This window comes from Chrysoperla carnea, chromosome 3 (assembly GCF_905475395.1).
Source record: "Chrysoperla carnea chromosome 3, inChrCarn1.1, whole genome shotgun sequence".
NCBI classification, from domain to species: Eukaryota; Metazoa; Arthropoda; class Insecta; order Neuroptera; family Chrysopidae; genus Chrysoperla; species Chrysoperla carnea.
This window is the reverse complement of record NC_058339.1, coordinates 44466088-44754445: the sequence shown is the minus strand read 5'-3', so window position 1 is coordinate 44754445 and position 288358 is coordinate 44466088. Positions and strand designations below refer to the sequence as shown.

At 28.5% G+C, this 288358-nt stretch overlaps 7 protein-coding genes and 2 non-coding genes across 11 annotated transcripts; 1 reads left to right on the top strand and 8 right to left on the bottom strand.

The window, feature by feature from the left end:
* Positions 1 to 12518: 12518 nt before the first annotated feature.
* LOC123296056 lies at positions 12519 to 14348 on the bottom strand. The gene is made up of 2 exons (XM_044877518.1): positions 14143 to 14348; positions 12519 to 14065 (listed from the first exon to the last, which is right to left on the bottom strand). Exons 1-2 carry the CDS (start codon positions 14255 to 14257, stop codon positions 12519 to 12521), a joined length of 1662 nt encoding a protein of 553 aa, XP_044733453.1. The 5' UTR covers positions 14258 to 14348.
* A 41790-nt stretch (positions 14349 to 56138) lies between these two features.
* On the bottom strand, positions 56139 to 59032 carry LOC123295762 (protein takeout-like). The gene is made up of 4 exons (XM_044877207.1): positions 58897 to 59032; positions 57970 to 58198; positions 57022 to 57155; positions 56139 to 56497 (listed from the first exon to the last, which is right to left on the bottom strand). Exons 1-4 carry the CDS (start codon positions 58964 to 58966, stop codon positions 56181 to 56183), a joined length of 750 nt encoding a protein of 249 aa, XP_044733142.1. The 5' UTR covers positions 58967 to 59032; the 3' UTR covers positions 56139 to 56180.
* Positions 59033 to 64397: 5365 nt separating this feature from the next.
* LOC123295548 (replication termination factor 2) lies at positions 64398 to 66453 on the bottom strand. The gene is made up of 3 exons (XM_044876935.1): positions 66196 to 66453; positions 65761 to 66126; positions 64398 to 64899 (listed from the first exon to the last, which is right to left on the bottom strand). The coding sequence occupies exons 1-3, from the start codon at positions 66262 to 66264 to the stop codon at positions 64420 to 64422; spliced, it is 915 nt and encodes a 304-aa protein (XP_044732870.1). The 5' UTR covers positions 66265 to 66453; the 3' UTR covers positions 64398 to 64419.
* Positions 66454 to 67816: 1363 nt separating this feature from the next.
* LOC123295647 (28S ribosomal protein S22, mitochondrial) lies at positions 67817 to 69116 on the bottom strand. Its single transcript, XM_044877065.1, has 3 exons — positions 68938 to 69116; positions 68657 to 68877; positions 67817 to 68538 (listed from the first exon to the last, which is right to left on the bottom strand). Exons 1-3 carry the CDS (start codon positions 69053 to 69055, stop codon positions 67876 to 67878), a joined length of 1002 nt encoding a protein of 333 aa, XP_044733000.1. The 5' UTR covers positions 69056 to 69116; the 3' UTR covers positions 67817 to 67875.
* A 2816-nt stretch (positions 69117 to 71932) lies between these two features.
* Positions 71933 to 178462, bottom strand: LOC123296055. Its single transcript, XM_044877517.1, has 4 exons — positions 178226 to 178462; positions 73619 to 73774; positions 72864 to 73138; positions 71933 to 72801 (listed from the first exon to the last, which is right to left on the bottom strand). Exons 1-4 carry the CDS (start codon positions 178460 to 178462, stop codon positions 71952 to 71954), a joined length of 1518 nt encoding a protein of 505 aa, XP_044733452.1. The 3' UTR covers positions 71933 to 71951.
* On the bottom strand, positions 132346 to 132440 carry Trnai-uau. The gene is made up of 2 exons: positions 132403 to 132440; positions 132346 to 132381 (listed from the first exon to the last, which is right to left on the bottom strand). It is a non-coding gene; the product is annotated as a tRNA-Ile (tRNA).
* Trnai-uau lies at positions 141861 to 141955 on the top strand. Its single transcript has 2 exons — positions 141861 to 141898; positions 141920 to 141955. It is a non-coding gene; the product is annotated as a tRNA-Ile (tRNA).
* Positions 178463 to 180537: 2075 nt separating the features above from the next.
* LOC123296054 (breast cancer type 2 susceptibility protein-like) lies at positions 180538 to 190107 on the bottom strand. The gene is made up of 11 exons (XM_044877516.1): positions 188992 to 190107; positions 186428 to 188889; positions 185400 to 185591; positions 184969 to 185338; positions 183699 to 183872; positions 183429 to 183639; positions 183142 to 183374; positions 182788 to 183074; positions 181484 to 181708; positions 181104 to 181323; positions 180538 to 180661 (listed from the first exon to the last, which is right to left on the bottom strand). The coding sequence occupies exons 1-11, from the start codon at positions 190105 to 190107 to the stop codon at positions 180590 to 180592; spliced, it is 5562 nt and encodes a 1853-aa protein (XP_044733451.1). The 3' UTR covers positions 180538 to 180589.
* A 1459-nt stretch (positions 190108 to 191566) lies between these two features.
* LOC123296687 (ankyrin repeat domain-containing protein 12) lies at positions 191567 to 221539 on the bottom strand. 3 transcript variants are annotated; one of them, XM_044878266.1, is made up of 8 exons: positions 221448 to 221539; positions 220981 to 221278; positions 219676 to 219951; positions 193741 to 194178; positions 193314 to 193681; positions 192763 to 193245; positions 192016 to 192471; positions 191567 to 191802 (listed from the first exon to the last, which is right to left on the bottom strand). In XM_044878266.1, exons 2-8 carry the CDS (start codon positions 221240 to 221242, stop codon positions 191623 to 191625), a joined length of 2463 nt encoding a protein of 820 aa, XP_044734201.1. In that variant the 5' UTR covers positions 221243 to 221278; positions 221448 to 221539; the 3' UTR covers positions 191567 to 191622. The 3 variants fall into 3 exon arrangements, with proteins under 3 accessions (XP_044734201.1, XP_044734202.1, XP_044734203.1); XM_044878267.1 differs by lacking the exon at positions 219676 to 219951 and having other exon boundaries at positions 191568 to 191802; positions 221448 to 221538; XM_044878268.1 differs by lacking the exons at positions 219676 to 219951; positions 220981 to 221278; positions 221448 to 221539 and adding an exon at positions 216157 to 216324 and having other exon boundaries at positions 191570 to 191802.
* Positions 221540 to 288358: the final 66819 nt, after the last annotated feature.

Sequence of the window (288358 nt, the reverse complement as noted above, 5' to 3'; positions counted from 1 at the left end):
AATATTGATATGTTAAAAATATCGTCCGATAAATATCGTTATCTTAAAATATCGATATTTTATGAAATATTTTAAATAATGATAAAAATGGTGAACTAGAAAAATCCCAATGTAAAAGTTATACATTGTATCCAAACAAGAAATTCCGACTTTTACGCACAACTACTGACTTATATGGTGAATTAATGATACAAATACTATATTAAAAATAAAAATATATATATATATTAAAAAAAGTTAATCAATGAAAAATATAAACTTAATAGTCATCATCAGATTCCTCGCCATTATTCTCCCATTCAGTAGAGTCTGACAACAAATAATCCTCCTCATTAAATTCTGATGATCCTGTTGATTTTGATGGTATTGAAGGTGAGAAAATTAACTTGAGAATCTCCGCTAACAAAGTAAACTTGCTCTGGGGTAACTCTCAAAGTGTATTGATTACAGAATCGGAAGTAATCAGAAGTATTCTCAAAATACGTGACCGCTTTCTTGTGTGTCTCTCACGGAATCCACGACTAACTTCAACTGTAGAATGATGAATACACTGTATGTCGTCGTTTGAATAAGAACGATGTAACTGAATCCATCCACATCATAAAAATTTAATTGTATGTATACGAATGAAATTTAAATAAATAAAGATTCAAGATATTGATGTGGGTGGCATCTGTTAGAGATCTTTTTGAGAAACGGAGATTAAGCCCCATTATTATTATTAGTCAATACCAATATTTCTTAGGCAGTATCAGTCATCAATATATCGGAACATCTAACATCGATATATCTTTGCCATCCCTTATTAAATGTACAGTACCTACCTACCTATACATAGAATATAGAAGTGCTTTTATGTTATTCTTAAGAACTTCGTATTTTGATTAGGTATAGAAGTATATGATGATGGTGATGTGAGTGTAGTTTGCTTGTGCACTTACAAACAGGTATTTGTTTTAATATTATTAAATTTTATTCAACATATCTCAAACATTTCATAAGTATTTAATGCTTTATTCCATCATTATTATCTAATACAGAGAGGAAATAGATAAGAATGGAATATGATGTATAGTAAAATTTAGCGTTGTGAAGTTTGGGCGTTATATATATATTTCTATAGAAAATCACCCACTGATCATGATATTAAGTATAAAATATTTCTTCGTAGGTGGTACTACCTTTCAAAATGCTCACTTTAACATAAATAGCTAAATATCTCAAGACGGTAGAAGCCTTATACAGGGTCAGTTAAATCACCACCCACGTCTTTAGCCACCTAAAAAGTTTGTATGCATGCATAGCTTTGAGCCGCATACCAAAGTAATGGGAATAATCCCGCGTGGTATTCATACTGACGGTCGATAAGCTTGATTCAGAATGTTCGGGTCCAAAACCTTGGATCCATCAATCCCGGGAGAGATGAAGACAGGAAAGCTGTGGACTTGCTGCGTGACGTTTGACCTCGACCTATTACCCAGAGACGTCTCAAGTGACAGGTCGTTCCCAAAACGGGCTCAGTACCCTTATTATTATTATTATTATTATTAAGTTCAACCACTATCAGATGCAAAACATACATCATCATTGCATAATTTCATTAAATAAAGAAATATCAAAAATCCAATCATCTTGAAATAAACTTTTTAAACTTTTTCGTGTGACGTTACTAGTAGCTCTTATACAAGAAACATTTGGAAAAATCACAATGAAAACAATGTTAAAAACAATGAATACAATTTGAATTTTTTATTTCATATTACTTTTTAACTTCCTTGTCAATTTAAATAAGCTAAAAACTCTTTGCTTAATATGTAAATATAGTTTGTTGCAAAATAAACAGACTGTATGTACATTACATATGGATGCTGGCTGGCCTTTATTCACAAATATCTGCCCTTTTCAAATATATTCTATATCTAACAACTTCATTCACTGTTACTACTATACTTTAGTATTAGAGATATAACGAGTGTTTCTTAAAAATTATAGAATGAATAGAAAAAGTCTAAAGAGACCGAAACTAACCATCCAAGGCTGTGTTTTTTTATATGTATATGTTCATTTAAAGTATTATCATCAAGTAGTTAAGAACGTTCATGCTTCAACGATACAAATGGAGAAATAAAATAAAATAAAATAAAATAATAGAAAAGTTTAAGTGACTTTAGTTTAAAAAGTAACGAAAACCAGGTTCTAGTTTATAGATGGGAATAAACAGACAATATAAATCGATATCTCTCATAAAAAACCTTCGATAACTATACTTGAAGTTAACAAATATTATCTTAATTTTCAGAAATTCCAAAATTTTAAATTTTCTATTCATTAAAAATTAACATACTGTTTTTCTTTACTAATATTGGTGGCACATGAACGTCCGTTTATACGGACATAAATATGTAATAAAATATATTTTACAAAAAAATTCCTAGCGCAAGAGCTGCGTTAGCAAAGCGATTTTCCTCAGCGATTGAAAAAAAAAAACATATTTTTCTTAAAATCAAATATCGCATTTTTTGTTTTCAAAGTATTTTTATTTTGAAAATCAAGCATCTAGAGAAAAAATTACAACAGTAATTGCTTAAAACTGATAAAAAAATACAAGTATATTTTTTATTTTGAAAAAATTCAAAATTTTGTACTTTGCGCATCCCCTCACCCCCTGTTTATCTGTCAATTTTTCTCACTCACAAACTTGACCTTTCATATACCAAAACTCTTCTTGATACCAAATTTGATTCAAATCGGTCTTAAATTGCGACCGCTAGAGAGTTTACAGGCACAAAAACGTACATACATATGTATATAATCAATTTTAACGATGGTCATTTTTGACATTTATTGGGTAGGATCGATGAACATTTGAAGAAATTCTTTTAAAATTCCATTATCAGTACAAAAACAATAGCTCCATTTCCTTGAGCAATTCGCTAAAAATTTAATTTACATTAGAAATTGGAGAACTTAAGGGGATACCACCTCAAGATGGTGTTATTCTTCAGTTCTGCGTGACGAGTAGTAAAAGTATGGCTAAAATAAGATAACTTTTTTATGATTAAATGAAAAATCACATTTTATTCACACTGAAAAAAATTAATTTAAAAAATATGGTGGGAGCGCAAATAAAAGCGTATTACATAGTAAGAGTTGTTATATTGCATAATTTATTGGCGATTCCACCATTTATATAAAGGTGTTCGTTTATTCAATTAGATCTTATAAAAAACATAATGTAGTTTATAATTATTCGATATTGTTTGTTCAAAAAGTATTGTTTGCTCAACATGTTCAAAAAGTTCTAGCAGTTTAAGATATATATTTTTTGAAATTTTGGAATTTAAATGTGAAAAAATGTTTCGAAAAAAACAAAAGAAATGTCTTTATCGTTAAATAACTCGAAAAATAAAAAAATGTTACAAAAAAAAAATTTTGAAGGTAAAATATTCTACGGAAAAAGGTCTAAATTTTTTCCTCCAAAACTTTTTTTATATTTTTCGAGTTATTTAACGACAAAGAAATTTTTTTTGTTTTTTTCGAAAAAATTTTTTGCATTTAAATTCCAATATTTCAAAAAATATATATCCGAAACTGCTAGAACTATTTGAGCATGTATTTTCGTTTTTTTCTAAATTTTTTTTTTTTTTGTATTTAAATTGGAATATTTTGAAAACTCTGTACCCGAAACTGTTAAAAATTTTTGAACATTTTGTCAGTACCTAAATAAAGTAAATTGGAAAGCAGCGAGCATTAATTATAGTTCCCGTGATAAATTCATCAGTTTTTGTACTGAACATTAAAAAAAGATACGAGAAACCATCTTTTCATTATAACTCCGTTAATTGTTGTTTTATTAAAATTTTTTTATGAGAAAAAATTATTTACTGGTGAAACAGAATTTCGAAACAAGTTTTTTGCTAATAAGGAGCATATTTCAGACAAACGTGACGTGCTGAAGCTATTTTGCGTTCAGGTTCATATTCAGCACGTCAAAATCGTTCAAAAAGTAATTTCATTCTTCTGGGACAAAATTTATGTTGACTAGAGGGTTACCAGAAATCAGTCAAAGATTCTATTCCATATTGAATATTTAAGAAACAGTTTGTATAAAATGAATGTATGTATTACATGTATTTATGGTGAATGTCGTTCACCATATTATATATTCTTTGTTCCTCTTCCCACTATATATCGTTTTACATTTAAATGCAATGAAAGCATAAAATATATTATAAAATCCTACAGACATGTTATATACTACATATACAGTATTTTATACTAAAACTCACTATAGTTCACAAAATCAACCAACTTGTTTTATATTCTTCTAAAAAGTGGTGTGTGTATGTCCTCTGTCAACTCAAATGAAGTGGCTTAGTAAATATATGCATACTCGACTATATAACCAATTTAATAATAAACGCTTTTATTTTCCAGTTTATATAATATTACATGCATTTAACTTGTGATTATTTCATACAGGATGTGCTTGAAGGATTATTACTAAGCGTAGATAACAAAACACTGCAATAACATATAGTTTTCACAATGTAGACGATATATTTGAAAAGACAGCTACAGATTTTTGTGAGCAACACCACTCAGGTAATTTTTTCTAAGTACGTATTTTCTAATTCCAAATTCTGTGTGCAATTAAATACGGTATAATATCCTGGAGAAACAGTAGCTTTGTGCAAAATATCTTTAAAGCATAAAAAAAATGTTTACGTATTATTTTTAATTAAGGAAAATTTGAACATTGCAAACCCGTATGCATCCAAAAAAAAATTCCAACGCTATGTGTCATTTTCGTTCTTAAAAATCCTGTTTTCGTAAAAAATATTTCCAATCTATTTCATAAAAACGAAATTTATCACAAATATAAATCTAACAATGATTATAAAATTGACTAAACAGAACATTAGTTATGGAGAGTCCCTATAACAATAGAGAATTTATATATAAATGAAAGAATATTTCATCTAAAGTATACTTATGTAGTTTCTTTAAAATTTTGTTATTAATAAAAAAAGTTGTATTTTTGAATAAAAAAACAGTAGTGACGTATTTAAATTCGTGGAGGCTGTGAGCCAATCGGAATCGCGCTAAATTTACAATTTTCATTTTTTTTTTCTATGGAAAATTACGTTTAATTAAACAAACATTCGGGATGTTACTTTATCATTTATCCGTGGTGACGTTGTTAAAACGATGTGTTGACGTCACTGGCGTTTGAATTTATAGTTTAGCAAAACCATTATCAATTGTAAAATTACACGAAGGATCAATTTTTAAAAAAAATTTATTAGTAATTTTTAGTAAACTTTCGAAAAAAAATAAAATTTACTAACATGAAACTTCTCTATTTCATTTGGATTTACAACAAAGTACCAGTTAATCTATGTAAGATGGCAAATATATATTCATTTAAAAAGAAATTGAAAGATTTATTGATTGCGAAGTGTAGCTATAACATTAGCCAATTCTTATAAGACTCCATATGACAATTATTATTCTGACTTTCGGGATGATGGTGTAAGCCTTATTTTAAGTATGCCAAATAGAATATGAAAATAATTGTAAGCTAGCTACAATGCGATAAATCACTCGTCAGTTGCTTAATTTTTGTAAAATGCTGACGTATAAAGTATTACCGTTTGAAGTCATAAATGTTTCAGGCGGACTTTAGATCTATCCAACACTTTTTTAATCTACTTTCGTTTGTAAGGTAGGAAACGAAATCCCCGTTAGAAGGTTAAGATTTAGGAAAAAAAACTATTTTTTGTTTCCCAGTGGAATATAGTAGGAAAACATTAATATATGTATGTCACTTAGCTCCTTTAAGTAATAGGTCTCCGAGGATCGTGAGTGAGTTATTAGAATGTAAGAAAAAGTATAACCCAATTAATTTACACAGAACCAATTCTCACTGAAATTGAGTTACATATTTTAAAACTTCTATCCCGTCAGGTTTTCTTGCAAAACATTTGAAAAATCGAAAATCTTAGGAACTTGGGGGGATAATAGTGTGGATGCTGACTCAAGAGGAAACCTTGAGGTTTTTGAAATTGTCAGTAAATCATATCATATCGTACGGAAAACAGAAAAAAAACCAAAAATTTGTGCGAAAAAGATTCAAGAAGAAGAAGAAATGTCAAAAATGGTACAATTCAAAATCAAATTTGGTACAATTATTTCAGAGACATAAATGGTGAACTGACAATTCAAGAATAGTATCTTTTCTAGTGTAATCAAAATCAATTTTAAAGTTTCGTATCATCTCTACTAGCTCCTTCAAATAATCAAATTTTATTTTTTAATTAAATTTTGCAAGTAAATGTAGCGTGACAGAAGAAAATGGATATTATTTTGGACATAAATTAACAAAAAATATTTCATATATTAGAAAAAAGTTTTTTTTGTAGATCTGAGTAATTAGAAATATTTATCACATGGAAACTGTGTGGAAAAAAGAAAAATTGTATTATAAATCATACTATAGTATCCATATTATAACATTCTCTGCGCTCCAGAATAATATATTATTTTCAAATACATGAAATTAATATAATTAAAATTAACTCGTTATGTAAGAATTTATGACTAGTATAATAATTAATACTTCCATTTCATTATATAAAATGTAATATGACCCTTCTATTCTACTATATTGTAGATTTAAGAAAAAAAAATTATAATTAGTTGTTTTATAATAGTACACCCGTGTTTCACAACGAGAAAGCCATCGATGTTCAAAAGTCATCAACTACAGCGAGATCTTAACTTTAATACGAATCTTAAGCATGTAAAAGCTTGATTTAAAAGTATATGAAGTAGGATTAAATCTAAATCAATTCTTAAAATTTAAGGAGGAGTTGCCCGATTATTTAAATAAATAAATGACCTCAAAAGTAGGCATATTTAACATTGGTTTTATGGTAAAACGGTGAAAAAAATAAAGAAAAACTATTTATATTAAAATTAAAACCTTAATAAATTATTGAAAACAAAACAAACTCGTTGTGTCCGACTAATTAAGGATGTAGGAGCACGATAGTGTGGACTCATAATTAAAAAATATTTATTTTCTCTTTTGATGGTGAATTATGTCATAACTTGACAGTATAAGACGAAAAGTAAGAATAAAAATGTTCGATATCTGGAGTAATTTTCGAAATGTCGCCAAATGAAAATTTTCTTTCATTATTTAGCTTTTGATATGTTAGAAACCAAAGCAGATTTCGAAAAGTTTTACTTTCATCGTCAAAGTGGAAAATAAAAGGTTAAAGAGCAATTGTACTGTTGAATAAATTCGCAAATTCAGTCATATAACAAATTAAAGCAATAAAGTCAGTGATATAACAACATGCTTCTGAAAAAAAAATACGAAACGCTGGAAGATGATCCAGTTTTGTGTTTTTACAAAAGTCTTATAATATTATATGAAATCAGTTCTCAAAATTTTCGACCAATGAAATTTGAGTAAATTTATTCAAATTTTTTATTTTTTTCAACGTTTTCCATATGGTGCCAACTTAGTTATTACTGACCCATCCTGAAAGAATAAATTATCAAAAGATAAAATGTTTTTCCATAAGACGTTTTGCTGCATCATTATTGAGTCATACAAAACATCAACAATCTCAAAGGTTGTTTTTCCTTGAAATCAATGAAAATTTTAAATAATATTTTTTATTCAGAATCATAATGATAATACTATTAAAGTTTTTATTATGCTTTAATATTTTAATATTTTATATGAATTAAAAATGCTGACTAAAAATATGGATATAACATTATTATCTTAATGTTAGTACTTGCAAGGTAAAAAGAAATTGAAAAATTTAATCCTAACAGCTTTTTGATACAAATGTAATAGAAAGTTGTCTAGATATACCTTCAATCTTGGTCATCCCAATACTGTTTTCAGGATTCCATCATCAAAGATGAAAAAATGAATCTCTTATAATTTCTTCATGTACGTGTCTATGATGGACTCTTTTCCATTTGTTGTTCAAATTTCATAAATAGTATGTATTGGGTTATTTTGAGCCTATATAAGGTCATTTTGACTCAAAAAGTACAAAAATCGGATATATTTGATGACTGGTCGAATAGTTTTTGAGATACGGACTAAAATCAATCCAAATATTGCGATATCTCAAAAACTCTGCATTGTAACTTATTATACTTCATAGGTGAAATAATTTTTAAAATCGGTTAGGTAGTTCATTCAAAACTGACGAATTTTCATATAAACAATCATCCTTTTTTCACCACTATTATTACAGAGTTTCATATAAACTTTCATCCCCAATTTGACCCTCTTAAAGAATGAATTTTTATGAAAAAAGTAAAATAAACTTTTGTCTCTAATGATGGTCTTATATATCAAATTTTACATTTCTAACTTCAAAAATGACATAGTTTCTTATAAACTTTCACCCCCTTGAAGAATGAATTTTATGAAAATAGTAATAGTAGTAATAGTAAATGCAATAAATAGATATACACACAAATCCATATCGATCTATTCCAAAAAATTAGCTACTTTGAAGCGTACTCAGCTTGTAGTAAAATACACTAGTACGTAAACTACCAGATATCTTTTAATCTAAAAAATCAGCCTTAGATTTCCATCCAGCATATCTAAATCCATCCCGATTAAATGAGTCTAAAATAAACACAGCTTTATACTGCACTTTATTCGATGCAATAAACAGATATACACACAAATCCATAAAAGATCTATTCCAAAAATAATTACTCTGGAGCGTACTAAGCCTGTAGTAAAATTCACTAGTACGGTAAGAACCCCTGTTTGTATTTCATAAAAGATACTTTCTATTTATAAAATGGTACTGACTGATTTTTGTAAAAATATACAAACATAAATTACTGAAAAAGATAATTTATTAAAAATATGCCGGAACTAAATAAAAATTGTATTTCATAATATTATCTTCTTTTATTTTTTTATTTCGATATTTTAACATTTTAGCACTTTCTAAATTTTCATTATGACAAAAGTCTAAAATTGACACATTTCCAACGCTTAAAACATTGCAAAATATTACCTCTATGTGTATATACCTTGTGATCAATATTTTATTATGTATACAGAAGTCGTTAGCATATTTCACACCATAAATTCGCGAGCACTGAAATAATTTTCTATTTTGCATAACAATAAACGATTTTATTATCAAAATTAAATTAATAATAATATTCAAATTAAATTTTGTTGTATACATCTCAATTTCATAAACAATTCAATTCTTTGAATTTCATATAATTTATAAGTTTACTTCTTTATGCATCATTCTTCTTCTCTTTCATTAAAAAACAACTATTTTTCATTAACAATATGACAAATTATACAATTTTAAAGTATATATATACCCTGCTTATTATAAGAATATATATCCTGCTTGGTATTGATTCTTTTATTTTAAAGCACATATAATCTACAATTTTCAAATTTTTGTTGTACTGAATTGATTTCCGCTTTCGTCGTTATTATGATCTTGGTATGATTCAAATTAATGATTTCACTATATGATCGTCACAAGAGACATTCGGAAGAAAAATATCCCCTTCAGTCGAGCAAAAAGGACGCAAGTAGTAAGAAACAAAGGAATTGTGATAACCTGGTGATTCTTATTTCTTATTAATCTTATATATGATCAATTAAGTACATGGTTATCATGCTGAATATACTACTTTAGTTCCGCTAACAACCAATTTACCTCAGAAAGTGGACTTTAAATCATCAATTAAGTTGTTTTCATTATTTATCAACGTATTTATCATCATATGCAGAAACAAGATCCTACAGATGCTAAGCAAAAGTACTGATCAGTAATCTATCTTCTCGCTCTTCGATAATACCGCCTACTTTTCTTTTCGTTTTTTCATTTACCCAGCAGGCAATGAAAAATTGAACTGTCCTTTATTTTTATCGCAATATTCAGCTTTGAAAAATGACAATAATTTTTGAATTTTTCTTGAATATTAATTATATTAAATATCGTTAGAGCTGTACAGTCATGCCGAATTTCGAATAGTGATCATTCAGTACAAAATCATCTAGTTCATCCAATACATCAGACAGGATAGCGATAAAAACTGAAAAAGAAATGAATCGTGCGAAAAAAAGAGACAATAGTGGGATTTTTTTGGGACTTTTGATACATTGCAGATAGTGAAATTCTACGTAGTAATCAATCAAAAAATATCATGAATTAATTTTTTATAGGTTTTGGCAATATTTTTACTATAATTCTGCATCAGATAGTATAATTATCAAAATTAAAATAACTGTCGAAAACAGAAGTGCCAAAAAATAAAATATATGTTTATTTTTATACACCGTTGTGTAATATTATAAAGAGAACAAGGAATTCACGAAAATAATATGTATGGTGTATACTTAGAGTATACTACATGTTTTAGGATAGACGATAGATCTTTATATATCTCTCTATCCCTATCACTATAAATTATAAATGTGAAAGTAAGGATGTTTGTTTGTTTGTTTGTTACGCTTTCACGCAAATATAGCTCATACATCAGAATAACACATGAGTTTTAAATTATAAATAGATGTTACTTAAAAAAAATTTAAAAAAAAATTTAATCTGACATTTACTATGATAAATTTTTACAGAAACTATGGTTCCAAATAATGATCACAGAATGATCATCATTTTGAGCCATAAATTAAAGAAACAGTAAATCTCAAACAATTCATGGCTACCTATTCTGATATAACTAATGAATAATGACTATTTTACAGTTTAAAAAATTGAGAACTGTACATACAATCCCTTCAAGTGTTATGGAAGGGGGATAAGTGAGGTCAAGAGAGGTGGAGGCTATAAAACGGTGGTTTTTTCTTTTAAGCTCAGTGAAGCTGGCGGGTATCAAGCTAGTTCTTTTACAGCCTAAATTGTTGTCCATCAGCATTACTACAACTCAAAAAGTAAGCATGCAGATGTTAGCTAAGTTACTACCCAGGAAAGCAGATATTAACTGTCAAATACTTATTCCATTATCAACACACGCCTATATTTATTCCATATACATGTCAAAATTTATTCCATTTTGGGATTGGGACATTAAATTAGTCAAAAAGAACAATTCTATTGAAACATGAAAATCGAAAATTTTTCTGCGGCTACGTAAGGCGTTTAGTAGAGGAGATGATTAGCTTAATGTCCTAGATCTAAAATTATATGTAATGAGTACACTTAGAATATTTTAACTGATGCGATTTTAATGAAATCGAGTATACCTACTAACTTTCAATAGTCACATATAAATTTGACAGATCATAAAATTAATTTCAAAATAATATAAAATGCTAAAAATATCCTGAACTATCCCACGCTATCACTTAATGATATATCAACGATTTCTATTTTAATATGTGGTAGATGTATAGACTTTTCAAATTTTATACCGCATAGACTATTTAAAGTCCTTCATACTGCTTCACAAATAATCCTTTTCGTTAGTTTTTAATCCCATTAAAGGTCTGATTTGTCCGACGAATCATTTATGGCTTACTTGTCAGCGTTTAAATCGGATAGTAAATGATAGCAACGAATAAATCTATAGTTAAGCATGAATTGTGAGTCAGTAAGGTGTCAACCACGAACCCATATAACGCCTACCCTACATAATTCAAACAAATGTGTATAATCTTATTCTGATATCTAATATCATTTATCTACGAGAACTATCAATAAACACAACATTTTAACATCATACCTACATCATTATTTACTCACCATGACGATGAACCAAAACCAACATGCAGTATTTTTGATTATAAATAGCTTTTAAAAATTTCTGCCTACCCTGTCTAAAAACACTGTAGACGCCACTGTATATGACATATTTGACAATATTTGATCTTAGTGAAATAAGCCTAGAAATATTATTATTAGGGGTAATTAAATCAATAATAAATTTAATTTATGATATTATCATGAAGCACACATATTTTCTATTAATTTATGAACATAGCACTAACATTACTAATCTTTCAAACATTTCAATTAAAGTTGGCATGAAATATATAGTTAATTACTAAAATTTATTAGCAATTAATATAATATGATTCCGTAATCTTCGTGATAAACAACTCGTCAAAAAGTTAACTAAAAGTCAGAATTTAGGAATTTAATGCTCTCTATAATATCATCGGAAAATTTTCAATATTTCAATAAATCATGTTTTAATTGCACTACATTACTCGGTTTTGTACATTGAATAATATTCCATAAAATTGACTCAGCAGAACATGAATAGAACAACCTTTCTCTATCGAAAAAGTTTATATTTTAAAGCTTTGAAGTGAAATTATTTTCTTGTAAATGTAACTACATCGCCAGCTACCTAATGCCTATTATTTAAGTGAATATAATTTAACATTTTATACAAAAACATAATGTAATTTTAAAAATTTATTATAATAAAAAATACATATATATACAATAAATTGTTTTATTTTAAAAATCAAAATAGTTGTTTGTTATTCCAGCTTCTTCCAATAAATTATAAAATGCAATCGGCCATATTTGCTTTGTGTAAGTATGACTGAAATCTGGTATTTTCCATGTATATCGTACCATTCGATTAGAGAATTCTTCGTTGTTAGGAAAAGGATCGTTATTACACGTGACAATAATTGGTGTTTTTTGAATTTGTGTTTGGTGTTGATATTTTACATTGGCTCCACACGGGTCTCCTGAGAATAATAATTTTATATCTTCCAAATATTCTCTACTGAAATTTGGTTCGTCCCAAGTTAGTATTCGTCTGTCAGTACAGTCATCCAATGGGAATGATGTATTTTTATTCATATTGTGTATTTGACCTTTTATTAATAAAAACGATGTAATGATGTGTACAAAATATGATTTCATAGCATTACTGGGACCTTTAATTAAAATTGTATTTTTTTTGCCATTTATTTTATTTAAAGTTTTATATAAATTTGTTAAAAAATCAGTATATGCGTCGTAATTATTGTCACATTGGAACAATAACAATCTTTTAAGTTTTTCGGTCGAGTCGGTTTCGTCGTAATAATACATATATTTTCTTCCGTCGTAACAATTGAAATTCGGATTGCTTGTTTTATAGAATTCATTAAACCATTCTATTGTTTTATGCTGGAACTCTCTGTTAATTCTATTACAAGCAATCTGGAAGATTTTATGTTCTCGATTAATAGTTGACCATTTCGAATCTAAATATTCCACCGTTGCACATGTATTATTTATCGGACAAGTCGCTATGCTCAGCATAAATTTTACCAGTTCTTGAATTTTCGTTGTTCGTGGTGCACTTCTGGATCCTCCGTTATCTGTTTCGTCACTGTGCTCGTTAGTTCCAGAAACTTCTGAGAAATTTCTGTTGTTCCTGTTTCGTTCACGAAAAATTTCAGCTCTTGCCTCGCATGCATCCAGTACTGCGATTTGTCGATTTTCGGATTTGTAACCACATGTAGTGGAATTGCACGCAGGTGGATAAAATAATCTGTCCCTTCTCGTTTCGGTGCCGTATACGTATCTAAATGATCGTGGTCTCTTATGCAAATACTCGTAGAGAGCATGGAGTCGTTCGTCTGTAACGTTGTAGGTTGCGATATTGGCGTTGTCGTTAGGTTTCGCAACATCGAATCCAGCGAGAATCCCGCACCTACATTGTTTTTTGTTGAAAGAGCAGTCGTGGACCGTGTGGATGTGTTCCCATCCACTTGTGTCGTGGACTGAGACCCACAAAATTTGTCCCATGTATCGGCTGACTCTTTTTTCCAACTCCTTAAGAATGTCACTAATTTCTCGTTTATTTCGGCATCGAAGTATTCTGTGCAAAATAAATGGTCTTCTAGACATTTCTTCTCTAAATTTGCCCATCCATCTACAGTTTCCTTCGCTGGTAGGTCCGTCCATAAATTGTTCACCACTTGTATTGTTTTGGCTATTATTCGTTTGACTTGAAGTTCCGGGCTCAACTTCTTTAAAGTTGTTAAGGATTTCTTCCAAAAGTTCTGGAAATCACTTGGACTATCAAATACTCTTCCAAAACATGTTGGTAAAAACCAACATAAGAATACACGAAACATACCGTCCAATTCAGGTGTATCCACACGATCAATCGTCAATTCCATTAATGATTCGCTTCGTTCACTGTTTTCTTCGTGTGTTGTTTTTTGTTTTTTAGTTGGTGGTTCATCTGCCATTTTTGCACTTTTAATTGTTACTGATTCACTGTATAGTCAACTATACTTGCTGCTGCTACTCTTTTCTATTTATATGATTTTTTCCAGCTATTTTTAATGAAAATTTTTATAATTTACCTACCTCTACCGTCACCGCCGCACCCGAGACGGGTTTGACTTGTTGTTGTGTTTTTCTTTTAACCTTGTACACATGTGTTTTTCTTTTAACCTTGAAGAAACTATGGTTCTGATCATGGCCATGGCCGCAGCCGGCCGATCAACCGGTTTCTTCAAGGTTAACTATATCTGAATAAGTTTCACTTGAATTATAAGCGTAATCATGTTCCCTTGCTACTTCGTCTATACTATTCACTGGTGTACCATTATCTAAAGAATTGCCAGGTCCCAAATAATTATAACCTGGCCAATTCATAACACACTAACAAAACAAGGCCAACCAGTGCTCTTTTATACTAAACAAATCAATAAGAAATGAAAAATGTCTTGAACAACCTAACCGGACCCGCAAAAGACACAAGAAAAAACAACTTTTTCTTTCAACCTTGAAGAAACCATGGTTGCGATCATGGCCATGGCCACAGCCGGCCGATCAACCGGTTTCTTCAAGGTTGAAAGAAAAAGTTGTTTTTTCTTGTGTCTTTTGCGGGTCCGGTTAGGTTGTTCAAGACATTTTTCATTTCTTATTGATTTGTTTAGTATAAAAGAGCACTGGTTGGCCTTGTTTTGTTAGTGTGTTATGAATTGGCCAGGTTATAATTATTTGGGACCTGGCAATTCTTTAGATAATGGTACACCAGTGAATAGTATAGACGAAGTAGCAAGGGAACATGATTACGCTTATAATTCAAGTGAAACTTATTCAGATATAGTTAATGCTGACAAATTAGCTATAGAAAAGTTTCGTATAGAATACGAAAAGACTGGGAAACTCGCTGCCAAAGTTGGTCAAGTTGGTCTCCAAGTTAAAACTACAGTCGAGAAAGGCATTGGTCGGACCTTGTATCCTTGGAATATGCCAAAGCGTGGAGCATCAGCCTCTACTAGTGCAGCACCGTATGGTCTTTCAAAAAGAGGAAGACCTTTAAACCGTGGTCAATATTTGTATAAGAAACGGGTTCAAAAGAGACCTTCTGCTTTGCCACCTTTAAATCTTAGTGAAGGTTCTGACGAAGAAGTCGTTCAACCAGAAGAAGGTGGTGTGGATACTGTTGATCAAGCAATGGATCAAATGCAAGGTGATGAACCAGTAGCTGCTACTGCAAGTTCTCATCCAGGAACAGGTAAATGTAACCAGCCCAAAAAAAGAAGATTTTTTTTTATGATTTCAAAATTATGTCCCAAAACAGTTATCTACCTATAAATCTTGTAGATAGAATGGCGTTTTTTCTAAAATATAAAATATATGAAGTACTATATAGAAGTCTATATTATAGTTCAATATGGACACATCTAAAAATGGTCAGAGTTGGACTCATTTTTAGCAAAAAAAATATAACATGCAAAAGGGAAAAACTTACCTTTGATCACCGGTCTGATTAAAAATGAAAACAATGTTTCCAACCGCGAAATAAAATATTTAAGACCTCTGACCCCATATTTACCACTATTTTATTTTATCTATGCACCATATGCTTCTCAAACTTTAGTAAATAATTTAATTTAATAACAAAAACCAGAAAATAACTAAAAATATTTCAAAGTGTAGTAAAATCAGTAAGATTTTTGGCTTGTGAATAAATCACTCTAATTTCAAAATGAATTATGTTACGCAAAGTCATTTCTCATTTTTAAATCTAAAGAATTTTTTTTAATTTGCATAGTTGTCTGACTCAATAAATTCATAAATATCATACTAATTTATGATATTTCACAAAATACAAAAATAAACAATTATATAAAGGATATTATAATTCAACTTTTTTATTCACAAAGTACCAACGTCTTTTATCCGATATTTGTATCAATGGATCTACAAAATATTATTGGGTCTGGAAATATTGATGTATCGGCTAAAAAGAATGTAGAACGATTTTTAGAATAAAGAGTCAATCACCTTATTCGGGAAATATATAACTTAAAAATAAAAAATTAAATAAAAAATGTATCTTCTAGTAGTTCTGATATAAAAAAGTAAACTCCCAGTTTTTCCCAGTAAATTCCTAATCCTGCTAAAAAAACTGATTAAGGGTACTTTTGAACATATTGCGAAAATAAAATATGTAAGATGGACGTGATCTGCCAACATTTATAGAGTAGTTGGACGTTAAAATACCTTTTACTTTTAAAGTTTTGTCAAAAACGCTATTTATGACAATTTTTTGCGGACGTATTTTTGCATTTTTAAATGTTTGCGTTTTTTTCAATTCCGTAAATCAAAAATGTTAACTGTCTAAATATCTGCCAAATATAGGTACTTTTGTATTAATGATCCAAATAAGTTTTTACCAAAAAAAGTCTTAATTTTTATGCACAGTTATGCAAATGGTAACATTTTTTTAAGAGTGCTTACTCGCTAAAAAACCAACATTTAAGTATTACGACTTCTTCATATACCACCATGTAAAAAAGGCTGTTTTTAGTAATTAATTTAGAACTTCTATGTAATTACTTCAGTTTTTTGGTAACATTTTTGTTTTGGTATCAAAACGTCTTAAGAAATTTTCGTCAAACTTTTCACCTTATTTCTTCACCTCGTTTCATCATCATAATTGGAACTATATTTTTACTTCCTATTTATTATGATCCTGTTGTAATTATAAAAAAAGTCGGGTAAAAATAGAAATGACAATTACATACATTTTAATGGAAAAAACTCTTTCACAAATTATTACCCTACTTCTTAAGGATTTACATTTAATTGAAAAAAAACTGTATCATTTTTGAAACATGTTATTATTTCAAATATGAAATAACATTCACAAAAAAAAAAGATAATACAAAATGTGTTCTTTTAAAAAAATATATTAAATTTTCTTTTTTATAAAAATATAATTTATATTTTTATTATAATAAAAAATGGTGAAATTCGTGTAGATAATCCATTTTGTCTATACCTATAATATAAAGCGCATTTTACTAGCAATAACCGAAATCGTTAAAAATTAATCACAATCTAGAGTTTCGGGAATGTTACATGTTGCTGATCAGATGATTATTATTATTGAAATTAGAAAGTCGATAAATGTTGTAACAATTCTAAATCAAAAAATACCTCGGATCAGTTTATATAAAAAATGTCTTTCGGTTAAATATCGCCCATAATTTACAAAAATATTATGCTTGTCATTCTGAACAAATATCTCAATGGACACAAGTTTCACTAACCGTTTTCGGGATATTCCATGTCAGAGTTCCTGATTTTTATTGAATTTAAAGAGGTGCTATATCAAATAGAAATTATAATCATTCTTAGAGTTTCGAAAAAATTACGATACTCTGAGAATGATGGTAATCTCATCGGTAATTTTGGTAGAAACCAATTCATTCCTTTCATCGTTTCAAGCGTAAATAATGCGATTGTATATGATGAGCGTTGAAATTCAATGAAAATCAGCATCTCTGACATGGAATATTTTGAAAACGGCACATTGGCAAGACTTGTGCCTTTCAAGAAGAATATTTTCCCAAATTCTGACGACAATTGACCGACAGCATTTTCCATACACTGTAGGCCGGAGTCCTTTCAACATTCTACTGCCTAGTAGACTTATTATGAGAGACATCGTAAATTTCTGATATAGCTATAAAACAAGGCAGTAAAAAAGAGAAGATAATAATAAGATGTTCCAAGAATTCTAAATACAATCATTCAACGAAAAATATTTTTTTAAGCTATGCGAGACTACAAAAATTGCGAACGTACGTACATACATCACGCCTAAACTGGCTAAACCGGATTCATGCATTCATGTATACTGAAATAGATTTTCTCGTAGAAAACTTCACTCCAATTCATCAAATTGTTTAGCGTAGAATACTTTTTGTAATTTGCACCATGACCATGTTATTATTATCCGGTAATTCTTCGATTTGATAAATCTTTTATAATTGGATTGGATAAACGTGTAAGTACCTATATAAATTTTTTTAAGGTTTCTCTAAGGTTAGAAAAATAGACGATGACTGATTCACCCATTAAATTTTCATCTGTGAACCAATTCTTAACTCTTCAGTTGACCTCATAACTATTTCATAAAAATCAGTTCCATGATTTTTTAGATAAGGACTAATACGTGTAACTAACTTTTTTCGGACGAAGATCTAGACAAAATAAAAAACCGAACCGCAGAATACAAAACCGAACAAAACACCCCAAAAAAATTCGTAACGCAGGAGCTGCATTAGCAAAGCAAATTCCCTCAGAGATTGAAAAATTAACACATTTTTCTTAAAATTGAATATTGTATTAATATTTTTTTAAGAATTTTTATTTCGAAAACTAAGCTAGATAGAAAATCAGAAGAGTGCTTTTTTTCTTAAAATGGTCAAAAAATACAAAATTTTTTTATTTTAAAAAAATTCAAAATTTTGTACTTGGCGCTTTATAGTTTCTTTTTTTTGAGTTAGTTGTATTTTTTGGAAAAAAATTTTATTTTAGCTTTTGGTTTATTTTTCGGACAGGGAAAGTTGCATAAGAATATTGGAGTAAACGTAAACCTAGTACGTCATTCTTCATTTTTGATGATAGTATTAATAGTTGTATTTCAGATATAAAGAACCTACCATATTTCAATGACGTCATGTTACGTTAGAGTATGTTTAATGCGATGTATTTTTCAACTTTTGAATAACATATATTTTCAAAATGAAGATTCAATTTTGAATCTCCATCCAAAACTTTCTTCATAAATATTTAAAGTATGAAAATGGTAAAAAATTCAACTCTGGGCAAATATGCTTTCTTATGAAACGTCTCTAATCCCCATGACAATATAAAAATTTGCCCAGTGAACGGAAATTAACGCTAAGACCCTTCGTCCGTACTTATTTATATTCTTATTTTTGGTAGGAAGATTAAGTTTATTGGATGAAAGCTTATGACCATAAATGAAAGATTAGAAGATTCATATCATCGTACTTACATGACTACCTTTCTTTACTTACATTTGTTTTCACTTGTTTATTTAAATTAGGTAGGCGTACTTCAGTACGCCTTGCACATAAGAGAGATTGAGTATTGCAAGATACTCGCTAGTAAAACAGTCGAATTTGTGCCTGACAAATTAAAATTACATTATTGGATTATAAAAGTTTCTAATCCAATAAAAGTTTCTATTAAAAAGTTTCTTTAACTACTAGAACAGTATCCAGCGCGAGTTGTGTACTATTTTCTTTATCTCCTAGTCCAAACTACCTACAATCTTTCCAACGCATTTAACTCCGGGAATCCACTTATGTGACGTTATCCAACTTTCTACTCGTGTGCCGAAGCAAAAAAAACTTTTCGTGGAGTTAAATGTGGTTTAGAAAACAGTACTTTTAGCTAGAGGGCCACGAAAAATGATTTTAAAATCAAGAATTTTCGCTTGTAGAGAATCTGTACGCACTAGTAAATACTACTGCTCCTAGTTCATCTCTTTAAATCAAAAAGAAAAGAAATGACTGAAGTTCAGTCGTATTCAAATCAATTTTTTCGTGACGTCGTACTCTAACTGCCAACAAAAATTTTAATCAGTCGTTCTTGTTTTCAAATTTTTCTGAGAATGCGCTTTGTTTCAACGAAGTATCATTTGAAGTAAAATTGTTTTTATAGTGTATTTGTTGTCAATAAAGAATTTATAATGATAATTAGTTATTTTAACCGCTAGTTAGATCTGTTTTAACCAGAAAGCGGAAAGTCCATTATGTAATAGTATAAGCTTAAATACATTGATTCGTAGAATAATACACATCATAATATACCTATATCGATGTATCCATTCGATCTTGACCTTTTCTAAGAGAACGAAACTTGATACATTTGATACTTAATTCTATATGTATTTATACTATTTTGTAAATGTAAAATTTATGTACCAGTTTCTAAAACTTGAAAAGTATTTTGAAAGAATTTTTAGATATCTATGCATACAAATAAATGGATAGAATCAAATTTAATTTATACTTTCAACAAAAATATTTCTTCCAAATGGATTTAGATGTTTGTGGAGCTATAGGGTGTGGTGTAAAATAGCCAATTTAGTATAACCTCATTTAATTGGTATCAAATTTCCAAATACCCTGTATATTAAATGAAGCCGTTAATTGACTATTTATTCGTTTTCTGGACAATAAATTCCTAACTTCAATACCTTAATTAAGAAAAGAAATTAATATAGAATTGTAATTATGATGATTTTTATTGATCTTAAAATTTTGAATCATATTTTTACCTAGATTTATGTGAACGTTATTTGACATACAAAAAAATGTATAACATAAAAAACGCGTACATAATAAAAAAAACCTAATATCTCGTTATTTTATTCAGAATACCAAATGAATACCATAAGAGTTTTCAGTTTTGACATTTCAATTTTCTCTACTCTTTGATATTTTAAGTCATGAATTATATAAAAAAAAAAAAAAAAAAAAAAAAATACCGAGTGTTCTAAATTATTTATTTGAAGGATTCCTATTTTTTAAATTTTTTTATTGCTGCAGTTTGAATTTAATTTTATAAAATTTATCATTGGATCATTTTTCTGCATGTCTAATTTTTTTTCGCAATAGTATTATTTTAGGGACATTACAAAGTTGACTATTTTTCTTGTAATTATAATATTTACATGGCCATTTGAGTATTCCAAATAGATTTAGGCTCGGTGTACATTTCAACGACTAATTATAAGTGAAGACCGTAAATTACAAAGGATGAGGGCTTAACAAAATAATTTTTGCAATAATTTTTGAATTTTGAATGAATCAATTGGATATAAAATATACAAATCGTGAGTATATGGTAGCTGTATTCGAGATGCCCCTATGGATTAAAAAAGGACTTAATCTTAATTGCAACTTCTTCATTAAAGATAACAGACCAATTAAATTAAAGTAAATATGAGTGGGTAATATTATTTCGTTGCACTCTGTAAGAGGAAGAAAGAAAGAATTGTTTCATAAAGGATTACGCGTCAAGTTTTTGTTTTCGTGTTAAAATTATTTGAAGATACTTCATCATGTAAGGATTTTCTCCATAAGCTATTGAATCGAAATACTTACAAAAAATAAATATATATCAAAAATAATATAAAATTCTCAGAAATACCAGGATACGTATGAATTATTATTAATATATAAATAAGCGTTGCTATAAATTTTATGTCAGAGTAAAAAACATTCAAACTACTTTTTTTATTTAATTCAAAATTATTTTTTTTTTCTAAAATTCTAATAGAAAATAGTCTAAACCATTTAAAAGCTCTTTATTTCATGCTCCTTTATTTCATGTTACAACATAAATTCAGATTTAAGTAACAACTAAAATTTACGCAATTTCAATATTTTCCTGATTCTTCACTTAGTCGAAAATAATAAAATCGACAATGAAATTTGCTCATTCGCTATATATGGAAGCAACGATACGATAGAATACAGAGGTTTCAAATTGATAACATCTCTTTTTAGTCGAAGATTAAAAATAGTTAATAAACTTCTATATTCCAAAAGTTCATAGAAAAATTCTCCGTTTATTATAAATTTTACACACAAATCAATGAAAAAGTTTGGTGATGTATTACTTAACTATTTTTCGTTTACATTAATGAATAAAAGTTTTTCTATGAATATTTCAGTGTAGAAATATTGAGATTCAATTTATACAACAAAGTTTTTGTCTTTTTTTAATTCTTTTAGACATTTTAATGTGAACATGTATTTTTACTTAAACCTTAAATTGATTTAAATTATTATTTTCGTTCTTCTTCCATTTTAACTGTCTATAATTTAATTTATAATATTCAATTGAACAAAGACATCGATATTCGTAAGACCAAAAAATATACATGGTTGCTCAATAAGATGTTACCACGAAAATGGGGAACATTTTGTTCAAAAAGGTATTAGCAGTTAAGTGGGAGAAACACATTTTCCAAAAAGATGTTACTACTAAAATGGAAAGGAGTTGCATATTATAAGAGTATATAGGGTGTCTACTTAAGTTAACATTCAGTTATTCACTTTTGGCATCGAATCTGCAAGGTGGCTACAAATTGAAATAGTTCAATAGGAATGTTAATAGTCGTTTAGAAATGTAGACCATTTTATAAGAGAAACGGTTCAAGAAATGGCTACTGAGATATGTAGGAGTATATTTAAACAATTTTGTAACATAACAATTACATGTATGGAACACGAAGGTGGATACGCATATCCTACTTATAAAACACGTTATCTGTTATCCAACTTAACCAATCATCGTACTTAAAATGTTAATTTGCTAATTTGAAACATTTATAACAAAATAACTAATACAGAACATTTATTTTTCGTACATTACGTTACAATTATTATTGTTGACGTATGTAAATACCGTTATCTTCAGTTCGTTTTGGTCCCAACGTTTCCACCTTCGCGTTCCATACATGTAATTGTCCTTTTACAAAATTCTTGAAGCACACTCCTGCATACCTCAAGAGCAATTGCTTGATCCGCTTCCCTTATTACCTATTCTAAATGGGCTACATTTCTAAACTACCTTTAACATTCCGAACTTCTTCAATGTGTGACTACTCTGCGCTTTTGATGCCAAAAATGAATAACTGAATGTAAATATTTTTGAAAGCAGAGACTTTTTTTTTGTAAACCTTATAATAAAAAAGTTTTCCAACCAACCAAGCCAACTTAATTTAGTAAAAAACACACTTAAACATTTAGTAAGTGGCCTATGTTTTACACGTCGATACACAGAAGTTGTGTATTATGTTTCAAAGATAATATTTAATTATGCATTCCCGAATTATTCCTTCAATTAAGGACGATAAATATTTAACAATTGGTTAGTGTCATTAAGAAAATACTCATAAATTTGTGGCTAAAGCAGAATACCTTTTGTAATAATTCAAGTTCTGTTACTAATTTATGAAAATTTATTTTATTCTTCTTACGTATACCTTTAATGACATTTAAAGAAAGTATTAATAGTATTTTGACAATATGTTGTATCTTTAGAAAAATTTTATAGTAGAGATCACATTTATGGAAATTTATTTATAAATTACTTTAAACACAAAACTTTTATAAAAAGACTCATATTTGACGGAAATACATTAGAGAGAGATATCAACAGGACCGAATTAACTAGTACTTTTAAGACAATTTATTGGTAGAACATATGATGTGGAAAAATAAATTTGCATTTTTAGCGGTTTCATCGACGTCCTGAGATTCTGCATTTCACGTTTCTATCAAGAGTGGTGTTTGTTTTGCGTTTGTTCTCTGCCACTCAGAACACAGCTGCTTATATATAGAGAGATTGTGCACTGCTTTATTCAGACATAGTTTGCAAATTTAATAATTTTTACCCCGGCTATACAATGGCGAAGGTTATGTGTTTGACCGGTTTGTATGTATGTTCATCTGTTCCCACCTAGCTTCTAAACTACTTATCATAATGTGACAAATAAGGTATCATTAAAAACGTCTTGATTGTCCGCTGGTTATAAACTATGTGAAGTCACATTAAATTGAATATTGCGCTCTCTAGAGGATATAAAGCTATAATCGAAAAAAAAATTTCGGTTTAATGATAGTGTGTTTGGTATTAAAATAAAGAGCGTAATTAGCTGATGAATTACCGACTGTAATAACGATTTTAATATTTTCTTGTTTTCATACTTTTAAGAGCACGATTTTGTTAGAGAGTCTGGGTTTTAGTTTGCGAACTTTATTTTATTCCAAATAATGTATAGACACTAATGCCACGAATATATAAGATATCGACTATAATAAAATAAACCACTTTATTCGACACGCAACCAAACTAATATAAAAAATTTAGTGGATAATTTTGATTTATTCGAACATTATAATACAAAAGGGAAAACTTCAACATGAAACTTAATACGGTTCTGAATACGAAATAGTAAGAAATTTCGAAGTATATCCATACAGAACTAGAATGGTTACATTAAACATCATCATATTATCAACTTTCTCACTTATTATTATACACTTACAGTCGTCTTATAAGTATAAAATATATACAAAACTTTCAATAGACTTTAAGTTCACTTAACATGTTTTGGGATTTAGATAATGACACTTTTATAAAGATAAATACGTTTCTAATCTGTTTATATTTTAACATTCATTTAACGTGACAAATTTCTTATAGTCCTGGGCCGATCAGGTATGAGCTTAAATAAAATATTCGGATAGGATTTTTTTGATACCATAGCGTTCAAACTATACCACTGCAAATGAAAAAGCATGGTGCTTTGAAAAAAAGTGATCGGGTATTTTTTAAACCATCTTTTTAAAATTTCAGGCATACAATTTTGTGTTTCCAAAAACATATTTTAATATTTTTTAGGACAAACAAAAAACAATACCTACCCTATCAAATTTTTTCTAAAGTTTTCGAGAAATTATTTTTCAAATTTTTTATACTTTGATAAAATGTTATTATGTTTCGGGCAAATATTTCTCTATTTTTAAGCTCAAGTTCTTCATTTCTAACGAAGGCTTATCGATAAAAGCGGAGAGTAGAGTTGAATGTGAAAATGCAATGTTCAATGTTTCACTAAAATTGATTTATGGTAGAAAATCTTTATATTAGGTAAATTATTCAACTTTTCCAGTTTTTGTCCTACAGAAGTTGATCTAGTCAAGTTGAGTCAATCTCGTTGATTAGCACAGAGGCTAACACGAACACCGCTAAGCCGAAAGCTCGACTACATACCCAACTGAAAGGATGTCTACCAAAAAATAAATCTTATATCTTTTACACAGCAAATTCTCTCTTACGTTTCTATCGATAGTCCTTCATTAAAAATGAACTACTTAAATTAAAAAATGGATAAATATCTCCACGGGACATTGTAATAATAATGAATAATAAATATTTGAATTTCCAGGGATGTTCTGTTTTTTTAAGAAAGAAGTTATATGTCTAGAAATATAAAAAAAATAGTTTAAAAGATATCCAACCATATTTTCACGTGGCAACACCCGCCCTTATATACAGTAGTATATTTCGAACGCGATGGTATAAATAAAAACCATTCAAATATTTTATCTAGTCTCATTACTGATCCGCCCGGGACTATTCAGGTAGACCTACATACCTCATTTTATTATTATTTGCACGTTTTATTCTTGCATCTTATACCGAACTTTTTTTTGTTGTTGTTGAATAAATATCATACAATACAAAAATGTGTGACATGGTTTTGTAAGACAAATTAAGTTTGAGTACCTACTGTCTTTTAATGTTGTTATCGATTAAGGAGTAAAATTATTTTCAACGGGCAGATTTTCTCACAAAATGTATATTTGTTTTTATTATATACAAATAAGGCATTGGGATTCTGGAAGTAGCTAAATTCGATTGAAATGCAAAGTATTAGGTCATTTCTCTTACCTTTGAAGTGAACTATCAAGTCCGTTACTAAAATATGGAGAAAATTGAGTGAATTAGATGGATGATAATATATCGATAAATTGGTTTTCCATTTACGACCCCAGGCTCGAAAGTTGGGTTTCCTAGCGTGTGTTAAAATAGGATTCTCCTCTACAGGACCTACCAATGTTGATATATAAATCTATAATGTATAAATCAAGCATTGGTTTGCTAAACCATGCTTATGAACCAATTTTGTTCTAGTACAGGGTTACTCAATCAAATGTTACTCCGTAAATAACCCTTTAGGAGAATGTGCCTGTCCCATTTAGCTGGTAACATCTTATAAACAATCCTGTTTGACATATAAACAATATTACATTTTCAGGTTTCTTGATCACAAATGCTTATCCATGCTTATAGTTTAAATACACAAACATGATTGTTTGGAACGTTGTAATGTCATTCAAGTCGCCATGAGACTCTACTCTGTTTTTGAAGTAAGGAATTGGTTTTCGAAAATGCAAAATACGTAATGAAAATAGTGTTTTTTTATACCATGTATACATTAAATATATCAAAGTATACTAGTAAGTATACATTAAATATATCAAAGTGGAGTCCCAAGTTTGAAATGCTTAAAAATATTTATGCTACGAACCAAATTTTGGCGCAGGTGTTCATATAATCATCTAAAGGGTCCATTTTTGGTTGTCCTTCTGTCAATTAATCCATCTGCCGATAACTCAAAATCGAAAAGAGATATCAAGTTGAAATTTTATAGCGTGCTTAGGACGTAAAAAGAGGTCGAGTTCGTAAATTATCAACATAAGCCAATTAGGTTTTCTCTTGCAAACCGTTAGAGACAGAACAAAAGTTTAAATGTAAAAATTATTGCTTCTAAAAAAATAAATAACTTTTTATCGAAACATTTTTTCGTAAACATAGCTATTTACCCGCGAGGGCGCAAATTTGGTGCAAATTTTAGAATATGTATTATATGGTAATATCAGTTATGTGTGTGTGTGGCTATCCAAGAGTGAATATCTTTCTTTATTTACGAGACGTAAAAAACAAACGATTGCGTCATCAACACTATCTATACATGGTATTTCAACAAATAACTCGGTCAATTGTTTGGTTTCACTATTTTTTTTTAAATACTTTTTTGGTGTATGAATTACTAGTGTACCTAACGTATAAACCAATTTTTCAAGTTTATAACAAAAGCCTATTCTTTCATGCATATATTTCAACTCTCACTGCTTCTTCTTAGTCGTAGCGGTAGCAAAACAATATTATGAAAACCTCATAAATTCTACCCAATATTATTCAAACTTAATATCTAATAAATCTCATCTATTTACGCATTGATTCGAAGAAAAGGAAATAATTTACCTTGTGTTGTCAACGACTACACAGGATTATTTTATTTTCCAAACAGTACAACATTAACTTGAATTTATTGTTCTTATATTACCCATGTTCATTCTGGTAAATAGTTTCAAAAATTGTATTATAAAAATCCTTATACAACGACACCTCTATGTGTTTATATTAAATTTATTTAATAAAAGATGAAATAATGTACATACGTATCAAAAAGTGGTGTGAGATTTACATATATACTTGTAATATGATGCCAGGTGCCTTCATACAATGAAATTTATCTTTTAAACAACGACTATAAATCGTATGTTAGTCATATAATGACACAGAGTTCTGATTATGATATTAGGTGAATTTCCTTCGTTAACTTTCCTAAACTTTGGAGGTTGAAACGCATCCTTAAAAATAGTTGTACCTATGATACTCAGAAAACATTTATGTCGTCTTCAAACAACTGACTTGTCTACTTGCTACAATCCCTCAGCCAAATCATGGAAATTTTTTAAGCCGGTTGTACTCGAATAAAATTTTAGATCAAAAGATTCATATTTCGCCAGCTCATTCACTCATGTGTGGGTGGGCTGAAAGTCTTAGATTGAGACATCAGTTGGTTGTCAAACTATTTATCGTCGTTTCCCACACGTTAGGTAGAGGAGTTGGTCAACGAAATGTAAACTTGTTTGACAAGGGAGCAGAAGAGGTCAAAAGCTCTGTGACGTCACATGCAAAAATGTAACATATTGAAACACGAAATTTATATGTTCTTTACCACTTAATACGTTTCATACAATTTTATGTTAATTTTATTAAAGATTATTTTGAATGGAAATAAAAAAATATTTGAAACTGCTGTTTTTTAGTTTAATTATTTCTAAATATAAAATTAAGAAATATTTGACTTTACATCAGGGTGGGCGGAGTCGAAATTTAACCACATGTCATATGTATTACTAAACCGATAAAATCATATCAGAGGGGCTTGAATGTGAATTGTCAAAAAGAAATTTTTATTTAAATTCACACGAAAAATCAATTGGTATATCTGTCTTAAATATTTTTATTAAACTGAACTTTTAATTTAAAAAATTAAATTGACAAATATGACTTTATTCTTAAAAACTAATTATTATACGAGGTATACTACTAAGTTTAGTCTCAAGTTTGCAACGCTTCAAATTATTGATGCTACGCACAAAATTTTGGTATAGGTGTTCATAAAATCACCTATTTAGTCCATTTCCTGTTGTCCGTCCGTCCGTCTGTGGACACGATAACTCAAAAACGAAAAAATATGTCAAGCTGAAATTTTTACAGCGTACTCAGGACGTAAAAAGTGAGGTCGAGTTCGTAAATGAGCAACATAGGTCAATTGGGTATTGGGTCCGTAGGACCCATCTTGTAAACCGTCAGAGATAAAACAAATGTTTAAATGTAAAAAATTTCTTTATAAAAAATAAACAACTTTTGTTTGAAACATCTTTTCGTAAACATCACTGGTTACCCGTGAGGGCGCAAATTAGGCGTAAATTGTATAGTATGTATTATATAGGAATATGAGTTATGTATGTGTGACATGTATGTATGTGTAAGGTGATAGAGTAATCAACACTCTCTATACATGGTATTTCAACAATTAACTCAGTCAAGTGTTTGTTTTCACTTATTTAGTCAATAAGATTTGATTGAAAAAGTCTTTTTAGAAACCTTATTTCAGAAATGTAAATCGAACTGGGATTCTAGAATATTATAGAATTTATAACACTATGTATTTAGCTTAGATATACCTAAGCTTTCTATTAATCAGTCATTCTAAGAATTGACGGATTTTCTCCTTGTCCTTAAAACTGGCATAGTATAGAACGAACTAATGTTTACAAGAAATACATTAATATTAAAGCAATATAATAAGAAGAATGTTGTAATATATAAAAGGTAGGATAATAACAAAAGGTATTATAACCTACATGTGTTTTTATATGTCTTTAAAAAATTTATAACTGAAGAGAAATTTGTTATTTTTTTTCATTTTTTTAATACTATTTACTTTTTTTTAATACATTTGGTTTATTATTATTTGTTATATTTCAAACAAAAAAAAAAGATTAGAAAAAACATTTTTAATAATGATAATAATAATAAAGAATTAAAGGGCGGATTTTAAGCACTAAAACATAGAATATCTGAATGTATAAAAAACCCGTATCGCAATAGGATACTATCGTTAGTCAAAAATAAATCATGAAATTTGAAAAAAGTTAAAATTTATGTAAAAATATACTTAAATATTCTGATTTCGAGTCATAAAAGCACATTTTTCTTTTAAAATATTAAAATTAAAAATCGTAATTTTTAAACTGTATATCACGTGAACTAAAAGACGGGTAAGCCCTGCTGTGATATCTTAGCGGTATGAGTCATAGACCATCAGTTAGTTCAATATAGACAGCTGGGTATAATATATACATAGATAATAAGTATTTATATTTATTATAATCAGATATCTATGAATATATCTGTCAAACTTATTTGTGTTATTTCGTATAGTGATACCCATATTACGTCATAAAATTGGATGCCCGCGTTTTTGACAGTTTAAAAAAGGTTTAAAATTTAATTGAAGTTTTTAGCGTGTGTATTTTCCCGAAATAAATTTTTGGTGGCTTTTTATTGGCAAAATCAACATTTTGAAGTACTTTTTCAAAAATTTTGTGTTTGGAACAAAATTGATCATTTCATATCATTTTGAGGTTAGGAAAAATAACAAATTGAACTTTAACCTTTCAACTGAAATAATTTATGATTAAAACAACGAGAAAAATAAACAAAAAACGTTAATAATACAACATAGAATTTCATAAATCCAAAATACACATAAAAACTGTTTTATTTACTTTAAAAGGTTCGTCTACAACCGTTTATTTAAATAAAAAAAAAACCTGACGTGACTGCAGCCACAAAACTTCTGTAAACAAGTTAAAAATAAATAAATTAAATAAAAACTGATGTCCGACCGAAGGTTCGGTTTCGGTTTCGGCTAGTTTCGTCCAAAATATCTAGAAAATCTGCCGAACTTTCGTCCACACCGAAACTCTGCATTCGTGAATTATCATTTTCACAAATGATTTTCACAAAAGAATGAGTGTCCATCTAGTCGCCGAGGCGATCTTTTCATATTAATTTGTTTCTCCCCAAACTGTTATTACAGCCTTACACCTATTCTAATGTTTTGAATATTCTCAAATTCTCTCAAAGTCCCTCAAAACATTTTGTATACGGAAGTATACAAGGAAAACCTTTATAAAATGTGATTTTGTGTAAAATTCAATTTGATTGTGGATTTATTTCTTTTTTTTAATAAATTTTTCTTTTTGCTGTAAGTAAGAAGAGGCATCAGACGAAAGAGACATTTTAAATTCTTTTAATTATTTTATGTGTGATACTTTTTCGTATTCTCACAAAATAAATTACACTTTACAAAAGCAGCCTTGAACCAACAACAAGAAAAATCCACCAATCTGATTTTTACATTCTGATACATATTTTACAACGTTATTTATTTATTGAAATTTGGGAATAAAATGGAAATGCACTTTCTCTTCCCAATTAAAACATTGTATAAAAATTCTGTAGAAGTATTAGAAAATGATTTTCTTAGTTTCTTTTAGCATATAATAATAGCATTGATTACTGCACCTCAAACAATTCGTTTGTGGCGTGACTCTGCTTATGTAACAAAATAATTCAATTTTTAATGCTTAATACCAAACATTTTCTTTTTTACTTGGAAGGTTTTGCAAAGTTTGGAAATTATTGATTGCATTTGTGATCTAATATTACTACAAAAACATTTTTAACAGGGTAACGAACAATATGCAGATATGTTGTTTATAGCTCACATCAAATTTCATTTAATTAAACGTTGAACAAATAATTTATTCTCTTTTTTCTCTTTTTTGAGAAGATCTAGACAACTAATTGTTTGTTTTAATTTACATTTTTTTCTGACGACAGCTTAAAGTATTTACAAGTTTCATTGTCAAGGAATACATAATAATATTTCTCTTTTTCCCTCGTATACATAATATACAAGTTTAGGGACAGTAATTATAATTTTACATCATCTGAAATAGATATACTTTTAAAAAATACTTGTGAACAGCATAGCACCAGTACGAAGGTCATGTTTCCTTCTCATTTTTTAAAGTTGAAATAGTCCAGCAAGGCGAGCGGGTCACTTTTAGAAGGCACTCTCTTTACATTAATTGAAGTTTAGATAAATTTTCAAGTCTCTAGATCATCTTGGGAGAGCATTGTAGATGTAAAAAGCCCTCAAGAGTGCAAATTCATGATTTTTCAACAACAAAATCGGAAGAAGGGGATTAAGAAGTTTCAATCCCAAAGTACACTTTATTATCACAAATTTAGCTCAAATACCGATTTTCAATTCTCTAGATCAATTTAGAGAGACTGTAAAGATGAGCAAAAAACTACGAAAGAAACTACGCAGAAACAATTTTTTACCCTTTCTCCTGGCAATATGCATAACATTGGTTCTGCCAAGTATATAGATTAAAAATAGCTTTATAAGATTTACACATATAGGGTATAAAAATACAATTAAGAACTTTGAACATAATTAATTTACTAGCATACTTGTATTACAATTAAAATAATGACTATTAAATTTAGACCATAAGCCCATAGTGAAGTTAAGTTTCTATCATTCTTTTTGTCAGCCTATTAAAGGATTCTGAAAGATAAGTTTGGTAATAAAGAAGAATGAAGTTTTAATCGTAGTGTAGGGGAGTCGGAAAGGTAGTTTTTCTATTTTAGTACTAAGACGGCATTTTCTTGCTGATCTTTTATATCAAAAGAAAATCATTGACAGCATAATAAGTGGAAAGAAAAGAAGAATTTTTGTACCTGTTGAAGAGATTGAAAAATAAAATGATATTTTTAGATGAATTTCTTTAAATAGAAATTTCAGTTAAATAAACATCGTCAAAATGCTAAATTCAAAAATCTCGATTTCCATAACTTCAACACGCTAGTCACTGTTAAAATTTCGTTTATCTTTGTTATCAAACTTCCTTAACTTATAAATCCGCGTGCCTTTTGGTAGACAAAAGGTTAGAGTAGCTGTCCTGCGGGGTGATCCACACTTAGACCATGGGGTCCGTTGTAATAGCTGCAACAACTTTGCGAACAGAGGCCCTTGGAAGTGATATAAGATCTTTGGAACGCCTGCGATTGTACTCAGACCATATCTGTCTTGTAGTACCACAAGTACGTTCCTCCCCCCATCCAAGATTGACCTTTTTTAAGATATCCTCTTTGAGGAGCAACTTGCAGTTTGTAAATGGAACTCCCGGATATTTATTGATGCTTGTGTCCGGCAGCATTGTGCCATTTATGTATTTATATCAAGCTCGTCGGCTTCGCAATTTCCTGGAATGTCCCTGTGTCCCGGTACCCATACCAGGTTTACATTCAATTGTTCCGCCAGCTCATTTAAGGACGTACGGCAGTCCTACCTGTGACGTTAGATAGACTGAGCAGAACGATTTAATTCCTGCACCTAAGGGTGTTCAGTCTTATACATTCACATACCTCATGAATAGCCAGCACTTCTGCTTGATACACGCTACAGTGATCCTGTAGCCGAAATGATTGGTAGATAAAATAATCATAAAAACTTTGTTTCATGATAGGCTTATGGTCTAATTCTGAACATAAATATTTATATTTCAAATTAATAGTATATAATTATTTATTCACACACATTTTCGGTTTTTTTTACTTTTAAAATTATAAGCGTCAGATAGCTTATAAATGTAATATGATATGCAAGGCAGAATACAGTAACTAATAAAGAATATTTTGGACATATTATTTTTAATAAGCGAAGGATTATAAAATTTATGAAATAAAAAACAATTCTTTTTTAGCTGTTGTATCACTATAAAAACGATATTAAGTGAAAAATAAAACCATAGCAAAAGCAACAAACTAATATGCGTGTAGCAAGCAATTTTCTTAGAATAAGTTTTAATGAAATAACTTTTTTAATTGCCTCTTTGACTGAATAAATAATAGTTGATAATTAATTGAAGATGCTTTGAATGTAATACAATATTCTTACTACACTGTTACAAATATGAATAATCTTTGTAATATACAGGAACATTCAAAACATCCGTACCACATTCGTTCGTTTTATACCTCTTACTTTGATGCATTGTTTAACGCATATATTCTGTCATACTCGTGATATTTATATGCCTAGATGTAAATCGAACATTCTGTATAGATTATTTTGCACAGTGTACGGTATGTGTATGAACATATATGACTAAGTTGGTGTAACTAATACCTATGATTTACAAATAATAGTAACGTTCAACTTAGAATCTAGATATATAAATTCTTATTATATTCTAAATAAGTTCTCGTATCGTAACCAAATAAACAGATTAAACGCTCTACTCCCTTAGTTTTCGTTCGGAAGTTTGAAAAATTGGAGATATTTTTTTTACATTTTTTTGTAACTCCTTTAAATAAGAAACAAATTTTTTTCGAATTGCTTTATGATTTTCAAAAATTATGACAATATGTTAAAATTAAATTTTGAAAAAAGCTGTTCAAACTTTTTTCCATTCACACTTAGGCAAACCTTTTCCTGAGCTCCCACGCTTGATTAGTAGTGAGAAAGAAATTAACACCTTGGTCTCCGAAATTCACTCCAATGGACATTAATGCATCAATCAAGGGCCTGACCAAGGGGAAGGTCAGGTAGGGGCAGCTTTCCATCTAGTGATGAGCCTCCTCCCAAAAGGTAGTGGAACGTTAACACGGGTCACCCTGTGTATGGCACATACAACAATTTAGCACGATAAAATGTCAGTTAGAAAGGAAGGATATACACATATCTGTGAATATATGTAGATATATTTATTGTTCTATTTCTAAATAGAAATTTCACTTGAAATTTAATTTCCATTTTCACAAATAAATTCAAATTCTTGAATAAATCAATTATATTTTCGATGGAACTGGAATTGAAATTAAATACTCATTACAAAATAATAAATTTCAATAAATTAATAAATTAATTCAACGTAATAAAAGTTAAGGTGGGTGCTACACCATATTGAAGAAAAGTCTAGCTAGATTATTAATTAAAAAAATTTTTTTTACTTCAAATCACTCATCTATTTGGCAAAAAACTTTACGACCCATTTTATAAATTAGGACTCGCCGCTTAATGAAATGTAAGTATAATACGCTTAATGAAATATAAGTATAATAAACAAGTGCAGAGTTTATTTTTTCGTTCTGACAGCAATAAGTAGGACTAAGAAAAAAGATATTTGTTATTCATTTTATCACATTGGTTATAAATCATTTAGTACGAAACAAATGTGAATCGTGATTTTAAAATGAAAAGCCCTATTTACGAGCCTTGTATCAAACAAATGTAAAATAATGGTGAAAGCGCAAATAAATACATGGTATAAGTATAGTGAGTACATTCAAGCACTGATTTGTCACTGAACTAATCTCTGTTTTAACTGATCAAATTTGTTTTTACTACTTTTATATTCTAAACTTAACAATTGAAAACAAACAATTGACTGAGTTAATTGTTTAATACCATGTATAGACAGTGTTGATTACTCTATCACATTACACATATACCTACACATGTCACACATACATAACTTATATTCCTATATGATACATACTATACAATTTTCTCTTAATTTGCGTCCTCACGGATAATTCGTGGTGTTTATGAAAAAATGTTTCAAACAAAAGTTGTTTATTATTCGAGCAAGTTGTTTATTTTTTCGAGGAATTTGTTCGAAAGTTGTTTATTTTAGGGAACATTTTTTATATTTAAACTTTTGTTCTATCTCTAACGGTTTAAAAGATGGGTCCTACGGACAAAAGACCCAATTGACCTATGTTGCTCATTTACGAACTCGACCTCACTTTTTACGTCCTGAGTACGCTGTAAAAATTTTAGCTCAATATCTTTTTTCGTTTTTGGGTTATCCTGTTGACAGGCGGGCGGACGGACGGACTAACGGACAACCGAAAATGGACTCATTATTTTTAAGCGTTACAAACTTGGTACTAAACTTAATATACTATGCATATTTCATATATACATGGAATAATAAAGAAAATGCATATTGGAGATAAACATTCTTCGCATTTGCAGTACAAAATACAACATTCGTCTCATCACTAATACAAACCCAATGAAATGTGTTTAGCTTTAAGGCCCTCTATGTAAGTTATATATTCATAAAAAAAAAAATTTTACAATAAAAAAAACTTCTTACTCTATTGATTAGTCATCGTTCTACAGATGGCGCGCTTTATTATTATTGTCTGCTGTATACATGAATAACATATTGCCACCTATGAATGAAAATGTTAATCATACAATTTTCCATTAAATCATTTTCTTCTTGAGTATAATATATAGATTACAATTATTTCAAAGAGTGTGCGGGAATATCGTTCATGCGTAAGGTTATATGATCAACAATGGCTCACTATTTTTCGGAGGGCTATTACCCAGCTCTCCAAAACGAGGTATAATGTTTTTATTTGCGATGTAGAGAGTGTTATTAATATACTTTCATGGAGAATTAAAAGTATAGCTAAAACCAGCAAAAAATTAAACTATGAAATGTTATTAATGATTTAGACAATTTCTGAATGAGTATATCAAAATATTTACCAAGAAAAAATATCCTCGTTAGTCACGCAAACAGGACGTAGATTGCACAAAGATCATCTGTAAAGCACTTTTAAATATAGCTCGTGTTTTTATGGGTGTATGTGCTAATTCATAAAACTTTATGATTGATATTCACCCAGAATTTCATACTCTACAGAATATCCTACGCATAAGTTCCCACGAAATCTCGCTATTGATCCTTTTATTTTCGAACTATTTTATGTATTTTAATGTCATGCTTCAATATAAAATTATCGATTTGAACTATTATATTGATAACCCGATCGTCTTAGCCACAAATAAGTGGTAAACCTCGGAATCTAATGGAATAAGTTGAATTTTTGTACAAATCTAGTAGTACATAATTTTTCATTTTGCATCTCAACGTAACTTTAAACACTGATGCGCAAAATATCTGTTTCTCTTAGGTTCAAAATCTTTCGAATGAGCAATCCAAAAAACATAAAGATTTAAACCTATCCAGCACGTCTTAAACCATGTACCCTACCGTCACATGCTCCTGCAGTGTTGGTGAAAGTACCGATAATATCGTGTCGGATACTTCAACTAATAAATGTTATAAAATCAAGAATGAACAAACACACATAAATTAATACAATAGCTATTAATAGATATTATAAAATCCATAAGTACTCATTCATCCAGCAATAATTCTTTTTTTCCACTTTTATCCTCGTGTGGTGAATTAAACCCCTTACATGTAATTCGATTACGCATGGTAACAAAATATTGTGTTAACTTATACTTTATCTATGCCGTAGAAAGTGATCTATACTCATGTAATTTTGTTTGATTGTTTCTTTAGGGCTCCATCAGAGCTTATTTTGAAGATAAAGAAGAACTTGAATATGCACCCCCCCCCCAGTAAGCTCTTGAATCCGAAGTGATGTCATAATAATCGAAACTTATAGTAATATAATTTCTGGTTTGGGTGAGAAATTTTTGTTTTATTGAAACCTTCTTTATCAGAAATTGGCAATTTTGTATTAATTAATGAGTGCTTAATAACATTTAAAAAAATTTTTGTCTTAATGTAACGTGAATATAACGCCATTTTAATGAAAATGGTTATACTCTTTAAAAACTATTTTCCGCCTGCCATTTGATATGATTTTTACCGTGCAATTTTTCATATTTTCCGTCCAATTTTTTATAGTAAACATATTAATGTTTTGCAAGCGATTAAGTGATTAATTATCTAATAAAATGTAAAAAAGAAAATAAAAAAAGGTTGGAAAATTGATTTGAAGAACTGAAAATTATTTACAAAAATGGTACTAGGATATACTGGCTATCCACGAAGGACACACTCATTCTAAAGAGCCCATTGTGATACAATGTTTATGTTTTACCTTTTTTTCCACTGATAATTTCATTTATCAGCTCCCCAATTATTTTTGGAGACTGAGTGCACCTCCTACATTCTTCACAACTATTAATTAAATTAATTTTTATTGTGACAGCGGAAATCCAATCCGCTACCCTAAGCATTCCGTGAACGGAATTGGTTACGCTTTAACCCACTGAGGTACTAGAGTTGACTTATCACTAGGACTAGGATTGGAAATATTTTCGTATCTCAAGAAAGACAAAAAAGCATTAAAGTGACTAACATAAACATTGAATTACACATTTCCTTGACCACACTTCCGATCCTAGAGTATACCATCGTCAAGTTCATTTCTTTACCTTTAAAATTAGTCGTTAAGAACAAAGACCAACTGAGTTTCGTTTTTTTATGGAGTATATTTTGTTAATATACATACAAGAATAAGAGTTAATAGTAATCATGAAAACTTATAGTATAATAATATAATTTCTGGTTTATGTGAGAAATTTTTGTTTTATTGAAACTTTTATCAGAAATTGGCAATTTTGTATTAATTAACGAGTGCTTAATAAGTCTTCTTCTGTTAATATTTCAAGTCGATTCTTTATACGGTTTACAATAAATTATTAATAACAAGTGAAAACAAACAATTAACTGAGTTAATTGTTGAAATACCATGTATAGACAGTTTTGATGACTGTGTCACATTACACATTCATACATGTCACACATATATAACTGCGCTCTCACGAGTAAACAGTGATGTTTACGAAAAAATGTTTCAAACAAAAGTTGTTTATTTTTTTAAAAAGAATATTTTTTATATTTAAATTTTTGTTCATAAATCATAAATCTCTAATGGTTTACAAGATGGATCCTACGGAGCCAAGACTCAATTGACCTATGTTGCTCATTTACGAGTTCGATCTCACTTTTTACGGCCGAAGCATGCTACAAATTTCGGCTTGATATCTCTTTTCGTTTTTGAGTAATCGTGATGACTTTCGGACAGACGACAGACAAACGACAGACAGACGACAGACAGACGACAGGCAGGCGACAGACATACGACAGACAGGCGACAAACAGACGACACACAGACAACCGGAAATGGACTAATTAGGTGATTTTATGAACACCTATACCAAAATTTTATTCATAGTATCAATATTTTTAAGCGTTACAAACTTGGGACCAAACTTGTAACCAAAGTAGTAGTTGGTATATTTCATATACATGGTATAAAAATTAACGTCTACATTACTGCGTAAATAGAAAAAAAAACACACAATACTATCCAATCAAACAGATCGAGCAGTAATAATTTCATAACAATTCATAAATTGTGTGTTGTTAGGTTAGCGTGAGTGTTTTATGAAAACGTGTGACAACTTTGGCATGTTGTTTCATCTTTCATTATATTATTTATTAAGTCAATAAAATCGTGTTAATTTATTTCCAGTTTTCGATATTTCTTCATGTTTATTTTATACGTCAGTAAGTCAAACTATACATTTTAACACGTGTACAAAACCTTTCTCCTTTCTTAACTAACAGATTATTCAATATTTTATAACGTGATATTTTATTAAATCACGTGGAACATCAATAAAAGTATCAATATCAAAATTAATTGAATCTTAATTAAGTTGGCAAAAAAACTTTAATTAATTTATCTTATATGACGAGTCTAATAAAATAATGTAATATAACGCTTGTAACGATACAAGCCACAATTTGTACTAGAGACAACACTTTAACAAAAACAGAACAATAGGGCATCGAACTAATTTTTTTTATCGCTTATCAGATGAAGAATTTTTTTTCACGAATAAAAAAGTGAAGTAGGTTTTTAGAAATCTTTACTAGTATGAATATATGAACGCTTAAAATTCCCAATTAAACAAAGAGAAAGATACCCATTAGCTTCATACATCGCCATAGAGATTGCATATTTGACCGATATGTGTGTGTGTCTGTCTGTCTGTGACATCGTAGCGCCAAAACGGATGAACCGATTTGATTTTTTTGGTTTTTTTTGAGGGGTAACTTAATGAAGAGTGTTCTTAGCTATGTTTCAAGTGCGAATTTAGGGTTACGTACCCGAAAAAGAGGCAAAATTATGATGCAGGTAAATATATCTCAAACTTACGATATAAATGGAAAGAAGATATAAAAAAGGTTGACTATTTGAAGGTTCATAGATTGTCAATCTCAGATAGATCTTCATGCAAACTCTGGACAAACTATCTACTTCTTAGTATCGAGAAATTTACAAATATTTAAGGGAATCAAAATTCGTTTTTGCTTTGATGATTAAATAAAAATACATATATTTTGATAGGGTGAGTGAAAGATATAAGAATAGTAAGTAAATATTATTTCCATGACCTCAATTTAAAATAATTTTTTACTATCAAATAATATTGTAAAGTTCCATAAAAGCTATGTATGTATAACAATGTCATGTCATGCAATTTACAATCACACAGGTAATATTTTGATTATTCAGAATATATCTTACATAAAATTATAAAGTAGAGGAGTTAATTGTATTAATCCTTCTCGAGCAGCGAAAAAGCTCAATTTTTTATTTTATAAATAGATGTGCACTATTTAAATAGGAGCATGGCTTTATACAACTTAGAAACTATTGGCATAAACATTTTTAAACATAAGTTGGCCGACCGTCCTTAAATAGGCTCGCTAAACGACTGGGCTTACCGGTGTATTACGGTTATTGCAAGAGCTATCATAGTACTGAGAAGGAGTAAACAATTTCTCATTTTCTCTGTCACTATCCAGCTCTTGCTATGAGTAGATTAACTACTTTTACTAAGCCTGTCTTTGATGATCTTCCCGATCTGTTGACATTAATGCACTCCTGCTGAAAACAGCTACAAATATTTCATTGAATTGTGGCCGGAGATGGGTCAAGCATCTTTACAGTATCACAACGAATCCTATGGTCTAAGTATGTCCCACCTAAGGAGAACGATTCTAACCTAACCTGGCCTAACCACACTGGTGCAGCTGTTCAGAAACAGGAAATATGGCTTACATTTTTGAATTTGATCAGAAATATTCTATTAAACAAAATAAATTACTTTTCTTTTGCGAACAAGAACACCTTGTGTATACTGCACATATAATTATTTATATGTGTATATTATTAGAAAGGTTAAATAAAGCTTTTTAAAAAAAAAAGAACTGACCTCAATAATTTTCGTAACCTAAATTTTCGAATACCTATTACATTTAATTACAAAACAAGTGAAAATAAACAATTGACTGACTTAATTGTTGAAATATACCCTGTATAGACAAAGTTGAATATCAGTACTTACATTAATAAATTTAAATTTAAATTTGTACTAGTTTTGAAAATTACGAACATTTTTCGCAGAATTTTTTGGAACATTTTATTAGAACCTTCATTTTTATTAGGTGATTTTATGAACACTTATACCAAATTTTTGTTTGTATTATCAATTTTTCGAAGCGTTACAAACTTGGGACTAAATTAGTATACCTTGATATATATTTCTTGAATAACAGCGTATAAAAATAATGAAAACAATTTTATGAATTATTTAACATAAATTAAATTCTTAATAGGTATTCTTAAAAAATATGGTATGAGCGATACACAAACTCTATGTATTTTCTTAAGGCGTTTCGATGCCAAAACGAAAGTTTTACCAAAAAACTGAATTTTTGTGTGCCAATTAATGAGTATTTAAAATATTTTAAAAACAGCCTTTTTAACATGTTGGTATATGAAGAAGTCGTAATAAATGTTGATTTTTTAGTCAGTAAGTGCTTTCAAAATTACTATTTACATAAAAAACTTTTATCAATAATATTTCTCAAGTTTTAAGCTTTACAATCATGCCAACAGTAAGAACTGTGCATATAAATGAAAAACTTTTCTGGGTAAAAACACTGACTTTGATAATTAATTTACCGTGCTGAGAATCGATTTGAATTTTTCACAAAACACGTATGAAAGGATGACTAATTGATATATAAAATTTTAAATTTTTTGAATCATTTCATTTTTACGGTATCGAAATATCTTAAAGAGTTAGATTGAAAATGACAACAAAAATTTTAAATTTCAAATATACAATCACCCTTGTATAGATAGGTCTTTTGTGAAAAATTCATATCGATTCTCTGTACGGTCTATAAGAAATGTGCCTTTTTTTTGGTATTAACACTGACTTTGATAGTTAATTTTTCATAAACCGTTCAGAGAATCGAATTTTTTACAGAAGACCTATGAAAGGATTATTAATTGATAAATAAAATTTTAAACTATTGATATGATTTTCATTCTTACAGTATCGAAATACCTTAAAGTTAGGGTTTGTATATATGAATATTTAGGGTATTGAAAAGACGAATCCAAGAATCAAAAAAAAATTCAAGTATCAAGAATTTCTATTACAACTCATTGGGTTTCTCTTTTTTAACACTGAGATACTTATATCGAAAAATAAGATACTTTTAGTTGTTTTTTGATTGACGGAGCTAAACTATTAAAATTTGAATGATCTAGCTAAGGGTAGGCTAGCCAATAAAGTAGACCTAATCAAAACATTGAATTTTAACATGGAATTCAGTTTCCTCTCACCAACATCTGAATGTACTGAAATTTCATAGATGTACTATGTAAACTGTTGGGCTTGTTTCTTTCTTTTCAGATTTTATTTAACTAAGTCGGTTTTTTGATTTTTTTTAATAAACTATTTTATTTTAGAGATTTTATATTTTAATATATAATTTATATTTATTTTTGTAATTCCCTTTTAATATACTTTATTCTGATAACCTTCTCAATAAGTTTGGTTAATTTTTTTTTTTTTTAACGTATTACTATTTTGCGGTAAAATTCGCTATTTTGTTTTTTTTTTCAAATACCTTTCTAAAGACTCTTGGGTTTCGATAGCGAATATAACAATATTTTGACTGTCGAAATCCATCGAGTCATTTGGGAGATACGAGGTAATAAAGAAATATTAAAACAAATATACATACATACAAGATACGCGAGAAAAGCATAACAACTCCTTGACAGTCGGGTAATAAAAAGACATAAAATAATCTTTCACATACGAAGTGGAATTTATAGATGAATTTTTCTTTGAGCAGAATATTGAACGTAGCTATGTTACAACGCTATGTATGTTGATATTAGAAATAAATTATAGTTTAAAAAAACTAAAATTCACAACTTGGGATTTCTATATTTTAAAGGAAATAATTTTATATAAATTGTCCGCACCAACTGGCAAAATTGTGTGTAGCTACATTTGTTACTCAGATTTTGAAATAAGTTGCATAGTTAATACTCAAACTTAATAGTCACTATGAGCTAATTTTATTACCCAAAGATTATTATTCAAGAAAACTAGGAAACATTTTAGCCGTGTTTCACGGGTTAAAAGCAATCGAATTTTTTTTATAGCTTTTTATTCGATGAAACCTTCGTTTTGATATACATAAATACATATGAGTGTCATACGGAGAGCTTATTATATGTTATAAATATAAAGGTTATATGTGGCGTTTGTACTAGATTTATTTTTAATGCTTACATAAATAAAATAGCATGCTAAATACGAAAGGATGATGTAGGTCTTGAGTTAAACCTTAATTTATGGTTTACATATTTGATAGCCATTAGTGCAGTGAGATTTTGCAGAGCTGCTTGTAATGTTGGTTGCTTTTGTAATTCATATAATAAATTATTATTGCATTTGTGAGTAAATGCTTGTTGTTCAGCTTAGCTACTAGCTAGAAGCCTTTTATCGGCATAGCTCCGGATTGGTACCACTTGCTGGGCTCAAACTTTCAGGATGGCTGTTCAGAATTACATCTAATGAACTTTGTGACAGTTTTCATAACAAACCTTACCACCACTACCCCCCCCCGGAAGAATATTCCACGTAGAAATTCGCAGACCCTTACAGAGCGGCTGGGGGAATTACCCACTGTCATATTTAAGGCTCAACAGACTATAACCATGACCATCAAACCATCAGTAAATCACACAGTATGCTCTTTAACTAAACTGTATAATTTCCAATCTAATTTTATTTTCCGAGAGCATCTTCTGGGTCTAACAGGGGACAGCTTCAATTAAATAAAACTACATAATTTTTGTAGCCATTTTTAGTTGTTCATTGGAAAAACAACTTTCTGAAAGAAATTAGCAACTTTTATAATAACGTTTTGAATAGAGAGATAAAACAACATGTCCCGTTTTTTGCCGCCACTATAACGCTCAAAACGACACGCTCAAAAATTAAAATTTCGCAACAAGTATTACAAAAAATTACATTTACAATAAATTTTTATTGTCTATAATAAACATGATCGATGTTTCCCGCTCTAAAATAACACGATAAGACAATGTCAGAAAAAATCAACAAATAATATCTGTAAATCATCCAAAAAACGACTTAAAATTCAAATATATGTAAAAGAAAATAAACAAATACATAATACAGTAAAACCTCGTTTATTCAGGTTTCGGTCAAGTGTTGTTTGAAGCAATGGACAGAGGCAATGGCCGAGCCCTCCTCATAAATTAAGGTGTATGCTTAGATAATACGGAAAACTTGTATAAAACTAATGAAGTCGCTATTCCTATGGTGCACGCGCGTAGTATTTTGCGATTAAATTTCATTCTATTATTTCAAGTAGGCAAATATAATTAAAATTTTTTAATTTTTTTTTCTTCCGTATTATCTTAGAATTCGCTTATCCAAAAACAACTGCTCCCCATATTACCTCGGATAAACGAGATTTTACTGTACATGTTATTCAAAATACTTGTAGATTTTGTTTACCTGTTGCAAAGATGCTTGGAAATATTGAATTGAACAACTTCCTTGTACAGCAATCCAATGATTATTATTAGTATTTGATTTTAAAACCATACATGTTGCGAATGGAATCATTTAGATAATTGTTCAAAAATAAATATTAAATATCCACGAACAATCCGATTATACAAACAACAATATCATAAGTAAACAAAAAATATTAACGTTTGTCACAACAATAAATAAACAATAACAATAACAATTACACACACTAAAATTTTATGATTATTGCAATATTAAAAATTTAATATTTTATTTTTAATTTTAATTTTATTATTCATTTAAATGTTTTTAATATTTTAGGTTCACTCACAATAAAAGCATGGCTTTTCAGTTACATAAATAATATATTAACCTACTAACATACATTTCAAATTGTATGGTATGTATACATCGCATCATACCAAAATATAACCAATCCGGTTTTAGAAAACCGGTGCTTTTTAAATTTTGTACTATCAATAATATTATTTTATTGGTAATGAATTTTTAAAAGCACAACAATTATAATATTAATTTTGTTTAATTGTTCCGTAATATTTATATTATGTTAGAATATTGATATGTTTTCTTTTTTCGAATTATAAACAAATGAAAGTTGAGAAATTGAGTGAGAAGATAAAATGTTTTGTTATCACGTTGTGTTCGATGAGAGTAGAATATTATAACCCGCGCGTCACCACTTTCCCCTGCCGCATGGCATAACGGAGAGAAACATCAAGTGTAATAGAGTTATACTATATTTTATAGAATGATATTGTTATTAAAAAGCGTTTAACTTCACTTGTATGCCCAGGAATTTTGAAATCAAAATTTAGCCCACATTTTCGATTGAGCTGAAATTTTACATGCACATGTAAATGAGATGGCGATGCATATTTATGGTAGGTTAGGTTAGGTTAGAGTGGCTGTCCTGGGATGGGACACACTTGGACCATAGGGTCCGTTGTGATACCGAAAAAGGGTTGGCTCATCCCCTACCACTACTCCTCCCGTCCTCCAGTACGTTCCTCCCTCCATCTATTGGCCTTTTTTAAGATATCCTCTTTGAGGAGCAACTTTCAGTTCGCAAATGGAACTCCCGGATATTTATCGATGCTTGTGTCCGGCCGCATTGTGACATTTCGGGCAAGCTCATCGGCTTCACAATTTCCTGGAATGTCCCTGTGTCCCGGTACCCACACCAGGTTTACGTTCATATTTATGTTAAGCATAACCTAATTTTAATGTTGCTTCTACCGCTTTTCATATACATACGTTTTTTGTTTTAAATTAAAAATTTAAATCAAAAATACTTTTAAGGAATAAGCTTTTAAAGCTAAGAAATAAAAAGTTATTTTTCCTGTGGGTCACTTATACTTCTAGACTATTTGTACGTTGTCTTCACGCTCTCCGAATCCTCCTTGATATTATAAATTGAGTTACTTAGTAAACCTGTAAGTTTCTCCCATTTTGTACAACACTGAAGTACTTTACTTTTAGTCTTCCTAGAGGAAAAAATAAAAAAATGATCGAGAGTGTTCTAAGTTTATAGTTCGAGTTTATGGTTCTGTATCCGATAATAACTAGGAAACAGGTGATTATCTTCAAACGCCTATGCAGATTTTTTAAACATAGCTAAGATAAATCTTGACAAATTTTCAATCAATCAAACTAAAAATCAAAATTTGTTTATTCGTTTAGCAGCTACGAATACATAAGATCATAAACAAATAGAACAGACCTAATTTTATGTCGGAGGTTTCTTTAAATTTTTTTAAGTAATATTATCTTAGAATTTATTATTATTTTTTTACATTTGCTTTTCTTTGAATTTATCTGAAAATGGATATGATTTGAATAATTAACAAATGAAGAAATAAAAATTCAAATTCAGGTGTTAAAAAAGGCCTATGGTAGACATTTGAACGTACAAAATAAACAAAATAAAACATAGTTTAGTTTAACGTTGATGATGATCATTGTTATTCAAAGACCCTATACTATTTAAGTAGCGCTTAAATAGTATTAAATTGCATAATCAATATTATTTCAACTATAAATGCTATCAATAACTCATTATCATCATTGTTCTGATAAATATTTTTATAATTGGAAAATTTTATAATGAGTTTTCATAACTTATTGTAAACATACGCATGTTTAATTATTTTGCATAGTGATTTTCAATCAGTGTTTTCCAACTTAATCAGAAAATTTCCCATTGTAGTGTCATATTTTTTCCATTGTATTGTCATATTTTTAAGTTTTAATTATGTTGGCTTTACTGTGAAATTTTATCGAAATAGTATACTTTTGTTCAACATGGAAAATCGTTTATGGATATACCTTGATTTTATGTTTTGCTGGTACCTTTTAAAATAATTAATAATAGGCGGCATCTTTCTTGGTGAAAATTTAGGATTCAAAAAATTTCTTCATGGAAGAATACCGTAAGTATACTTAATAGAAAGAAAATGCTACCAATTCAATACCTAGGGGGCGTCCATTAAATACGTGAGGCATTTTTAAGATTTTTTTTTCTTTTCACCGAAACTACCTGGTCTTCACTCGGCAATTAATGTGTAAATAAATTCGAATAAAATTCTTTTTCATTCGAGTAAAAATAGAACTCGACTCGCATAAGTAGTATGCGAAAAATAATAGTTACGAAAATGTTCATTACTGCTGATTTTATCCATAATATAATCAAAGCAAAATGAATTTCCGAAAATAATTTATTTTAAGTACTACTGATAATTTTTTATTTTTCAATATTATGGGTACTTATATTTCATTTTTTTATAGTTTTTATCATATAATCTTCTAAAATATATTGCGCTGCATAAACTAATAATTTTTAAGAAATTATCCAGTTATAGCCTTGATGATGAACTGAAGATAAAGGGAAAATTTTCGAAAACTTTTAGAAATAGGGGAAACATTTTTTTGGAAGCCCAACAAGGTATCTCCGAAGGCAGCTGTTTTAAGACCCATGTTTACATGAACTTTTGGTAATGTTTTGGTATCAAAAATAAACACCTGCAGTGAAGGGCACTTACCTATTTTAAATCAGTCTGTATAATTACAATATTAATAAGAATAAAATCATTCCAAAAAACCATACAAAAGGTCTGCCACTGATGTCTATGCACTTCTATCTAGTCAAAATAAAAAATACAAATTTCCTGATTTTTATCAGGAAATATATAACTTATCTATTTATAATAAGAACTAACATATCATATATTTCATAAAATACTATCCATTAATATAAATTTTATCCATTTATTTATACTGCAGGCAACATAAGTAAACAAATTCTTGCTTTTGAATTAAGTGAGCATTAGTTTACTTGGTGAATTGAAACTAGAAGGCACCATAAGACATCACAATCGTCTTGCCAAGTGCAATATTTCTAAGCGTTACAAACTTGGGACTAAAATTAGTATACGTTGATAAATGTTTCGTATGATACAAACAAAATTTTGCTATAGGTGTTCATAAAATTACCTAATTAGTTTATTTCCACCCGTCTACTTGTCAGCACGATAACAAAGAAATGTAAAAAATTTTATAGCTCCTTTTTATAGCATGCTCTAGGAGAGATCAAGTTGGTTTTTAAACCGTAAGAGATAGAAAAAAAATTTTGGTAGCCTATTTCTCCAAAACTATAAAAGACCAAAAGTTGAAAATTTGTGGGTGGCTTTAACTAGTAAGTCTTGTAAAATACTTTGGAAAAATAAAAATAAAAAATTTGGAATACTATAACAAATGGCAGCCAGAAACCTGCCATTAAGGGTTGGTTTTTAACTTTTCTAATTTATTAAAAATAATGCAATGAACTCAGTCAATTGTTAATTTTCACTTGTTTCATCAAATTAAATTATTAACAAATCATTGATAAATTAATCATTTTTGCATTCCATATTAAATAATCGTTTTGAAGTACCTAATAACAAAAATTCTATTACAAAAATTAAAAGTAGAACCTATGATACTGGAAGAAAATCGATAACCTAGTCACATCTACTATCCTATGGTAGTATTAAAGTATATGTATGTAATATATAATATACTTACTATTACAATACCTACATATACTATAAACTGGTACTACATACAACCAATCCCCTTATACATCTGTAGCAAAAAGGTGCTATACACTTGGCACCTCATTCGGAACGTAATTTTTTTACCTCTGTACACACAGCTATACGGGTTGATTTTATTTTCAAAGTTTACCCCCAATCCCCTCGAATGTCGAAAACGGTTTGAAAAAAAGAATCCCATTTAAAATAAACAAAGTCGATTCCTGTAAAAAAAGAAAACCGGCCAAAAAGTGGGCCGGTTTTCGAAATGAAAATCATATTGTATAGAGATAGCGTTTTCCATTCAAAAAATCGATGAAGAATTTTCATCAAACTATTTAAAAATATCTTTTTAACTCAGTCATTGACCTTTATGGAATTATGATCGATGTGTGAGCGTTTCTAGATTTCTCTCAAGAGGCCAACTAGACAAATTTAATTTAATACAGAAGATTAACATAATAATGGCTGAGAGGCAAGCATGCACAGTGCTTTGGTCTAACAAAGTATCACAAGTATTCCAAGCGTTGCCTCAAGAAGAAAACAAGTATAAACTTTTTCTGCCATCGCTGTGAGTCATTCTTTCGATCTACTGAAATCGGTCGACGTAAAAATTATTCTGCTAATTAATTTTTGATACCTACATTTTCATTTACTTCTCATCTCAGAAAAACCTCCTAAAAGTTACGAAAATTTAATGAAAGCTAGATGACTCTATAGGCGAATAAGTGGTACAAGCGACCTCGTAGAGTTTATGGCCGTACTCGGGCGCACGTACACCAAATTATTTGTTAGTCTTGTCCAAGCCGCAATGGATAGCTCCCTACAGCCCTACCAATATTTTCATGCGCACTTGTTGGTTAATCTCATCAATTCACTTACACACGTTAAGCCTTTACCTACCTACCTTTACAGTTCGATCGGAACGTCATGTCATTAGTAATAAAATAAAATTTATGAATATCCGTTATTTTGTTAAATGGCGACACTCACTACTAAAATAACCTTAATCTTTTGTCTATGGTCGCGACTACAAGTTCAAGAACTATGATACTATGGACAAGGAAAATTATCGAAAATGACTACTTAAACGAGTACATTTTTTTATCTGCTCCTTTTAATTTTATTGTTTTGAATCTGGCCTGTAAATGTGGAGCTTTATGAATGGACTTCGCACAAGCATGCGAGAAAAAACTTCATTGGTACATCTCCATTTATACACACGCGTTTCATTTACAATATATACTAGCTCAGTTCTGTATAACAATGTGAATAAACAAGTAAATCAAAAAGTCCGCATAAGTAACAACAACGATATATATTACAATTTCCTACAAAGAATTTATTTTATACAAAATAAGTGAAAACAAACAATTGATTGAGTTGGTTGTTGAAATACCATGTATAGACTGTGTTGATTACACTGTCACATTACACATACATACATGTCACACATATACATAACTGATATTCCCACATAATACATACCTTATAAATTGCGCCTAATATGCGCTCTCACGGGTAAACAGTGATGTTTACGGAAAAATGGTTCAAACTAAACTTCTGTTCTATCTCCAAGGGTTTACAAGACCCAGTTGAACTACGTTGCCCATTTATGAACTCGACCTCACTTTTAATGTCCTGAGCATGCTTTCAAATTTCAGCTTGATATCATTTTCCGTTTTTGAGTTATCGTGTTGACAGATAGACGGACAGATGGGCAGACAACCGAAAATGGACTAATAAGGTGATTTTTTTAAACACCTATACCAAACCTTTGTTCGTAGCATCAATATTTTTAAGCGTTAAAAACTTGGGACTAAACTTAATATACTATGATATATTTCATAAACATGGTATAAAAAGAGCTTTGGTGCTTAGTTAGTTACACTTTACCTAAGATAATTGAAACATTTAGAAATTGTTCTACGGAAAAACTAATACACCTTCTATACGCGTGGTACAAGAGAAAGTCGGTATCCACAACTATCGGTTTGTTTATACGCTAAGTCTTGCTAAACCACGAATTGATTTTTGAAACTGTTTTCACCAGCATATAGACCAGACGCGGATTCAAAGGGGGGGGGGGGGGGGTCACAGGGGTCATGAGATTAATTTCACTGAAACTACAAATATGCAAAAACATTGAGGAACATGTGTTCAGAAAATTTGGTCAATTTTTTCATCATTCTTTTTTTTGAATAATATGGTATTAATCGACCAAGAGTAAAATTGATAAAAGCATATTGATCTATTAAAAAATTAACATTGCGTCGAATATACAATTAGTTGTGTGATGTGGGTAGAGTCGATTACTTCGTTCTTATTCAAGCGACGACAGTATCATCTGCCTGGATTCGAAACCGCAACCTCCCATCCAATAGTCAATGCAAGTAAGGACGCCTTATCTCACTCGGTGCCCCCCTAGACAATTGCCTCGCGTGCCTAAGCCTAAATCCAGCACTGCATGTAGATAATTGTTCTCCGATAGATTTTATGTATAGTGAGTACATGCTAATGAAAATTTTGTAAATTGTATAAATGTGTAAATTGTATAAATATGTACAAATGTATACATAATAAATTCTAAAATTCTATACATTCTAAAATTCTATACATACATACGGGTAAACCGAGTGCATACTTTGCAGTTCCTGCTCGGTGGTGCCGAACCAGGTCGCTCTTTTTAAATACAGAGTCATCTTCATAATGTGAAATTGGATAGTCCATTTTTTGAATTATTTACAAGCAATTAAATGTTTATTAGCGGTCAAAAGTAAGACTGACAACATTGAACAGATGTGTTGCAGAAAAAGTTGCGAGCTGACTAAATTTTACAAGCAAAAAATCAATTTTGAGAATTTTTTTTTAAAGTGAACCCTTTTTTTGATAGATTATGCAAAAAAAAGTGTTTCATTTCCCTAAAAAGTGATTAATTAAAATGTGACAATTTCCAAACCGGCAACATGGACTTTTCGATTCCTGGTGGTCTCAGGTATACAAATCGGGCAACAAATCTCGTTTTTGAGTATGTCTTTCACACTCAATATCCCTCAGAATTTATTTTATCAGTATAATTTGAAAATTATGTTTAAATAGCAAATTTGGTTCATCGATGAGGTTTTGCCGACGCGACGGCTGGGCTATAATATAGGACATTTGACTTTAATATATTATATATATACAGTGTGTCTCAATTTCAGTGTAACCGTCCTCGTAGTTTGGAACATACATATTTTCTCTGTGTTTCAAATTACCTGGAAAAAATTCAAAAAAGATCGAGCCACTGTTTTATTTCAAAAACAAATAGCATAAGCTGTATACATATATCTTAAATACTCAAATATGCAAATATGCAAAAATAATGTTTGATTCCAATCATACAATTTTCATACTATCACAGGGTTTGTATTCTTAAACATTTTTCAGGTAATATATAAATTTACAGAGAATTTTCAAAATATAATTACCTTTCTTGGTTATCCTACACATTACTAATTAAATGTTTTCCTTTGTTTAAGACTCAAATAATTAAAAACTTTAGGAAACACCGGGTACGTAACTTTTTATTCTACCAGCTTTCGAAATAATACCTAATATACCTTAGTAATTTTAGCTAATGCATTTTGAATCACAAGAAGTCGAGAAATAATTACTCTAAATCGTCTCAGAGACCATCTTCTTATACCTACATCTCCTCGAGTAGGGTATATACTGTGACAAACAAATATTTAAATTATTCTCTATATTTCAAAATTCGACTATGGTTACATTTAAAGCGAAACACACTGTATATTATTTTGTGTTATACTCGACTAAGTTTAGATAAAAAAAAAATTTTGTTGTATATTGAATGGTTTGTTATTTATTAACAAAGACTTGCTCGAAGCTTAATTTATATTATGTAATTTTTATACCCTAATAAAAAGGGTATCTTGGTATCAATATATGCTTTTATTCAGTTATCGTATTTACTTTACAAAACCTGTACCTTATTTAATAATCCTATCGCGCAGATAGAAGTTTACCATATTCGACTACCCTACAGTGACTCCAACTATTATCAACTATTCTATCGGAGGTAGAATCAAAAGACAAAATTTAAAGCAATGCACAATGGGCGAGAAATAAGCATCGATAAATCAAAACAAATAATTTTGGGCCTTGTAATTTAAGCTTTGTTACAGGCTACAACCTGATCGACTCGTGGGCGGTTTGTCGTACCGGTCAGGCTTGCGTATCGTAATGACTTTAGGGGCTAGGCCAGCGGTAGATAGTATAACACTATTTACTATAAAGAGAAAAGATTTTCTTTTATTTTGTAATAGATAAACTCAAAAACTACTGGACCGATTAATAAAATTCTTTCATTTTTAGAAAGCTGCAATATCAACGAGTAACATAGACCACATTTTATTTTCAAAATTAGGATTCCGCAGGAAAAAATAAAACCCTTAAAGTTGTGTACAAAAATAGGAATAAATGTGAGCAAGAGAAGTGAATTCTATAACGCGGTAGTCTTTTCTGAGCAAGTGGGAAATTGCGAGTATTACTATTATGATTTTTACTATAATATTCTGGTAAATAATATGTGTAAGTTTGTCAAATTCTTAACAGGATTTAAAAATTCTTGACTTAAATCATTGAATTTTGATCAGAGAGAGTGAAGTTTGAATTGAATTATATAAAAATAAATACTGAATCGATTTGAATCTCTTTCCTTCGGCTTTACAATTTAAATTTAAACCCATGAATAGCCTTATGCAAATTTCAAAACGATTATTAGGAGATGATTTCCTTCCATAAATACAATTTTGCAAGTAATGTTTAATTGATTTAATTCTTATATTATAATTAAGATTTCAACATTCCTATTATATAGTCTAATGGATATACAATAGGAAATTGTATATCCATTAGACTATACTGTATATTCTAATGGATATACAATAATATGGATAGAATTCATGTCTAATGTCATCAATTCCCATCTTTGCTTATTTTCTCTACTTCCATTATAATTTCTTCATATTTATTACTCTCTTTTTTTCACATCCAGGTATAGTGTTCATTGTTCACATCCAGGTATAGTGGAATACGAAAAAGTACCTAAGTATGAACAATGCCAACCAGGGCAGATAGAATATGAGTACCTGTAACATATCCGAATTTCAAATCGATAGAGTCAGGGGTATAATCGCAGTGCTTGAAATTCAATTGTAACTTTAACCTTTCTTATCTGGAAAACCGCTTTTCTTTATAAACATTTTTTTCCACCAACGAATGTTTAAGAGGAGTCTAAAAAAATTATAAAATTTCACGCCAATCAAATAATGATTTCTCGCCGTTGAAAAATGTGTATAGAACCCTCTTAAAGTACTTATATTTGAGAGTTACATGTCGCTGAGTATCTTTCAGAAATGGTTTTAATGGTAATATCATACATAGATATTTCTAATGTAAACTTAAAGTCATAGGAAATAAAATTTCATCTGTTACTAAATATAATTTCCCTAAATATTCAGATTATATATCTTCTTTTTTTGCAATATTAATTCATTTTCAGAAATAACAGAAGAGTTGACGAATAACAAACATATAGTAATAAATTTACTTTCCTCCATATCAATTAACTTTAATGGAAATTGTTTATTCTGAATTTATAATTATTATATATGAGTTAAAAGCAACCGAAATACACCAGATAGAGTAAGATGGCCTAAATTAATCTCGAAAAAACATCTAAAATAATAGTCGTATGTACAACTAGTGTAGAAAATAAGGTTTTTCTAATAAGATATGAAATATTTGATCCGACGCTTTTACTTCGTTAAAATAAGTGCAGGTGTAAAGATATCCTATAGTGATTTTCAAGAACACACTGTTATTATTCTATTTCGTAGCCCGTTGGGTCACTTCTATACTATTTAGGCAATCATTCTTTTTTTAATAAAAATTGTCAAAATTTCATTTTAAGAAAAGCAAAATAGCAACTGCCAATACTTTTGTAATTAAAACTATTGTTACATAATCTCACTGGTATAAAAACTAGAAGAAATTAATTAATATGGGAGAATATAGTCAGAGTGACGAGCCTGATTTTCGTAAGTCTCATAAAAACTTTATGAAGGGGCTGAAATATTGTAGTATAACTGCTCCGAAGAGCCTGGTAGATTGAGTCATGGTCTACAAATATTGGTATTAGAAGAGTACTTTATTTTACAATCTTGCAAAATTTATGAGGACTAGTCCTTGCGAAAACTTGAACCACCAAGATACACCGCCTAAAATTTTAGAGCCATTAGAGATCATATTTGAAAATTATTGTCCAAAATGTGTTATTGAATAGTGTTCGAAACGTTTTTTTCCTTCTTTGGGTATAAAAAACACCCACATAATTTCCCCTTGTTAAAAAATTTTTTTATTTGGATTGTCAAACGGTTCATAATTTATTTTTATTTATTTTTTTTTTTTTGTGCATTAAAATTTTGTTTAATTTGCAAAAGTATTATCTTTCCCAAATACACAATCGTTTTGCATAACATATCCCCAACCAGACGAAATCAACAAATTATCGAAATAACCTAACGCTTGTTAAGAATTTAAAGCCCATATACCAAGACTACAGGAGCACTTTTGAGGGAATGGAGGTACAATAGATAAAACTGGCCGCAATACAAAAGCTATTTTAATCCAAATTTAATTTAATTTAAACTATATTTCGTTTCACAACATTCAGTGTTCCGTTTATTGAAGAGCATTTTGTATTCTGAAAAAATTGTACAGGCATAAATGTAATTACAAGCAAGATGCGGTTATGTAATCTGTAATATTCTGCAGAACAATTTATAAAACTTTACCCTATATTATGTACTTGACTAAAAATGATTTTCACATCCTAGGTTGAATAAACAATATTCCACACCCAAAAGCATAATTTTCAATTAACAAAATATAAATATTAAAATTAATATTAATTTTTTAAATCATTATCTTCCAAACCGTGTAAATTTATTTCCAGAGATTTTTAAATTTATTTCCAGAAGTAAAAAGCAAATTTTTGAATGTGTTACAGTTTCGAGGGTAGTTATAGACGAATCATTTTCCCTAGAAATTTTGGCCATTGCTATGGACCAAATAAACCAATTATTAGAATCCATTTCTGAGGTGAATAAATAGAGCCAGAAATATTCAACAAAATGAGCCAGAATACTTTTTTGATACATTTTATTTTTGGTACAGTGGAGGGCGAATTACCCCAGGAACCGTGGAGTATATTCACATTCTAACTTTGGAATGAATCGTGATCACAGACCCCACAAACCCTTGAGTATACGTTTCTGGCCCATTTTGTTAAATATTTTCAAAGTTTTTAAATTTTCAAAAAAAAACTTCAAAAATGGATTTTAATAGTTAGCCTATTTGGCCAACAGTAATGGCCAAAATTTCTAGCGGCACGAAGTTAGATGTAGATTTTGATGTATGGGCCTTCCTGAAAAATTTTCTCTTTTCACAAAAAAATTCTCTTAGAGATGCTAAAATGACACGACTATTAAGACCAAAGTAGAGTAATAGAGTAAAGTTTATGGAAGTATATTAATTTCAGCGCTGTCGATGGAGGATGCAAATTATGTGCAAGGATAAATTAAATTGGCTAAAATTTTGAAGCAAAGAAGCAGACTTTGTTACTAACAAAGAACGAAGATCATTGCTGCGGATTTTACCAAAACGTGGTGTGTGCAGAATCACGAATAACGGAGTAAATGAAGAAAAAATTATAATCACAATTAAATTAATTAATAATCTTACTTTTTTTTATATATATAATAAAAATTATAACTTTAAATTATTATTTAATAATTTTTTTTTATATAAAAATTTTAACTTAAAATTAGCTTATAAATTAAATACTAAATTAAAACATCAATTGGATGGAACCGCACCACCCCAAATTTCTGCATACGGAATTTTATCAACAATACCATTAACAACTTGAATAACAATTAATGCAACCGCATCTTTAATAGCTGGCGTTAAATCCTTTATAACTTGTTTCCATTCTTTGTTTAACACTCCATTTATATCATCAGAAATTTGTTTACTACTGTTTAATAAATTGGCAAAATAAACGCTTGCACCTTTGATGTCTAATTCTACATCAACTTTTTCCAATTTTGAAAATACAACACCACCTTGATCGTATAATGAGTATAAAATGTCGATATCGTAATCACCATTCACTAATAAAATTATTTAAAAAGAATTAATTTTTAATTTCTTCTTGGTCTAGAAACTAATTGTAAAATTATTAAAACACCAAACAACAATGGAAATACACAAGAATCAAGTGGGTATATAGCATCGCTAATGCATGAGTTCTAATCACTTTTGAGGTAATATGTTGTTTGGTAATTGACCATTTTAGTTGTTATACAGTATTCGCCTTCGTGTCTGGCCGTAGCTTTAGAACACATAAGGGTAGTTAATAGTTATAGATCCCTAACGGGAAAACAATGATATTTACGAAAAACTCATTCAAACAAAAGTTAATAATTGACCTATATTGCTAATATACGAACTCAATGTCACTTTTTATGTCTCGAGTACGCTATACAAACTGCTCGGTATCTATTTTCGTTTTTTAGACATCGTATAGAAAGACGAACGGACAAACAGAAATGGACTAACTATGTGAATATGTACACCTATTACACAATTTCGTTTGCATCATCAATATTCTAAGTACAAATAACTTAATTCTTACCAACTGTAATATTACATGGCCCTTTGCCTTTTAATGGTAAAACAAGTAATTGTCCAGACATCTCATATTCACCTTGAATATTTAAATTTGGGATAGTTACTCTTAATTTTACATGATGTGTTTTTAGATCAATGCTGAAAATAATAATTGATTATAATTTTGAGACACTTTACATATGCAAATTTAAATGTTCGCGCCATGAATTTTTAACGATATTTTGGATACGCATTTCAACGAGCAGTACAGGATTAATTGATCATTTTTCATAAAAATGGAAATTCCAAAACAAAATTCAAATTTTTCAGCTACGACTCTAAATTGCACCTTTTTAATAGAAAGTTATAGTTTCAATTTGATGTTAGGGGTTTAAGAAGAATCTAATCCATTGATTACTGCATTAATAGCCAAATTAGAGCTTAGCAAGTAAAATTTTGAGAGAAAGTTTATTAATACCAACTATATTAATATGATGTTCATTGGCTTTTATCATCAGTTTGAGTTGACCTTTCATTTGGTAAGAAATATTAAGTCAACTTTCTCAGTAATTAATAAAAAACCACACGAACGTCGTCGAAATGTTTAATCGAGTGCCATCTATACAGGTGAATTATCAAAAATTTGTTTTTTTCGTTAGAGAAGCTACGGGTTATATTTGATTGGTCGCGTATATTTTAAAAATTTCCATGAAATACTCTTTCAAATAAATAAATAATTTCAAATAAATAAATAAATATATTATACCTAATATTGTTTAATTTAAGTTTAAAATGATATCCCCCTTGTAGGGAAACCTTTTGTTTTTGATTCCCATCATTAAAAAAAGTATCAAAATAGGAGTAGGTAGTATCCAAGTATTTGTAAATTACATCAATTTTTTTATGCTCAATGACTACATTATTTTTGGTTAGGTACCAGGTCAACATTTCAATAAAATAAAACTGTACTTACTTAAAATTTGAAGCTTTAGTTTCGTCTAGCCCACGAACAACTGCATCATCAATTACAATATTGAACCCGCCATTTGAAACTTTAATTTGCTGAATTTGTAACGGTGATAAAACAGGAATATTTAGCGCAGGATAGCCTTTAAGTAAATCCGGTATAGCTTTGTTAGCCTCTTTGTAGGCACATTCATTCAAATTCGGATCGGTTCCTTTGCATGGTGTAATAAATTCAGCTAAAAATAAGAATATTCCTAAATAACAACAATCAACTAAAAATAAGACAAATAAGAATGCACGAGTATGGCCTTGCATCTAAAATAGTCACTTTAATTTTTCAAAAAATGCTAGAACTGAACACGATCTATTCACAAAAACAAAGGACCGTTCAAAAACTAAAGTTAAAGGAGCAATCCAATAGGCCCCAAGTCAATCACTGAAACCCAGCGTTCAATATTTTTTGGAAAAGTGAAAACTTCTTTAGGAACGTTGTACGTTTTGGGTGAAAAAAAATTTTGCAACTGGCATGCTCCATACATACCACATTGAAAACAACGATTCTCATTCGATCACTGGAGTTCAGTGACATTGAGGACACTTAATTCTAAGATGAGTAACCACTAGAAAACACCGTGTCTTGATGTTTTTTTTAATTATTTATTATAGTTTTTTATACGCACGTTAATAGTTTCAATTTACAAATTATTAAATTTTAATTATTGAAACTAGGTATAATTAATTATAAAATTTTTTTTAAAACACAGTTATTCCAAAGTTTTTACTTCCGTCGACAGTCCCCATGACTGACTATCTTTTTTAATAGTTGCTCTTTAAATAAATAACAAAATGAATTCAATAATCGTTTTCAAATAATTTATACAATACTAGGCCAGAATTTTCATGGAAATATAAACAACAAAATTATCCCACTTACGTAATGAAGCCGCTTGATTCAAGCTGGTATAACATGATACAATTAATAAAACTATTTGAATTAGATTCATTGTTGCTTAATTTTCTTTATTACTACTATTCAAGTCGAAATTGTTTCTGATATGTCGGTATAAGATTCCATGGCATTTATATACAAAATAAGTTTTAATTTGGTTTTGAATTTAAAAGAGAAGAATAATTTGCAAAAAAAGTAATAATCTTTTTTTATATGTAATTTTATAAATTGTAGTGTATAAATTGTATGAATTATTTATATTTATTTACTTACTAATTACTTACTAATTTAATTACTTAATTAATAATTATATACCCTGTATATAGAGTGTCCCTTAATAACCAAATTTGGATACCACAAAGATGTTTTGAGATTAATATGTACCTAAGTGACATTTTACATTCTTTTTATTTATTAGCAGTATTATTACAGATGTGATATACAAATTACATTATGAACAAAATTTATATCTTAACATTTTTTTTTCTAGCCTATTTTTTCCTAAGTGGTACATTCATAGACCGTGAGTCTATTTTTCGTAATTAGCAAACACAATAGACTTAAAAATGAGGAGTAAATCATGGAAATAACGTATAAGATTATGTGAATTGTATGTTCCAGAAGTCCTTAGCCATACTTTAATAAGGAATATCCTCCAGGTTAAGTTAAATAAGAAAAAAGGTTGAAAACAAAAGTTGTTGAACTCAAAAAGAAAATTTTTAAAAAGGCTTTGAAATTGACTTTGGCATTCAAAATCATCTGAAAGTCAAGCCTAGTTCGTATATGGTAATAGGTAGAAAGTCATTTTAAATTATAAAATTGTTTGTGACCAACTATTCATTAGAAACATTTATAATTAATTGTAAGGTGGCAGAATTTTGAGTTCAAATTCTGTCAAATCTAGACATATTACGGAAAAATATTTCAACCAAAAAATGTAAATTATTTTCTAAGGAATAACTTAGAAAGAATTTAAAGTGATCTCTTATCAGTTTCGAACTCGGCGCGTTAGTGGAAAAATCACACAATGTGCAGTGTCTGGAGGCCTTAAGTTGTTTTTAAGATATCACTCTTAAAAATTACTTATTTGTAACATTTTTCGTTATCCAATGAGAGGCTTAGTTTTTGTTTAGACGTTATTTAGTGCTTGTTCAGGCGGACATCATCATAAAAATAGGGAAAAATGTAGAAAATATTTTCTAATTAATGATATAATTTATTAAAAACTAATCGACTAAACAAAAGGTCCAGGGTGCAATGTTTTTTTGAGTAATATCTCAAAAATTCCTCTTCCCATTCTCTTTTAGTCTAATTTTAGAAGTGAAACCTAAGTATCTCAAAATCGAACTCTATTGACAAAGACAAAAATCCTACCGTAGCTGTAGGGTACGTAATGGATAGTTTTTTTATAAAGCTGTAATGCAGCTTTACTGCCAACACCTTTTTCTGAGTTAGCTTCCGCTTGAAAATAGATACTGTAAATAATTGTTACCTATATGAAATATGGTAATCATTTTGTTTATTTCCAATGAAAAATCGCGTAAACCTTGTAGTTTTTATATAATAATTAAACACAAAAAAATAGTACATATGCCTAGCACAAGAGTTTATTATAATATTCAGCTTTTTACAATCTGATGCATTATTCACAATCTGATGCATTATTTTTTCTTTATTACGCCGATATTTTTAGTAATTTTACTGTATGAAATATGTATTTGTAAGATTGATAATTTTTACAATTTATACAAACGCTATGCTATTTCATAAGATTAAATATTTATCGAAAATGGGAAATAAATTAATAAAAATATAACTACATATTACCTTCAATAATTGCCTCTGAAATGGGCACTTTTTATATCCTAAGCTAGGACATTTCATTAGCATTGACTTCAAAAAATAATTGCTCTTTTTGAGTTGGGCAAATTAATTGAAAGTAAAAATAACTATAACAGTGTTTTTCATCGAGAAATAATTAGTGTTTAAAATTTTCGAAAGGTGTTAGAATTTTTTATTAGTTTCGATTATAATACTTTACTATACATATTGTTTTTCTTATATGGTAATAATGAATGTATAATATATCTACTTAATAATTAAAATTAGCTAAAAACGCAATGATATTAACTTATAGGGGAAAGTGGTATATAATGATCTCTCAGGGTAAAATGATCCCTCGTCGTTTTAAGTGAACCATTAAAGCTATCTTATCTAGTATATTTATCGATAAATTGCTTCCGCGTAGTCAAATTAATCGTTCAACAAAGATTTATGGTGATGTATAAGCTAATTTGTGTTTTATAGCAAAAATATTAATTTTACTGCTTATGATCTATGGTAGGGCAAATTTCAACGTAAAATTTCTTTTTTTGTGTTAGCATTTTCCAGTTGGTTGTTTTACTGTTGGCTTCTATTGACTTTTAACACATTTTGATGAACGTATAAATAATTATAAGGTCAGTTTTTATGACGATATTCAATTATGTCGCTACGGGTAAAATGATCCCCTTTTTTAAATTATAATAGATAAAATGATCCCCCATTATGTGGCGGGTTTTGAATGTGATAATTTAGATGATTTTATCAGTGATTATTTTTTCATACCTACTTATCGTTAATATAATGTAAGAGAACAGGTAATATGTTATGTGGACTATTTGGTAAAAAATGCAATGGGATCATTTTTGAATTTATTCTTACAAGGTCGGTCAAAACGATCTCTTTTGGGAAATATTGTATATTTCTAAAAATTCGAATAAAGAAAAAAAATATTTCGACGTTGTACATATATGCCGAATAGTTTAGCTATATATTTCTTTTTTACTTAGGAAAATCATGATAAGCCACCTTCCCCTATTGTTTCATTAAATCAAGTATTAAACATAAATTGTATTGAAAAAATGATTGAAAAAGATAAGTAGCGTGTTTTTAACAACAACAGCTTGAACAGGGGATACAAAAATTATAACCTCCCGTTTATTTAAATTATTATGTAGCTGGTAATAATTTAATTATCTTATATTCATTAACATTCATATTTACCACAAGGTTAAATCCTGGTTCAGAGAAGTTTATTAACTTTCTGACAGAAAGTTAATGTTTTCGTCATGAAAATTGAAAAAAAAATTTTGTGCATAGATATATAAATTTTCAGAATGAAAAAGTCGAATCGATTCCATGAGATTTCATTTGTATTTATCTTATATATTTAAACGAGCAATTCTTGTATATATATATATATATATATGCAAGATTCCTATATCAACGATCTTGGAAATGGCTCCAACGATTTTCATGAAAATGAGTATGTAGGGGTTTTTTGGGGCGATAAGTCGATCTAACAAGGTTTCATTTTAAAAAAACGTCGTTTTATCCGTCTTTTCATGAAAAACTGAAACCGGCAACGCAAATTATAACTCTTCCTGACATCTATTGGTGTATATCGTAGTTAATGAAATACAATGCAAATTATAACTCTTCCTGACATCTATTGGTGTATATCGTAGTTAATGAAATGAAATACATTACCGGGACATTCAAATTGGTATTTGTGTGGAGACATTTAAAACGGTCTTCTATTAGTGATAAAATTTGTGTCTTTTTAAGAATACCGAGCAAAGCTCGGTCATCCAGATATTTTTATTTTATTTGTAGTTTTAAATGAAATGTGAACCTATTGATAAAGATTTTCAGTCAAAGTTCACTTTTATTTTACAAAAGTAATATTAATTAAATTTTAGTGATTTAAATTAATTTTTCTGAAATTTTGATATGTTACACCTACCAAACAAAAGATGGAGACCTTTCATCTCTATCGGTATAAAGGCCTATAGATAATATTTTTCAAGTTGCGTAGGCCTTAAGTTTAAAATTCTGAGAATTATATACCCACTTTTTTTATATTTAATATTATTAACGTAATGTTTCTGCAAAAAAAAAAACTAAATTGTATCTTTTGAGTAGCTACACACCACAATTGTATGTAATAGCTGCAATTTTTAATAGCAACATCTACATTACAAACTCACAACAAATTTCAAAAAAAATTGTTTAAAAAAGAAAATTCCACTTTAAACAATACGGATATCTTAACAATAAACCAAACACAGAAGCTTTAGAAAGAATTAATTTTAAGCTGACCTCATTGTTTTGTGTGAAACATGATATACAAACGTAAAGCTTTTATAACTTTTTCATATGCGTATTGAACAGTATATAACAACATATCAAACGAGGGAAATTTAACTTGAGTCGGTACGTCGCTACTGTGAACGTATAAGTGAACGTATAACAATAATATGTAAGTGGCAAAATCAGGCCACTGGGTTATTGTACTTTAGTGAACTTTCACGAAATTTAGTATATGTACTGAAGATGATGCTAGCCGAAATCTTATTAGAAATTAAAACTAGAAGTATACAATACATGTTAAATTCATCTGTTCTACATGAGAAATTCTGTCGCTCAAATGTATGTAGAATGCATTTACTCTAGCCAAGATGTCGCGGCTAATTAAATCGTGTAAAGCTGGAAATAGTTTTACTCTTCATTTGCATGTAAAAAAAATTGTTTACAATTTGAACCACTTTTCAACTTGTGGTATACGAAGAGTGTCCAAAAAAACCTTAAAAGATCCCTTGAGAGATTGGAAAAATAACACATTTTTCTTGAAATCGAATATTGCCTTTTTAGTTTTCCAAGAATTTTTATTTCGAAAACTAAACGGCCAGAGAAAAAATCACAAATACTTATTTGCTTCAAATTGATCAAAAAATACAAAAATATTTTTTATTTTGAATAAATTCAAAATTTTGTACAAAATTACTTCATCAATATAAAAACAATAGCTCCATTACCTTCGGCAATTCGTTAATTAAGTTACATAATTACTTAGCGATGTATAAAAAACTATGAACTATCGCAAAAGAATAATAAACAATGATTAAAGGCTGCGCTAAAATGAGTACATTGAATGAATTTTATTGATTGAAAGAGGGCTGAATGATATGAATGAAAAATGTGTGATAAAATATCAACCAAACCAGTGACTAAGTAGATTTCTGGAAGTCCGAAGGACATTAGAATAAAAGAAAGTCTGTACATTTTCACGATGCTTTATCACTACGTTCAAAGTACTAGATATTCAAGTGACAGGTAAAAGGTATGTGATTGCAATTTTCCAAATGTATGGTTTCAGGTGGAATAGTATGAGAGTAGGTAGTGTGAGAGTGTGTGTCATATGTGATGTAGTGGATAGCGTGTGGCATCTAATAGAACACTGTCCAAGAGTTGAAGAAAAACAAAAGCAAGAGATGCATAAAATTCGGTTGGTCAGTGCAATAGATATTTTAAATGTATCTGACCCTCAAATCATAAACACTGTAGTTAAATATATTCAGTTTGTCCTACAAAGAAGAGAACACACAATAAAAAATTAATTAATTTACTAAAATTATTTGTTTATTTTGAATTGTGTATAAATAAATACAAATTAATTTTCACATTTTAGTTATAAAATGGATTATAAGTGATCCAATGAGCTCTATCTTGTTTCTTCTCTGTTTGATGAGATGTAAATAGCGATTTAAATACTTCTGTAGCATTAGGATCCTTAGATACACTGTATTCTCCTTTCGCTTTTTTAAACAGTGGATCGTGAATTGGCTTTAAATCTGCACCTCTTTTAACCGGTTTCACCACCGTATGACTACTATTAGAAGTGGTAGGTTCTACTTTAATTGTAGATGTACTTGCAGAACTTTTGTCACTGGTGATTGTACACATATTTGTAGACTTATTTCCATCAGTGGCAGTTGTTTCTGTATTGCTTACAGATGTACTTGAGGCAATTTTCTTTTCCTTTTTATCTTTTTTCATCTCTTTTAGTTTGTTTTTACGTTCTGCCATTCTTGTCGACATTAATATCAAATCCTCTTCATTTCCATTTAAAACGACGACATTATTGTCTTCAAATGGTTGTTGGCACTGAAAAAAATGAAATTTTTTTAGTAATTTCATAAAGCACTTGATAAAGTAATTACCGGTTTTTTAAATCAAATTTTTCGGTAAGTATATACGGACACTATCGTATGTTTAGAGAGAGTCTCACGTTAAAATAATTTAGAGTAGATAATTAACGGGTACAGAATATTATCTAAGTTTTTTCAGTGAAAAATGGATATTTTTTCCTATGATTGCGTTCATTCACTGATATACAGGTTGGCCATACCTTTAATAGTATCGAGTTAGCACAAGTCTGTGGGTTTTTTGGCTTTTCGGTTAACCCTGTGATTACGTTCATTCAATTTTTAGAACTATTAATAAAGCAATACCTAGTTAAAATATTCGATACCTATAACAGTTAACAACCTCTATTTACGAGTACTTTTACATAGCGTGAGCAGCCATATTTCATCATGTAGAAAAAAAAGCTTTAATTTAAATATCCCCGGACACAGTGTAGTTAAAATAAACCAGTTTAAAATTGATATTTCCTGATAATAATGTTATGTTAATTGAGGTGCTTATGTTCAGCAGTTCTTTTGGTACCCATTTAATATTTTCGATTAAAAAAATTATGAAATAATTAACATAATATTTACAATTTACTTAATCTAAATTTCAATTACAATCTCACTCTCTAACTACACCAACGAATTAGTATGTCCTAATTTTGATATAAATTTTTTGTCGGATAACAGTATTTATATTTTGAAGTGTATTGTACAATGTAAGGAACACATTGTATAAAAAAATGGATTTTTTATAAACATCTACTTAACACAAAAATAAATATTTCGTTTTAAATATTCAAATTCAATAATAATTGTAAAATTATTTAATTACCATAACACACTGCTTCGTTTTTATTTCTTTGAACGCTCGTTCTGAGAAAACACATCCGCAGCTCCATAAACAAACAAAACGAAATCTTCCTGTCATTTCTAGTCCAATAATAGGGCAAATATAAGGTGAACTTTTGTCTGTTTCAGATTTGTATGCAGGATTTGGTGATAATTTAATATCTTTAACATCTTTTAAGTTTCGAATATGTGATGCTGATTCTGGAAGTGATTTTGAAAGTAAGGATTCAATAACAGCTTGTTTATTGTATAATTTTCCTAATCCACATGCTACAATAGGTTGAACTAATTTCTCCTGAGTTAGAGCACAATGTCTCCATTTATACGCTAATTCTGAATCTTTATCTTTCTAAAATGAAAAAAAATTGTATGAGTAAATATGATAATACATAATAACATTGAGAACATATAAACTTACTTGTTCGGGCTTTTTCTTCAATTTAACTAATTCATCTCTTCTAGGAATAGTTCCACCATCACAACCCATTTTGAAATTAATAAATCAAAAATTTTTTAACTGATTTCAAAAAAGAATATTAGAATGTTTATATTTTACAGCTTAACTTGAACTGTCAATTGATAACACAATAATAATGTGACAATATGATGAAATATTTTTTTCGTTTCTGTTAATGTCAGTGTGCTGCCCAATATGATGACATTCATCATTGGCAATGTTAATTGCATACTAATGAAAAGTCAATACGTGCTGTACAGCATCCTGGCATTAATAAAGACACGATGAGTGCGTTCATGTGAATTTGGTAAGTATGTACGAGGATTAGAGTACGCAGCTCAATTTGCATTACGCGGTAATTATAAATATTTTATCAAATATACTTAATTTTACTTTCAAAATGTTTATAAAGTTAGTGAAACAATTCAGAAATGCTATATTTGATATTTTTTTATGTTATAATATGTATTAAATATTAATTGATTGAAATTTGTTGTATAATCGTTTCAACTTAATATTCTAATCTTTGTACGAGGTTAGAGATTTCTCACTTCTCACTACCACGTTGTACAAGTAGCAGCACTATTGGGAGCTCCCATGACACACAAACTAACAAATAACAAGTGAAAACAAACAATTGACTGAGTTAATTGTTGAAATACCACGCATAAACAGTGTTGATTACTCTATCACATTTCACATAAATATATGTCACACATACATAACTAAAATAACTGATATTTCCATAGAATACATACTACGCAATTTACGCCTAATTTGCGCCCTCACGGGTAAACAATGATGTTTCCGAAAAAATGTTTCAAACAAAAGTTGTTTATTTTTTTATAAGGAACATTTTTTACAAGATGGGTCCCACGGAACCAAGGCCCAATTGACCTATGTTGCTCATTTACGAACTCGACCTCACTTTTAACGTCCTGAGTACGCTGTAAAAAGTTCATCTTGATATCTCTCTTCGTTTTTGAGCTATCGTGTTGGCAGACAGACGGACAGACAGACAGACAACCGGAAATGGACTAATTAGGTGATTCTATGAACACCTATACCAAAATTTTTTTCCTAGCATCAATATTTTTAAGCGTTACAAACTTGGGACTAAACTTATTATACCTTGCATATTATATATATGCATGGTATAATAAATGTAGGGCATTATAAGTAAGTCTACAGGCCTCCGCCTAAAAAAGTTAATGATTCCATCACCGTTGAGATGTCATTTGCTCTTTCTAATATCTTACATTAAAAAATGATCTTGGCTCCACATCAAACTAATAGATTTTTTTTATTTTAAAAGGGAGGTAATCGAATCATAAATGGAAAAATTATTTTATCTGCCATTGAATAAAATAGGTTTTTTTGGAAAATTTTTAACGTTGCCATGTTCCTTTGAAAAGGACACAAAATAAATTAGTTCCAAATTTGAAGCAAAAGAATTACGAAAAATAAGTTATGTTCATTTGAACTTATAATCTATATTATTCCTATCTTTTTAAATCGTGTTTTTAATTTTGTAGGAAACTAGGACATAAAAAAAAAGAATTTTAGAAATTGACATAGAAAATATCATCATAAAATATTTATTGTTAATGACTAATAAATGTATAATGTACAACATATTTCTTAAGATAACGCTTGTGTAGACTTAAGATTTTCATTAGCTTGTAAAGCCAACTCTAAAACTGCGCGATTCGATGCTGTTGATTCTAAAATGTATTTTTTTAATAAATCATCTGATGATAAATTGTTTACATCAATTTTATGTACGGTATAAAATAAACTTATTAAAGCAGATGCTTCCTCAATATACTTAGTTTCTAATAAATCTAATAATAAATTATCAATATTTTTATTCCAAACTAAATAAAAGACCAACGGACCAAAATGTCTGGTTGATCGTAATTTTTCAAAATCTCTTTCGTTGCTAATAGTTTGATAACAAATACTTGTAACTTTTTGATATTCTTCATCATCAGGTTCAAATTGAACACATGCTGAATCCAAAATAAATTCATATTCTTTACGTTCTAATAAATCGTTTAAAAATTGTTCTTCAAACATGCGTGGTTTTGCTAAACTACGTCCAGTCCTTGGGAAATATAATTGATTCATACGGTGTCGTGTGTTCCAATCTGATTTTTGTAAAGTACCATCTGGTTCTCGTGTTAAAATTATACGTTCACGGTCATCAATACCATAAGTGATATCGGTGAAAACAAATTTGGCTGTATCGTAACCTGTTAAAGCTGAATCTGTACTTAGTATATCATTAATTGGTTTTCGAACCTGAAAAATACAAGCAATACGTTAAGAGATAGTTTTTCAATGCTTTCTGCACTGCGAGTAAAATCACTTAAGAATAACGGTTAGTTTAGCCAATGATAGAATAGATTATACTATGTACTTGTACAACTGGTGGCATTTGTAGTTTTTCTTCAGCTTTTAAACGCATATCATTCATTAACTTTTCAACTTGTTCTGTTGTCATAAATTTGTACTGTGGAGTATGTAAGTATTTATCTTCCATTTTTCGTTTACGATATACTTTCTTTATGTTAATTCTGGTTAACAATTTTAAATGATTTTGAACTTTATCATTGATGAATGTTGGTCCGGGATCTTTATCTATAAAATAATTAAAAAAATGTAAAATGTAGAAATTTGTTTCATTTAATGAGACCATACCATAGAATGAAGGGATTAAATTTGTATGAATAGAAGAACTCAATATTTTATTTTCTTTATAAAAGAAAACATTTAAAATAAATTTCGTTTTGTTTAGATTTTTTATTAACGATGTCATATTTATAAGGGTCCTTTATTAATTTTTAAAAGTTATTCATATAAATAATATTTTTATAACCATACACTTTTAACCTCACTTTAGTTAGAACACTAAAGTAAAAGTAATAAATGATCAATCTGTTACCTCCATCTACTATCTATTTTTTTAAACTTTATTTGGTTGCTATCTTCACTAAAAATATTAGTAATTTTCTTATTGTTATATCCTTTTTCTTCTTTTTACACTTAGAAAATGAAAAAGAAGATTTGGTTCGTTTAGTCTTTCACAATTTGAAAATATAATTTCATATACGCAACTACTCACACCTACCTACTAAGAAAATTTTCTAGGATATGGCACGTACAAAAATCCATGAAACCTAACTTTCTGCCTAATGGTAAATAGTGGTAAATTTTCCACGGTAAGTTTTTTCAAAAAAAATGTTTTTACTTAGACGGTACTTTCTCCTTAATTTATATATTAATAAGTATCGTATGATATCAACCTAATAATAAAAAATCCAATTTATTTCTTCAATTGAATGAAAAAATTATCTGTATTTTCTGACGATTTCCTATTCATTCTGATAAAAGCTAAAAAAGTTTGTATCGGGAAAAAACTTCCTTTTTTTTGCCTATTTTGATTCAAACCAATTTATTATCTTTCATTAAGACTGAAAATTTTGAAACGATCCAAATAAAGTTTTCGTTACAATATCAAATTTATAAAAATTTGCTACCTGCAGATATTTGGGTGGTATTTTTCAGTTTAATTTGTTGAAATTACGTATCACTGGTAATAGTTTGAGAAGTAGAATATTTTCCCATTTTTATAGCTCTTAAAAATCCGATGCCTTCTTTGTATCATTTCCCATTTTTGTATCATTGTAATTTTTATAAATTTTTAGAATCCAGCATAAATTAAGGAAATTTTAGAATACCAACTAAAAGTTCTATCATTAAGGAAACAAGGATTGTAAAATACAAATATAAAACAGTTACACATTTCAATTTTTCATTATATTTTTTATTTATATAAAACATAAAATTTCTAATCTCTAATTTAAGTTATACATTTTAATTGCTAAATGATATAGCTATACATATTTGGCAAAAACTGTAACATACAAAAAAAATTATGCCGAAACAATTTTTCGTACTTAAATAAAACTGTACCATAAATATAATTTAATATCATTAACAACGAAAATATCAGTAAAATTATAATCATTAATGAAATTATATGAAACATTTGAAATTTTTATCATGAAAATGAAATTTCGAGATTAAGTATGAAAAGCTTTTACAGCCTTGGCAATAATTGAATATTTACAAAAAATAAAAATAAATAAATAAAGTTTTTAAAGTTCCTCGACGGCTATTCTACAATGAAGCGCTGCTACTCCAAAGCACCCTTCAAATTACGTTTCCATCATATTTATCGAATTTTCATTAAAAAAAGATGATACAAATAATAAATTGAATAGCAAAGGGTAAAATATTTTTCAGTTTTCTTGTTTTATAGACTTCGTGCTAGTAATTAGAGCTAAACCAATATTGACAACCGAAGATCGCAATGGTGTCAAAAATTTCCGAAACTGTTATACAAATATTGTAATAGGTTCCATTGATAATGTACTCCTTAATTTTGTTTATGATTACTGATTAGTATTTTTTTTTACGAATGATTAAAAACGTAGGCATACAGTGTGCCTGCCGATCGAGTAACCAAGAGGGAAACGACAATTTTTTAATGTTTACGACAAAACAGGAAATTTTTTATGAAAAATGAATTTTTTTTCTGTCCAAATTTAAAAAATTACTCTTTTATCCTTTTGGTAATTCCATCAGTGTAAATTGATTTCAAATATTGGCAATGAATTTAAAGATTCAGATTTTTTTTCCTTAACTATGATTCAAATTTATGTTTAATTTTTAACGACTTGGAATTTATGCTTACACACTTTTAGTTGCAGCTATTAATACTTATGATTTTTGTACTTATTTCTTCATAATTATAAATAAATATCCGTAGCTGCTATTAAAATGAATGCCATAATGTTACAACAATTTTGTTTCAAACTTCAAAAAAGTCTTTTTATGTAGCGAACGACTTTGCGTGTTCAATCGCTGATAACCTTAAAGTGAATCAGTATTTTACTACGTGTTACAAGAGTGATAATTGTTAGAAAGAAACTCATTGTTTTTCTCGATATTCGGGATTCGGTCATAAATTAATCAGGTGTTAATAGAGAATTCTGTTTGGCTGTATTAAAGCATCTGAAAATCCGTTAAAACGGTCAGAATTGTGAAACAATAATTCGAGAATTTTCTACAACCCCAATGCACCTTCGAGTAGAGTAGCAATTTGATTGACCAATCATCGTCTCACTTTTGTTTGTTTCCTCACTTTTACTTGGTTTCCGAAATTGAAATTACTATTTCGATGTATCCGAATGGCAAAATCTTTTAGAACTTTTGGTCATGCTGACATTGATATGTCGGATAATGCCTATAAAAAGTGTAGTAAAACCTTGTTTAACCAAAATTGTAAGTGTTATTTAATAATTCTGGATACTTTTTTGTGATGCAAAACAATAAAATTTCGATTTACTCTGGTGATGACGCTACTTGTAATGCACTAAGTTTATAAAATTTTAATATCTTTCACAGAATTAGCTGTCACTTTTATAATAAACATGTGCAAACAAACGAAATGTTACAGTTTCATAAAATTTGAAGTTCTTAAGTGTTCTCAGTCTCAGATTAAAATGCAACAAATTCAATTGACAATGCCAATTTCAATTTAACATAAATAATCGATTTTTTAAAATTTAAATTTTGCTGAATATTTTTTAATGAAAACAATAAATAAAAAAATTTTTTGAATGCATTTTTTAATAAATAACATATTTTTAAACCCACAATACTCTTAAAGGATCTCGTTTAGCTGATTCTACAGGATTCGAACTCCATCGTCTATGTATTGGATGAGTGGGTGTAGCTTTAGAGTCATGCGATGGTAATCCTATATCTTGATTTAGCCAACAAAGTTTTTCTTTAATTTTATCCGATGTAAAACTATTATTTCTAACAATAGGCGAATCATTCCCTTTTTCTAATGTTTCGATAATTGTTGAATTCACAACTGGTAATCCGATTTCTTGAAATGAACTCATAGATGAAAACCCACTTTCATCTTCTGCTGAACTGACACTGCCCATGGGCGGTGAACGCGATTTTTCTTTAACATTATCAAATGAGTAATTCATATCAGACTGTCGATTTAGTGTAGAATTTGGCGAACTTGTTGGCAAAGATTGATTTGAAGATACACTATGTCTCTTTTGTTTACCAGAGAATGATGTTTCATATTCAGCAGTAGATGGCAATACGGGAAAATCTGTTTCGATGAGACTGTTCCGTTTTGAAGAATTCGAGGATGTTCTTTGTAAAGATAATTTTCTGTTAAAAGCTGTAGAAATTTGTGGTGCATTTGAATTGGCAAGTTTTAGTGAATTTTGTGGTGGAAATTCTCGTGATAATTGTGTAAGAAATTCTTGATCAGCTTGCTCTATATCTGTTTTATCTTCTTTTGATATTTCATTAGTATTCGGTGAAAATGATGAATTACAATGATTTACCAGGTCTGGTTCTCGTGTGTTCAGTAACGACTGAGCTGTGCGCAGTAGTCTGAACGCTTCTTGGGATAAAGTTTCTGGTGAAATTTCTTCTGGTGTTGGTTCTTGTAATTTTTGTTTGCGCCTATAATAAATTAAAAAGATTTTTTAAATGCTGCTTCGACAATGACACTTTTAAAATCTTACCATGTATAATCTTTAAAGCCATTAAAGTTCGAAAAATCAGTCGTATCTTGTTGAATTTGTGCTGTACTATGTGCTCGAAGAACTGGTGGGGGCGGTGTCGACACTTGATGAACACTGCGAGATCTTGGAACACATGACTGTCGGCGTAATGTTGACGTTGAGCTATTTGGACTTTGAAGGCGTTCTTGTAATAAATCTAAACTTCTATGAGCTCTTTCAAGAAAGCACACCATCTGTTCCATAACTTCACGATACATTAAACGACTGGATTCAGTCTGTAAAATATTAGAAAAAAATAAAATTATTTACGTACTAAGGTTATACGACTACTCCCGTTATATTTTCATTAATTACCTACGTATGTATAAATTAAAAAGTTACATTCTTGTTCATAAAGAGTAGTCAAAAGAAATAATTTTTATTTTTTTTATTTGAACGATGTCTTTATAGAAAAGGAGCAAAAAACTTATTGGAACGGAACCTGAACTCTTGAAATCGAAATAACCTTAGTAAAAAAGTTTTCCATTATCTTGAAGCGGAAATTCATTTCGAATCGATAAACGGGCTTGGATTTATTCAGAATGAATAGGAAATTTAAAAAACAATTTTAGACTGTAGGCTTTTTATTTCGCAAATAAAATCTGAGACTTAAGATTTTAGAATACACTATAGGTACCTACTAAAGAGATCAGACCCATATCAAATTTATTTTAAACTGAAAGGCCATGTTATATTAATTTGTCAATTATATTTACCTGTTTCAATTGCCATTGTAAAGTATTGACTTGAGACTGCAACACAAAACTCTCAACGGGGAGATCATCAGTGTTTCCAATACCATTACAGGACCGATTGTTAGTTCCAAGACCATTATTTAAACGACGATTTTCTTCTACAAGATTTTGGCATTCCTGTAAATTCAAATAAAAAACATTATTTACTCAATTCATAATTTTTTATGATGGAGAACTAAGTAAAAAGCGCGTTCTTTGGGAAGGTAGATGCATTTTTTGTTATCAGTGCCTACAATTGGAGGCCTGAGGAAAGGATGACTGCATCTTCTTTGTGGATATACCATGCACTACATCAGTTCTTCACAACAATTTAGAGTTCTTTGGGAAAAAAATTCGAAAATTTTGACCTTAATTTAAAACGAAAGGAAAGTCTTTTCTTTCTTTTTTTTCAAATTTTACAATGAAATAGTTACGAATTTGCAATTTTAACTTATGTATGAACTCCTTAGTTTCGTTGTTACTATTGTGACCGTTGTGACGGTCAAATTTAGCAACCATGCAATATCTTAAACTGATAAAATCGTGTGTGATTAAAAGAATTTGCTTTCTTAATTCTGTGCAAGAAATTGCATATTCAGGATGTATGAGCATGGTAGTGGGGGCACAAATTTAAAAATAGATATTTTCAATTTTGATGATAAATTTATATTATTACTTGACGATATAAGACGAAAAGTAAGAATAAAATTTTTCGATATCTGGCTTAATTTTCAAAATATCGAAAATTGAAAATTTTGTTTAATTATTTAGCTTTCGATATTTCGAAAACCAAGACACATATCGAAAAATTTTATTCTTATTTTTCGTCTACATTCATGAAGTTATAACAAAATTCATCATCAAAGTTGAAAATAAGATAAAAATAATTTCAACCCTTAATCTACCCTGCTCTTACATCCCTTATATGGACGGTGACACTTAGTTTTTTTCTTTTCTAATTCATTGCTAATATGTTTACTTTCTATTAAAAAGTTTTTTTTTTTAATTTGTTTTCATTCATTCCAAATGAAAATTATCAAAAACTCCAAAATATGTCGTTTTTTGAGATTCCTCCATAATAGCCAATGTATTTTATATCGATTTTTAATGACTTCTTTATTAAAAATTTGCACGGATACCTAAGCTGAAATTTTAACCACATATTCTTTGAGTAAAAGACTACCTACAAACAAATTTTGAGCCTTTAAATCAAACATTGTTGTCATGCTCATACATCCTTAAATTTTTTGTACAATCCTAATGATACACTCTGTACATGTAAAGGTAAAAAAAGCACCATTGTAATCTATGTTATAATAAAAATAATAGTAAAATATTTTAAATATTTGTATATAATTATCATACAATGCTCTTTCAAACACCCAACATCATCTATCTGGAGATTATCAAATACAAAAGGAATTGCTTATTAATTCTCATACATAATGCACTCACATCATAAATTCAGAACAATGATCTTTGTTTTAGCTACATAGCAACTTTGTAATGTAGAATCTAGGTAGGAAGTATCGGCTGAATGTTTTCTCAGTACTTTATTATTAGTATAGTTAGATAGTTCTATTTGAAAACTATGCATTTTCTGGTGAATGCTATTCATAATTAGCAGAAATTTTTTTGTCTAAAAAGAGACAATCAGGAATTTTTAGTTTAAAAATAAAACAATATTTTCGCATGAATAAATACTTATCCAGCTAATAATGACCGATCCAGGTCCAAGGTGCAGTAGCTGAAACAACCCTCTCCCTCGGTATCCCCATGCTAAGTAATCAGTATGAAGTACCAAAAATGGCGGCACTAGATAGTACAAACGTGATATTTTTGATATGCACATTGTACCATTTTCTGTACTTTTATGTAAACGCGAATCGAATGGATATATATTTTAAGATTGATTTAGATTTTAAAAAAAGTCTAAAAAAGTGTAAAAACATTGGAAAAACGCAAAGCATTCGTACAATTAAAAGTAAGACTTTAGTTCAACAAAATAATTATCCTGGTTCTTAGAATACAAAATGATTTAAAACAAGAATTGTGTATTTTGAAGAAAATATTTTTCTTGATTCAAGTAATTTTTTTTTTTTATATTTGTGTAATTATTTAAACAAAAAATTATTATTGAAGTGTAAAAATAATTTTTATTTTAATTATATTTTATATGATAATAAAGAATTTAAAATTACATTCACAAATATAGAAACTGAAACAACTTATATTAATCAAATCAATTAAAGTAATATAAATAATCAATATTGTCGTATTGAATAGCTATCAAATTGGCCACCATCTTAAATGTGCAAAGACTGGCCACCATGTAAAATGTGTAAAATTTAAAAACCCCTAGAATACCTAAATACTTCTGTGTTGGTGATGGAATCCAAATCTATTGAATGTGCAATTTGTCTGAAGGAAATTTCCATCAAACATACCTAAGAACCATTCTGATTGAGTTTATCGTGACCAATTAAGTTTTGAACTCAACGCCAATGAATCGTTATCTTAATATCGAAGGATACAGAAGGCGTCGATTTCTACACGTAATTACTCTTTAAGAAATGATCTTTAAAAAATTTCTATGCCATAAAAGTGCTTCAATTTTAATTGCAACCACCCTCGAAATAAAAAATATTAAAATCGGTTCATAATCGAAGCTATCACGCAACCAAGCTATACAAGGTGTCCCAGGAATAACGGACGCCCTTGTTGCATCAGGTAGAAAATTCTAAGTCGAAAACCCCCCTTCCATTTGTCAAACACTTGTACACGGATGCTTACGAACATGCCAGCGTAACATTGTAACACTCGCTTCTCACCCTCGCTGTTTCCTACTATCCCCCCCCCCACTGCCTTACCACAGTAGTGCACTTCTGGTTGTTTGTCTATTTCAATTAATAGGTAATTATTCGTACATCGGATCAAAAAAAGAAAGAGGGCTTTTTTCTACCCTATGTATATAAAACCTGCATAGAAAAAAATAAACTAACTACAGCTTAATTGTAAACCAAATTTTTAAGTTTTTCGTCGGCTGAAAATGTTTTGTTTGGGAGTTTTATTTTCTGTGTCTGTCAGTGTATCAATTACCGTTATTTATGTTTAATCAACCAAAATCATTTAATAAAGAATATAAAATAAATAAACAAATAATCTTAAAATTATGTTTCCAAAATAGTAAACAGTTACACAAATAAATACAAAAATATCTTGATCTAATTTATTTTCTGTCGGATAATGACCGTGTCATATTTTTGATTTTTTTTTTATATTTTATACAAACAATTTTCAAATGTTTTAAGTCATCATGTCGTTTATAAAAATAATTAAATTAGTTCCTAATGGTAAATTATCTATATGCTGTAACATCACTGCACCTAATAATTACTAAATTCTATTTTTTTCACATGAATCGTTGTCCATCTAACCTAAATCATTAATTTCAAATAAGTTTGTTCATTAATTGGTATATAATTTATAACTGTCAAGCATTTTTTCCTACATATTAGACCAAAAGTTGATAATTTTAAGATAATTATGATTCTAAATTGAGAAGATATTTGATATATTAATATAAATAAATGTAGGTATGTTTGTCTTCTATGCGTTCTTAAACCATTCATCAGATTATGATAAAACTTTGCTAAGATCTTCTGAGAAGACGTTTTCTGACCCAAAAAATCTACAAAAATAAAAAACCGTCTAATTAAAGTAAGCACCCCCAGATGCAAATTTTCATAAAATTTAGATGCCATTCGTTTGAAAATTTTGGGTGGACAATGGACAAATAATAGACAAACGAATCCAATCATTATTTTATGAAAATTCGCATTTGGGAGTGCTATTTTCACGGGGCTAGGATATGGCTATCATAAACGTGTTTGCATGTACCTACGTGTCGATTTTTCTACACAAATTATATTACCGTGACTCGCGATTTTTATTTTCTTTAGACCAGTAAAACAGTGAGCGTGGATTTCCAAAATTCTTTAAAATTATGGTCTCAATCAAAAATATGTACAATCTTAACTACCTTCCCATAAAACTTAAATAAATAAATTGAAAATGAAACAATTAAAATAATGGAATGTTTTATATTTTTATTTGAAAAACTATTTCTTAAATTTACTTTTTAAACGTGCACATAAATTTTTTGTTCATAAATTCTCAGAAAACCACATATTTTTAAATTATTATTTTAGTCAACGGAAGAATATCTTTTTATACAGAATGGGTCCATTAAACTAACTATTTTTAATGCAGAGAAACGCATTTCTTCTTCTCTAATAAACATTTCTACAAATTTTTAAGAGGCAAAATGCCTCCTCCACTCTTTTGCCGAGTAGGAAGAAGTTGGACAAGGAACGAAAATGTGGAGGTGATACTTGTAGTGTCCCGTCTATCTTCTCCTCGCATTGTTCGATTTCGCTAAAAAAGCGGTCTTTTGTACCCCAGCCAATGCACTAAACTAGAGTTAAACATTCACGCAAGTAATACAAGCGCGTATTATCTCCACATTCTCGTGATTTTTTTGTGTAGTTCAGTAACTATTGTAACTTGTATACGACATTTTCGTACAAAAGTTTTCTTATAGTGCACAGAGAGCTACCGCAGCAGATGTTGCCAATTCGATGTCATCCATAGAAATGAGAATATGATGGTCAAGGTCGATCCTAGTGGTTCAGTTGGCTAAAGGATAACCAATTCTGTTAGCAGTATTGTCCAGTTTTCTTGGAAAATTCATTGCTCTAGTTTTCAATGCAATATCAGTATGGCAATGCTGCTGACAAAATTATATCTGTTTTAATGCCCTTCGGATCAGATGTCCTCTGTAATTGATCTATTTACTCTGGGCGTCTAGGTCTGCTAGTTTCAATATCATCTTTCGTAGACCCTCTGTATACATGCATCTTGGTTGTGCCTCAGTTCTATGTATAGAAATAATATTACTCTTGTGTTTAGAGATCTTTAATTATATTTTTAGAGTGGTGTAAGTAATCTTTAATAATAATTATTTTATCATTATTAATGTATTATAGCTTTGTTAGATTTTTTTAATTTTAAAAATCTTTATTTAGACTCTTCAAATCAAACTATTCTAAATGAATTGAATATTTGATAGTTCACTGACATTCAACTGTATTTAAAAAATACAGTTCTTATACAGTGCAATTTTTATTTTTATGGTAAAATAAAATTTGATTAACACCAAAATATTTAACACTGTTCTTTTTGTTTTAGTTGCGGCTAATGAACACTGCAAACAACTTAACGTTTTGAAATTTAAAATATTACAATTATGAAGATAAAATAAAATATGATGGTGAATAACATAAATTCGTTAATGCGGTAGGTAAGATACAAAAACTTGAAATTTGGTGAATGTGAGAAAATGGCGTTTGGTAAGTGGAAGCGCCGATAAATCATTTTAATATTTTATTTATGAATTGATTGAATTATTTGAAAATAAATAGAGACTAAACTAACATAACCATTTTATTCTTAAAAGGTTTCTTCACTGATTAAGCAAAAAGAGGACATTTTCCTTACGTTTAAATTCTAACACTTTCGAATTTTTGATAAGTTTTTCTTTAATAAATTTAAATCAAATACATAAGTTGACCAATTTAAGTAAAATTAGTAATTTTATAACATAAACGCAATCAATTTGTGACAAAAAATTAAAATTAATAAATTTTCTATTTTAATAATACAGATAAAATGGTAGTCATGTTGAGGTTGCTATTTCCTCTTGAAAATTTATTTCGAACTATTCGCAACGTGCGTGAGTTTTATTGGAGGTATATAATTGTGTGGATTGCATTTATGACTTACATTGAAAATATAATATTATTGTCTCACAAATTTAAATAAATAATTATGATAATTTACATTTGACAAATAATAATTGTGAAATTTGATTTCTTTTTTTCACAATTTTTAATGAATTAAGTTTAATTAATTAGTGTTTTTCAATAATTTTAATATAACATTTTCTATAATATTAACATGTAAAGAATTGCAAATTAGTCATAACAGCCTCCTTTAACGCCAAAATTTTTCACTGGAAGCGCTGGCATCGATTTTATTGTCCCTACCATGACTACGCACACAACGAATAGGTCAAACACTTGTTTTAGTGTCAGTCAAATTTTCAGCTTAGAATAGATTACAAAGAATGACTTTTTTGGAAGAATTACATAACAGTATTCAATGTCAGAATCATAACCGTATTTGTAAAATACGGTTTTTTTTGTGTGTCTATGTCGTGAGTTCGTGAACATTTAAACAAATAATAATCTGCATAACATTCTTTGAGATTTGAATAAGATATAAAGATCCAATAGTAAGATCCACGCAATAATATCTAAATCTAAATAAAACAATAAAAATTAATTCAATATAAAATGATAACGGTATTAGAATAAATTCTATGGAAATTTAAATTTTAGTATATAAAAAATATAAGTACTCTCATATAATAGCCCAAGAGTCAGATTAAGTTTTGATCGTACGGTGGACTTTTTGCATTATATTCTAGAGACCATTGCCCAAAAAATTTATTGATTACGACCAATATGGAGACTTTGTAAACATCCTCTTCTTATAATCTTCTGCTAGGCATCTTGCTTAAAAAAATTCGCGGTAGCGGTGCTTTCTTTTCCACCTCAATGAAACAGGGTGTCGTTAAATGACACCTTAAAAACACTCTGTTATATTGAAGATCGAACAAATTGATTTTTCATTTTTTATTCGTTAAAATAACAAAAAATCTTTTTCAATTTGATGCTTGAGGGTCAATTAAATCTTTTTCGAGGTCCGAATTGCTGTTCGGAGTTCGAATGATGACCATAAGGATACAAAGATCACTTTCACAATATCTCCAAGTTTTTTGGTCGTGGGCTAGCGAACGAGAAGTTGCCCTCTAAGCCCTCCAAATTATACACAAAAAGTCTTTATTTATGAATTTTGGGCCTTTTCCCTTAAATCCGCCACTGGGTATCCTGCTTGTTGTTTTGAATAACGAACGACATGATGAGTGATATTTTGCAGAGACAAGGAGTTATTCATTAAGCCACCCTCTGCCTGTAATTCCGCGAGGGATGAATATACGACCACCTTGTCTAAGAGTACCAATGCAAAAATTCAAGTGTAATTTCAAAAGCTAGTAAAAAAAGTCTTGCTTTTTGTATATAAGAAGATTAAATCATTATATAATTTCATAGAATCTTACCAGTAATACAAATGATCGCAACATCATTATTCAATGAAAAAATCACTTGTTACTTTTATTACACAACAATTTAAGAAATAACGTTATTTTATTTGTTTAATAAAATTAAAACCAATAAAACATTGTTTTGTGTTTCATTGTTTCAGAACTTTGAACTATTTTTAGTATTTGATATGTTTAAAAGTAACTTTTTTTTTTCTAGCTTTTATATATTATTATTTTTATTTAAAGGGCATTAAGAAAATATAGTGCGCAACTGTACGAACGTGTGTTGACGATTACGCTTGAAAAATGACCGATTTACAATGAACAAACACAATTATCAATGGTTACTTTTATTTTTCGAAAATCCTGTTAATTTTCCCAATTTTCATTGTTCACACCTAGATATAGTGGAACACGAAAAAGTATCTAAGTGTGAACAATGAAAATTGTGAAAATTAAGAGGATTTTCAAAAAAGTAACCTGGGCAGATAGAATATGAGTACCTATAACCTATCCGAATTTCAAATCGATAGAGTAAAGGGTATAATCGTAGTGCTTGAAATTCAATTGCACCTTTAACCATTCTTATCTGGAAAACCGCTTTTCTTTATAAACATTTTTTCCACTAACGAATGTTTAAGAGAAGTCCTAAAAAATTATAAAGTTTCACGCTATTGAAAAATGTGTATAGATATCGAACCGTCTTAAATTGTTCAATTTAAAATTGTGTAGTATACAAGTGTAAGTCGGGCTTTACTTGAAACGCAACAGTGAACAACAGACAACAACAATTCGTCGGTGTAGGGGTTTTATATTATGGGTACCTAGGTATATTAAATAAATACAGCTTAATCATTGTTTCATTTCAACCTATTACAGTTTTCCGGTCTTATCGTTAAAAATGAAATATTTTATTGTATAATGATTATCATTGTGAACATGACTGGGGGACGATATCTGTCTGTAAAAATGTCCAAGCATTTGAAACTTTAATGAACTAATAATTAACTTATATTTAATTGTGTTGTGTGTTATTCGATAAGGTTGAGAAGGCATCCAACACGACAATTTTTAATTTTTTTAAAAGGGAATTGACCGATAAGAAAATTTTGAATTATTGAGAAAGACGGATTTCAATGAAAATGCGTTTGTAGTGATTATTAATATGTTCGCTGTTCATTATAAAGTATCAAAAAGTACCATATTGGCAATTTTGATCAACGAAGTATGTAATCCTACTAAAATTGGGTCATATTTTTCAAATTCGTGATCAAAATTAACCTAGCTCTAATAGGTTTCAAGAATGTGGAGTTCTGGTCCCGCAATTAAACAGATAAGTAATAGTTAGGGAAAAACTGACATAACAGCTGAAAAGAATAGCCCTAAATTAGTGGGTTACAAAAAAAATTCCAATCAATTCGGATCAAGTTTGCTTGTGTTACCAAAAAAATCGAATTTTTCAACTTTATGACGTCATCAGAATCCAAAAAATTTAATTTTGCTCTATCACATTCAAATTTTATACAATTTTGATAAACCAAGTATGTAATCCTACTAAAATGGGGTCATACTGTAAATTTGTGATCATAGTTAACCTACCTCTAATAAATTTCAAGAATGTGGGGTTTTGATCCCGGAATTAAGCATATTTGTGATAGCTAGCGAAAAAATGACATAACATCTGAAAAGAATGACCCAAAATTAGAGGGATTCAAAAAAAATTCCCATCAAAGCGGATCAAATTTGCTTATGTTATCAAAAAAAAAATTGTGTTTAAACTTTATGACATCATCAGAATCCAAATCGTGCTGCTATAATTTAGACCATCCTGTATATGGAAAAGAAAAAATATAATTCTCACCAAAAAAGTAAACATTCAAGTGACATAAAATATTTGAGTAACAGGTGTCATATGAACATCATTACACTTCATTTATAAATTAAATTCTAGGTAATGTATAAGAAAAAATATGTTTAATTCACCGAAACAATGGTGTCATCTTTAATAAATCTACCTTACTGGAACCATCGCATCATCCATAATAACATATAATAATAATTAAACTATATATAATTAATAATGACACTAATTCAGTTCGGCTAGTACCTACACCATACTTTATTTTTTTAAAAGAGTTTTTTTAAAGGTATAAAAATTGATTTTGAATTCTAAATTGAATTACAAAACCCTTATTAATCTCTGGTTTACGAAACTTTAAACAAATTTGACAACAATTTGTTTCTTGTCTTACATTCAAAATTTCTGGTGGATTTTTTCGACACAAGTTTGTTTCGTTTTTGTTTGTCCGTTTAGTCGAAAACCGGTATTAACAACCCTTTGATTTTTAAGCCGGAATCTTTACAGTTCTATAAACAAAATTAAATAAACAAAGTAAGTACCTAGCACTCAGTGAAGTTAACCCGTATACAGACAGCTACCTACACATTTAGCTATTTCATCAAATTTTTGTTTGTTTTGCTGGAAAACCGCTTTTTTATAATATTACCATTTTCGATTGATTATTCGAAAAAAATAAGAGATACTTGAAATTAGAAAAATTATTATATGACAATGATTTTTAGTCGAGCTTTCCTTCATAGACAAAAATATTCTTTTTTTAGTCATATTTTGAGGTTGTTATAATAAAAAATGGTAAATTATTATTTATCTTCTACAACTAAGAACAGATCGAAAGAAATTATATATTGGTTACAAACGGTCATAATATGGTGTTAACTTCGCACCGTCAAAAAAATAAAATAATTCCTTTTTTTAGAAAGCAAAAAATTATAATTGTTAAAAAAATTAATTGAAAATTGTAATCAACACTTAATTTATTTATATTTCAATTAAATTATTAAATATTTTTGTAAATAAATCCATTTATTTATCTATATTTATTATTACGCATCTCACTTATAAATTCGTCATAGTTGTATTCTTTAAAGTTCCGGGAAGAATGAAAATAATTATATATTTCACTATTTTAGGTATTACATTATCAAGTTTGCGCGCTATTTGTTTTTATTTACAGGCTATAAATATTTCTAAATTTTTATTTGTCTGTGTTTATTCTAGTAAGCAAGGGAAGAAAATTGCGAAAGACGAGGCATTCAGTAAAATAAATTCTTAAAAAAAAACTTAAATTATTATACAAAGTTTTGTGGAATCATTTACAATATTTATACTATATTATATTTTTTGGATAAAATAAGTTCAATCTTAAAATTATTTACGTCTAATTATACATTATCACGACTGAATTGAATAAAATTTTTGGAAACTATTATACTTTTTAAATTATCAATGGTCTTCAATAATTTGTAATTCTGTCAACAAATTGAAAAAAAAAATTTTCAATGCCAAATGCTATCTGAATTAAATATTAAGTATGTTGAATTAAATATTAAAAGCATATTAAATATTAATATGCTTTTGATTTATGAAAAAATTTCTTAAAAATTATAGCACTATATTTATACGTACATTATTAAAATTTAAACAAATTTATCCGGTTAAGGATTTTTAACATTAAAAATCTAAATCAATCTAAAACCTAAAACCTAAGAAATTTAGCGAATCAGAGTCAAATATGCTCGATTCAATTGGCTCTTACGTTCAACCTTTTCTATTTGTGATGGCCACAAAAATATAATAATACCCGATGGAGGGCCGTTGACTTCTACTCAAAGTATCCGCAACTAATGCGACTTCTTTTAGCCGCCTTCAAACTAGCTCCTCTCATTTATATTGCACTATCAATTCCGACTAAAGCTTTTGCGAAACAATCAAGCAGAACGTTGATATAAAAATTCTTTTATCTAAAGACCAGGATCTCAACTAAAGATAAATGCATTAACCAACAATATTGCCAACTTTATATGTGCATATGTAATATTGTACAAATAGCATTAAATTAGTTTAATTTGATGAAATAAGCCTTTTTAGATGGTCTGGTGAATATCCTTGATTAGATTATCATTTTTGTTATACGATATGGTTTTGTGAATAAAGTATAAGGTGTAAAATGATTCTTTGCGAATAAGATGATAATGCAAAATATTATTTTACTATCCAATTAGTAACTACTTAAAAATTAAGTGTATAATTTCCTCGTTAACGTGAGAAATCTATACAGAGTAACCTGTTCAAGTAACTTTTATTAATAATTTGTACTTATATATCTTTTCACCACAACTTAGGCATAGGCGTCATCAGAAAAAAATTATTGAGGGGTTATTGAAGCAGGCATTAATTAGTTGGGGAGGGGGCATGACATTATTAGAGTGGGGATTTACATTATCTTTGAGTGTGAAAACTACTATTCTTTTAGAAATTGGCGGATTATAATTACTATCTAAATGTTTGTGAATATAAAGTTTGTGAATATAAATAACAGCCCCGGAATTAAAAGAGTTGCTTTAATAGATACCCAAATTTTCTTGGAATTTTCAAGAAAAATAAAATTTTCATTGATTAAATTAAGATGATTTCGTAAATGAACAAAAATGGTAACAATTGAATAGGCAATTTTTATTTAAAATTTTTCAGAAATTGATTGTTAAATTTTTATGATGTGTAGCACGTTTGAAAGAAGAATCATTAATGAATTCTAAGCATTTTTCTGAATCCAAATGGATAAAGTATTTTTGGAAAAGACATCTGACATTAATTAATTAGTTGATATTAGGACCCAGTAACTTTATATATATGGAGAATAACGTATGGTTTTTTGTATACTTAGTTATTGTATACAATGGCCAACACGTTTAGTCAATCAATGCGTTTTAAGTTTTTCCATAATTAAATATTTAAATAAATATTCTTAAAGTAATTAAAATATAAATATTTTTTAATTAATTCGGAATAATTTATGTTGATATTCGGAAGTCTCCCGATCAAATTTGGAGAGTTCGCAACCCTAACCTTGGCTGAAACGTGCTTGTAAGCTAAAAACAACTTGTATATTTTCAAATTGTTTTTCTATGTTGCGTATTTTTAACAACTCACACCGGATATAAAATAAAACAACGAACAGTATTAACAATAAAAACTAGTAAAGGATGTGCAATATTTTATTTATTGGGTGAAAAAGTAATGACTAACAGGTGTGTATTTATGTAAATTTTATAGTTCAGTAAACATTGTTTTCTTGTTTCACATACAGAGAGTATTACCAAACATTAAATCTATATTTCTAGAAAATCTACACGTACGTTAGAAGATTACTATCTCTTTTCTAGTTGTTATTGGGTACGGAACCCTAAATTCGCACTTGAAACATTTAACTATGTTTTAAGGGTGAATTTATGGTTCTTAGCTAAATACTCTCGATAAAATTATACTTTTCAAAAAAAAAAAATCAAAATCGGTTCAACTGCTTGGGAGCTACGTACCAAAGGAGAGAAAGCTGGGAATTAAAATACGATATAGAGGATTAAACCTGTGCCATTTTGTCCAAAACTATGTTAATTTAAATGAGGAGATACATTGTCCAAAAAGATGTTATCCCTTAAATGGGGAGACGTCAGAACATAATACACAAAATTTTACCAATATTTCAAACAGTGGTATCTCAGCGAAAAATTATCGAATCTACTAGGTACTCAAAAATTGTAATCACTCCTTGCCACTTTCACGGTTTTAAAGCGTATCAAAATTTTGAAAATTGTTATACAACAAATTTGTGAAACCACTCAACAGCTACTGTATTTTTCTTGAAAATATTTTTGTGTTCACTCTCCTCTCTCTTTTGTAGTATTTGCGGCAAAATTGCGTTAAATTGCTGAAAAAGCCACCCTGTACTTGCCTATAATAAATATCCCTTATCATATATTACACTAGTAGTAATAAAACATTAAAATATATTTACTCATATTGTTCATAAATTTGTGATGATATTATCGTGTGTGTGTACAAGTCCATGAAACGACCAGGTGTGCTTGGTTAAAATTACGTTACACATATGCCTTTTAAAACTAATTGAGGTAAAAGTTTATTAAGTCGAACCATACTACACAACAATGACCTCCGTTTTGTTTACTTGTGTGGTTCATTTTTGTGTTTATGTAAATATGTTACAGGAAAAGTTGATTCTCCAGTAAGAGTTGACTCTTCCTAGGATAAGCTGACTGTTACTGATCTTTTCAGTAAAAGTTGATAAAACCGAAAAGTGTTGAAATCAACTCTTACTAGTCAGAGTTAACTATTAGACCGTGGGACAGAAAGAGTGCTTTGTAAAATGATTATTATAAACTTGAAATCGCTTCCTTTTGCGAGTCTATAACCAAACTTCTCTCTACGACTGCTTTCGAATACGCTGCATTCTCAGATGAGCACGATGACGTCATATTTAAAATATCGGTCTGAAAAAAAGCAGCAGAGAATTTGTTCCTAGGACAAGTGTGTTTAATCATTTTCAATCAACTGCACTTTGTCTACGATGAGTTAACTCTTCCTTAAAATCGACTTTTCTTATAACACAAATCTATTAAATGAGGAAGTATTATTCTTAATCTCATAAAGATGTGATCGGTTAAATAGAAAAAAAATTTATTGTCGAATTTATCTATTGTCGAAAAGAACATCGAGAATGTAATCTCATTTGATCACGTAATTTTCGTCGCGAACAACAGTAAAAAATAGAGCTTTAATAATTTTGACATTAGATTTCTACAAAATTACTGAGAGAGCTGGTATCGTCAAAACTATTGAGAAAATCAATATTTAACTATAAGGGTTGATGTATTGGCTCTTGGAAATACATCAACAGCCCAATATAACCTGACATTTCGTTTATTTTCCGCGTGTATAAAACTGCATTAATTATTATGGAAAATCCTTAATGAAAAAGTGTTCACTTTTGTTCAAAACTTTTACTATGGTATTCAAAGAAATGAAATTTTTTGTACTTCATGCATAGGTAGTAATTTTTTACTGGTTCAAAATATAGTTTTTCAATTAATACTTAATTAATAAGATCATGACACTACAATTTAAATGATTTAAATTGCAAAATAGAACCCATACCATACCTGCAACAAAAGAATAATTAATGAATTAACAATGTGACATAAATTAAATATTTGAAAATAAATATAAAAAAGAAAATTTCAAATTTTATTAAGTCTCATGCGTAAAAAACCTTAGAAAAATAAAATTAATACGTATGGAACAGTAGCAATGGACTTTTTCAGTATAAATAGGCGGTCTATAGCGCGTTCAACAATAATTCTGTCAATCACAAAGCAAAAGAGCGGCAGATTTTTCATGCGGTTGCATAAAAGTGATCGCGTTGTCAACCGTAGATTTCTTCCGAACAAAGTCAAAATATTAAATCTTCAACTCTGCCAATGTGTCCATTTTTTTGGCAGCTTGCTACACAACTAAGAAAGCAGGTGATAATCTTCAAAAAGCTAAGTCAACCTTGAGATAAAATTCATTTGTATGATAATTAAATCATCTAAAGTTATCAGAGCATTTAATTTGATCATGTATTCTTTTTTTCCCACGGAAGTAAAGACAGAAATCAAAATAAATACACTTTAATATTAAGGTACTCTTGATTATTGTTATGTTTGAAGTAAACTTCGTGTAATCGTATTCTGTAATACATAGTAAAAATATGACTACATTATTACTATTACTAAAGTATGATTACTATAAGGAAGTTGAACAGAAATAATAGGCCAATAGAATAACGGAAAAATTTCTTGGTATTAGATTTGTGTTAAACTCATAATATATTTATTATAAGCTTTTAAAGTGCATTGATGAAGATGTTGTGGATTAATTTCCTATCGATATCATGTATTTTGGGTCTATACAAATTGGTAAAATCAATTTATAATTGATTTTCATTGGATAGACATTATTTAAAAATGATTATAATATAATAATTATAGTGAATTTTCATGTTATGTTATTTAAATTTTTATCATAAAATATTTAAATTAAAATTTTTATCCAACGACAAGGTTGCATGAATTCATGATGATTCATATTTTAAATACTATACACAGTATTGTTTTGTTATAACAAGTGGTATAATATCAATTTTTATAGTGCATATAGTGTAACAGGGTGGACTACCAATGCCGATCCGATCAGTATAGAAATTTAATTTCATTTAAACAAATCTATGCAATTTTTTCTATGCAAATTTCTATTAGCTTTAGGGACACATTTTTACAACTTATTTTAATAAGAACAGAAAATTGAAAGGCTGTTCTCAAGTTGTACCTAACAACTTTTCCCTCCATGGGAGGAGAATTGAAGTTTTTTAAGGAGGTCTTGATAGTTTTTAATTACGCTACAAAATTAAAATTAGTTTATATGCCTTGAGGTAGCTAGTCAAAATGAAAATAATTACAAATACAAAAATTATTATTTCCAATACTAAAAAGAGCGGAACATCCGTTGTCTGACATCGTAAAAATTTTCGGAATGTCGAATGTCCCAAATTATCTGGAAATCCTGCTTTTTTGCTGCAGTGCCCGGCAATTGATATAATTTATGATGATTTTTGCATTTTTCAATGTCTTATTTGAATATCGTCCACAAAATATATTCATTCATATTCATAATTTGTGAAATAAAAAAATTTCCGGATTTTCTAAAAGTCGCTGGCAATGAAAATTTTGTAAAGGAAAAACTTGTTAAGCGGGATTTTGACAACACAGGCTCAAAATACTTCAAAATTTACTTGGTTTTGTGTTACCTATTTATATGTTTGTTAACATTTTCACCGTTTAAAGTTGTAATATTTAAATATTACAATTCATTGTTTTTTCGTTAATTATTTATAAATAATATTAAATATTTAAAAAATCAAAATTTCAAAAGTAACGTGATCATAAACGTTTGCTTGTGTAGTAGAAATTTTGAAATAAATTTGACATTCATTTTGAACATAAGTAGGTACTTATTACGACCGTAAATACGTCCCGATTTATACCATAAGCGCTGGAATGTTTGAAATAAAGATTTATAACATTTAGTTGTTTGTATAATTCAGGTTTTTTCTTGCCTTGTATATGTGTTACAATTTCAGAAATATAGAAATATTCGACTTATAGATGAATATATTTGAAGTATTCAACGAAAAGTAGAAACAAAATTGTATAAGTAAAACATAATTTTGTGTTTTGCCGAATCAGAAATGTAAAAATTATATCATATTGAAGTCTTCACAGAAAGTTTTCTAACGTGGGTTCGCAGAAGAAGCGATAGTAATTCATATTGAATTCGAACTGGAATTAAAACCAATAGAATACTAATATGTTAGTAAAATTGCAGTCCTAGGCAATTAAGAACCAATCATTTTCAAAAACTGAACTTTTCAACAACATGGTTTTTATTGGAAGATAATTTATTTTTTCCAAATATAGTTATCTAACTGGAACTATTTAAATGTTATTTATTCACCACGGTAATTCTTCCCAATTTTTAAGTAACACTCTGTATACTTTGCATTTAATTAAATTCAGTATATGTTATTGACTCATCAAAACTAATTTACAGAAAAAAGGAAAAATATCAAAATATATAATCTACTAAATAAAATGTGAATAACCTTATAACTAAACAAAGATAAAAGTGTTTTATTTTAAAAACATAAGTTATTACTTAAATTACCTTCCATAACCTTGTATATTTGTTTTTATTGTTTTCAAGAAAAGTTTTGTTTTGTGATAATATCTTACTTGAAAATCAAACAATTTACAAAATAAATTGGATATAGGTACCTAAACGTACCACCATTTTTTTTCGGTGGAAACGAGGCTAAGTCTCGAGATCCAGAATATGGGAAAATTCAATATGGTAAACTAATTTAAAACAGTTTTATTTCATACTTAAGTTGTAAAGAGTTTTATTGCTATTCAATCACGTGAAAATTCTTCATAGGTTTTTAATTCTTTTAGGAACCGGCTAGTTAAAGAGCTAGTAAAGACACCATCATCTTTACCTGTTCAACTACTTCGACATAGGTTGCGGGCTTGAATCCAGGCAGCAGCAGTCTGGACAATTATAATGATAGGGGCGGTACCGTTGTAACAACTGAACTATCGACGGAAAAATGATCAATAAGTTTATTTCAAACTCTATGTAAATTAGTAATAATTATCTTTATGTAGTTGACACAACTGCACATTGCCTAGACATGACAGGTATGTGTTCGTAGTAACCAAATCCTATATTTAAAGCAAACGCAAATAAATTTTCTTTTAATTCGTCTTTTCGCTTTATTTACACGATTATTTATTCCAACTAAGTACAATTTTATCTTCCTTCAATAAAATGCATGACTTTAACTAAACCCAAACCTCTTTCATAGAAGTAACGATTTTCTTAATTTAACTTCAGTGATTTTGTAGCAATGAATTCATATTTTAAATTCAATCCCATTCTATTGTAAATACAAATATTAAGCTGTACTTGTTCTAATCATTAGGAAATTGTTTGAAAGTATTTTTACTTTATTTCAATATGAAACTGTCGGGATGAGGTTGTCATTTTTTTTTCAGTGTATGCTTTTTTCAATTTATTATTTACTTTTTAGCTACTTTAAACATTCTATGTGAACTTTGCATAAATGTGAAATTATGTATACAATAAACAGATATGCAAATTCTATCAATTTTATACAATAAACATTCATGCAAATTTAGAATATTTTTTTACAAACATAAACATTCATAGGCGTTGTCAAATAATGAAAGGAAATGAATATCGTTGTCATGAATAAAATAATAGTATGAATTATTATAATTAAATTTATAAAAAAAAATAAGGGTCAAGTGTGCGTGGAGCTTGAAATTACTTTTTAGAAACTGATAATACTTTTAGAGTAACTATAAAAGATAATTAGAATATATCACGAATAAGTACAAAATTTATACGATATAATTGATAAAGTCCAGTCAAAAGATTCTGTATTTTTTTTGGATCTTTGAATAAACCTTGACATGTTATCATTTAACTATTCGAACATTGATTATACAGTTAGATTGGACATTTAAGGTTTCGTACACTTCTTTTATAGTAAATCAATCTTATATTTGAAATGAAATATTTCAGTTCTGATCCAGATTTGTGTTATATGTTTAATAAGGGTACGCCCTGGAATAGTGAAAAACATGCAATACGATATTTGAATTCTACACAAAAAATTGAATCTGAAAGTACAGCAATCTAGCGAAGGAATGAGAGTCCATCGAGGTTTCAAAGATTTAATAATATATGTGACAAACTTGTCTACAAATAAGTTTATTAGACTTATTTTACCACGAAAATACAATTTTGGAGTATTTTCAAGAAGCGTAAAGATAACAAAGTTTTAAACTTTTGTTGCTGATTTTCTTTAATCCTCCCGTCTGTTGATATTCAAACTCATTTTATATATTTTAATCATCTTTCTTTCGTTAGATAATGGTTCTTTCATGTTCAGAACAAAATTTTTTGCTCAAATCTCAATTGTGACATTCTCTTACGATATATCGTCTTGTTTTTTTTTTAAGTCCCATAGAGCACTTTGCGACTGGCTGGCATAAATGTACCTTTTTCTTTCTGGTTCTTGGTGTAATATAGTTGAATTCAAATAAACCTGTATTTTTCTTTTATGTTGCCCATCTGGATCTTAACAAGTATAACATTTCGACAAAGTATTATTTATTTCAGCGGCAGTTGATAAACGTAACAATTCTTAACATGTGTTATTACTTAAAAAAATTTACACACGAAAGAATAATTAAACAAACTTACATCTTTTTAACATAAAAGTATCCATTACATCATTATTTAATTTATATACGAAGTTCTTAAAAACTTGTAATAATAAATATTATGATTAAATTATCTGTAATAGAATCAATCGTCAAGGGTTCTGTAAAAAATATTTTGACAAATCAATCCCTCTTTACTCTCCCGTTACCAGGAGCGATTACCAGCTTTGTAATTTTCGAAGAACCTTCAGAACTTCCAGATCAGACTCCCTGTAAATTTTTCAAGCTATGAACAGAATTGTTGCATATAAAAGATATATATATATATATAGATATATATATATATAGATATATATATATATATATATATATATATAGATAGATATATATATAAATATATATATATATATATATATATATATATATATATATATATATATTTTATATTTCTGTTCATAGCTTGAAAAATGTACAGGGAGTCTGATCTGGACGACGGTCACATCAATTGATTTAACGGTTGTGTTATTGTTGCTATGCAAATTGTATCTTAACGTTTCATCGATATAAGCAGCAAAACTGATAAATGGTGTCAGGATTTTTACCTGTTTTAGGGCTATTAAGCAAAAAGCATTGTAGGTAGGTATATCAAATTCTCGGCACCTTTTCAAATCGTTTTTAAATATAACTTAAATAACTAAACCATATGCGATTTAAGGTAGTACCAGCATGAAATCACTTTTCGAAAGATTTGGCCGAATTTTTTTTCTCGGGTTTATAATAGCTTTATTTATGAATTCCTAAAATTTCATAATTTTTGACCGTTTAGATCGCGAGATATTTAAAGACAAAGTTCGCGATTTTGAGGGTCATGTCCCATTTAAAGCATGTAAAATGTCCGGTCTCTCCAACTATTTTTTATGATATTATTATATATTGAAGAAAAAGTAGAAAAAAATGTTTATACAATAAAATTCTAAAAAAAAAATTTAGAAATTAATTTTCACTTTCGAGATATTAATTTTGACGTAAATTGATCGAAATTGGGACGTTGGCATAATTATTTCCCATTTTAAACGGTCAAAATTTCTGAAACTTTGGGAATTAATAGTAAGCATTATTAAATTCTTAAATTTAATTTTTCGTTAAATTCTGTCGAAAAAAAAATTGTACCATTGCTTTAACATAGAAACTGCAAATACCATGCTGGAACATCCTTAATAAACATTTTCAATTTTGTAGATAGGTACATAAGTGGTGCTGAGATTACAGAAAAATTTTATAAAACGTTATATTTCTAAACGAATGAAAATTATCGGAGTAGAATAGAAACTTTTTTTGATTGGATTTCACACAACTCATTTTTCGAGCTAGGAACTTGTCTATTAATTTTAAACTCAAAATTCCTTAGCTCAAAATTAAACGGCATCCTATAAAATGTCCATTTAAATGTTTTAAGTACAAATTATTACACATTCTTCATTAAAAGCGGAAATTAATAAATGGCTTTCTTTAAGTGGTGTAAAATGTTATTAGTAAGGTGGATTGGATTTGCTGAGAGTGAATACTTTGTTGTAGTTTATAAAATACCATTTTATAAAATTTAAACTACATAATTAGTTTGTTGATTAATGCGTGTTTTGTGACGTCACCGGTGTTACACATCATCGCTCATGCGTTCATTTATTTATTTTTTTTTCCAAATACAAATTTTACCCCTTCCTCCTCCTTGTATGCACTGATATCATGTACGAACTGTATGTAGTCTGAATACATATTCATGTTGTCCACTTGAGAAGGTTTCAATTTACATTTGTATATAATGTTAATCTTTGGTTTTAAGAAAATAATATCCAATATTGCATTAGTTAAGCGAAAGTGTAAAATTATTGCATAATCTATTTAAGTTGATATCCATTTCTAACACTGATTCTTTTGTTTGGTAAATTTTTTGCTGCCAAATATAACAAATTATATTTGCTGTACACCTGCGGCTTTTAGTTTTGGATGTTCACAAGCTTCTAACGGCTATATGACCATATTTTATTTAATAATTAATTTTAAAGAATAAGTGGATCGAGCAAAATAAGCACTAAAACTATCAAATCTTACTATTTACGAGGACTAATAAAGAAAGAGAACGAAAAGAAAAGTGGGAGAAAAAAGTGACTCTCTCAGTCGGTGGCCCAAGGTATATTTACGAAGAATTAAAAAAGAGAAAAAATTAATCAGACATCCAACATCACACGGTATTTCATCAAAATTATTCTATACTTCCAGCCTTATTCTGCAGTTATTTGAATAAAATTGTATTCCGTTCCTAATAGGAAGGTTTAATCTTAGAAATTAAGTACTAATTATTGGGAAATACTTTATTTGCATTTAAGGTATTTCGATAACAAAACGAAAGTGTTACCAAAAAATGAAATTTTGTGTGTCAATTAATGAATATATTTATTTAATACGCCTTCTGTCTAAATTTCAAGTCGATTTTCTGTACAATTGTACAATTTTCTGTACAACGAGAAATTTACCCCTTTTTCCAGGGTGGTAAATGAAGAAGTCGTAATAAATGTTGGTTTTTTAGTAAATAAGTACTTTTAAAAATGTTACCATTTGCATAAAAAACTTATCAATAATATTCCTGAATTTTTAAGCTTTAAAATCATACCAAAATTAACAACTGTGCATAAAACAAAAAATGTTTTTTTTTTGTTAAACCACTGACATTGCTAGTTAGTTTCTCCTCAATCGCACGGAGAAACGATAGGTATGCATTTTTCACAAAATTTTATATCTTTAGTATCATTTTCAATTTACGGTATCGAAATACTTTAAAGAGTTGAAATGAATATGATAATAAAAATTTAAAATTTAACTTATCAATAAATCACTCTTGTATAGGCCTTTTTTGTTAAAAACATTAACTTTGATAGTTAATTTCTCTAAAACCGTCCAGAGAGTCAATATGCATTTTTTTACAAAAGACGTTAAAAAGATGATTAATTGATAAATAAAATTTCAAATTTTTTGAATCATTTCCATGTTTTCGGTATCAAAATACGTTAATACACATTTTAAAAACAAATCCGAAAAGATGTCTCATCCTATAGTATCGGAAAAGTTTCCTGATGACGGCTAAATTAAGGACACAATTGTGTAAGGGAACATGGCAATTTTCGGTTTTTAAAAATTTCTGCCCATCATGTATAAAGAAGTGTACTGTGGTAGAAGAACTATTGGCAGAGAATCTTTAGTTACGGAAATTTTTCGTTATTTTAGTAATATTTTTCAGCTTTCTCCGAAGCAGAAGCGAAAAAAGAGGCACCCCTGATCTTTCATTCGGTCTGAATGAGATGATATCTATAAAATGTCTTTGACCGGAACATTAAACAAAACTTGAACGTGATATAATCTGAATTCAAAAATTAAAAATGAAATTTAACAAAATTCAACAAAATTCATCAAAAATTATGTGATTATAATTGATACTGACTACCGGAAAAATTAAGATATTTTATTTAAATAAATAAATATTTTTTCAAATTTTATATATATAACTGTCAGTCAAAAAAACCATTTGATGTATACCGGCATAACTATTTAAAACAATTTAACACTGACGCGTTTTTTTATAATTATTTTTAACACCTAAAGTCATTAACTTTTCTTTAATGAGTAAAAAAAATTCTTAATATTTTTGTTATTATAATTTTTTTTGTTTACATTTTTCTTTTTTTGATAGTCACAAACAAATAAAAGTAGGTAACACAAAATTAATTGCTTAACTAAATAGTAAATAATTAATTCTTCTTCTCTGGTAATCATTATTAGTTAAATTAGTTAAGATTAAAAAAATCATTATTAAAAATGAATACAAAAAAAAAAAAAGGATTCAAATAATATTTGCAGGTTTCTGTTCCAATACTTAGACGTGTTAGTGATTTACTTAAGGACCCAAGTTGAAATTAGAAAATCAAGTCTTGGTGTTTCAAACCATGTTCACGTCTCACCCAAATTTGATAAATCAAGTCTATAAGTTTGCTAATTTTTGCCCAAGCCTAACGAATCGAAATCTTAGCCTGCCATTCTTTCACAAGTTTCAGCTAATCTAATGAAATCAAACCTAGGTTCGCCAATGATTGCACAAACTTCTCCAGCCAAGTCCAATGCACCAAGTTTTTTGTTAATTCTTATTTATATTTTTTACTGTTATAATAGTAGACAGGAAAACCGAGAATGTAATGGCATATAGCAAGTGTAAATATCGTCGGAATATAATCTGGGGGGTGTATTATATTCGTCATAGTAAATACCTAGTTTAAAGGTCTAATAATAAGTGTACTCAAAATCAGATTATCAAAAGAGCTGAATCAAGTTTTGATGTACTGAAGTGCTTTAAAGTGCTATCGAATTGATAACTTGTATCCGAACTAAAAGGTTGTCAGTCTAAAAAACTGATAGCGCCGAGTGATTCCACGGAGTGCTAATTTTTTTCTTTTGGTTTGAAAAATCTTATTAAAATTAGCATGCTTAGCAAGTTAGCTGTCAAAAAGTTTTTTCTTTAAAATATGCTATTTTGGCTGCTTTAATCCTTGTTGGATGAATCAGATTTACAATGAGGTATCTTTTTAGTAAGCTTTTATTAGCTTGGTTTGTATCTGTGTATCTAAGTAATGGAATTTATGAACGTAATTTTCACCCACTTCAAATCGTCGGATTGAATTCTTCACACTTCATGACATTTATCAAGAAGCAATGGCAAAACAATTATTTAATAAAAGTTTGTCCGATTATACTGACCAGAATCTTCAGAATAAACGATTAACTAAATAATCTTTGATGGTGGAAGCGCAGATAACATTTCATGATATTATATAATAATAGCTTAAAAAATTAAAAAACCCGCTTTTCTAGCTATCTGAACTAAAAAATACGCTTTAGGTACAATTTATAATTCGTACCAATAATTGTTAAAAATTGGTTATAGACGAACTATTAGCTGCGAAAATAATAGAAAAATCAATACAATACAATGATTTGATTTGTTTTTTGTTTTTTTTTTTTTTTTTTTTTTAAATTTTAAGATTGGTGCACATACTCTCCCTTAATTAAATTGATTTGTGCTCTATAAAAATCGAATCAAATAGATCTTATACACGCAACAAAATGCTTCATATAAAACAAATTATTTTTTATACTTTTATATTGACTTTAATTATGTTTATTATTAAATAATAATACCTATCATATGAATAATAAAGTGATAATTATTAAACAGCAATCTAAGCATGATTATTGTAGTATAGGAGCTAGCAACGTTTTCGAGAGAGAATTTATTGTGGCTGATTTTATGATGTTGTTCTTTTTGCTTTTTCAGTTAGAGCTTGGGCCATCTGGCTGGCCGTAGTGATTGCGTTTAGTTTTGCGCAGCCTAAATGTACAGGTAATAATCCTAAATTTTAAAAGTATTTTAGTATGTCTGTAATTTTAATATCATGTTATTTAAGTATATAAAACCCTAAAAATAATTTGCCAGACGTTAATTTGGTTGCTAAGCCTTGAATAAAAGCGAAAAAGTTATGAAAAATATTGCAATGCAAATGACATTATTCTTATATACAGAATGTTCGATTTATATCTGGGCATATAAATATCAAGAGTGTGACAGAATACATGTGTTAAGCACAGCTCGCAAGTGAGAGGTATTATATACATGTGTTGAAGCTTCGATATGCGTTGTGATAGTTGTAAGACGCTTGGAGATTGGGAGTTTCTTAGTTGAATAGATGAACTACAACAGATAAGCCACGATACAAGTCATTTTTGCAATTTCATATGACACCTATAATACCTCTTATTTAAATGCATTGTTTAACGCATGTAATCTGTTATACTTGTGATATTTATATGGCTAGATGTAAATCGAACATTCTGTATATCTTATGTTATGATTTTTTTCACGTGTGTTAGATGGCTGCGGTTGTTAATGCGCCAGTATTTTTTTAATTATTTTAATGATTATTAGAGTTCGAATCCAGCAGCAGTAACCATTTTTTTTTATTATCTTCTATGTAATTCTATTAAATTTTGTTAAAATTTATTTAATTTTTGTCATATTAAACGTTTCTTATTTTATTTTTCATAACTCTCTACGGTTTTAATTACGAGTTAAATTTAGGATTATTACCTGTATATTTAGGCTGTGCAGTACTAAACGCGACCACTGAAGCCAAGCAGATGGCCCAAGCTCTAACTGAAAGAGCCAGAAGAACAACATATCATAAAATTAACAATACCAAAATTATTGTTTTAGCCGACGTTGCGCGCTCCTGTACCATTCTTAGGTACTGGTTGCATTATAAAGAATATAGCGCGTATCTGGCCTGGTATGATATGATAATAATATAAATTATTTTATAATACGTATGTATAATAATATATAATGGGTAATCTTTATTTAATATGCTCTATTTATCTTAAAATTACTTTAACCACAAGCAAACACACTGATTTAAGATATAGAGAGATATTTTATAAGTAGTGTAATATTTGAATAAATTATTACATTTTGTAATTCGTATTTTTTAATCATATTATTATAGCGAATATTATTATTACACATATCAAATAATTGGTAAAATAATATAATCAGTAATTCGATTGATTGTTTAACAGAATGTAACAGAAATATTGTCAAAATTTATATATCGTAAAGAATAGCAAAAAAATTAAATAAAATACTGCAAAGATTGCTCTATATTATAACGTTTTCGGAGTAAAACGTACGCACTTGCTTCTAATCCTCGACCAAAAAGAATCTTTCAAATTCCCTGTTTGATCGAATTTCTGGTAATTTGAAGTTTTATTTTAAGATATTTTTCTATATTTGATAAAAAAACGTTTAAAGATGTTATATTTATTTTATAAACTTCCTTGAGTAAAGCGCTTCCAATATTTTAAAAACTTTCCACCAGTGAAATAGACCAGGAAGATAGAAATTTGTTTGACTTTTAAAACAAATATTTTTTGCAGAAAAAGCTAAGAAATAATCAATACAGGAGTCATATAAAAATAAACACTTATATCTTTTCTACCGCCACCTTTTTCACCATCTTTAATGCACAGTTAAGAAAAATATAATCCATCTTTAATGCAAAGTTAAGCAAAATACACACGATCGTTAAACGGCTTTGCATTAAATTGAAGAACACGTTTTTGTAACAAGCTTAACTAAAAAGTATAAAATAATTAAAAATTGAGTGAATAAGAAAATAATCATTTTATCGTAAAAACAATGGTGCTACACTTTAATTATTGTAAATATTTTTTTGACAGACATTGGTAAAAGTGGTATTTTATCGTAAAAACAATGGTGCTACACTTTAATTATTGTAAATATTTTATTGACAGATATTGGTAAAAGTAAAGTCATTATGAAATATTAAAAAAATCACCCCATGCTTTTATACAATGAAATGATTTTTTTCTTAAATCTATTTTTTTGGAACTTATCGAAATTATTTTCAACTTTTTAGTTCAGTTAGGTACAAAAGTGTGTTTTTTTAGTTTTTCGAAACTACTATTTATTTTCTAGTATTAAGTTCAGCTATTTAGAAAAGTGAGTTTTTTAATTTTTTAAACTAGTATTAATTAATATTATGGAATGTTATCTGCGCTTCCACCATCCTATATTTTACCTGTTGAAAACAATCCTTACCATTATGTCGAGTGTAATAGAAAAGGGATAATCGGGAGCAATCTTTATCAATGTTTACTTTTAAACCCACCGAAGCGATTGGGTATCACTCTAGTACATAATAAAAGCGTGTTAAAAAGATGCCTCACTGATATGTCTCCTTTTTTCGTGAGAGATTTTTACAGATAGTATTACATTAATTTATAGTAAATCCGAATCGTCCAACAAAAATTGCTTTTATTTTACATTCTGTATAAAATATAAATAAAATATGTAATATCTAATTTGTAAAATTATTTGATTATCAATAGTTATAAATATGATTGAAAATAATAAACAAATTTCATAAATTATTTATCGACAGAAATATATTTGTAATAATAATTGTATGTTTGCATTTTTATTTTATATATGAAAAAAAAAATTATGAAACAACGGCCTTGATATTATAAAAGAAATATTTTTGAAAATTGTTTCATGTATTGATAAAGGTATGATTATTGATTGATTATCATTTATAATTTGATACGGTATTTCATGATTAAAAAATAAATTTTGTGGTATGATTATAACTTGAAAAAATGTTTATAAAATTAATTATTATTAATAACATAATTATATTTAGTTAGGACTCTTTAATAATTTACAATTTAATAGATATTTTAGCCTATTTTTTGCTAAACTTTACTTTAAAATTTGATGAACTTAAAACTTAGCGTTAATCTAGGTGTATTTAATTTGTCAATAAAAAATCAATCGATTCTGAAGCGAGATATTTGTAATTCAAGTGCAACAGTCGATAAAATATAAAAATATTTTGTTCAGCGCTCAACAAAAACTCGTTAATTAGTTTTCGGAAAATTACAATTTTTGATTGAGTGTTGAGCAAAGTTATTTTTGCGTTTGTTTTTAATGTACCTTCTCGTCAGAATAATATAATAAGGAAATTTTTCGTTTAAGGCAACGCAGTTCAAAATTTTCTATGCACTTAAAAAGAATAGTTTGCACTTAATTAAAAAGAATACTTTCCGATTAAAATATATTTTAAGTTAACATGCAATTTAACTATTATAGCCTGCCTGGTATCAGGATATAAATTTTCACATTGCAGTAAGTTCATTTAAATAATTTAGGAAGTAATTTAAGTATTTAATTGTTTTCTAATTGTAAAGCATATTAATTTTCTGCTACATTTTATTAGTAAAAACTGTGTTTATCAAATGACTAATTTAATTATTACATGCAACAAATATATTTCAGATACATATACAGGGTGTTCTGTCATGGAAAGCAGAAAATTATACCAGTAAATTAAAACTCTTTATCAAATTTCGATCTGAGGTCTGAATTTACTGGTATAATTTTCTGCTATCAATAACGGTAGTTACAGACTGGAGTATAAGTAGATGTTAGTTGATTCGTAATGCTTCTTGATTGAATATGAAAGGTACTAGAGAAGAACATTCACGGAAATTGTGTTTTTTTTAACTTGAAATTTCATTTTATAGTATAGAAAAAATAAAATGCTACGGTCAAATATTTATTGAACAAACAAGGGCAGTCATGGAGAAATTGACCTTTAAAATTTCCATGCAATGTCCAAGTCAGTGTTAAGTCTTAAGAATAAAATAATCTGCAGTTACTGTTCAAGATTTTGTTAGCGCATGTTCAAAGATTAATAACAAATTTGAAAGTGAAAAATTTCATTTTTAGTTTGTTACGAAAAAATATCAAGTTAGAAGGCAACTGGCGTTTTTTGCGTAAAATAATCCCAAAATCCTAAAAATTTATGTTCCCTACTTTATTTTTTACCAGCAGTTTGTGAACATTTTATGATTAAAAGAATATTTTTAGGAGATTAAAAGCCTTAAATCACAGATATCGGAGTCTGTATGAAATATCATATTCTTTTCCTGTCTTTTTCATATTATAAACCAGCGTATTAAGAAAATTTTAAGAAATGAATCATGAAACCATTTGTAACGGGCAATATTTCTACGATATTTTATAACATTGGTTTACAATATTGAATCAAATGACATATAACAATTTTATATCCATTCATGCCCCACTCATATATAATATGCATTTATAATTATTAATATCTGGATGACCGAGCTTTGCTCGGTTATTCGCCAATAGATGTCAACAAGAGTCATATTTTTCACTTTAGACTACTCAAACGCCTCCTTTTTGTTATGTTATAATTTGCATTGTATTTCATTAACTACGTTATACACCAATAGATGTCTGATGAATTTTTCATGAAAAGACGGATAAAACGACATTTCTGATAAATGAAACCTAGATAGATCGACTTATCGCCCTAAAAAACCCCTACATACTCATTTTCATGAAAATCGTTGGAGCCATTTCCAAGATCGTTGATATATATATATATATATATATATATATATATTTATATATATACAAGAATTGCTCGTTTAAATATATAAGATTGATATTAAAACTTTTATTGACAATATTAGTGGGTACTACTAGTCTCCGATTAAGTTCTGTAAAATATATTGCAACGACTAGTTGAGGACACCGTCCTGTAACATGCAGTGCCCAGTCACATGTGCAGTTTCGATGTTTCATAATATACGTTTCATTTTAAATATTATTGTAATATTAGGTTCAGAAATACAAATACTTAAACGAACGACGGATTATAGGATTGAATTTCAAATAAGTTGGCTACCTTGAACAATTGCAAAATTAGAAGCATTGGAACATTAAAATAGAAAATACCATTCTGGAAACATCCACAAACTCTTCAGTTGTGTTATTTTTTGTCGCTTTTAAAATAACCGCCTATAACCTTCTCCAACAAATAACTACTATTATCGATCCTTCGTGGCGGATATTATAAAATTCAGTCGTATAAAAATTATGAAAAAAAACACATATGAAAAATGAATGATGTCCTCTTTAGTAGCATCGTCCCCTTTTTTTATTGTTTCCTTTTGTATGATGAATCACAGTAATAATTCAAAGTAATAATAATCGTTAGTACTTAAATTATATATCTGCTTAAAAAAACACAGTTAAAGAAATCACCATAAAAATCGTGTCTAGAATTACTTACAGCATCCGTTCTCTTATAAATCTCTACGTATTGCTTAAAATTAACGATAATTGATTGCTTATTTTATTTATTTTAAAAGGAAATGATTAATGTATTGACATGATATTTATAAGAGTATTACGCGCAAATTTTTTGTCAATTAACGTTCCATTTTATACACACTTAGATATAAATATAATAATAATAAAAAACAGTTAAAATGATTATTATTTATGGTAATATTAATAATAAGCTAACATTTACAAATCCGTCAACACTCAAATTCGTTATAGTAAAAATGTTAGTCGTTATAGCCCATATAAGTGACAGCTATTCTAGAAGTATTATCGCAGGTGTTGACAGTAATGACTGTCTTATAATAATATGATTTATAAAAATTAATTTGATTAAATTGAGGAAATACACTTGGTAACAATGAATCGTAAAACTCTCTCGAATGGAATATAGGTAATAGATATTTAAAAGCATATGAGATATTTATTTAAAACGATTTATGGGGTTTACTTCTCCAAGACAATAAATGCTATTTTTTTGTGATAAACATTTTTTTTCATGTAATTTTACAATTGAAAATGCTTTTTCTGACCTATAAATTCAAACGAAAGTGACGTCAACACATCGGCTTTAACAACCGCATGGAGAAATGATAAAATAACCTGCAGGATGATAAATGGTTTGTTTCTTAACATGCTTTCAGCACATTAAAACATAATTTTCCATAGAAACAAGTTGAAAAATAAACTGCCACAACGGGTGTAAATACGTCACTATCGCTTTTTTTTTTATTCAAAAATATATCTTTTTTTTAATTAATAAAAAATGAAATTATTAACTTTAAAAAAAGTTACTCAAATACACTTAAAAATGAATTATTCATTCATTTGTATGAATTTGTGAAAAACAAAAATTAATTCAAGTTCTCTATTAATACATAAAATTTTTTCAGCTAACGGGAAATGAATGACAAAGACTTGTAAATATAAACTTCTATAATTGAAGTAATTCAAATAAATACTCACATTAATTTGTATTTAATGGCAATTATTATATAATATTTATATTCGTGTTGTGTTAATTATTTAGACAATTCCCACACGGTTAAATCTAATTGCAAACAAATATACAAATTCATTAACACATACCTTTACAAAAAAAGTAAATACACAAAGTTATGTATACAAAGTTATGTATACATTAACTTTTTTAACTGTTTATTTGGTTATTATAAGTATTTTGTTGTTCGTTTAAGTGATGAAATGAATTCATTAAAGATGGTTTATAAGAACACCAAAATTTACGAAGCGTGTTAATATGTTATTAGCTAAATAAGTTGTTGATTTGCGTTAAATTCAACAATTTTAGAATCATTTAAATCTAATATGCAATGGTATGTAATCATTGACGCAAATATTGTCGATTTAGATACAGAGAAAAGTAGGCTCTTTTCTCTATTCTATTGGATACCCCCCACCCTCTTATCAATTTTACAGAATATTATTTTGCGCTGAAACCTATGTATTCATATAATGCATATTATTCCGATTTTTGTACATTTAAAAGGGGCTATGGATTAGTGATTACTTGAAATTCTTCATATTAGCAAATGCCTACATTGATAAGATTGGAAACGTCTTAAATTGGAAACCTCTGTTTCCAACTTAAGGAGGTCCTTTCGCTTTTAATGTTAATTAAAAATTATTAGATTAGAAGGAAAAAGAATTTTTTTTGATAATGGTTTATTTATTTATCTATCGTATAGTGATATCCTATATCGTAACCAATTCCGTCCGCGGTATGCTTAGGGTAGCGGGTTCCATTCCCGCCGTCGCAACAAAATTAACTTAAATAATAGTTGTGATGGGCTGGTGTAGTGCATGGTATGTGCATGAAGGAGGTAGCCTCAGCCTCTGAAAATAATTGAGGAGCTGATAAATGAAATTATCAGCGGGAAGGTGGTAAAACACATATATGGTATCACAATAGGCTCTGTAACGAAGTGTGTTCTTCATGGACAGCCAATGTAACCTAACCTAACCTAACCATAGTGAAATTTGCATTATACTTTATTTACCGCGTAAATTTATGTGAAAATTTTTTTCAAAAATATTAACATTTGTTGATGGTCTTACGAGAAAGTAAGACCCTACAAACTTTTATGGAATTATATTATAACCAGTAATCGATTAGATGTAGTTAAAAATAAACTGAAAATTAGTTTTTCGAAATATTCAGGTTTCTGTTTTTGCACTAAAATTTATAATTTACCGTGAAATTTATTGAGAAATAAATAATAAACTGACAAAAAAGAACTGACCGGAAAATTTGTTCTCAAGACAGCAAGTAAATACATACATTGAATAAGGATAATATTTTATAGCTATACTTCAATTTTTAATAAGTCAAATACTTATTTTATTGAATTAAGGAGCAATTTTATTCAATTTACTTCCAGCCAGTGAAAGGGCTACCTTACTTGGACACACTGTAGAGTAGACATCAAGAAGAAAATAACGAAAAATTTATTTAAAATAATATGTAAATTTATGAATCGTCAGTATATCAGAAAATGCAATAAAAATATGAAAGTACCATCAATCATATACAGTTTTCTTTTACAGATCATGTGGATGATATTAATTTTTCCATAATTAAATTAAAAAAATGTTTTAATTTTCTATTGTCTTTATTATTATCTCCTATACATATATTTAAGTAAACAAAACACTTAAAAAAAAGACTAATTAAGTGTATAAAACGAACAATCGCATTGCTTTTTGTATATGTTTTTTAAAGCAATAAACTTAATTATAAACTATGTATTGTCTTTTAATTGGAAATGATCAACTTTAGAGATAATAATTATTTAAAGATAATTGATTAATTAATTATATTTTATAATATTTTTGCATGTATTGATTATATTTTATAATATTAAAATTAAAAATGTATGTCAGATTACATCCGATTAAAATGTTTCTATCAAAAAATTTTGTTTATGAAAAGCCATGGATGAATTCTAAACTTTTCACTTGCGAATTTTCGTTCAGGATATTTCGAAACGTTAGTAAAACGACTATTCTAAAAACAATCCGAATGTAAAATATAGTTAATGCATCCGGCACAAGGCGATGGTTGCAGTAACTTTGCCACATAACACACAAAATCTTCTCTATGAAAAACAGTTTGATCACGATATATAAGTGGTTATTACAGCAATAAACCATCAATTTTTATCGAAACTGTGCGTCGAATTCTAGGACATTAACGAAATTTCGAATATTTTGGCGCTTATCGCGTTTTCAATTCAGAAATCGCTCCTTTTTAACAAAATTTTTTATGTTATTATTTTTTACCTGTGCCATACAAATTTATCTAAGAAAAATAATTTACTTTTTGTAAACATTTATTACCCAAGTACCTCCCAATGTACCATTTACTTGTTAACATTTAAATGAAACATTTTTATCACGAATGAAGATTATTCAATAAAAGTGAATACAGTGCGCTACGATAATAAATTAAATAGTAAGTGAATGTTCGTTTTATTTTTGCAATTTTAATTTATTGAAGCGAATGAACGACCTTTTTATAAACAAACCATAAAAATATACAAAATAATCATTGGCGTGATGCATGATATTTCAGAATTTATTTATTAGGTACTAACTAAAGGAAGTATATTTTCTTCTCAGCATGATGTACGTACACTGTGGATTTTCAAAACTTATTGAAATCGTTGATGTAATGTAATTTATTATGTAAATGGTTAAACGTTTAACTTAGAGTTAGCTCTAAGCGATCAAAGGAATTATCTTTATGTTTTCGCCGTTGATGAGCTTTAACTTTAAAAATTGATTTTTCAACGCTTTGTTTGAGTCTAAAACATTTTCAAAAATGGAGAAAATGTAATTTTTTCATTATTAAGTGCAATTTTATTACCATTCTTTACCATTTAACCAGTCGGTTAAAAAATTAAAATCAGATCGTTCGTTATTATTTCGGTGTAAAACCCTTTATTAAAGACTTCACTGGGATCATGTATATAGAGGTAAAACAATTTATGTAAATGAATTTTAAAGTCAACACCGGAATTTATGTACTTGGTATTTATTTTAATAGATACTTATTAAAATATCAATTAATAATATCGTTAATAAAAAAATATTTGCAAATATTTATATTTATATATTTTGTAATATAATATAAAATTAATATTTAAAGAGAAAGTAATAATCATGATATCATGGATTTAATAAATTGTAATTGTTATTTGTTTGTTATTATTGTTAAATATTATTACTTATTATTGTTGTTATTTTATTCATAGATGAATTGTTTGATTTGAGTGCACAATTATTATATTGTCGTCAACAATAATTTATTTATGAATAAATTAAATGATATAATATAAATGCCAATAAAAATTCTATAATCTTACTAAATCACACCCTTGTATTCTTTGATTTCCTGTAAATAATTAAGAATATAAGTGAAATTTACAAAATTAAAAAAATCCCCGACAAATGCGATTTATTCCTTTTAAACCGATTTTTTAAAACCGAAACTTTACTATAAAATGTTCTCAATCAAGTCGGTTCGACCGTTTAGGAGCTACGATTCCACTGTGAAACACACAGACGTACAGACAAACACTTATAACACTTCTTCTTAAATCAATATCAAAGTGATGGTCAAGGACATCAGATGAGATAAAAAGGATACTTAGAGAGCTATCATTTATTAAAAATAAAAGATTTTTTTAAGGTTAAAAGCGAAGAAAAATGGATAAAAAAAAAAAATAATTTACATGAAAAGTTCTCTTATTCTGCCATTTTCCTTATTCCTTTCAGAAAGTAATGTTTTATTTTCATTGCCTTATAAGGCCAACTCTGGCGAAAAATTTAATTGATTACCGATTTTTTTTACCAGTTGTCGGCTCTATTATAGATATTAAAAATAATGTGTTTATGTATAAACTGTACCTATTACATGATAGAAGTTCTTACAATAAAATCTAGTGATTTGTGATAACTGTTTCATTTTAATTACTGACGTTGACAGTTTTATATGCAAATGTAAGTGAATAAATGTATATATTTATTTCAATTATTATTTCAACTTGCACTTTCCATATTACATAAAAAATTGTTAGTATTGTTAATACAAGATGTACTGGGGCTTGACTTAAAATAATTGTATACAAAAGGGCAAGTTGTCACTTAATGTATGTGGTATCTTTGTGTCTTGTTTAGGGCTGCCAGAACTAAAAAAAAAAACTAAAATTATCTACACCTCAACTTTTATTTAAGCCTGCAAATGTTTTTGAAAAAAAGTATCAATTAAGAAAATAATTTGCTTCATGTACCGTTTTTTGACCAAATTTACGGTCTTTTTAAGGTGCTATTTACAGTTTTTTTGTGAAGCAACGCTGTATGTTTAATCTACCAAAACATTTGTTCACTTAATCAAATTACAGAAATTGAAACGTTCACAGTGTAGCCAAATAAGCCGCTAAAATTTGAAAAATTAAGTAATACAAAAAAAAATCGAAAGTTTTTCGATTTTTAACTATTGTTACGATTTAGGAAGTTCTTTGCTTATATTATGAAACCAAATTTTAACACCTTATACCACTTAACATATAAGGATGAGACTGTACACTTCAATGGATTATCCACAATACGTATTTGAAAAATGGAAAGAAACGAAAAAATTACACAGATTCCGAGTTATTCGCACCGTGCTGTTTGAAAACTTGAAGTTGCATTTTGAGTTATTCGCACCGTGCGTGAGTTTTATTGGAGGCGTTTCCATGGTAACGATAAACTAATTTAATTATAGAATTGTATGGACGCATATATAATTGTATAGATTGCATTTATGACTTACATTGATAATTTAATATTATTGTCTCACAAGTTTAAATAAATAATTATGATAATTTACATTTGAAAAATAATATTTGTGCAATTTGATTTCTTATTTTCACAATTATTAATGCATTAAGCTTAATTAATTAGTGTTTTTCAATAATTTTAATTTGACATTTTCTATAACATTAACATGTAAAGAATTGCAAATTAGTCATAACAGCCTCCTTTATCGCCGCCAAAATTTTTCACTGGAAGCGCTGGCATCGATTTTATTGTCCCTACCATGGCTACGCACACAACGAATATCAACAGTCAAAATCTTATGGGTAAATAGGCAAACAAGTTTTGTTTTTCTTAATAAATATTTTTGTTACAAATTAATTAACTGTCCAATACATCAGATTATTATTGAAAGAAATTATAACGACAATAACACATCAAATTCGTTATGATAAATGAATATCATATTTTTAAATAAACTCAACGTGGACAGTTTTGTTGATGAACGAACAAACTTAAATTAGTTTCTAGTCGTCAAAAATATTTTTCATCTGTAAATGCAACAAGATATTTATTTATATCAATGAAATATTTTGTTGGTAGAAGAATCAGTAAGTATATGCGTTGAATGGATATGCAGACGATTCTAGAAGTTTTTACTATTACAGTCTAATTATGAGATTTTATTTTTTATTTATGACAATGGCGTTTGCGTTTATACCAGGCATGGGCGAATTATTTTAAGTCGAAGTCACCATTGTTTCTGTAAGAGTTGCAAACTGTTCTGTCAGAGTTGTTTCCTTGACTAACACCGACTCCAAAAATAACAATAATTTTAACTGCATTATATTATCGTTATTTTTTTACTTTTTAGTGCAAATTAATTTGGTTTGGAATAGTTTTTCTTCTGAAGTCGGTTTTCTTTTTGTTATTAAAAGTTTTTTTGATCACATTTTACTTCACACATTAAAAGTTGTATCAGTGAGAAAAACTGGAGAAAGGAATTTTCAGACATTATTATTGTTGGTTTAAAATGAATAAAGTTATTTGTCCTCTAAAAGTTGCATTCTGTTATATAAATAAAAAAAACAATTTTTTTTCTCCATTTTTAATAACAATTTTTTTATTATAATAAAAATGAAATAAATTGTTACAAAGAATGTGTTAATGTTTTCTTTCTCTTAAATGCAGTAGGAATGAATGTTTTCTTGATATTTATTTGGAATGCAAAATAAACATTCTATTTTAAAAAGTTCAACTGAATAAAACCCACACATTTGAAATGCATTGAAAATATAAATCTCACACAATACTAAGAAAATTGATATGAATGTTTCAAAATAGATGAATCGTTGTTGAGTGTGCAAAAACTGATGAGTTAAGTAAAACCATTAAACAGTTTATAGCAGGCATGGGGGAGTTATTTTAAATCGAAGTCACCATTGTTATAATTTTATTGTGTGCCATACACTTTATTGCGTGTCTCTTTATCCAATTCTGCATTGCTCATAGAGGAGGAAGCGAGACGGCTATACGACTCTTCTACCTATGTCAGTTTCTCTAATAGTAATGAGATAAGTAGAAAAAAATGTTATTTCTCTAGTTTACTCGTATTTTTGGTTAGGTAATTACTGTATTACTCGTATGTTAGTTACAGAAGCCTGAGAGAGTTAGTTACAGAAGTCTGGATAGTCGTAAAGTTTCACGTTAATCGTTAATATAAAAAAAGTTATAGTTGAGCAAATATATTAAAAATAGGGAATCACAAGGATGTAATCGGTTCGTGAATCAGGTTTAGATCATTGCCTTCACTTTTCACCATATTACCTGGTTACCCTAATGCTACTGTCGTAGCAGCCTTTACGTTTTTCTAAATGGTAAGTTAGCAGGTGGTCTAAATTAGTACTACTGAAAAAGCGGTCCACTTCGTGTTTATTGGTACAAATTTTTATCGTCAGTTTGCGGGATTTATCTGATTCGAATTTGAATATTTTTATTGGACTTAAAAAATGGCAGGTACATGTATTTTCATCTGGTCGAAATTGTAACTACTGAATTCGGGTCTTCTTCTGATTTTAATTAGTATGAATTATTATCGTCAGTTGGCAAGTTGGAACTCCCAGTTATCAATATTATGGGAATAAGTCAATTTGTACTTATTTGCGCTTCCATCTAAATATGGTCCACCTAAATCAAATTGTTTGCTAAAAAATAATATATGAGGAAAGGAATATTCATCTCGTTTCTGCTTCTCTGGTTAACTCCAAATTTATGAAACCAAACCAACACATTCGATTGTAATTAAATTTTGTAAATTGTCCATAATTTCTTTTTCAAAAGCGATAGAAATTATAAAATTTACCAAGATTTATTTTGAGAACCTTCTGTAAAGAGTAAGAAATTTTTGTGTGGATATTACTCTTTCAGTAGCACTGTGAACGCTATGCCTTATACTTCAATGAGGTAATAGTAATACTAGCAATAGTTATGGCGGACGAGTCAATGCAGTATGGGTGTCAGGCCGACAATACTTCTGGTGGATAGCCCTATTCAACAGGGTAATATTACTTTTACTAACATACATACTATATGTATCTGTCTCTATACCATATTTTTCCATTATTTCTTACCGTGAATCTTTTGAAATAGAGAGTTTTCATATATTTCATTCTAAAACTAGCTACTAAGAAAAATTAATGAATTTTTCATACTCATATTCGACTAGACCATCGCCTAAGTAGCAGGATGTTGTCATTATAATTACAATAAAAATTTATTTACCTCATATATTAAAAGCCTATATTAAACACATTTACTTCAAATGTTATGTGAATTGATGCCAAAAAATTTTAAGAAAACATTATTTATTAGGAAAAGTAGTGTATTTTAACACAATATTATTGTCTTGATAAAGTATCTACTATTTTAAACAAAGGATCAGAAATCCGTCCACCTAAACTTCGATTGTCTTCAAAATTTTCTAGATATATCTGATATCTCTGTGTTTATTTTGTTAGGAAGTATTGGCTCTTATTCACCTTCTGTCAAAAAAGCTGCTTGTTAGCAAAATACTTAACCGAAATCTGAACTTTAAACTCAGCCTACTACAAATTGGCAAATACGGCCCATTCTTAAAATTTTGTCTAGCGTCAGAGATGGTTAGAGATATGTGACCCATCACCCTGATTGTCAAATTGATATTCCTATAAATAACGAAAATATGAGAGTGTCTTCATCTTAAATGCGACAAACTGTATATAATAATCTTAATATATATATTTCTTGTGTGTGTGTGTATGTGACTGAACTCCTCCTAGACGGCTGGACCGATTTCGATGAAATTTTTTGTGTGAGTTCAAGGGGATTGGAGAATGGTTTAGATTTACCATTCGGTCCACTACAACTGCTTTTGAGGGCTCCGTACCAAAAAAATGAAATTTCATTAAATGGTGGGAGCGCATATAAATCATATCACATTATGTATACTATGTGTACTATGTATTTTTAATAGTATTCAGGTATTGTCAATAGGCATTTATTAGAGCCATATGCGAGCGCAGCGAGCTCTACTATCAAAGGTCAGACCAAAGGTCGAAGGTCAGGCCACTCCAATAAATAGGAGTTAAATTGGGGTTTAGCGGGATGGGTTTAGCGGACAGGCTAAACGTAGTATAGGTATTCATGAATTGGAGTTACGTTTTTACGGGACAACGTCCGTCGGGGCCGCTAGTTTACATATAAAAATAGACCCCACAAAAATTGCATTGCCTTCAGTACATTAGCTTCTTTTACATTCGAAGGATATTAGAAATTTTGAGAAAGTTGCAGCGTAGAAATATTTATTGAAATGTTATTTTATTAGTAAAGTTTTTAAAGCCCTAATTTTGTTAAAATTATTCTGTATTTGTAACAGCTAGATGATTGTCTTTATCTTAAAAAAATACGGTAGATTTTGTAAATAAGGAGTTTATGAAGAGATGAGTTTTATTATTAATAGCTTATATTTACTATCATAAATGGCTTAACATGATTTCTGCATTGAACAATTATGCTTACAATAATTATTATACAATTTTATTAACCAATGGTTGTTGTACTAAGCCTATAAGTATTCCATTTTCATCTTACATCAAAAAAATAATTTTTTTATTTATTTAAATTTACTAATTAGTGAAAAAAGTACGCCTACGTATAATAGTATTATATTTATAACTACTAATTAAAAATTAGTATGTTATGTACGTATTATACACTAATTAAATTATAGTGCATATCACATAACATACATTTCGTAAATAATTATTCTGCAAATATAATATAAACCATAATTCTCTTCTCATGATGAATGTTCCTCATTACACGCCCTCCCCCTCCCTTTTCGCTAAGATTATAAATAAAATCAAAGAACTCATGGTTGAAACGACCTTCAAAAATCGGATCAATAACTTTCTTTTTAATATAATTATTTAATCAACTGCTAAATAAACCAAATGGCGAACTGCTATGGCGAACCAAAATAAAATTTATATTTGGGGAAAAATGTGGAAAAAAATGATTAAAATAACATTTATTTTTGATTTTCTTATGAGAAGATGATTATAAATCATCAATTGAAAAGAAAATTTGTCCGATATTTAAAAGACAGAATGTTGGGGAGCTGCCCTCTCATAAATTGCAATTTTTTGTGTTTGTCTATTAGAGTGAATTTTGGAAAATGTTGAGCCACTTCACTTTTCGTTTTGTTATTTAAAAACATTTTTGTTGAACTACGAAAAAAGTCACTCATTTAAAAGTACCTACATTAAATTCGACAATACTGCTAAATTTTCAAAATAAAACTTAATTTTCTTCTTTCTCCAACTGTATTTATGATCAATAGTTCCATTTTACTATAATCAAAAAGATTTCGATGTTTCTATAAGTTCCCGGTTTCCCGTAGAACCTTTCCTTTAATCGCGGTTAACTACGAAATTTCATTTGCCAAAATTTCAAATTAACAGCCATTAAACATACTAGAATAGGGTACTTTCTGTAGTGTAAAAAAAATTATGAAATTTGAAAAAAGTTAAATATATGTAAAAGTATACTTAAATATTCTGATTTCGAGTCATAAAAGCACATTTTTCTTTTATAATATTAAAATTAAAAATCGTAATTTTTAAACTGTATATCATGTGACCTAAAACGCGGGCAAGCCCTGATGTGATGCCATATCGGAAAGAACCACAGACCATCAGTTAGTTCAGTTGAGACAGCTGTGTATAATATACTCATAGATAATAAATATTTATATTTATTATAATTAGTTGTCTATGAATATATCTGTCAAACTTATCTGTGTTATTTCGTATAATGATACCGATATTACGTCACCAAATTGGATTCCCGCGTTTTTGACAGTTTAAAAAAAGTTTAAAATTTAATTTAAGTTTTTGGCAAGAAAGCGTGTGTATTTTTCCGAAATAAATTTTTGGTGGCTTTTTATTAGGAAAATCAACATTTTGAAGTACTTTTTCAAATATAGTAGAATACCCTATTATTACACGACAAAATTTGAAAAAATAGCCATAAATACACACAGACACATAATTTTTTTAACAGTACAATTTAATCTCAAAATGAAAAAAATATCATAAGATTGTTTTATTTAAAATTTAGTAGAGAAAACAGCAGCTTTCTTTCGAAGAGTTTATATATATTTCGTTATATTTTCAAAAAAAAGTATTAATTAATAATATATTAACAAAAATAACAGTAGAAGATCAAAGATCATCTATTGTTTTATTTAATTAATAACTAATTAACATTCTTCAATTATTTATGGTAATTTGTTTACTTGTTTTTAGTATGAGAAGGTTTCATATATAGAAATAATTCGATGATGTATGAGGCCATCTAATACATTCACATCAAGATTTATAATAAAACTATTTATTATTATATTAATTATAAGTCTTTAGTGTTAATGTAATCTAATTCAATTAATAAATATTAATTATGTGAAATATTATTGAGTTTAAAAACGATCTTGCAACAAAGAAATATTTTTGTAAAATATTTATGTTTCAAAAAATAGAATAATCGTACATCCTTAATCGTACACTATATCTATGCTAGATGCCTTGGTCTTGGTCTTGGTTCATTTAAGCCTCTGCTCAACAATATTTGTCAATCTCATTCTTTGAAAAAATTGTTAATATTTTCGGAATTTTAGATAAGGAAATTATTAAAAATTTATTATGAATATTTTAAATAGTAAGTTCACGTTCCTAAAAGTAAAAGGTCTATGAATTCTTTACGTATGACTGTTTGTAATAAAAAATCACAACCGATAAATAACTTCTAAATAAAAATTAATTACAATTAATAAATTTAATAACTGTTGTAAGTGTTTAATTATTGCAAAAAAATAAAAGAGAATTACATTAAGACAACTGCATAAATATTAAAGTTAATGAGTTAAATAATTTTATTTCTCTCAAGAACTCAATAAAATAAATCTTCCAAAAAAAATACACCTAATTGTTTCATAACGGGTTGAGTAGTGAATGTTTTTCAATAGATTATTGTGTACATATTCGTATATACCGTAAATATACAATTATGTAATTAAAAGAATATTAAAAATCTGTACAAATATTAATGATCTTATACAAAAGTCATGTAATTTACGTTTAATAATTACTTAAAAAAATAATTCTACTTTTTATAACTGTGTAGTAATATTCATAAAATATTTCAATAACCATTATTTTAATCAATAAGTAATTTTGTCAGTTTTAATTTGCACATTAATGTATACTATTTAAACTCCGGGGTTTTTTTCTATTGAGTGTATTATAGGTCACCAAGGAAAGTTTGTATGATATTTTTCGGAAAGGAATTTTTTCCATCAAGTCCAACTAAAACAAATTAGAAAATTAATCTGTTTTTCAACTGTTCCACCATTACTCTACTCATTTTAGGCTTCACACACATTGATGAACCAAAGCAATTCTATACAAAATATACATTTTATATATACTTATCATGCAAAAATATCGTCATACAAGACGCTTTTACTTATACAAAACGACAGCAGAAACTGAATATTTTCATTTAGGTTACCTAGGAAACTAAAACTTTTTCAATCAATTCAGCTGCCCTGAATTTTGAGAAAATGCAAAATTATTATTATAATTGTCAAATTTGTATTTTTCGTGAAAATTTTATGTTTTTTCATTTAATAAAATTGAGTTGTGAGAGTTATCAGAAGTTAAAGATAACAGAGAGATAATAAAGTAAAAACAATAAAATTTTTATGGTATGTCATAATAAATATCCTGATCAAACCAATCGTAACGCACGCACATATTGGGTTGACTACTAAATCAAAAGTGTGTCTTTTTTAAACTAATATTACAGTTAATTCATACAGTAAAAACTAAAAGTAGCTATAAAATTAAATTTTTTAAAGAATCAAACAAGTATTTGACTTGTAAAAGAAATACCTTAAATTTTCAGAAAAATATCTTGTAAATAAAAAAGTAAGTGCTCCACTTATAATGTACCAAGATACGAAATCGACGAGTGTCTCACGATACCTCCTGTCTTTTGGTCTCTCGTTATTTGACGCGGATATTATTCGCAATACCAACTTCGTTTTTAATTGTATATTGTTATTAAATGTAGCTTAAAATGAGAACTGAATTGTTATAAAGAAATTTAAAAAGTGATATCTTAATATCTTTAGTATACGAACTGATGGGGTTGATTTACGTGATTTATAATTTGTCAAATTTTTTTTTTTAAAGTGTTCTAGTTCGCTACGACAACCTATGCGATTTACAATTTTGGGTAGGGATCCTATATACAGGTTCAACTGTTAAAAAAATAGTTGGCTATATATCTTGTTCTGTAGGTACTAACAACAGAAAACAATGCTCAAGCGGCAGCTTCAAGTACCAAAAATTTGTAAGTGACTCTCCCCTATAATAAAAGAAGATTTTACTTTAATTTTAATTAGAGATGAATAAATAATTAATTAATTTATCTAAACATTAGACAAAAAAATTAACCATATACAGAATTAATTAAATATAAACTAGGGCATAATTTTCACATAAAAATTTACGCATTGTTCAAACATTTTCTTCATTCTTTCACTATAATATTTATAATAAGTCTGTGAAAATTATTTAAAAAAATAAATATTTGAATAAAAAATACATTTAAACTGTATGTGTACACAACACATAGGTATATATACCTGTAACAACTATTTCATTGTAATTTCAGGTTAATTGGAGAAATGAATCATATATTATAAATATATCTACTAAGTCTGAATAACTGAATATAATGGAGAAATTAGTTTATAATTTGTTTTATTTTTTTTAAAACATAGTTATAACTATAAGATAATATAATAAATTTTTTAATTGAATTATTATTATTTTTTCATTATTAGTAAGTAGCAAAAGGTTATATGAAAATTTATATAATTATATTATTTGAATATATGTAGGTAATTTTTATTCATTATGCATATATGTACACTTATTTTTCTAATTATACCGGGTGAGTCTTCAAAAATGTTAAAAAAGTATTCCGTTGTGTCGTACTATATAGCGGCTAGAAATTCCTCCAAATAACCGCCTATGTTGCGTTTATGTGTACGCCTAACACTTGTCCAATACTTATAATGATTTTTCAAATTATTTTAGATTAAATTATGTTTTTAATCTTTTTTAGTAATAGAAGATTACTATAACCCGCTGCCGGTTGCCGAGTGGCAATATACTATTTTGTGTACAAAAAAACTTTAAACATGCCTAAAATTTCAAAAAGATGTAGTTTTTATATTAAGTAGTCTGGTGTCGGTGGCTGTGAAGGTCGTTTTCCTAGAAAAATCAATGTAATTAAGTCTGGCTGAGGTAGCTGTGCGAATAACAAAAGTAAAACATGGTTTACATGGAAACAACATATATGAATGTGTATTTATGGTTGCTGTGGAAATAACAGCCGCAAATGATGTGGATGGTTGTTAAAACAGTTTTTTCATGAAAAACTGAAACATACATCGCAAAATATGACTCTTCCTGACATCTTTTGGTGTATATCGTAGTTAATGAAATAAACGACATTACCGGGATATTCAAAATGGTATTTGTGTGGAGACATTTTAAACGGTCTTATACAATATAATTAAATCTTTATGGATCTTATATTAGTGATAAAATTTGTGTCTTTTTAACTCAAAAAATATCGAGCAAAGCTCAATCATCCAGATATTTATTATATTAATTGTAAATATATTTGAAATCAAGATTGTAAATTGATTTTCTGTGGAATAATTAATATATCTTCAAAATAAATATTAAAGTATATCAAAGTTTTCAAATAATTCACGTAGTAGATCGTATGAAATGTATTTGCCAAAACAACAATTCGGTGGCTTTTATGGGACCTGGTTGATTTAAGTTTCGGAGACAACAACCGTATCATAAGAGTACAGATTCTTGTGATTCGGTCTTTACCGTGGCTGTTATTTCCACAGCAACCATAACTATTTGACTCATGGCGAATATTGTATTACAACAACTATCTTTCGAAAACAACTATAATTTCTACATAGAAAATGACGGATATTCATACAAACTTTCATTTGTCTTTTTCACCACTTTAGGAGTTAAGTTCACAAAAATCCTTTCTTAGTGCTCACTTCGGTATCAAAAAAAACCCACATGCTTTCATAGTCTACGCCCTAGGAATTTTGGCTGTGTGTTGGTATGTTAGTCTGCAGTAAGAAGTCAGTTATTATTTTATAATATACTAGCTGGGAACTACCCGCTTTGCTGGGCAACATCCCCACTTGCACCCCTCCCTCCACATTTCCTTGCGTTGGATAACAGTTTTGTAATGTACACGTCATGCTCTTTTATTTGATACCCCACTTAGGTATATTTGTAAATATTCGATATTTCCTTCCCACTTTCTCGCTACACCTTTCTACCCTCCGAAGGTTAAAAAAATTTCTAAATGTAATTTAAAACATTCTGACCAAGTTTTGAACTATTAAAAGCCATAATTGAAAAATATGAATTTTTTATTCATGAACACCCCCGCAACCCCCCTTGTGGGTGGAATTTCGTAAAATCCGTTCTTAGCTGACCTCTACTTGGCAAAAGGAATTTTCCTGCCAATTTTCAAGTCTCTAGGTCTTATAGTTCCAGAGATATCGTGATGAGTGACTATCTATATCTATAGAAAGTCTCCTATATATTTATAGAGATAGATATGCAGAAAGATAGATGTGTAACATTTTACGATATTCACTCGGTAGTTTAAACGTTGTTTGAATTAATATTTTAGAGAAAATATAATTAAATTAATTGAAAATATAGAGGGTTATATGTCATTATGAATTTTGTTGCGTGAAATGCGTAAATCTAAAATTTTAACATGTAATTATCCTAGTTTGCAAATAATACATTTTGTTAACAATTTTACGAAAAAATGTTGTTAACAAAATCGATGAAGAAAGTTTCTTAACACATTTGTTCCATTATAATATTTTTGGTAATTGTATTTATTATTTTAACAGATGAGAAAAATAAGTAGCTAATTCAAAAAGAAAATATACTATGAAGGGATCTGTAAATACTTTAAGAAGATTGTGATGGTATATAAGAGACTTAGATAATAACCAAATACTGCCCGCATCATGCAAAATAGTGTCACTTCAGTTAACGATTTATAAATAACACATTAATTCATTAAAGTATATCGTGCAGTAAAAGTTCAACAAAAATTTTTTTTTTAATATGACTTTATGGCGTCACAATATTAAAAATTCCTGCTATTCTCATGTCACATGTTGCCACAAATGACAAATCTCAAAATACCACGCTCCCTTAATGTGTCACGTAAATTATGGATATTGCCTACTTTTATTACAGGTTTATTACCTACTTTCTAAGCTATTGATTCTATATCGAATATATAATTAATTGGGAACCTTAAATCTGTGTTAGTGTAAAGTTTAACGGCTTCTAGATTTTGGATATTTCTTTCCTTATCAGAATAAGTTAGGGATGGAGTGCGTCTGAACTCAGTGAAACTTGATCAGCGTTAAATAAAGTTTGAAAAGAAAGAAACAACCCTAACTGTTGAACTAATCCTTTTGTAAACTACGGGGCTTGTTTCTTTCTTTTCAAATTTCTTTAAATTATTTATTTTAATTACAGAAAACAATCATCGAAAAACACGAAAATCAAAAAAAATTTTATTTTTATGATTTCGATACTCAAGTCACAGTTCAAATTTTCTTTATCGATCCTCAAAATACAGGCAGAAAAAAAATTTAAGAAATTTCAGTTTCTTCTAGGCTTACGATAATTGTTTAAATTTTAAAATTACATTACAGTACCATTGTAATATTTTATGCTCGATAAAATCTCAAAAAAAAAAAAATAAAAGTTTTTATAGCTGCAAATTATGAAAAATACGTTTGATGACAAATAAAAATGAAAAGTTTTTATGACATTAAACATGATATTGCTGATTAATATTATAACTTCATGTGCAAGCATAAGTCATGAAGTTCGAATGAATTAATGTCTGGAATGTAAATTAAAATCTTGTAGGTACACAAATAACAAAAATATTTGCATACATACATGTCTATTTATTATTTGATGGTTATTTTTATATTTTGAATGTCAACTAATGTCAAAAATTATTATTACGATGTGCTCAAGTCACAAGACATCGCAAAATATTTTAATGAAAAACGAAAAACTATCTAACACACGCACACTTTAATTGTTTTTAATCGTCTCTACTTTTTAATCAAGCCTGCCTGCAAAGTTTCAGCACGATTGGATCACGGCAAAAGGGTTTAAAAATCGATCCAAAGTTTTTTCGGCGGCAAAGCAGACACTACGAGTAAAAAGAAAGGGCATATTAATGATTGTGGCGCATTTATATGTTGAAATTAAATAATCACACTTTTTCAAAGAAAATTTTTATAAAAAGCAGGTTGTGGCTAGATTTCAGGGATCGTTTAAAGGAATCATCCAATTCTAAGAAAGTTTATACGAGTACTTGATTCACTCTACCCCCAATAAAAAGTACCAACTGGGGGTAGCTTAACCACTTTCGAATATGGTAGTTTTAATTTTCTTATACCTGGATAATTTTTCTAAATGACCCTAACGAGAATTTTCGTTCATTAAATTTGAAAACTCAAATCCAATCAGCAGCTGCTTAATAAATTTGTGCTTTATGAGAAAGGGATAGGATAGAAAAATCGATTTTCGATTATAAGCTGTTTCTGTTTGGTAATTATTTTATGCTCGCATACCAAATTGTGGTTAATCACGTACAAACAGGTTTATGAACATTACATTAATTATGAATTCTTTAATTAGCTGCTTTTATTATTGAGTATTAGAAGCATTTCATTTAATTCACGTGAAACAATCTTCTCGACATAATTTGTTTTATGCTAGCTTGTGAGTTAGTTCGGTGTTATTAAACTAATATGAATAAACAATAAATTCACGTTTTGCTAACATTTTTTTGTTACAATAAAAAAAAAACTTTAGTTTATTTCTTTATTTTATGATGAACAAGGGATGACAATTTTGTCTTGTAAAATTAAGTATAATTTTTGACTATGGCAGACAATTAGTATGAATTTTAGGTAGGCATGGATTCTATTATGTTAAAATATTTGTTTTATTACTCATATTGTTTTTATCCGTTGGACAACATAAATTAATATATAGCACACAATAGAAAAAGTCAAGGATATTTAATAATTCTGCGAATTTTAACATATCAATATTTGACAGCCCCGCGACGCAAAATTGCAAAAGATCTCATACATGTATATTATTACTCTAGCAAGTTTCTTTCTGCCCTAAACTTATCTTCCTTATTTCTTTATCAAATTCCAAAGCTGGTAATTGTTAAACTGCTGATTAGTTTATCTTTAAATATAGTTAAGCATATCGGTCAAGTCCAAAAAACTGTATTTGTATTGTAAATAGCCAATTTGTTTGGTTTTTAGTAATTTAAGGTGCCTCAGAGATGCCCCATACTTGAAATATAGCTAAGAACACTTTCCATTAAATTTCCTTTCAAACGAACTCAAAATTGGTTCATTCGTTTGGCAGCTACGATGTCATAGGCAGACAGACAGGCACACATAGCGGTTAAACTTATAACACTCTACTTTTTGGTTTGAGGGTTAAAAATACATTTTTAACCCTCAAAAAATATTTTTTCTCAATAGGACACCAAAAGCTATCTAACCTGTACCACGTCATGCTGTCATGGTCACAAACGTTCACTCGAATACACATTCTTTTTTGAGACTAAACTATTAGTTACATTTCAAAGAATTTGTACCGCCTTTTGCCTTTTTCGTTCTTTCAGGCCTTTAAATGTTGGTGGTCGGTTATCCTGATCTCAACCTTTCTTCTCCTTTTTTCAGTTAAACTCATAAGAAAAAGTAATTCGATCGGAGTAATTTATAACGTATGTGTGCCTGTCTGTCTGTTTGTGTGTCTGTCTGTGGCATCGTAGTGCCTAAACGAATGAACCGATTAGGATTTTTTTTGTTTCGTTTGAAGGGAAATTTAATGGGGAGTGTCAGCTATGTTTCAAGTTTCGAGTTTAAGGGTTCCGTACCCCGAACAACTAAAAATAGGCGATGATCCTAAATCAGTTCAGTTTGGAGAAGGCTCTAAGGAAAAATGTTAATGGAGAGTGTTCTTAAATACGTTTCAAGTGCAAGGTTAGGGTTTCATACACGAAAAATTTATCGGCATTTGTTTATATTTTGTAAATTTCACTTGTTTTATAGTTCAAGGAGGTAAAAATAATTTGAAAAAATTGATGCGTTTTTGTTTGACAACGTTTCAAAAATCCTACACTTTTCTGACCTAGTCATATTTTGATCGCTAGCAAGTAGATATATTTTAAATTGAAGACTTTATACAAAATACTTAAAAATTGTCAAAAAGTTATTTCAATATTAAAAAATTGATTTTTACAAACAATTCTTCATAGACTTCCTCATGTTGTGAAATTAACAAAATGGTTTTTTTTGTCGTTAAATAACAGTTCTTTCTATATTATTTATATTACACCACACATGAGTACAACAAATAAAAATATTTTTTAAAATTATTGTTATATTACCCAAGTATTTAGTCAAATTACAGATAATTTATAGTTGACTCGTGGGAAATATTTGTATCTTACACAAAATTTACTGAATAAAATAATAAATATAATCATTGTTTAATTTGTATAAACATCGCATATCTGATTCTACGTGATAGCATTTCAAATTCGTTACGTATGTGTGATTTTGATTTTACACGTATGTAAGGTATAGAAGGTGTAAATATCGATAAATTAATAATTGTTGTAGTTTGATATCACATTAGAAAATCGTTACATACATTAAATTATCAACACTATGTATTGAATTTTAATCGAATAATTTATTGAAAATATAATCGATAGTATCAAAATCTGTATCAAAGTCCAATTAAAACCTCTATAAACTGAGAATGATAGATTCCATTCGACTATTTTCCCGTTTATGTATCAATGAATGCTGAATGATATGTAAAAACTGTATTTATTCTTGTCGGAAAATTTGTGCAACCACCATGAGATCATCATGTCGAAAATTTCTACACAATATATAAAATATTTTATCGGTGCTGCCTCTTGTATTAATTCAACCTTTGTATATAAACACAAGCAATAGAAATTGAGGAGCATACGAGTTAATAGTAAAATCTTGAAAAATACAAAACTTTTTCATTTTTAACCCCCGAACCAAAAGGTTTGCTATAAGTTTGACCGCTATATGTGTATGTGTGTGTGTATCTGTCTGTCTGTCTGTGGCATCATAGCGCCTAAACAGATGAACAGATTTGATTTTTTGTTGTTTTGTTTGTAGATAATTTAATGTAGAGTATTCTTAGATAATTTTAAATTTCAACTATTTGATCATTATTGTAGGGCGCCCATAAATATCAAGTAGTTCTGAGTGATGTTTCGATATTCTGAGAGAGTGTGTAGTCCAAATAATATTGAAATGAATCGTGAATTTGCACAAAGACTTTCCGATTGATGTAAATTCCATATCCGCAAAAGCATTTTTAACTTTCAAAATGGCAAAAATTTTCATAAAAAATAGGAGGTGCCTTTGAACTTCTACTCCTATAGGATCCAAAAAATTTAGTTCCCCCCTGCCAGTAGATGTAAAAAATAACTAATGACAGAGCTTCTCAGAAAAAGTTTTAAAAAAGATAAACCCAATATTTAAAAATGATCAATAAACGTATTATTTTAGCTACATAATATAAAAATACACGGTCTATAATGAATCGTTGATACATTATATAATATATTTGTATTAATTTATTTAAAATTAATTAACGAATTTAATGATATGAAAAATTAGTACAATAACAAAAATGTTTGCGTGAATTCACTTGTTTTTAAATTAACATAATTATAATAATTCACAATTTTAATACATCAATGATTACTTTTGATTGTATATTATTAATTAATTATATCATATTATCTACACGATTTCTTCAATTTCAATGGAGTCAATTATTGAAACTGTAATATATTTATTTAAAACTGTTAATAAAATAACCTACAAAATATTTCTATGATTCTTTTTTTCTGTGATTTGATAAAAGTTATTTAGGTAATAAAAAGAAATGATTTTCTTTTACAGAAAAAATTTTTCTTTTTCAGAATTAAGATGTGTTTTAATTCGGTCCTATGGATGTTCATGATCGAACTCAAAGATCAGTATTTATAAACTGATGTTGGTCTCTGGTCTATGAATTTAATCTGATTGGTCTATGAATTTTCTCTGATTGGTCGATTGGTCCTCGCTGCGCCAACACCAAAAATACCCATTACATTTTTCCTGCAACTCCACAAGAGAATTGTTTATAGTATGAGTTTTATTTATTTATCATTATGAAAATAGGTTTCTAATAACTTATACAAATTCGCACCGTACGTGCGTGAGTTTTATTGGAGGCGTTTCATCGTAACGATACAGTACTTTAATTATAGAATTGTATGGATGCATATATAATTGTATGGATTGCATTTATGACTTACATTGAAAATTTTATATTTTTGCCTCACAAATTTAAATAAATAATTATGATAATTTACATTTGAAAAATAATATTTGTGCAATTTGATTTCTTATTTTCACAATTTTCAATGCATTAAGTTTAATTAATTAGTGTTTTTCAATAAATTTAATTTAATTTTTATAAGATTAACTTGTAAAGAATTGCAAATTAGTCATATAACAGCCTCCTTTAACGCCAAAATTTTTCACTGGAAGCGCTGCCATCGATTTTACTGTCCCTACCATGAGTACGCACACAACGAATGTAGTTAGTTTATACAATACAAAAATAATTTTGACTAATTAAAAAGTATTTTTCGGTTAAATTCACATAAACTAGAACATAATTTACGATATTGATGTTTCTGGTTATGTAACTAGATATTATGAGATTAATGATGAAAAAATCTTTTTTTTTTTAAATTAATTGCAGTGTATCTAGCTATAATGTTTCCTGTTCCGTATATTTTTGTTTTGTTGACATTATTAAATAATAATGATTTTGATCGTGTTTCATTACAAAATGTTGCGGATTTTGATTATTATAAAATGAAAGGTCACTAATTACTAAATACATGTACTATAATTTTGCATCATCATTTATGATTGGCATCAATAAATATAAAATGTAGTACATTTCATCAATAATTCAATAATAAAATAGTTTACAAAAAAACAAAATTTCCAAGTCAAACTAATCATACAGTATGTTTTTATAAGTTTACATAGGCTCGAAACTCGTTATGAGCTTTCAAGTTCAATGAAAAGCTCAATCATGTAACAAATTAATAATTTAAAGTATTCTTCTTATTTTTACCAGCTTTGAATCAGAGTGAGATTTTAATTCAACCTTAAAGATTAGATCGAATACAATGCATAATATGACCGACCACCTTTGATCCGAACATATTTTGTTTGAGAAGAATTTTCCTTTTTTAATTTATTTCTTCATTACGTTAGTACATTCACTAGACTTGTTAACAGACAAATAAAAAACGAAGATGAAATAAAAGTTTAGATGATTTTGAATGATTTAAGAAAAATAAAGGTACTGATATCGGATTCATTTCGTTGTATTTTAAGTTTAAAAAGTGACAAAAAGCAAGGTTTAATATGAGACTTAATGGAAAAAATATAAATTGATTTTTCTTTTTTTCTTTTCAATTAATGCCTAGGCTGCATACGCAGTAGCCCATTCTTACAATCCATTTATCCGTAATTTTTTAACGGTTTGAGCCCGTTTTTCACTTAGTTAATTTAATTGCGCCTTTTAAAGTTTTAATTGTCTGCGGGTTAGTATAAAATTTGATCTAGCCGATTAATAGCCCAACGGAAAATGTACGTTTTCAATATGACATTTAATACTTTTAATAACAGGTTTTCAATATTTCCCAACATTAATTGATCGTATATCGACTCATTTCACTCAACGTTCGATATAATACTGAATTCCTGTCACTTCCTGACAGACGATCTTAGAGCTTCAAGTAGCAAAATTCAATCGAGCTGAAAGTTTGCTGGCAGACTCGTGGTGACGATAAAAATGATCGAACAAATTTTAAAAAATTTTTTAAAATGTATAGTACGGGAAAATTTAGAAAGGGAGTATAATACAAATTTGGTTTTTATGGTTTATGGTTTATTTTTTTTTTTTTCATTTATAACGAGGGTTTTTCTAATGTCTTCTAGTGATTTATTTTTAACATTGTTTTATTACATTTTGCAAATCTTACAAATATTTTTTTCTTTTAATGGTGATTCAGAGAAAAATTCTTAATACATAATAAAATTATTATTTATCGGATTTATCTGACTTAAGATTTCTAAGAAAACATTGGAGTAATTGGAGTAATTAATAACATTTTTTTTTTTTTGTCTCCTGTCTGATTCCCGGAAATCGAAACGAGCTGGCACGCAGCCTATAAAATTGTCGTTTTTATATACCATAGAAAATTATAAATTAATGTTTTTCTTTAGCAATGAGACGATGATTCTTATTGTTATTACAGAGTACATTTAATAAATAATATACGGTCACGTGAAAAACAAAAACTATAATAATCATATTTATTTATTTATTTATATTTATTATTTATGATTAAATAAAATACGAACAATCATGTACAAATTAAAAAAATATTTATTTATATACTTTCTTTCCGGCATTTTTATATTTATTTATAACATTATATTAAAATTAAAGAGATTTATTGTATTATACCCGGTATATTTTTATTTTATAATTCAAGATCTAATTCTGTACGCAAAATGTATATCCGTTGAATTTAAAATGAGTACATAACAGGCCTGTACGCAAGGGAAGGGTTTTGGGGTCAAAACCCCTCCCAATGAGAATCTGACCACATAAATTTTGAACTAACAATATAGTCTTGTAAATGCACCATTTTATGAGACGCATTTCCACTGACGTATCAGAAATCCATGCATAATTTGATTTCAGTACATTCTTTGCTCCGTCTCTGAGTCGAGTACTTCAAACAGAAAACCTGAATCTTGGCGAGGCTATCGAACTGTCTGATGCTGCAAAATATATTTTGAAAGAAGAGGAAACGCAATTCAGGAAAATTTTCAAAACCATGGGCGGTTTGTAATTAGGTTGTAAGATTGTATCAAGTAGCTAAAATTTGAGTACAAGTGTAAGAAATATAATCATAAGCGACTATAAACTAGCAGACCGGCTTCTAAATCTGAAGATTCCTGGGAGTATTTTATCATCAAGGTAATGGCTTATAAGGTTTTAACGGTATTATTAGGCTAAGGATATTGTATGTTATACATGGATGAAGCGGGCTGAGGACGAAATTAGTTTTTGAATATCAATAACTGGTACCCTATCTCATCGGATATAGAAAAACAGTTCCTCTTTAAACATGTTGAATATATATACTATATACATTGGGTATACAAGAAATTAATTAGTTTCACTTATTTCTTTAATATTTTTATTAATTATTTTAATAATAAATTATATTAATAATAAAAAATAAAAGTGGACATAAACTAAATATTACTTTTATTTATTTATATAAATCATAAACATTTTATACAATTATGAAGGTGATAGCATGTGTTAAAATCACCTACACAAAAAATTATATACCGGGTACAATGAGAAATTTTTATAAAGGCGACTTCACACGCACAATATTCAATTGTCCATTCCAACAAATGCTGCTCTATGATCACGATAAGTCATTAAAAATAGACTTTTATCTGTGTGTGTGTGTGCGTGCGTACATGTGTTCGCGCGTGCGTGTGTATCAGTGCGTACGTTTACATTTTATGCTGCAAAATATTGCGTAAATTAAAAAATCGTGCATGTGGGATTAGTGCCGAATGTTAAGAGCTATTAATGAAACAAATGAGACGAACAGGGGGAAAGAAGAGGTATTTCTTACCGTGATGAAATATGAAATAGGAAAGGGTAGCTTCATGAAAACGCAACGTATGCAGTTTGTTGTCAATTTAATTTTAAATTTTGTCTAACCCTTTTTGTTAATTGATTATTGTAAATGTTTAACTATTATTCAGGGACAAGGTCTAGAAATTGTGTAGAAGTTTTTTTTTCAGGGAATTTAAACAAATGTGACACGACGCTACAACGGGATAGGACGGGGCTTAAAATGAATAAATTTGACTAAATATATTTTTTGGATATCCTAAAAATTTGACAAAATTGCTGAACATAAGGGCAAAAAAAAAGAAAATGGCTGTTTGTAGGGGAGGGAAACCATAAAATTTGAAATAAGTTACAATGAGATTGAGTCACAATGCATTAGTGAATTTTGCGGGTGTAGCATTTTATAGGATCCTTAAATTAGTTACTTTGGCATAAGCAGCATTTGAAACGAAAACTTACGTCAATTTCACTTCCCTTTGGCCAGTTTGACAAACTTCTGATACCGAAAAGAACCACTTCAAGGAGGGAGTCGATAAATAAGGACGTAAAGTCTTTTTGTAAGTCAGTGTAGAACTAACCAAGTGAAACATACTTTATTATTAATTATGCCAATAGTACCCATTAAGAATTAATTAAAATGAATATAATTCTCATACTTTGACATGTATTTTAATAAATCATACAGAAATAAATAATGACTTATTGAATTTTATGAAAATTTTATCTGCTATTAATATATTAATTATTATTAATTTTTATTGTACATATTATTAAATTAAATGCTAGTGTTCCGTATTTTTTCATTGTAAGAAAGAAAATTACTTCGACGGGTGCGGAATTCCGCAATGTGGTACCCGTTGCTAAAAAAAAGGCTAGAGATATAATATATAAATGATTATTTTTATTTAGAGGCAATTGCATTACAGATACGATATACAAATTACATAATAAACAAAATTTAATCTTTATATTTTATTATTTCTCTAACCTGTTGTGCCTAAGAAGTTCATTAGACCGTGAGTTTTTATTCGTCATTAGCCAACACGATAAGTTTTGAAATATGGTATAAATCATGGTATTTGATAAAGGAATAAGAAAGATATCACGTACCGAGTAAAAAACAGGTTAGGGAAATATTTAAGATAAAATTGATTAATCTTCCAAGTATTATTTTCATATTTTAAATCGACATAATTATTTTGTTTAAATCCTGATAGGTAATTATCTGAATCTACCAATGTTACAAAGAATTAATAAACTTTTTTTTAAATATCTCAAGTAGTTTGGTCCTTATATCTTATGGTTTTCGACTCAGATTCTAGAATAAGAGAGTCTTCAAAATTTAGCTATTTGGGAACCAAAAGAAGGGACAAGTAAATGAGGTACCTTGACCTGTCATCATTTTACGCTGGCAAAGACGTTTAAAAAGAGAAAACAGCACCTTTTGCAAAGTAGTTTTATTCTCACTTAAATAAAATCAGATTTCAACGAATTCAATTTTATAGAAAGTACTTTTATTAAAAAATTTCCAAAGCACTCAAGTACCTTGTCATTTTACTTGACCTTGTGTTCACGCAATACGATATGTTATCATCATGGCAAATAATCGTAAATAGATAAAGATGACAATACCAGATATTTTTTTTCTATGAATCATTATTTGAAATAAACAGTATGCTCCGTTAGTGTTGTAGGTTTGGTAAAAAATAAAATAAACCTGTTATATAACAGAAACATAGCACACGAAATGCATCATCTAAGCATGAGATATATAGTCTCCGCTTTATAAACAAAGTGTTTCAAAAAGAGCATATAATTTGAAAGAGTTGAAAATAATATATAGATCAAAAGTTCTTCTTTTACCGTACATCTTTAGCTGAAATGTCCAGCCTTAACCTGAAAATGTATGTCTTAATTGGTACATTTCGCTTGATAGCTAGTGGGTTTTAAATGAAGAAACAGTTCATCACTCCAAAATATTTGGAAACATTTTTGAGGCTTCTTAAAAGAAATCTATAAAAACAGAGATAGGTTAAACATAAAGCCCAAAAATACTGCTTCAAAACTCCCATAGCATTTTATTATCAATCGGAGATCAAGAGTTATCTCTAATAACCGCGCGTTGTAGCGCATTGATATTTCTTAAAAAGTCAAAAACTTTTCCATTCAGGAGGAAACCTTTTTGTGATTTCAAAAAGATCACTTTTTATATTTACTATCTCTAAATAATGCAGTAAACTATATCTAAATATTAAAAATTCCAATCGATCAAGTAATTATTATCGTTTTATATTAAGAATTTATCAACTTAAGTATCCATATAAAACGTTATAAACATTTTTAATAAGAATTATTTCTTGCAAAAATTTAAAAAAAATTACAACTCTTGACAATATAATAAATTCCATTCAAAACAAAATAATAATTTTTTTTTTTTTAATAAAAATAATTTTACCTTAGATTATTTTTTTAGATAATACATAAAAATAATAACGATTAGATACGGTTTATGTAATAAAAATTTGTACCCCTGCAAGGCATATAAATTTTACTGAAAGACAAACATTATTATTAATATGTGTGAGGGGCTGGTGGGAGGTAACAGTGGATAGACGGCTACCACCAAGATCATAAGATATTGATTGATCATTCAAACAAAAACTTAATAATAGTAATACATGCTTATTTGTTTACAAGATCAGGAGTATCATATTTCTTTCATGGGATTTAATTACTAATATTAATTATATTTACACAATACCAACATATTTATTGGTTTTACTTATTTTTTTCAAAAAATATATTTTTAGAAAGTATTTTTTAATAATGATTAATAATTTTTTATAATACAAAAATCCTTTATGGCGATATTGCTTTATTAAGATTTATTTTATTTTTTATTTCCAAGATTTTATAAACAATTTTAAAATCTTGGAAAAGTCAAAAAATCGATAAAATCATTCGATAACCATTTCTACTAATAATTTATCAATACTTAAATACAATATATTTATATTTAACTACAAAGCTTTTAAAAGATACTACCGGAAATCATCATGAATTGCAGCTGACACTTTAATGAAAAGATAAAGAATCATAAATCCACAAAATATAATTTTAAGAAAAAAAAAAAAACCTGGTTTATTATCAAACGTAGGCTATAAATATTATTTAAAATTCAGACTCTTGTTCTAATTTGTCATGGGCTTTTGAGTTTTTGCATCCACGTGCAACAATTATCTTCTTGTCAAGAATTTGGGAATCAGATAATAAATGAATGAATACCATTTTATAAGTACAATGTTATGGATACTATATTTAGGGATACTTAGATTTTTCCATCCAGAAATCATTATTGTCCAAAATAGTCGCGGTGGTAGAGCGCACTATTTGAAAAATTATAATAACAAAACCCATTCCATACCTAAAACAAAAAAAAATTTAATCAATATAAATTAAGAAATATATTTCATTAGAAGAGACAAAAATTAAATATTGCTCCAGGTGAGGCTCGAACTCACAACCCCGGCATTTCTCACATCGATTACTGTCTTATAAGTACCGTGCGCTAACCAATTGCGCCACTGGAGCTGTTGTATGAACTTTAAGGATTAAATCAGAATTCGTATAAGTTATTAAATTTTATTTTAATTATGTTTACATTATAATAAATACTATAGTTCAGTCGTTGTGTCAAGGTATTATGTTTTAAAAACATATCTCAAATTGGGTTTAAAAACAAACTCAACTGAATATAATTGAGACGTTTCAAATTTTTACGATTCTGTTACAACTTGGGGAATATTAGATGATAATTAAGAGTTAAAATACTTCGATAAACCATAGTTTTTGAAATAGTTGTGCCTACAGATTTAGAGAAAATCACTTATAGAAGAAATAACACACAAATACAATTCATTCCATCACTTTAAATATATTTTATGGAAAAACGAGTGTCACTTGTTATAATTTTCTTTATACGAAATTTTTTTCATGCTTTTAACTAATGAATATAAGTTTTCCAAATTAATCTTAAGAAATTTAGCCTTGCTATGTAATAAAGCATGCCTTTAAAAACACTTCTAATGTTTAACAACTCAAATCTATAAATTTAACACTGTATTAAAAAAATTTATGCACTTATAAAAGGCATTCATGAGAATGAATATTCACGATAGAACGATTTAAAGATGATCCGAAGAAAACGTGCTTGATTTTTTCTCATATTCAAATAAGTAGATGACTTTTTTTTGATAAACCTTGATATTTTTCGCACCCCACGATGGAACTAACATTAATCGTATTAAAAACTTTCAATTAAATTAGAATTTTTTACGAACATACCAATAAAATCCATCCACGTATTATCAGATAAAAATACTCAAATTTCCGAATCAATAAGTAAATTGATACACCTAGTTTTAATATTTGATATATATCAGTAAATAAAATTTGTTATTTGAACTTGTTTTTAACATTTTTATGGATTCAAAACTTATTTCTCTTTATATCATTTCAATTTTAATATTTTAATATGTATTGTAGAAGAAAAATATTTTCAGTTTATCTATGAAATTGCTCACAAAGAATTATTAATTGGAGTTGGTACTTTTTTGTGAATTTTTAGATCGGTTCTATTTTTTGTAAAAAAAAAAATTGTATAATAAATCTTTATTATACCTGTTGTTTACATAATTAAAGCGATTATTTAACAATTTGGGATACAATTGAATTAAAACAGTAAGAAGGGGTCATAAAATCCATAGACAGTGGCTTGTATTTATAATAAAACAAGTGAAAACAAACAATTAACTGAGTTAATTGTTGAAATACCATGCATAGTCAGTGTTGATTTCTTCATCACATTACACATACAAACATGTGACACATACATAACTGATGAATCAAGTATACTTAGTACATATTATAAAATTTCCGCCTAATTGGCGCCCTCACGGGTAAACAGTGATGTTTCCGAAAAAATGTTTCAAACAAAAGTTGTTTAATTTTTAATTAGGAACATTTTTTACATTTAAACTTTTGTTCTATCTCTAACGGTTTACAAGATGGGTCCTACGGACCCAAGACTCAATTGACCTATGATGCTCATTTACGAACTTGACCTCATTTTTTACGTTCTGAGTACGCTGTAAAATTCAGCTCGATATCTTTTTTCGTTTTTGAGTTATCGTGTCCACAGACGGACGGACGGACAACCGGAAATGGACTAATTAGGTGATTTTATGATGAACACCTATGACAAAATTTTTTCCTAGCATCATTATTTTTAAGCGTTACAAACTTGGGACTAAACTTAATATACTATGTATATTTCATTTATACATGGTATAATAATTTATCTCGCATTAAAAAATTTTTTGTAGAATTTTTTTTCTACACAAAACATAAAATATGTATTTAACCTAATTTCATAATGTATGTAAGTTATAAAATTTTATATAATTTTGTATTAAACGTTCATAAATAACATAATTTGTCATCTGATGTTTGGTGACATGCTATTGCAGTTTTTAATACCTATTAATTATTTGCAAATAGAAAATTTATGATGAAATTAATGATATATGTATAAAAAATCATAATTCATGCAAATAACGTCTAAATATACATCGGAAAACTTAAACAATTGAAAAAACAACTCGAAATGAATCGATAATTTGCCAACGTGAAGATATTTTGCCGTTATATTTGTAATAGAGTCTATTTTGTCCAAATTCGAAATATAAATTAGGCTCAAAAAGCTGGTAAAGAAAGTTGGAATCTTGAACAAGTTACAGTCGAAGTTAAAATTTAATCCTAATTTGTATAATAATTTGAAGGAGATGTAAGGAGAGGTATCTGTGAATAAGTTCTGCATCCCTACCTGAAAATTTATATGGATTACGAGAAAGAATGTAAAAATAATCCTGTGCAATTTGAGTTGCAAGTATTCTGTTAACAGGTTTTCGTGTTATAATCCAGATTTTCAAATTTTCGGATATATTTTATAAACTTTCTAACACTTAAGAAAAATTGTTCGAAAGATTATTCCTTAAAATTTACGAAAAAAGATTCGAACAAATTACGTTAACTTTATGGACTAATATCTCGAACAAAAGTTAATAGTTATTTTATAAAAAATAAAACGTTTTTATCAAAATTTGCCTCAATTTCTTGTCAAAAACATTCAGCTTATTTTTTAGATCTCTGCGTTATGTAACACCTATAACTGCATAAAATTTTGTATTCCACATTAAGGGCGTTCCCATAAATGAGTGTATGCAAATACTTGATACTCACGTCTCAAATTTTGAGAGTGGATTATGTTAGAACTTGAGAAAATTAGACAAAATAAATTAAGAACAAAATTGTTCGATATATACCATATAGTTTTCAAAATATTGATGCCTAAAGATTTAGAGAAAATCACTTATGAAATACTTATTTTCTTAACACAAATGCCATTCATTAACCACTTTAAATTTATTTTATGGAAAAACGAGTGCCGCTTGTTATAATTTTCTTTATAGGAAAAATATTTGTCATGCTTTTAACTAATAAATGTTAGTTTTCCAAATTAATTTTAGGAAAATTACTTTTGTTACATAATAAAGCATATCTCTTAAAAGACTTCAATATAGGATATGTTAAAAACCCAAACATTAACATCTCAAATCTATAAGTTAACAACGTAAGGGATATTAAAAACTTTACGTGTCTATAAAGTTCATTAAGTACTATTTTTATTAATATTGAGATGCTTTTTTTACCAACAAATACAGAACAATAACAAAATAACGAAGTTGAACATTAGAAGACATTGATTAAATCAGGTGCAAAAGTTCATTAGAGCGCATCAATCACATCAGTAATAAATAATATTAAAAAATAATATATGTTATGTTTATTGAAATTTCAATCTGACACAATCATCTCCGTGTGAATATAGTTTTATGAAGAACTGGTGTAATGAAAAAAATAATAGTTTTATGTTGCCATTGAAAAAAAAATCACTTTTAAATAGTACTAGAATATTTATGAGATATAGATATAACTAAGTACAATCAAGTGCAGCATGTTACTTATCCGTACACATCTTGGTGATTACTTCTATTGTTTGATTATTCAGAAATTTCGTGACCTAAAGTTAATAATAAACAATTTTCTATCTAGTATTTTTTTTCCACCATTTAACTTTTTTAAATATTCATGTATTATTGTTTATATGTAGTACCTGGAGCTCACGAACATCGTACAGAGGGATGATCAAGGTGATCTCAAATAATTATAATGTAAGTGTTGATAAAACCGAATTTTTTTTAAATTGCTTCCCAGTTGGTTAAAACGTAATCAATTCCGTCCGCGGTATGCTTAGAGTAGCGGGTTCTTATCTCACCGTCGCAAAAAATTAATTTAATTAATAGTTGTGATTGGCTGGTGTAGTGCATGGTATATGCATGAAGGAGGCGCACTCAGCCTCTGAAATTGAGGAGCTCATAAAAGAAATTGTCAGCGGAAAGGTGGTAAAACACATATATGGTATCACAATGGGCTCTATAGCCTCAGTGTGTCCTTCGTGGACAGCAAATATAACCTAACCTAACCTAACCTAACCTAACCTAATCTAATCTAACGTGTAACAGAAAACAAGAGACGAAAAAAGTTAATATAAAAGATGATCAAATTGGGTCTATACATTTTTAATTTGAAATAAATCAAAACGGTATGAGATATCAATATGATTTCTTTTTATACCATGTATATATGAAATATATTAAGGTATACTAGGTTTAGTCCCAAATTTGTAACGCTTAAAAAAATCAGCTAAATTTTCGAACTAAAAAATTTCGAACTAAATTTTGATATAGGTGTTTATAAAATTTCCCATAAATTGCATTTTCGATTGGCCGTTTGTCTGGCTGCTGTCCATAAACACGATAACTCAAAAACGAAAAAAAATATCAATCTGAAATTCTTATAGCGTGCTCAGGATGTGAAAAGTAAAGTTGTGTTCGTAAATGAGCTACATAGGTCAATTGGGCCTTTAGTCCGAAGAACCCATTTTGTAAACCGTTAGAGATAGAACAAAAGTTTAAATGTAAAAAATGTTCCGTGCGTTCATTTGCATGAAATCAGTTTTTGGTAAAATGCAAATTGATGCAATGTATCATCCATAAAAGTAAATAATTTCTGAACATCCAAGATGTTGACTAGACGAGAAGCAATTAAGAAATTATGTAAGAAATTAAAAAAACATGATAAAAATTTTAAATTATTGTTTATTTATTTTTATTAATAAATTGTCTTATTAATATTGTTTTATATTTTACTTTCTTTTAGTAAAAATATTGTTGTTTATACAAAACAATTTACATAAATTCTTTTGCAAAAATAAAGTATTTAACAAATTTTTGATTCTATATTCCTCCATTCATTAATATTAAATTAAGTGAAAATTTATAGAAATCATATTAAATATTGTTGGAATATTAATATAAAAAAAAGTCACGTATATCTTAGCTTTGATACATTGACCTTACGGAAGTGAAGGTTTTTTACTCCAATCTCAAGAGCGTGATTTCCTAGGTTTTGTATCAAACTTCACTCTAGAACCACCATGAAATGGTCTACCATATTGGTATCCGATAAAGAAAACTTAAGTGAATAGAGATGGTAACTTAATTTATTCATCACTTATGGTAGAAGGATTTTTCTTCTCGTACAGGATAGTGAATTTGATTTTAAAATATATTTAAATACTGATACTGAAGTTGACATCAATCAAATGGAAAAGCTATAGACTTCATATTATAACGAAATTAAATTAGAATTGACAAAAACAGAAGAAGTTGTAAACTTTCAAAGGCTGTTGTCCGTTTCTCTCTTGTAAAACGGAGTTTTACACAAAGGGTCTATGGCGATTTTATATAGTGGCTTCATTTTCTGCTAGAATAATGGCGATATTAGAATAAATCGCCATAGAAACTTTGTGTAAAACTCTTTGAAAGCTTATAACTTCTTCAGTTTTTTATAATAATATTAAGTCTAGTTTTACCGTTTTGATGAGTATTGTGGTGGCTATTCCAGCATCAGACATTACCCGTTCGTTGATTCCTTAGCTACCATTAAAAATTTTCAATGCAATCACCTAAAACTTAATAATTTCCATTCAATTGTCATATATATATTTCACGTGTATTATTTAAATAAATTAGCATGACGTAATATATTTTATTTATGGTTTTTAAAAATTATTTAGCTGTTAGATGATTGTTAGACGAACCATAATAATTTTATTACAAAATAAAAAATTACTAGACACAGAATTATACTCACAGTTGGTATAGAAATACTTACTGTTGGCAAGCATGCAGCAACGTAGAATTTATTTATTTAAACAATAATTTATTAGTTATTAAAGGTATTATTTATTAACCGATATCAAAAAAGAATTATAGTTTTTAAGAACCGAAAAAAACTAGGCTTTGTTAGCATGTAAACTAAAAAGTACAAAAGTATTTTAGCCATAATGTTAAATTGCATATTGAAAAGCGTGTGTGCTTTGCTCTCTACATGCATCTTTACACTTAGTAGCAAGAGCCTCGCCAACCGATGGTAAAAAGTTGCTTTATGGAGAATTGGAAAAGTATGAGGTTTAGATACATTCAACTAAAAATATAGGAGACAAAACGCGAAAATTTATTTTTATTTTAAAATTAGACCTATTTTATCATTAATTTTCCTGTAGACAGGCGTGGATCTAGAGTTAAATTTGAGGGATCACAGACGTGTTTTCATGGTGTGCCTTTCTACTATTCTTTTTTTATCGTATCGGCTCCTTTTCCTAAAACTTTGTTGTTAAAAATGATTTTACTTAGTTTTTATACCCTGTATATGAAATATATCAAAGTATATATTAATTTAATCTCAAGTTTCTAACGCTTAGAAACATTGATGCTACAAACAGAAATTTGACATAGGTATTTATAAAATGAACCTAATTTGCCCATTTCCGTTTGTCTGTCCGTGAAACGATAACTCAAAAACGAAAAGAGATAACAATATGAAATTTTGAAATATTAAGAAAAGGGATATCAAGATTCTAATATTACATCCAATATTTTGAAAGCTATGCATTAAATCGTCAAATGAATATATAAAAATTTTATTTTTGTGAAATTAGAGTTTCAAAATGGCTGGTTACCTTCTTTTTTTAAAGTTAATACAATTTTTTTCTCTCAATTATTAGTTAAGAGATTATTTGAACGTGTATTTTCTTAATAAAATGATTTATTAAACCATGAACAAGTCATAGTGAATGAATTCTACAAAAATAATTTTCTAAATCACAAACTGATATTTTTTCTCCATTCGATTTGATATGCATAACAAATTATACTTAACTGAGTATAACACCAACAGTTACAAACTTAACTTACTAAATCCAAGTAAATATGAGGGAATGCATTTAAATCAAATAAACAGAAATTATTATTTTTATTTAAATATAGTTTATCTGATGTAAAATAATAGTTCGCATGACCCATATCATAGACTGCCGGGAAAATTTAGAAAATGGAAATATAACATCGAACAAGTGAAATTTACCAAATTAAAAAATCCCTCGACAAATTCTTTGGGTATGGAACCCTAAACTCGCACTAGAAATATATTTAAGAACACTCTCCATTAAATTACCATTTTCCTTAGAGCCTTCTCCAAACTGAACCGATTTTGAGTTTAAACTAAACTCCCTAAACTCGCAAATTTAACATATCGTAGAACATTTTTCATTAAATTACATTTCACACGAAACAAAAAAATCCGTTATCTCGGTACATCCGTTTGAGCGCCACCATGCCACAGGCAGGCCCACAGACAGACTCGCATGGCGGTCAAACTTATTACACCCCCTTTATTAGTTCGGGGTTTAACAATTAATTTTCCCCAAATAAATCAAATATTATGCTTTAACTGAGAAAAACTTTTACTTGTTAGAATTAAAATTGACTGAATATGAAAATTGACCAAAAATCTAACATCAGTACAAAAGCAATAGCTTCATTTCCTTCGGCAATTCGCTAAAAATTAAAATTGATCAATGATTATTTTCAAAATAAATAGAACCTTCTTATTAATATTAGAAACAATTCATTCCGAATTCTTCCAAAAATAAAACTAAGTAAAGTATTTAAAATCTCTGCAAAAGTTTTAAGAAATAAAAAAGAATTTATATCGGAAATATTAAAATTCCAATGGTAATTAAAAAAGGATGTGTAAATGATAATTAAAACATGATAAAGTGATTGTCATAGTATTTAATTATTGTAAACTGATATTGTTTGTTTATAATAATAATGTATTTACCTGCTAGGCTACTTGTGTTAATAATTAAGTCATAATGTAATTGTTTAAACGCTTTAAGATAGGTAATCATTTAAATATTATACATCTAATATATGTTATTAATTTATAAGTACCTACGTATTTATTTAAGTCATTTATTATTTAAAAAAAAAATTTAATTCAAGTCAATCATGCAATGCGTTTAGTTAAAAACAAGGAACTTTTAAGTTCTCATTAACAATCACCTACAGGTATTAATAAAATATCGCTCAAAAATGAAAAAATATAAATTATTACTAACAGTCAGAAACTAAACTTTCAAATAGGAGTTTGTATATTTAGTAGGAAAATCAATTCATTCCCGGACGACTATAAAATTTGCTGGCCGGGGTTTTTTTTTTTTTAATTTAAGTACCTGACAAACATGCTTTCTGGCGCCAAAACGCTACTTAAAAGTATCTATTATTTAACAATTTCAGAAAAAATATTTTATTAAATTCATTGCACTATTGTACGTCAGTCACCTGCATTGAAAAATTTACCATCTTGATTTTATTATACCGCTTTGTTAAACAGATGCAAGGGAGGAACATAAACAATATTTCTCATAGAAATTATGGTCGTTTCTTTGGAATTTCCCCGTAAATAGAGTTTGACATATTGTTAAACATGGGTACTGTGACTAAAAATTAAAAAAAAAAATAAGTTAATTTAACCAAGAATCAATTTTGGGTCTCGTGACGATCAAGGTTTAAATTCCTTAAAGAAATTAACCTGAAGATTATATTATATTATACAATTAAACCAAATCGTTAGCCATTTATATTATATGAAGTAAGAAGAGTTCTTATGTATAAAACAAAGAGGGATTGTATGATTGTATATGTGTATACATGAAACCAGCCAGTCAGTGTCTTCACTTAAAGTAGTACACATGCAATACCAATCACACACATTAACACATAACCATAACACACCATAACACACAGTGCACATTTCCTCTTTGTTTTATACATAAGAACATCCATAAAAACTCTTCTTACTTCATATATTTTATATGGCTAACGAGATATTATATGGCTAACGAGCTTACAATCGGTATGAAAATACACATCCCAAAGACAAAAAAGTTGTCTTTTTTTTTTAAAACAAGTCAGTAGTTTTAACATAGGCAATGTAGGCTTTGTTGCCATTTTAAGTCAAAAGTTCAAAAAGTTCATATTGATTTTTTTAGTTATCGTCTTATTAAAAAAGAAAAACGATTCCTTAAAAATTTTTCCATGATGACGATCCGCACTCTGTAGATTCCCGACTCTACACACGCGAAATTTATATGCGTAGCTAGACATTCGTTCTTTAATAAAAATCAATTCGGTTAATTGAAGTTTTTCATGAAATACTCGTTTAATTTTGTATTGAATTTTTGAAAAACGTAAACATTTAAATTTCCTATCAAAGATTTTGCGTTTTGCTTTAACACTGTGTTGTCTTTAAACAATTTTTTTATCCTCTTATTTATTTTCAAATAAAAATATAACTATTTCTTAAAAACTTTTTTAAGAATTCACAGTTGAGTAAATATTTACTATTAGAATTTATGAAAAATTATATAAGTGTTAATAGACAATCCGTATTAATGCTTATATTTTGGCTGGAAGTTACATCGCTCCAGTGGCGCAATTGGTTAGCGCACGGTACTTATAAGACAGTAATCGTTGTGAGATATGCCGGGGTTGTGAGTTCGAGCCTCACCTGGAGCATTTCTTTTTTTTTAAATTTTTATTGTTCTGTCAATTATTACTTCCTATGTATACAACGCATTATTCAAATATTTTATACCTCCATGCACAGACAACAAGATTTGTTTGTGAAAAAGAAATCTACAGAATTTCGTTATTTTTTTCAACCATAGCCTTTTTCCACTTTCAGATAAGTGGATGCCAAAATTATACGTGTTTGACATTTTACGCCATTATTGTGTGCATGAAAATCTGAAGAGTGCAAACAATTATATACCTTAAAAAACGAAGATTATGTCGCTCGCATAAGTTTTCAATGTGTTAAACCTCAAAAAAAAGGAGAATAATGTTTCGGGCCTATTGTTGACTTATGTAAACTTGAAATTCGAATTTTCCGGCGATATCTATATAATTTTTTATTATTTCCATATGTATTATAAATGTGAAAGTAAGGTTGTCTGTTTATTTATGAAGCTTTCACGATAAAACTACTGAATGAATCAGACTAACACATGATCTATAATATAAAGATATATATATTTTTAAAATAAATAAATTAGTTAAATTATGTCTGATATTTTACTGCGCCATTTATGAGCATCATTTTTAACCGTAAATTAAAGATTTTTGTAATACTGGTAAACGTAAAAATACAATCCATGGCCATCTGTTCGGATATACTCAATGAATTATGACTATTTTACATTTAATACAAAAAATTAAATCTTTAAATATATTTTACCTGTATAAACAATGCCTATCCCTATTTCGAATGTTATGGAAGGGGAATAAGTGAAAGCAAGGTAGTTGAAGGCTGTCACACGGCGGTCTTTATCAGTCATCAGTTTAGAGATAGCCAGATTTAGAGCAATATTTGATATCCAAACTTAAGACGATGTTATTATTCGATGCTAATTCAATTTGTTTCCAAGCTAGGCTCAATGCTCAAAAGTTTCTTCCAGACTACTAAGACATATGGAGGTTTTGCGTACTGTTCACAGCAGATTTATTTATTTACAAAAGTTAATTAGCCTTGAAAATTAATAATACATATTTTTATTGTTTAGTTTTAATATACAAATCCAAATTTAGAATTTAATTTGAGGTGTGATTTATTTTGAATTAATTTTGATATTTATTTTTACAAAACTGATGAAGGTCAAATGTACTGATTATAATTAATTTTTTTTTCTTTTTTGTTAAAACATCCGTAATTAAATGTTATTCAGCGATATTATTTAATACTCATACAGAAACGAATTTACATAAGATAACGTGAAGAACTACTCAGCGTGGCAAATTTTTTACATTTCTGTACTATCTCGTGTTTCGAAAATCAGGAATATAGAAATTCGTCAAAAATTATTATTGTGAACATTACTCACATTTTAGTTAATTATACAGTTTTATGTATATGAAATTAGGATAATTTTCTTCAGAAAAAATATTTAGAAATAAAAAAAAAATTTCTCACCAATTTTATTGCTGTCATAATATACTCCTCGAAATGATAAGTATGTAAATATTTCTATCGGAAAATGATATCATATCCTAAAAATAGACAAATTTTAAAAGTTGGATTTGATCCTTGAATTAGCTACTTCTCAGTGACGTCATAAGATGTAAATCCGGTAATATTTTCAGGCCGCAAAAAAAAAAATAAATTTATGTCGTAATCCTAACCGTCATTCAAATAGGATTGTCATAGCTTTGATTGATATACTTCCCAAAGGGTTCATAAAAAGTAAATCCGGTCCTGAATTGTGAATTTTTATACGGATATTAGAAAAATAATATAATATCTGTTTATATGGTTTAATTATATCATATACACACATACAGCTGTATTTCCACAATTGGAAAATAAAAGTATTAATTATTGTAATTAATTTATGAATTAAATTTCCTCAATTTCTTTATTTAGTGTTTTTATTTGAATAATAAATTCTTATGATATCTTACAGAGCATTTTTTAAGAATAATAATTAACCGTGTATCCGACTTTATGACGCAAAATATTTTTCAATTAAAATTGAGAAACTAATATTTTCTCATTGGAAAAACTAAAACGTTGAAAACCTATAGGACGTTTTAAAAATGGTCTTAAATAATAGTGTTGAACATTTTTTAACCGGCTTCAAACAGAAAAGAGGAGGTTATCAATTCGACTGTATTTTTCTTTTATGTGTGTGTCACCTCAGAAATTTCGACTGGGTAAACCGATTTTGATGGTTTTTGATGGTCTTTATCTATTTAAAAGCTGGTGATTTCCATGTGGTCCCATTTCATTTTGGTCCAGTTCTGAGAACGGTATCCATGCGAAAACCATAAAAGTCTTAAAGTTCCATTAAGTATGCACGACAAGAGGACGAATAACTCAATATCACGCCAACCGAATTCGGTGATTCTTTTTATATGACAAATTGGTTAGTGTACTTCAGATTCACTAAAAATCACAAAATAAAAAAACTTTTTATAAAATGAAAACCGACTTCAAAAGAAAAACTTTTGCTAAACAAATTAATATGCACTAAAAAGTAAAAAATAACGATAAATATAATGTAGTTAAAATTATTGTTATTTTTGGGATCGGTGTCAGCCAAGCTAATGTAGCAAACTGTTCTGTCAGAGTTGTTTCCTTGGCTGACACCGACTCCAAAAATTACACTAATTTTAACTACATTATATTATCGTCATTTTTTTTACTTTTTAGTGCATATTAATTTGTTTTGGACAAGTTTTACTTTTGAAGTCGGTTTTCTTTTTGTTAAAATTTTTTTTATTATATCTTGTTGTTAATAACTCATCATAAATTGTTTTATCCCTCGGTTACTACAACACATAAGTTATTTATTGAAAAAGGGGATTTTACAACTTTTAATAGAGGTTAATTAGAATTAGAGAGGTTTGTTTAAAAAGAAGGGTTTCGAAGTCATGTACATGTTGTCTTTCAATAAGATTTAAGCTACGAAGAACGTGATGTAAAGGTACTCCTATCCTATTGAGTGATGCTTTCAAATTTGTAAAGCGACCTTAAAGATAAAGAATTCTAGAGTCAAAGCGCTGGTCTCCTGGGCATAATCGAAAAGTCATTAAAAGGACTTTATCTCTGGTGTTATTTTAATTAGAGCATATTAATTTTTTTTATAACTATTTTCTTTTTGCCATTCGCGAAATCACCCCCTATACATTTACGATAATTTTAAATATAGATACTATAGCGCCTCCAATAACCGTCTTTAGGGCGGTATGATGGCAAAAAAATTGTGTTTGACTTGTTAGTTTGTGAAACAATCTCTGGCTAATATAAGTAATATGCAACTATTATAAAATATTCGAATTTAAATTTCGTTTTAAGGATGTTCCAGCATGGTATTTGCAGTTTCTATGTTAAAGCAATGGTACAATTTTTTTTTCGACAGAATTTAACGAAAAATTAAATTTAAGAATTTAATAATGCTTACTATTAATTCCCAAAGTTTCAGAAATTTTGACCGTTTAAAATGGGAAATAATTGTGCCAACGTCCAAATTTCGATCAATTTACGTCAAAATTAATATCTCGAAAGTGAAAATTAATTTCTAAATTTTTTTTTAGAATTTTATTGTATAAACATTTTTTTCTACTTTTTCTTCAATATATAATAATATCATAAAAAATAGTTGGAGAGACCGGACATTTTACATGCTTTAAATGGGACATGACCCTCAAAATCGCGAACTTTGTCTTTAAATATCTCGCGATCTAAACGGTCAAAAATTATGAAATTTTAGGAATTCATAAATAAAGCTATTATAAACCCGAGAAAAAAAATTCGGCCAAATCTGTCGAAAAGTGATTTCATGCTGGTACTACCTTAAGTATTATTTTTATCATTTCATTGACATTAAAATTGTTTTTATAGCATGCACGGAGCATGTGCACGTAATAATAATTAAAACAAACATTAATAATTACAAAAATAACCGTTCATTATTTTCATTATTTTTATTATTCAAGTACAAAATCAATTCATAAAGTTTTATAACGTAAAAATTATAAAAATCATCTGATAACAACACCACATAACTTCCATATACTGATTCACACCACACCGGATAACTTCCATATACGCTTTTTTTTTAAATTATCCCAAGTACATCTAAAGAAAAATGAACGATTTGATTAGGTTAAGTTTATTCAGAGGTAAATGGTGTGCATAAAGTTCCTCCGATTTCATAAGATTAAGAGATCGCCATCATCTTGAATTTTTGGGATGAAGTGTGAATAAATCTTAAATACATTGTGAAGGGAGAATTGAGCCTTATTTAGCCTTTGAATTGAATCTTTAAGAGTGAGGTGTAAGTCCGCTGTCTCACCCTGGATAGAGGTGATTTTTTCCAAAGTCGTACCATAAATGGGTACTAGAAAAAATGTACAAATTTTAAAAAAAAAATTGGCAGTACATAGTCGGTGTGGTACTGAAGTCGTGTGAGTACGACCCCTGTAGTCTACACGACTAACTTCCCAGAGGGGGAAATGTCATTAAAAAAAAGTTCTTGTTAGCCTTCATAGATTATTCTTCGAACTGCAGCTTATGCTGGAACGATCATTATCTCCATATATATATAATATGTTTCATCCACTTTTCAGATTCTGTTTATTCAGTTTTTTCCAGTTTTTTTATTAACATTAAAAAACGGCTCAACTAATTTTGCAGACAACTCTTTCAGTTTTTAAATAAGCAATTATGCATCGAATTAGCCCAGCCACGTGTTAATGTCATAACTGATTCGCGAGATAATCGAGGCGAAAGAATCTGAACGAACATACGCTCATACGCACATACATACACACACACAGACATCACATTGAAAAGGTTTGATTCGGATATTGCAGCCTTGAAACCACGGAAATATATACCCTGGAGATTTTCAATATCGACCCCATTACATTTACTTCCTCTGGGAAATTAAAAACTATAACATACATATGTTTGAGGAGCAAACAATCTCTCTTTTGCAATAAATTCATTTCCTACGCTACATTATGTTGTCTGTATATAGAAGTAGTTGGGATTATTCTCAATAACAATAACAATAAATAATAAAATATAATGATATTATGATTGTAATATAAGAAACATACATATCGTAAAGTAAGTTATTTCTTATATTATTAGAGCTATAATATAAGTAAATGTTTTTAATAAAGTTAATAAGATAACAGTATTATCATGTTAACAACATTTTTATTTATTTTAGATGTTACTTTTCAATTTGTATGACGATCTATAACAAAATAAAAAAATACAAACAAATAAATGTTAGAAATACCAAATGTATATAATAACTAGCTGAATTAAATGTATAAATACCCGACAAGAAAAGAATTACTATTTTACCATGAATATCAAATATACCAAGGTATACTAAGTTTAGTCCCAAGTTTGTAACGCTTAAAAATATTGATACTATGAACAAAATTTTGGTATAGGTGTTCATAAAATCACCAAATTAGTCCATTTCTACCACCAATTAGTCATTTCGGGTTGTCTGTCTGTCGTCTGCCCGTCTGTTTATTTATTGAAGAATTTTCTTAGATACTGCGAGTTTAGGGTTCCGTTCCCGAAGATTTTGTCGGGGGTTTTTTTATTTTTTTGTAAATTTCACTTGTATATTTATCAAATGAATATTAATTTGTTTAATTTGCCCAATTTCATGAACATCATTAGTGTTATTATTAGCTCATTTGATTGTCTTTGAAAATTGTGTGTTGTGCTTAAAATTATTCTTTATTGTCAACTACGTATTCTCAATGTTTAAAAAACAAACAAACACACGAACAGATGAATAAAATATTAATTAAAAAACAAATATACAACTTTTGTTTATAATTACTGATTGTCTTTAGTGTATTTATAAATAAAATACATATATTCATTCATTCAATTGTTATTTTTTCAATCAATAACTTTTTACAACTACTGAAAGTAAACATGAGTGGAAGCAATAATGATCATGAAATATTAATAGATATTTTAATATTCAATTCACGTTGGTCTTGTTCATTACATTAAAATATATTGTTTTTATTAATAACTTATTATGAATACTAAAAATAATACTTAAACTTAAATACAATATGTCATTTTAACTATTAAATACCAAGGTGTTTGAATTAGTTGCTTGTTATATAACCAAATTCATTTGTACTTTAGAAAGAAATATCATAATTTTATCGAAAAGATATTATGGAACGAAGAATACACGAAAAAAGTCTAGGCAAGATGACTACGTGAAGAGTTAATAACAGATTAAGGTACATCAGATGGGATATATAAGGCTTCAAAATTGAAATATTTCGGAGGAAAATTTTTCGACATGGCTAAATTAGGAAACATGGACACGCAGGCTGTGATAGATCAATCTACCACTTTGCACCAAATTTCATCCTCCATATTACATAGAGGAAATATACGCCCCTAAAGTTTTTCCAAAAATCATTACTTTTATGAAGATAGGTGAACGAAATTTGGTGAAAAGTACCTATCTATATATTCATACTTCGTGACGGAGGCATGTCGAAAAAGAAACATGCATACATAAGAAACCTTCAAAGGGGATCTAATATATCTTAGCTCCTCCACAGGCGTAATTTGGTAAAGCATACGTTAATAACAATTTTTTTTAAATAACTATTAAGTTTGGTTTCCTTGACACAAAGCTTTGTCGATTTTCTGAAGTATTTTACACAAAAAAGAGTTTCTTGTCATGCTCTTATGAAACCGTTTTCGAATTATACCTACAGATTTTAATTTTCATATATCCTATCAAAGTTAATTAATTTATAAATCAAAGAAAAAAAAATTAATCAAGAAACATAAAAGTTATTCTAATATCCAAAAAATAAATCATATTCAACTGATAAAATGTCAAGTGGTTCTACCTAAATTGAAAATTTCATTTTAAAATATTCAAGTTAAATATAATTTACGTTATTTTACAAAATGTACTTAGTATATTATATAATATTCAAGAATTCATAATAACCTGGTATCTCTACTATCCATGAATATTTTTACTATAAACAAAACTACAATAATATTATTTTAATAATATTTTCATTTTGGAAATAAATGCTCTGAATTAACATATTTTTATTATTTATTTTTATAAATTAATGATATATTTCGACTTCCAAATAAAAATCATTGATTTTGAAATTTGATAAAAAAAAACAGCCTTTCTAAGCTTCCAGAGGAATACCTAGTAAAAAATTCAATATATCTTCGAATTTGTCATTATTATAAGTTATATGATTATTTTTAAATATTTGCATTCAAATAAATCCCCTCACAATTTGCAATTAAAATGAAGTATAGTAAGTATATTTACAACATCCTTTTGAAATTTGATATTTAAAAATTTTTACCATTTCGTTCAATTGTATTATGAGAATAAAATTTTGAGCCCCTAACTTATTTTTTTACATAAAAATATTTTAATCGGTTTGAACGTCCATGTACAGTTTTGAAACAGCTTTGGAATAAAGTAGCCATATATATGCCAATTATATTCTGCAAACTATTCAAGTTATAGGTGGTTCAAACCAAAGTGGCAAAAATCAACACTCACGGTGCCACTTTGGTTTGAACTATCTCCGCAAACCCTAGCACGATTTCTTTAATGAATAAATTACTTTGTATAAATTATTATTTTCTTTAGAAAATTCGATGAGAGCAGATCGGCCTGGATAAGTTGGGCAGAAGCGCCCAATTTATCAGCGAAATCTTTTTTAATAAGAAAAAAATGACAGTATCACACAGCATTTTATACAAGGACTAAAAATGCATATTATATAGACGTTATGTGGAAAGTTTCACACCAATTTTTCTTCTCAAAATCATAAAAATTCAGAAAAAAAAAATCCATCATACTCGTATAAAGTCAGTCAGGTAGATTCCATATATATAAATTCTTTTATGTTAAGAAAAAGAAGATTACTTTGTTCAACAACTGGTCACAAAAATGCCATTCATGTAAAATAATTCTTTATTTTACAAAGAGTAAATATCATCTCTATAGTTAAAAGAGTACATTTACCCGACAAAAATATGCTGTGTTATAAGAATTTTGTGTTGAAAAAAATGTAATAATATTACCGTAACTAAATTTTACAAATTATAATTTACATTGTATTATTTAAATAAAAAAATATTTGGTCTGTATATGGTTGCTACAAAAACCCAACACAAACGATTTAATTTTGGTTATGGATCATGTTTTTTAACTTTTTGATAAAAATTTCTTGTTTTTAGCACAAAAATCGAAATTAAAAATTAAATATACTTGAATCAATTTCCAAAATTCGCGAATTCCATAATTCGCCATCAAAATTGACAATAAATATTTTTTAAATTAGTGTCCCCACTACCGTGATCATACATACATTCCTAATTAGTCGGGCACAACGGGTTTTTATTTGTTTTTAATAATTTATTAATGTTTTAACTTTAATTTAAATAATTTTTTTTAATTTCCACCGACTAGTTTTGGAGAAATTTATGAAAACATATCATTCATCTACAGTTTTCTTATAAGACCAATGTTAAATATGCCTACTTTTGAAGTCAATTTTTTATTAAAATCATCAGGCAATCAACTCCCCCGCGCTAAAATTTTCAGAATTGATTTAGACTTAGTCTATCTAACTTCATAAAAAAAGGCCTTTTATCCAAAATTGCTCAGGCGCTCATACAACCTTAATGAATTTTATCATTAAAAAATTACTAGAAAAATATTTGGACAAAAATTGAGTCTAAATATTTTAAATTGAAATACTGGAGAGATATGAAATTTTATTAAATTTTACTGGCTTTAAAAAACGACTTTCACATTTTCGAAGTTATTTTTAAATAACTAGGACAATATAAAAATATCCTCAATATACCACCACGTGTAAAATACAAAAAAAAAAAAAAAAAAAACGAAATTTAATATTAAAAAAATTAATATATATTAAACAGAAAGTAATATAGTGCATCTGTTAACTACTGGCTGCTGTAGAATTTAGGTTGCACAAACAAAAAATTATTATTATACATTGTGTATCTTGTTTGATGATACAAAAACAATAATTAAATATTTAGTTAAAAAATTAGTTAAGCACGAGTTAATCCAAGTAACTCCAGAGATACTTGATAAATATTCGCGTAGTGCATAATAAAACGTTACCCTATTCGCTCCGTGCGTGAGTTTCGTTTCCATGGTAACGATACACTACTTTAATTATAGAATTGTATGGATGCATATATAATTGTATGGATTGCATTTAAGACTTACATTGAAAATTTAATATTATTGTCTCACAAACATTTGAAAAATAATATTTGTGCAATTTGATTTCTTATTTTCACAATTTTTAATGCATTAAGTTTAATTAATTCGTGTTTTTCAATCATTTTAATTTGACATTTCTATAACATTAACATGTAAGGAACTGCAAATTAGTAATAACAGCCTCCTTTAACGCCAAAATTTTTCACTGGAAGCGCTGGCATCGATTTTATTGTCCCTACCATGACTACGCACACAACGAATACAGAAATTATTACAACTTCACAGTATAATCAATTACGTATAATATAAAACAATATCCTTTTATGTTATCTTTTATAATTAACTACTAGATTATTATTTAAATAGAGTCTGTTCGAATTTTGTCCAGTGTTCCATTTAATCATTAAGACTGACAAAATCTATTAAAAATTAAAAAAAATATTCTAAATATTATGAACTTCTACATAACAGTTGTTTTATAACGCATTCGCTCTTATCATTAACCAAATATATGTATTTAGGGCGGAAAAAAATTTTTGAAGGGAGCCTTTTAACGTTTGATGAAAATTTGATCAATTACATGAATATCAAGAGCTCTTTTCCTATTTTTATAGTAAAATGTGAAAGCGCTGATAAATTGAAAAGATAATAAAACCTAAAAATTATTATTTTTCTATGCTCTCACAATAATATAACATTTTTTAATATACGAAGCTCAAAAAATTGTTGTAAAATTAGCCACTTCTGAACATAGAATAGGTTTTTTAACCAGCTTATTTTCGAAAGACCAATATGATCAGTAGACTTAAAAATTAGGTCCTCGTTTTTTATCTACAATTCTTAAAAAGTAATTCGATTGTATCATTTCAAAAGTTAAAACAAAGAGATTTTTAATTATAAAAATTAACAACATATGTGATTTATAAAAATGATTGACATTTACAATGCTGTTCAAAATTAAATTCAAAATTAATAATGATGTCAATGAATATAGAAAATCTCTATCACTCAAGAACAACAAATTAGATTTTCATTATTTTGTTTTTGTAATATATTATTGGAAACCAGCGGCCTGTATACAATTATGCGAAACAAAAACAAAAATTGAATGTGCAATGGCAATTATGGCGTGACGCTGCAATATATTTTATCCGAAAAAAACCAGTGGAACTTTTCTGCAGAGAACGGTCGGTAAGGATGAAAATGATATCGATACGTATATGAGAAATATGCTATATGTTTATCCACGCATGTAATACATCATGTACCTCAAGTAAACAATCCAAATTTTTAGTTTTTAAGGGAATGCCACAGCCAAGAAAAGAATAAAAACTAAGAAAAACAAGTGAAAACAAACAATTGACTGAGTTAATTGTTGAAATACCATGCATAAATAGTGTTTTATACACACATCACATTGCACATACATATACAATTTATATAATAGATACTATACAATTTACACCTAATTTGCGCCCTCATGGGTAAACAGTGATGTTTACGAAAAAATATTTCAAACAAAAGTTGTTTATTTTTTGATAAGAAACATTTTTTACATTTAAACTTTTGTTCTATCTCTAACGGTTTACAAGATATGTCCTACGGGCCCATAGGTCAAGACCCAATTGACCAATGTTGCTCATTTACGAACTTGACCTCACTTTTTACGTCCTGAGTACGCTGTAAAAGTTTCAGCTTGATATCTTTTTTTGTTTTTGTCCACAGACGGACGGACGGACGGTAGGACATCCGGAAATGGACTAATTAGATGATTCTATGAACACCTATTTCCTATTCAAAATTTTTTTGGTAGTATCAATATTTTCAAGCGTTACAAACTTGGGACTAAACTTAATATACTGTATATTTCATATATACATGGTATAAAAATGAAGAATAAAAATTTTTATTAAATTTTTTTTATTTTTGTTTTTAATTTTTTCCAAATTTCTTTTTCAACTTTTGTGCAAATGGTAGAGAATTTTTCTTTTTGGCGATCTACATTCAGCTGCCTACTCTACCTATACATAAGTTTGGCACTGATAACATTATACACATTCAAATGAAATAAATTATTGTAAAAGTTAAATATTAATTTTTAATTAAATAAAATAATTATTCCATTTCAAAGTTTTGATATGAATTAAAAACAATTATATCTACAATATACTCAAGGTACATACAATTTAATTGATTTACATATAAGTAGAATAATAGTTTACATCTAGAATACCCGTCTATATGACCTAGAATTATAAACTTTATTCAATCTAATATCCATCTAAGATTCTAAACGATCATAACATAATAATAAGTTTATTAAATATGGATATGCATATTATTGTGTAACTGTAAATATGAGTACAAGATGTAACAGTTTAATTTCATTACAGAAAAATCTACTTTACTAGCTAACCAGCTATAAGTTTTTTCTCCGTTGAAATGAGATCGCAATTTTTAAAATTTTTTTATCCATCTATACCCTTAGAATCTACCTTGTTGTATTTCCGATTGAAATAAAACTGAAATCAATCCAAATTAATCGAAAACGGAATGAATGATAAAAAATCGGAAAAAATAACTTTGATTTCAATTTTTTTGATTTCCAAATCATTCCGTTACAAAAGTTAAAAAAATTCGTATCGCAGGAGCTGCGTTAGCTAAGGGAATTCCCTCATAGATTGAAGGAAAAAAAACACATTTTTCTTAAATTCGAATATTGCATTTTTAATGTTTCAAGAATTTTTATTTCGCAAAATTAAGCGTTATAAAAAAAATCACAAGAGTACTTTTTTGCTTAAAACTGTGTGTAATTGGACTATCAAATAGTATATAAATTGTAACGATGGTCATTTTTGACATCTATCTCCATTTCCTTCGGCAATTCGCTAAAAACTATTTGTTTACCGAAATTTTAAGGTTTTTTTTTATAAAACTCATATGCGAAGTGCCTTATTGTTTTCATAGATTATAATTATTTTAATTATTCAAAACTAATTTTGACTCAAATCGAATTTATTTGAACGTATTGCTCTGTCTACTTTAAGAAAACTTGAAATGAATTTAAACGGTTGTTACCGAAAAGTATAGCCACTTTCAACAATTGCTTTTTCATTTCATCCTGTAGTTACTTTCAAGCATTGGTCCCGAACGTCCTAGGTATACGATTCTGTTGACTGAGGCAGGATTATGTTTAAATAAATCCGATTTCGTAATTTTTGTGTCAAAATCACTTTTAAATAATTACAGTAATTTTCATTCATGAAAACAAAAAAACACTTTTCATATGAGTTAAATCTTATTGTACGCTTTTCCAATAATGATAGATAGAAATGAATGAAAAATGAGTAAATTACAAAGGAAACATACAAATTATTGGGTCAGAAGGTATTTAAGAAAACGTAAGGACTTCTTGTATGACTACGGAGCCCTAAACAACGCTTCATCGATTTCAAAAAATATATAATATTTTGCTCATAAGATATTTGAATGATAATTACAAAATTATACTTCATATACATTTCAATAATGACTTTAATTTTAATTGTAATACCATTTAAAATTAAAATTAAAAAAATTAAATCATATTTCACTAGTTCAGAAAACCATTTAATCACTAAAAAAAGCGATACGGCCTTGAATTTTTACAATTTATATCAAGTATTGATTAATTTTAAAATCATTCAGTGGTGGATTTACACTAGGGGCAATCGGGGCTAGTGCCCAGGGCGGCAAATTTTCTAGGGCGGCAAAATTTGGAAAGTGAGAAAACATTTTCTATACAATATATAATCAACTAATTCTTTTAAATAAACATTTTATCTTTCAAGAAATATAATTTATGCATTATGTATCAAATTAAAATTTTGTATATTATAATATAAGAAATTTAAGTGAAAGCTATTAAAATAGTTTAATTAATTTATTTCTAATAAGATATCAAAACTATTAAAATAAAATTTCAGTCAGAGGGCGGCATTTTCTTCAGTGCCCCAGGGCGGCAGAATTTTAAATCCGGCCCTGAAATCATTGATTATTGTGCAATATAGTTTTTTCTTAAATGTCTGAATTTTGAAAATATGTGTCATTACCCATGACAGATTCATATTAAACCATAAATGCTTGACTGAAAGTAAGCAATCAATTGAAAATATGTTTCTGCCTTTTTGAAAGATGTTTTATTAGTAGGTCGAGTATCGAATTCATGAAAGTTCTGTTTTCCGGAGACTTTTTTGTCTGACATGGTGAAGGAAAGTTACTGACAACAAGAATGTGAAAAATGTGCAGGCAGTTCAAGAAACAAAACACTTTTTAAACACATTTGACATTTTTTTTTCCTAAACACGTGCTGTCAATAAATTTCTTTCAAGACATACGGTAGACAAAAGAAGCTGTTGATAAAAAGGGAAATCGAAAAACTCGATTTGAATTAATTCGAATCACTGTTAAAACTTCAAATTTCCTTATTACCAAGTTTGCCTTTTTGAATCCTCAAAAAGGCAGTAAAAGATTCATGGAAATTTCGCTTCATTATGAACTCACAATCTAATATTTTATTAAATCAAAACCAATAAGACGAATATAAAACTAATCTTTCATCTTAAATTTATTTTTAGTACAAGAAACAGTTATATAATAATCATAATACCAACACGATTCAATTCTTTTTTTAAACTTTTTAATAGAAAGTTTCTGTTTTGATCCCGCAAATCGAAATGAAATAATTTAAGATATATATCTATTATAGATACATGTTTTGAGTTGTTAAAATCTTCTCTTCTTTAAAAACGTGCTTTTTCTTTAAAAATGTACGAAACTTCGATTCACAATCAAATTGGAAAGAGAAAACGAAAAATTGAAAAATTTTTTTTAAATAATCTTAACAAAAGTGATATTCAATAAAAAGTTGAAAAAATATTTTTGAAAATTTAAAAGAAAATATTTATTATGAACAAAGTTGAAGAAAGTAACTTTTATTAATTTGGTATACAATAATTTATTTTAACAGAAAATTATTGATCTCTAAAAGTCAAGTCCACCATAGCTTGTTATTTTTTTGAAAGTATTGCAAACATATAACAAATATCGAACATTCATCAGCACATCGAACATTAAACAATAAAAATACATTCAGTTATATAAAAAGAATATTTTAAATTCACTTCTTCTTAAGATGTAATAATAATACACTTGACCCAGTTAAATGTGATCAAATTACATCATATCTATGCATTAACCTGCTATAGTAACAGCAACATTGTGATGGTTAAAAGCTGCATAGCCTATGGCTAATGACTTTCAGACCTCTTTTATAAACAATATAAAGAGTACCAAAAATATTGAAGGTTAAAATACTTCCAATGCTAAGGATGTATAGTTTGTTAAAGCTTACCAAATTATTTATCAGCATTATGTCCTTATACGAAATTAAACGCAGGGATTGTAAATTTAAAAAAACATTTTAATTTTCGTGAAAATATTGATGGCAGCCCTCTACACCAATAGGAAAACAACTATTTTCCAACAGCTTAATAAATTTCCATTAAATATAGCTAAGATATCGCAGAACAAACAAATGAAATAATAATATAGATCTTGCATTAATTTTTTTTATTAATTTTTTTTGTCACAAATTCACATATAAATAAAAAAATAATTCAACTGAAGTATATTTAAGTAACTGTATTAAAAAATTAAAAATTAATAATTCCATTTTTTATTAATTATAAATAAAAATAGTTATATTTTTGAATAATAAAACGGCAGTGACGAATTTACAACAGTTGAGGCAGTGAGCTAATTGGAATCACGCTAAATTCACATTTTTCAGCTTGTTTCAATGGAAAATTACGTATAATATATTGAAGGTAAGTTTAGAAACAAACCATTTATCATTCTGCATGTTATTTTATCATTTCTCCGTGCAATGGCGTTGCTTAAAACAATTTAAAGTAACATGAAAAAAAATACATGAAAAAATAATTTAAGTCATCTCGAAAAAGAATTCGACCCCTAAAAAGATGACGTGACGATTATAAAATATGCAGGTGCACATTGGTCTTCAAAAGCTAAAAGCAGAAACTCTAGCAAGTGGACCAGATAAGTGCTATATTATTATTATTATTATAAATTAATGAACTTATCTTTCAGGAAGTTGCTAATCATAAAATGATTGAATAAATTTTCATCAAAATAATGCAATCGAACAACTTAAGAAAATTGAAATTGGTCCACCTGTATGGGATTAAGACCACAAACACATACACACATAGACAACGACATCATTCACGGGTGAATGACTCTTTAAAACGACCCAAATAAAAATCTACTTTCGATATCGTACATTACCTGCTCTGTTAAAGAACTCTCATAAAATTTTAATAACCATATCATACCTGTAACCAACAAAATAAAAATTAATCAACATGTTTTAATAAAAATTTTAAAGTTTTAAACTTTGGTATTGAACTTTTTTAAGGGTTTATAAATTGTAGCTATAATTTACATCACAACATGAAATTCAGTTAAAATTTTTCAATCAAATCAGTTTCTATTATTTTATTAATTCTATAATAACTTTCATTACCTTTTGGCTTTTAACTTCTCAAAAAAAAAACTGCCGGAACATAAAAATCGGATTCCAAATAATGCTTCAAACAAAAAATGTCTATTTCAAAGGCACATATCTTATACTGGTATTGAATTCAATCTAAGTTTTCTGGTTCATTTAAATCCTCACTCTAATTTATAACTGGCAAACATTAGACAGGCACTTTAAATTAGAAAGTTGTTCTTTATAAATAAAGAACTACAAATCATAGTTTTTTTGCGCGTTTCTTCATTCAATTTGAACAAAAATGGTCTTTATAGAAAAACAAACCACCTTTATTGGAATTTTCTTTTTGAAGATTGCTTAGATTCCGCAGAAGTCATACGAAAAAACTGTGCCTCTGCGGGTCGGGTCGCTATTATATTGGCTGAATTCTCTCCTGAACAACTCTAATATTTAACAATTTGTATTCATTTGTGTTCCTTTTAAGCCAATGATATTCGCAAAACCATTGGCTTAAAAGGATCACGAGATCGACGCTCATTGTTCAAACCCTAATCACCTGGTCTAAGCTGACCGGCTGGCGTCACAATTTATCAGATACTTGGAAAGTAAATATAGGATACACACAAAATACCAGTGAACTAAATTAGCAACGAGTAATATACGCTATTAAAAGAGTAATTACGATTAAATAATTCATACTGATGATGACTACTTGGTAGTTGAAAATTGGGGCAAAAATGAAATATATTTTTCATACCATGAAATAGCCTATTGTGTCTGCCTTTCATGACTGATTGCATTATCAATATTTTAAAGCTCTCTGTATTCAACTAAAGATTCATTGATTATATAAAAATATTTATTTTAATTATTTATTATTGAGAGTCTTTAACTGAATCAATACAATCAGTTTTTTGGTGGTACTTTTTTATGTAACATACATAACTCAAGTAACTTGTTTTTGTAACGATGTAGGTTAAACAAGTTTTTTTTTATCAATTCCGTATTATAGTTATAGGTATAGTACACTTAAGTGTCTGTGTAACAGATTATTTAATGACCTTCTAGGTATACCGTACGTACACACCTGGAAGACTGTGTGTATTCTTCTATAGTAAGTACCTGTAGTAAGCGAAATACCGTTTTGAAAAAAAAAAACAAATTGAACAAATAAAAGATGGATGGCATGGTAACATAGATCGTTAGTTTGTTTTGATAGTAAATAAAATGGGGAATAAGATCAGTTTTTGAAACTGAAGGGGTCCATAATAAATGTGTTGTCTGACTTGTTTCTCACTTGCTAAATTTTTCTCAAGAAATATTAAAATCTTTAACGTTTGTATTTAATATATCAATTGCAAGAAGAACATATCGATAAAGCAGGCGAACTTACTGTACAGGAAATTGTGGCTCTAGGAATTTCACTTTCGTTTAGATAAGATATTTGATTCACAAGATATTTGATTATTTCAAACATTTTTATGTTATTACTTTTTGTTTTTGTTTACTTTTAATCATGTATACGATATTTATTTACATCTTGGTCTCTCGATTATAATTGACGATTTTTAATATGATACATACAGCGTAAACTAAATATTGACAAATATCTTGTCTAGTAATATTAATTAAAGAGAATTTGTCTTATCGTTCGTACTACCTTAATATGCCTAAATTATGTGAAATATGGGAATAAGCATTAGACTTCTAATCCTGATAATTAAAAGTAGTAAAATTGAAATTATAGAGCGTTTTCTGAAATGATATCGATTCGGCTCTGTTGAATAATTAAATCAAATAAGGAATTCAAGTAATCTAGTCTACAGGTTGGTTGGTATGATTATATTAAAACAATGAGATTAAACTGTATAGGTAATAAATAATATTAATTACAAATAATTGTTCATATGCATATTTTATTCAAGGTAATCGACTTACTATAAATATCTCCCACGATATTGTCTTTATAATTTTCATTAAACTTTTAAACTAAATTGTATTATTCATGAAAGTTTTAAATTAATATTGATATTTTTTGAATTATTTAAAATTTATTCTTTCATTTAAACTTTTACTTCATCTCTAACAGTTTACAAGATGAGTTCTACAGACCCAAGACCCACTTGACCTATGTTGCTCATTTACGAACTCGTGTTGACAGACAGGCGGGCAGACGGACAGACAACCGATAATGGACCAATTAGGTGATTTTATAAACACCTATACCAGTATATTGTTCATAGCATCAATATTTTTAAGCTTTACAAACCTGGGGACTAAATTTAGATACCTTGATATATATTACATATATGCATGGTGTAAAAATCCATTCGCCAGTATCAATCTTAACTTCTTTATCGTTGGAACCAGACTCAATTTATGAATCCAAATTTAGAGAATTAGGGATTTGCACAAGCACTTGACAAGAATATTGATTATTTCTTATGGCAAACATAGTATATGACGTCAAATACTATCTCTCTGTCTAATATCTGTCTAATTAGTAGTTTAAAATACTTATATTAATATTATTTTCACTTTTTTTCATCTTTTTTTACGGTGTTTACTTTTTTTGTTAAAAAAATCATCGATATTCCCTACTCCAATAATTCAATAGCCAATCTTAAAAGAAACAGCATGTGAATTCAATATTTTTATACGTATAATATTGATAAGAATATTTTTCTGCGTAAATACAATGAGTTTCTTTTTTTCCGCAACGTTTATGTTCATTGTACTGTTACATGACAATTAAAAATCATCTAACTAGAATTATAAGATTTCATTTTTGTTTAATTTTCACTAAAAGTGAAAATTTATGCCACAAACTTATCAAAACAATCTATAAACAATCAAAAAAAAAAAAGTTTATCACTTTTTTATATCAGAGTTTTTGTATTAATTGGTAAAATAAAATTATAAATAAATTTTAAAATATGATAAACTTGTAAAATAATGTCAAATATGCGTAAATTAATTAAGATTTCATTTCTTTCAATGTAAATTATAATGAACATGAATCTTTATACTGAAAATGAAAGGTGGCCAATTTCAAAAACATGAGGTAATACAAATTGCTTTCTTCGAACAATTACCATATTAAATCAATGACAATCGTGACATCTTTTTATTAAAAATCATTAAAAACAATTCCTCGTTAATGAGCACAGTTTTTTGGGTTCTCACAGCCCATATGCCCTTACTTTACACTATATTTAGAAGCATTGGGAGAAACAATGGAAAGTAGTATGTTACACATCCATTGTGACAAACATAAGATCTGAGTCATTTTTAACTTACTCCCATGGTGTGTATTCTATTTTTCTGCTTGACGGAGGCGGAAGAGAGAAAAATAACTAAAAGAGAAATAGGTATTCCCATTTTTTTGCTTTCAATTTGTAGGGAATCTTCGAATACGATAATATTCGGTTTTAATATAGATAGAATTTACATTGAATTTCTACCCAATCTATTTGACTTACGAAAAATGGCTTTCAACAAAAATATTAGCTTTTTTTACTTTTTACTCAACAACTTAATATCTTAAGGATGTATAAGCATGGTAGTGGGGGAACAAATTTTAAAAATATATATTTTCAATTTTGATGATCAATTATTGTTTAACTTGACGATATAAAACGAAAATTAAGAAGACAGTTTCTCGATATCTGGCGTAATTTGTCAAAATATCGAAAATTAAAAATTTTGTTTAATAATTCAGCTTTCGATATTTCGAAAACCAAGGCATATATCGAAAAATTTTATTATTATTTTTCATCTACATTCATGAAGTTATATCCAAATTCATCATCAAAGTTGAAAATAAGATAAAAATAATTTCAACTCTAAATCTACCCTGCTTTTACATCCCTTATATGGACGGAAACGCTTGGTTTTTTTTTTCCATGCCATTGCTTATATATTTACTTTCTGTTAAAAACTTTCAAAATATGTTATCTTTCGAGATTCCTCCATAAGAGCCAATGTAATACTCCCCCCCCCCCAAATTTTCAAAATTGATTTAGACTTAGTCCAACTTTCTATAAAAAATATCAAGCTTTTTATTTAAAATTATCTTGGTGCTCGTACATCCTTAATGTGAATAATTATAGTGAAAGCGCCAGGTACATTCTATAGATATGCCCTTCTCTGCACTTCATCTTGAAGATCTCTTTCGTAATCTAGAACGGCTCTATTAAAAAAAATTTTGAATTACTGGTCAAAGTTTTTGGGAAGCTGTTAAATAAATTTCTGTTTAACTAAGAACCTTTTCATTTTTAACTCGATTAAAAAAAGAAATCAGAAGCTACTACAATCATACTCGCTTACACTATCATAAATAACAAATTAAGACAATCATCTTATATAGATGTTAAATCAAACAAAAATATTATTTAAAGGAAATAATATGCTCATTATGTCGTTGTGAATGTTAATGAGGCGCCACATGAATAATTTACCATAACCTGTTCGCGTATTTTTTATTTTTAATACAATATTTTACAATCAATAATATAAAAATGAATATTTAAATGAAAACATTTCTTTGTATGCAAACTATTTTTATTATTGAAAGTGTTTATTGAATTTTAAGAATTTTATTCCAAAAAATCTGGAAAGTTTCACAATTATGGTTTTCAAATGTTTTCGAAGAAAGGCAAATTTTGATATATATTAATTATTTTCACGAATTCATCCAATAGATAATTATTCCAAAATAAGTTTTTCGAGTGCATGACAAAATTTTATTGCAATAGTTTTTGGTGTAGGTTAGAGTGGCTGTCCTGGAGTGGGACACACTTAGACCATAGGGTCCGTTGTGATACCGAACAAGGGTTGGCCATCCCCGGCCACTACTTCATGAACCATTTGGAGCTGTTTAAGAACAGCAGGAGGGTCGTCAAAGAGAGGCTGGCTGGCTCAAGTAAGTCCATTTCCTCATGACAAGAGCTGAGCAGTGACAGAGAAGATGAGATATTGTCTCCTCCTTCTCACCAAGGTGACAGCCCTGCAGTAGTCGTGATACACTGCCAGGTCCAGTCGTTCAGGATTCCTGCCGCCCAGCCAGTGTCCTGTAATAGCCGCAACAACTTTGCTAAAAGAGGCCCTTGGAAGTGATATAAGATCTTCGGAACGCCTACAATTGTACTCAGACCTAAAGTTTTTGGTATACCTTATAATAATATTGTACCTTAAATTTGTAGGGACTCCCTCCGCTATTAAAAATTCGACCACAAAAGCCCCCATATATTACAAATTGTAGCCCCAGTAAACACGAATACTTAACTATTATTCAAGTACCAGTCATCGCCCTCATTTGTTCACTTAACTGGAAAATTCATCATGGAGATACTGCTTTCATCTTGTTAATCTACAGGTACGATCATTAAAATATAAAGCCTAGTATTTTCGCAATCTTAACATCTCAGGTTAATTATAGCTACAAACAAAAATCACAGGTTTATGAAAAACACTCACACGACTTCCACATATAAGGCATACTATTTTTTTTTTATTAAATTAGGTTTAAGAGCTTGCAATGCTGACCCTCACTCGGAGATATATTATCAAGTTTATTCGTTTCTTGATGCCATTTTTGCCACCTCTTCCAAATTGCTTAGAAAAGTTTCAACAAGTTTAATTAATTGTTATTTTTCAATCATTTTAATTTTGTGTTTACAAATTTTTTAAGATAACAGAGCTGTGGTCGATTTAGCTGCCCCATCCATCAACTATGCTCCCTGTAGCTCTGAACATACGATTTCAATTTAATGTTCGTGTCTATCTCAAGTTTATTTATGTTACACCTGTTAAAGAACAAAACGAACTTCGTTAGATGGAAAACAAACAAATACGACTACACGGCAGCAAAGTGCAAGATAAAACTTAACTGAGCATAGAGGTAAAAACTAATTGATTAAATCTAAAAAGTAAAACGAATTATAATGCAAACAAAAAGAATAAAGATGATTTAATACATGACTTTTATTTTTCTAAGTTTTCGATATTAATAATTTTTACAAAACATTACAAAAATATATATATATATTTACTAGATGGCGTGACGACTGATGAATTGTATACAGAAAATATAATTGTTTGTTTCGTCCATAATATATTATACATCGTTGAGATTTTATGGTACCTGGTGGTGCTTGACGAGCCGTGTTTCCGTTCCTTCCATATATACATACATACATACATACATAGATACATACATTCATGTTAATAATATGTGTACATAATCATATTTTATTTGTGGAGAAGATGAGAGTTCACTTGTCTCTGTAGTATACTGTGCATTTACTTATACAGATTGTTCGATTTACATCTAGGCATATAAATATCACGAGTATGACAGATTACATGCGTTAAGTAGTGTATCTAAGAAAGAGGTATTATAGGTGTTATATGAAATTGCAAAAGTTACTTGTATCGTGGTTTATCTGTTGTAGTTCGTCTATTCAACTAAGAAACTCTCACTCTCCAGGCGTCTTACAACTAGCTCAACGCATATCGAGGTTCAACACATGTATATAATATCTCTCGCTTAGATGCATTGCTTAACGCATGTATTCTGTCATATTCGTGATATTTATATGCCTAGATGTAAATAGAACATTCTATATGTTTTACCGACATGATAAGTTTATTAAGAAAAACAAATCAGCTTTCTGGCTGTTTAAACATATCGCCATTTAGTTTTTGAATTTCATGTACTATTTCTCAACGTTTCCAATATTTACATAATATGCTACAAAAGTCAAGTATTTGTGCGAAACTAACGATGGTGGGAGTGATGGGAAGTTTCAACTTTGAATTTTTGAGCGACTTAATGAATAAAAAAAAATAATACTTAAAAGTCTTAAGTGATAATAAATTTAAATAATTTACAAAAATATGAAAGTTCTAGAATGAAACTCAACTAGATTTTGGGTTGAGTTAGCACGGCTTGACCTTTTTGATAAATCACATAAAAATATGACACACATTTATAATTCTATTTATATTATATAAAACAACGTCTGTTGATCGGTCTTGTAATATGAATTTATCTTGACCAGTGGATGTGTGCTTAGTACAACTTTTCGATCTATTTTGTTGTTTACAAATTCAATATTTTGATAGATTTCAATGTACATTTGATTACTATGGGTTAGCTTTGGACATTGGAAGTAACCATTTTAGTTCGAAGGGGCGTTTTTTAATTTCATTTAAATAATTTTATCTAGATTATATTTCCTTCCTGCCTGAGAGAGAAAAAGCCAGTTAAAGGGATGGTCAACGATATTGTACGGTGTTATTTGTTTATAAACTTGTAATTCTTCAACGAAGCGGACAAACAATTAGCTATAATGTCATATTGATATAACTCGACTTTAGGCTTCAAATCAAACTTATTGGGACAACATCTACCGAAACGGCAGATAATAACCAACGTAGTCGTACAATACTAATTCAATTCAAGTTGTGTCAAAACTTATGAAATAAATAAACAAAAGAATGTAATGACCAAATTGCCGAGATGTGCAAAACTAAATGGATTCAAGTTTTCAACATTCGTCAGTTTTCTTTTGTTTTGAAATGCATTCACGCAGATAAATAATTTCTTTCAGAGGCTCATTATGGTAGAGTATGGTTAAAGAATAGTGGTTTTGTTTTTAAAAAAAATTTAGGTTTTTGTAATTATGTGTAATTAAAATGAGTTAAATAAACATTCATCATTATTACTCCGTCCGTCTATTATGATAAAAAAAATAAATATTCTTGTGTGATTCGCATAAAAATGGAAATTATTAAAATCAAGGTTCATACAAACAAAACAACGGTTGATGATGGTGTATTTTAATTCTGAGAAGAACCACAGTTTTTAATGTGCAGTATTGAATTTTTGTTTTAAACAAAAACAATCAAATTATCATATTTTCTAAATTATACAATAATATAATCAGTTGTAAATTATATTATTACGGTGTTTTTTTTTTTCAACTGTTTGCTAGAGTTGTCAAATAGTTTCAATAGACCGTAGTTCCAAGCTGGGTCTAACACGAGTACGGGGCCATGACTGTGATCGTGAATATATTGACGGTCAATTTAAATAATTACAAAATAGGGTATTTGACTGGGTTTTGGAAACCATATCAGATTATTAGACCCATAAAACGTGATTAATTTTAATTATTTTATTATTTCAAAAAATAACACGGTATTTGTAATATAGGTGTTATAACGCATTAAAATTTGCGATGCCATAAACAAAACATATTACATTTATTAGAAAATATGAACTTAAAGTAAAATTCTAAGGAATTAAATTTAACAAGTGAAAACAATCAATTGACTGAGTCATTTGTTGAAATACCATGTATAGACAGTGTTGATTACTCTGTCACATTACACATACATACATGTCACAGACATATAACTGATATACCCATATAATATTACAATTTGCGCATAATATGCGCTCTCACGGGTAAACAGTGATGTTTACGAAAAATGGTTCAAACAAAAGTTGTTTATTTTTGTATAAGAAACATTTTTTACATTTAAACTTTTGTTCTATCTCTAACGGTTTACAAGATGGGCCCACGGACCCAAAACTTGACCTCACTTTTTACGTCCTCAGTACGCTATAAAAGTTTCAGCTTGATATCTCTTTTCGTTTTTGAGTAATTTTGATGACAGGCGGACAGATAGACGACAGACGACAGACAAGCAGACAACCGGAAATGGACTAATTAGGTGATTTAATAAACACCTATACCAAAATTTTTTTCATAGCATCAATATTTTTAAGCGTTACAAACTTGGGACTAAACTTAGTATACCTTGGTATATTTGAGATACATGGTATAATAAATCTGATTTGCTTATCAATTTGGCGTTGGCCTGTATTAATCGAGAAATCGAGAAAAATTACGAAGTAGTATCTCGTTATCTTAACTGATAAATGAGATTCAAAAACAACAATATAACTTCTACTTTCATTGATATAATCGGCTTTTATATCCTTTACAAAGTTAGACTACCTATTGATGAACCCACACAAAAATTATACAACAGACATTTATTTCAAAACAACATAAAACGACAGTCCAATTTTATTCATAGATCTATTCAATAAACAATACATTCGATGATACATGTACAATAGTAGGATTTCATCTCAATAAAAATAGTCTTACATAATCCATTAACAAACAATTCCTGAACACATATGATGAATATTAATTTGATACATTTCAATAAAATAATATTATGCAATATACCACCCATAACGTGTTGATGAAAATATGTACACAGCACAAAAAACCATCTCTAATACCAATTCTATTGTTGTAAAGTTAAAAGTTAAAACAAAACAAAAACTTAAGATTCATCAACTTTTTTGTAGTTGTTTTTTATTCGTCTTCTTCCAAGCTGTGAATGCCCTTTTACTAATGTGTAAGTTGATTGGTCTCTGTAGAGAAGGAGATGACTGTTAACATTTCCGGCGGAACTCAAGTATATAACAATATATTTACATATTTATGTTTACTACTACTACTGCTACTCTGTTCATTATAATTAAAGTTTGTTCTTTTAGTGTCTTTTAAAACCATTTAGTACTTTGATTAATTAAAAATCAAACAGTGATTGAACTTTGTATGTGACAAATTTTGTGGGAATTTATTTCAATTGCTAATTGTAAGGCTGGGAAAGATATATAAAAACTTATAAATACCTTTTTTAAAAACCATCTCCGGTGTTCAATAAGTTTTGTAGTCTAACCTCTAGTCTAAATTATATTAAGGTGTTTCTTTCGACACACTACAGTGTAGATAGAGGCTCCACTATTCAGAGGCCTTTGACTACACAGCTAATCACACACCGAAGTCGGTTTTTTTAAACGATATTTAAAAATTTTTATAATCGGAGTTATAATTGGGCACATATATACAGTGTGTCCAATTAAGTCGAAACCATTTGGGAAACTTTTTTCATAAAACAGATAAAAGTTTTTCACCCATATTGTGTCGATTTAATGCCATGCTTTATTATTTTGCACAACTCTGAATACCTAAGTTTTTCAAAAATTACGAGAACATTTTTTTTGATTAACCAATAATTAGCGTTAACTAATGCAAGGAATAAGCGGGAGGAGATGAAGTACGAGTCTCTTTTCTATAGGTAGATTTTTTTAAATATTAGATACGTATTTTTTTATTTCCCGAGATCTTTGGCTGATAGGATCAATCCAAAAAGTAACCCCTTTGACCCCATTAATATTACCAGATGCATTTGCGGATTTAAGGAAAAAGGACCATCCGACAAAATCTGATTAGCCTCCCATGGAATTTTGTGCTCTGCTTTCTAGTTTTTATTGAAAGTCATAGGTGATTATAACTACTAATACTAATTTATTGAGTACTGACCGTACACTTTTATACCAAGCACCCTCTCTTTCTTTTTCTTTTAATCGTCGGGGGGGGGGGGGAGTTTAAAAATTCTCCATTGTGCACCTGTGAATCCACCACTGATCAGATGCGTTTAATATGTATGCTCACTATTATATATGCTCACTATTTGAAGAAACCTAAAAATTTTTCACTCTAAACTTTTCATTTTTGTAGTTTTTGAGAAAATAGAAACTTAAATTTTGCCCTAATTGGAACCCTCGCAAAAAAAAAACAATATATTTACGAAAGAAAGTTTCAAACGGGACGACTAATAAAACTTTATTTTATTAAGCAGCAACTCAGACGTACTCTGAACAGAACATACTTGACAACATTTAATTCACTTTTATACATCGATTTATGTGTGTGTGTGCAATGTATTTATAGCGAAGCTTTTCTTTTAAAAAATAAGAATTCACCTTCTTTATACATTTTAAATGAAATGGGTAATAACACTTAGTTTATTGTTTCTTCAACGTTATATTCGACCTAACATAAAGACATTTAAATGACCTTTTTCGTCTTCATATTATAATCTCAAATCTGATAGCTAACTAACAACACTTGGATACTGTATGCTACATTATTTGTTTTGATGATACATATCTTTATAATAATAATTATTATTATTACATAAATAATTGTATTTTATTGTATGTATATAATACACACAATACTGGAAAATATTGTGTAATAATTTAATTTATTCTTAACAAAAAAATATAAAACATATATGATACAAAAAAAACCACAATATGTTCTTCTTTTTATATATTTTAAATTATTTTAATGATTTGATTTGAAAACCTCACACTCATCCTCTATTTACAACGTGTTCTTTTATTGACTGCAGAAACCTATCTTCCGAAAATAATCTCTTCAAGAGCAACAAGAAACTCTTTTCCAAATTTGGATCTGAGGCCTAATTTGGGAGATACGGGTATAACAAAAATTGATACATTTGTTCATTCACTGACTATCATTCGATAACCAATAGCCAATTATAATCAGTGGATATTCTGCAGTCAATAACAAAACACGCTGTATATAGACAGAAAGATCAAGTCATGGCGCCACGGGAAAGAGTATGCAATAATTTCAAAGTTAGCAATAATTTCAAAAAATTCCCCATATTTTAAGACAGCAACAAATTTGTGGGCAAAATTACGTAGTGAATTCCATGATAGAATCTATTCGGCTATTCCGAAAATTTGTGACCACTCGAGAGTCACAGAGAGTTTTCACAGAAGGGTCCGATTTCGATCATTCTTTTAATTGGGTAGGTTTTTTATTCTATGCATCGAAGTTATTCATCCACTTAATTTTCATCTATGCATCGAATCTCATGTACCTACACTCCTCTGTGTCACAAAAATTACTAATTAATATGTTTTTCCATTCTTACTGTCATAACTTTAACATTATATATGAATCACATGTAATGTTATAGAATTAACACTTAGAATGGTATAAGTTTTGCGTTTATTTTGGCTTAATGTGTATGTTCACCAATATATCTGGCCATTGTGAACCGATTTTGAAAAATTTGTTTCTTTGTTAATAATGCTCTCCAGGGGGTCCTATAATTGCTTCATCAAAATCAGCTTGGTTACGGATTGGAATCGGTGTACTTCAAAATTATTTATTTTATATTTATATTTTAGAGATCAGTGTCTTCATGCTATTTTTAATTGTACGCACTCGGCTTTGTCTACTAAATTATGAATAAAGCATCGCTATTTCTCTGTCCAGACACATAAATATACATTTATTACAACTATTCTACAAATTACATGATTAATATTATGTCTAATAAGCAAAGATTTTAGTGTATACAAACATTTTAATTTTATTTGCATATTTTAAGCATGTTTCATTCAAACTTACATTCATACAACCGCATTTGCATTCTAAAATTTTTTAAAGATTTTATTAAAATGTTTGAAATATTTTATAGTCTAAAAGTTTTTATACTATGTATATATGAAATACATCATAGTATATTAAGTTTAGTCCCAAGTTTTTAACGCTTAAAAATATTGATGCTACGAACGAACTTTTGATATAGGTGTTTATAAAGTCACCTAATTATTCCATTTTCGGTTGTCTGTGCGTCTGTCTGCCAACACGATAACTCTAAAAAAGAATATCAAGCTGAAATTACAGCGTGCTCAGGACATAAAAAGGGAGGTCTAGTTAGTAAATGGGCAACATAGGTCCATTAGGGTCTTGTTAACCGTTAGAGATAGAACAAAAGTTTAAATGTAAAGCTATTCCTTTTAAATAAAAAAATATATAACTTTTGTTTGAAACATTCTTTTGTAAACATCATTGTTCAATCATCAATTAACTCAGTCAATTGTTTGTTTTCACTTGTTTATGTTAGGCTTTATATATTCTCACTAGCTATGCTCGCAGCTTTTGAAATAGGGTTGTTCAATAAGATGTGATCACGTGATTGGGAGACATACTGTCCAAAAAAATGTTACCACTTAAGTAAGTGAGAGAGACACATTGTCCAAAAAGTTGTTAAGATAATACATAATGTAAGAGTAATAATTAATTTCGATCACATCATTTAATTGCGATAATATGCTTTTGAGCAAAATGTATTCCATTTTCTTGCTAACTTCTTATTAAACAACAGAGTAAACATTTCATGATATGTTCTTGAAGAATAAAAAAAACTTTATCAAACTTTTAATTCTTTAACGAAAGACAAATCAATTTTTTCACTTTCCAAGTGTCGTTTAATTTATGAAACAATTCGAAATGAATTAAGTTATGTTTTACAAACTAAATCAAATTGAGGACATAGAAATAATAAATTTATATTACAATGTAATTCAATTAATTTAGCCGATGGCTATGGAAGTTAACAAATCAATGCCAGGAAATCAACCTGTTGTTAGTAATGATAGTAAAAAAATTTTTATAACTATAATAATTTTCACAAAGCTATGTTAAGTATTTATATTAAATTACTTCTAGTTGACACATTCTGCTTGTGCTAATTATAATTATAATGCATAAAATAAAATTAATGAATGTAAAGCAAACTAAAGAAATGATTTCGGTTTATTAAGGCGGTTGGTGAACTAATACACAAGTAAAGTATTATTGGCGGATGACTTTTGCGCAATCTTATGTTTTATTTTTTGTAAACAGTGGTTTAACAGAAATAGTAGTAGAGATGGACATTTTTGGATAGGTGTTTGAGACATTCTGAAAATTCGTCAAATATCTCTCCCATAATAGTCTAATACTAAAATGAAGACCTGACTGAAGCGTAGCGGCATCTTATAAACTCATATTTTATAAAACATATAAAATTTTTTGTTGCCAAAATATCCTTGAGGCAACAGTAATTTTGTAAAGTAAACTTTAATATTGGAAAATGAAGAAAATAAACAAACCAGGCCATTTGCAAGGGATTTTCACCCTGCAAATTGCTTGCAAAAGTACTTTGTAAATAAATACAAAAAATATGTGTGAGGCAAGTTGAAATTTTTATAGGTGTTATTTAGTATTACAAACAAATATTCTAAAAAAGTCAGGTCGTTTTGATGCAATGTTTTACCTGCCAGGTGATCAAGAAAAGTAGTTTTGCAAGCATGTTGCAGGGTTAAAATTTCTTGCAATTGGCCTCGCTTGTTAATTTTCTTCACTTTTCAATATTTAAGGTCAGGCTGTGTAAGTTCGATATAGTTTTATACTTCCATAGATACCAAACCTATCTGGCTGAAAATATATAAATACATGTTTGGCAAAAAGCAATTTTGGGGTGGAAATTACCTCTAACTATTTGATGGCAATAACTAACGACTGCAGCGGTATAGGTAATAAAATCAAAATAGCAGGGCACTCCTAACAAAACTCAGTACAATACTCTCCTTAAGACCACCGTATACTTTAGTCAGTTTTACATAATTCTAAAATCTAAATCATAAAATACAAATAACACAATTGTAATAACTTTATTATAGTTTTACATTTCACTTGAACCTTTTCTACTTATTAAAAAAAAAACAAATAAGCATGGAGAAAGTAAGTTTATTGTGTTTTGTATCTTTAAAAAAAAAAATTTGTTCGAAGTTTATAAACAATTTTATTTATAATATATATCAACATTAAAAATAAGAAACGCATATTTTTACCATGATACATTTTACGAAATTTTAATAAATAAATATTCTCAAATTTAGTAAAATTATCTTGTAATTATTTTAATATTAGGACGATCCAACATAGAAAAAAAATGTTAAAGAAATGTTTAAAAAAATTTTCTTGCCACAAGTAAATTTCTTTTCGCTAGTACAGGGTGGCGCCAAAAGATCTATACAACGCTCTATCACATATAGCTTACATCAAAATAAGTAGATTTAGCTAAACATGCTTATAGTAAATATTGCTCCGTATTGGCGCTGTACACTCTTGGAATAGCAATTTTGAAATCGTTTTTCTTCCATAACTTTAAAACGGATAGCGCAATTTTGATAAAATTTGGTGTGGTTACACTGTTTTTCATATAAAATAAATCATGTCAACCTTATAATTAATATCAATTTACGGACGTAAAATGTGGGGTTTTTGGTAGCTAAAACCCCCCAAATTTTTACGGTTTACGCCCATAAAGGTAAGGAGTTTTAAGTATGGAATTAAGATGAAGTTAACTGTTTACAACAAAAAAAGGTGCTTAGGTTATGGAAGAAAAACGCTTTCAAAATTGCAACTTCAAGCGTATAGCGCCAAAGCATAGCAAACTTTTACTGGGGCATGTTTAGCTAAATCTACTTTTTTTTTGAGCTAAGCTACATGTGGCAGAGCATTGTAAAGTCCTTATAGAGACACCCTGTAGAATATTTTTGTCGTTCTTTTAAATTCTTGGTAAAGAAAAAATAAAGAAATAAATAGGTACCCTAGGATTTTTAAGTGAAATATAAATAAAATCTTAACGCATTAATTGCATCATGCTCATTAATTGGATCACGCTTTATAAGAAATGATCCTCAAAACTGGAACAACCATGTAGCTTGACTTCATTTTTCCCCTCTCCTCACGAAGCTCAGCGTAGTTATTGAACTAATTTTCCTCCTCTTTAAAGGGTCACGTGGTTTATGGGTGCTCCCTTAAGATGGATAACTCATTATTAGTCCAGATCAACTTCATATTGCTGTCTTAGTACAACATTTTTTGCTCTAAAGTTTTTGTTTAGAACCTTTTTTCGGGCTACGGCACAGTTTCAAGCATGAAGGTTATAAAGAAGGAGAACGATCGCTACGTGTTAAAGCATTAGCGCGTCTGTCCCTGAAAATTTGTAGAATTTATAGTTCATTTTTCAGCCACCAGCCGCGCTGTCATCATTAAGTAGTATCTGCGAAGTTAGCTGTTTATGAGTACAAGTAGATGAAGTTAGTTGCATAATGTACAAATTGATATATCATTTCAAATTAGCGCACAACAGCCCGCTTTTATTGATACAACTTAGCGATCGCAGCGCCTCACTTATTTTATCCATATTTCGGGGACAATATTTTCTATAGCGATCGTTCTCCTTCTTTATAACTTTCATGGTTTCAAGTTTAATAGACATCTTGTATATTTAGAATATCTACTCGTATATGAAGAAGAATAAAACTAAAATTTTTAATATTTTTAATTAAAGGTTATTCCTTCCTAACAGTAAAACAAATGCCAAGATATACATAGTAAGTAAATCATTGACTGACTGACTTAACTTACAAAATTTTAAATTAGATAAAATGTTTTTATGTAAAGTAATTTGTAAGTCAATGATTTTATATATTAATTAATTAAAAATTATACGTCTTGTAATTACTAAAGTCAATATTTAAAATAAACAATTATATTCTCATATTGTATGTAAATATATAATTATCCTGATTAATACCTGAATACAACCATTAAATAGATACCTAATAATTAAATATTACAATGTCGGCATCGCATATATGCATGATTAACTTTAACTTAAACTCTGAAGAAATAACAGTTGTTCATAACTCCGAGACTAAAAATATATATTCCTATATGGACAGAATAGCTACAATTAAGAATTACCGATATAATTAAATAACTTACCATAGAAGAATCAATAACTATAGAAGTGGAATTCCATAACTCTATAACGACTTCTTTCATTATGATTAATCTTAACTAATGGCATTAAGCTTGATTTTGACCGAAGTGTTTACTGTGATAATTGAAAGCAGTATCAACGTGAACACGGATTGATTACAAAAAATTTTCTCTAAGAATTTTTGTTTAGTGGATTGTTATTCTCAGGGTATTTTTTAGTTCAGGATACTATTTCTAGAAATCTAAATTCACGGCATCTTAAATATAAAGGTTTGAAGGATCACAGCCACTTACACCCGAAGTATTAACGAACAACTTTAAATACTACTCAAAAATTGTACTGCACTTTTTAAAAAAGTAACTTTTAAAGACTTAAACAGTGAATTTTGAAATTTAAGTTCAATGTTATTGGAGGGGAGGGACAACTTTAAGCTAAATCACCTACAACTCTCCTTCCCAAAGCATAATCATTGAAATTTAAAATATATTAAAATTTGAATCGCAAAATGGCTTGACATAGAAATTAGTTTATTTACCCATAGTTTGTTTTGGTCATATTATATTCACAGATATTCGCAAACACATAGCTTAAAATGTTTTTTTTATTATTAAGATCCATATTTTTAGTGGAAGACGTTTATCTTTAGATTTTTTTCACTGCGCTTCCACCATTTTTTTGTTTTGTACCGTGTATTGTTGAATACCATCATGCATAATTTTAGCATGACTGATCCGAAAATGTCCAATCGATTGCCAAATAATAACTCAGAAACAAACTTGATTGTGGTTACAGTGCGAAAGTATGGTAAATGTGCGGTACTCTGGCTTCATAGGCCAATAAATATCCGTAAAAATAAAAAATTATCGGGGTAATTTTGAAATATAAAATTTATTTTGTACGAAAGGTAGAAAAAGATCAAAAGTTAAGCCTTTCATCTTTAAAATTGACATCTCACGCCGGGGCACGTGCCAAAATTTATATATCGTAAATTATCGAAGAGAGAAGCCTTACAATTTATTATTTTACAGAAAATTTGTACAAAATTGAAAATAAACCCTGGTTATAAATTTTCAAAACGACATTCTGAATTATAGAGGGTCTAAGTCTTGTACAGATTTTTATACCATGTATATATGAAATATATCAAGGTATATTAGTTAGAAGGTAAATATTAAAAAAATTTTCATACTCTATGAGTCTATGGTAACAGATTAAATACCAATGTTAGCAGACCTTGTTAATAGACTTAATACCTTGTGAGATTAAAATTAAAATGATAGATTATAATAATAATATCATAAAATTTCTTATTTATAAAAATTTTAACGGACCCTTTATGGTTGTAATAAATTTTTACAGTTTTTTATAACATGCAGTTTATTAGCTTTTTTTTACAAAAATACAGAATATTCCAGCAGTAACTAATAAGTGCTATTCAATTCTACCATTCATGGTTTATAACTAAAAAGGTTTTAAAATCTTAAGAATCAATAAATGTGAATTTTGCATTCAGGTAAGTATTTTCATAAAAAATTGTATAATACACCAGTACATATTCAACAGAATATATTCTCAATAAGAATGAAAGTATCACCAACCTTATTGTATGAAAGTATCACCAACCTTATTGTATAACGTAAAGTGAAAATCGCTGATCTTTTATATCGATATTGCTAGAGCTTAAAGCTGTCTAACAAATATTCATAGGTTGTATGACAAATCATCATATAGGTTCCGTGACAAATCCCCTCTTAAGGCGGTAAACCGCCACACTCAAGTTCAATTTTTATTATTTTTAATGGTTTTTAATATGTTAAGAGACATATTTAGAGGGCTCTGCACTTTTTTATTGCCCATATTGAGAATTCCTAAACACACCCATTGGGGGTGTGAAGTGTCAGCGTGAACTCGACTAATACCAAAGGGTATAATAATCTGAATGCAACTCATATGGCCGCTGCAAGTCTAAAAAATAATATGTTATATTTTATCCATAGTAAAAATAAACAATGAAATTTGATTTGGTATAGATATTTATGAATTGTTTCACTTCCGAATTTTAAAATAGTTTTTCGAGATAAAAATGACCAAGATCTCCAAAGATTTCTGTTTCAAATACCAAATGGCTTCCTAGGTCCATTTTGAAGTAAAAGGAATAATTCTAGCTACGACACTGATTTACAACAATTAAAATTTATTGAAGTATGATTATATTTATTTTTCTATTGATATATCATCCAAAATAAATTTTATTAAAGAAAAAAAAAAAAACAAAAAAAAAACGTTAAATATTTTCAAATAATTAAATTTAATTACTTGAATTGTTCAGATATAGAAAACATAATATTAAATTTAATTTGTTTATTATCAAATCAAATTCAATTCAATAATAAAGTGCATACCGGCTGTTATCATCAAGAGTAGTCATTCATTTCTACGATTGTGATGTTATATTCACAGTCTTCAGTTATATATGTAAAACCATAAATAAGTTGTATAAAAATTTGTATTTCTTTGTAAAAAGGATAAAATATAAACAAGACACAATTTTTTAGATAAGATAAAATAAAATTTTATTGCACTAAAATATTGCATAAAACATAAGTAATATTCTAAAACATTTTTGGGTAGAAGATTACAAATCTAGGATGATTCATTTAATTGAATTATTTATCATACACATAGGATTAAATTATTAGACTGTTTGCATAGCCTAGAGTAAATATTAGTTTCGACCAAAAAAATCTGATTTCGGCATCAGTTTCGGTTTCGGCACACCGAAACTCTTCGTTCGTGAATTATCGCGCGTCGTTCGGCTAACTTTGGATGAGTACGTGTCAGCTGATTTTTCCGGCCAGTCCGGTGCAATTTTGTTGTGACTTTATGTGTTGTGTATGCGCTCTTAGATTTGGTTTTATTAATTTTAACCACCCAAAGTTTGGGTCCCAAACATTGAAACAACTGCCTGCTATCGCTATGATTTAATTGTGTGTGATATTGTTGTTGTAAAACAGTTACAGTTTCGGTTTCGGTCGAAACTGAGACAGATACCGAAGTTTTGGTTCGGTTTCGGTAGAAATTCCAGTTTCGGTCGGACACTAGTAAATATAAGCCCGCCATATGTCACTACACAAAGTCAATAAAGATTGGCAATCATCTGAATGACAGTCTGATTTATTGAATTTTGAATTTTTTCAATTAATTAATTATTTTCATAATAATACTCTTCAATCATAGATATATATACATTAGACCCGTTCCTAAACACAAGCCGCCATGCTGCCCATCACGGTTTTGTCATTTTCATAATTTTCATATATTTAAGGACAAAGAAAAAACCGTGATAGTATAATGGGATGTATTAAGGTACAAACGCATAGATCTCATTATCATATCACCATAATAAATCATTTAAATCAATCTTTCTCAAAGTGGGCGATAACGCTGGCGATTTGGACAGTTAAACTACTACTCACAACATCGATCATATAGAAAAAAAATCAACTAGTTTTTTACTCTCACGTTTACGACGTACTTTTGATTTAATGATCCGATTTAAATTTTTTTTAATTGTTTGTAACACGTTAATCAAAAATACTCGAAAAACACGTTTTCTTTTTTAAATTTTATACTAAACAGTAGTTTTTGAAGCCGCGTAAGATTAATAAATCGATTGGAAGAGATTTAACAATTTTCAGTTAGAAATAAAAATAAAAATTTTTTTAAATTGGTATCGTTAAAGTAAATGACCATAAACAGCGTTTAAAAAATAATCCTAGACATACAATTACAAATCATATATATAATTAAAATGATATTAAAACTACATATAATAAATAAAATAATTTCAAGCAAAAAAAAAATTTTTCTTACCTTTCTCAGTCTAATTACTTCAACTTCATTTGCCAATGTACTATTTGTTGATTCTTCTGGCACAGATAATATTGTATTATTCGAACGAATTACTGATTGAATACTATCATCGAAATGTTTTCGTTTTGAATTGATTGCAACCGATCGTGCAAAAGCACTTTTATAATTTTCAATATCAGTTACTTTTATTGTATCTAAATTATTATCACTACCATTCATTATTGTTGAATCACCCATAATTTTATAAATTTAAATATTCAATCAATTCGTCAATCAAAATATTTATATTACATATTACACAGCACACAAAATATCATTCACAATAAAATTTTATAAAAATTCACCAAAATTATTTTAAAGAGCACATTACATAAACGAAATCACAAAAAAAAAATTAACGAAACACAGTTTAATTAATTTTCATGGTGCGCGCAAATAAAATTCTTTTAAATTTTCATTGTTGATAATATCGTATGTGGTATTTCGATTTCGGTTTGATTTTTTTTTATTTTTTAAATCGATAAAATTTTTGAATTCACTGTTCGTTTGATTGTATTTAAAAAAAATAAAGTTTTGTACAAAGTATGTTATATTATTTGTAATATAGTACTGAAAAGAGAATAAAAGATTTGTTTTGGATGTTGCACGCTTGAGCGGCAAAGCAGCAATATTGCAGAACGCATGCGTTCTTCACAGGTATATGTATATCGGTATTGCATTCATAACTCTACAATTAATTTTAAAACTTATTTAAATTACATTGCCTGTCTACATAAAGGTTTTATTTTTTTTCTGGTCACAAATATCCAATTTATTTTTTATTCATATTCTGTATTCTTGTATTGGATTGCAGAAAACATATTTTGAAGAAATAATTTGTATTATTTTTTTAAACATTTAAAAATATTGCGATACGAAAATTACATTCAACCAACGCCATCTAATATCGAATGTATTAAACTCCCTGTAATCTGAATTTTTAAATGGACTTTTAAAACAATAATATGGTTCGACTCTTTGGGGGTTATAATGAATCAAGGACGATTTAGAGCAAGGACTCGATAGCCTTTTTCCATTTTCATAATCGCTATCGTTTGGTCATGATTGGTCACTATTTTCTATCGTTTGTCTCATTAATAGTTTTTAGTTTTTTGCTATTTTCCATCAATTTTTAGCTAACCCTTCTTTTTTTGGATTTTTGTAATTATCTTTATCAGAATGGATTGGGTATCGGTTCGTCACTATTGGTCACTAAATTTCATCGTTTGTACATTTTCCGTTTTCCTATTTTTTCACAATTTTCTTTAAGTAGTTCAGCTTCTCATTCATAGATAAGAGCACAGTATTCGCGATATAAAATAGCTTTTTTTTAAAACTGTATTTGTTCAAACTTTTTTTTTTTAAACTGTAACTGTAAATGATCTCCAAAGGGATAACATATAAAACTCTTGTTTTCCAACAAAGAGACAGGCAACAATCTTTGAATGGTTATAACTTCTTCGCTTTTTAATCAATTTTAATTTAACTTTCAAATTTTGTTATGGTATCGAGTCTACTTTAATATTGTGATGGGTAATGTGACAAATTCGGTCACAGTAAGGGAAAATTTACTTACCTGTACTGTTATTTGTTTCATTGCCGGTAACTACTTTAAATGCTAGGCAGATTTTCTGGCGTTGCCATATTAAATTAAGTAAAGCATACAAATTCAGTATATGAATTTATTTAATAAAATCATTTATATAGTTAAAATCCGCTTTATAGCTGGGTCCATTTTTAGTTTCTCAGATTTGTTGATACTTATTTTATTTTTCTGGTTGCCAGAAGAAATCATATTCTATAACAATTGCCAACTTTTATCCACTCAAGTCAATCAAATTATATTTATAATTCTGCCTATCCTCCGTAGTTTTCTCATCTTATAATTTATGAGTAACGAATAAGCTATAGTGAGTAACGAATAAGCTATTGTAATATAGCTCTCAAATTTATTACGCTTTAAAAAAAAATTTTAATAAACAAAACACACAAAAAAAAAGTAAAAATAAATTTATTTCTCTTTTACAAAAATAAAATATTAATAAAGAATTAACAAATTAGAATTGAACAAAACGGTAAAACATGTGATGTAAGGACAATATCAACATTCTTCCTCTATCAAAGACAATTAAAATTTTTAGATAAATTTCTTGGATATAATTACATTAAATAAATTTTTGTTTTCAAAATACTTTTTTCTTAGTACAAAATATTTTCGGGATTCTTATGAAAAATGTTTAATAAATCATTTACTCGAATAAAATGAATAACCGATGCATAAAATTATATTCTTTTTTAAATTTAATGTTGCATAAATTTTATTTTTCACCTTAAACTCATCTCGCTATTCCATTGCGCAATTTTATCATCACAATCACAAATAAAATCATTAAAACTCTGGAAAATAAATAATTAAAAATATTAGTGAATATATACAACCATATAATTCTGAAGCGTTCATAAAATCGAACTTCACGGATCTCAACAAGTACATTTTTACAGAAAATTTTAATTTTAAATTTGTTAACTTTTTGTTTAAAGAGACAGATTAGTAGCGAAATATTAGGTCATAAATGGCGTTTTAAAAACTGAAATAAAAACAAGATGTTTATTTATATCTCTCGAAAAAATTGAATCATGCGATATCAAGCATGCATTTTGAGCAGAACAAAATTACGAGGTATAATAGTTAAGAAATGTTTCTTACTCAACTTCATAATATATATTATTCGATGTCATCTACCCAAAAACTTGTTTATCATGCGACTAACATTTTCTCGAATCTCTTCAGAGCCAAAAACAAAGAAGTTAACTACAAATAAATGAAAAATATACATACCGAAGGTAACTCGTTATGTAAATATTCAATAGCTGCGGTCATATCTGGTGACTTAGACGGAGTTTTTGTAACATACGTTACATAATCAATTAATGCTTGAGCTTGACCTAGTAGACTTTTTGACAATTTCAAATTAAACACAGCAACAATATCACCCACATTAAATCCTTCAAATGCCAAACAATTGTTTGAATCCATCTTATAGACTACTCGTAAGAGTCTACAAAAAAGAAAGTTTATTTATTTGTTAATAGTTAAATTCCTCTGATATTTCCAAGAGATAATTCTCGGTTAAAACATAACCCCTGATAATTCTAGGCTTTACAAGTTTCACAGTTCCACTCAAGTTATATTTTAAATTAAAACTGATGGCGACATACCTAAAATGTGCATCTGCTAACCATACATATCTAATTAAATTATCTTCAGAACAAATTTTAACAATAACACCGACAGTATCACAATATCTAATTGGTGGATTATACTCAACGAGCTGCATTTGCCTGATTGGTGTATAATATCGCAAGCAAACACGATTCATATTGGTTTGTTGATTAATTCTTAAATAACGTGTTTGCTTTGTAGCTTTTAATGAATTATCACTTCTAAAAAATAAAAACAATATTGATAGTTTTTTTAGTACTGCAACAAACCCGAATAAAGGTGACTATTCTATATACTTATGTAGGTGTTTAAAAAGTCAGAAACTCATTTTAAAATGGAATAACTATCTACAACGATTCAACAAATTGAATTTTACTATTTTGTGTTCAGATTCTTAAACTCTAAGTATTCTAGGGCCTAGTGATTATTTTATGTTTATTAGGTTCAATTTGTTTTTTTCGGCCACGAAGAAAAAGTTTTGCTTTCTCGTAAATATGTGATATTTATTATCACCACGCAAAAATACCAAACAGCTCAATAGATTTTAGTTATTGAGCTTTTCGCAGATTTGTTACATTCGAAAGTCCTATCAAGACAATTCTGAACATTCCTCAATAAATAAAATCCATTCAGCAGCTAAAAACAACTCTAAAATATAAACGAGAAAAAACTCTTTAATTTTAGTGTACAAGAAGAAAACAAACCCATTAATTAACAAAAGCATAAAATTGATAAAATTGCAAAAAACAAGAAAGTAAAAACAACTTTCATATAAATTATGTCGTAACCATATTGTCATCTGGCTATCAAAGATCACCCGTAAATTTCAATTGTTTTAATTTTCTCAGAGTCAGCACTAGTTGGGTTGGTTTAGAGGCCATTTCTGAAAGAGAAATTATTTTGTCGATTTTAATTTCTCTCATTCTCTCTTAGAGTCGATTTTTATTTTAAAATCATTCTTAACAAAATTCATGCTTGACGAAAAAATAAATCGTAGTAGTTTTTTTTGAGATCTACAACTTTTTCATTTAATTTTTGGCATTGGATGTCAACTTTTTTTTTATCGTAAGAAAACCGATTTTTTTTACTTTTGCGAATTTTTTATGTTAACTTAGCCATTGATTAGCCTTAACCATAAAACGCTATGTTTCATAGCTTGTTTTCTATAACAACGTATTTTTTGTTTTCTGATAGCAATTTTGTACAATTTAACATTGGACCTCCGTAGATTAATTGGATTATATGTTGCTTATTTTAGTTTTGTGGGGATTTTTTAATATTTATAATTTAATAGTATTACCGAGCATTTGATGACATTAAATTCAAAAAGTCAACCGTTGCATATTCTGTTAAATTATCTATAATATAATTATCTGGATTCCATATTTCTACCATAAAATGATTCTTTAAATTAGGTTTATGTGCATCAACAATAATTATCTGAAGAACTGACGAAACTGTTCGTTTCGCAAATCCACGTTTATTTAAAATGTTTTGTACTTTTGACGAAATATCTGCTTGACGTTGACTGTTTAATTTTGAACGATAATCGGTAACAATTTGGAGTTGTGATTTCGACAATAATTCCTAAAATTCGGATTCAAAAATCTACAATATGCTTTTACAAATGGGTATATAAAAAATAATTACTTACACTAATACTACTGGGATCAGTACTAAATTCGAGCAGGGCTAATAATTTTTTGGGACATGTTAATTTTTGTATATCACTAGAATTTTTATTCTCTTTAATAATCGAAATAGACTCTTCATGCCATTGATTTTGTAATGTTTCGTATGCTTCTTGTTGAGCTTTTTCTATAATTTTTTCTTGTTCTGTTTGGAATGTTCTATCTCGCCGTGCCTCAGCTCGTTTGCATCTACAAACTATAAAATTCAAAATACATGTCATAATTTTCATATTTATCAAAAAATAAATACCCCATTGTTCATTGCTCATTTTTTCTATATATTTTAAGGGGAAAGATCGTGCAATAAAACCAAGAACACGACCAACGTAGCCACCGCTAGGTAGAATACTATGCACTGAAGTCCGAAAAGGTCCAGTTATTTTTTGGAAACCTAATTTTGTATCCCATTTAACACGCCGAGTAGAATTTCCATGGATTTTTAAACGTGCGTCCGATTGAACCTATAAAATAAAGATTTTATACAATTTACGAACAATTTTTAGTGAAATTCATTTTGTACCTGTAATGGATGGCATGGATGAGATACATTTATTAATTCAGCCCCATATGTCATTAGTTTAGTACCGACTTGTATTTTTTTTCTTCGGACAAAATTCAATAAACACAAATCAATATTTGCCTTCATACTGTACCAGCCGTCACATAGTTCTATTTCATAGTTATTTCCTGAACTCTGAAATTTTATTCAAAAACATTAAACAGTGAATGAAATTTTATTATTTTTTAAATTTTAATAATTAAATTACAGATTTGTAATAATTTGGTCGGAAATGTTTAAACAAATGGGCGTAAAAGGGAACTTTAAAAAAAATATAAGTCTCGTAGCCAACATTTGAATGAAATAATTAAAAAAAAATAAATAAATGGTATCAATCTAAGCTGGTGATCCTATTAGTCTTAATCAGCAAGGGCGTCATCAGCCACTTGACCAACAGGGAGCAGGGACAAATAAAAGTTATATTTGTAAAATGTAGAATAAAAAAAAAATTTTAAATATAAAAATCAAATTCAAGGGAACTTCTGGGGGAAGTTCGTCTATTCGATGTTTAAGCTAATATTATTTTAGATTTGTATGGTGGGGGGGATGGCTCAGGTGTTCGGGCCATCCAATACCTTTGTGCTTGGTCACGGGGGCTGATCATGGTACTGCCTCTGTCTGGTTAGGTGTTCGATGTAGATGTCGCGCGACCAGCGGATCGTGTCCGACACCATCAACCGAGCCATGGTCTGCGTATATTTGGGTGCTATTCCCAAAGACTTCGCAATCCTATAGTTATTAGCTAGCCAGGTCCCGAGCGAACCAACGACAAATGCGTCCAATGAGACCCTGTAGCCTTTCGTGGTTAACTCAGCAGCAAGTTGGTTATATTTTTCGAGCTTTTGCTGCCGAGCAACCTCTAGAGCATCCGGAGCACCCTCAAATGGAATGCAAATGTCGATGATCTTTACTTCCTTGCTAGATTCATCCAAGACCACCAGATCAGGACGAAGAGTACTCTGTACACCGGGTACTTGTCTATTGATAAATAATTAAAAAAAAATAAATAAATGGTATCAATCTAAGCTGGTGATCCTATTAGTCTTAATCAGCAAGGGCGTCATCAGCCACTTGACCAACAGGGAGCAGGGACAAATAAAAGTTATATTTGTAAAATGTAGAATAAAAAAAAAATTTTAAATATAAAAATCAAATTCAAGGGAACTTCTGGGGGAAGGTCGTCTATTCGATGTTTAAGCTAATATTATTTTAAAGTATAAGCTATTTTTACCTCAACAATTTTGCTGACATATAAAACCATTCTGCGTGATGGCACATCATCTCTTTCAACAATTTTTCTGATCGCCGAACGTTCATTCCCATATACATCTCGATCATAACGATATTTTAATTGTTGCATTATATTATCCGGTGTAAGAAAATAACCATCAAATTGATTCGGAAATTGTCGGTCCATACTAGCTAACTTCCAAACTATCCATCGAAAATGATTTTCAAACCAACCAACGATAACTTTTTGTTTGTCAACACCTGGCATTGTTTCAAATGCAATTTTAAATTCAGCTAAACCAGCCAAGTTTAAACTGGATGGCATTAATTTTGCATCGTCAGTCAAGGTAATAATAAATGAACTTGGTGGACTACAAAAAATTCCAAAATTTATTTTGATATAGCAAATAAATAAAATTATGTTGAAATAACCTCGGCAAATAAAAATGAAGATCACAAGCGTTTTCAGGTGTTATATCCCATAAATTTATTGAAAAACGTCGCACTGTTGAGCTAGGTAAATCATTCATACAACATGGGAGATGATTATTGACAGCAGCTTTCAACGGAATTCTGCGATCTCTATTTTTTTGTTTTTCCTTATACAATTTACCCGGAGTAAAACTAAAAAAAAATATAAAATAATATAATTCAACAGGGGAAACTTTCCTTCATTTTTCATAACAAAATAAGAAGCCAATTCTCGATGTGAAAGGAGCAAGAAAGGCGATCATAGACTCGTTCATGCAAATTTTTATTAACATGTAATAGGGAATATTCATGTATTTTTTTTATATTTTTAATTCATTGTTTACACCGATATAACAAAGTAAAAAATATAAATACTGCTTAACATACATTATAATTTTGAGATATTTAAACGCAGCTTTTTGGCACTCTCTGTTAGTACGTGATCTGTCAATTTTTGACAGTTCAATGTATAATTTACACTTTAAAAAAATGAATTTACAACACAGAATTTACACTCGTTATTATTAATAAGTTTTCTAATATAAAACCGTAGAATAGTATAATTTAATGAAATACCATATAAAATGTAAATAATTAATATCATACAGTATGTCAACAAATTTGACAAGCCCGTACTTTGATGTCACGTCCGTATAAAAATTTGAATTTCCGTTTTAGAAATTTTTAAATGCCCTCACTGAATTTGTACTTTCATTAATTAATTTTAAGTAATTAAAAAGATATTAATTACTAAAATAATGGTTTAGTTGAAATATCCAGTCATTAAAGTTACGGAAGAAAAATATTTGAACCAAATTTAAATTTCATGAATATTCCCTGTTGTCAATGCTGGAATTTATAAAATATTTATTTTACAAAAACTAACTGTCGCTTCAAATTAACTCATGCAGGACCCTAATTAATTATAAAAAAAGTTGATATTTGATAAAGTCAAACTGAATTAGTAAGTTGAACAAACGATCGTTTACCTGACTGACTGATTTTTCGAATCACAATTCATCAAATTTTCGATATGAGTTTTCTTTTTTTCTAATAATGACATTAACATATTCAAATCTGTGATTTGTCTTTTTACTTCTGTGTCCAATTGTTTCAGATCGCTAGAATTAGGTTGACGTAAAGAAATGCATGGTTCATTTAAATAATTTTGTTTTGATAATATTGCACCCAAACCAGGTTTTATTTCGCCCATATTAAAATCAAATTGTTTTGAATTAATTATATCTTTCCATAAAACGACGTTATCTAAATCTGATTTACTTCCAACACTCCCTGCGTCCGTAAAATCATCCGTATCTTCAATTAATGTTTCATCGAGATCACTGTACTCTGATTTTTTATCTTCTGTTGAAAATTTTGAAGACATATTATCCATTTCTTCCGTTTGATTTTCATTCATATCAAGGAATTGTTCGTTATCGTTTTCTAATAATTGTTCCATCTCTTTGTTTTCTAATTGTGGATTTAATTTTTCAATTTCATGAGATGCAGGTATTTTAAAAGTTTCATCCATATTTTCAAAACACATTACTGCATTTTCCAATTCGTCATAAATTTCTTTGTTTTCTTTATAATTCGTACCATAGTTTATATTTTGCTTCACGTTTTTATCATTAGCCGACGGTTTACCTAAGTTTGTTAAGTTTGTATTTAACTCGAATTCATTCTTATCACTAGCTATATCAGAAAATTCTTCGAAGATATCCTTAAACAGATTACAAGCTTTACTCATTGAATCAGTCTTAATATTCCCGGAAATCGATGGTAATTTTGGTTGTTTTTCCAAATTACCCATAGAACCTTCGCGTGAATTTATATTTTCATCAATATCTTTAAAAAGATTTTCTGCTTTTTCTAAAGCATTTTCTTTTAAAATTTCTAGTGTTTTATTTGATGCAGTAGCAAATCCAAAATTATTACAAGATGGTTTTTTAAAAAGATTGGAGTTTTCTTTATCAGATGCACTTATGGAAATTTTTTTTGAAGTAATATTTGTCGTACCATCATTTTCGATATCTTTAAACAAATTTTTAGCTATTTCTAAGGACTTCTCATCTGTCTTTATTATGTTACAAGATGTTATTTGTTTTGCCGAATTACGTTTAGGACCCTCATATGCATTTATATCAGCATCGAGGTCTTTAAAAAGATTTTCTGCTTTTTCTAATGCTTTTTCATTTTTAGCTTCCAGTTTTTTATTTGATGCTGTAGAAAATCCAAAATTACTACAAGCCTCAGATTTTTTAATAATATCATTTTCACGGGAATCATTGGATACTGCTATCGTATCATTGCTCTCGAGATCTTTAAACAACATTTGAGCTGTTTTTAATGATTTGTCATTGGTTTTTATTGCTTTATGAGACGCTGTTTGAAAACCAAAATTTTGATTTTTTACTTGAAGGATGTGAGAATTTTCAAATGTATTATCTTTATCGGGAAGAAATGTAGACAAAGATTTATTAGATTTTACAGTTCTTTTTTCAAAATTTAAAGAATTATTTGAGGAAGTACCTATTTTTGAAGATGTATGCGTAGTTTTAGAGCTACTATTTGGTTCAGTATTATCAGTTGAAAATTCATTTATATCCTTAAATAAAATATCAACATTACGCAATACATCTTCATTAATTTTACATTTTTTATTGGAAGCTGTTCGAAAGCAAATCTCCTCGTTTACGTCACTCTCTGATAGTAGTTTCTTTTTTGAAGAACTTTCTGAATCTGAGTTGCTTTCATCGACATCCTTACATAAAATTTGTACTTTACGCAACGAATTATTATCATTAAAGTTAACTTGTTTATTAAATGCTGCCTGAAAACCTAAATTATTCGCCTTCATTGAAAATATCTTTGATTCTTCATCAAGAGATTCATACAAAGCGTCGCCCTTATTTTTACCGGAAGTATTAAATGATTCGTGTAACTCGAAAAAGGCTTTTGAGGTATCGGTTTTTTTATTTTTATAATTTGAATCAGCATTAAATGCAAATACATTTTCAGCTGCCTTAAATGATTTTTCCATTTCAGTGAGATTCTGTAATGTTAACTCATGTTTTTCCATTCTACTTAATTTTGATTTAATTTTTTGTTTAGAAAATTCCGATGGTGAAGTACAAAATGATGGTTCACTAATTTTAGGATTTTTTAAAACTTCCTCAAATTTCCTGCCAATGTTAGAGTCACTTTTTAAAGGAATTTTAGATGCTTTTTTACTCAGTTTAGTATCATCACTTAATAATATTCTGTAATCGTCTAAATCGTCAAATATTTTAACTTTCGATAAATCCGTATTTTTTATTTCAATTGGCTTATTCGAAGCTGAATGAAATTCTAAATCGAATACATTCTTATCTTTTGAAGTTGAAGTATCGTTACATGAATCGTACCGATACTTTTTTATAAATTTATCCGAAATAAGTTCATCTTGCTGAAATCGTTTTAATTTATTACTTTGAATTTTAGGAAAAGTATTTTTAAGCCTTTCAATTTCTAAATTTAATTTATCTAAAATTTTATGACAATTATCCACTTTATGAAATCCTTTAAAATCTAATTTTGAGTTTTCAGACAAATCTAAAAATTCTCTCCTCCATTGATGTAAATGACTATCCCAATTTTCTTTAGCTTCTTGACTATTGTTTATAGAATTACTTTCAAATCCATTGAAACAATCTTCTACAATTTTTTTAGTTTTAGGTACCACAATTACTTCATCAACAATTTGGTTCATTTGGGTATCCGTAATATCTGAATGAAAACTAAAATTTTCATCCATTTCCGATTTCGTAAAGTTTAATGATTTTTTATTGACATTTTTTCTAAATTCAGCTTTTGAAGTTTCAATAATGGGTGATTCGAACATATCTTCAAACAATTTTGAAGCTGATTTTAAACAATCTTCTGAAATATTTATACTTTTAGGTCTGTATGACGTATTTAATTTTGGACTTGATTTTTTTTGGAATTTTTCTTGAACCGGTGTACTACTGTAAACTTTTGTTCCCGATATTATAGTATTTACTAAATTCGAAATTCGACTATCATTTCCGTCGTCTAACAGATCTTGATCCGATGTGCAATCATCTATAAGCATATCATTCTCCACACAAATAGAATTTTTTGTTGACAATAAATTTTGATTTTCTATTATCGAATTTGAATATTGAGTTACCTCCGTGGAAACATTCGTGCAAGCGTTTTGTTCTTCTTTAGATGTTGAAGCAACGTTACGAACATTAAAAGAATTGGTTTTCTTGCTTCTCTCTTCTTTGTGTGATTTCGAAGGTTGCACGTAGTTTAAAACATTATTTTGTTCCGCAAGAGAAATGTCTAATATGTCATTTTCCCTTTCAATTACATTCTGAATTTCATGTAAAGTGTTTATACGATTATCTAAATTATTATTTAAAATTTCTGCATCGCTTATTGTAAATTGTGACTCAGTTGATTTGACAAGTTGTAAACAATTTTCAATTTCTTTTACAGTGTTTGTAATAATGTCATTATTGTCCTCAATTTTTTCTATTACATTGTCTAAATGATTACTGCTTTTGTTTTTAACAACATGCGACTTCTGTTTTCTTTTTCGGGCTTGTAGAGATCGTGATAGTTTTGACACTAATACTGGAGACGGTGGTTGATCCATTTTTGTTTGTTTGTTCAAAATTCATATCACTTTAATATATTTCGATCCATCGATTTAAAATAACATTTAAACTACGATAAAGTGACACCATTGACATTTTAAATTTGAAATATGACATAAACACTAAAACGTGCGCTAAAGCACTGTTACCAACTGTGGAAACCATCAAAACAAAAAAACACAAAAAAATTAAAATAATTCGATAAAATAGATTTAAAAGTGACTTTTGGATCAATAAAACATTTTAAATATCGACTTTTATTTAATATTTAAGCTTCCTAAACTAAAAATAGGTTTTCGAGGTAATTCTGATTGAAAAATACTGTGGATTGAAGTCGCCATTTTGTATATTGAATTTAACCACCATTTTGTTTCGAAAAGGAAATCATTCCGGAGCCAGTTTTTAACAGAAGTCAAATCTAGACCCAAAAACTAATGAGTTTCACTAAACATTTCATTAAAATGTAATATAAATTGGGTTGGCATAAAAAATGATAAATTTTTACTTGATGGCGTTAAAGAGAAAAATTAATTTCCAATCTTATAACATAATTTTTTTTTTCCAATTTTGCAGAGATACCATACTAAAAGCCATTTGGATTTTCTTGGGATTACCATTCGGATTTTTAATACTGCGATATTTGCTCCAGAGAGTTCAGATGAACCATGGACAAAGGTTGTAATTTTCGATAAGCGATAGTCCATTTTCGTTTATCCGTCCGTCTGATAGCACAACTCATAAATGAAAAAAGATATTTAGCAAAAATTTTTATAGCGTGCTTAGGACATAAAAAGTAAGTTTCAGCAGGGCCGTAACGAAGGTACAGCCACCAGTATTTAGATTGCGACTTAAAATATATACCTAGAAACGTTTTTTTAGTCTTCGTTAATGAACTTGGTGCTCCCCGTGTAGTGTCCTTTCGTAAAATTTTGCGCCTCAATTTCTGTTGCCTGTATTGCCACGTTTTAGTCCATAAATGAGTAACATAGGCAAATTGGGCCTTCACTTTGTAAACCGTAAGAAAAATAACCAAATTTTAAATGTGAGTAGGTAGCTTCTAATATTTAGTCTATTGATTCTAATTTCATACCAAACCTGACGGATAATATGAAGGGAAGCAAATAGAAAACTTTCGAAATTTCGAAAGGGCGGCCAGAAAGTCACCAATTTTTTAACTTACCTTCTAATTTATAAAACAATCCAAGGTCTGATATTCAACACTATCTATACCGGGTATTTCAACAATTAACTCAGCCCAATCATTATTTACGATTTTATTCATAATTATAATATTGTTATATGTACATTTGTCGTTTACAACTTATCGTTTTTTTTTTTTTTTTAATTAAAAAAAATATATTTTATACAAATTGAATATTTTGTTACACAGTGTTATTAAAATTATATAAAATTAAAAGTTTAAACAAAAAATAAAACATATTTACGATAAAATTAATATATCGTTTTCTTAAAATTTTTCAAGAAATTTAAGCATGTCTTTACACAGACATTTTTTAAGCAGGTAACAGATCAAAATCATCACTAACGTGAACCATTGGTACATGAAGCTCATCGATCTGTGGAGTTGCATTGTACTCACAAAGTGACAATTCTTTTAATTTCCATTCCCAATCCATTCGTTGTACAGCATGTAAGGATTCTGCTTCGTTATGATGCCGTAACAGCATTGCTTCCTGAAACAATGATCGACATTATAAGAACGGAGATTAAATTAAAAGACGAAATTCTTATGTACGGGACAATTTTGTGGGTAACATAAAAGATATAATTTAAAAAAATTTTAAATTTGACCAAACTTTGATATTTATAAAACTGAATAATTTTGTTTTATTTTTTAAAAGAAGACAAGGAAAATGTTTATGAGACCATGTATATTTTATTTTTACCTTAATTTTTTCCCATTTATCATCAACATCTTGCAACCAGCTCAAGAATAAACGTCCGTTATACCTGGAACGTGCGTTACGATCTTTTTCTTCTTGTTCAGGTGTTATAACATTATACACTTCTTCATCACGTAGAACAGTACAAACGGAAAATGGTAAAGTTTGATTTGCCAATGTTCTGGCAGCTAAACCATGTACTCGTAAAATTTCTTGCTCAACAGATAAAACCAATTTCTCCTTTTCAATAACATGTTGCATTCGAAGTTTATATCTTTCTTTTTCTTGCTCAACATATATATCACGCATTGCTCCTGGTACTGTTGCCGGAGGTACAACAGTTGGTTGCGGAGGTGCGTTTCTTGCTAATACATATGAACATCGATTCATCAAATAATCTTTGAAACCTTGTGGAGGCTTTGGCTGAACGGGAAATAAATTTTTACGGCGTCGTTCAATCTGGAAAATAATATAAAATATTAAATCAATTAAAATTTATTCATAAATTAAGAAATGTTTGTCGAAGTTACAGTGCAAGATTAAGAAGTAGTACATAAGTTTTAAACACCAAATTCTTTTGTAGGTAATCCAAATAACTTTTTGAAGAAAAAAGCTAGAGCTATAAAAAATTAAGACCAATGGATCGGGCATGTCAAATAAAAAATTTAATTTTTTTAACGGGAAAGTGTTTTGATGCCCACCTTTGTAACAATTTATGAATAATTACACAATACATTCAATTTTACTAACCTGTTTTCGGATATTTAAGAACAGTTGATAACAATTTGTAATAGGTTGCTCATGTGGATGGACTGAAGTATTTGTTGACGAAGTTGAGTTATCTTGAGATGGAGTTGTAGAAGTTTGCTCTTTATTAGGCCGTAACTTTCTTTTACGTGGATGTAATTCCACGGGAGCAGATGGAGGAGGTGGTGGGGCTGGTGTGGGATTTGACACTGGATTATCATGTTCTGTATTTGCTACGGCTTGTGCATCAGATGTAGTTGATTTTGATGTGCTACTTGTTTGAGAAGTTGACGTTTGTGGTTCAGATACTTGTGTGGTCGTTGATGAAGATGGAGTAGCTGGAGATGCTGATGGAGATGGTGAATGAGATCTTTGTAATTGAGGTGAAGAATTGTTACTAGCTCGATCACTAGCAGTATTTCCGCCACTACCACTGGATCGATGCGAACTGCGTAGCACTCGTTGATGATGACCTGATCCAGATTTCTAAAAAATTACAAACATAATTTATTATTGTTTCAAATTTCGAAGAATTTTTTTTATTATAAATTTACCTGATCTTCACTTAAATTTCCTGAAAATGATTCCTTTTTTTCATCAGATGCTTTTCCTGATGTGCTATCTGTGGGACTAGTTGTTCCAGAAACTTGCCCGTCTTTATCGGTTGAATCACTACTATTATTTGAGCTCGCTACAACGTATGGTAAAGCTTGATGGGATCTTTGTGAACTGCTTTTCCCATTTCGGGAGCTACCAGATTCTTGTTCAGTAGTAGTACTTTGAGGTATCACTATCTTTAAGGGGGGTACTTTTAAGTCGACTTTCCCATCTTCAACTTCCACATCACTACTATTTGTGGGTTTCGGACTAGGACAAGGGCTTTTCGATGCCGCTGATAATGATTTGTTTGAATTTGATGAGCCTATATAACAATTTTCATTAGTATTTCTATATAAAATATACTTTATCTTAATTAAATACCTGGTTTTCCTGTAGAAGTTTTCGTCGGTCCAGTACTGCTTCTGCTAGTCTGTGACAAGGGCTTTGATGAACTGTCTTTACCTGCATCAGAATCTTTACGCTTTTTTCTTTTAGTTTCCTCATCGCCAATGTCCTCAAGTGGATCAGATAATTCAGCAAAAGGTCGTTTTGAAACAGCTGGTTCTTCTAATTGATTCTGTGATGCTGGTATACTTAATGGATCAACCGCATCACTTGGTATTTCTAAAGGATCCGTAGCTTTGGGGTCTGGTGAATTACTTGTTTCCTTCACTGATTTAAATTCATAAATATCTTCAGGCGTGGATGTATTTTTACTAGGTGTGTCCATAGTTTCAGACGGGGAAAGGCACTTTTTTGATTCTGATAATTTTTTTTCATCCCTTACACGACCCTGCTGTCTTTGGCTCGCTCCAGATTCTATTTTAAAAAGAAATTATATATTTAATTATGTTTTAAAAAAAGGATAAATTACACCAACCATATTAAGAAAATATAATCTGGACTTTGAAAGCGAAACATCTATTTGCGGAAAGTATATAGAAAAAGAAATACGTACAACGATAATAAGTAGAAACGAAATAAATATATAAAAATTAAAATTAGATTTCTTGTTTTATGAGTAAAAAAAAAAATTATGTTTAATTTTTCTAATAATGTAAATTTGAAAACTTTAAAAGTACAAATATAGATCAATATTCTAGAAGAAAACTAACAAGGTACGTATTATAAACTCTAACTAGATTTAAAGGTTATTACACGCTATCTTTTAAGCTAGAATTATTAAAGCTTGTTAGTAATTCTTGCTTAAGAAATATCGCGAAATTAAGCCTTTGAATCTAGCAACTGTAGCTCTTGTATATGTGCGTCTTTTAGAATTATATCGTATAAATATTATCTCTAGGAACCAAGCTTCTTTTCGTAATCGATGGATGTTCATGGTTGCACCAAAGATTTTTCTTGTGTATTTTTTTGTACTGGGGAAGTTCTCGAAGATGATTATTCACTATAATCGTGTCAATAATTGTTATAAAAATTTTAAGAAGCAAATAGAACAATTAAATTTTAATACAAGAAAGGTTCAATGTTTCGAAAAATGTGAAAATAGCAGTTTTCAAGAATAAAAATTGCAAAAAAAAAAAAATTGAATTTTTTGATTTTGCCGAAATTTGTAAATAATCTATGAACATTCTTTCACAAAATCCTAAAAAAACTATTTATTTCTTTATTTTTATTCATATTATCATAGTTGAGATAAAAATAATAACATATCTTTTCAACGCTTCTATTTATTTGCAAAATTATTTATAAAAATAAAATTTTTTAATAAATTACTCTTCAGAATTTTGAATATTTTTACGGATTATTTACAAATTTTGGCAAAATTTAATAGTATATTCTTTAAAGATATTATTCCCATACTCGAAAACGACTACTTTTGCGTTTATCCAAATATTAAACTGTGTATATAAACAATCAATTTTTAGGAAACAATTATTGAACGATTGAAATGGAATGCAATTTTTTTAAATACTATGAGCCAAATCTATAAGAAAATAGTTCGAAAAGTAGCTTGACATATAGATTATTATGCATTTTTATAAAAATTTTTAACACGTAGTTACTTATTCCATTTACAAATTGTAACCGGCTGAAGTTATGAAAGTAAAAAAACATGTTCGTATATTTTCTACAATCCTTTTAATTTTTTTATTATTGCGCATGCTTACATAATAATATTCTGGACAACTTATTACCCTATGTAAATGGAATCAAGTTATTTATATTCGTGTATTATATTATGTAGAATCACGTTCATAAAAAAGTCGTTATTTATGTATTTTAATAACATTATATATTTTTATCATCCATAATTTGTTGTTATTTTTTTCTGTTTTTAAATATTCCTTTTTTTTTCCTTTTATATATACGTCAATAAAATATGTACTGCTTTTTGAACGCATGCATTCAATTTTGTATGCACTGTTTGTTTTGATATATTTATGTGATTCGTTTAACAGGATGACAATCGATAAAATGTTATGAAATCCCTCAAATTTATTCGTTAATATATTTCAGGTATAGAAAATATTTTTGAAGTCCGGGGTTGAGGGTGACAAACAAGATTGCCTCATTTTCTCGCTTTTGCCCAGGAAGATCTTACAAAGAATTTCCCACTGAAGTCACATACAACTAGAAAGAGGATCCCATGTATTGGAATTCATACAATTTTTAATTATAACCTAGCGCCTTCAAATGAATGGATTTCATTACCACTGCACATCCGTATATTGGTTTCATTTTGTTCCCAGCCACTCATTCACTCAAAATATTACGCCATATAGATTCTTTATACAGTTATATAGAGATCAGTGGAATTTCCATATTGAATAGATTATATTAGTCAGATATAGCAGAGAAAGAGGAAGGTTTAACTTTTCGAATGAACCGCGTGGATATTAAAACGAAAATATCATTTCCAATATTTGGAAGTCGCTAAGATTTTGGTGACTCTGCAAACCAACAACGAAATGCATTATTTGAAGAATGAATGAATTGAAAACCGATTCGCATAAGCGATTCAAGGAAGGTGCGACCGTAAGGAAGTGATTATGTAAAAATCTCTGTCAATTGAAACTATGAAAGTAGATTTGGTGAGGCCCACAAAAATATCGACATGACGGCGAAAAAAGATCCAAACCTTGGAATTTTTACCCATTTACCCATTTTTATCTCAATTTAGTCAATACCGAAATAATTTTCAGTAAAATTTTGAACAAGTACTTATGGTACTTACATTTGCAGAATATCTACAGTTCTAAAAAATACATGCTGTATACAATTGTAACTTGTTTTTATTGATTGTAATTTGTTGTTTTGACTACTTCAATATGCTGTTTATAAAGATTTATGTATTATGCTACGGACAGACTTTTTTATGCTACTCATAAACTACAGGTACCCCGTATGTACTGCAAAAGTCTTCTAAACTGTTTGCACGAATCCAATCAAACAATCTGCGCAACAATTGTGTTTAAGCAATCATTTGGGTTTGTGGAAACTGTTCAAAAAATTCAAGTATGCAAAAAATAGTTTCTTCAAACTTTAGGGTGTAGAAAATAAAAATAGTTCAATTATATACAGGGATGGTCCAAGCCATAAACGCAACTGTCAACATTTGCCACGCTGACAACAAAAATTTGAATGCTATTTTGCTGATATTCAGTGTTGGGGAAGGTTTAAATTATAAATTCAAAGCTTCATTTAATTTTTTCTCACATCCTACTCGACACGTTTAGATGGACATCGATCCCGGCCACCGAAGTAATTAATAATTTATGTAAATATATATTTACAGCGTTAGTAGCCTTTGTTGTTCAAAATTTTATTTCTAAAATATTAATATTTAAAGACTTACTACTCATTTCGTATATATTTGGTGTCGTTTTTATCATGGGTTTTAAATTACAATTTCTTATAAATTTTAGTTATTTTATGAAATATGTCGCCAATTTAATAGACAATTGTTTATTAAAAGAAAAATTGAATATGTAATTAACCAATCAAAAAATAACTTAAACAAAAGTTTCAGAGCTTGATGGGGGACATCATGTTCTGACATCAGATTGAACTTAGTTCTTCGGGTTTCTTTAATAGCTAATTTGAATCCTAAACGGTAAGAGATAGAATAACACTATAAACTAGAAAGTTGATCCTCATAAAAAAACTTACAATTTTTGTTTAAAACTTTTTTTTTAAAAGTTAGCTTTCGAAAAAAAATGCTACTTAAAAATATGTAATTACTGCATTTAATCGAAAATTGTAGAGCAGTCATGGGTTTATTTGAAAACTAGTCGATTATTTTTTAAGATAGTGCTCGAAATTCTGTATGAAGAAAATCCTTAAAAACGATAGAATGGTTGGGTGAATAAAAAAAAGCATGAAACTTGCCTCTAAAACATGAGATGTGGCAATCCTGGTTAGAATATTACATTAATTTAGATTTTGCAATATTCAATCTGTTTGTCTGATTCGAATGATATTAACAAAGCAAACGATTTCATACACATATTAATTGTAAGCTTCATTGAAACAAATGAGCATTCCATTAATTAAACTCAATACGAGTCATTTCATTGAATGGAATGCAATGAAAAATATTTTATATTATAAATCACCTCACACCATCCATGCTTAAGGTTATTCGATTACCAACGCAAAATAGAGATTTTAAAATATGAGCAAATATTGATTCAAATAAAAACTCAAAATACTTTGTGAGTTTGGTGTGTAGAGAGCGCCATACAATTAATTTACTGTAAGAAACATTTGACGAACGATTAATTTGATACCATTAGAATAATTTCTCCGGGGATATGTAAAGTCGCTTTTCAATGCCGATAACACAGAATATATTGAGCGCTTGGATGACAACATTGGGGCGGAGGAAATATCAAGCGCAAGTTTTGAAACATACCCAACAGATTATGTCACATTTTGTTTAAAAAATCACTCTCTGTGATATAGTTTTTAGTGGTGTGCATAGAGAAGTTTCACTTCAAAAACTCTCTACTTTTCATGCTCTCCAAGGCAGGAGCGAGAAAATGAGACACTCAAATGTGTCACCATCTTACGGCGTATATTGGTCTAGGTTTATAATTTTAATTAATTGAAAGATTTTCATTTTATCACAATCGAATAACCTTAATAAAAATCAAGGTGATGCCCTATTTTAAATAAGATTGTACTATTATTGATGAACAGTCCTCTCCTTCCAATCAAAATAGCCAAATAATTATATTAATGATGTAAAAAAATGTATTAATAATTATAATAACGAATTTCAGATATATTGATAAAAAACCTATATTAGTTATCTTCGCAATGGCTACTGTCATTCTCTAGTCTATTGATCTCTTATTGCATTCAATGATGCAATCAATAGTGGATCAATTAACATGAGAAAATATCATAAAAGTATTATGAGAAAGAAATTATAGCTTCCTTTTAAATATTTACTTGATTTTAAGAATACTTTTATCGGGTAACTAAATAACTATTTTTTTAAGCATTCTACAAACATCCATTGGCTATAAAATTTATGAAGTTAAAATTAAATAATCTTAATCTTTATTTTCAAAAAAATTAACGTTCGCTTGGTTTCCGAGATTTAGCATTTTTTATATTTACAAGATTAGTATTTGATCATCGAGTAAAAAAAACTATAAACAAATTCAAATTTAGAGAAATTTAACAAGCGTAAATAAGATGATATTAAAACTTTTTATCAGCAGCTTCTAAACATAAAATTAAGATGATTTTACATATTAAATTTAAAAATCATTATTTCACGGTTAATGAAGCGAAAAATATTAATTATTAAAAAAATTAAAACAATTTTCAGTCTGGTTGAGGAAATAATAACTATTTATAATAAAATATACATAGATATTTAAATTCAATTAAAAAACTGTTATATTGTTAAAGTTAAAAGTACTATCGACCATTGGCCTATAATGAACAGAAATTAATATGACTCCTTTGTCCGCCATTTCCAGCTTTGATTGTAGCAATTTTGATAAAGAAAAATAATTTTCAATTGCTGTTCGTCTTGAATTCGTGGAAGTTGAGTTTTCCAGAATATTATTTAAATAAATAAAATTGAAATGTGCTTATCTGTCTTATTTCAATATCTATTTTTATACCATGTATATGAAATATATACAAGGTATGTTAAATTTAGTTCCAAGTTTGTATGAAACATTTTTTTGTAAACATCATTGTTTACCCGCGACGGCGCAAATTTTTTAGCATGTATTATATGGGAATATCAGTTACACATGTGTGGCTATAACGATTGGGCCATCAACACTATCTATACATTGTATTTCAACAACTAACTCAGTCAATTGTTTGTTTTCACTTGTTTATTATTATTATTATTGAGTTATAAATATTTCTAGAAAATGGCGCTATTTTGGTTCTGCAAGGTATTTAAGAAAAACTAAATTAAAAAAACTTTAAATATTGTTAAAGTATTATTTGAAATAATAGAAAGTGTATGCCACAAATATTTCATACTGATAAACTTTTGTGATAAGAATAACATTAATATTATTATAACAACTTGAAAAAAAAATTGTAAATTTTTATACTATATAATTTTTTTAATATCAACAATTTGTACAAATTATATTTATATTTAAACAGTATATCAACCTTACCTTGTTATAAAATATGTAAATATTTTTACGTGAAAAGAATATAATTTAACAAGAACTTTGTATAAGTGTATTAATAAGAATAAGAATCAATACGCCTATTCATACAAAGGTATATTCATACAGAATTGTTCGAATGGATGTTCCACTGTTTCTCATTCATGGGTACGTTGTTTTGTTTGTATTAAAAAACGAATTTACTAAAATAACCAAAATTTGAATATAAGCTTTAACTCTTTAAAAATCGAGATTAGAGATTTTGTACCTATATAGAAACAAGTGAAAACAAACAATTGATTGAGTTAGTTGATAAAATACCATTTATAGACAGTGTTGATTACCCTGTCTCATTACACATACATACATGTCACACATATATAACTGATATTCCCATATAATACATACTATACAATTTTCGCTCTCATGGGTATACAGTGATGTTTACGAAAAAATGTTTTAATCAAAAGTTGTTTATTATTTAATAAGTAACATTTTTTACATTTAAACTTTTGTTCTATCTTTAACGGTTTAAAGATGGGTCCAATAGACCCAAGACCCAATTGACCTATGTTACTCATTTACGAACTCGACCTCACTTTTTACGTCATAAGCACACTATAAAAAGTTCAGCTTGATATTTCTTTTCGTTTTTGAGTAATCGTGGTGACAGACGGGCAGACAGACGACAGACAGACAGACAACCTTAAATGGACAAAATTTTGTTCATAGTTATCAACATTTTGAAGCGTTACAAACTTGGGATTAAACTTAATAGTTTTGTAGGGCAGTGTCGGATTATCGAATTTGTCGGATTATAGAGTACTGCCCAAGACCCCTATAGTCCGGAATTTTTTACAAGAGTACCTTGTAATCCGATAAATCACAAATCCAATGATAAGATTCTATACGTTATATTCAATAATATGTAATAATGTTATATTCAATAATATGTAATAATTTTTTACCAACTATTAATAAAAAAAAATTGTTCGGATTACATGCGGCGCCGGATTAGCTAAGGGTCGACTGTAATAGAAAATACAACTTGCGAACTATACAAAAAAATACAGTTAAATGTAAATTTTTCTATAATTATGCAATATTTTTGCACGGTTTGTCGTAAATTCCTATTATTCGCGGAGTCGATTCTCTTCTAAAAAGTCCATTTATCATATGATCCATTATTTGAATCCATTTTGTATCGGTAAATATTGACTTGTATTTGAAGTAATCATTAGCACTTTTCTTAGGTACTAAATATGTATTATTTATATAAAGTTTTCTGTATAACATGACTGCATGCGTTTGTTGTTATATCAAGAGTATTAAATTATATTATTATTGAACACTTAAGTATAATTTTTTTATTTAAAATAATATTAAACTAGATGATGTGGATGCTGACATTACGGTGGAATTTCTTTGCTGTAATTCTTTTAGAAGATGTATGAAAATCCAAATTGCAAAATGCTAACTTGGGTGTTGTTTTAAAAAAGTAATTAAGTTAGTCAAAATGAATTAAAGTTTTGTAAATATGGAAAAAATTTCTATTGAAATCTGAAAATCGAAAATAATTTAAATCGCTACGTACAAGGAATTACAAGAAAGAAAACTGCACAACTAGATGTTACAAAATTTCCACATTCTACGGCTAATGTTAATTTTGAGTTATGCAAGATAACAACGAATTTTTTCGAGATTACAATACTTTTCAGATTATTAATAGTAATATAAACCTAATATTTCTACTTGCATATTTGAGAAAAGCTTTGAGTTCAACTGGAATTGAGAAGTAATCTGTACAATTCTTCAGTTTTTTTAAATTTTCTTCAAAATTGCGTCTTGCAATTTATTTAATTTCGCTTATCCGATTCATCAGTTTGAAACTCACATTTACAACTGCAATTGGGTTTTTAGGTGATTTTTATGAACACGTATACCAAAATTTTGTTTGTAGCACTAATATTTTAAGGGGTTACAAACTTGGGACTAAACTTAGTATGCCTTGATATACGTAAATAGTGAGGCTAAGTATATACAGGTATAAAAACACTGGAGAATAGGCTATCCAAAAAAGGTGTTTCTTGATTTTCATTCCAATCAAGCGGTTTTCCTGACGATTGGTATATATCGCAATATCGAGTTTCAAACTGAACGACGATATCAATCTGTAATTTTTTTAGCGTGCTCAGGACGTAAATAGTGAGGCTAAGTTTGTAAATGAGGAACATAGATCAATTGGGTCTTGGATCCGAAGGACTCATCTTGTAAACCATTAGAGATAGAACAAAAGTTTAAATATAAAAAATATTCCATATAAAAAAATAAACAACTTTTGTTTGAAACATTTTTTCGTAAACATCACTGTTTACGTGCGAGAGCGCAAATTTTATAGCATGTGTGACATGTTTTCTGTTTCTCAATCAATTGTTTATTTTCACTTGTTAATATATAGGGATTAACTTTCCAGAATCCATAGCACCCAATCTAAACATGGTGTGTACAGTCTGTAAGAGTCCGTTTACACCACATTATAAATACTTAATGCACCATTAAATAAAATCATTAATTTGCATTAAACTTCACTTAAAACACAAGAGTAGTTAGTTGTTACTGTTTGTAATGTAAAAAATAACCTTGATTAGTATAGATAGGTATAATAATAATATTAATTCAAAAAATATTATTGCATGGAAATAATATTATTGAGTCCGTGATTATTATGATGTTGTGATAACAGTGAAAATTAGTTGTGAATTTTACTGAAAAAATTCATAAACGTCTATGTTTTGGAAAAATAAAAGTATTCGAGTCCCAATATATCTTCAAAGTTAAAAACGAGACCCAAAGTTTTAAATTTTATTTATAAATTAATCAGACTCAAAATCTTTTATGAAAAATTATAACGATTTTCTATATGGCTTATGATAAATTAACTATCATAGTTAGTTATTAAGAAAAACTCTTATAAAAATGTTTAAAAAAGTGATTGATTAACCAGTAAAATTTAAAATTTTTGGTGTCGTTTTCAATTTTAATCGAATCGAAATACTTTAAGTAGAGAAAAACGTAATTTTAAAGATCAATATTTGTATGTGTCTTTTCTTAAATACGTTTAAAAAATCTTAACAATGGAAATACAATTTTCTTTTTAGCACTATTATCCATACACTCTATATATTTTTTGGAGAATTTAAATTTGAAAGTACTATTCACAAAAACTTGTGATTCACGGTACAACATGTCCTAGTCATTGTACAAGAGCATAATGCATCATTGATCACATCATGTACCTTAGATCAACTGCACCGATTCGCTAATCAAAGCATATTGTTATTATTTGTTAAGGTAATACGCTTGTACGCAATTTATCGAAACAAATAAAAAAAATTTTGGTGATTTAAAAAACTATAAAGTTAAAAATAATGATAAATAAAGTTAAAAATAAATAAGTTTTTGAATCATAACACTAACACTCCTAGGAAGAAAAAAATTACGTACAAATAGGGGAGGGATGCTGATAGGTTAATATTTTACTACGATTTGTTATATAAGGGGCAGGGGTTGAAAAGTCGTTCTAAATGCGTTACGTAATTTAAGTACAGACTCATATACTAATGCAAGAATCCAGGCTCTTGGAATATTGGTATTTTACAGATTCAGACTTTTTAGTCCAAATTGATTTATCAGATTGAAAGATTTTTATTACAGCGTTATAAATATTATTCGTTGACACTACGAATACGTTTTACATCTTCCAGCACCGGTCATGTAGACATTTCCAATACTTCTTATCTAATTAAAAATATTTTTATTTAGTTTAAAGAAAACAATAAAATTTCTACAATCAATAATGAAATATAAACTTCATTTTATGGCGAATATATATTCACTGAATAAAAATTTATTATTAATAAGAGTGAGAAACGTGAATTTTTTCTGCATTAAAATATATCATTTGTCTTTATTCTATAAAATTCAATAAAAAAAAACATTTTTTTTAATTAGATATTTTCAAGGTGGTAATAAATAGTAGGTATAATAATAATTTTTAATTATTTATTAAGATATTAAAATTTTTTTAAATGAACAAAAATAATAAATTTTTTTTAAAGCGAATTCTAAAAAATGAAGAATATTTTCTATTGAATACACGTGCTACTGGGTGAATTTTTTTGAAATGTAGTATCAAGATTGAACACACACTCTCATTACTATCTTCATGAACAGCTAAGCAGCGAAAAAATACTTCAGTACGGTCTACTTAAATAAGCTAACTTACGGGTACCGGAACACAAAGACATTTCAGGGAATTGTGAAGCAGACTAGAAATGGCACAAGGCAAGACAGCCGGACACAAGCATCAATAGACATCCGGGAGTTCCGTTTGCGAACTGTAAGCTGATCCTGAATAAGGATTTAATAAAAAGGTCAATCTAAGATAGAGGGGGGAACGCACTTGTGGTACTACAAGACAGATATGGTCTGATTACAATTTTAGACGTTCCGAAGAACTTGTATCGCTTTAAAAGGCCTCTATAAGGGCACTGGCTAGGTGGCAGTCACGCTGAACGTCTGGACTTGACAATGTCTCACGGATATTACAGGGGGCTGGGGAGGAGAAAATAACGACGTCTGACCTTTTCTGTCACTTTTCAGCTATTGCCAAGAGGAGATGGATTCTCTTGAACTAGCATTTCTTTAACGATCTGTCCGACCTTAAGTCCATTGATGGCAAGGCAAGTCTGCATTTGAACAGCTTCAAATGGTTCGTGGAGTAGTGGCTGGGAGTGGGCCAACTATTTTTCGATATCACAACGGACCCTTTGGTCTTAGTGTGTTCCATCTCAGGAGAGCCACTGTAAACTAACTTACCCATGGGTTATATAAAACATTTTTGCGATATTGATAACAGTTAATTTCTTAAAGACACACAGTTACAGTTAATTTTAAATTAATGTTGCTGTTAATTTTATGAAATAAATTACATTTATGGTAATGAACGTGAAAGTAATTATATTAGCAATCAGATGTCAGCATAGTAATGAGACTTTTGCGAAATAAAATGAGAGTGTGAGTAGTGAGTGCAGAGCTTCATTTCGGCAAATATATATGGCAATAATGTGGATAACGAATTCGATATTAGTTTAACAAAGAAACAATTAGTAGTCAGTTTTATTATTAATCAAAAGAATTACTGTTTTATTTCAGAATCATAACAATCATTTCTAATCAGTAAATGAAAAATGACTGAGCAGTGTACTAATTTTTTAACAAATGATATACTTATTTAGCATACAATAATAAAAACTTATTCAATAATTTGCTAAAAAAATGATAAAGATATATATTTTCATATGAAAACTCACACAACCTTCATGTACTGAATGAATATTTTCAAGGTAATTTTACAGAAATTATAAATTTTAATTAATAATAAAGAGTTAAAATGTTTGGAAGAGAGAATAAATTAATTTCGATGTACTGAAATTTCGTATTTTCGTATCTCACTTACCACCTACAAAAAATTATTTAATATTAAATATACCTTAATTTTGAATTGTCACTTCAAAAACTAGTCAGAAGTTTTTAAACAAAGCTATTTTTATCGTAAACTTTAGATTACTTACTCTAACACAGAGGATTTGAAGTTTTCTTCAAAATCGATCAGAATAAAAAAAACCCGATCAAATAAAAGTCAAACTAGTCGAGATGATTCAGTAAGAAAGTTAATCAATTGGAACTTATCAGTTAATTAATCACTGTTAAATTTAAGCAACACATTTCATCCGCCTTTTCTAATTACGAATATTTTTATTTTTTCATGGGAATTTAAAGACGTTTTAGTTTAAGTTTTCCTAAAACTATTCTTGCTCAAAAAGGAGATCCTTTCTCGACATTTAAGCTTTCTTGGAGTTACTATGGTTTTACGACAGATCTCGAAACCTTCTGAATAATTGTAGCGCAGACTTGGAGTAGGACCACCAACTCTAATCAACTTCCCGTTGGGGCGGTAAATATCCCTTTGTCTCCTGGTGAAAGTAAGGGAGTTTGGTTGCGGTAGGTGGTTGTGGGTGGCAAAAATGTGAAAAAATATAAATCTGTCCTTTTCTTACTCATATGAACTTTCGCAAATTTTCAGAACAAATGTCTAGAATGATCTAGAAAGTTCCAAAATGTGTGTAACGGTCAAAATCGATTCGAAATTTTCTAGAAAATTCTAGAAATGATCTAGAAAGTTTATTTAAACCGACAACTATAATCATGATCAACTTTAAACTGACCGCCGAGAGCTGTTAGCGCCATCTCTCGACAACCGATAGAACTATCAAGCCAGAACTGGACTCGAATTTTCTGTTTTCTGGAATTTCTTCCGAAATTTAAATCTTTCAATTTCAACCAAGATAGAAATCTATAATGTTTACGTTAAAAAATGGATCCTTAAATAGTATTTATATCATTAAACATGCGATGTATTTAAACCCGAGCAACGCCGGTTTAGGCTGCTAGTTTTTCTATAAAAATCAAAAGAAATAAATAAAATAAATATTTATATGTCGATAAAAAAAACTAATTAACATTGATATAATAATTAAGAGAAACTATATACAGTACTCACACAAATAATAATAATAAAAGCATCACCGGATGGATGGATGAATACACCGATAAATTTCACAAAACGTACACAATTATTTTTAAATGTGGAACGAACAATAAACTATTGATCAATAGTAGTTATAGTCGTAGTCGGGCAATATTATTAAAACAAAACATTATAATAAAATGTGATGTATGTACTTGTTACTCATAGTGTAGTCAGCTTAAGTTTTTAAGCCAATCAGTCACTCGCTCACACAGTTTATTTTATTTCATTAGAACAATGATTTTTGAACATGTTCTTGAATCAAGTGATTAACGCACAACAATTATTTATATTTTTCCTTCTTATATTTTAATAATCATAATTGTGTTTATACATTCAATTTTGTTATTATAATAACTGGAAGTTAATATACCTTTAACTCATAACTGAGTAACATAATACAAATGTTTATGTTTCTGTTTTTAGAACATGGTTTAGTGGCGTATCTTTACAAATTTCTTTGAATTCCATTCATATGAAAAATACAGTATGTCTGCCGATAAAGGTTCCAAGAAGTGATTCAAAAAATGATTTTTAAGTTGTACGACAAAAGTCAATTTTTTTAAAAATTTGTGCTTGTTGGTAAAGTAAGGTTTCCACATCAATTTACCGAACCATTAACTTTTTGTTCACACTGCCGATGCCTGGATTCGAACCCGCAATCTCCTTGCCAGTAGTCAAAGCAAGTTAAGATACCTTAGTTCTCTCGGCTACTGGCCGGTTTCGATGGTTAGTAATTAAGGTAGTTGGGTCACACAAGCGAAATCATAATTGTGATTTTATGAACACCTGTACCAAAATTTTGTTGGTAGCATCAATATTTTCAAGCGTTACAAATTTACAAAGAACTAAACTTAATATACCTTGATATATTCCATATACATGGTATAATGAAAGTTTATCACGCTAATGGTGACTTTGCTACTTAATATTTTATTCTTTATACGACTGTTTTTAATAATTTCGGCTTGCCCATGAAGTTTACTTGCCATATGCCAAAATTTGAGAATGAGCATGTCAGAGTCCAGTCACTGGTCAAATGTTTAAAAGATTTATTGATTTTTTAATTAAAAATATTTCAGAAAGTACGTATCAGATTTAAATTTGGCAAAGAGCTTTATCTCGTAGTATAGTTTTCAAGAATCAATTAAAGACACACAATATTTAATCAAAAATGTACGTTTTACACACTCTGATGATTTAAGTTCTAGGTTCTAAAGAAATAAAGTTTGAAAAATAGTTTCTAAATCTACAAAGTATGAAAAAATGTTTCTTGAAATGTTGCGTCAGTATATTCTATACTACTATATGCTTATCAGCAAAAAAACTGGTAACTACAATTGGTATTTTTGCAATTAGTATTCCGTACCGTTAATTGTTAGTTTTTTCCCGGAAAACGATCCAAATACCGTCAACATAAATTCGATTTCCATTTTTTGCTGATAATTAGAAAAATATACTCTCATGTGTTAACTGGCGATAATAGGATTGGATATGTTTATTGCAATATAAACAATTTGGGAAATTTAGTCACTTTGCAGAGTATCATACCATAGAATAAATATTTCACTATAAACCTTATTATAAAGACATCGCTGTTTAATACTGCTACGGTAACCTAAAGCCAGGTATAAGCAGGTAAGTAAAACTGGAAGTTACCGTAGTAGTAATAAATAGCGCTCCTGTTATATAATAAAAATTATAGTGTAACATCTATGGCAGACATGGGCAAACGTGACTTAAAGAAGTCCCTCGGACTCGTAACTTAACATACGAGTAAGACAGGGATACATTTTTTTGTGCAAATCTCATTACTATTAGAGAAACTGAGATAGGTAAAAGAGTCGTATACACCTCTCGCTTCTCCTCCTCTATGAGCAATGCGGACTTGGATAAAGAGACCCACAATAAAGTTCAAGCAATGGTGAGTTCGACTTAAAATAAGTCGCCCATGCCTGATCTATGGTATACTACTTGTGAAATTCTATTAACATGCAAAATGATTGATTATTAATTAATTAATATTAACAGCAGTAGGGATATCCTGGCAGAGATTGCGTTTCTAAATTGTTTATTTTACAATAAACCTATTCAATGATTTTCATCAATTAACAGATGGGGGTATATTTTTTTTAATACCGGATTTCGAATCAGTAAAGGTATATTGTGTGTTTATAAGATTTGTGCGGGATCCTTTATAAAATTTGATTAAGTAAAGAATTCTGTTTTTATAGTTTATTAGTCTAGAACTAAAATTAGAATATTATTTATCAGACCACTTGGTTAGGTTATATTGGCTGTCCACAAAGGACACACTTAGGCTATAGAGACCATTGTGATACCATATATGTGTTTTAACCACCTTTTCCGCTGATTAATTCATTTATCAGCACCTCTTTCATACATATACCATGCACTACACCAGTCCATCACAACCATTAATTTAATTAATTTTTGTTGTGACGGCGGGAATCGAACCCGCTACCCTCGGCATACCGCGAACGGAATTGATTTTAACGAAACGTATTAACCAACTGAGCTACTACGGCGACTATATGACCACTAAAGACCAAATAAATACACCATTTCAAAATTTTCGAAAACTTCAAAGTTTCTTCAATTAGGGAGGAGATATAAACCACCAAAATTGAAATAATTTCAGGGAGGTTTTTTTCGACATCTCGAAAAATTAACAGACAAGAAGCAATGGATCAATCAGTAAGTGTGCTTTAAATTTCATCAACCTACCTTCAAACAAAAAAGAAAAATACGCCCCCAAAGCTTTTCCCAAAACCACAAACCAAGGTAGAATGGTCAAAAATTTGTTGCAAAGTGACATGTAGGTCTATCGCTCCCTATCTGTTCATGATTCGCGATGCATGGATGCCGAAAAAGCCTCTTTGGAATTATTTTAACTTTGAGGGTTTTATGTAAATCTGTTTTCACTACCCCTTAATTGAAGTTTGATTCAAAACAGGAAATAGGACGAATTTTTTGACTGGTATTTAAAATCTCGAAGTAAAATTCTCACAAGGATTTTTCCCATATACAGCTCCTGAATCTTTCAGATTATTATCCAAGAAAGTTTGCATAAATGAAAATATTACAAGATATTTTATCTAATTTGTGTTTTAATTAGAATTGCAGAGATAAAGATATTAAATGAATCATAAAATTGAGATGCATTTATTCGTCATATTTCCGCTAAACATTAAAATTAATATAATTATTATGCTTGTTTAATTTCCAGTTATCAATAAAATATAATTATTAGAATTAATTTTAATAAAACGTGATTATATTAAACGTATTGATACAAAATTTAATCGCTAAATCAAATTCCATTAAATAAATATATGTATACTTATTTGTCAAGTAAACTGGTTTAATTTATATAAAATATCAATTAGTAATAATTATTATTTGTTCTGGGTAGTATTTAAGTCAAAGCCGTAATACATAAGGAGTAACAAATAAAAGCCTAGATATATCTTTAATAACGCCGAAAAAAAAAGTTTATTTTCGTAAACGGATTAATAGCACACCTATCACTGTTGTACTTCGATACAAAGCGTGGTGTGTATTTTCTGGGAAAATATGATCAAAATAACTGAGTAAGGTATTCCCAACTTGGGAATTAACAAATTTTTTGTAATAAAAATAAAAATTTTATTGTCATTAATTAAAGACTACTGCAAAATTAAAAGTCAGAATTTTGAGAAAATTGGAATTTACAAAGAATATCAATAAACAAGTGAAAAAAAAAACAATTGACTGAATTAATTGTTGAAATATCATGTATAGACAGTGTTGATTACTCAGCTGATATCTCATTTCGTTTTTTAGTTTAGTGTGGTCGGACGGACTGACAACCGGAAATTGACTAATTAGATGATTTTATGAACACCTATACAAACATTTTGTTCGTAGCATCGATATTTTCAAGTGTTACGAACTTGGGACTAATTTTAGTATACTTGATATACTTCATATATACATGGTATAAAAGTTTGGAAATCCTTATCACTACAACACGTATTTTAAAAATTACAACAAAAAACTTGTCATTTTTCAAAAGTCAATAAGTAAGTATGTTTTTTTAAATACAGGGTTGTTAAAAAAGATGTTACCATACATTTGAGAGACATTTTTCCTGATTTTAATACTTAAATGGGAGAGATGCATTGTTCAAAAATACGTTGCCACTTAAATGATCTGAGACATGTATTTTAAGAACAAAATTTAAGGCTATTATATTATTTAAACTAACTTATTATAAATAGTGTGCCAATTAAGTCGGCATCGTATGGAAAACTTTTTTAAACCCCAACTCAAAAATAGGGGTGTTATAAGTTTGACCGCTATGTGTTTCTGTCTGTTGCATGGTAGCTCCTAAACGGGTGAACCAACTTTAATTTTTTTGTACTGTTTGAAAGGTAATTTAATCGAAAGTGGAGCAGTTTGGAGAAAGTTGCAAGGAAAAAACCAAATTTGTCGGGGGGTTTCTAAATTTTGTTTATTATTTGTTTTATGAAAAAAGTTGCCCATGACAAAAAGGCCTGCATGACCTAGAAAGCAGTATGAAATAATCATAAATCAATTTTTGACATGCGTGTACGAAGTTTGTCGAAAAATAAAAATTTGGCCCATATTGCGCTTTAAAAACTTTTTTACAAAAAACATATAATAAAAAAAAGTTCTATATGGTGCCGATTTAATTAGACACACTGTATTATAAAATATTACTCTTATATTATGTTAAAAAAAACTTCTAACTTTTTTAAGTGGTAATTTTTTTTAGACAATGTGCCTCTATCATTTAAGTGGTAACATCTTTTTGGACAATTATCTCTCACCAAAGTGGTAACAACTTATGGAACAACTCTGTAAATAAAAATCAAATATCTGAATTAAGTAAATAAATTATACGGTGAACGAACTGAACAAAAACAAGATAATTAATTCTGAATTTATTTAAATAGTTTCATTATTTTGAACAATTATGTAAAACTATAGGAAAAAACAGCCAAATTTTATCCAGGCTAACACTTCTGTTGTTTCAACAAAAAGAAATATTATGTGTGAAATACTCACGCGACATCTATACGTACACAGTTAAAATAGTACCGTTTTTGAGAGACGTATATAATTGTTAGACCTCGGCACTAAATGGAGTATTGCAAAATACGAGGAACGAAATCTGTTGACTGACTTTTACACCAGAGAATCTCTTAAACTGGAACACGAACGTAACCAGGCTCAAAATTACGTCATTTATTTTCACGACACTTTTTAGAGGGTAAATGCTACGAAAAAAATTTTGGTATAAGTGTTCATAAAATCATCTAATTAGTCCATTTCCGGTTGTCTGTTTGTCTGTCTGTCTGTCCGCCAGTCATCACGATTACTCAAAAACGAAAAGAGATATCAAGCTGAAATTTTTATTGCGTCCTGGCGACGTAAAAAGTGATGTCAAGTTCGTAAATGAGCAAATAGGTCAATTGGGTCTTGGGTCCGTAGGATCCTTGGATCCTTGGGTCCATCTTGTAAATCGTTAGAAATAGAACAAAAGTTTAAATGTAAAAAATGTTCCTTAGAAAAAAAACTTTTGTTTGAAACATTTTTCGTAAACATCACTGCTTACCCGTGAGGGCGCAAATTATGCGCAAATTGTATAGTAATCAACATTGTCTATACATGGTATTAACTCGGTCAATTGTTTGTTTTCACTTGTTAGAAAATAATTTTACTATAATTAGGTAGGTATTTAGTCACGTGACAGCAAATAAAGATCAGAAAGTATTGGAAAACCACACCATAACAAACGCAATATAAACAACATAACATTTTAAAAGAACGAAGCAGGTTAGTTGATACAAATGCTGAAACTTGCATACACATTTTTTTTTTATTCCCAAGATCTCATTCTTCATATTTTCTATTCGGAATCCTTCTAGAATTTTTCTTTAAGTGGCCATACTGACATTATCACATTAAATTACAGTCCAAAAATCAGATTCAGGTACAACTTTAAAATTATTACACACACTAGAGAAATCGAGTTATTATCTATGAGTTTTTTCTATAGAGTGGTGCATTTTATTTGAGAGTGAGGAGTTTACATCATAAAAATTGTGATAGGTAGGGAATCCAAAGTTCATTTGTCATTATTAAGTCAATGATTTGATGAAATTTGTGCAGTAGTAAAACATTGAAACTTAAAATAACTAATTAATTAGTTTTTTATGAAATATTCCAAAACTTTTCATGATTAAGTTAGATACATTAGTTACGTTAGAATAGATTATAAGTAGAATTGTCAATATTCATGTTAACATATCTGAATAGACAATCAAATAATCATGATATTTGAATAATTCATTATTAAAAGCAGAGGCGGCTCTAATTTATATGACATTTTAATGCACAATGCTTATAGTCGAGTCGATATAACAATAAAAACGCTTTGAGATTGATTTTTTCGGACAAGACAGATCGAGATGCGATTTTTTGCATTCGATTCAAGAAGTTAATTATAAAATTCGTGACTTATTTTGATTAAATCCATGAAAATATATTTGTCATCGCTAGGATGCATTTTTATAAGTACAAATATTTATTATTTAGTAAAGAATTAACGAATTCGGTCCAATTTTGTAACAGGACGGTTTTTCGGGTCGCTGATCACGAATATGATGTTTAAAAGTTTTCTCGATGTACCTGGTGATCAGAACGACCTGGTTGTACCACCAGGAGTATCTCTAAATTGTTATAAAATGCATCCAAAATAATTACTCGGGGGTTTTCAAGATCGCGGAACACGAATTTGATGTCTAAAATTCTCTAAGGCGTACCTGAAGACCAGGGCATTCTGTTTGCAGAGCTCGTCTAAAGATTTTTCACGGTTCGCTCCATATTTGTTACACCTTTTTCACTCCAAGCGCTTTTTAGTATTTTGACACACTGATTCCGAATTTGGAATGCTGAACTTTCAAAAGTCGCAGCATCAATTATTAACAACAATTATTTAAACAGTTTTGTTGGAAAAATTTTGAGTTTAAATATTGAGAAATATATGAATACGAACCGAATTATCGATATAACTGCCAATTTTTACGCCAAGCGGACGGACATTGAAGTGAGTACTTAACTATTTTTTACTTAATTAAAATCAAAAATTTGAAAAGCATAAGAGTGCGCTTAGCAACTTTTTCCCCAACGAAAATTCTTATATCTAGGGATTTCTCTTTCAGTGCATTATTCCATTTATGATTTTAAAACTTTTCCCAGAAAAAGTTATCGGCATTACCTTAAAAAATCTTTTAAATTTTGGTATTTAATAAGTTCCAAAATGTACTTTTTTTAAAGCCTCCAAATTATCACCTTGCTAACATATTGACGTTTCATTTTTTAATTAATTAAAGCTATCGATAGTGAAATACTTTACTTATCTACTGCTCAATGTAAAGCCGCCTCTGTACAAAATCTAATCTCTCTGAATAATTAAATTTATAAACATTGAACAATTTTGATTATATAGAAATGAAATTCATTTATTTATAACATGCAATTAACTTTATTATAAACAAATTGAATTGCTTAACTATGAAAATTGTTCAATAATTTTTGAATAAAAATATACGGCTCTATTTTAGATAAGAGAAACTTTAATTTTTAATTCTTTCACTTAACTAATTCGACTTTATGACTTTTAACACATTTTACGACCATTAAAACTGAAATTGTTAAAATTTTATTAACGATTCTTTAATTGTATAAAAACAGAAAATGATTGTTTAAAATAAGAAATAATAAATATCGTTGCCAAAGAATTTTATTAACCGTAATTTTTAGTATTTTATTTGATGCTCTCTCGATGCCGAATAAATCTAGGAAGAAATTAATTACAGTGGAACCTCGATACCTCTTCCGCAGAGCCTTTAATTACGCGTTTCTCGAATTATTTAAAGTTTTTAACTCGAACAAAATGTTATTTCCCTCCCAGGTATTGACAGTACATATTTATACTCTGTAACTCGAATTATGTACTTGAAAATTGCGCCTTTCTTAGTAAAAATTTTAGCAATTATATCCTCTATTTATCGAACTACTTGTTAAGTCAAAAAATAATTAACTTAAAATTTTTGCATTTCCCTGGACGCTTGAGTTATCCGAGATTCCACTGTATAATATATAATACTCCTTTTACGAGATCGATAGAAAGTAACCTCGTAGCTTTGTTCGTTAACTAGAGAGCTGCCGATTAGGAATAAAGCCCAAAAGATTAAAAAGACTTGAGTAAGTATGCAAAACAAAATGCGAAGCATGAAATATGTTGACCAGTCTGTATAACTGAGATCCTCTCAGGAATCGAAAAACCCAGATTTTCATATTGAATCCCCCAAATATTTTTCGCCAAAATTGACTAATTTTGAAAAATCGCATTTCGAAGTTTGAAAAAACTATTTTACTTTCTTATTCTAAGCAGTATAGCGGATCAATCTGCTAAACTTAGGTAACAAAACAAAGTTCACCAACGAAATTTTCGAATATTACTTGTTGAACTATCGAATTACTCATTAGCTCAAGAACAATAACAATCCTCCAAAATTTGTACTGGTTAAAATTAGCAGCAATTTTCAATCTGGTAATACGAAATTTTCTGTTTTTGAGGGTCTAATCAGATAATAGTTTTCATTCCTCATATTTTGCATAGCCAAATTCCTTCAGAACCCGATCTATTAGTGCATTGAACTTAAGTTTTTATAGCTCTTAAATTAAAAATAATTTCTGATAAAATATAAAATTTGTTCTAAAATAATAAGTACAATTTGATAAAAACAATAAATATAAATTTACCTGTGATTGGTCTCATGAGTAAAAACTATTTAATTATCATTTAAAGTTTCGTAAGAAAATCATTTTTGTTTATAAAATATCAAATAATGTTTTTGTAAAAAATAGATAAGAAACATATTTTTGCTTTAAATAATTAAATACATAAACACACATAAATTTTAAAAAATAAAAACAAACACAACCATTCACAACTTTAAATTAGTAGAACATAACAGAAAATAATATCAAATAAATTTTAAAGAACATTCTTTGAATAGTTCAAAAACATCAAATTAAAACATTTAACGACATATAACACAATTTTTTAAATTAAACATTTCTAAAATAGAATTTCTTTATTATCGATAAGTCATCATCATCATCAGAGATTACCCGATACTTTTTTTTAATACTGATTTTCAAGTGTAATTAAAATTTTTCATTTTTCTTAAGCACTCACACAACTTTGTGAATAATTAGCTGGGAAAAATCACTGCTTTAACAGTAAAACAAAAATAACCTGAAACTAACCAACATAAAAATTGTACACAACAAGATGGTGTTGACATAAGTCAGAGGTCAATTTAGAAAGAAAAAAAGTTAATTATATTTTAGAAATGTTTATTAATGGACGCCGATTCTCTTCTGTCACTCATATGACGGAAATAAAGTGACATTATTTTTATTAGTTACCTTTGTTGATTTGTGAGGCTCTACGCATCTCAAAAGAGAGCCTAGCGGTGCACAGGAGACGAGACAAGCCGGGTCCACACAGCCTATGCCCCGCACACAACACAAATCAGATTTTTAATTCTTGAACAAACAACCGGCCACGGCCTACAAGTTTGACGCTATCTAACCCCTGCTACATCTATTATACATTCACCATTCAAACAAACCCGACACGTTTCATCTTTCTTTATAGTTTATACATTTTGAAATGGATATTTTAGCGGAATAAATAAACAGTTTAACTAGATGGAAACTACTCCGATTTAAATTATTTTTTTAAATGATGTTATCTTAAGATTTCGAGCCATATCATAGAAAATACATAATTAATTTTTTTTGTTTATAAAGACTATTTACCAAGTTTTACCAAATTCTGATACAAAAAGCAGTTTGTGATTTCTTCGACTTTTTTTATATCTCATAGGAAACTCAAAAATTTTTATTCCCGATTTCAATAAAACTGTATATCCATGCGGTAATTTTAAGCAAACAACTGGATTATTTAAAAATTGAAAGAGATATGGCTTGAAATATTGGAATTTTAAGCGATATCTCGGAAACCATACGTTCAATCGTAAAATGCACCCGATTCTTTTTATTATTGGTCTAATTAACCTTATGAAATGAGATTTAACAAATAATTTTATGATTTTTTCAAATATGCCTTCCAAAAAACGAAAAATATCGAGTTAATTACATCCGTGTAAAAACTTTTTCTCCTAAGAAAATTGTTGAAAGCAGGCAAGTTTAAAATTTGCAAGTATCAGTATTTTTTAGCACTTTTTGGGATGCTGCGTTTAAATTTTCACTTAATTTAACTGATCACAGAATTTTTCTTTTTAACAGTGGATAGAACTAAATGGTAAAATATCAGCTCTATGAAAATCATTAAGCCGTTAATTGTAAATTTAGATAATTAATAACAATGTCCCTCAAGTTCTTTCTTTAAATATTATTTCGAGAACAGTAAGAGATTCAGATAAGCAATATTTAAGAAAAGTAATTCTCAAAATCGGAGTAATTTCCACGTAGTTAGAAACAATAAAATGTTATTCACACAAATTTGTGAACAAATTAATATTTTAAAAATATATACTAAATGCTTCCCACCAATATTTTCATGCTTACCACCTAATCAAAAATATTGGTTACTTAAATACACACAAATTATTTTAAATATGAATTCAAATAATTATTTAATAGCTTTAAATAGAAATTAAAAAAAAAAATTAACGAAACAAAAATGACTCGTAATTCCTATACTAAAACTGTATTATGATATTTTGTCCAATTCTAAAATATAATACTGTATAAATGGTTGGTGTTTTTGAAGACAAGATGTCGTTAATAATCAAAGATTCAATACACGCGGTTGTTTTAAATACATGCTAGAAGCTAAAATATAATAATATTATTAAAACAACTTTATTTTAAGATTTTGTTATTTTTTCTAGTAAGAATGATAAAAATATTTTATTATAAATTTTTTTTATCGTTTTATATAATAACCGATTAAATTAAAATTATATTTAGTTATGAGCAAAAATATAATATAGCAAATATTTATTTTTTATTGTACAGTGGGTACAAATAGGGTACAGATTTTAAACCAAAAAAACCTTAATAAAACTTTCATTCAAATTGTTTGAAAATATTTTTCTGATTGTAGCATATAAAATTCTTTTCAATGTATTGTTGTGCTAAAAACCGACGGTTAATTAAGCCGTTAGAGTAACAAAATTACCCTAGATTGAGGACAGACAAACATTCATTTTATTTTGCCTGTTTCTTTGCGAAAATATTAAATTCATATTTTTTGAAATTTTTTTTCTACCTAAATTTAATAGATATTTTAACAATTACAAAATTTTCAGAAGTATATTGCTTCAAATTTTGTTATTAACGAGTTTGTTAGCATTTTTTTTAGAAATCTCAGACGTCAATGCATGTTATATTTTTTGTAATTAAAAGTAAACGGGGAAAATTATTAAAAATTACGATAAATGGATATGAAAATCGAAAACATAAATAAATTAGGATAGTCAAATTTTAATTAATTAATTTCTAAAATATGAATTGGATTTAAAGATTTTTTTGAATTAAAAATGGCTTAAATAACCTAGAACGAAAGATCGATATTTTAAAAATAATCTCGCATGTTAGAAAAAACTAAACATAGTTTTTTTTAACATTAAAAAAACTCCATACAATACTCTATACACAGAACTTTTGACCATCTAGAGAAAATAAATGTAATGCCAAAAATGACTGATCTAAAGATCTAATCTAAACTTTCTTCGAATATAATTTAGTTTTTATAGTGATTAATAATTGCTCAACGAAATGATTAATTGACAATTTGCAGAGGTATAAATTGAGTTCAATAATTAATCCAAAATTACTTTTTAGCAAGTTTTTAAAAACAAACATACTTTGTTAATTTTGTGTTACCATTTCAGTTGTTAGATATTCAATTATATGGTTATCATAGAGATATTTCTTATAGCATCTATGATGATTTTTCTGTATTTTACTATAGACTTTTATTGAAATAGACCGTATTCCTGATCCAACTAAATTAAACGTGGATTAGACAACTTTAATTCATTAAATTGAATTTATACCAGCTCTACGATTTATATTCAGGTTTTTTAACCATTAAAATGCTTTTAGGCATAATTTTTGTAATGAACTCTATCAGATTGTGATACATTAGAGGCTCTCAAATGTTTTTACCCTGTAGTCTACCCTTCGAATTTTCTTTTGATTGATATCATCGTAATGTTGGCTTTGATTGATTAAAAGGTACAAATTTAAACTGATCCGTAGAAAATAATCATGATGAATTCAATTAATAAAACAACGTTGTCTAGCCCAAGTTGGTAGGAACTTCAATCTAAAATAATTATTGTAATACATGGAAATTTTAAATTAATTGGTGCAAAAATGAATACCTAATAAACTGAAAAATTATTAGATATAAAGCTGCATACATTTTTTAAATTATTTGCAACAAATCATAAATTGATGTTGTCATAGTTCTTAGGTAGTCCAATAACAGTACCATTGAACCAATTAAATAAGTGCGCTATTGAGGAAGTTGCGCTTCTAAAGAACGATAAACTTTTTAATTCATCACGAGCTTAAAATTAATGAATGTTCCGTTTTTTCTTGAAGATTATTGAATAACAAATGCAAAAATTTATTGCCCTAAACCAAGAAAATTACAATTTGTGGGGTATCAAACGTTTTTCTGCAGGCCGGGTAAAAATTTTTACATTTATTATAATTCTTCTTATAAGAATCACATAAAAATTTGACGAGCTCTATACTCATTAAACCCACGGACTACCGTCAACACAAATTGCAAGTAATTTTAAAAAATGTACGCTGGCTTTAAACCTGTACTGATAATTTCGCTAATAAGCATCAGTAATGTGGATATATTATTGCCTAACATAAAATACGAAAAGAACATACCTCGAGCAGAATTAATTTGACTATTGCCATATAGAATAGAAAGAACACGAGGTGCAGCAACATCAACAGGTGATTTTCCTTTTTTATTTTTAGCGTGAATATCAGCGCCATTTTCAACCAATAATTTAACAAGTTTTTGGTGACCACCACTGGCTGCATCATGTAATGGAGTGTCGTCATCTAAACCTCTGGCATTTACCGATGCTCCAGCTTGTACTAAACGATTAGCAACTTCAAACCATCCATGATTACAAGCTTCGTGTAAAGGGGTCCATCCTACGATAATAAATTTTATGGGTACACAACAATTTTGTTTCCTGATTCAACAACAGGATCAAATTTTAAACAGCTTTAGAAAGTGCAGTATTCAGTAACAAGTCAATTATTTAAAAAAAGTATTTTTTATGCTAAATTTATAAAATTAATGAAGTAAGTTTCATGGATTGTAAAGGTAGATTTTTTAAATCGAATGACAAAGAAAGAAAAAATAATAACGAATCACCTCGTAAAACAAAACGATATGTAATAAACTGATGTGAACTTGGATGCTTTAGAATCATTTTAGAATTAATAGAACACGTTAATATTGATTTAGAACCCAGCATCCCAGAACTCAGTATAGATTCTAGTAGTCCTTGATGCCTAGATCAAATGTCTCATTGTGTGGGGTATCATTGGATACGTGGATACGTGTTTAAGCATATATTAGTGCCTATATTTAAATTTGGTTCCTTTTTATTTCAATAAACCCGATTTTTTTAAGACTTTATGAATTTGGAAACTTTTGGTCCATTCAACAAAGATTCTTTAATTTCAAAAAGTTTGATCGAAGGCAATTTTCAATAAGAGTCAACGATGTCCTTCATTATTTTAGTTATTGCCACAATTTTTTTTGTGGCAAGTATTATTCATCATAACATAGAATATATATTATTGTTTTTTCTGGAAAATGTGCCAATAATTCCCTATAATATCCCTTATATAGAAAGAATTTTACATCAGAGCTTTTAAAGGAAATATTTTCTAAAAACTAATTATTAAAATCACCAGTTACGAGCTTAAATTCGAATTACCGTAGTTTTAAACATTTCAAAGTCAAGACATGACCTTTTGTTAGCGTCTTCTGATATCATTTTCATGTGCAGAAATTGTCTCATCCGTAAAATGTGTAATTTTTAATAAAACTTAATTGTTTTCGTAAATATACGTTGGAATTTATCATTATAACAAAAATATATTCATATTCAGTCATGAATAAAACGCTGAAAACATAAAAAAACTCAAATATAACTATTAAGTAGTTACCAGCAAAGTCCGTAGCATTTGGATCAGCTTTATGAGATAATAGTTTGCTAACTTGATCAACATCTCCTTTTATTGCTGCCAAATGTAATGGTGTTTCACCTCTTTCATTTCTATCTCGAGTTCGTGATGTGGATCCACTTGGACTTCGACCACCCGCAGATGGATTTGCTGGGTTTGTCATCTGCATTAACAAAGCCATTTGTTGCCTTTCAGACATGGGCGTAACGGGAGGCGCTCTGCCTCCAGAACCTCTAGGTCTCATTTACGGTGATATTTATTAATGACATAAAATTTCCCGCTAGAAATGTCAAATCAAAAAGAAAATATGTCACATAACCTCAAATAAAATGATTACTGATAATAAAATAAATTCTTTATATAGGGTTATAAATACGTAAAAAATTAATATACTCAACAAATATTGAATTACTATTATTAAATTAATGGTAAGAAATAATGCATCATACCAGATAAAATAACTTTGTTTGTTTTAACGTGTTAATTTTTATTTGAAAAACTATTTCATTCCTATCGATAATCTCTACATTACCGACATGAAGTATCAGGTGTTATTTGCGCGCCAAATTCATATACATTGTTGATAACATTGTTGTAAATGCGCTTAATATGAATTTCATAAATATTTTATACAATATTTTTCATGATATAAGATATACATCTAAAATATTTTTTCAATTTATAGTCAAAATAATTTAATTATTTTTTGGTCAGATAAGTCCATTTTCTATTTTTACGATAAAATTAATAAGTAAAAATAATAACTAATTATGCTATAGAAAACCAATTATTAGTTATGTCTATTATTTTTTTAAATAGTTAGATCTATTATTTGTATTCTTATTCTAAGTATTCAAAACATATAATTAATTAAACCAATTATAAAATAGTTGAATACACAATATTAGAAGAATGAATAATTCAAAGTAAAATAAAAACCAGTTGAAAATATGAATGGAATTTGCCTAAAATGTCCTATGTAAAAGTCTAGACTACAGCGCCAATCAACCATATACATGAACCTTGGACTTTGACATTAACTAGTTAAAAATTGAAACGTAAGGTAGCAGTCACATCGCTGTGTACAATTTTAGATTGATTCGGACGAAGCATCGTACCTCGTGTTAAAGAACACAATTTTCTGTGTTGTACAGTGTGATATTTATATTATTGCCTCTGAGCCCGTTTGCGGCCGTAATAATAAATTATAGTGATAAAATAAGGTGCTATTCTAGTGCTATTATATTTATATTTTTTAGTGTTATTTATCAATTTAGCCATTTAATTTAGTGTTTGTAAGTGTTTGTTGCTCTGTGATATTGTAATAGGACTTTATATTATTGATACAAGTGAAAATAATGAATGACAGAGATAGAATATCACCAATTATATTTGAAAGTGGGCTCAAAACATTATTGGGTCAGGCTGGTAATAATTATCCTTTAATTAACGGTATGTTGTCAATTTTTTATATTTAAACATATAAATTGATTTTTTCATTTAAATTTATTTAGTATCATAGTTTATGTATATAAATATTTTAATAGATATCTATGTTTCTTGCTCCTATGCCAATATCGACTGCCGAAATATCTTTACTTACAATAGTTTTAGTCACATGTTTTCCTATAATGCTTATTCACTCACTCCTGCATAATAAATGTATATGACTATACTATGTGCATATTTTCTGATTCAACAATACTCCTAACTACTAGATATTATTATTAACTTATATTATACACTCAAAATTTTTAATTTATCATTGAGATTTGTAATTGGAGACATACTTTTATTGCGTTATCAAGTGTATAATATTTGATGCCTTGCCTAAAATAAAAAAATATATAATATGTGATAATATTTTACTAAGTAAGATAAAAAAGTAGTTTTATAGTATAATCAAAAAAGTCTTATAAATAAACAACTTTATTTTATTTACAAAATGATTAGTTTAAAATGTATTACTTATTACATTAAATATTTATCGTAATTTCATTATTTTATCATTAATAATTCTTCCTGTTTTTAAAATTATTGAAATTATTTTCATTCATATTTTTTTTATTTGATTTACTTTTATTAATTTTTCTTAAATTTAAGATTTTTAAATACTTGTTGTTTTTTATTCTGGTATACACATAAGGCATATCGGTATTAATAGGGAGTGATAAATATCACTTCTTTTGAGAAAATCTTTTCATTAAGCTTGAAAACCTAAATTTTATTGTTTAATGTCTGCATAATATTATCACTCGATGATTAGAAAAGCGTTTTAATTACCGAATACATTTTAATTACCAAGTATTTTATAAATAACTGAAAATAAAATATTAATAAACAAATGAAAACAAACAATTGACTGAGTTAATTGTTATATTCCCACATAATACATACCATACGATTTGCGCATAATTTGCGCTTTCACGGGTAAATAGTGATGTTTATTTTTAAACTTTTGTTCTATCTCTAACGGTTTACAAGACCTAATTGACCAATGTTGCTCATTTACGATCTTTATCTCACTTTTTACGTCCTATACACGCTATAAAAATTTCAGCTTGATATCTCTTTTTGTTTTTGAGTAATCGTGATGACAGACGGACAGACGACAGACAGACAGACAACCGGAAATGGATTAATTAGGTGATTCTACGAACACCTATACCAAAATTTTGATCATAGCATCAATATTTTTAAGCGTTACAAACTTGGGACTAAACTTAGTATACCTTGGTATATTTCATATACATGGTATAAAAATGGTGGAAGTGCAGGTAAATTTGCAAATCATATCAATAATTTATATGAAGTATCGTTTGGTTGAACATCCACCATTTGTAATGTATTTAAAACATATTCAGATGTTCTAGCAACAAACAAAAAAACGAAATGAACCGAGAAATATACATACATTTGATTTTTAATTGATTGATTGATCGGGAAATATTACGGAAAGCGGGAAAATCTAAATATTAAATAGGTCTCTAAAAAGTTGCATATCAAGACTGCATTTTAGATATTTTTTTTATTAATTAATAAATTACGTAGAAATGAAGTACATTTCTTCCCAAAAGAAACTGCGAAAATTTGCTGATTTTTAAAACGTAGGACGTAAAAAGTGAGTAAGTCGAGTTCGTAAATGAGCAACATAGGTCAATTGGTCTTGGGTCCGTAGGACCCATCTTGTAAACCGTTAGAGATAGAATAAAAGTTTAAATGTAAAAAATATTCCTTATAAAGAAATAACCAACTTTTGTTTGAAACATTTTTTCGTAAACATCACTGTTTACCCGTGAGGGCGCAAATTAGACGTAAATTTCATAGTATGTTTTATATGGGAATATCAGTTATGTATGTGTGACATGTATATATGTGTAATGTGATAGAGTAATCAACACTGTCTATGCGAGGTATTTCAACAATTAACTCAGTCAATTGTTTGTTTTCACTTGTTTTAAATAAACTTGGCATTTGTATAAAAACTTGTAAGTGTGAATGTTTAAAGTTTCAAATGTGAGAATTAATAGTTTTCGGAAATACTGAAAATACATTTGTAATTGTTATTTCACACATTGAATAAAACAAGAAACAAACTGATTCATTGTGAAAGTATGAAATAATTAATGATTATAGAGTATTTGTCATATTTTTGAGCCATTTGTTTTTTGAGATTTTGTATATGAATGAGTCTAATTTTTTTGTAAGAGACAACCGAAACTTTTACCTGAAATGAAAGGCGATTTTATTTCATTTATGTTTCGAAAATAATACCGTTTAGATGTCAACCATTAAAGTCTCTTTTAGAGGCCTGTCGAAGGTCTTATGTATATAAATTCTATAGCCTGAATTTCAAGTTAGATTTCTTTTTATTAACAAATACCTTGGCACTTAAACAGGCACAAACCAATGAGTGAAATGTTTTAGGCAATACTCCAACCCCGCATTAAATTTCCTTAGTCTTCTACTTAGTACAAGCTCACTATTTTACCGACGATATTACTGTATTATTAGCGTATTTGGTTTGTTAATGTGTGTACATAGAGGTAAAATTAAAAATTTATGGTTTTGATCTCTACATTTATCTTTAGAATACGTAATATAATTCAGTATGCGTAACTAATGCATCTAACGTGCTTAATGCTACTATACCGACCACGTTCGCACGTTCGACTTGAAAGATAAATAATTTGAATAATATTTTTAATGTATTCAAAATAATTTATTAAACTTATAATAAATTATAGTTTAAAATAAGAATAATTACGATTAGCTAATTCATACTGATGATGACTACTTGGTAGTCGAAATATTTTTATATATAATACAAAAAAATTGAGCTAAGAAATTGGGGCAAAAATCGAAATTTATTTCATATAAGCGTGTAAAAAGTTAATTTTTTATATGGCTTAAAAAGATACCTATTTTCATAGATTTTTTAATTTTTTATAAATTCTTATATCAATAATTGTTAAAAAATGAAATTTTTTTAAGGAAAACAATGATTAATAAAAGTGGGAATTATAATTGTGGTTAAAAATTTTCGATGTAGTAAGAATGTAAAAATAAGTTTTATAACTATTCTTGGTAATTTAGAGCCTATAAATTTTATATTCGGTTTTTTTTTTTGTAATATAATGTTTTAAAAAACAATGAAATCATTATTTATTTTAAAAATTACCATAGTTGTGTTTTTTAAAAATAATTAATCTGCCGTCTGAAAATAATGTCAATAAAGTCTGTAAAGTTTTAATTTTAAATAAATAAAACAGTTATACCTATCGATTACAATCGAGACTATTTAATTTGATTTTGGTAGTAATAGCAGTGGCATTTCTGGAATGTAGTAATAGCAGGCATTTCTTGAATCATTTGATAATATCTTCGGTGAACTCATAATTAAATTAAAATTTTTTTTTACATCATCGACAACCTTATATTTTTATGGTATTATTATAAACTACAAGATTGCCAAAATATTTTAGATAGTTTTTTATCACACTCTCTATGAGTCTATCTCACAGACAGACAGGCAGACACACACACATAGCGATCAAACTTATAACACCCCTTTTTTAGTTCAGAGGTTAAAAATGAACGAAAACTGATGAAGTATATACATCAAAAACTCCTTACAACTTAAGAACATTGCAACTTATATTACTTGAGTAACAGAATTAGAAAAAAAAGAATAACTCTTTCATTATCTGCTCATCAGTTTTCTGTCATAAATAAAGTAGAAATAAAACGATTAAAATAAAATCATGCTATCAATAAATTAAATGATGCGTGCGTATAAATAGCTCTTCTGATGAATGGGATATGGTATTATAATAAAACCATAATGATATCCTTGTACAGTTACTAGAAGTAATATTTATAATTTACGTTCATGATTTTACGATGATTTTTATAATAGAATGACTATAGACTTATAAAACTTTTCTGATTAAAATAGTACCATTTGTATCAACAATACATACAAGAAATACCATCTATACCAGGCGAGTTATTTTCAGTCGAAGTCACCATTGTTATAACTTTATTGGGTGCCATAAACTTTATTGTGTGTCTCTCTATCCAAGTCCGCATTGCTCATAGAGAAGGAAGCGAGGCGGATATATGACTCTTCTACCTACCAGTTTCTCTTATAGTAATGAGATAGGTAGAAAAAAAATGTTGTATGTCTTACTCTTATTTTTGGCTGTCACTGGTTAGGTTGTCACTGTCTTACTCGTATTTAAAATGCGATACTTTGTGTATATCAAATATATAAGGTGGTTGAAAAATACGTATTTAATGCCACCGAATATATCCGATATACAGCTTTGGCGCAATTTTATTGTCCGCAAGTATAGGGAATCTATTTTTGCCCAGTGTTAAAAAATAACACTAGGTAACATAAATTTTGCCCCATAAGCATGTGTTAACTGCTTAAATTTTCAACGTGCTGAATACGAACCTGAGCGCAAAATTTCTTCATCAGTGAATAATTTTTTCCCACAAAAAATTTCCGCCATCAGCAAATACTAATACCATTCATTCATTCCCTTTCAATAGCCATTTCCCAGGAAAAAGAAAAAATGTATAACTGTAGTTTTATATTTTCTCTAAAACAATGTTTACGATTACATTATCAGATTTTTGATAGTTTTAACAAATTTTTTGCCAATTATGTAATAAACAATATCCATGCTTTGATTGAAAATATATGCTAAATTTAAAATTACCATAAAATATTATTTTATCAAACAAGTAACTAAATTTGCCTCAAATAATTCCGTTTAAATTTGCATAAAATATCCATATAAAATAAATATTTGCACATATTTTCAGGATAAAAACCCCATGTCTAATATCTCTATGAATAAGAAATCGATTTATCTATTTATATTTTCATTTATTAGTTTTTCATAAATATAGATTGACATAATTTATTATTAAAAAATTGTATCGTAGATTTTTTCTACGTACTGCTTTTGTTTTTTATAAAAAAATTTTGAGTAGTTCCACTTTAACCCAACAACTGCGTTAAAAAATTCGGCAAACGATAGCCCTATACCTTCATAAGAATTTTATGCTCTTGTATACAAGACAAAGCCGAAACAAACTATCCTAAATGAGAGAGTCTAAATAAATAAAATTCAATGAGAGCCGTTTAATAAACAAATACTTAAATAATTCAAATTTTAATAGCCTTAATAGTAGAGGAGACGGTATAAGGTCGACCTTCACGCATCTGATAGCCAGATGAGACATATTTTTTATGAAATTTTATTGATTGATTATCACGCCTATGATAGCTTGTATATCAAAAGTGTTCATGGCTATTTATAATTGAATTCATTTTAATCAATTTTTAATCATAACGGTTTTTTGCAGGCCATCCTATAATATTGTTTTCGTTATTAAATTATCTTTTTTCTGATACCAATGCCAATTGATGTAGAGCTCGGTGTAGATTAGTTCATACGGCATGAATAGGTAAGTCAATGTATGTAACTATACACCGAACTGTTCACCAATCGAAATTGGTATTGGTTAGATTAGGTTACGTTATATTGGCTGTCCACGAAGGACACACTTAGGCTATAGAACCCATTGTGATACCATATATGTGTTTTACCACCTTTCCGCTGATAATTTCATTTATTAGCTCCTCAATTTCAGAAGCTGAGTTATAACTTTAAAATATCTTTTGTAAAAATTGAACCAACACTTAAATAATTCACAAAAATTATGTTAAAGTACTGATTTCAATTAATAATTTCCTTACGAGCCATTACGCTTTGAAATCGATTTTTAGCTAAGGATATGGTTAGCGTCGACTTCAAAGCGCAATTTTTCGCAAAAAGTTTTTATTTTATCCTTTTAAGCTAGTTTACGTTTAACTTCGTATGTAATAAACAAAGTCATTTGTTTATATCTTAAAAACTACTGAATGAATTTTGATGAAACAAATATGGACTACCTGTATATTTTCCATTCAAATAAAAAAATTTGTATAATCGATCGAACATACATTAAAAAACAAAATACACCCAAACATAAAAATTCCTCCTCTTTTTGAAATCGTTTAAAAATGAAAATAACCTTACAAATACAATACTTATTTCGGTAAAAGATTCTCTTGGGATTGACTCAACACTTTCGTAGATGAATATAAAAAATTTAGAAGAATAGATGTAAAAGCACAGAGAAGACAAAATGATTCGAACGTATTCTTCGATTTCCGTAATAAATTAAACAAGGAAATACTATATTTTGTGATTTAACCTAGTTTTTCTTTAATATGTGATTTCATGGACATTATTATACTTATCAAACCGATTAAATATTAAAACTATACCCACAAAATACTTATACATGTTAAATTTATGAAAAAAATATTATTTTATTTATAAATTTTTGGGTTATCAATTATTTTGAAAGTGTCATTTGAATAAGTTTGATAAAGTGAAGTTCATAAGTGTCTCCTCATGTATTTTATAGATAGATATATAATTATTAGAGTATCGACAATATTTGAAACCGATAAGAAATTAAAAATTATTTGAATACTTATTTGCTATAAGAATTTGTTTGTATAGAAAGATAAAGAAGGCTACTTGTGACGCACTGACGCAATAAACTAGAGCTGAGTTAACAAATATTTAAAAAATATATTTTTAGGGACGAGCCTTTGTTGTACTAAAATGTAAGAAATAATTATTTCTATGAACCACTCATACATGACTATTTGTAAGAGCTGGAGGTGCTCAATTGAAAATATCAAGGATGATTCGGAGCAATTTAAGCTTTTGCAAATTCTCTCGAATTTCTTGAAAATTTCAGAATATTCAAAAAGTTTCAGATTAGTAGCCGACGTGGGCTTATAACGATAACCAAATAACGCTCTAATTCTTAACCGATTGCATTTTTATACCATGTATATATGAAATATATCAAGGTATACTTAGTTTAGCCCCAAGTTTGTAACGCTTAAAAATATTGATGCTATGAACAAAATTTTGACATAGGTGTTTGACAAAATCACCTAATTAGTCTATTTCCAGTTGTCTGTCCGTACGGCAACGCAATACTTCAAAAACAAAAGAGATACCAAGCTTTTATAGCGTGCTCAGGTGAGGTTGTCAACTGTGTTGCCAACCAAATTGAATGTGTGTGAGGCATTTTAGAGAATATGTGTGTGGATAAAGTGATATAAAATAAAGTGAATTACCTGTGTAAAAATATTATATTTTTAATTAACTGGGTAATAGATAATTTTTATCAGGTTTTATGATTCATCATTTAAAACAACTCTATATTAAAAATACCTAATAATTAAAATATTTCAACAAATTCATTCCACAATGTCAGATTACGTATAATATGATGAAATAATTTTAAAAAGAAAGTTAAAATTGTTATTTCTAAACTATGCGTACGTACGTACCTATGTTAGTTATTAACTTACACACTAAAATTGTACGGTATGTCCATTTAAGTCAGCAGCATATGGAAAACATTTGTATGTATTATGCGTTTCATGAAAAAAGTTTTTATTGATAAAAAATTTTGCATGGCCTAGAATGCAATATGAATTAATTTTTGGTATTTGTTAAAAAATGTAAAGCCCAATAAGGGATAATCCTGATATTACCCACATTACCCATAAAAATGTTAAGTTAGACTTGATACCAGGACAAAATTTGAAAGTGTAATTAAAGTTGATTAAAAAACGAAGAAGTTAAAAGTTATTCAAAGATTGGATTTTATAGCGATACCCACGTATGACGTTACTAGAAGGCATCTTCCTATTTGTTTAATTAGGAATTTTAAACGTTTATATCTTGCATATTAGTAAATATTTTTAAAAATTAACTTTATTCTTTTGTTTGTGAAGTGAGAATTCTTCATCTGAAGTGTGAAAAAAATTTAGTCCGATAATAGTAGAAGAAGCCTAAGTGGCCGAGCGGTTTAAGGCGCTAATCTTGACCGTTTGCCTATTTAGACTTAGGTTGCGGGTTCGAATCCAGGCAGCGGCAGTGTGAACAATTTATAATTAGTGGGAGTGCAGAATTGATCACAATGTCGTCGCTTGGATAAGAACGAAGTAACCGATTCCACCCACATCAAAAATGTAATTGTAAATATGTTTGTAATTAAATAAATAAAGATTAACAAATAGTGATGTGGGTGGCCTCTGTTATAAGCGTATATGTCAAAGAAACAGAGGTTAAACCCTATTATTATTATTATTATTATTATTAGAAGATTTAGTAAAAAGAAACAAAATTTATTTTTTCATGATATATGGATAATATAAGATATCTGACCGAAGTTTTCAATTTTAATCAACCCTTTTTCAATAAATATTGTCGATAGTGTAAAAAATAAAGTTACTCCACTCTTGGTCAAAAATTGGCCAACAAATCGAATACGAATGCAAAAAATTAATATCTGATTATTTCATTTTGTGTTCTAGGCCATGAAAAACTTTTATCATAAAAAAATTGTAAAAAAAGTTTTGCATATGTTGTCGATTTAATTGGACATGCTGTATACAGTTTATATTTAGTTTAAACAGTATAACCGCGTATGTCTTCTTCGCCCGTCAAATTTATTATGCCATGTATATATGAAATATATGTGTAGTATATTAAGTTTAGTCCCAAGTTTGTAACGCTTAAAAATATTGATGCTACGATACAAATTTTGGTATAGGTGTTCATAGAATCATCTAATTAGTCAATTTTCGGTTGTCCGTCCGTCTTACAGCGCACTCAGGACGTAAAAAGTGAAGTCGAATTCGTAAATGAGCAACATAGGTCAATTGGGTCTTTGGTCCGTAGAACCCATCTTGTTATCCGTTAAAGATATAACAAAAGTTGAAATGTTCCTTATCAAAAAATAAACAACTTTTGTTTGAAACATTTTTTTGTAAACATCACTGTTTACTCACGAGGGCACTCATTAGATGCAAATTTTATAGTATGTATTATCAGTTATGTATGTGTGACATGTATTTATGTATAATGTGATAGTAATCAACACTACATGGTATTTCAACAATTAACTCAGTCTATTGTTTGTTTTCGCTTGTTTTTTGTGTAATATTTTCAATTTCCGTTATGAAAACTTTTATTACTTTAGTATAAATATAAGAATTAAAACATACATGTATGAATGATCAGCGTAAGTATATTTTTTGAAAAAGATCTTATATTTTGTGTTAAATTTTTTTTCCTTTATTTTATGAAATGTATCTCTTTAATGGGTAACCTAAAACTTACATTTTGTTTGACTGTTTTCCAGCGGATAACATCATTATTTTTAATATGTCTATTTCAAAATATAATTTACAAACAAGGTCAAAAATAATTTAATGATAGCTAAACGAATTTTTTAGTGAGAGTACACGCACATACAGTGTTATTCAAAGGAATTGAGCCTAATGAAATGCATTTTGATTGTGTGTACATCAACATTTTATGTAAATGCATTTTGATTATGTGTACGAAAGTAAGCATGTTTGTTTGTTTGTTTGTTTGTTTGCTACGCTTTTACGCTACAACTAGCGAATTTTTTTAATGAAACTGTACAGAAATATAGCTCATACTTCAGAATAACACATGAGATATAATTTATAAAAAAAAAAATTAAAAATTAGTTTAATTTGACATTACCATAAATTACAGATTTCTGTAAAAGTAGTCATTTGACATTACCATAAATTACAGACTTCTGTAAAAATAGTCAATATAAAATATTTCACGGCCATCTTTTCTGATATAGTCAATGAATAATTACGATAATTATACATTTAACAAATATAGAAAACCATATATATTTTACCTGTGTAAAACAATCCATTATTTCGAGTGTTATAGAAAGGGAATAAGCGAGAACAATCTTGATCAATCTTTACTTTTAAACTCAGCGAAGCGGGTGGGTATCACTCCAGTCTATCTATATTTTATGTAAATTCCTACCACACGCACAAAACCTCAGATTTACTTTTGTGTGTTTTTAAATTGAAAATATTGAAACTGTTCTTTGTCTTATACAAACGCTTGGAACTTTATAGACGAGGAAGTTTAACATTTTACAGCGAAACTTTTTAAAGTAAGATGGATCGTGATGCAGTTTTTGCACTAGGTTCTAGAAGGTATTTATAAACTTTGTGGTCATTGCAAATTATGAGGAGATAATTTTCCTTGTTTGTGCATTAAAAATGCGTTTTGTATGTATATCGATCCATTTTACTTTAGAAATTTTCGCGGTTTTGACGTTTTTTGTGTTAAATTTTCTCGTCGATTAGTTAAAATTTCTTACAGGGCAGTAAAATTTATACTTTTAAGGAATAAAGATTAGTCCCTCTCTCGAAAATAGGTTGGAACTTGGGTCTGAACGCCACTCACACCAATTGTTAGAATCCCTCAAAAAAAAGTTTGCCTACAATTTGACCTCTATTTGTTATTCTTCTTTCAAACAAAATAATGGAAAATAGGAAAATATATCTTCTATGATTGATTGGCTTCGATTTTTCTGTTTTGCATTTAGTTTAACATAAATTTAAAATTTAAAAATTTATTTAAAATGTTATAAATTTTTTTTTCGATCGGAAGTTAAGCACATATTTAACCTTGGTTAACATTGAAATAAATAATAAGTTTTTTTTTGAATGATCTCTGAGTCTTATCTATGTTATTTAATCAATCAATGTTATTCATGTATTTATTTAAATTTATACAGAGTATTGTGTGTTAATCTGCACTCAAATATTCTTTTACCAATAACTCTCATTCTATGCGTGTGTAGTAGTATAATTTTATGAACAGTAGCGTTTAAAATGGACAAATTCGTAAATTTTTAACCCCCGAACTAAAAAAAGGGGTGTTATAAGTTTGACCGCTATGTGTGTTGGCTGTGTGTTTGTCTGCCTGTAGCATCGTAGTGCCTAAACGGATGAACTGATTTTAATTTTTTTGGTTTCATTTGAAAGGTAATTTAACGGAGAGTGTTCTTAGCTATGTTTCATGTGCGATCGATTCAGTTTGGAAAAGGCATGGTATATAATTTTAACATATAAATAATTACAATGAAAATGAATGGTCAAATAAACCTGGCTCAATTCATTTCGAAAAGTAAAATGGTAAAATAATTACGTAATTCAAAAGAACAAAGGCAACTCAAATATTTCAATTTCAATTGATATTTGTCCAGAAATTTGTCCCAGAAAATGATAACTCTCTAAATATCCTTTTCATCTCATCTGATGTTCTTGACCATCACTTTGATATTGATTAAAGAAGGAGTGTTATAAGTTTAAAGTCTTTATCTGTGCGTCAGAAGAAAAAAATGAAAGTCGGCGTACGTTGTGTGGTTTCGTTGATTAGGTTTTTGAAAATCCTAATTAAAATGAAAAATAATTTAGAAAAAAAAAATCGACTGCGAAAAATATAACTTGAAATGAAAAAAGTCCAGCAGTTTACATAGCGACCTTAACAATAGGGATCCATTATAATCTACACCGTCTGAAATCTTCCCAATAATGGGTTCTGACTGTTAATTGATAAACTTGTTTTTTTCTTTTCAGTCAATGTCTTAGTATTGTACACTGTTTTCACAAATAGTGAACGAATATAGCAGCATTTTATATTTCATAAAAATTTTAATCCCTCTGTTTTAACATTTAATGACTGTTATATTTAGTACATGCTACGGAATCCTAAATTATACGGAACCTTATGTGAACCCAACACGCAGTTGTACAGTTTATTTTCATTTTGTACTTTATCTGAAAAGGAGTGTGATTTTAGAAATAATATTTAATTAATTTAGTAATTTAAATTCAACAGTTTTCAATAAGAAATAAATGTATATATTCAGATTGAAAACATTTATATATTGTACGGTGCATTTGTATACATTGATATACCAGCATAGTATGATATTCATTACATATATTGATTAGAATGAACTTTTGCCCTTTAACTATGAACCCACTAAGTATACATAACTTATATAAAATTATAATAATTTTGAAACATATAATTTCTTTCTAATGTTTAATGTTAGTTTATTTTATTTATAAACAATAGAGCTTGCAACCAGTGATAGTGCCGACATCATAAAAAGGATTATTCACACTACACGTTAAGGCTTCAGTCACACGAGCGTTTTAAAATAACAGATGACTGTTTTCAGTATAATTATGTGTTATGGCTGTTGTTTCGTTGTGGACATAGTGACAGAAAATTGTCTCTCTGCCACTATGTCTCGCTATGGACTTAGTGACAGAATTTGATGAAACTCGATGGATGGGGTAATTTTGATCAAAAAAAGTATAAAAATCAGGTGAATTTAATAATTGGATGCAGAGTTTCGAAAATATCGCAATATTTGGATATATTTTTGTCCATATCTCAAAAACTATTCGACCAGTCGTCAAATGCACCCGATTTTTGTAATTTTTGGGTCAAAATTACCTTATAAACTGAGTTTTATCAAAATTGGAGATACAAAAAACTTCTGGATTTTTTGCAATTTTTTTAAGGGGTACCCCTTTGAAAAAATCGAAAAAATCAGAAAAAGAATTTTGTTTTGTAATTTGGTGAAACTCGGTGGATGGGGTAATTTTGATCCAAAAAGTATAAAAATCAGGTTAATTTAATGATTGGATGCAGAGCTTCTGAGATATTGCAATATTTGGACCGGTTTTAGCTCGTATCTCAAAAACTATTTGACCAGTCGTCAAATGCACCTGATTTTTGTAATTTTTGGGTCAAAATTACCTTATAAACTGAATTTTATCGAAATTGGAGATACAAAAAACTTCTGGTTTTTTTGCAATTTTTTAAGGGGTACCCCTTTGAAAAAATCGAGAAAATCAGAAAAAGAATTTTGTTTTGGAATTTGATGAAACTCGGTGGATGGGGTAATTTTGATCTAAAAAGTATAAAAATCAGGTTAATTTAATGATTGGATGCAGAATTTCTGAGATATCGCAATATTTGGACCGATTTTAGTTCGTATCTCAAAAACTATTCGACCAGTTGTCAAATGCACCCGATTTTTGTACTTTTTGGGTCAAAATTACCTTATAAACTGAGTTTTATCAAAATTGGAGATACAAAAAATTTCTGGCTTTTTTGCAATTTTTTAAGGGGTACCCCTTTGAAAAAATCGAGAAAATCAGAAAAAGAATTTTGTTTTGGAATTTGATGAAACTCGGTGGATGGGGTAATTTTGATCAAATTTAGTTCGTATCTTAAAAACTGTTCGACCAGTTGTCAAATGCACCCGATTTTTGTACTTTTTGGGTCAAAATTACCTTATAAACTGACTTTAATCGAAATTGGAGATAAACAAAATTTCTGGATTTTTTAAGGGTTTTGATCAAATCGAAAAAATCGCAAAAAAATAATATTCATTTTTTGTTGGAATCAGAGGGATTTGATCTTGAACATATGTTGTCATCATTTTTAATTCTTTTGAAAGATTTAAACTTAAAAATGTGTCTATATACATGGAGGTTGGTTGTGTTCAATCACACGAAATTTATTTTGTATATAAAGAAGCCAACTAAAAATCACAAATTATTATATTATTTTACATAAAAAAGTTTATTTATAAAGGAAGTTTTATTTTTATTTGTTGTATTTTTAGTCATAATTTTCTCCTAAAATATAAACTGATGCACTCAACGGGGAATAGTGTGGCAGTGGTTTAAATTCGTATTGTAGCCTCTAGAACTTATGGCTTAGGAAATGTTTAATGTCCTCACCTTCATTACAAATGCAAAAGTAACTTTGTCTGCCTGTTACGTTTTCATGCCTAAACCGTAGAATCAGTTTTGATGAATTTTGGTAAAGAGATAGGTGAGATTTTAGAAAAGGACATACGCGCATTTTTGTCGCTAAGAAACACCCCTTTAATGTTGGAATTTTTTCCATTCAATGTAAAGGCAAACTTACAGAATATTTCGAAATATTTTGAGATCTATGTTACAACCCCCGAAAATGGAACAAACACGCTCAAAACTACCTTTTTCATTCTATGCATATTATAAACCTGGGGTTTTTGGCATTCAATGTGAAATTCAACGCAATCCGGTGATGCGGGGCCAAAGTCGCCGTCAGCCACACTGTTAATCAAAAGGATGAATCCTCCTTGCGAGAGTTCCGTGAAAGCGGTTGAAAGTGGGTTGTACGAAATAAAGTGTTGTATTTGTTTTTAAAGTTGGTTTTGCCTATAATGGAGTCGTATATAGAGGGCATAAGTGAGTACAAGGTACGTTCTCCAACTGAATCAATGATTCTTTAACTGAATAAATAATTCAATAAATGAATCATTTAGTGAATTCATTGAAATATAATAATTGAGCTAAAAGTTGCAGTTATACCAAATATATTTTTTCTGTCACTATGGTTAAAGTTTAATTTATATAGTCATTTCGAATAGGGTATTCCACTATTTTTGAAAAAGTACTTCAAAATATTGATTTTGCTAATAAAAAGCCACCAAAAATTTATTTCGGAAAAATACACACGCTTTCTTGCCAAAAACTTCAATTAAATTTTAAACCCTTTTTAAACTGTCAAAAACGCGGGCATCCAATTTGATGACGTAATATAGGTATCACTATACGAAATAACACAAATAAATTTGACAGATATATTCATAAACAACTAATTATAAGAAATATAAACATTTATTATATATATTATAATATCTATTTATATAATATACCCGGCTGTCTACTAATTGATGGTCTTGACTCATACCGCTATGACATCACAGCAGGGCTTACCCGCGTTTTAGGTTACGTGATATACAGTTTAAAAATTACGATTTTTAATTTTAATATTTTAAAAGAAAAATGTGCTTTTATGACTCGAAATCAGAATATTTAAGTATATTTTTACATAAGTTTTAACTTTTTAAAATTTCATGATTTATTTTTAACGAACGATAATACCCTATTGTGTTATGATATTAAGAAAGTGCCTCTTGTATCATAGTTCTAAATATATAAGTAAATTGGGTGAAAGGTGAGTACGTTAATAAGATATGTTAACATCGCTAGTTCGAATCGAAGCTCTAATTTTCTTAAATAAGTTCCCCGAAATAGAATATATGTTATATTTGGTTACAAATCTTTATATGTTAAAACGTCAATTATTTATATTAATATTTAGAACAAACGAATAAATCATAAAAACTATGTTGTTTGTATTTTTCTACATAAATATGAAAAAAAAAAAAAATTGAATGCTAAAAGAAGTAATTAGAATTTATAATAAAACATTATAAATGCAAACTAGAACTCAGTATTAATATATGTAACATCTAGAAAATACTACAAATACTCCAGATGTATTTAATAAAAAAAATATGAATAACTCTTTGTTGCCAATCTTTTAGTTTAGTCAAATTAACAACATCCAGTATTCTCGATAATCGGAACACTTTTCACTCAAAAATGATATTGTTTGTTTGTATATACATCTTATATCTTATTTCTGTAGTTTGGTTTTTCCTGTCCTAGAGATCTTCCTTATTTGATTATCAAATTTCGTGAATTACCCCTCAATTTCGAGCATATCCTGGGCTAGGCTAGAGAAATAATATTTAGTTTATTTTTGGTAATTCTGTAATTTATGTATCATATCTGTAATAAAATTGCCTATACATAAAAAAAAATTAGTAAATTACTGTTAATGTTTATCACTATATTTTTTTGAGCTGGTTATTAATTACTATGATTTTAAAAACACAATAGCATCACAATAACACATCTTTAATGCTGTGTGTACACTGTACAGTCTTAAATACATACCTTTCGATTTAATTATAAAATTGAAAACGGTACAATGATTTTAAAATTTTATTTATCAATTAATCACCCGTTTATTTTGCGAAATTTTGATATCGATTATCTTTGTACAGTTAATGAAAAATTAACTATCAAAGTCAGCGTTTTTTGGTACAAGAGCCCTTTTTGGCAAAAATGTTGACAATGGTGTCAAAATAGCTTAAGACATTGTGATGGTTCAAATTTGAAATTCATATAGCCCAGGAAAACGTTTGATAGTTTATCTTAATAATCATGTACATTTAGTAATTTTTACTACAATTTTATTTTGTAATTATTATTAACATAAGAATAATAATAATTAACATATCTATTTTATTATAACTAACTAATGAACTATTTAATTTTTATACGTATACTTCAAGGTGAACATATTCTTCAGAAAATATTATTTAGATCATACAACATGTAACTCATAAAGTAAATTGTCTATCTGTCTCTACCTGTAAATAACAATTCACATAGGAGTTATTACTCCGTTCGAAATATGTAGGTGTAAATTATAGAAGATAAAAAAAAGCAGAAAAACAGTTTTTTATGCGCAGGAAAAAATTTGAGTATGACAATTTTCTCAAAAGCTTCTTCATCCCTGAATTGCAGACAGCGAAATTCTCGTATGGATCTGCATATTATGGTTTTCGATTTTTTCGGAAAAATGTAAATTCCTTGGTAGAAATGATTTGGGGCACCTGATAGGGTTTCGTTGAATTTGCCCGGTTTGATATTAGGGCCTGACTAACCAAGCTTGGTAAAGTCTTTTGGCTGGTAGTCTTGTCAACATGTCTTGTGTACTTCTATTATGTATTAAAGAGAATGGATATTTGATGATCAAGCGATTGTATAATAAACTAGCTTGATACCCGCCCGCTTCACTAGGCTTGAAAGTAAAATCCACCGCTTTATAGTCTCCAGATATATATATATATATATATATTTTTTTTTTTTTTCAAAATAAAAAATGCTTTTATATTTATTTTTATTTAATGATCATTTCCTAATCTATGAGGGAATTCGCTTAGCAAACGCAACTCCTGCTCTATGAATTTTTTTTATATAGATATATATTTTTCTTTATATTTACTTTGCCTTCATATCTATTTAAAAATTTTGTATTAAATCACGGATTATAATTTATTATTATTACTATTAATAAAAGTTATTTAAATAATTATTTTTATTTGTTTCAGGTAAGCTTAGCAACTTTTTTATCCCTTGAGATCAGGTAAAAGAAAATTCGAATATGAGATTCTTCACGAAAAATTCACTTCCAAGCTTTCCTGGAAAATCATGAACATAATAGGAATTCGAATACTGAAATTGTATATCGATTAAAAATGTTTGGTTTTTAAACACACTCTTAAGTATAAGGGCTTCTTGCATTGCATGCACATAACTGTTTTTTTAATCGAATCAGATCTAAAAGAAGTCATTGACCTCCATCAGTTTGCTATTGGACCATTGAGATAATACTCGTTATATTGTAGTAACATCGTTTACTTCTTTTTATTTCTGTTTATAATAAAATTCGACTAATGATTAGGTTTTAAATACTAGTAGACAACAAACCCATGCAAAAAATTTTCGGACCCACCAGAAATCATGCCCAAAATTTTCTCTTTATAATGTAAAAGTGAGTTTAAGCACCATGGCGTCAGTTTTGCGCGGTACAGGCGCATACAGGTGAAAATATGAATGTCAAACCCCTTGATGTCTCACTTTTGCAGCAGGAAGTATGTACCGCGTTGCTGGATACTAATTCTGCGTAAGTATTCGAAGCGAATTGCATAAATACCGTACAGAAATAAATCGAAAAGAAGTTACCGGATTTATTTCTGTATGGAATTCGTGTAATTCGTTTCGAATACTTATGCATAGCTAGTATTCAGTAACGCTGTACATATTTGCTAGTGCAGGGGCGAGACACCACGGGATGTGACATTTAATTTTCACCTGTACTCACCTGTTCTGCGAAAACCTGATACCTTGTTGCTAAAATTTACTTTTACTTTTTAGGAGTTTTTTCAGGATTTCTGGTGGGTCATTTCACCCCAAAAACTTTAGCATGGGCTTGTAGTCAATAGATAGAAATTTGGGAAAACAACTGTAAAAATATAGAAATTTTGACTTATCAGAAAACTAAATTTATAAAGATTTCAAAAAATACAAAATATTTTTTAAATGTTAATGTGAAATTTCATGTACTTCTACTTACATTCTCATAATAAAGTCTACCTGCACCAACAATTATTCTAACATAAATCAAACAAGCAACAATATTAAATTATTGTTTTAAAGTTTTTTAACTCTAAGGCTACTTGATTTTGCACCAAATCTAAGTTTAGTGAAATAAATCTTTTAATTGAATTTATATTAGGTTTTTGGTAGTACATACTATATTATAATAAATAATTAAAATAATAAAAAATAATTTTATTCTTAGTGTATGATTACAAGTTTTTTTATTCGATCTCAAAATTTTTCGAACTTGCGTTAATTTTAAACAGATTCTTTTTTTAAATCTTTTAATCTCCTGTATCTCGCTAATATTATTTTCTTTTGCTTATTTTGAGCTAAAGAACACACACATAAAATAGTGCAACGCAATTTTGAACACTTTGTATACAATAATTTTAAAATTGATTAAGACGTAATAAAACTCGTCGATACATACGTTTTATATACATAAATTATGTACATAAAATATATATAATGAATTCAATAATCAATTTATTAGACAATCTGATTGAAGTTATAAACCATATTTTATTAATATTACAAAAAATAATATTACTATCGAATGGATTTGAATGAAACTGTACAACAATATAGCACATACATCAAAATAGCACATCATTAGCTATAAATTATAAAAATATATTTAAAAATAAAAATAATTAAAAAAATTAAATTTATTCTGGCATTTTACTGCTCTATCTATGATCACCATTTTAAACCTAATATTAAAGATTTCTGTAACAACTTATAATAGTAAATGTCAAATAATTCATGGACTTCTTTTCTGATATACTCAATGAATTATGATTATTTTACACTTACAAAAATTGAAAATTGTGTGCAAATATTTTGGCTGTGTGAAACAACTGCTTCGAGTGTTATGGAAGGGGAATTGTTTTCATATTTACTATTTTAAATTTCTACAGATATCTGTAATTTATGGTTCAAAATGATGATCACAGGTGGAGCAGTAAAATGTCACATTAAATTAAATTTTTGTGTGTGTTATGTATGAGCTATATTTTTGTTTCATTAAAATCCATTCGGTAGTTTTTGGATGAAAGCGTAACAAACAAACAAACAAACAAGTAAACAAACATTCTTACTTTCATATTTATAATATGTACGGATAATATTCATTATCTGTAAAATTGATGATGTTGACCATAAGAGTCATATTCACTTGAACAGCTTGCTATGAATTTTTATCATTTGCAATTAGGTAATATTATTTGTAATAGATAAATTTATATATATTAATGATACAATTAAAAAAAATACTTCAGTAAGTAGGTGTGTTGTTTAACATAATGATTAATTATTTTAAATCATGCAATCAATAAAATTACTCATTTATATTTATAGTCATTAATATCTGGATGATATGTATCCTGATAAATATACTTTCCGGATAATGATAAATCTGTATTTATATATGAATGTTAAAAATATTGTAAAAGAATTTAGTGACCAGATGAAATAGTTTTGGTATAAACTTTCATAGGAAGTAATTTAAAATCGGAAATTTAAGTATTAAATGGAAATTTAAATAGAAAAAACGTTGGAATATACCATTTTTTTTTTTTTTTAAATGGACTAAGTTGCAAAAAGACCTTTTCATCGATTTGCTTTTGTTTTGGACAGTTGTTAAAAAACTATTCAACCTAAGAAAGTTAAATATATTTTATCTTTTTCAAGCAGCGCTTTTTGACAAGGATAGAAGATATAAGATGTGTCTTTACTTGATTGAAAACAGTCCGAAACAAAAAAGAATCATTTTGTAAATGAAAAGCCCTATTATTAAATAACTGGAATATAAAACTGGTAAAAAGTATGAAGTGCTCTTTGTGCATTTTTATAATCGATCTTCTTAACACTTACACTGAAAAAAAATTCTTAATATCAACCGATATGAGATTGTCTCAACCTCACCGCGAGATCAAATATGGTGAATGGGGCAACGAATATGATACGACTACCGTACGGGTTTGGGTGGTGAAGTTGATACAAACGCATGAGTTGTTTGTATGAAAGTAATATACTGTCTTACAAATTTCAAATATTGTTGTTTTGAAATGCAACATAGTTTTAAACAATCTTTTTTTGATTGATCTACCACTAATAAATTATTAAAACAAAATAGTGATGTGAATGTCTCAACCACATGAGCAGCTATATTAGGTTTATTTAAATCGATCGACATATGGATTGTTATTGATTTTAGTGTCTTAAGTTCACTCATATACCGATGATTATATATATTGACTGCGCTACTGATGGTTATATATATTTATACAAATATACTATATATTATAAAAATGATCAATAAGTTTAGTCCGGAACAACAAAAAAAAAGGCGATGATTTTCAAAATCGGATCAGTTTGGAGAAGGCTCTAAGGAAAAAGGAAATTTAATGATGAGTGTTTCTAAGATATGTCTCAATAGCGAATCTGATCGGTGCATATTTTAATTTTTTTTTAAACAAAGCCTGAATTATAAAAATAAAAACATTATTTTATTAACAATGTCCTGTAAAATAAAATTTTCTTTTTGATTTTTTATTTTTTATACGTCTACTCATTTGCATCAGAACTTTTTTAACTAACCACAAATTGTATTTATTTGTATAAATACTGTTAAACGAACGCACGTATTATTTGCGTTTACATTCATTCTCATTACGTCCAACATCTTATCTTCCGCACATCCCACTCATTAATAATAATCATAATAATCATAGTATTATTCACTCCTTCGCTACTTGCTTACTAACCGTATATTAAAACTCACATGATATAAATTATTTTTTGGCGTGTATTATGTGTAAAATATTATGTTAAATAAACATAATAAACATTTTGAGTGTACAATAGTTAAGAATTTCAATAAATTTTGAAGACCAAAAATATTTTTATTGACGTATTTGTAGTATATACAATTTTAGTTTTATCTAATATTATGAATGTTCAATTGCCAGATTATTGCACTGTGTGTCAGGGGAAAGTGATAGCTATTTATAAAATACCCATGTGAATGAAGAAGATCGTGTCTTATTTAATGTGCTCAAGCTTGGGTAAAAAAAAATTCGTAGCGCAGGAGCTGCGTTAGCCAAGCGAATTCCCTCAGCGATTGAACAATTAACACATTTTTCTTAAAACCGAATATTGCATTTTTTATTTTTTAGAATTTTTATTTCGAACTCACAATCTAGAGAAAAAATCACAAGAATACTTTTTTGCTTAGAACTGATTAAAAAATACAACAATATTTTTCATTTTGAAAAAATTCAAAATTTTATACTTTGCAGAAATTTTTGGAGAAATCTATATAAAACATATCGTCCATTTACCGTTTTTCCGTAAGAAAAATGTTAAATATGCCTAAATTTGAAATCATTTATTTATTTAAATAATCAGGCAACTCATCTCCTCTAAAAATTTCAAAATTGATTTACACTTAGTCCAAATTCATATAAAAAAAAATCAAGCGTTTTATCCAAAATTGTCCTTGCGTTCGTACATCCATTTTACAAATTTGGTGTAAATTCAGCATCATTTATGATAAAAAATATTTGGAAAATGTGAAACAATAAAATTTTGGATTGTAGAATAGTATTAATTGGCGAATTTAAATTATATTACTTGTTTGTTCATCTATATAATTATCTAAATAATGTCTATTTATCTCAGCAGTTATTATAGATTGACACATCATTTTGACGTTAATTATGTACAGGGTTGTTCAATAAGATGTTACCAAGTATATGGTTCAGATTTTGACAAAAAAAATGTTACATCTTAAATGGTAGAGAAACATTGCAAAAAAATTTTACATTTTTAAATAGGTGAGACGTATACTTTCAGAACATTTTAAAAGTAATATTTAATTAAAAAAAAACTTTTCTCCTATATTATGTTCTTAAAATACACATCTCATCCATTTAAGTGGTAACATCTTTTTGGACAAAATGTCTTCCACCTACGTGTTCTTGAACATCTTATTATAATATTGTATAATTGAATGTCAAACATATATTTTTAGAAAAACAATAAAATTTTGTAATATACAACATTTTTTATTAATGCATTTAAAATATATGATTTTATATCGATCTGTATGCCAAAAGAAAGTATTTATAGTATTTGGAAACTCCAAAACGTGAAAATAAATTCTATTTTCTAATAAACAAATCAATAAAACTATATTTTATTGATTTGTTTAATAGAAATTAAAGTCCATAGCCTGGAACAATTAGAATATTTAGCGATGAACCATGTTAAAAAATCTATAATTACACTAAATTAAAACTTCTGGTTTTATTTAAACATACTTTTGAAAAGTATGATGTTTCTAGAGTTAATTTCTCCGTTAGAGTCCCAAAAAGAGCTACGAACATTGCTGATTTTTAAATCATTTAAAGATAATGGTTTTAAAATCATCACCGTATCAACTCTAGTAGCTCAGTTGGTTAAAGCGTAACCATACGTGATATATCTAGGGTATCAAGTTCGATTCCCGCCGTCACAACAAAAAATTAATTTAATGAATGGTTGTGATATGCTGGTGTATTGCATGGCTAATAATAATTGAGAAGCTAACAAATGAAATTATTAACGAAAAAGGTGGTAAAACTTATATTTGGTATCACAATGGGACCTATGGCCTAAGTGTGTATCTCATGGACAGCCAATATAACCTAACCTAACCTAACCTAACCTAACCTAACCAAACCTAACACCGCACCGATATTATTGAAATTATTTATAGAAAAACTTTTAAAAATCATTTTCGTGTGGCTGTAATTTAATATGAATTAGTTTTATAATTAAATGCTAACTTGTCAGACAGAAATTTGGTTGCTTTACTAGTGCAACAGTTAGTAAAGTACTAATGCTTATTTTCTCAGCTTTTCCTAATGAACTTAGGTAGCCAAAGGATGAAGAATCTCTCGTACCCGAGAGTGGTTGCATTAACTGCTTGACACATTAACATTACTTTTTTTTGACAGAATGTGTATAACTTTTGCCACTGTAACAACAACTAATAAAAATTGCAAATTTCAAAATAAACGCCATGAAACTTTAAAAAAAAATTGAATCATTATATATTATAACTAGCGGCCCCGACGGACGTTGTCCCGTAAAAACGTAACTCCAATTCATGAATACCTATACTACGTTTAGCCTGTCCGCTAAACCCATCCCGCTAAACCCCAATTTAACTCCTATTTATTGGAGTGGCCTGACCTTCGACCTTTGGCCTGACCTTTGATAGTAGATCTCGCTGCGCTCGCATATGGCTCTAATAAATGCCTATTGACAATACCTGAATACTATTAAAAATACATAGTACACATAGTATACATAATGTGATATGATTTATATGCGCTCCCACCATTTAATGAAATTTCATTTTGTTGGTACGGAGCCCTCAAAAACAGTTGTAGTGGACCGAATGGTAAATCTAAACCATTCTCCAATCCCCTTGAACTCACACAAAAAATTTCATCGAAATCGGTCCAGCCGTCTAGGAGGAGTTCAGTCACATACACATGCACACAAGAAATATATATATTAAGATAATTTTATATGGTAGCTTACTTATAATTGTTTATAAGTACTTGTAGTGTGTGTTGCATAAGTAAACATATATATTATATTAGATTAAAAGTTAGATTAAAAAATACATAGAACTTGTTCTCCGTACCATCCTACAAGATGGTGCGGAACCCTTTGTGTGCTAGTCCGCCTCGCACTTGAGCAGTGTTTTTAGCAATAACATAACATACAGAATGTTCGATTTACATCTAGGCATATAAATCTCACGAGTATGACAGAATACATGCGTTAAGCAATGCATCTCAGTGAGAGGTATTATATACATGTTTGAAGCTTCGATAAACGTTGAGATAGTTGTAAGACGCTTGGAGAGTGGGAGTTTCTTAGTTGAATAGATTAACTACAACAGATAAACCACGATACAAGGTACTTTTGCAATTTCATATAACACCTATAATACCTCTTACTTAGATGCATTGCTTAACGCACGTACTCTGATATTTATATGCCTAGATGTAAATCGAACATTCTGTATATGTTAAAACCAAATATAATTCGTATACATTGTAACTAATTTTAAATTGCATTAATAATAAATAAACAATTTATAATTAAAAGTAAATTTTTGATTTTAATGAATTTTTATAAAGTGCATAGTTTTATATATAAATATTATGAATATAAACAACACTTGTGACTTAGATACAAGCTGATTTCGAAATTATGTTTTGTTATTAATATTCTATCAAAGGTAGAACAAAATTAGAGATAGATGTATATACAGACAAACAATATGATTTTTGAGTGATTGGTATATAGCGGTGTGGAAAATACAGGCGAAAGAAAAGTGTTCTGGTTACTAGACGTTTCCGGTTATAGGGTGTTTCGATTATCGAGACTCTACTGTAGTTTTACTATAACCTTTTTATAATCGCATTTTTTTTTGCTGATTCACACCCAGACCTACGTTGGCTCGTTTAATTTCTGATGAACAAGCCCATTATAGGTGCATTTCTTGATTTAAAATCCTGTATCTTCTGAAATAATCATCGCACTGAAATTTGAATCACATCGTACCAAAGCTTGAACTGCCTTTTTTTAAGCCCTTTCATATACTTTTAAAAATCATACTCATAAGAAAAGTCGTTCTTCCAGATTTTGAATCTATCACTCAAAAGTTTTCATCACCCATTGCCCTTTTTGTACCTGAGATACTGTTGTTTGAGTAAAACTTTGTATAAAAATTTTGTTTCTTTAATAATTTGATTGTGCATATTTAGATTTTTACGCTTTGGTATAAAATTAGAAACAACATTTTCGACGTGAGAGTAGTTTCCCTATTTTTACGAAAAATTTGTCACCATCTCCCAGTTTAGCATCAGCTCATAATTTTTCAACGGGTAACTGAAAAACGAGTCACGAGATCCTAAACACATTAGTGTATACATTCTTTTATATGATTGTGTGCAGACGAATGAGTGGCATATGAGTGGTATTCATTTTAGAATAGATATTATAAAATTTTATAAATAGATTAAAACATAACAAGACGGGCGTCTAATGTTATATTCTTGTCACCACTAGCATTTCAGTACCAGCACGTCATACAAATAATGCAAATCCTTTTGGTAGATTGCCAACATTTGATAATCAATAAGAATTACAAATATGTTTTTTTTTTATTATTTTGTTTTTACTATTGCTCTTTTTTTTCTACCGCAACGATTTATGTTTATTGCATTTTATTGGAGGTGAGTTTTTGTTGCAATGTATGCTGTTTTGTTGGGTCAATCATAAATTTAGTTAACATATTATTAATAAATTGTTTAAAGCTAATTAAACAAAACAATTGTTGTGTGTGTGACTGATGTGATTAGTCGCAGAAACGATGCCATGAAGTTCGAAAAATTTGAACAGTAAGTCGGATTTGAATGTGGTTTCCGGCATTTGATTCGTAAGAGCGTCAAGAAATTTTGTGACGTAAAGTGATTTATAAGAAATTAAAAATATACAATTTGCATAAATAATATGGATTTTATAATTACATTTTAAATTAACCGTAAATATACTAAATTCACAATTCGGTTAATAGTGATGAAAATGATTCCAAACTTGTCACTCGAAGGTTTTTGAGTTCCCTGAACACGAATATCGCGATAGAATGATCTACGAGGTACTTCAGAAACCAGGTACCCCGGAGGGCAATTTTCGCGATATTTGTATTATATCAAGCTGAAATTTTTACAGCGTGCTAAGGACGTAAAAAGTGAGGCCGTAAATGAGCAATATAGGTCAACATCTTGTAGATCGTTAGAGATAGAACAAAAGTTTAAATGTAAAAAATGTTCCTTATAAAAAAGTAACTTTTGTTTGAAACATTTTTTCGTAAACATCACTGTTTACCCGCGAAAGCGTAAATTATGCGCAAATTTTATAGTATGTATTAATATGGGATTATCAGTTATGTATGTGTGGCATGTAATCAACACTGTCTATACATGGTATTTCAACAATTAACTCAGTCAATTGTTTGTTTTCACTTGTTTTCCAATAATACCTGACTGTGGTATAAACACAGTTAAACACAACAATATATAATGGATGCACCTTTTATTTGTTCAAAATATTCTTATTGATATGTTAATTATTATCATTAAAGTATGAGAGAACAAAATAACATGAATTAAATATAAATTCGAGTATATTTCAAATGCATGTTCTATTAATACAATAAATATCGATGTTATAATTGTTAAAGTGTAAAATCGAGGTCGAATTCTTACAAATATACACATTTATATTATATTATAATGGAGTTTAAAACACGGCACTTGTGATAGCTGTTTGTTATGTGTTATGTTATAACATGAAAATTACCCAACATGTTGTTTAGTTTGTGTGTTGGTTGTGTTCATCTTTGTAAATAAATATATTATTTAACATTGCAATTAAATAATAGTAAAAGTATATAAATAATATATTTAAATGCATTTTCATTTAAATTTTATTTTTAATAAAATTTATCTAAAAATTTTTTGAAAAATCAAAAAAAATAAAGTTTTTATTTTTATGTTGGAAATAAAATATTCATAAGTTGTTTATATTGTAAACTTCCATCGATATGATTTTAAATTTAATCCGTTTTCTCTTTTCTCTTTTCTGTTTTTACATTTTATATTTTGCGGTTTTTTAACGAATGGATATAGTTTCTTTTTCAATGTTACGGACAAAGCGGACTAATTTTAATTCAGCACATTTTCTCTCAATCAAGTGAAGATGTTATTTAATGCAGTTGGTTGTTTAAATATCCTGCGTATGCTATCGACAAGTTTTAACTATTTATGATTATTATGATTTAAAAACCCCCGACGTTTTTCGTGTACGCAACCCTAAACTCGCACTTAAAACACACCTAAAAACACTCTCCTTTAAATTAAAGGAGCGCTTGACATGAATCCAAGAAGTCCGGGTTCGAGTGTATTTTTTTCAATTCTCTTTAAGTGAGAGTGTTTAATTTAAAGTTTACTTTCTTTTAAAAGAAAGAAAAGCCTTTTCCGAATTGAACCGATTTTTTGATGATCATCGCTTATTTTTTAGTTGTTTTTTTTTTTTTTTTTTTTTTTTTTCATTAAATTAACTTTCAAACGAATAAAAAAAAAACAAAATTGGTTCATCCGTTAAGGCGCTACGATGCCACAGACAGACAGACAGTCAGACACGCACACAGAGCGGTCAAACTTGTAATACCTTTTTTTTTATTTCGTTGGTTCATAAATAGATGCACAGATGGACACGAAGGAAATGGAAAAATCCTATGAACATTTGATTTAAATTTCATTTCTATCATCCGCACTTTTAAATAAGCTTTAGACTAAATTTATGAATGTATAAATTGAAATAGAGAGCTCAAGAGCCACATAAAATCAGGATGGACACGTCTTGATTTCTCCCTTCTCTTGCAGTCTTTTAGGGAACTAAGCCCAAGTATATAGATATCCTATATATCCTACTTGCCTGATACCCGCCCACTACACTGGACTGAAAAGTAACAACCACCGCTTTATAGCCTCCAGCTCTCTTGATTTCACTTATACTCCCTCCATAACACTCGAAGGGATTGTTTTACACAGCTAAAATATACGCACAGTTTCAATTTTTTTAAGTGTAAAATAGTCATAATTCACTGAGTATATCAGAAAAGATGGTCATGAATTTATTTGAATTCATTTATTATTTTTAATTTTTAGAGAAACATAACATATCACATAGTAATATCACTTAGAATGGTAAAACTCGTGTACATTTTGTGACGCAGACTATTTATCACTCAATTGTGCTTATTTCTCTCAATTTCTATGTCAGAAATCTGAAAATTTATAGTGAGAGATTAATTACTCTAGTAAAACTAGTAAATTTGACGACGGTTTTGATTTCGTATAATAATATTGCAACTATATACAGCAGACTAAGTGAAGATAAAACGTACCTAATTAAAAATCAATTGAAATAGTTTAATTTGATTTATGCGTTAAAAATGAAGTCAAGGTAGTTCATTAGAATTATGAAAGAAATAATTTAAAGATTTGGCATATTGATAATTGAAATTTCTGGTATATAGTCATAATATGTACTAACTAACAAGTACCATAGTTATAGTCAGATATTTATAATAACACCAATTTATTTAGAATGTTAAAACTTACATTTACTAGTTTTATATTATTACTAGAGTGATACCCACCCGCTTCGCTGGGTTTAAAAGTAAAAAAATAAAAATTGCTCTCGCTGATTCCCTTTCTATAACCCTCGAAAAAATGGTAAGGATTGTTTTACACAGGTAAAATATATGTATGGTTTTTTATTTTTTTAAATGTATAGTCGTAATTATTCATTGAGTATATCAGAAAAGATGGCCGTGAAATATTTTATATTGACTATTTTTACAGAAATCTGTAATATATGGTGTTGTCAAATGACTACTTTTACAGAAATCTGTAATTTATGGTAATGTCAAATTAAATTAATTTTTTTTAAAACATATCTTTATAAATTATATCTCATGTGTTATTCTGAAGTATGATCTATAATGGTGTACAATTTAATTAAAAACCATTCGCTAGTTTTAGCGTGAAAGCGTAACAAACAAACAAACCTGCTTACTTTCACATCTATAATATATAGAGATTTGATTTTTACAAGAACATGTAAACATCTAAACTCTATCTAATAATATTATAATTGAATTCAATTATTATATTCTAGTTATTTATAGATACAATGTATAATTGCACCAATTTATATTTGTCATATATTTTAAGTAATTCAGGGCATTGTCAAAAAATCTAAACGTAAACATTTCGGCTTGTTCCCAAAGAATACCTTGTTTTCTTTATTGCAATTCAGCTCAACTTTATGGTGCGATGAATTTCTTGCATTAGTAAATATGGTGATATACAGGGTATCTATTTAAGTTGGCTACATATGGAAAACTTTTATTATAAGGTTTACGAAAAAAGTTTTTTATTCTTTCTCTGCTTTCAAAAATATTAACATTCAGCTGTTCACTTTTGACATCGGATATGCAAGGTGTCCTCAAGTTGAAAAAGGTTAAGAATGTTAATGGTCGTTTAGAAATGTAGACCATTTTGAACAGATAATTAGGGAAACGGTTCAAGAAGTCATTCCCAAGATATGTAGGAGTGTATTTAAATAATTTTGTAAAAGAACAATTACATGTATGGAACACGAAGGTGGATACATAACTCTTTTATATCCTTTCTGAAACTTTTTTGAAGCTTTTTGAATATCGTCCTTTTTTTATAAAAAAAAAATTACATACGTACATACCAGGATTTGACTTCGGGTCTCTTGTGTATTTTATTCAATTTCCTTAATTTCCTAATTAGTTTATTAATATTTATCAATATATATTTATTACTGGGTATATACTATTATTATATTCGATGTTTCAGGTAAGCTTCCAAATTTTGCAATCATCGAGATAACTGGAAAGGCAAGTTTAAATATTTAATATATTGTGTACTTTGGTGCCAAATATTTAAATATATTATGGTATTTGGTGCCATCTTCGACTATGCTTATTTTGAGTTCATTTATTTGAACTGCGTGATATTTTGAAATTGTTTCTTATCGCTCGGGCAAAATATTGCGAAGAATTTTTTTTTTTTGGAAAATGAGAAACAATAAAATTAGGAAAAGTTGTCTAAAACATAGCAAAATGTACTATTGTAGTCTAATAGCCTGTTTTACGATTTACATTTAAAAAGTAAATGCCTTTTATATAACATATACATTTAAAAAAATTTAAAGAAATCCCCGACACAAAATTAGGTATAATCAATTTGTTTGTGGAATTGTAGCTCCTATACCGATGAACCTATTTCGATTTTCTTTGTTTATTTGAAAATTACTTTGATCGAGAGTGTCCTTAGCTACTATGTTTCAAGAAAATTTGCTCAGACATTTAAAGATTATCATCTCTTTTCTAGTTGTTATCGAACTCCGCCCAGTAACAAGACTTTCGATTAAAAAAAAAATTCAAAATTAGTACATCCATTTAGTAGCTATAATGAGTCACACAGACAAACAGATACATAGATACACCGGCGCGTTTAACTTTGAACACCCCTCTTTGTTACTCGGGGATTATAAAAATACACGCTACTATCAAAATCAAAATTATATCGATTTCTACAAATACGCCATTAGACAAAAATTGTTTATTCTTTATGCTTCTCTGAAATCGATACTTTGTATTTCTTTAAAAAAATACATTAATAAATTAACCTATGTATAACATGCTTATAGAACTATTTGGTCATGCTTTTGGTATTTTCAAAACTAGTTTTAGAGAATGAATGAAATATAAAATTTATATAACATCAATCAACAGTGCAAAGTCCAAAAAAAACGTGAAATTAAATATCTTGAGGATATATAATTAGGATTTGTTTTAATATTAGTTTAATTAATTTCTTGAATTATTTTTTTCAATTTGAGTTTCAAAAACGTCTAATTTATGAAGTTAATTAATCAGGTGATAATTAGAATATAATTTGAATGATATTATGTTTTTTCTGTCACATAAAATCATACGTATGGCTTTTAAGTTTATGGAATACAAACTCTTTGATTTAGTACCTACCTGTAAGAAGGCATTTCTAAAAAGATTGTAGATGGCTGGGTAGATCGATTTTTGTACCACTCAAGGTTCGTTTTGTTAACAAGAAAATTGTACGACCACTAATTTTATCAGAAAAAATAAACATTCAAAAATTTGTGTGGGTTTTTAATTTGTAGAAATATTTGTAAAAAAAACAATTTTAAAACTAGATACGTTCCTAGTCAGGGCCGTAATTAGAAAACAGAATGTGGTCGATTGACATCTCTTCAAGATATGATTGAATTATTAAAATTGTAAAAAAAATTTGCGAATTTGCAAAATTTCGGGGGAGAGATATAACCGAATTTTTGGGCTCCTATTGACTGGATGCCGCTTTGATCCTGGCTCGCTTGCAGAATAGCATATTTTACAAGATTGTAGTCTAATTTTCGCCAAATTAATAATTATCTGTTAATGTTGATTTATAATTAGTAATCAATCGGAAAATATGAGTAAAATATTTGTTAGTTGAATATTTCTCTTTAGAATTATCATTTATGGTAATCCTTTCCAAAATATAATGGAACTTGACCAGAAAATATAGCTATGAAGAACTTAATAAAGAATAGTATAAATCCGATAACTTATTTTTGAGCTATAATTATTCGAAAAAAAGATCAATTTTTAATAATAAAAATTGTTTTATAATTTTTATTTATTTACATTAACATTCTACGATAAACAATTACTAGAGTCTAATCTAATTAGCTAATAAAAAGAAGTATTGCTGCTTTTTTTAATAGTTGAAAATTATCAAAATTTTGGTCTTGGAAAGACAATTTCAAGAAAAACAAAAATTGCAGTCTTGTTCACAAATAATGGTATCAAACTAACCAGAAAAACTGATGCACAAAATGAAAATTCATTATTTTTCGATTTTTAGAGGTAAATAATAAATAAACGGGACATTCTCACTTCTTCGCGTGTACCCTTCATGCAACATAGTTTATAAAAAATTCAATAAATGCAGACATTAATTATTTATTAATTATGCATAGATTTAATAGATAAAAATATAACAAGGTACATTTTCTACTTGACAAATAAACTTACATCTGATAAATACCTATCAAAATTTGTGTATACAGATTAGTAAGCAACTGCATACTTAAACACTTTCATAATAGAAAACTTGTTTACATTGAAAAACGAGATAAAATCAATTTTAAAAATATTATTAAAATACATCTAATTTCCATTTTATATATTATTTAGTCTAGAAATGTCTTAATGTCCCACGTTTCACCGCTAACAAATTATTCATTTGAAACATAATTGTTCATTTCCGACCATATCCTGTAAATCGTCAAAGATATTAAGCATGATTTTCTTTTTTTCTTGTTTGAACAAGTTTTTATTATATTTCACCTGTCTCATGTTTGTGATCAAATCTTGCAACTTAAATTTAACTCAGTTCCCGATTTCCGATTGAAAGAGCTGAAATTTTTATGGTATGAACTGATTTTCCCATCGCCTCCACCATATTTGACATACATACGTTTCTTAGGTTTTAAATTAAAATGTTAGATAAAATATACTATCTTAGAAACAGGTTTTTATTGTTCTAAACATTAGAAAATAATTTTTCTTATCACTCATAAATGAATATTTGTAAAAGCTTGAAGCTTTTACAAATATTCCAGCTCATCAATATTTTATAGTTGATTTTATAAAATTGGCGAATTAAGTTTGTTGTTGAGATCAGACTTTTTTTAAGACAGTTTTAAACAAATTGTGCAATTTTAATATTTCCGCTCTGTGCAGTTCTAAATAACTTCTAGTATCTTCCTTAAAATCCCTTTAAAAAATTTAAAAGACTGTAACTGCAAAAGCGTGTAGCGCTTGTTGTTACATTGTTTTTCAGTATATAATAAGTACTTATTAATAAAAAAAGATATTCTTATAACACTGTAATTGAATTTTCTAGTTTTAAACTTCTGAAAACTAGAAAATGTACTGGAAATTTTTGAAAACCCCCGAACCAAAAAAGGGGTGTTAAAGTTTGACCGCTATATGTGTCTGTCTGTCTATCTGTGGCATCGTAACGCCTAAACGGATGAACCGATTTTAAAGTTTTTCTTTTCGTTTGAAAAGTAATTTAATGGCGAATGTTCCTTTTTGTTGGGAGTTTTTTAAATTTTATGAATTTCAATTGTTATTAATGACAATTTTATCTCAATTCTAAATATGTCTGTTAAACATTTATTTTAAATACTTATTTATGCCAAATCTAGTATTTCAACTTTTGAGGTATAACTAATTTTTCGAATTAATTAAAATTCTTCATGCCCATATTTAATGTATAATAAAGTAATAAATTAAAAATATTAATTTTTAAAATTACTATCAAAATTAACTTACCAAACTACTCTTTGTATGAAAAAACATTCCTCCAAAATATACAAATTTTATTCAAAGATTAGATTTAGGTCCATTAAGCTACCAATGTCTGCCTGCCTGCAATAAACCTTATCAGGACTTTATCAAGTAAAATTTACAAAATTTTAAAAACCCCCGACAAATTTTTCGGGTACGAAACTCTAAACTCGAACTTGAAAAATAGCTAAGAACACTCTCCGTTAAATTACCTTTCAAAAGAAACCCAAAAAATTTAAATCGTTTCATCCGTTTGGGCGCTACGATGCCACAGACAGACACAAACACACACAGACGACTTTTTTTTAGTTCAGTGGTTAAAAATACATAGACTTAATAAGTTTTATGGTGGAAACGCTGTGAAGAATATATTTAACACTAGAATCGTTACTTTACAACGAACTAAAAAGTAGGAAATAACAATACTTCAAGCAGTTTAGTATGTTTCAACTAAATATGTTAACTCAATCAATCTGTCCCAAAGATGATTTTATTTTCTACTTTATAGTTTGTACTTAATTTTTTAGTTTGTTTTCAAAGAGTATTTTTACTTTTTGCAGTAAGAAGACTTATATTATAATTTTTTTACTATAACTTATATATAACTTATCTCTGCTAACTTTAGACATCTAAATACTCGATATATTTATCATAAAATTGTCTTAAGGTAGTACCTACACGAAAGTGATATTCCAAGAATTTCTCAAAACTCAGAATATTAAATATTTAATTCATAATACACTTGCTGTTAAAATTAGAAGATGATTTACCATGCCATACATGAGATATTAGCAATTAAAAGTGACGCAATTTGTACGTGTACATGGGAGAAGTGTATAAAAATACACAAATTTACAAATATTATATTTATTTACCAATGAATGACGTCCACCATCTCTATGAAAAACTAATATAATGTAGAATACTATATTTAGAAAATATATAAATAAAAATAAAAATTATTTACCATATAGTTTCGATAAAAAACTTAAATAAATAACTCGTTTTAGCGATATTTTTTTATGGAGAGGATATAATAACTAATGGTAAAGTTATATATCATAGTATGTGTGTGTATACGTATAGAAGATTTGTTAGTGAGGAACTACAGTCTTGTGAAAATAATATATGGTATATGTATAATAGTCATAGCACAGTTAATGCACTGAATGATAGTATTAGTCCAAAACTTTTTGACTGGACGGTCGCGGAGGAACTACCTTAATTAGAAATGATGTATTAGAATATTTGTTTTAAATACAGGAAATTTGTGAATTTTCAAACAAAATTTGAAAGCAGGTAATATTAAAATCAAGTAATAATTTGTAATATACCTTGTTATAAAATTTATTTAAATATTAATAAGGAAATATTCTTAAAAAATAGATGAGGTGGATGTTTAATGTTTATATGATTATGTATACTTTGTAAGTACGGCTGATATTATTGCATCTTCAAGATTTTCAAGGTCAAATATGGAATTATTTCTAATCTCGTATAATAAATAAATTTGCAGTAATTTTAATTAAAACACATATTATTATCATGATTCACATCGGGAATTAAATATGTTGAAAATAAAAAGGAAGGAAAAATAATTTTTTGGTTGATTAATTAACTCCAAATTCTTGGAATTATAGAAAATTAACAATATAATTATTTGAATTGCTTTGCACGAAAATTTTCGAATAAAATACAAATTTAGGATAGTAAAATAGTCGAATGGTAAAATATGTTTGACAAACATTATTTCAATTTTGCTTCTTCAATTTTACTAATAGCAATCGAAAAATTCAAGACGATAGCAAGTCATCTATTTTAGTTAGTAAATTGTCTCTTAAAATTCTGCTATCTACGTATTCTATTATATTTCACTTTTGACCCTTTAGAATGAAATAGAATGGATTTCTGTATATTCATTTTGAATGAAGTATTGTTACTCGCAAGAGTAGGTAATACCTAATTATTATTGATTCTATTATTCTATGCCCAAAAAATAAGGTGACATTGTATTTATTTTGAAAATTCTTTATTTATTCTTCCAAATTAATTTCATTCCCTTTAAAGTAATCCCCTCCCGATGCAATGCACTCATGCCAACGGATTTCCCAATCTTCGAAACACTGGTTGTAGTCACTTTCCAGGGTTGCTTTCATTTCCGTCTTCGCTGCAGCTTGAATCTCCTCTATCGTATCAAAACGGTGCCCCCGGAATGGTCTTTTGAGCTTGCTGAACAGCCATAAGTCGCACGGCGCCAGATCAGGTGAATACGGTATTTTTGGAACGATATGGGTGAAGTTTTTGACGAAATGATCACGAATTATGAGTGCATTATCGTGGTGTAAAAACCATGAATTGTCTTTCCACAATTCCGGCCTTTTTAGGCGGATAGCGTTACGCAAATGACGCATAACGTTCAAATAATACACAACAAACGCGCGCAGTTTAAATTCAAATGTCATTTTATTTTTTGGACACAGTATTATGTGAACGATTGATATCATTTAGTTTTATCGGTGTGTATCACTCAAACAGAATTAAGACTGTCGGAATTACAATGTAAGAAAAATTAATTACGATAAATGAATTATTCAAAAAAACAATAAATTACCGAAAACAAAAAAATATTGAATCTGTATGTGTGATTTAAAGATTATTGAAGGTTATTTTGTAGAATGTATTTGTTCTAAACATCTTCTAAACTAGTGTTGTACTAAGTACATATGACTTTGATTCTATGCCTTTGATTCGGATAGGCAATCATTCAAGTTGATTTCCTTTATTTTTTACTGACAATAATTTATGCTAACCATCATAAAAGTTTACTACTATATATTTCATTTATCCAACGAAAAGTTTTTGGAAAAAATAACTCAAGTAGAAAGTTGTTCTACTAGAAGGGGAACATCTCATACAAGCCTTAATTTTAATATTGCAAGGTCTTTTAAAAATCCAATCATGCTTAACATTTATGGAGGAAATTTTTTAATTGGATTATTATTCATTATCAAATAACAAACAACTTTTGTTACAAAGATTTTCTCGTAAACCTTATGAATGCAATTTTATATTTTTACGAAAAACTGTTTTGAAAAAAGAAAATCAATGACTTCTGTGAGATTCCTCTCTACAAGTAGAACAACTTTTGTTAGGGCTAATTTTTCCAAACTTTCTTCGTTGAAGAAATTTTCAGCTGGATCTTTTAAAATGACCTGCTGTATTTTGACCACTGAGCTGAAGTAAGCATAATTTATAACTTTTACAATTAATGTTTTATAAAAATCGTATGCACGGACCAGCTGTTTACATGTTCACGAGTGGATCAACATGGGTCAAGCTAATATAATCTTCTCTAACTTACGTCACTATTCCAGCATTTACTTATTGTTAATTATAAGAATAATTAATTTAATATCATATTTAATATAAAACATTATCCAGGACCGTAACTGTGATAGTACAAATCGGTTCTATCTTGAATTATCAAATATTTCGTAAGTAAATGATTTATCCTTTAAACCACATTTGCTATCCGTCGATAATAGAGTAGTAAAAATTTGGCAAAAGGTGTGATTCAACGACCACTTCCTCCCATTTTCGAATATCTTTAAGTGTAGAATAACTTATTCGAACTATTATGACGGATTATTTGCCTTGGATTATATGCAGTATGATGCTGAGTTTAATTTGTTATGTGGTTGGGCAACAAAAGTCAATAACAAGACAAAAATCGACCAATATTTTTGTTGTTGAAGTTTTGTGTTATCAAAGTCATTACGTCTGATCTCGCAAAAAGAAGAAAAACTTCGATAAAAGTAATGGACTTAGCCTTCGTTGCTAATCTTTTATTTTTACAAAGAGCTTTTTAGTGAATTCAACATATTTTAAAAATCGGCTAATAAAATTTGATGGGTCCTACGAACCTAAGACCCAAATGACCTATGTTGCTCGTTTACGAACTCGGCCTCACATTTTCCTCAGCACGCTATAAAAACAGCTTGATATCTCTTTTCGTTTTTGAGTAATCGTGATGACAGACGGGCAGACAGGTGACAGACGACAGGCAGGCAGACAACCGGAAATGGACTAATTAGGTGATTTTATGAACACCTATACCAAAATTTTGTTCATAACATCAATATTTTAAAGCGTTACAAACTTTGGACTAAACCTAGTATACTTTGGTATATTTCATGTACATGGTATAAAAACAACAGAATCATTTACATGTAATAGAAATAAATTCATAGAAGACATAATTCATAACAATAAAACAATTTTCTTTACTTTTTAGACAAAATAGTAATAATCTCGTTCTATGTCAATATGAATTCAATGAAATGAATCTTGTCTCTAAATTACTCAGTCCAACACTATTTTAAAGTAAATACTTAAATATATTATAATCTTAGAGTATACTAACTAATCACTATTATAACAAAACTACAAAAAATTACAAGCAAGGTCGTCAAGTTTGTTGTGCATCATTTTTTTTTTTTTGTAGTTAAGTTGTTTCAAGTATTACAATTCCAAGAATCATAGACATATCTATTTGAACTTTGGATGTTTATTACTATAAATATTGAATTGTTTTAAAATATTTTGTTTTAACATTTGAAGGTGGGTGCATACTTTGTGTTTAGGCAATTTTATAACAGATATTGCATACAAGTTACATATAGTAACAAATATTATATAAATATATTTGTGTGTTGTATATGTGTCCCAAAAACATCTAAAAAAATTATTTTATGGCTTAATTATCTACCTTTTTTGTTATTCTATTAGGTACATAATTGTGCAATAACATATGCAAAAATAATTTGGTCCAAATAATTTGATCCGTTGTCCGACATTCTAAAAAATTACAATTTTTGCTAGAATAACAGCAGATACGGATTTCCGTCAAGTTCGTAGTGAAATGTTGTAAGCAAATTCTAGGAATTTAAAACTTCAAAGTTTTTGTTTCTTTGTCATCGATTTAAATTCTCAAATATGTTTTGCCATCGATTTAAATTTTCAAATATAGAGTCTTAAAAGTGTGGTAATAATTTTGTGTGGAAACAACTGTCTTAATCAGAGTCTAAAATAGAGGTTGCTTAATCGTTATAAGATTGTATCAATTTTGATATTCTACTACATTTCATTGTGCAAGTTGTATGAAAATTTATTTTCTATTTCTAATCTCTCCTTATTCCAGACCTTATACATTTATCTAACTTATGATTTAGTTACATCGACCCATGTGTAAATAACATAAATAATCAAATTTTTTGTACATTAATCATGAATAGAAATAAATCATTGCAGTTAATAAACAAATATCTTATCAGTAAAATAGTTGCATTATTAATATGCTATTTGATATGTTTAAAAAGTGGCACGCAGGAACTGGTTACTCCTAATGAATTTTACGTATTACATTTTACATCTCATTGTTTGATTTTACTTATAATGAATTGATCACCATGTCAACAACTTATAGTACTTACTTATATTTAGAAAAAACTTTATTTGTATTTACAATAGAACTGTAATATTACGGCTGGTTATAAGGTTTATTATTTCCTCACTTTTACTTCGGATTGAACTGAACAATTTTGTTTGCTCAGCTATGTGTACAAGATAAAGGATTGACAACAAGTGACAAAATAAATGAAATAAGTCCGTGATTTTGTAAGGGAAAAAAGGCCATTTCCGTGTTTTAGAAGTTTCTGCGTGCCGCATAAACTTCCGACTAACCATTTGAATATGAATCTATACTTTTTTAAATTTAAATTTCATATTTATTGTAATTTTTCAAATAGGAAAATAGAGTACCAGTCAGAGAAAATACACATTTCTACATCACCCATGAGGTACTGTATATTGGGATGCGCTCCCGTTATTTTCTCGTTCCCTATGACGTAGAAATTCCGTAAAATCCGTTTTTAATGGACGTCTATGTCACGAAAGAGGTAGTTATTATGTCACGTATGCGAAATTTGAAGTTAATCGGACCGATAGTTTCGAAGATTTCGTGATGAGTCAGTCAGTGGAACATCGCTTATATATATATATAGATTAGCATAAGGTCGGCGACTGCTTAAGAAATATTAAGGCCCTAAAATAATAAATAAGGATAATAAACAAAAGGCCCATAATAAACAAAACTTTAAAATATAAAGGAATTGTTCGACAGGCACTTCAAGTGGTTTACTCACAAATTTCTCCTGATTGAAGTCAAAACTTTCGTGGCGAGGAAAGACATCCAAATGTATTACTACCTTATGGTTTACCCTTACTCTTACCGACCTTATGGTCTAAATAAAGGAATGATTTGTTTAAAGCTATAAACTTTGAGTTCATTGGAAAACAAATTTTATTCCATTTTGAAATATGATGAAATATGATTTAGAGTCTAAAGACGATGAGTAGAAAATTTAAATTATAATTATCTTTGTAAATGACATTTGAATGAAAAAAATGACAAGATAAATAACATTGCTATACCAAAAACAATTATTTGCTTCATTGATATTCGCTCAAAAGAAAACATGTCAATGAAAAACAGGTTTCAAAGGAATATCAAAACCATGTATAATGTATATAGGTACTTCATTTTCAATATAAAGTAACGATGCTTTTTACTAAAAAACATACCACATATTGATAACAATTAATTGTGTAAAGTGGTTTGCACTTATTTAATTAATTAATATTGAGAACGACCTATTATGACATTTTGTTGTTTTTATAACATAATAATTATGTTAATGTTGTCATTCGTGTCATCATTTTATTTATGAATGTAATGCACTTGTATTTAAATTATACTAGCTTGATACCCGCCTGCTTCACTTGGCTTAAAAGAAAAAAAACCACTGCTTCATAGAATCCACCTCTCTTGATCTCACTTATTCCCCTTTCATAACACGTGAAGAGATTGCTTTACGCAGCTAAAAGATATGCACAGTTTTCAATTTTTCAAATTGTAAAATAGTCATAACTCATTGAGTATATCAGAAAAGGTGGCCATGAAAATTGTTTGACATTTGCTATTTTAAATTTTTACAGAAATCTTTAATTGATGGTTCAAAATGATGCTCATAGATCTACCCCATCTGTGATCATCATTTTGAACCATAAATTAAAGATTTCTGTAAAAATTTAAAATAGTAATATATCTTTATAATTTATTGCTAATGTATTATTCTTACATATATTTACTAACGCAATGTTAATTTTTAATTTATTTCTCATCTGCATACGTAATTTACACTTTCCGCATGAAGTGTATATTCAAATATTATCAGATAAATAATTATAAAGATAGTAGATCTTTACGAAGTACTAAATACTAACTTACTCAAGCAGTGCTTAGTACCTTATACTAATTGATAGAATTTTAATAATCTGCCAAACAAGTTACAACATTCAATCATTGTTTTAAAGCTCTCTCACACCACGTCCGCTTGATTTCGATTAATATCTGACTTCAGAAAAATAAAATCTTTAACCTTCAGAATGTGTTTTTATTTCGTTTGTTTCGTTAATAAATTTCTTTCGGACATAATTTTATATAAATATTTTTGCTTATTTTGAGTTAGAGAATATGCACCTTAATAATGAGGTGCAATTTTGAGACACTGTGTATGATAAACACTAAATGCACTTTAAATAAATTTAAATATCAGTAAATATGACTTAATTAATCGAAACAAATTTTATCGTCTAATTCACAACATTTTGGTTTTTAATCAGTTCATGAAAAAACTTGGCACTAAAACAATAGAATTGTTGTAGAAGTAACCTTGACTTTCGTCTAATTCAGTTGTTTATAAACCGAGACATTAAAAAAGTCGTTGAAACAAAAAGTATGTTATTTCTATAACGAACTATGCAATAGAAAGTATTAAATCATCATGTACTCTTTCCTGAACTGGTGTATGAAGCTTAAATATTGGTGGAAGCGCAAGTTAGTTCAATGTGCATTTCTATTTGACATAAAATAAAGGATCGGACTAAATTTTTTTTCACTTCTGATGAAGAATTCTCATTTCATGAATAGAATAGTGAAGTTGGTTTTTTAAAAATCACTTATAACGTCATACGAGGGTATCGCCATAGAGCTTACATATAAAACTTTGTAATATTTTTGATTGCTTATAACTTCGCTTTTTATCAATTTTAATTTCACTTTCATTTTTTCATGATTATCCATTGTGTCCAGTCAAGTCAGCAACATATGGAAAACTTTGTTATTATTTGATTTAGGAAAAAAGTTATTCGCGATAAAAAGTTCTGGGTGGCCTAAAACGCATTATGAAATAAGCAAATATCTATTTTTGCCATTCGGAGTTAAGCATCTTTATTTTTTACAATGTTGAATATATTGAGAAAATTTGAGCCTAATTAAGAACTACGGTCAGATATCCAACATTATCCATCTGACAAGAAAGATTTTGTTATTTTTACTCACTTTTCTATGTATTAGCATTGATAAAATTTATGCCTACAGAAGAATTTCTAGTTCGCCATTTTCGAGTAAATAAGGACTATTAAGGACTTTTTCATGAAAACACGGATGACTGGTACAACCATCCGGATATTTTACATTTTTTGGAATAATTTGCGACCAGTCAACAATTTGTGTAGAAATAGTCTACGCTACTTTTATATCTGTAGCTGATTCTTTACCTATATTAATCTGTAAATCACTATTCAATAATTCAACAATAAAATTACAATTATTTTACATTTAAACATGCGATATTATAATTATATCGACATAAAACTTACATGTGCATTTTATAATGTAAATAAAATGAAGCGAGCAGAAGGACTTCATCACTATAATCATATTTCTCTCTCCTTACATTTTTTTTATTATTCGATTCTTTTTCTTGAAATGGGAATTTTGTCTCCTCTTTCATGTTTTTGAAAATATTAAATATGTATAAAAGAGGGACTGACGAGGAAACGTATGACCAGGAAAAACAAATGACAATCAAGACATTTCCTTAATCTTTAGTGCCCGGCATTTTTCTCTCTCTACAGTTTTACATGGCTTTCGTTTCAGCAAAAGAATCTATTATCTCCGTCTCAAGGGCAATTTTGTATTCAACATCTAGAATCGCGTGGCTAGATAGGCGTTTTTGAAGTCTAACTCATTCTTGATTGAATGCAGGTTTTTAGTATGATAAAGCTTCGCTCACAGCTTAGAGATGTCGTTGGTAATGTGCAGTACCTATATATTCTTAACTCTATATTAAAATTAGAAAACGATTCTTGCAAGTCATGATTGCACAGATGTTAAAACAGGTCGAATGCACTTGGCTTTTCTTTAGTTTCGGTTACTAGCTTTTCTTTGATTTCGGTCGCAACTACTGTATTCTAGTTTTTGGATTTTTTCGTGGTAGATCGCGTGCATTTATCTGCTGATCCTTGATTCCAAAATGGGATACGTCATAAATAAAAATTTTATGTGGGACAAATCTCGACACCCCTCCAACAGATCCGGGACTGCACATCCGCACTCTATACCGTTGATCTTCGATACAGTGCATTAGTCTATATTTGCGGTTAAAGTATGACTAAGAATAGGTAGAAACAAGTGGTAGGTATTCTTGTCAAGTAACTTGTTTGTCAAATATTTATGAATCGTATTATACGTTTTTGTTTCAATTTTATAAAATTCTACGTTCTCCATGTTTTATATTACTACAGTAGAATTTCGATAACTTAAACCTCGGTAACATAAAAACCTCTGTTATTTCAAAAAATACTATGTTCCCTTCCCATCAGAGCCCAAAACCTCTATAACTTAAAAGACGCAATCTCTATAACTTAAATAAATAATCTCTGTATAGGCCCTCAGTAACTACATAGAAACATGTACATACCTCTATATTAACTAGGGTACATAGAAACATGTACATACCTCTATATTAACCTTTACCTAACATAGACACTTGATAACTTAAAACCTCTATAACTTAAAATATTTTGTGTTTCCCTTGGACTTTAACTTATCGAGATTGTACTGTATATTATTGATGCAATAACATTGTGTAGAGTTACACTGCACTCTGTTAGACGTACCATAAAGTTTTATTCATATTTTTAATATATAATGATTATATTATTGCTAGTTCAAGTGTTTAACAGTAGGTGGACTGTATGCATTTGTTGTACGGTTTAACTTATTGTTACGAAATTTACAAATCGTGATTATAGATAATATTAAAAGAAACCGTACAAACAGACGATATTTGAGACCGAACTACCTATTAGTAGTAACCCACCTAAAAACATATTATTCAACAGGTAAATTAGCACATATGAAACATCAGGTCCGTGTGCAGGAATTATCCAAGGGAGGGGTTCAGACTTTTGTTTATTATGTTAGCTCATAAAGTCAATATAAACAAGAAACTCATTTTTCGAGTAAAATAATATTTGACTATTTTTGTAAATGGTAGTCGTTAATGACCTCGCCGTTATAAAGCGACTATTAAAATAAATAAATAAATAAATAAATAATAATAATAATAATAATAATAATATTTGAATAGGTCAAAATGTGATAATCTGTTACTATTTTTCAATAAGTTAATTCTGCGACGTACAGAAAAAACTTTTCCAAACCTCTACACGCGAAGTTTATTGAGCGTGGCTAAATCATTGAGCCGAACTTCAGACATTGTCGATCCAAGGTATGTTTTGAGGCAAAGTTGAAAAAGAGCCTCTTAAATAATATAAATAAATAAAGCTCGACTATCGACTAAAACGACTCTCCCTCACAGAGATTTCTGTTTCTCGCTAATAGATGTTTTGGGAGCTTAAAATGACGGGTTCTGGCTATTACTGTCACTTATAGCTAGTTTTCTCACTTATCCAGTTCTCACTTACCCAGGATTGACTGTATTTAAAAGTATTCTACCTTTCAGATACTTTTAGAAGTTTAAAATATACTACCTGACTGAGATATTTCTCGGAAAATTGCTTACCATTTTTTAGCTCTTTACCCAGAACAATACAGTTAATTAGATACGTGATAAATATCTGAATTACAGAACACCGCTATTTGCTTGTAATTTGTAACAAATGATTGACTGTAATTAAAAAAACGCATACGCATAATGCTTCTGTCTTACAAGGATTTTTGCTATTATTAATCATATAATTAATTTGTATACAACAACATTTATCTATTGGTTACTTATTATTTTTTAACGACAAGGTAAAGTATACAATTATTTGAGTTAGAACAGCATATACAAACTTGTAAGCAATATTATGATTAGTTGTTACTATTATTTATAAATAATCACAATATATAGGCTGTGTCAAAAATACTGAATTAGTGAAGAATTAAAAAAACAAGTGAAAACAAATAAATAACTGAGTTAATTGTTGAAATACCCTGTATAGAACATGTTGAATATCAATGCTTGCATTATTTTTTTTTTCAATTAGAAGAGTTTAAAAAATCAACACAGCTTTATTTGATTTTCGAAACTGTTTTCTAAATTTTTTTTTCATTTTTCGAGAATGTTTCATAAGATTATTATTTGAAGTTATCTGCAAACTTTTAACTCTCTATCTCTTATAGTTGTGGAGAAAATAGACACCAAAGTTTTGTCCTAAATTGCGAGCCGCACGGGTAAACAGTGGCATTTACGAAAAAATGTTTCAATAAAAAATTGTCCATTGTTTTATAAGAAACATATTTTATATTTAAAGTTTTGTTCTATTTTTAACGATTTAAAAGATAAGTCCTAGGCCCAACATCACTTTTGATGTCCTGAGCATGCTATAAAAATTTTAGCTTGGTATCTCTTTTCTTTTTTGGAGTTATCGTGTTTACGGATAGACAGACGAACTACCGAAAATGAATTAGGTGATTTTATCAACACCTATACCAAAATTTTGTTCGTAGTATCAATATTTTTAAGCGTTTCAAACTTGGGAGTAAACTTAGTATACCTTGATATATATGACATTTATACAGGGTGTAAAAACATTGGATAGCTGTATTGTATTGGCAAAGGGTAGCATTCATTCACCTATTAATTTCAATTGCATTCATACTTATAGTACTTTCATGACTTGCGTTAACATTTTTTGTTTATAATTTTACATAATTATTGTACAATTAATTTTAATAACGGATTTCTATGATATCGATTATTGAAACTATACAAACTACAAAGTAATAACTCGGTTCTTGGTGAGCCTGGGCGGGGTTACGGAATAGAATTAATTTCGTGATATATGTAGAAAAAACTTTTTTTTGGCATCTTTTCATTCATTTGTAAAGATTTGTCCAAGGCGAACAAAGTGTGGTTCGTCAAAATAAAATTTTTATTGGTGTTGATAATGTTCTCCTTCGCTAATGGCCTTATAATAATAATTACATGGCTAAAAAGTTTGAGGAAATACAAAAGATATACTTTGATTAATAATTCTTGTTATAATTTGATTATAGTTTGACGTTATAAGAAAACTTATCACCGAATTTTTTTTAACCTCTTCTTTAGGACACATAAACCTTGCAGCTAGATTTGCTATTCGAAAATTCATTGGCTGCATTTTAATAATATCTCTGAATCGGGCATAATTGTATGACTCCCACTTAAAACCGTAATGTTATACACTTAGTGGAGGATCATTTAATTTAATAGTACGATCACCTTTGTAGAACATTTTTAAAAATATGAATGAAGTACATAATTTTGAATGGTACACACTGTATAAATGACATTTTCATATGAGTGATTGAACTCATATCAATTTAAAGAAAAAACACAATAATGAACACAAAAAATTGTTTAAAGTACATATTACTTATTATAATTAAATAGGCATTGTTAGTACAAAATTACATTGAGTTGTCGTTCTTACATTATAGAAGCAATCTATGGTACAAACTAACCTAACTCAGAGATATTTAAAAACATTTGATAGTAAAGCTACACAACCTCTATGTATATAATCATAATACTAGAGGAAAAGTGAGCTTAAAGATTATGATGCTATAAACATTGATGACAAACTTATAGCTCCTCCATTTCATATCGAAAGAGATCAATTCATACAGAGGTCACATTATTACGTCAGACAGAGTTCTTAGAAGTCACAATTCATCTCTTATGAAGAACTGATTGATGCATTCAATTTATATTTTTAACAAATTTTCACGTCATGTAAGTAAAGATAACCAGCCAACCATACATGTCGTACACACATGACTAATATTCTCATGTAATACATATTATACAATGTTCGACAAATTTGCGCTCTCACGGGTAAACAGTGATGTTTTCGAAATGTTTCAAACAAAAGTTGTTTAATTTTTTATAAGGAACATTTCTTAGATTTAAACTTTTGTTCTATCTCTAACGGTTTACAAGATGGGCCCTACGGACCCAAGATCCAATTGACCTATGTTGCTCATTTACGAACTCGATCTCACTGTTTAAGTCCAACTTTATATCTTTTTTCATTTTCGAGTTATCGTGTTTACAGACGGACGGACGGACAACCTAAAATGAACAAATTAGGTGATTTTATTTTTTTTAACGCCTATACCCCTATACCAAAATTGTACTCGTAGCATCAATATTTTTAAGTGTTTCAAACTTGGGACTAAACTTAATATACCTTTATTTATATTACATACATGATATAAAAATCCAAAGAGTGTTTTTAGTTAGTTTTTGGAAATTCGACTATTTGGAAACAAAATAAACTTTGTGGAAACATTTTGTTTCATGTGTTTAATGAATCAAATAAGTTACATTTTAAGGGGGTAGAAAATTAAAATTTAAGGGATCCTTTTGCTCAGATAAACGTTGATGGCATGTATCTCTGAAAATATACAAGCTATACGAAAGTTCCGATCTCTAAACGCTTTTTATTAATTCTCTAAACGCTCTTTATTAACTCTCTAAAATAACAATAATGTTTTTTTGGAAGCTTGGATATTTTCGGAGATATAACCAAGTTTAAATGGGCAGCAAAGACTCGAAATCTTTTTAGTATATGTTTCATCAAAGTTCTTTTTTTTTTGAGGTTTGTGAAATAAGCTGTTTTAAACGACTATATTAATAGACAAACTTATCAATGTACCTACCTTCCTACTCGGTAGTCGACCAGTAACTGCCCAATAGAAGCCTAAATTGAAATGTAATGCAAAGGCTTCATTGATTTTCGATCGAAACTTCCCTATTAGTATCCAATTGGCCAAGGGTTCGAATGTTTATATTTTATCCATACCAGGTATGACTTAGCAGGACCTGATTTGTCCTGACATATATTAAAACTTATCGAATTGAGATAAAATCCTTTTCTGGAGTTAGTTAAAAATAAAATATTCTAATTTTGATATCAAAATGGTATCTCGAGATCCGTATTTTGTTGTTTTTGTGACGTTTATGCAACATATTATCACACAATTGGAATCTTCGTTGGATAATTTTGATGCTTGGTTGTGCTGTTAATAAAATCATGTGATAAAACATAACGTTTTATTAAACCTTAGAAAACAATCCTATTTTTTAATCGAGTTTCTTTCTCATTTTCATTTTTGATGCCACTTTCAACTCGTTAGAAGATCTTATACATTTAAGAATATTTCAAAATAACTGCGAATGACCGATCTTCGTACTTTTACATTGATCTACCGTTTATTCTTATTCTTCTTCATTATATTATTTTACACAGTATGCGTTATTCTTTGGAGTAAATTTTTAGCTTTTCAATTTTGCTATTTTTTCTGTGTTTTTTTTTCCAAATTTTGATTTCATTGATTGTGATTTTTAATCGCAAAAATGGGTCACTCATTTGCTCGCACTCAGTTCCTGCGATTGCTTGAATTTTTTTCCCTGTTCGCCACACGTTTTGGCTAGAACCTCCTCCTAGACAAACTCGTCATTCTGTATATAGGAGTAAAAATTATATATGCTAGCTATTAGTTAGTTGGACATGTCTTATTTGATTATCGTACATATATTTGTATATAATATGTATGTTATCATAATAATATAATACTTTCTGTACGGACAAAAGGATACCAAGGACATGTGTAATGAGTATTGTTATGTGTGGGAATAACCTTTATATATGTCACCAACATTTAAACATACATGATATTTTCTACTACACATTCTGTTGTTTAATTTTTATCCAAATATTTGAATATAACCCGATCATCTCAGTCTAAAAAGGATTCCACCTCGGAATCTAACGGAATACGCGGTAAAAAACCTTTATTTTGATAATACAAATGTTGCCTCAAAAATTACATATGATCATGTGTCAACGCCTTCAGGTAACCAAGGTCAAAAGTCGCACAAATCCGGTTTTTGAGAGTATTTCGTTTTCTATGCCTTCAATTTTCTTTACATTATAAAAGTTGTAGAGAATAAATAAAATTCCCTACAAAATTTATCTGATACTCTATTTCAAAAACGGTTCAGTGTGTGAAGTAAGGTTTCAGACAAAATTTGTAGAAAATTTTATCTCTTGCGACTTTTATAATAAATGTTAATAAGATTGAAGGCAAAGGAAATGTGATATTCACAAAAACCCAATGTGACCTTATGTGACTTTGGGATAACATTCCGTTAGATTCCGAGGAAAAATCCTAAGATGCTTAGACTAATACTGAAATTTGGTTTAAATATGCTTTCCAATTTGTTTTGTATTTTCTAATAGCTCATTGAAGAGTTTTTTTATTGGTTTTTTGCTTATATTTTCTACCATGGAATTAATTAAAATGAACGATTTACACCACAATGTAGAAAATTGGTGGAAACACTGGGAAGTATGCAAAATAATAGATAATTATTAAAAATTACAGAATAAAATTTATGGTACCTACATTCTAAAATAGTTTTTTTAGTAATACATTAAAAAACAGCCAAAGGTAATTGTAAAAGCGTGAAACGCTTTCTGCTAATTAATGTTATCAAATCCCTAATGAGTTCAAATTAATCTAAAATAAGCAATTCTGGCCTAGCGAAATATTTATGAATTTGATTAATATTTTTATTTATGCGTCGTCAATGGGTATATTTTAAGCAGAGAAGGGCTTAATAAATAGCAGAATGTAAAAGCCTGAAGCGCTGTATGGTAATTAACGTTATCACAATAAAAATAAATTAAAAAAAATCAAAATAATAAGCAATACCTTACGTGAAGAGACTTTGAGACTTTGGGCAGGATTTTCGACTGACCAAGCTGTGCATAACTAAAGCTAGGCTATTTGACTGAGCTTAGTTGAAACTCACTAGTACACATTTGATGGTGAGAAGACACTGTTGACTACCCACCTCCGTAACTTGTTGATCTACGAGTATCTCGCGTGTAGAGTCTGTATGGAAGATGATGAAACCTCCATACAAGTTATTTGCAAACCTGTAGGAAGTTACTTGTAGAATGTTTGGGTCCGAAAACTTAGTCCCTTCCTGAAAGCAATAATGACGGAGAAGTTGTGTGATTTCTGCGTCGGGTGTTTGGCCTCGATTGAATTTTATAGCTTTAAATGCTTAAAATAGCACCTCTAGCCCGGAGACGTCTCACATTTGGATGACAGCGCAGCGTTTCCTCAAGCACAGCACGTGCGATCCTTTGGACTGAATATAATTGACCCTTACTTGATTGAATATAATAATTAAATTCATATTTTTACGCTTAAATTAACACAAATATGTATACATTAACTAAAATGTCAATCATTTTGATAAGCATTGATCAGTTAGAAAAACGCAATAAGAAAAATGGAAATATTGAAGGTTGTTTATTTTGTTTTAGTATAAATCTATAATATCCTGGTGTGAGTTTTTGTATCGACAATAATGCATGAAAGGCGTCACAATTTTTTGTTGTTCTTCATCAACATTCTTTCAATAACAGAATATTTTAAATAAAAGTATTAAAAGCACAATTCGTTGTCTTTTCAATGTAGGATATCTTTAATACAGGGTTGTTCAATAAGATGTTATCTCGTAAATGGGAGATACTTTGTAGGGGAGAGATTTTATTATACTAAAAAGTAGAAAATAATTTTTTTAATGGATCACTCATCCATGACTATTTGCAAAAGCTGGAAGCGCTCAATTTCAAATATCTAGGATCATTCATAGAACCTCAAGCTACAAATAGTCATGTATAAGTAGTAATGCATAGAAACAATTATTTTCTACTTTTAGTACAATAAAAGCTTGTCTGCTAAAAAGTATTTATGATTTAAATTTTTTATTTAAAACTTATATAAATAATAAGCTTTAACATCTGTTTCTCTGAAAATATATGCCTATAACAAAGGCCACCTACATCATTATTTGTTAATATTTATTTATTAAACAACAATCATATATATATATATATATATATATATATATATATATATATATATATATATATATATATATATATATATATATATATATATATATATAAAATTATATTTTTTGGTGTGTATGGAGTCGGTTACTTCGTCCGTATCCAAGCGACGACACTGTGATCAATTCTACCGCCCCGTTAATTATAATTGCTCACACTGCCGCTGCCTGAATTCGAACCTAAGCCTAAGTAGATTAACGTTCAAAGTATAGCGCCTTAGACTGCACGACCACTTAGGCTCTTTTTTAATTTAAAACTATAAAATGTTTATATATCAAATATGGTTGGAAGCGTTGGAAATTCAGATCATAACAAAAATTTGCATTATCTCTGGTTAAAGCTTATAAAAATTGTATCTTAATTTTATATCATCATATCATCTGGATACTTTTACTTTGTATTTTAGATCGAATAGTCTTAAATTTAGCACACATGTCTAGTTATTTATGCATCATCTTATTAAAATCGTATTGCATATGATTGAAATCGAAAAGATATGCGTACATGTATCTACTAGTTGATCATGTGCATGTCTGTTCGCCTTGTTCTATGTTATGCTTCATGGAATTTTACTATCATTTTTAACGAATAATTAATTTTGTTTATTATAGCAATGGAAGCTGTAAGTTTTAATAAAAACAATAACATGTAAAATCTGTCAATGAGTGTGCCAATTTGTTTTATTATTATTAACAAAAGTATATTATGATTATTTCAATTATTAATTATGTAGAACTGTCATATTATGTGTCAGTAATAAAATTTTTGAGTTATTGGCATTTGGTTGTTTGCATCTTATAAAATACACTTAGAATAATACTCTAGCGGGAAAAACATCTTAAATATAGAATTAATTAAATGTCCGTATTGAATATTGATTTGAGTGTTTAATAGTTGTATGCACTAGATAATATTTATAAAAAAATTTATGCAGCGTAAAATTATACTTAACAAATTGCTTTAAATTATAAAATAATTGGATTTTGACAATTATTATTATGAATTATACTATTCTATACATATTTGTAATAAAATACAAAATTTTTTATTTTAAATGATATAATTTTAAATACTAATTAAATATTCTGTGTAACAGATATAATAAAATTTGAAAAAAAAAAACAAGCTGTTTTATTTTAATTAAAGTTCTTCCATTTTAAACGGGGAACCCTTCTTCTCCAAATTTCCTTAAGTAAAGGGAAAAAGATGTAACAATTGACAACTGATTTACAGCCGTGTCTTAATAAGTATGGCTTACTTTAGGTTGAAAAGAGTTTTATAATTATTTCTTTGAGTGAAATATGCTTTAGTTGTATCGGTAATAACATTAACTATTTGTGGAGCGCTAAGGAAATTGCGCAAAATAATATCTAAATTTTTATGAGACTACCACAGTCACTAAGAGTACAGATGTATCTAGTTATTTCCTTTTTAATTTTGATAATTATTATATGTTTTTATGTATAATTATAGAATGAATTCTGTGTATTGTCAGCATCCCACGCAACTTTATTGTAGTTAGTATTTTAGTCACCACACGTCATGACCAGAGTGTTTATTTGTCAATACCCTGTCAAACTTTAGAGGTCTTTGAGCATGCGTAGTATTTGACAGTCATTTTAGAATGACTATAAAATTTGGAAGCCATTGTCAAGGTCGTGTGTAACAACTTTTTCCTGTACGAAAATTTACATAAGTTTAAAATGAATAGATAAGCTTTTTCCTGTACGAAAATTTGCATAAGTAATTTTAAAATGAATAGCATAATTCAGGTAAGAAGCAAATTGAGTAAAAAATTGTTTTGTCCGATACTTGAAAGAACGAGATGTCCGTTTCTCGGGTAAAAATTGTAATCTTAAAATAATCAAACGACGGGCACCCGGTTTTGTTGAGTGTTGAGCAAAATGATTTTTCAAATTTTAATAAAATATTTTCTTATTCTAATATCGTACTCCCTGAAGAAGTTCAACAGAGCAGTGTTATATAGCTATCACATAGCCAGGTAGGTTTGTCTATTGACAGTGATCAGACTTTCTTCAAGGCATTGTCTCCTATGTGATATGATCGCTATCAATAGACACACCAAACCTGCCTTGCTATGTGATTGATATACAACACTGCTGTGTTATTTTCTTTGGTTTATACATAAGAACGATTTACTTCATATATTAGGTATACTCTTCATACTTGATATATTATAATAAATGGCTAACGAGATGGATGCTAAACTGTATATGACTATTTTACATTTAACAAAATTGAAAACTGTGCACATCAAGAGAGGTGGAGGCTATAAAGCGGTGTTATTTACTTTTAAGACCAGTGAAACGGGCGGGTATCAAGTTAGTATATATTAATTTTTTTAATGTTATTAAAAACTATGTATTAGAAAGAGAGAGAAAGAAATGCATTTATTCCAATTTGTGAAACAAAATATACAAGAATATTATTACATTGCGTAATTGAGATGTATAATATACGCGTATCTGTTTAATTGATGAGCAATTCACAGTTACATGCAATACACATTATCACGTGGTCCACATCGTGGTTCTATTTATTAACTCACATGTTCAACATGTTGGTTTTAGCGTGTTGTTGTCATGGCAACGTATTTATTTTCTTTTTGTTTATCTGAGACCATAATATCTTTGTAATATTCACCTATATATTTCATAGCGATATACTTTCTAAATTACTTGATGGAAATATCATTGGGTGGACATTATGATATGTCTCTGAGTTTTATTGATAATCGGATTCAATCCAAAAAAACTTTCATTAAAGTTTTGGATTTGGAGTAGGAAAAAAAGAAGTGTTTCTAAAGAAAAGTATAACATTTGGACTTTTTCGATTAATTTAAGTAAAATAGAAATATCGGAAGGAAAGTTGTAAATTATAAATTATGAATTGACATACCGACTGTAATTTTTGTAAAATAAATCGAAATATTTATCATATGATAATTAATTTTATTTTAAAATTTCTTGTAGAGAGTTTTGATGAAATTAAAACAATACTTTAATTTCAAGAATTCTTTTACTAGCTTTTTTCACTTGTTACATTTTTTAATATGTGACATGTTTCGGACTATGAATCCATGATCAAACTATGACGGATAATACAATTTTCGTTTCTTCAAATACAATTCAACAATTTTTGTTGTTAGGTATAAAAATAATTTCAATTATAAGATTGAAAAGTTTTAAATTTGTGTCAGTTTGATCGTTAATTAAGTATTTCGATTAGCTCTAAAATATTTGGTCTATATCCATTTCGTTCAATGTTTAATATTCGAAATTTTGGTTTGGGTTTGTGATTGTATTTCAGCAGGCGATTGACGTATGTTGCTTATAGGAATGTTTTTGTAGAATACTCCGAAACATGTCACATGTTAACAATGTGTAAAAATAAATAATATTTTCATCAAAATAAATTAATTTTTGTATAATTTATCAATGAATACAATAATTTAATTAATCAGAAAGGTAGTGAATAGACTCTCCTGACTTTAATTGGTTATATCTACCACGAATTGTTATTGACGTAATTATAATTAATGTTATTTATAGCGTAATAATTATTGACCAATGGGTGTTTATTATTGTATGTTCGTCATAAATAAATCACAGGAACAGGACAAAGTATTGCAAAATTGACTATGTGTGATGGAAGAACATATAAGAACGTGAAACTCGAGTGGAGAGGGTAGCAAGAAAAAAAGTGCCTATCTCGTTGAGTACTTTGTCCGGATATTCAGCCATGGGCCCTTGAAGTCTCGGCATAGGAGGTTTCATGTCCTTAGAGATACTAAAATGTGATGTGTTATGGCTAAGGCTCGAAAATATGACGTTCGCGCTGTTACAGAATCAATCATTTCCGCTTCATGCTTACAACTTCATGTACCATTTTGCCCCGGTCTACTTCACATCAACAAGAAGTGCGTATTCTTATGCGGTTTTACCCTACAAATCTTAGATTTCTTATTAAAACTTTATAAATTGTGAATATGCTAATTAAATATTCAAATATAATTTTATCGAATTATGATGAAATTGTTAATAAATATTTAATTATTGATCTAAATCATTTCTCTTTTTTTTTTTTGATTTATTTACATTCAGTATTTTAATTTACGTTTTATTTGTATTTTATTTTTTGGCTAATTGGGTACAAATTAACGTTTTAAGGATGTATGAGCGTTGTATGATCAAGTAATTTCAGGTAAAAAAATAAGAAAAATATATATTTTCAATTTTGATAGTGAATTATGTTATAACTTGACAATATAAGACGAAAAGTAAGTATAAAGTATTTCGATATCTGGAGTAATTTTCAAAATATTGAAAATTTTGTTTAATTATTTAGCTTTCGATACCACGAAAACCAAGGCAGATATCATATATTCATATTCAAAGTTGAAGTACGAGTAGGGTTACAACTTTTAATAAAAGGCTTGAATTAAATTTTAGTGAAAGGCTTGATTTTGACGGCTTGAATTCATCATCAATGTTGAAAATTTGATAATAACTCATTCTCTACCCTGTTCGTATTTTCTTAAAAATTTAGGAAAACAATCTGAGTAGGTATAATGCGAGATTTTATTTTGCCATAAGTAGCAAAAGTTGTCAATTACTCTCGTTATTATTTTTTTATCATTCAAGGAAGGGATAACCCCAATAAAACTTATTTATCAAGGTCCAATTCAAGATCCAAAGATGTCTCTCTTTGAGCCTTTACCATTTATTATTTGAAAAATTGCTCTGTATTTTAGTTACTCAATAAGGGTTTGGCTTATTATTTATTAAAATGATCCACCCTGTATATATCGCAGTTAACAGTAATAACTAGATAAAATTTCAAAATATTAAACTATAAAAAACATTCCCAACCTACCTCATCCCTGTACAATTCTACCACGCATTAATCGATTCAAACAGAAGTACCCTTGGATTTGTCTCTTAAAGCAACAAGATATACATTACGTGAAATATTTTAAAATGGAAACGATTGTATAGATTGTGACATGAACACTTTGAAATTTGATTATTAGTAGAGTGAAATTACGCCTTGTGTATGGATTAAAAGTTCGAGCAGCGAAACTTTGGGGTTTTTCTTTTCACATCAAAATAAGTATTTTTTGAAATTTTTTACTTTCCCGGAGTGGTGCAACATGTTTAAAAAACAAAATGGCGTCAAAAATGAAATTTTTTTCAGAAATTTTATCATTTTTATTTTATATTCGCAAAAGGAGGCATCGGTGCATATCCAAATTTGGTAGGTTTGTAGTCCATGTTAAGAACTACTCCTCATAATTTTTTGGTGGGGTTTCGTCCCTTCCCCTCCCAGTTATATATATATGTATACATACATATGGTAAAACAGTTCATTTGACTATAACTTGAAAAATATTCGATTGATTTTAATGAAACTAATATCAATAGTAGGTTTTATTACTTACAACTTTCGGTTAAAATTTTAGCGAAATCCGTTAAATAGTTCGGCCAAAATTTCCAATTTAGGGAATTGTTTAAAATGGCTGCCATTTTATGCCATTTTGTCCTACGAGGTTAAATTTTTTTTTAAATTGTAGCATTTTTTATTATCTTTCGATTTTATAATAAGTGGCTTACCCGTAAAATGACTCCTTGATCCATATTTTTGCGAAAAACGGAAAATTTAACACTTTCTGGAAATAATTGTTTGGGGGGTGGATGGACTAGCTTTGGGGGGAGTTTTTTGCTTTGGCATGAGAAAACTATTTTTAAAAGAGGTCTATATGGTTTAAAGCAAAATTTTTAAGTTTTAACCCAAGCGCTGTAAGGGGGAAGGGGTGTATGAAATAAATGTATCTTAAAAGATTTTAAAAAGAGGTCAAAATAGTTTAAAATGCTAAAGTAACCCAAAATTTGAGATGCTTTTATTAATATAGCACTTTTTACAACATCCACCCCTTCCCCTCCCGCTTTAATATTTTTTTCAAATTCAAAATTTTTATGACGTATAAAGGGGTTTTTGGGGTCGCTGATCTCGAATTTTGCAATAGATTATCAAAAACAATTGTAATATTTTTAGGGGGTGTACTTATTTGGGCCAAAAGTTCGAGATCAGCGACCCCCAAAACCCCTTTATACGTCATAAAAATTTTGGATTTGAAAAAAATATTAAAGCGGGAGGGGAAGGGGTGGATGTTGTAAAAAGTGCTATATTAATAAAAGCATCTCAAATTTTGGGTTACTTTAGCATTTTAAACTATTTTGACCTCTTTTTAAAATCTTTTAAGATACATTTATTTCATACACCCCTTCCCCCTTACAGCGCGGGGGTTAAAACTTAAAAATTTTGCTTTAAACCATATAGACCTCTTTTAAAAATAGTTTTCTCATGCCAAAGCAAAAAACTCCCCCCAAAGCTAGTCCATCCACCCCCCAAACAATTATTTCCAGAAAGTGTTAAATTTTCCGTTTTTCGCAAAAATATGGATCAAGGAGTCATTTTACGGGTAAGCCACTTATTATAAAATCAAAAGATAATAAAAAATGCTACAATTTAAAAAAAAATTTAACCTCGTAGGACAAAATGGCATAAAATGGCAGCCATTTTAAACAATTCCCTAAATTGGAAATTTTGGCCGAACTATTTAACGGATTTCGCTAAAATTTTAACCGAAAGTTGTAAGTAATAAAACCTACTATTGATATTAGTTTCATTAAAATCAATCGAATATTTTTCAAGTTATAGTCAAATGAACTGTTTTACCATATGTATGTATACGTATATATATAACTGGGAGGGGAAGGGACGCAACCCCACCAAAAAATTACGAGGAGTAGTTCTTAACATGGACTACAAACCTACTAAATTTGGATATGCACCGATGCCTCCTTTTGCGAATATAAAATAAAAATGATAAAATTTCTGAAAAAAAATTTCATTTTTGACGCCATTTTGTTTTTTAAACATGTTGCACCACTCCGGGAAAGTAAAAAATTTCAAAAAATACTTATTTTGATGTGAAAAGAAAAACCCCAAAGTTTCGCTGCTCGAACTTTTAATCCATATAACAGCCTTTTTTTGCGTAGATTTACTCCAGTATATATGTGTCCTTATGCTTTGCCTTTACACATGTTCTGAATTGAAAATTCTCTTAGCTAAAAGAATTTACGCATGTTTACTAAATTTAGTCAATGCGTATTTGTTGATACAAAATATTATTAGTAATAATATATTTAAAATATTATATTGTAAAATTGCCAAAAATTTGTCAAAAATTTTCAAAAAATCAAAACTTATCAACCAAAACTTGACATACATAATATTTTAGATTAGATTTTTAAATGTTTTATCTTTCTAAATTATCGTTTGTCAATAGATTTTTTTTGTTTTACCTACAATGTATTCTAAACATAGATGACAATTTCCGTTAAAATTCCTTGTTTTAAAAATAAACCAGGAGTTTATTATTATACGATAAATAATAAACTATTGAAATTCAATTTGAAAATTTTTACCTTGCAAACTTAAAATTTTGATGTTTTGCATAGACTTTTTCTAACGTGTAGTTGTATTTCCGATTGATGCAATTCTAAACTCTTTTCTTCTAAAAATTGCTTTAAAAAACTGAAGAAAATTGCAACTGCAATTGTGTTATGAACTTGGTTTTACACTCTGAAATCACAATTAGTGTAAGTACAGTACAATTGGAAAGTCTAATAATCAGAACTCTTTTCATCCGAAAGCAATTTTCCAGCCGCACTATCAAATACTAAAAAATATCGTCTATCTTGATAAAGACCGCTAAACCGCTAAAAACCACCATCTCACTTATCCACCTTGCATAACACTCAAAATATGGCATAGGGATTGTTTTAGACAAGTAAAATATATGTACAGTTTTTTTCATTAAATGTAAAATAGGTTTAATTCATTGAGTGTATCAGAACAGATGCCCATGAATTGGATTTTTACCATTTTTACATTTTAACGTTCACCATTTTGGCAGAAATATTTAATTTGTGGTTCAAAATGATGCTCATAGATGGCGCAGTGAAATGTTAGACTAAATTTAATTAATTAATTAATTTTTTAAAATATATTTTTTAAATTATAGCTCATGTGTTAGTCTGCAATATGAGCTATATTATTGTATAATTTCAATCAAATCCATTCAGTAGTTTTTGCTTGAAAGCATAACAAACAATCTTACTTTCACAATTTATAATGATAGGTATAGGGATAATAGTTCAAACGTTCAGGATAATTGCAAGAAAATGCGTTTTCTTGCGAACTGTCCTCTTGGCATCGAAATTTAATAATAAACCCTAGTAAAAATCATTTGTGGCATCATTTTCCTTTGATTCAAATAATAATAATATATTTTCTATTTTAAATATTCACATGATTTTCATGACAGTCATGTGAAGTAGACAACAAACAACTCATACTTTCCGTCCGCCCGTCTGTCCGTATTTAAGATGTATAAAAAATATTTTCAAGTCTTGTGAGTCAATAAACATATGATTTAAGAACTGTAGAATTCAAGTGTGCCAAAATTTGTAAAATGTTGCATCTGTTTGAATAGATAGATATATCTGTGATGTAGTTTAGAATTTTTTCAGGTCGTTTTGTTAAAAAAAAAATTGTGAAAGAGATTTATATTCATCAAGTACAGAGAAGTTTAAAAATATTGAAAGTAGAATTATGTTCGATTGACAAATGGGTTGGTTCAAGCTACCAAAGAAAGATACTTGTCATCAGGTCATGACTATAGATTTTTCTGAATAGATTTATTATGGCGATTATAAATGATGGCTACAAAATACCTAATATTAAAAAATATTTTTGAAATAATCATATTGAAACTACCTTAAGTTTTATTCAAATAGACTACTTTTATTTTAAATTTAGATTTATTGTGTCTGAAATGTATATACATCAATTTATGCAGGTACCATGCATTTTTATACTTAATAAAATTATTTAATAGAAATATTTATACATTTGTATTTCAGCCAAACTTCAAATTAATTGATTAGTTAAGACAGACTGCAGTGTACATAAACAAGTGAAAACAAACAATTGACTGAGTTAACTGTTTAAATACCATGTATAGACAGTGTTGATTACGCAATCGTTTGTTTTTTGACGACACGGAAGTAAAGAAAGATATCCACTTTTAAATAGCCACATATTCATAACTGATATTCCCATATAATACATACTATAAAATTTGCAGCTAATTTGCGCCCCCGTGGGTAAACAGTGATGCAAACAAAGCAATATTTTAAACAAAAGTTGAATATTTTTTTATAAGGAACATTTTTTACATTTAAACTTTTGTTCTATCTCTTAATGGTTTACAAGATAGGTCCTACGGACCCAAGACCCAATTAACCTATGTTGCTCATTTACGAACTCGACCTCATTTTTCACGTCCTTAGCACGCTGTAAAAATGTCAACTTGATATCTTTTTTGGGTTTTGAGTTATCGTGATGACAGACGGACAGACGACAGAAAACCGGAAATGGACTAATTAGGTGATTTTATGAACACTTATACCAAAATATTTTTCATAGTATCAATATTTTTAAGCGTTACAAGCTTGGGACTAAACTTAGTATACCTTGGTATATTTCATATACATGGTATAATAAATGATATTGGAAAACAATTATGTTACGCGGAAAATTTGAATTGACTATGTAATAAAACATAATCGCAGACATTGCACTCATTACGATTAAGATTATTAAATAAATTACTAAATATTTGTTTAATATGTATGATAATTAAATTATAAATACATATGTTAAGTTTGTTATTGTCTGTAATAAAATTTATTCACGTAAAATTGTTCAATTTATCTCCAAACAAATGGTTTTATTTGTGGTATTAGAAATTTGTCGTTGTGCGTTTAGTATTTACATTTAAAAATAAAAATATTTTTCAAAGTAGTGTTATCAAAACCAAACTCGTAGTTACTTAAGTAAAATTAACGGTCATAGATATAATTTGTTACCCCTTACGCATGGTTCACTTTCTGAATACAGTCAAACCTCGGCCTCGGTAAGTGAGGACTGGATAAGTGAGAAAACTCTATAAGTGAGAGTAATAGCCAGGACCCGTCATTTTAAGCTCCCAAAATCTCCATTAGCGAGAAACAGAAACCTCTATAAGAGAGAGTCGTTTTTCCTTCATGGACCTCCGAAAGTGAGACTGCTACTTATCTATACCTCTATAAGCGACAGTCGAGCTTTATTTATTTATATTATTTAGGAGGAATATTTACTACATTCGTACTTGCTGTAACGTACCTCTATAAGAGAGAAACGCTACCCATGTACCTGCATTAGTGAGAAACTCGGGTTAGTGAGAAACCTCTATAAGCAAGAATTGCTGAACTCTCGCTTATCTAGGTTTGACTGTATATAGTCAATGAATGTGTTAATGGCAGTCTTACAGGATAAATAGACACGGGATAGACTAGCTTCCCGCTTCTATGTTGAAAGAAGCTTACAATTGTTTCAGTTTTGATTATAATGAAGAATAATTTTATTTGTTTCCAAAGTGGGTTAAATATCGAAAATTCTATTTTGTCGACTCTGACATGTCTACAAAATGAATGTCTACCAAAGGAAGTATCGGATCCCGATATGTCTCGAAGTTGCAAATGACAAAGTAGTTGAATAAGGGTTTTCTAACGAAACATGGCAATTATCGTAATATTAAAGACCTGTGCCTTTAGAAAATATTTGTAGATCGCACGCGAAAACTTCCAAATTTTTACACATGTAATATTGAAAAAAATAAACAGTTATTCAGCGATTTCCTAATGTTATGCACCTTTTTTTAGTAGCAATAATTCCAAAGTATAAAATTTTCAAAATTATTGATTAAAAATATTTAGATAAAAGAAGAATAAATTATTTCAAATTCAAACTTTTAGACACTTCATAGTGTCACTTCCGTTTAGTTTTGGCAACAAACATCGTAAATAAAACTTTCATTATTAATCAAATACGGATGTCAAATTTCCGACTTGTATGATTTTTATTTTATCTAAAGTAAAATTTAAAAGTATTCGGATGTTTTGTATCATTAAAACAAAACCATAGATTGATTCCGATGAAAGTGATCATTCATGTTTAGATATTGATTGAGTTTTCATTACCCACGCAAATAAAAAGGTAATTTTAATGGCTTAGTACCTCCTCATTGGTATATACATTAAGTTACGAATCAAAAAAATTAAAAGATATTTTTTTTATTTGCTAAAGATTATATCAATTAGATCATAATTTTAAAATTTAATTTGACATTAATTTTATTAATAATGTGTTAAAAACTATGTTTTATCAGAATCAACCATTTCCCTGAAACTCACAAGAATTAAATTTGAAATAAACGAATGAAAACAAACAATGGACAGTTATAATTGTTGAAATACCCATGTATAGACTGTGTTGATGACTAAATCGTTGGTTATTTTACGCCATGTAAATAAAGAATCGCATCAACTCCTAGATAGCCACACACATGTAACTCATATTCCCATATACTACATACTAAAATATTTGCACCTGATTTGCGTCCTCGCGGGTAAACAGTGATGTTTACGAAATGTTTACGAAAAAATGTATCATTGCTCATTTACGAACTCGACCTTACTTTTTACGTCCTAAGCACGATATAAAAATTTCAAGTTGATATTTTTTTACGTTTTTGAGTTATCGTGTTGACAGACAGATGGACAGATGGACAGACAACCGAAAACGGACTAATTAGGTGATTTTATGAGCACCTGTACCAAAATTTTGTTTGTAGCATTATTATTTTCAAGTGTTACAAACTTCGGACTAAACTTATACCTTGATACCTTCATATTTTTCATATACATGGTATACAAATGGAATTTGATAACAATTTAAAAAATCTTAAATTAAAAAATTAACTATTTTCAATATAGTTACCGAAAAACACAAAAAAGGTTTCTTTTGCCTCCAATTTGTAATTCAATTATGTGTTACATTTTGCTCAACCAAAATTCCAATTGGCTTCAGATTCTTTATAAATTAATTAATTTGTCTATTAGAAAGCTTCTAATAAAGTAGGAGCCTGCACATAGAATTGAAAATTCAATAAACTTAACGTTCAAAGATGAAATGAATATCATATATTTTTCATGAGAAGTTAAACAGACATATGTTAAGTACACGTTTATGAACGCACACAAAATAATTATATTTATATTATCAAAAAAATATTATAATTCTTATAATAAAATTTTTTTATTATTTTATTCATTGCCAAATTTTAATTTTACTTACCTCTATGCACAGATTATAGTTTATTTAATTTAAAAATTATAATCTGTGCCTCTTGATACCTACTTAAACAATTTTTTATAATTAGTAAGGTGTGTAAAGGTTTTAACAAAGCCTATATTTTCTTCATTTAATAAAGAAGCTAGCAATAATACTAGGGATTTCAATAAAACTCAATAAATACATTTTTTTATTAACAAAGTTTCCAAAAATCCCAAAAAATTATTAGGTCATCTTGCTTTTTATTATTATTTCATCGTTCAAAGTTGGCTGAAAAAATGATGAATCATATAGGTAATCCTTTTCAATTGGATATTTCTATATCAAAAAATCTAGAGAGTCTGATGAGAAACTATCTAAAATATTTAGACAATTTTGTAGTTTATAATAATAACATAAAAATATAAGGTTGCCGATGATATAAAAACAAAATTTTAATGTAATTATGAGTTCATCGAAGATCCATCATTTGATGAACAGAGACGAGAATAGTTACGAGTATTGATGATTGAAGGGAGATATCTATATTATCAAATTTATAAGACCCACTTGTAAGTACCTACAAAATTTTGTAAATAAAATATATTTTTGTATTTTTTAATCAGTTTTAAGCAAAAAATACTCTTGTAATTTTGTCCCTAGGCGCTTAGTTTTCAAAAAAAAATTTGGAAAAATAATGCAATATTCGATTTTAAGAAGAATGTATTGTTTTCAATCTCTGAGGGAATTCGCTTAGCTAACGCAGCTCCTGTGCCACGAATTTTACTGTGTATATAGAGGTTGTGTGGCATCCATATCAGAATTCTTTTTGATTAAAAAGAAATAAAGTACATGTAGTTACTTAAATTATCGTCTTAATAAACTTTTGAAACAATAAAACAGTAGTGAAATTAAATATTTATACATTATTTCATTTGTTTTAATGTTTTTCTAACCAATTTATTTCTGAGATGGTTTTTATTTGGCATTGATTATTTTTTATGAAATACTTTGTTGTGCATTATTATAATATTTTTGAAATTTTATGTTTTCTTTATGTAGGTATATAAACATTAATAAACATACAGTGGGAAACTTTGTTTGAATGATCTTTTTCAAGTCTACTGCACAAGTCTTTACAGATTTTTAATTATTTTGCAAACAGTTTGCCTTAAAAGCCATCAGAATATTTTTCTTAAGTGGTGACTGCAATCTTGAATTTCAAAAAAAGTTATTTATCCCGATAACAGTTGATTTTCCGAAACGTTTTATCTGACATTCCCAAGGAGTAATAGTAATATTCAGACAGAATTAACAATATTTCGCGTCCTGAAAGAGAAACACCCTAGACTATGCGAAGAAAAGTAATTTGACGTGAAATTCACAACAACCTATCAGATGATCCTCCCTTAACATTTTTTCAAACATTAATCAACATAAGTTGCCTTTTTAGTTTTTCTGTTATAAACCAGATGTTTAAAGGTTTGTAAATTTCGTTTGATTTATTTACTAAAATTTTGTTTGTTTTTTATTTCAGGTAAGCTTTCAATCATATTATATTCTTCAAGGTGATAAGGCAAGTATTGCGAATGTTGTACATTATAAAAATTATAATATTTAAATTAAAATTTTAAACTTATTTAAAATAATTAATTCCTATTTTTGATATTTTATTTATTAAAAAAATAATTGCATTACATATAAATGTAATGTATACTCGCAGTGAATCATAGTGAAAAATCCATAATCATTTCCTGATTACTATCTTCAAAGTTTTTTTTTTGCTTCTTTTTAATAAATTTTAATTACTGCATAAGTAATGATCTTGCAATTTACCTCACCACACTTTATGAAGGCCATTTGTAATCATAATGACATTCAAATATTTGTTCAAATAAATATTAAATGTGTAGATAGGTACTAAAAAATAATAAATAAGTGCGTTAGATGTAAGAAGAAGAAGAAAATTAAAAAATCTATTCATGACTCACATTCGCAAATCTCGTTATTTGGAATTGAACATGTGCTATGACAGAAAGAGACAGTTAAATTTTGCAAGTATTCGTAAATCTTAATGGATCTAAGTATTCGATGATCGTATATACAATTCGATATCGACTTCGTTGAAGTGTCGATCGACGCGTATTAACAGCAACATGTTCCGAAAATTCGTAATAATAATTAAAAGTCAATTTGAACTTAAATACCATACTATAAAGTTTAAGTGTTAGTAGAGGGGTTCCGGGGTTTCCGGGAAAGCAAAACAATTGAGTGACGTTAGTATCGTATAAATATTAATGCCAATATTTATCAATATGTATACTATTGTAACATTACTTAAAAACAAATTGTTTATGTTAAAATATAAATTGTCTGTGGTAACATGTCAATTGAAATGTAATCAAACGTCTCTTTACTGTGGATCTATAACATTACTAAATTATAGATGCACAGCAAAGAGACGATTACATTTCAACTGTTAGGCGGTACGAAGTTCCCCGGGTTAGCTAGTTGTAAATACAAGAAGATATATTTATATAAGACAGGCATTAAGATTATTTATCCTATTTGAGAATTAATAATATTCTAATTTTATTATAGGTTCATAAAAATACAAAAACAAAAAAAAATTCAAATTAATTTCTATTCCTTATATTTTAAAATTATAATCGGATTGCGGTGCATATTTTTGAATACAAAATAATGTAATAGATAGGAGAAGGTGTAGCATCTAGAATCAAAATTTACAAAGGTATATGTGTATTTTAAAGCAACGCAATGGTTTGAAATACCACAATGGTAATTGTGTCTCTTTATAGCACTGTTATTCCTCAACATTATGTTTTTTTTTTTTTTTTTTTGAGAATTTAAATATTATGGATGTACAAGCAGCAAGGCAATTTAAAAAAAAACTTGATTTTTTTTTATATGAAGTTGGATTTAGTCTA

Coding starts and splice junctions, on each gene's coding strand:
- LOC123296056 (XM_044877518.1), bottom strand. CDS start 14,257: ATGGCAGATGAACCACCAACTAAAAAACAAAAAACAACACACGAAGAA. Junction 14,066..14,142: donor GGATACACCTGAATTGGACG/GTATGTTTCGTG, acceptor AGTGATTTCCAG/AACTTTTGGAAGAAATCCTT.
- LOC123295762 (XM_044877207.1), bottom strand. CDS start 58,966: ATGAATCTAATTCAAATAGTTTTATTAATTGTATCATGTTATACCAGC. Junction 58,199..58,896: donor GAATCAAGCGGCTTCATTAC/GTAAGTGGGATA, acceptor TCTTATTTTTAG/CTGAATTTATTACACCATGC. Junction 57,156..57,969: donor ACTAAAGCTTCAAATTTTAA/GTAAGTACAGTT, acceptor TATTATTTTCAG/CATTGATCTAAAAACACATC.
- LOC123295548 (XM_044876935.1), bottom strand. CDS start 66,264: ATGGGTTGTGATGGTGGAACTATTCCTAGAAGAGATGAATTAGTTAAA. Junction 66,127..66,195: donor TGAAGAAAAAGCCCGAACAA/GTAAGTTTATAT, acceptor TTTTCATTTTAG/AAAGATAAAGATTCAGAATT. Junction 64,900..65,760: donor AAACGAAGCAGTGTGTTATG/GTAATTAAATAA, acceptor CATTTTTTTCAG/TGCCAACAACCATTTGAAGA.
- LOC123295647 (XM_044877065.1), bottom strand. CDS start 69,055: ATGACATCGTTAATAAAAAATCTAAACAAAACGAAATTTATTTTAAAT. Junction 68,878..68,937: donor TTTAATCCCTTCATTCTATG/GTATGGTCTCAT, acceptor ATTATTTTATAG/ATAAAGATCCCGGACCAACA. Junction 68,539..68,656: donor AAATGCCACCAGTTGTACAA/GTACATAGTATA, acceptor TGTATTTTTCAG/GTTCGAAAACCAATTAATGA.
- LOC123296055 (XM_044877517.1), bottom strand. CDS start 178,462: ATGGGTGATTCAACAATAATGAATGGTAGTGATAATAATTTAGATACA. Junction 73,775..178,225: donor AAGTAATTAGACTGAGAAAG/GTAAGAAAAATT, acceptor TTGAATTTACAG/GAATGCCAAAATCTTGTAGA. Junction 73,139..73,618: donor TACAATGGCAATTGAAACAG/GTAAATATAATT, acceptor AATATTTTACAG/ACTGAATCCAGTCGTTTAAT.
- LOC123296054 (XM_044877516.1), bottom strand. CDS start 190,107: ATGGATCAACCACCGTCTCCAGTATTAGTGTCAAAACTATCACGATCT. Junction 188,890..188,991: donor ATTTTAAAGGATTTCATAAA/GTGGATAATTGT, acceptor AAACGATTTCAG/CAAGATGAACTTATTTCGGA. Junction 181,709..182,787: donor TTAATGTCATCAAATGCTCG/GTAATACTATTA, acceptor TTTATTTTTTAG/AAGTGATAATTCATTAAAAG.
- LOC123296687 (XM_044878266.1), bottom strand. CDS start 221,242: ATGAGACCTAGAGGTTCTGGAGGCAGAGCGCCTCCCGTTACGCCCATG. Junction 192,472..192,762: donor TCTTAAATATCCGAAAACAG/GTTAGTAAAATT, acceptor ATTATTTTCCAG/ATTGAACGACGCCGTAAAAA. Junction 191,803..192,015: donor ATAAATGGGAAAAAATTAAG/GTAAAAATAAAA, acceptor TCATTGTTTCAG/GAAGCAATGCTGTTACGGCA.